This window comes from Eschscholzia californica, unplaced genomic scaffold, assembly GCF_041429995.1.
Source record: "Eschscholzia californica isolate CP2 unplaced genomic scaffold, dmEscCali1.0.p SCAF_1, whole genome shotgun sequence".
In the NCBI taxonomy this organism is placed as follows: Eukaryota; Viridiplantae; Streptophyta; class Magnoliopsida; order Ranunculales; family Papaveraceae; genus Eschscholzia; species Eschscholzia californica.
In genome coordinates, this window is record NW_028238198.1 from 10,607,592 (window position 1) to 10,892,948 (window position 285,357).

At 36.3% G+C, this 285,357-nt stretch overlaps 22 protein-coding genes, 7 long non-coding RNA genes, 2 other non-coding genes and 5 pseudogenes across 41 annotated transcripts; 15 read left to right on the forward strand and 21 right to left on the reverse strand.

Annotated features, from left to right (window-relative positions):
• Window positions 1-10,942: 10,942 nt before the first annotated feature.
• Window positions 10,943-15,346, reverse strand: LOC147564029 (uncharacterized). Its single transcript, XR_015225884.1, has 3 exons — window positions 15,117-15,346; window positions 14,706-14,748; window positions 10,943-13,729 (listed from the first exon to the last, which is right to left on the reverse strand). It is a non-coding gene; the product is annotated as an uncharacterized LOC147564029 (long non-coding RNA).
• Window positions 15,347-16,062: 716 nt separating this feature from the next.
• On the reverse strand, window positions 16,063-32,721 carry LOC147564030 (uncharacterized). The gene is made up of 19 exons (XM_086664179.1): window positions 32,449-32,721; window positions 32,165-32,351; window positions 31,301-31,852; window positions 30,026-31,177; window positions 29,601-29,928; window positions 29,255-29,510; window positions 28,957-29,173; window positions 28,509-28,861; window positions 27,912-28,433; window positions 26,618-27,827; window positions 26,120-26,470; window positions 25,801-26,038; window positions 23,094-25,708; window positions 22,852-22,988; window positions 22,626-22,763; window positions 19,431-19,540; window positions 16,726-19,337; window positions 16,488-16,624; window positions 16,063-16,400 (listed from the first exon to the last, which is right to left on the reverse strand). Exons 2-19 carry the CDS (start codon window positions 32,273-32,275, stop codon window positions 16,127-16,129), a joined length of 11,313 nt encoding a protein of 3,770 aa, XP_086520305.1. The 5' UTR covers window positions 32,276-32,351; window positions 32,449-32,721; the 3' UTR covers window positions 16,063-16,126.
• A 1,818-nt stretch (window positions 32,722-34,539) lies between these two features.
• Window positions 34,540-37,419, reverse strand: LOC147564031 (uncharacterized). The gene is made up of 3 exons (XM_086642878.1): window positions 37,185-37,419; window positions 36,103-36,486; window positions 34,540-35,316 (listed from the first exon to the last, which is right to left on the reverse strand). The coding sequence occupies exons 1-3, from the start codon at window positions 37,383-37,385 to the stop codon at window positions 34,843-34,845; spliced, it is 1,059 nt and encodes a 352-aa protein (XP_086499004.1). The 5' UTR covers window positions 37,386-37,419; the 3' UTR covers window positions 34,540-34,842.
• An 11,756-nt stretch (window positions 37,420-49,175) lies between these two features.
• LOC147564032 (uncharacterized) lies at window positions 49,176-50,246 on the reverse strand. The gene has a single exon (XM_086664267.1). The coding sequence runs from the start codon at window positions 50,244-50,246 to the stop codon at window positions 49,176-49,178; it is 1,071 nt and encodes a 356-aa protein (XP_086520393.1).
• Window positions 50,247-54,964: 4,718 nt separating this feature from the next.
• Window positions 54,965-116,895, forward strand: LOC147564033 (uncharacterized). 3 transcript variants are annotated; one of them, XM_086642914.1, is made up of 4 exons: window positions 54,965-55,679; window positions 56,487-56,711; window positions 57,402-57,785; window positions 58,575-59,303. In XM_086642914.1, the coding sequence occupies exons 1-4, from the start codon at window positions 55,134-55,136 to the stop codon at window positions 59,046-59,048; spliced, it is 1,629 nt and encodes a 542-aa protein (XP_086499040.1). In that variant the 5' UTR covers window positions 54,965-55,133; the 3' UTR covers window positions 59,049-59,303. The 3 variants fall into 3 exon arrangements, with proteins under 3 accessions (XP_086499040.1, XP_086499044.1, XP_086499048.1); XM_086642918.1 differs by lacking the exons at window positions 56,487-56,711; window positions 57,402-57,785; window positions 58,575-59,303 and adding exons at window positions 114,032-114,256; window positions 114,949-115,332; window positions 116,121-116,895 and having other exon boundaries at window positions 55,016-55,679; XM_086642922.1 differs by lacking the exons at window positions 54,965-55,679; window positions 56,487-56,711; window positions 57,402-57,785; window positions 58,575-59,303 and adding exons at window positions 112,475-113,155; window positions 114,032-114,256; window positions 114,949-115,332; window positions 116,121-116,895.
• LOC147564034 (helicase SEN1-like) lies at window positions 60,267-65,164 on the forward strand. 3 transcript variants are annotated; one of them, XM_086642895.1, is made up of 9 exons: window positions 60,267-60,351; window positions 60,443-60,676; window positions 61,045-61,557; window positions 61,933-63,069; window positions 63,154-63,478; window positions 63,563-64,032; window positions 64,115-64,482; window positions 64,603-64,737; window positions 64,843-65,164. In XM_086642895.1, the coding sequence occupies exons 2-9, from the start codon at window positions 60,515-60,517 to the stop codon at window positions 64,919-64,921; spliced, it is 3,189 nt and encodes a 1,062-aa protein (XP_086499021.1). In that variant the 5' UTR covers window positions 60,267-60,351; window positions 60,443-60,514; the 3' UTR covers window positions 64,922-65,164. The 3 variants fall into 3 exon arrangements, with proteins under 3 accessions (XP_086499021.1, XP_086499026.1, XP_086499018.1); XM_086642900.1 differs by lacking the exon at window positions 60,267-60,351 and having other exon boundaries at window positions 60,413-60,676; window positions 64,603-64,757; XM_086642892.1 differs by lacking the exon at window positions 60,267-60,351 and having other exon boundaries at window positions 60,413-60,676.
• LOC147564035 (disease resistance protein SUMM2-like) lies at window positions 64,751-68,990 on the reverse strand. Its single transcript, XM_086642907.1, has one exon. It carries the CDS (start codon window positions 67,801-67,803, stop codon window positions 64,996-64,998), a length of 2,808 nt encoding a protein of 935 aa, XP_086499033.1. The 5' UTR covers window positions 67,804-68,990; the 3' UTR covers window positions 64,751-64,995.
• On the reverse strand, window positions 77,088-78,313 carry LOC147564036 (uncharacterized). The gene is made up of 2 exons (XR_015236744.1): window positions 78,255-78,313; window positions 77,088-77,729 (listed from the first exon to the last, which is right to left on the reverse strand). It is a non-coding gene; the product is annotated as an uncharacterized LOC147564036 (long non-coding RNA).
• Window positions 79,417-89,644, reverse strand: LOC147564037 (uncharacterized; annotated as a pseudogene). Its single transcript, XR_015225886.1, has 15 exons — window positions 89,610-89,644; window positions 89,317-89,512; window positions 88,453-89,004; window positions 87,177-88,328; window positions 86,752-87,079; window positions 86,406-86,661; window positions 86,042-86,266; window positions 85,577-85,945; window positions 84,980-85,501; window positions 83,686-84,895; window positions 83,188-83,538; window positions 82,869-83,106; window positions 80,161-82,775; window positions 79,919-80,055; window positions 79,417-79,830 (listed from the first exon to the last, which is right to left on the reverse strand). The product of XR_015225886.1 is annotated as an uncharacterized LOC147564037 (transcript).
• On the reverse strand, window positions 91,712-92,223 carry LOC147564038 (uncharacterized). The gene is made up of 3 exons (XR_015225887.1): window positions 92,121-92,223; window positions 91,936-92,038; window positions 91,712-91,789 (listed from the first exon to the last, which is right to left on the reverse strand). It is a non-coding gene; the product is annotated as an uncharacterized LOC147564038 (long non-coding RNA).
• On the forward strand, window positions 93,578-94,446 carry LOC147564039 (uncharacterized). Its single transcript, XR_015225888.1, has 2 exons — window positions 93,578-93,658; window positions 94,089-94,446. It is a non-coding gene; the product is annotated as an uncharacterized LOC147564039 (long non-coding RNA).
• On the forward strand, window positions 101,094-101,837 carry LOC147564040 (RNA polymerase II transcriptional coactivator KELP-like). Its single transcript, XM_086644727.1, has 2 exons — window positions 101,094-101,453; window positions 101,572-101,837. The coding sequence occupies exons 1-2, from the start codon at window positions 101,104-101,106 to the stop codon at window positions 101,747-101,749; spliced, it is 528 nt and encodes a 175-aa protein (XP_086500853.1). The 5' UTR covers window positions 101,094-101,103; the 3' UTR covers window positions 101,750-101,837.
• A 431-nt stretch (window positions 116,896-117,326) lies between the features above and the next one.
• On the forward strand, window positions 117,327-122,547 carry LOC147564041 (helicase SEN1-like). Of its 2 annotated transcripts, none has more exons than XM_086642928.1 (8): window positions 117,327-117,641; window positions 118,205-118,717; window positions 119,148-120,284; window positions 120,370-120,694; window positions 120,778-121,247; window positions 121,330-121,697; window positions 121,816-121,956; window positions 122,100-122,547. In XM_086642928.1, exons 1-8 carry the CDS (start codon window positions 117,420-117,422, stop codon window positions 122,143-122,145), a joined length of 3,222 nt encoding a protein of 1,073 aa, XP_086499054.1. In that variant the 5' UTR covers window positions 117,327-117,419; the 3' UTR covers window positions 122,146-122,547. The 2 variants fall into 2 exon arrangements, with proteins under 2 accessions (XP_086499054.1, XP_086499058.1); XM_086642932.1 differs by having other exon boundaries at window positions 117,353-117,641; window positions 120,853-121,247.
• A 1,281-nt stretch (window positions 122,548-123,828) lies between these two features.
• LOC147564042 (putative helicase MAGATAMA 3) lies at window positions 123,829-136,392 on the forward strand. Its single transcript, XM_086664340.1, has 10 exons — window positions 123,829-124,052; window positions 124,684-124,714; window positions 126,589-126,703; window positions 132,304-132,716; window positions 133,183-134,346; window positions 134,429-134,753; window positions 134,837-135,306; window positions 135,389-135,756; window positions 135,878-136,012; window positions 136,119-136,392. The coding sequence occupies exons 1-10, from the start codon at window positions 123,922-123,924 to the stop codon at window positions 136,162-136,164; spliced, it is 3,198 nt and encodes a 1,065-aa protein (XP_086520466.1). The 5' UTR covers window positions 123,829-123,921; the 3' UTR covers window positions 136,165-136,392.
• Window positions 136,393-136,948: 556 nt separating this feature from the next.
• LOC147564043 (disease resistance protein SUMM2-like) lies at window positions 136,949-140,218 on the reverse strand (annotated as a pseudogene). The gene has a single exon (XR_015225893.1). The product of XR_015225893.1 is annotated as a disease resistance protein SUMM2-like (transcript).
• A 478-nt stretch (window positions 140,219-140,696) lies between these two features.
• Window positions 140,697-142,295, reverse strand: LOC147564044 (pentatricopeptide repeat-containing protein At1g08070, chloroplastic pseudogene; annotated as a pseudogene).
• Window positions 142,296-143,727: 1,432 nt separating this feature from the next.
• LOC147564045 (uncharacterized) lies at window positions 143,728-145,575 on the reverse strand. 2 transcript variants are annotated; one of them, XR_015236748.1, is made up of 4 exons: window positions 145,529-145,575; window positions 145,006-145,101; window positions 144,257-144,420; window positions 143,728-144,012 (listed from the first exon to the last, which is right to left on the reverse strand). It is a non-coding gene; the product is annotated as an uncharacterized LOC147564045 (long non-coding RNA). The 2 variants fall into 2 exon arrangements; XR_015236749.1 differs by having other exon boundaries at window positions 144,257-144,432.
• Window positions 145,576-152,861: 7,286 nt separating this feature from the next.
• On the forward strand, window positions 152,862-154,912 carry LOC147564046 (putative helicase MAGATAMA 3; annotated as a pseudogene).
• A 385-nt stretch (window positions 154,913-155,297) lies between these two features.
• Window positions 155,298-214,510, reverse strand: LOC147564047 (ARM repeat superfamily protein). Of its 2 annotated transcripts, none has more exons than XM_086642958.1 (8): window positions 213,243-214,510; window positions 212,713-212,797; window positions 210,992-211,088; window positions 210,729-210,792; window positions 210,559-210,615; window positions 210,265-210,302; window positions 210,074-210,155; window positions 155,298-155,754 (listed from the first exon to the last, which is right to left on the reverse strand). In XM_086642958.1, exons 1-8 carry the CDS (start codon window positions 214,287-214,289, stop codon window positions 155,665-155,667), a joined length of 1,560 nt encoding a protein of 519 aa, XP_086499084.1. In that variant the 5' UTR covers window positions 214,290-214,510; the 3' UTR covers window positions 155,298-155,664. The 2 variants fall into 2 exon arrangements, with proteins under 2 accessions (XP_086499084.1, XP_086499081.1); XM_086642955.1 differs by lacking the exon at window positions 155,298-155,754 and adding an exon at window positions 209,593-209,979 and having other exon boundaries at window positions 213,243-214,492.
• LOC147564048 (uncharacterized) lies at window positions 168,844-170,585 on the forward strand. The gene is made up of 3 exons (XM_086644964.1): window positions 168,844-168,996; window positions 169,466-169,984; window positions 170,469-170,585. The coding sequence occupies exons 1-3, from the start codon at window positions 168,844-168,846 to the stop codon at window positions 170,547-170,549; spliced, it is 753 nt and encodes a 250-aa protein (XP_086501090.1). The 3' UTR covers window positions 170,550-170,585.
• Window positions 170,469-173,645, forward strand: LOC147564049 (putative helicase MAGATAMA 3). Its single transcript, XM_086642948.1, has 5 exons — window positions 170,469-171,605; window positions 171,684-172,008; window positions 172,093-173,009; window positions 173,131-173,265; window positions 173,372-173,645. The coding sequence occupies exons 1-3, from the start codon at window positions 170,784-170,786 to the stop codon at window positions 172,545-172,547; spliced, it is 1,602 nt and encodes a 533-aa protein (XP_086499074.1). The 5' UTR covers window positions 170,469-170,783; the 3' UTR covers window positions 172,548-173,009; window positions 173,131-173,265; window positions 173,372-173,645.
• LOC147564050 (disease resistance protein SUMM2-like) lies at window positions 171,014-177,560 on the reverse strand. Its single transcript, XM_086642943.1, has 3 exons — window positions 174,404-177,560; window positions 173,422-173,530; window positions 171,014-171,182 (listed from the first exon to the last, which is right to left on the reverse strand). The coding sequence occupies exon 1, from the start codon at window positions 177,449-177,451 to the stop codon at window positions 174,692-174,694; it is 2,760 nt and encodes a 919-aa protein (XP_086499069.1). The 5' UTR covers window positions 177,452-177,560; the 3' UTR covers window positions 171,014-171,182; window positions 173,422-173,530; window positions 174,404-174,691.
• Window positions 173,759-175,004, forward strand: LOC147564051 (uncharacterized). The gene is made up of 2 exons (XR_015225894.1): window positions 173,759-174,469; window positions 174,516-175,004. It is a non-coding gene; the product is annotated as an uncharacterized LOC147564051 (long non-coding RNA).
• Window positions 177,949-179,784, reverse strand: LOC147564052 (pentatricopeptide repeat-containing protein At5g48910 pseudogene; annotated as a pseudogene). The gene has a single exon (XR_015225892.1). The product of XR_015225892.1 is annotated as a pentatricopeptide repeat-containing protein At5g48910 pseudogene (transcript).
• Window positions 180,124-180,196, reverse strand: TRNAA-AGC (transfer RNA alanine (anticodon AGC)). Its single transcript has one exon. It is a non-coding gene; the product is annotated as a tRNA-Ala (tRNA).
• On the forward strand, window positions 181,296-190,648 carry LOC147564054 (helicase SEN1-like). Its single transcript, XM_086644992.1, has 7 exons — window positions 181,296-181,319; window positions 181,395-182,076; window positions 188,399-188,853; window positions 189,047-189,371; window positions 189,456-189,925; window positions 190,008-190,378; window positions 190,531-190,648. The coding sequence occupies exons 1-7, from the start codon at window positions 181,296-181,298 to the stop codon at window positions 190,646-190,648; spliced, it is 2,445 nt and encodes an 814-aa protein (XP_086501118.1).
• LOC147564055 (disease resistance protein RPS5-like) lies at window positions 199,970-202,283 on the reverse strand. Its single transcript, XM_086645417.1, has 2 exons — window positions 200,962-202,283; window positions 199,970-200,785 (listed from the first exon to the last, which is right to left on the reverse strand). The coding sequence occupies exons 1-2, from the start codon at window positions 202,255-202,257 to the stop codon at window positions 200,111-200,113; spliced, it is 1,971 nt and encodes a 656-aa protein (XP_086501543.1). The 5' UTR covers window positions 202,258-202,283; the 3' UTR covers window positions 199,970-200,110.
• Window positions 204,217-209,155, forward strand: LOC147564056 (helicase SEN1-like). The gene is made up of 7 exons (XM_086642937.1): window positions 204,217-204,610; window positions 205,210-205,728; window positions 206,087-207,223; window positions 207,421-207,745; window positions 207,830-208,299; window positions 208,377-208,750; window positions 208,897-209,155. The coding sequence occupies exons 1-7, from the start codon at window positions 204,440-204,442 to the stop codon at window positions 209,015-209,017; spliced, it is 3,117 nt and encodes a 1,038-aa protein (XP_086499063.1). The 5' UTR covers window positions 204,217-204,439; the 3' UTR covers window positions 209,018-209,155.
• TRNAA-AGC (transfer RNA alanine (anticodon AGC)) lies at window positions 204,759-204,831 on the reverse strand. The gene has a single exon. It is a non-coding gene; the product is annotated as a tRNA-Ala (tRNA).
• A 6,127-nt stretch (window positions 214,511-220,637) lies between the features above and the next one.
• On the reverse strand, window positions 220,638-223,485 carry LOC147564058 (uncharacterized). The gene is made up of 5 exons (XM_086665392.1): window positions 223,332-223,485; window positions 222,300-223,088; window positions 222,072-222,209; window positions 221,485-221,899; window positions 220,638-221,328 (listed from the first exon to the last, which is right to left on the reverse strand). The coding sequence occupies exons 2-5, from the start codon at window positions 222,366-222,368 to the stop codon at window positions 220,916-220,918; spliced, it is 1,035 nt and encodes a 344-aa protein (XP_086521518.1). The 5' UTR covers window positions 222,369-223,088; window positions 223,332-223,485; the 3' UTR covers window positions 220,638-220,915.
• Window positions 223,486-226,796: 3,311 nt separating this feature from the next.
• On the forward strand, window positions 226,797-229,881 carry DJ1D (Class I glutamine amidotransferase-like superfamily protein). The gene is made up of 4 exons (XM_086642982.1): window positions 226,797-227,135; window positions 227,502-227,942; window positions 228,481-228,843; window positions 229,422-229,881. The coding sequence occupies exons 1-4, from the start codon at window positions 226,968-226,970 to the stop codon at window positions 229,608-229,610; spliced, it is 1,161 nt and encodes a 386-aa protein (XP_086499108.1). The 5' UTR covers window positions 226,797-226,967; the 3' UTR covers window positions 229,611-229,881.
• Window positions 229,882-230,500: 619 nt separating this feature from the next.
• On the forward strand, window positions 230,501-232,621 carry LOC147564060 (Pentatricopeptide repeat (PPR-like) superfamily protein). The gene has a single exon (XM_086642976.1). The coding sequence runs from the start codon at window positions 230,533-230,535 to the stop codon at window positions 232,405-232,407; it is 1,875 nt and encodes a 624-aa protein (XP_086499102.1). The 5' UTR covers window positions 230,501-230,532; the 3' UTR covers window positions 232,408-232,621.
• Window positions 232,622-232,839: 218 nt separating this feature from the next.
• On the reverse strand, window positions 232,840-234,071 carry LOC147564061 (uncharacterized). Its single transcript, XM_086642984.1, has 2 exons — window positions 233,584-234,071; window positions 232,840-233,262 (listed from the first exon to the last, which is right to left on the reverse strand). The coding sequence occupies exons 1-2, from the start codon at window positions 233,835-233,837 to the stop codon at window positions 232,905-232,907; spliced, it is 612 nt and encodes a 203-aa protein (XP_086499110.1). The 5' UTR covers window positions 233,838-234,071; the 3' UTR covers window positions 232,840-232,904.
• Window positions 234,072-267,457: 33,386 nt separating this feature from the next.
• On the forward strand, window positions 267,458-272,360 carry LOC147564062 (polyamine oxidase 5-like). Its single transcript, XM_086642998.1, has 10 exons — window positions 267,458-268,170; window positions 268,814-268,926; window positions 269,092-269,180; window positions 269,597-269,710; window positions 270,056-270,143; window positions 270,252-270,337; window positions 270,417-270,519; window positions 271,007-271,104; window positions 271,209-271,638; window positions 271,836-272,360. Exons 1-10 carry the CDS (start codon window positions 268,128-268,130, stop codon window positions 272,148-272,150), a joined length of 1,479 nt encoding a protein of 492 aa, XP_086499124.1. The 5' UTR covers window positions 267,458-268,127; the 3' UTR covers window positions 272,151-272,360.
• Window positions 272,361-272,541: 181 nt separating this feature from the next.
• Window positions 272,542-274,810, reverse strand: OCT1 (organic cation/carnitine transporter1). Its single transcript, XM_086642992.1, has 2 exons — window positions 274,028-274,810; window positions 272,542-273,830 (listed from the first exon to the last, which is right to left on the reverse strand). The coding sequence occupies exons 1-2, from the start codon at window positions 274,527-274,529 to the stop codon at window positions 272,629-272,631; spliced, it is 1,704 nt and encodes a 567-aa protein (XP_086499118.1). The 5' UTR covers window positions 274,530-274,810; the 3' UTR covers window positions 272,542-272,628.
• An 8,326-nt stretch (window positions 274,811-283,136) lies between these two features.
• LOC147564064 (uncharacterized) lies at window positions 283,137-284,014 on the reverse strand. The gene is made up of 2 exons (XR_015225896.1): window positions 283,778-284,014; window positions 283,137-283,488 (listed from the first exon to the last, which is right to left on the reverse strand). It is a non-coding gene; the product is annotated as an uncharacterized LOC147564064 (long non-coding RNA).
• Window positions 284,015-285,357: the final 1,343 nt, after the last annotated feature.

Here is a 285,357-nt window from a genome sequence, read left to right on the forward strand (position 1 = left end):
GAATAGACAGGCACCAAGTGTTAGCCATTTGATGTTCGCCGATGATCTCTTCTTCTTTGGGAAAGCGTCAGAAACAAATAGTATTGGATTGAAAGGAATTCTCAACTCTTATGCTTCTTATTCGGGTCAACTTATTAACTATCAGAAATCCTCTATACATTTTAGTGCTAATAGTGATGAGGATAAAAGGGCAATGGTACTAAATATTTTGGGGGTGAAGGAAATGAAAAAAGATGATGTATACTTAGGCAATTACTTGTTAAAGCCAAAACACAAGTTGTCATCATATGACTTTATTGTGCAAAAAATAGATAAGAAGTTAGCCGGCTGGAAGAGAAATACATTATCACACGCGGGTCGCACGGTTCTCTTGAAAAGTGAGTTATCATCCATTCCTATTTATTTTCTTTCGAATAATATTGCACCAAAGGGGGTTATAGATAAAATTGAACGGAAGCAAAGAAATTTTTGGTGGGGACATAACACGGATACTTTTAAAATGCATCATCTGAATTGGAGGAAACTTCAAGCTAGTCAAGAAGTAGGTGGCCTTGGAATTAGAGATATGGGGAGTGTGAATAAGGCATTAGTAGGAAAGCTTGTATGGAGATTTCTAATGGAACCTGAGGCGATCTGGGTTCAACTCTTAAAGTCGAAGTATCTTAAGAATATAAATTTCTGGAATTACCAACCTAAATCACCAATTACTTCTACATGGCGCAGTATGTTAGAAATGAGATCAAATATAGCGGAAGGTATGTGTTATTCAGTTGGGAATGGTAAAAACATAAACATATGGGAAGATCCTTGGGTACCAAACCTAAGAGGATTTAAACCAGGTCGAAATGAAGATTACCAAGAGGAGATCCGTGTTAAGAAGGTATGTGAGCTGATTGATGAAGATAGGCAATGGAAAAAGCGGATGATTGAGGAGATGTTTGACGAGTTGTCAAGTAGAGCCATATTGCAAATACCATTAAGCCAAAATTGTACTGATGATAGAATTGTTTGGGTTCACACAGACAAGGGGATTTTCACTGCCAAATCTCTATATCAATCTATAGAGAGAACGAAGCCAACAACGTCTTTTCATATGGAGTTATCAAGTGGATTAACATGGCACAAATTCTGGAAAAAAGTACAGGTTGCTCCGAGGGTAAAATTTTTCTTATGGAGAATTTTACACAATGCACTACCCACAAAAATGAGAACTCTCAGGTTTAGTGACCATATATCAAAAACATGTACATGGTGCCAGGAAGAAGATGAAGATGTGGATCATATATTTAAACGGTGCAAAATGGCGAAAGAAATATGGGCTTCTTATTCCTTAGACATAAGAATTGTCGATGAGTCACGCTTCATTGATATACTATGTGAATGGATCGAAAGAAGCAGAGAAGAAGATGCAAGTACGGAGAAGCTTTATATTGTGTGGTTTATATGGAAGGCGAGAAATAAATGGTTGTTTGAAGGAATAAAACCGTCTATAGGAGGCATTATTCATGCAGCAAAACTAATGCACAATGATTTTAAAGAGACCGACAATGGCCCTAATAGACAGACTAGAAGGGAGAAGAATGGCGAAACACCATCGTCGTGGCAAGCACCGAAAGCAGGAGGAGTGAAATTCAACTTTGATGCTGCCTTCATTCATGGAAAGGCGGCAGCAGCAGTGGTGTGTAGGGACTCTAATGGAAATTTTGTAGCAGCTGAAACTAGTAAGATTGCGGCATCTTGCTCGTTAGAGGCTGAAGCAAAAGCAGCACAATTGGCATTGAATTTAGTGAAACAAGTGAACAAATTTCCAGCTATTGTTGAAGGTGATGCGATGGTGGTGATTAATAGTTGTCTATCGACCGAGAAGAGTATACCATGGAGAATTCGTCCAATAATGACTGATATACTATCCGAACTCAATCAACGACATGATATAGAATTCACTTACTGCTCAAGAAATTTTAATTGCGCGGCTCATACTTTAGCAAAAGAAGCTCTCATATCAAATGAAAGTAATGTATGGAACTCTAATCAAACTCCAGTTTGTATTGTAAGCCAGTTGGGGGCAGATAAACTCAACATTAACTCTTTTCCAATCCATGAATAAAGTTAAGGCTAATGCCAATTTTCATCAAAAAAAAAAGATCTATTCCTTTAGTGTGTGTGCCCTAACTCTGTGATTTCTCTATGGATTCTTTGGACAGAGGATCTGTTAGGGTCTGTTTGTTACGTGAGAAAATGACGTTAGAAAATCTATTTTCCATTGTTTGGCAAAGTCAAAAGCATTAGAAAATTGTTTTTGATTAGAAAAAAGGTTGGAAAATAACTTAAAAGATTTTACCACCTAAAAGGTGGTAAAACTGTTTTCTTACTCAATCCAAAAGCACGCTCTCTCTCCTCATATCTGTCTTTCACCTTCGTCTCACTTCACTCTGCCTATCTCGTTTCTTCTCTCTGGAATACTCTTCCCTCAATCTCTGAGCTCTCTGATATTATTAGATCAAACACCAAAATACAACTTTTCTCTTTTAATGATTGACCTCTTATCACTACTCCCTCAGCCGATAATTCAAAGAGAGAGAAAGATTTTGGCTAAGTAAGCTAGGGTTTAGTAATGTTTTGTAGTGGGAGGGAGGGTGTGTCAAGAATACTCTAGGTTAAACCTAGTTTGCATGTTGCTTCTATCATGATCAGAATTCAAGAGCATGGATGAAGCCCCAATGAACACCTAACATGATTTTGTTTGATCCCACCTTCAAATACCCATTTTTGAATTTAAAGAGAGAAAAATTATGGCTTTCTCAATTGTACTCTCTTCTTTTTCTCCTAATTTCTACTTGAACCCAAAACGCCCAAATTTCTCAACCCAACAGTCGATTCGTTGCTCTTTCTTCTTCACTGTCACCAACATCTACTGATGAGTTGCAGCAAGTTTGATAGATGAAGAAGGTTGACAAAACAGAAGTTGTTTTCAAAGAGGTTCAACTGATGAGTTTATACCTCAAGGCGAAACGATTGGAAATCTAATAATTCGATTTGCTTCCTATGAACCCAAATCACAAGATTTCGGTTTGATTTCAATGAATCCCTAATTACAAGGAGCGCGTAACACAAAAATGACTATAGCAAAGTACAATAAATAGAACAAACAAGATATGGAGAAGAGTTAATTTTATTAATAACAATGGAAGAAACAAACAACTGACTTCACACACTTCTCTACTTACGACTGACTTGTAGCAACATATTTATACTACTTTTATTAGTGCCATAACTATCTCCTAAAAATTCTGAAAAGCTAGGACTCATAACAAACTTATTGACTAATTCAAATCCTAGATTCGTGGAAGACTTGATCAATAAGGCCATATTAGTATGGCTTAGTAAGCTGCACTACTTGTAACACCCCCCTTAGTGCAAACTTACGATGACTAACGCCAAGAGCATCCCGGAAGACTTCAAACTTAGTTCGTGGAAGAGCTTTAGTAAATATGTCAGCAACTTGGTCATTTGTATCAATTTTCTGTAATACAATTTCTTGATTTAACACCTTTTCACAAACAAAGTGATGATGAACCTCAATGTGTTTTGTCCGAGCATGAAACACGGGGTTACCAGCTAGCTTGATTGCACTTTCATTATCACAACTTATAGGAACTGGATAATTAATAACAACCCCAATATCTTGAAGTAAACGCTTAAGCCAAATACATTCTTGTGTTGTCATGGTGGCTGAAACATATTCGGCTTCTGTACTTGAAAGAGAGATGGTTTGTTGCTTCTTACTGCACCAAGAAACTACAGCAGAACCAATATTAAAGCAATATCCTGTGGTTGAACGTCGATCTATAACATCACCAACCCAATCAGCATCTGTGTAACCATGTAAAGAGAAACATATCTTTGATTTATATAAAAGACCAAACTGCAATGTACTCTTTACGTAACGAAGAATCCGCTTTGCTGCTATTAGATGACCAACACATGGGTTTTCCATGAATTGAGATACAATTCCAACAGAGTATGCTAAGTCAGGTCTTGTAATAGTCAAATAAAACAGACTACCTACAAGTTGACGATATTTTGTTGCATCGTCTAGTAGTTTTCCTTCAATTTTATGTAACTTGAGTTGCGGTTCCATTGGTGTGGTGATTGGTGTTGAATCTGCCATGCCAACGCGACTCAACAAACTTGTAGCATAAGATTCCTGAGAAATAAAATATCCATCTGTTTTAACAATTTCCAAACCAAGACAGGAATGGACCTCTCCTAGGTTCTTCATTTCAAATCGAATAGATAAATCGTCTTGGAGACGTGAAATTTCATCCTTGTTGTCACCGGTGATAATCATATCGTCGACATAAAGTATAATACACATGGATGAATTACTCTTCACAAATAAACTCGGATCTGAACTTGAGGAACGAAAACCACAAAACGATAAATATTGTGCAATTTTACCATACCAGGCGCGTGGAGCTTGCTTAAGACCGTACAATGCTTTCTTAAGTCTGCACACATGATCAGGATGCTTATGTGAAACAAAACCTTGGGGCTGCTCCATAAAAATTTCACGATCCAACTCACCGTATAGGAATGCGTTCTTTACATCAAGTTGCCACATATTCAACTGTTAGATGCTGCCATTGAAATAACAGTCCGAACTGTCACCATCTTGCAACGGGGTTGAATGTTTCTTCATAGTCCAACCCATATTGTTGTGAAAAACCGCGTGCAACCAAACGAGCTTTGTGTTTGTCGATTGTCCCATCTGCCTTCTTCTTTAACTTGTAAACCCACTTACAAGATACTAACTCAACATCTTTTGGCCTTGATACTAATTCCCATGTATTATTCTTATGAAGAGCTTCGATTTCTTCAATCATAGCAGCTTCCCATTCAACTATCCCTTGAGCTTCTTTGTAACATCTAGGTTCATCTTCACATGTTAATCCCATCAAGAAACATGATGTTACCGAAGAATAGTTCAGTTGAACCTCATAATCATTTAGATAATTAGGTTGTCTTCTTTCCCTTGTTGGTCTTTGATTAGGGGGTGCTTCTTGCTGAATTGGTGCTTCAAATAAAGAACTCGTCCTCCTTAACTCTTCACAATTTGTGTTGCTCGAAAAAGGCTTAAGATTGGTCGAATTACTTCTCATATGGACAGCAGGATAATGCGTTGATACCTCATCAAAGATCACATCACGAGAAGTAATTGACTGTTTTGTTTCAGGATCCATACACCTCCAACCTTTTCGACGAAGATCATATCCAACAAAAATGCACTTTCGAGCCTTTAGATCAAGTTCAGTTCGGTCACATTTTTGTATATGAACATAACATATTGATCTGAACACTCGAAAGTTACTTACATTTGGTTTAATATCATAAAGTATTTCAAAGGGAGATAATTCCTTACCTGGCCATGAGGGCAATCTGTTGATAACATAACATGCACATTGAGTAGCTTCTGCTCATAATTCCCTTGGGAGGTTCTTGTCGTGTAGCCAAGAAAGACAAACAGCAGTGAGATGGGCTAATTTTCGTTCCGCCACACCATTTTGTTGTGGCGTATCCGGGCATGTCATTTGTCGTTGAATTCCATGTGACTCACAGTATGAAAAGAAATCATTAGCCATGTATTCACCTCCATTATCAGTTCGCAAACACTTGATGTTATAGCCAAAATCTCTCTCCACTTGCATCTTAAACTGGATGAATTGAGGAAAAGCTTCACTTTTCTATTTTAGGAAATAGACCCACGTAAAGTGTGAAAAATCATCTACTATAACCATCACATATTGAAAACCTCTATAGCTTGGTGTTTTTGTAGGACCCATCAAATCTGAATGAACTAACTGAAATAAGGAAGAAGCACGATTCGTCGATTTCGGAAAAGGGAGTCGATGGGATTTCCCGTATTGGCAGCCAACACATATTGCATTTATATTCATATCTTTAAAGAGAGGAACACCATCAAGTAGATTCTTTGTAGAGATCTGTTGTAGCAACTGATAGCCAATGTGGCCTAACCGAGCATGCCAAATTGAAGGACTAGTACCCTGACTTGTCTTTCGAATATATTCTTCACTTGCAGCTAAAACATATAAAGAATTCTTTCTTTTTCCTGTAAAAAGAACATCTGCAGTAGCATATGAACAATTCACAAGAATCTTTACATCACCAGGACCAAACAAAACATATTTACCCGTATCAGTTATCTGAGAAACTGAGGCAAGATTCTTCTTTAAACCAGGATCATGATAAACATCCTTGAGAGCAATACCTTCATCACTGACATGACTCCCTTCAACATTGAGATTAATGTTTCCTTCTTTCATTACAGGATGTAATGAATTATCGGCTGTCACAATAACTCGTTTTCCTGTATGTGGACGCACATCTGAGAGTAAGCTAACATCTCCAGTTGAATGATGTGAGCAACCTGAATCACATATCCATTCACTTTTGTAATCTATAAAATCAGCCACATCTTTATTTGTGTCGGTCGATTGCACAATAGACGCTACATTGTCAACATCAATAGTCTCAATGGAGAAACATTGTTCCCATTCTGGTTCGTCGGATACTTTAGGATCATTTATTAAATTTGCTTCCTCATTATCAAGTTGAATCCGACAATTCTTCTTTATGTGACCTGATTTGCCACATCTGGAGCATGTCACTTTTACTCGACAGTCACGCCTGAAATGTCCCAACTTTCCACATCTATTACAGGTTTTGCTGCTACCATCATCTTCACCTCTAAATAGCTTGCCATCATTTGTGTAACGCTTTGAAGAATGATCATTTTTTCTTTGATCTCTTGTGTAGAGAAGATCATCCACCTGTGGCTGGGGTTTGTTGGTCATCTGCTTCATCAAGGCATCCTGATTGGTGAGTAAATTTTCTAGCTCAACGATTGAAGGTTGGTTTACCCACCCTTGAAATGAAGAAATAAATGGCATAAACTCTTTCCGTAGACCACGAATTAGATATCGACGCTGACGTGCATCGCTGATGGGTTCCTCCATATCCAGTTCTGAAATTTCATAACAAAAATTTTTCATTTTTAAAAAATACTCTGAAATCGAAAGGTTACCTTGAACCATTGCAGCAAGTTCATTCTCTAAAAATTGTAGTCGCATCGTGTTCTTTTGAGTGAACAACCGTTCAAGTGTCTCCCACATTTGTTTTGGTGAATTCAAATCACGAACATGTTCAATGCATTCCTTACTAATCGAAGTTCGCAAAGCAAATAAAGCTTTGCCACATTTAATCTTCCATTTTCGTCGTAGATCCGCATTTTGTGGGGTGTCTTCTGGAATTACCGAATCAGCACCAGAGATAAGCTCCCACAAGTCTTGCCCTTGTAAATAAGCTTCCATACATAACCTCCAATAGTTGTAGTTGTTCCCGACCAATTTGTCAACAGCAGCTTGAGAAGAACCATTCCCACCATTCATCTTGAGAGGCTAAATGACTCTTTCACCAACTAATAATAAGAACTATATTCACTGAGTAATAAACTCAAACACCTTATCAGCAACCTTGCTCTGGTACCATAACACAAAAATGACTATAGCAAAGTACAGTCAATAGAACAAACAAGATATGGAGAAGAGTTAATTTTATTAATAACAATGGAAGAAACAAACAACTGACTTCACACACACTTCTCTACTTACGACTGACTTGTAGCAACATATTTCTACTACTTTTATTAGTGTCATAACTATCTCCTAAAAATTCTGAAAAGCTTGGACTCATAACAAACTTATTGACTAATTCAAATCCTAGATTCGTGGAAGACTTGATCAATAAGGCCATATTAGTATGACTTAGTAAGCTGCACTACTTGTAACATCGCGGTTTATTGGTAAATATTTGCTTCCGATGAACCCTCAATTTCTGTTGCACCCTCAAAATATTAAGGTTGCAGATAGGATGATTAAGAAATTCGAGACATTAGGGTTTTGGAAGAGAGATGGTCACGAATTTTAAAGCCACCCGCAGTTATGTGGTGAACAAAAGAATTGTCTCTGATATTCTAAAGGCATCCCACCATTTCTCGACATCCCAATCAAACACTTTTTTCCCAACAATTCCCACGTATCAAACGGACCCTTATACAACAAGGAGTTTCCTTCTCTCTTTCAAACTCCAATAAAAGAACATCACAATCATCTTTCCCTTGAAGTACTTTGGGCGTCCGGATCTACACTGTTTTAATTTTGAAGTCGAAATATTTGGTGGGGGAAAGTAGCACTTCTCATCAACCGAAAAGGAAACGGCGGTGGTATTTGCATTCTTCATAGGAGAAGTTATTTTGTATTGATCTCATGACTCATGAGTTTGCATCCCTTATTGTAATTACTGTTTCCAGAGAGCCTTCTGAAGCATGCATTTGAGGTCTGTTGTGAAGTGTGAACACACCAAAGGACAGTTGGAACAGAAAGCGAAGTTGGCTCGTTTTCTGAACAAACCATTAAAGTAGGACACTGGGGCCAAACTGTCTACGGGTCCCTGAGAAGGTGTGTTTGCTTGTTTAAATGTCAATGGAAGTAACAAACGAAACTTTGTGTGATGTAATGAGGGCTACCACCCTTGAAAGTATGAGTCAATCGATGAAAACTTAAATCGATGCTTTGTGAAACTACTTAGAGAGAGAAACTTTTTTTTTTTTTTGTTGAAAGAAACTTTACATACTGTAAAACAAATCAATGGTGAGTGTTATGAGAGCTACCACCCTTGAAAGTATAAGTCAATCGATCAAACCTTAAGTCGATTGTTTGTGAAACTCAAAGAAAAAGTTAGAGAGCTTTTTTTTTTTTTTAAGAAAATGTCACCCACTGTGAAAGCAAATCAATGGTGAGTGCTATGAGAGTGTCTAAATCACATATGAGGATGCCAGATAAGTGAAATCTAGCTTGATTTCAATTATTGTTAGAAATCTGATAGTTATGCGTCCGGTCAAGAACGTCGACTTACAGTGGACTGTTGTCGAAATGAAGACTAAAATAACCAAAAATTGCTTTGTGCTAGATTTGAATCATAGAATTCAGCAATCGGATAGTTATGTGTCCGTTCTACTCTGGTAGAAGGTGAATGTCAGACCTATTTAGGTCTGGATATATATAAAAAATACTTAATTTTGAAAACAAAATCAGACCTAGTTGGGTCTGATTCTAATGAAAGAAAAGGAATGTTAAAGAAAAAAAACTGACCTTTTGATGTGGAATGATCGAAAATTAATAAGAAAATAAGAATTCCTGCGAACTTTGTAGATGATTAACAAAGGGCCTTGATAAATCCCGAAGAAACGTTATGCTCTGGTACCATGTGAAAATTATGTAGTTGCACAAGAACGATTCAGATCAAGAATAATTGAGATCAAAAGGTAAAATTTATTGATTGAGTATTCATGTAGTTATATCATTTACAAAGAGAGAACTTAGCATAATTGAATAAAACAGAATTAGGAAAACTAATTACAAAGGATGAAACTAATTACAAAGGATGGAAACTAATATATTGTTTACAAATAGGGAAATATGAATTGGGAAGGAGATATCCTTTGTGTTTGATATGGGAATATTACTTCATTAATTTCCAATAATCTCTTTCAGGTTTACACTTCTCTTACATAGAGGAGAGAAGAAAAACAGTTACACAAACAGAAATTGAAAAACAGAAAAACAAATAACTGAAAACAATAAAGTTGTTCTCCTAACTAACATTCTTGTTTTCAATTCAGGGTGCCTTTAGACACAACGGAAGTCAAGTCTGGACATGTTGACTTGGTCTGCTGGAGTTGATCTTGACTTGTTGACTGAGAGACTAGGGCTAGACTTGTTGACTGTATGTAAGACTCATTTTGCCCTAATCTCTTCTTTACTTCTTTCATCTTAAACCCTAGTTTCCACACCATTTTTCTGTCAAAGTGTAATTTACACATTACTTGATAAGAACAAGGAAACTAAGGAACAATTTGAGATGGGTCGAAAATTTTCTGCTAAAGAGTTTGAGGTTGAAGGTTTTTGCAGAATATTCCTAACCACAAGTAGGGGAGGTAAAATATTTTAAGGATTTTTGTTGAATTTGGGGTTCTCTTACAAACTTGTTGAAATTTTAAAGCAATCCGAACTTCTTAGTTTTTTTTTTTCTGTATCACTACTCAAATTACTAGTTTGTTGATATCTTTTTGATTAGTGATACATTTGGGCAGTCTTCATTTTTTAGTATGGAACCCAGTTGTGCTTGAAAGGATTGCAAATTTGGTTCAATCTAGAGTTCCCTATTGGGCCATGTTGGCCCATAGGAAGCGCGCGACACACCCATCATTTTTCCTATTGGCGCAGTAGAACCCGTTGTGTCAATCTGCCACGAAATGGCCGTGCGTTATGACACGCCATTGCGTTATGAGCCACCCAGTTCAGACAGGAGACAACCACAAACAGACTCCCAACATTACTGCTATAAGGAGTTTATTAGAGGATGATTCATTCTCATGGATACCTTGGGGTTGGACACTTACTAGTAAATAGATAAAGGGCTGATTTTTTAAATAGATAAAGGGCTGATTTTTTAATTCATATTTGCTACTTCTAAACTAGTTGAAATTTTCTAAGGCCGCGGCTTTGGGGCATAAAGAATAATTTCCGGGGAATAAATTCTCTAGGGAATCCATGTTTATTTGTACATTCTCGGGGGAATATTTTATCTTAGTCCAAAAATTAACTTCATCAAACATTGTCCCCTATTCTTCATCTTCTCTATCACCTTCACCACCACAACTTCCCACACCACCATTTCGACCACCATTGCAACCTATTTTCCCTTCTCTCATCTCACTCTCGATTACCCTCTCTCTCTCACTATTTTTCTCTCTATCATTCTCTCTCTTTCACTCTCTACCAAATGACCTATTAAAAACGAATAAACAACATAAATTTCCTCTCAATTATAAAAGAGAGGTAATCAAAACTCAATCACCATATAATACAGAAGCATTCTTCCGGTGAATTAACCAATTTATCATTCATAGCCACAAACACATCATAATGCTAATAAAACAAACTACCAGATGTTCTCCAATCAAATAATAAAAACCAAACGAATTGAAGACTATAAGTAAGTCATCAATCAAAAAAGAAAGGAAAAAACCTGACCTCCATGATTAAGCTTGGTTGACCTAGAAGATGTTGTAGAAGAGAAATCCTCTTGTTTAACGAGACCAACACAAAGTCCTGTAGCGGCAGCATCAAGAGCCACACCACAACTGGTGGCGCCACCACCAACGACAAGAACATCAAGTGGATTAATAACGCTTGTTCCCATTAAAGCAGATTGTTGAATCTCTCGCTGCAACGACACCATTGCTATCAGCGATCTTTTTCTTGATGTTGTCAACGTCTCCTCTATTGTTCTTAGATAAAATTGGATCTCTGATTTCAGAGAACAGTTAGTTCAGGCGGTAGTTAATACTGCAGCACCAAATCCTTTCAGACGATTGGTTGTTTCCATGAACTTTCAGATACAGTAGAGAGAGAGAAGGTAAGAACATAAAAAGGTTGAAACCGTGTAGAGAAGTTTATGTTTCAAACTTCTTCATTTTGATGATTTTGTTTTCTGAAAACCTAATTGCGTAAATGGTAATGACTGAAACAAATTCAGAAAGTAGAGAGAGGGGATGAAGATTATGGGGCAATTTTTTATCAAGTTAATTTATGGACTAAAAGAAAATATGTCTCATAAGTCAATGTTTATCGACTAATTCCTTATTCCCCAGAGATTTTCCTTTATTCCCCAAAGCCGCGACCTTTTCTAATGGTGCCTTCCTACCACTAGCGAGTTGCTCCTGTAACTAAATATTCTGGTTTGATTTTTTAAATATGATTGATTTCTTTACTCTGATAACCGTAGCGACGGCTTTGATGGTCGGTAAGTCGTCCAAGTTACCTAGCAGAGAGCCGGGTGCCCTCAGTGGAAGAACAGAAACAACTTTATGCAAAAAAAAAGAACAAAAACAACACCAACAACAAAAGGAATAAAAGAGAAGATCCTGGAATTAGCTTTGAAGAAGTTCCTTGATTATCAAACTAAACAAATAGACGAATTAAAATCTAGAGGTAACGAAAAGCTTGAATCAAGTTAAGACAAGGAACCTTTGAAACTATTAGTTTCAGATCAACTAGCAATTTACTGACGAAAATATCAAAAGAATGTGGAGAGAGAGTTTCGGAGTTTGAAAAGTTTGAGAGTGACGAAAACTATTCGTTTGATTTTTTTTCTCAATGGAATTAGTATTTGTTTCCTTCTATTTTTTTATTGATTGTTAAGCAAAAACTATAAATATTTGTTGTTATAGATTCTGTAATCATATGTTTAATTTGTTGTAATGGATAATATTATATTACAGAAGCAATTGTAGTTCTTTTGGGTGTGAAACTAACAATCAAATTAAATCTTAACAAAGTGATTATCGAAGGAGATGCAATCACCGTTATTCGGACTTGCAATACGAATGATGGTCACATTCCATGGAGAATTGGGAATATTATATCAGAGATCATGTATGAAAAGGAAAGGTCGGAGATAGTTGAATTCCGATACACCTTGTGCACAACAAATAAAGTTGCGCACACACTAGTCTCCTAAGCATTGGAACTCAATATTTGTAAACAATGGGGTTGTCATGAAACACCGCCTAACATTGTTAGTATATTATTTTTCGAACAAAACCATAATGTAACTCAAACTTATTTGAATAAATTAGGGCGTGAGCCTCTTTCACCAAAAAAAAATAAAAAAATTTATCAATTACAATAAGTACATCATATTTGTTTTGAATAAAATTATTTTGAGTATACGCTTCTTCTTTTTACTGTCCTACATCGATATAAGGGGTTTCGATTAAAATATCGCACAAACCCCCATATTCTCAACCACATCGCGATGAACCCACCAATATTTAATAGAGGCTTGGTTTGTAATTTGTAAGACTCCAGTTCTACATGTTGGAGGTCATGGGGTCAACTCTCGGAACCTCAATTTTTATTTTCAGACCTTTCTTTTGTACCAAAGAGAGGAAAATTAGGTGTATTTGGTGTTAATTTTTTTTTGTTGAACTAGCTTTCATAGATTAAATAACAGCGTTATTACAATATTTATTAACTAAAATACAAGGTACATTCTTCCACTCTTTATTCGCGTTTTTCTTCCTTGCCCATTTAACTAATTTGTCTGCTCCTTGTCTATTACACGAATCAAAGGAGAACTTTCTTAGTTATGAGATATTGATGCCTAACTACCACTCTCAAGGCACGGGTAGCATCATTACATATGTCTTACTGTAGGTACCTAAGTTTTTATGCAAATGAAGTAGAAATAAACTTCATCGAAGTAATATTTTTAGTTAAACTACGTTTGTAAGTGTTTCTCGAAATAAACAGCATCAAAGAAGGGAAAAGAGAACACCTATATCGCGATCCTTACGAAAGAAGGAAACTAATCCTCTACAATGCTTTTTTGCCGCCAGTTATCTTAGACTAAAATTGAGTGATAGCACCAAACATATCAGATTTGTTTTCTTGGCTATATCTGGATCCAACCATTAGTGACACAAATTACTTTTACCTACAGAACCAAAGCAATCCCATTAGTTATGTTACTAACCTCTTCGTCCTGGCAAAAGCCTCGTACTCGGAAGTTCATACGTTAAAAGCTGTACAAAACAATGAAATGGTGATGAAATATTCAAAACCAGTAATTTATATTCTACAAAGTAATTCCTACATTTGCTTCAATCTTATGGGACGAAAACAAAATAAAAGCAAATAAAGAACAACAGGTAGAAATGAAGAATAAAGAAAGGGCGTTTTTATGTAGTTGGTCACGGTCAGGCCGTGAAACTCGGGCGAGACAGCAGGTACAATATTTTCCTACACCAATCCCCTGTTATTAGTTAACCACACCAATCTCGTGTAATCTTGTTATTAGTGTTACGCTATTACCTGAACCAAACTTAAAATTTCTCCTGACTTAAAACTTAACACTGAAGATTACACGGCTCCTCGTTACCTCGTAACTCTCCTGAACTTAAAACTTAAAATTACTTCAATCGTTCACAATAAACAAATATAAGAGTTCACTTCAATGACATAAATAAATAACGAAGTTCATACTTTATAAGTATTCAATAACTAATAAGTATTAAATATAATAACTATTAGTACTAAGCTATGTTGCTTCACTTAATCCCTATCACCCTCAAATTCACTACCATAATCTTATATTTCTATATTGGCCCCACGTTGGTGTTGCGATGGCAAAGTTTCAAATTAATGAAAATTCATCAAGATTTTTTCATCGTCTTCTTCATCTATGAGGCTACAAGTGGGTTTCTGTCGGTCTGGAGGTAAGCAGTACGACTCGGCCGATGGGCCAAGATAGACGAGAAACTCGGCCAAACCCTAACTCGGTGTTTCGGCCGAGTCTCGTCTCGTCTCGGAAAGAAGACCGAGCCGAGACATGAGATACTCGGCCATCTCGGCTGAGACGGACTACATAGGTCACTCTATATCTATATAATTTGTGTTGCCTACTCAAGGCCAAGATGCTAAGCCACTATATTTAATAGTAGCAAGAAAAAGAAGACATAAAACAACTAAAAGAAACTAAAGAAAGAAGATATCACATACCTCGTTACACCTCAGCGACCACACTGATGATGGTACATCTTCCCTGGTTTTAGAAGAAAGCATGATAAGCTAGAATATTGCCTTAATTTGTTTGTTTTCAATAATTAAACAAGAATTCAATATGCCAGAATTAACATATAATTGCTACTATCAATAGTCATCTTGGTGTTGGGGCTGTTGGCAACTCTAATAAAATTACTAAACCAAAATATTTGCTTTGACCTTAAAGTTCAAGTTAGTAGTGACTAGGTAAAATTAACAGGCCTAAAATAAGAGGGATAAAAACAACTCTTAAGACTCCTAAAAACAACCCTTAAACCAAAAGATGAACAATCTAAGGAGATATTAACACCATAGGTTAAAACCTTCATCCTGTACATAACTACAAATATGAACACCATAGGTTAAAACCTTCGGAGGTCGACGAAGAAAGCGGCTATTTTTTAGGTTCTCGCGGTACATCTCAAGCCCTTCCATGAACTCCTTCATGTCCATTGATCTTTCTTTCTTTCTCCGCTAACAATTCTCTGTTTTGCAAACTTAAGAGACACGGATTAAAAAATTAGGGTTTAGTTTAAACCCCTTTTCCCATCTTTTTGGAAGTTTGAAGGGGATTTGCAAGAAAAATACTCCTGTACAGACCAAAACACCCCTCTCCCTATAACAACCATAATAAGGGGCGCTAGTAAAAGGGTCAGTTTCTTTACGCGGGAAAACTTTAGATGTGAAAATACGTTATGCGTCTTTAGGATCCCTAAATTATGGCGTGCCTTTAAAATCCCCAAATTATGCATCTTTTTGGATTTAAAGTTTGATTGAATCTGGTTTATGTATGAGAATGATTAGAGATTGAGAGAAGAAGAGCACAGAGATTGAGAGATAAGAACTTCTTTTCCAATAGAAAATTGACCTTCTCACCCAAAAAACTGACCCCGAAGACTTATTGTCCGGACGACCCGTCTGAAACCTGAAGCAAGGCCTCGAACTCGGACCAATATGTGCCCTTGCTTTTGGTCTCAGACTACTCAATCTGAAACTTTGCTTAAGGTCTCAGACTGACCAGTCCGAGAGTAGGTTTGCGAGAGTCATTTTAATGGTGGTTTTGGGTCGAGGATTTGGAATCAAAGTTCTTTTTCTCTCTAACTCCTCATCGTAGATCAAAGCATTTCCTTCTTATACAATTAACATATTCTTGCATATATATATATATAATATAAATATTTATTAATAACACTAGCAATTCAAGGGAATCCTATTACCAAATTCATATACTATTAGTTATAGAGTTGGTTAAATATTAATACATATGTTAATAGATCACCAAATCATTAAGAAAAAGCACAACAAAACTGAAATAACACAAAAATAACTGCCTCTCTTCCAATAAGATTGGAACTCGAACAAATAAACTTGCCTACCACCTATTTCTTTTTCTTGCCTCCTTTCTTTTTACTCTTCTTCTTGGACTTTGATTTTTCCTTCCCCTTGTTCTTGTTATTCATTCTGTCATTGTGGTTATTATCTATCTCCTCTATCGGTGGTGAATCGTTCACTTGCGAATAAGACTCCGTAGGAACATCTGTTTTCTTCAGCGAGAAGATAGAATCTAAATGTGGTTCTAGTTTTGGTCTCCAGGCATCCAGCATCTTAGAAAGTTTAGCAATAGTTGAAATACTCTCATTTACTTCTTCATCACTAAAAAAAAAGAGGAAAAAAACTCGTAAAGATACAAAAATGAGAGATAATATAACAATATAAACACAAATTATACGAAGAACTCACCAAAGACTCAAAGTACAAGAGATTTGCTCCAAGACTGCTTGCATGATTTTTACTTCCTCGGAGATATCTTGAGTTAAACCCTGTTCTGATTGGTTTATCACATCATCAAGAACACGAATGCACTCGTCTATCTCCAACTAAACAAAACAAAAGTAAACATCGTTACTAAAGCTCCTTTTAAGTTCAATGGAAAAGTTAAAGAAAAGATGCAAATTTGCATTTGAATAGAAATTCTCACCTTCATCTGCAATTTCTTAGAAGTAAAGGATACTGCTTTCGCATTGTCATCCTCTGTTTCTAACTTCAAAACATCAATTGTATTCCAAAACCCCTGGTAACTCTTTCGCGAATCAAATTCTTCGTCTCCATTTTCGTTTTCCTTATCCACGGCCTTCTTTCCTTCAACGGGTAAATCAGAACTCGGAAGAACTTCAATGTGACTCGACTTATAGGTACTGCTAGAAACATTTATACCATCCGAGGTTTTAGTCTCCAACTCATGTTTTCCACTTTTGTCATTCTTGGGGAACAACATTTCCAATAGTGCTTCTCTGCTTTGAACCAAATCCATATCAATAATAAGGGCATTTGGGCACTGGAATCCTTTCCGATTGTCACCTGAACTAAGAATCACAAGAGGATTCTCAATTGATTTTAGTGCTTCGGCAAGTAAAATATCAAATCTCCTGTTTTTTCTTTTAAGGGTAGCGCAGAATGCCCGTGGCAGCTGGGAAGCAACGTCTCGTGTATCTAGTAACCGGAATAGCAAATCATCAAAATATTCCCCAGAATTCACACAAAGCAAGCAAATCAAGATAACCATCCTCCGTACCAGCAAATGATAATCCTTTTTGGCTGCTTTATCCGTTTTTTCAACCCAATCCAAAGTCACTACCTTATATGAAAGAATTTGATCGATAACCCACGCTATAAATTCATATGATGCTCTTGAGAGTGCATTGAGTTCAGATTGAGGAAAACGTTTTAAGTAGCATTCCCAATTCTCACACGACAGTGACTCAATAAGAGAAGACTTTGTTGTGAAATAAAACCCGTGGCATGATAACACCAACGAAAGAAGACGTTCTAGAAGATAAACGAAGCAACTTGGTGTAATATAATCGAACTCTCGCCTCCAATTAGCTCTAAATGTATCATTTAACGCATAGCGAAACTTGACCGCTAGAGACGGATTAAATCCAGATTCCAAGTTCTCTTTCAGCTGTCCAATGAATGATTTCCATTTCAGGTCAAGATCCAAACGTTTCACAATCACTTGATATGCCTTCTCACTTAGATTCCCAGACATAAAAATTAGCATCACAACCCTGCCAATTTGACCATGTGATATGCCTGTTGAACTCATATCTTCAATTATAAGTTCCTCGATTACGTACTTGGATAGCACAGATGATCTAAGAGCCATCGTGTTCTCCATCATTATTGATTTCCAATCCATATTATATAAAATATCGAAGAACTGCTGCCTGTAAGACAATAAGTTCTTCAGAAATGCCCCAGGAAGCTTGTGACAAATCTTATACTCCTTCACCCACCTTGAGACTTCATATATACGGAGTACACAGGTACCTTGATGAAACATTGAGAAAGAATTGCTAACAGAAAATTTGTGCAGGAATTCTAGTTTCTCCAGTGTCTTCAAACTAACAGTATGGATTTCGGAAACCCAATAACTCCGAGCAGCAACAACAAATTGGTTAACATCCATACTAACCATATCTCCTTTCTTGCTAAGGGTTTTCTCGTTGATAGCCTTTCTCCAGTAGGAATTAGCATTTAGCAACCGATAAGAGAAAGTTTGATCACTGTGTTGTTTACTCACACCCAAGTAGCCCAGGCACAAATCCTCATAGCTCTTGTAGTCGTTTTCGGGCTCTTTCTCAATAGCATCGAGGCATTTTAATATGGTTTCAATCTTCTCCCTCCACAAACTCCAAAAGTAAACCAATGTATCAACAGAGGGCCTGTTGTGAGGCATTGAATCTTCAACATAACTCACTGGATTCAAGATCACATTATCATTCCATTCATACTTTGGAGGAGCAATAGAGATAAGGAAATCGAGAATTTTCCATGAAAATATAATTTCGGCTTGAAGATTTCCGAGCCTTTTAGAAACAAGTAAACAATCTCCCATCTGTGACAGATTACTAACTTCTTCTGTTAGTGCTTCGCACTCCATAGAAACATATTCATGAAAGATATCATCTTCTTTCGCTGCTATCAACTTTGCTTTTGCTAGAAGCTGCTCCTTGTCTGTAAATTTCTTCATTGGCCAACCCTTGCTTCCATTTGACCAGAGAGACTTGCTAAGGACATAGTTTAGAATGGTCCTGGATGATTCTTTGAACAACCCAGCCTTCTCAAACATATCAGCCTCAAAAAGGAGATCACCTTTGAGCCTTGCTATGTTAGCAGCCTCGCTGAAATATCCAGACTCCGCCTCTAGGTACATAAGCTCGACAACATAACCACGAGAGTTCAAAAATGTCCGTTTCAAGTCCATAGAATCGAATGTTCGAACAAATTTCATCATATTATTAGTATCTTTCAATTCATGATAGTGAACTGCACATCTATCAAGAAACCCTTTCTTCATTTCTTTCAAATCTTCACTTTTAGCTATATCTTCTGAACTTTCTTTCCAGTAATCTAATAACTGAAGCCCCGTGTCGAAGAGATTGCCATTGGCGCAAACTGACAAGCACTTTACGTAACAATTGGCCTTGGAATATACTTCAGCAGCCTTACTCCAAAGTTTAGCTAGAGAAAAACAGTCACCAGCATCCTCGAGCCTCAATCCTCCACATTTCTCCATATAAAGATTAGCTGTAATGAAATTCGAAAAAACAAAACCGCAATTTACACAACTACACTTGAAAGATACTCTTCTATAACTTACAATGAAGAAATAATCTTTACCTGCTCTTTCAAATTCTTTTAAGTCGATATAACATTTAGCAGCAATTTCAGCCTTCCCGATTGTTTCATAAATCTTAGCAGCCTCGAACTCGGACCAATATGTGCCCTTGCTTTTGGTCTCAGACTACTCAATCTGAAACTTTGCTTAAGGTCTCAGACTGACCAGTCCGAGAGTAGGTTTGCGAGAGTAATTTTAATGGTGGTTTTGGGTCGAGGGTTTGGAATCAATGTTCTTTCTCTCTCTAACTCCTCATCGTAGATCAAAGAATTTCCTTCTTATACAATTAACATATTCTTGCACATATATATATAGGGTCCGTGGGTATATGACCCAAAATAATGTTCAAAAAGGATTTAGGGTCCAATCTTCCCCAAAAATGGATTTTTAGTCCTTTTGCTATTGGGACTAAAAACCCTTAATATATATTACATAATTCCTTCCATGTCCCAGTCGTTTTTCACGGGATTTTAATGTGTGGGGCCGCACAAAAATTTCAAACGGTTTAATGTACCTTGATTTTAGGATAAATTTAGGAAAAAACGGTTAGATTCTCACGAAAATTTCTCTCTCTTCTATAATCTGTTTAGAAACAAAATCTAAACTTTCCCAAATCAATTTTCTCTCTCTTCTTTACAGATTTAATATGGAGATTTATTAGCCAAAAATATGGAGATTTATTAGAAAAAAAAAGATAGAAACAAATCATAATTTCTCTCTCCTCTAAACAGATTTGGAAATCAAATTTTCTCTTTCCTATTATCTGAATCAATCTAGGATCAATTTAGCGTGATTTTGGGGTTAATATACAAAACATATATATCACTTTCTCTCACTTAACTTTCAGTTTTGGAAATAGTATATTTTTCTGGGAACATTAAAGCAGCATTTGTTTTCGTTTTTACTCATACATAAATACAAATCGAATACAAATTATGAAACAAATACGTAAATTATGTATTATTTATGACGAATAAACCATCATTAGTCAAGTATACAACGTAATTTATCAAATGTATTTGGGTCTTGTTCAGTAAATTACACATAATTTCTATTACATAACACATAATTTCTATTACATAACACATAATTTCTTTTACATTACACATCGTTTACATTCTGTTACCAAAAAATCGTTTACACTATATTGTCGAAGAGCATATGTAGTCTTGAGCAGGACAAACAACATTTACACTATATTGTCGAAGAGCATATCCAAATGATTTTGCACCACCAGGAAACAAATGACCAACTTCAGTAGCAAATTCCATAAGTAACAACAAAACTGCAAAAAGAAAACATATACATTTGTTAACAAAACAAACAATTTACTAGAAACGACATGTATAATGGAATAAATTATGCATACTGTTTGTTAAACTTCATAATGTGTTAAGAGACAAACATAACGTTAGTTCGAATCACAAGGTCACTGTTATGTGAAAAAATATGTATAATGTGCAATAAATTACATATAATTTTTGGAACATTTATTGTACTATAAACGGAACTGTTTTGTGAAAAAAGTACGCGTAATGTTGAATAAATTATATTTAATTTATGCAGATTTATAAGATGTTTTTGATATTATTTATAAAGTATGTATAATTTGTAACAAAATACATATATTTTACATTCTGTTATAAAAACATCGTACAAAAGACGTCTGCGTTATGTATGTGTTATGTTCAGTAAACATCATGTAATGTCGTGTAAATTATATATCGTTTACATTCTGTTACAACCAAATCGTACTAGATCTACTCTGGATAAAAAATGATATGTAATTTATTGTAAACGATCCGTAATTTATGTTAAATTATATATCGTTTGCATTCAGTTATAACAAATCTTACGAGATCTTCTCTGCATCAAAAATTGTACGGAAACCTTGATGAAGATTTGAAGAAATGATCTAAAAATCTGTAACCTAAAAGTAACAAAATACATAGATACAAACACTTCTTAATCGCATTATCTTCAGTAAAGACGGATTTAACATTAACATAATAAAATCGGTTATGAATCTTAGAGAGAGAAAATCCTGAATAATGATGAAGATTTGATTAGATGATACAGAGAGAAATTCGATACTGAATTTGTAAGAATCAGTCATGAAGGATCGTCTCATCAAAATATATATCATTCAATAAATTTTTAGAGAGAGAAAGACAAGAATTTCATATTCATTTGAAACAGAATCATTTAAGAAGATGATTGTTAACCTGTTTAACAATATTAAGAAACTGTTTTTGAATATCTCTAATGAATATTAAACACAAATTTTTTTGCTTTAATGGAAGATTTTCAGTAGATTAAGGTGTAGAGAGATAATCAATTATCATAAAATAAAACAAAATCACAAAAACTAATAACTTGATTAATGTTTTACCTGATTAAGAATGGTGATTTGATTTCAGCAAATCAAAAGAATATGAATCAAGGTGTCTGATTTAATGGAGGATTTACTTTCGAATCAGATGAAGAGAGAGAGAGAGAGAGTGCAGAGACAATAAGGTTTCGGTTAGAAAACTTACTGATTATGAGAAGATCACGGTTTCTTAATATAAAAACGTGATTGGAGAGAGAAACAGGGAGATAAAAATGGAAAATATATTTGGTGATTTTGATCTTATAACTGTTTTTATATTTAAGAAAGGTTAGTATAGGTATTAATATTTAATAGTTATTCTCGGGATTTGTGTTTTCTCTCTAGATTGAACTAAATGGACCAGATATCTATTTGTAATATTATTTTGGTTTTTATACCCTTTATGGGATTAGAGAGGACTAAAAGTCCTATTAGGGCCTATTTTTTGGGCCATACACCCAAAAATTCATATATATATATAATATAAATATTTATTAATAACACTAGCAATTCAAGGGAATCCTATTACCAAATTCATATACTATTAGTTATAGAGTTGGTTAAATTTTAATACATATGTTAATAGATTACCAAATCATTAAGAAAAGCACAACAAAACTATAATAACACAAAAGTAACTGCCTCTCTTCCAATAAGATTGGAACTCAAACAAATAAACTTGCCTACCACCTATTTCTTTTTCTTGCCTCCTTTCTTTTTACTCTTCTTCTTGGACTTTGATTTTTCCTTCCTCTTGTTCTTGTTATTCATTCTGTCATTGCTGTTATTATCTATCTCCTCTTTCGGTGGTGAATCGTTCACTTACGAATAAGACTCCGTAAGAACATCTGTTTTCTTCAGCGAGAAGTGAAGATCTAAAAGTGGTTCTAATCTTGGTCTCCCGGCGTCCAGCTTCTTACAAAGTGTAGCAATACTTAAAATCTTCTCATTTACTTCTTCGTCACTAAAAAAAAGAAGAAAAAGAATTCGTAAAACATACAAAAATGAGAGATAATTTGCCGATATAAACACAAATTTGACAAAGAACTTACCCAAGACTCAAAGTACAAGAGATTTGCTTCAAGTCTGCTTGCATGATTTTTACTTCCTCGGAGATATTTTGAGTTAAACCCTGTTCTGAGTGGTTTATCACATCATCAAGAACACGAATGCACTCGTCTATCTCCAACTAAACGGAACAAAAGTAAACATCGTTAGTAAAGCTCCTATTAAGTTCAACGGAAAAGTTAAAGAAAAGATGCATATTTGCATTTGAATAGAAATTTCAGCTCACCTTCATCTGCAATTTCTTAGAAGTAAAGGATACTGCTTTCCCATTCTCATCCTCTGTTTCTAACTTCAAAACATCAATTGTATTCCAAAACCCCTCGTAACTCTTTCGGGAATCAAATTCTTCGTCTCCATTTTGGTTTTCCTTATCCATGGGCGTCTTTTCTTCAACGGCTATATCAGAACTAGGAAGAACTTCAATATGACTCAGCTCATCAGGACAGCAAGAGGAAATATTTATACCATCCGAGGTTTTGGTCTCCAAATCACCTTTTCCACTTTTGTCATTCTTGGGGAACAACACTTCCAATAGTGCTTCTCTGCTTCGAACCAAATCCATATCAATAAGAAGGGCATTTGGGCACTGGAATCCTTGCCGATTGTTACCTGAACTAAGAATCACAAGAGGATTCTCAACTGATTTTAGTGCTTCGGCAAGTAAAATATCAAATCTCCTATTTTTTCTTTTAAGGATACCGCAGAATGGCTGTGGCAGCTGGGAAGCAACATCTCGTGTATCTAGTAGCCGGAATAGCAAATCATCAAAATACTCCCCAGAATTCACACAAATCAAGCAAATCAAGATAACCATCCTCCTTACCAGCAAAGGATAGTCCTTTTCGGGTGCTTTATCTGTCTTTGCAACCCACTCCAAAGTCACTACCTTATGTGGAAGAATTTGATCGAGAACCTGCGCTATAAATTCATATAATGATCTTGAGAATGCATCGAGTTCAGATTGAGAAAAATGTTTTGGGTTGCATTTCCAATTCTCACACGACAAAGATTCAATAAGAGAAGACTTTGTTGTGAAATAAAACCTGTGGCATGATAACACCAACGAAAGAAGACGTTCTAGAAGATAAACGAAGCAACTTGGTGTAATATAATCGAACTCTCGCCTCCAATTAGCTCTAAATGTATCATTTAACGCATAGCGAAACTTGACCGCTAGCGACGGATTAAATCCAGATTCCAAGTTCTCTTTCAGCTGCCCAATGAATGATTTCCATTTCAGGTCAAGATCCAAACGTTTCACAATCACTTGATATGCCTTCTCACTTAGATTCCCAGACATAAAAATTAGCATCGCAACCCTGCCAATTTGACCATGTGATATGCCTCTTGAACTCATATCTTCAATTATAAGTTCCTCGATTACGTCCTTGGATAGCACAGATGATCTAAGAGCCATCGTATTTTTCATCATTATTGATTTCCAATCCATATTATATAAAATATCGAAGAACTGCTGCCTGTAAGACAATAAGTTCTTCAGAAATGCCCCAGGAAGCTTGTGACAAATCTTAAACTCCTTCACCCACCTTGAGACTTCATATATACGGAGTACACAGGTACCTTGATGAAACATTGAGAAAGAATTGCTAACAGAAAATTTGTGCAGGAATTCCAGTTTCTCCAGTGTCTTCAAACTAACAGTATGGATTTCGGAAACCCAATAACTCCGAGCAGCAACAACAAATTGGTTAACATCCATACTAACCATATCTCCTTTCTTGCTAAGGGTTTTCTCGTTGATAGCCTTTCTCCAGTAGGAATTAGCATTTAGCAACCGATAAGAGAAAGTTTGATCACCGTGTTGTTTACTCACACCCAAGTAGCCCAGGCACAAATCCTCATAGCTCTTGTAGTCGTTTTCGGGCTCTTTCTCAATAGCATCGAGGCATTTTAATATGGTTTCAATCTTCTCCCTCCACAAACTCCAAAAGTAAACCAATGTATCAACAGAGGGCCTGTTGTGGGGCATTGAATCTTCAACATAACTCACTGGATTCAAGATCACATTATCATTCCATTCATACTTTGGAGGAGCAATAGAGATAAGGAAATCGAGAATCTTCCATGAAAATATAATTTCGGCTTGAAGATTTCCGAGCCTTTTAGAAACAAGTAAACAATCTCCCATCTGTGACAGATTACTAACTTCTTCTGTTAGTGCTTCGCACTCCATAGAAACATATTCATGAAAGATATCATCTTCTTTCGCTGCTATCAACTTTGCTTTTGCTAGAAGCTGCTCCTTGTCCGTAAATTTCTTCATTGGCCAACCTTTGCTTCCATTTGACCAGAGAGACTTGCTAAGGACATAGTTTAGAATGGTCCTGGATGATTCTTTGAACAACCCAGCCTTCTCAAACATATCAGCCTCAAAAAGGATATCACCTTTGAGCCTTGCTATGTTAGCAGCCTCACTGAAATATCCAGACTCCGCCTCTAGGAACATAAGCTCGACAAGATAACCACGAGAGTTCAAAAATGTTCGTTTTAGGTCCATAGAATCGAATGTTCGAACAAACTTCATCATATTAATAGTATCTTTCAATTCATGATAGTGAACTGCACATCTATCAAGAAACTCTTTTTTCATTTCTTTCAAGTCTTGATTTTTCGTAATATCTTCTGAACTTTCTTTCCAGTAATCTAATAACTGAAGCCCCGTGTCGAAGAGATTGCCATTGGCGCAAACCGACAAGCACTTCGCGTAACAATTGGCCTTGGAATATACTTCAGCAGCCTTACTCCAAAGTTTAGCTAGAGAAAAACAGTCACCAGCATCCTCTAGCCTCAATCCTCCACATTTCTCCATATAAAGATTAGCTGTAATGAAATTCGAAAAAACAAAAGGCAATTTACACAACTGCAATTAAGAGATACTCTTCTATAACTTACAAGGAAGAAATAATCTTTACCTGCTTTTTCAAATTCTTTTAAGTCGATATAACAATTAGCAGCAATTTCAGCCTTCCCGATTGTTTCATAAATCTTAGCAGCCTCTAGCAAAGCTACACAACTAAGATCTGGATCTGAACCACGGATACGATCTGATGATGCTTTAAGCCCTGCAGCCTTAGCCCATTTCTCCTTATACGAATCTCCGGCTCTTTCGAAACACATTGTTGCCATCTCAAAATTACCCTCATTGAATAACTACAAAAAGAAAACAAGTGTTCATTGGTCAAGTAGGTAGGGGTCTTGCTAAACTCGTGGGGAAATATTTCGTTAGCTAACCTTTATACCACGAGCGCTCCACTCCTCTTTGCTACTTGCCACTTGCATAGCCTGTGCAAGTGATTCGTCGAGTTCTCGAACCTGTACATAGCATAGCTTCTTCCAATAGTCAAACATAGGCTTCGAGAACTCCGGCACGTTCTCGCAGATCCACAATCTTTGCCTTGTACGAGTTATAGCTACATAAAGCTGCTTCAGTTCAGAGCAAAGCAGTTTGTGCTTTGTTTTGCTAAAACTCGGTGAGTTCAGTTCAGTTAGACCAATCAGGTTTCGTTCCTTCATGTATTCGTAAATAACTCTCCATTGATTCTTTAATGGAGACGACCCAAAAAAGTTGTATAGAAGAACATCCTGCATATTTGTAGCTTGAAGAGTAAGCATATAAAACAATCAAAATGGAACCAAACATCAAAATTGTATAAAAACTATTTTCAATGACAGTTTATAGTTCAGGTTTTCAGTAACCAATAATGCAGAAGAAATCAGACAACCATTTACCTGAAATTCAAGGCCTTTGCACTCTAGAATAGTCAAAATGAGAGCTTGCTTTCCAATAAGTTCAACGATTTCTTTCTTTGCCTTATCGTCACGAACTAAAATAACCTGCTCTGCTCCAAACCCGATTATACTCCTATCACCCGTACTCCCACTGTTGCCAAATATAGTTACAATAGCATTTTCATTATTAGCCGATTCCAGCAATACAGGTGCTTCTCCATATATAAGGCTTGTCTCAGGGCTCAAAACGTCAATAGAGTTTGGAAAGAAACTGTATATAAGATCAATAACGCTCTGAGAGAGCTTTAGAACACCTGCATGAGTGCGGAAGTTCTGGTCTAAATGTAAAATGTCAGAGATACAACATTGATCTTTTTCTTTCCCACGAGAACGAGCTTCACTTTCTGATCCCATTATGAACTCGTTGTAGAACAAAGATTTTATGTCCTGGAATCTGAAATCAATTCCCCTTGCTATAGTTTGGGCCGTATCACCAGAGAAAACAAATCCTTCCACAACATTTCTACATATATACTTGAAAAGGCCGATTTGTCTCATTGTCAAATCCTGAACCTCGTCAATATAGACGAATTCCATCTCTTCGCCTCTAAAGTTTCCACTTCTCAACCTTCGATGTAAATCAATGACTAAATCCGCTTGATCAAACTCGGCATTTGTTAGCTTTTTCTTCTCATAATCAAGAAAGATTTCATAAATCATCTGTCTTCTTTCTTTGTTCAAAGTAGAAACCTTTCCTTCACATAATAATTCGTACTCCTTACGACTGAGCCTACCATCAGGTATTCGTCCGCTAATTAGACCCCCTTTTATATGAGACATTATCTCAATGAAAACTGTTGAGCTATCAAGCTTCTTAGTCAACTGACTATTGAAATGAGGCCAATAGTAGGAATGAAACCTGTCATAATTAACTTCCTTTGTTCGAATGAGAGCTTGTAAGGCAAATGTCGTAGAAATTCCTGTTTTACCGTGAGAAAGTTCTCTTACATCATTAAACCTATCAAAATATGAACTCTCCATACTTCCATCAAGCATCATTAGGAACTTCTGAAATGTTATAACAAGTGGATAGCTTTGGGGTGGAATGTCTGTAAACCGATCGGGTATATCACCAAATTCAAATCCATCATCAATATCAAGCATATCAAACGAATTGCTAGCAGATGAAGACTTTCCCCCAGATATGAAACTGCAATAAATAATTAATCAATAGAATACAAGAAAGTGTTCGCCAAAGATAAATAAGAGTTCTCCTACAAATGTAATTACTTACCTCTTCATGTTTGCAATTTGATTCCTGACAGCATAGCATAGTTTCGGGCTGACCGTAACAAACATTTGGCGCAAGACAGCCTTTTTAGTATCTCCAAGGGTCTCATCACTAGTAACACTCTCGGAAGGAGTTCGTACGGTGACACCATTACCATCACATAGTCCTTCTAAAGAGAAATGATGTTGCTGCTCCTTTTGAAACAACTTCATTGTCAAAACAGTTGTTTTCCCCGTCCCAGACCTTCCAAGAATAAATGTACTTCTAGGGAAAAGAATTATCTCCAACTCTCGGTCTGTTACTTCAAAAGGAAGATCAAGTTCTCTGCCATCACGCCCCGACAATAAATGGCTCACAACACCAGACGATAAGGAGTAAAATTTCATCAGTAAAAGACTTTCGCTAACTTTTGAATTTTCGACGTAACTTGTTCCATCTGACACACCAATACTCAAGCCGCTTACTGATTGAGTCTTGTACCGAACAATATCACATGTTTCCCAAGTTTTTGGTACTTCCATGTTTCTGCATGAAACAGTTATCAATTTAATAGCAATATAAGGGTAGTATTAAGATAAAAGAATCATAAACTATACATACCCCTCCATATGCTTCACTTTACAAAGATTGACAAAATCATCGGTATACATACGAAAGATGTCGTCTAAACGCTTTTGTAATTGCAGTACCTCCTCCAAAGGTAATAGATCCCAGATCTTCATCACTTGGGTATATTTAGCGTACTTGGCTATATCAATCGACGAGATAATATAAAGACCTCCAACCTTAAATTGTCTGACAAGCTTGAAGGAGCCTAAACAAATGGAGTCAGCCTTCACCCTCTTCGGCCTCCACCCACTAGCAAGCTTAAGCAGTGTATTTATAACAGACTTTTGTGTCTGGGATGACTTCAATTTCCCAAATGACTTCCTGAAATTATCACTAAACAGAACCTGTAGATATTGACACAAATTAAGGCATGAACTTAAAATATATGCATGTATGATGTAACTAAAATCTACCCGAAAAAAACAAGAAAGAATTTTACCTTCCATCGTGAAGTTTTGAATACCATACTATCTGCATTGAGTAAATCATCCAACTGATCAAGCTCCATCTTCGACTCCAGCATTGCTTTAGCTAGGTCTTTATCTTCAGAAGCAGAGAAGAAACACTGTCTGTTCTTTGCATCATTAACTAATAATGTCCAGCAAGATCCACTATTAGTGAGAGTTCGGCCGTTCCCCAAAATCCAAAGACAGTACCTGCAATAACAACACGGAGCGTGTAAACATAGTAGTAAAGGACTCGTCTTTTCTAAATTATATTACCAAAAATTACTCTACCTGGCTCTTGTCAGAGCAACATTTGCACGTTGACGATTCGATAAGAATCCAATCGATCCAGCACTATTAGATCTTACAGTAGAGATTATGATAATGTCTTCCTCACCACCTTGGAAACCGTCAACAGACTTCACCCTCAAATCAAATCCTTCAACCTTTTCATATTTCTGTCCAATATTCTCATTTATGGCAGCAACTTGAGCAGCATATGGAGATATAACACCAATTGTTAACGTCTTTTTTGAGCCATTCCATGCTGTAAAGACGAACAGTTCTTCCATTAGAACCATGCATAATTGTAGTGAATTGGAGCATTACTCGTAAAATAAGCTAATAAATATCGTACCTTTAAAAAGGTTCCGCACTATTTTCATGATCACGGCTACCTCCACCATGTTTCTTCTGCTACGACCAACACCATCGAGTTCCTCTCTTCCCTCTGTAATACTAATGAATGAGTAAGGACCAAACATTGGTCCAGGAAGATACTCTCTTTCGTAGCGTTTGCTGCAAACATTTGGAGCGTTCAAAATCTGGCTCGAATAGAACTTCTCATTGGGGAACAAGCTTATTTTAGGATGCATTCTGTACTGCATGTTGAGAAGATGCTTTGGATGTCCTAATGAGCTCAACCGTTCAAAAAGGCTTCTTCCGAATCCAGCTTCATCAGAAACCTAACAAAGACAGAGTGAAGACAATCTTAAGTTTCACTGATCGGTATCTTTTTACCAAATTATCGACAAAAACAGAACGTAAAAACTAAAATATTACCTTACTAGTAACCATTGCTGGAAGCTGACATTCATCACCGATAAGAATGCAATGTTTAGCTCCAAGTTTTAATGGTATAGTTGATTCACATTCTTTCAATTGTGCCGCTTCGTCGATAACCAACAAGCTCAAAGGATCCATTTCAACCGCTCGCAAATTATATGAACTAGACGCAGTGCACAAAATAAGGGATGCGGATTGATAACAGAACTCCTTTACCAATGCATGGGTCGTAAAATTTGGAAGGCAACCCCCAAGAGCATCACTGAGAGATTCAAGGATATCAATGCACTCGTTCTTCATCTTATAAAGTGAAGCCGCAATAGAGCACGTAAATGCTTCACAACTACCAGAAAAGAGTTTTTCTAGTTCTTTGTCAATCACATTATTTTGAGACAAAAAGTTTCCAAATGATACAAGCAAATCGATAAGGTATACCAAGTTCCGAAAATCATGACTCGAAAAAAGCCTTTTAGGAAGGTGAGTGCATAAAAGTGTAACGAATCTCTTCAGTGGTGATGCTATAGTTGTGTACCTATCTCTTATGAACTCGAGAAGTGAAATTTGATCCTTACGAGTATCTTCATTATCTTCTTGTTTGATTAATTCATTCTCAACAAATAATTGATAATGAGATACACAACCTTCAAGTAAATCAATCATAGATCTGAAACATTTCTTCCAACCAGATAGTGGGGCAAAACACTCAATAATTCTATCCACACGATAATCCAAATAAATATCCTCAAGCTCCTCATTTATTTCGAGCCGATTCCTATTCCCAAATAAGAGTATATCACCCAATGAACAAAATGAGTTATCCTCATCTAAGTCCTTATCATAAGGCTCTTTCACAAGCTTTAGAACACGAGAAGCAACTTCTTTAACAGCAATATTCGTCGGAGCACAAACAAGTGTTCTATTTTTACTCAAGAGAGTATAAAGTAAAATACTAAGTGTTTTCGTTTTTCCCGTCCCTGGTGGACCCCAAACAAGTTTAACCGAGGACTTGTGGTTGCATTGAACTGCCAACATTGAGGTAAGAACTGCAGATGTTTGAAACTCATTAAGAGTCGATGATAATCTTGAATGAACTTTCTCGACCCATATTCTATCAATTGATTCAGAACAAGTATCACAGACTTCCTCAACCTGTCATAAAATAAACAAATCAAAGAAATTTGCAGTCACTTTCTTCGTAAAGTTGGTTCTATCGTAAAAAAACACTTCTCACATTAAATCGTCATATGTGATAAACTAGTGTTCATGTCTTACCTCAGAATTGGTGCATAGAATTTCATTGAAGATCTCCAAGTTCCGAGAGGAGTGCAATGTCGTCCATATTCTAGTATTTGTTACCATATTTATGAGATACACAGCAAAAACAGAACTCCTCATGCCCTCTTTAGCTTCGATAGCCTTCGAAGTTTGAATCTTTAAACGTATAGACGAGTTATCTTCCAATTCATCATTGGACTCTTCACCAACTCTCTTGACAACAGCAAATGTCCATGTCTTCCCAAACCGCTCCAAGTCTGAAACATTCTCGGGTAATACGTCAGACAAAACTAGAAGGTCCATGGGTTTGGGCGTAAAACGCTCTTTTCCACTTTCACTAGAATGGTTCTTCCAAGAATCCATCTGAATATCATATAAGAACGATCCGCCAGGTTTACATTCTAGTAGCGAGATTACTTCAGCATATGGTGACTCGGATATCACCTCCATTTTCGAACACAACTCGGCACGAGTTTCTTCAAGCAATGGTAGTCTATATGAGGATAGATAATGTTTTACTGATTGGAAATTGTCCGGGATTTTCACCATCTACAAGTAACATAAACCATGTCTTGTTTTAGATTATGTTAGTAATATTACAAATGAACAAATACAAATAAGAGCAGTGCAAGACGCTACAAGTCAAAACATACTCCAGACCTACACGAAATCAACTGTCTCCATTTTATAGTCAACTCAGTTTCTCCCTTTTGGATGGACTTTTTCACTCTAGGTAAACTATAGATTCCGATTAAGGTCCCGGGTAGGTCTATTTTTGTAGTCTCTTCTATTATTTTTCTATAAAATAGGAAGGTTTAAGACATAAATATGCAAATCTAGTGAGAGAAATGAGAGAGAGACCTGGTTTTTGAAGAGTTCTTCATTGAATATATCATCAAGAGTCCATGAAAACACCAACTCAGACAAATCATACCAAAGAGACTCATTATTACTTCTAAAAGAAGAAGCCATTTTTTCACCACCACAACTACTGATACCTCCCCACTTTATCTTCCTCTTCTAATTTCTAATCAAACTTCTTTTCTTCCTGAAAATCAAACATTATTATAAAGTAAAAAAACAGAGTAGAAATAAAAAATGTATCAGACTTGAAATTTTGAGAAAAACCCATGAAATAAATTTACCCAAAGAAGATTATTAACAGAGAAACAGATTACTTCTTCTTCTGTTTTACCACCACCACCAGAAGAAGTAAAAGAAGAAGAAGAAGCCATTATCATCAAAATCACCCAACTCTCTCCTTCTTCTTCTCCTGGATTCCTCTTTAAAAAGGAAACAAAAGGTTTTGTTTACTTTTGAAACTTGATGAAGAAAGACCCTTGGGTAAAAGCATGCACAGTGTCTATAAATTAATATATTGCTTTTATAGTACAAGGAATCATATCAATCAATCATCTGCTTTATTTCTCATTTTAATTTTTTGTCACTAGAAAGAATTCTAAGCGCTTGGGAGGTTAAGGAGAATCAGACCCAATACTAAATAATAATGAGGAAAAGACTCAGTAGGTAAAAATACAATTTTACCCTCTAAAATAAAATTTTCCGCCCAAATCAACGTCAAAACAATTTTGAACAATTCTTGGTTTGCTCTCAACAATTTTGTAAATTTCGGAACAAATCTTAGTTTGTCTCAACAATTTGTAAATTTCTGAACAAATTCGTTTTTGCTTAGACATTGTTTTGCCAAAATATTTCGCATTTTTTTCTTTTGCATTTCACATAGACAAACTGACACAAACATTTTGGCTACAACATTTTTCGATTTGTCTTGTGAAAAAATAAATGGATCTGCATTTTTTTTTTTGCTTTCGACATAAATATTAAGACTAAAGCATTTTTTTATTTGTTCTTTACAAAAATTAAAATGTTATGCATATTGTCCTTCGTATTTAACAAATCAATTAACGAACAAATAATATTTTGACTAATACATTATATATGTTGTTAAGAACATAATTATATATGTCGTCAACATTTTATAATAAGTTGGGACATTATTATAGATATTGTCAACATTTTATAACAACACAATGATATATGTTGTCAACATATAAGGGTAAAAATGGAATTATGAAAAAAATATGTTGTCTTGTTAACAACATAATTACATATGTTGTCAACATTTTGAAAAATGTTCAACAAATGAGTTTTTTTAGCATTATTATTTTTTAGTGGGTTTTTTTCCTATTAGGGTCTAGATTTTTGGGTTTTTCACTCATTCTTTCCTTATAATACCTGATGAATATCTCTTTATGATCTTTTGCAACAGAAAAAAAAGTATTAATGATCCAAACCCACCATTAAATTACACAATGTGTCTCACAAGCTTCTACTCATTAGAGCTTAATTAGACCACGAGGGAGGAGGGAAAACCCCACTCCGGCGTTTAAAATAGGGAAAAACCCACACTCGATAGAAAATATGGATTAAGTCCACTAACATACCCGATCAAATTTCAACAAAAAAAAAAGCATACACGATCAAATTTAAGTTCTTTGCAGTCTAGTATAGTAGCTCTTGGAGTCGTGCGCGAATGTGGTTCAATGTGTAGATGACACTCATTGACAACTTTAAGTTCATTCAGTATACACTGAAATATAGAAAAGTTTAGTCCACCACCCATGATGGCTTTCAACTCATATAACCTCGTCAATAAAATATGGAGCAAGTCTTTCTTCTTCTTTTTTTTAATTCAAAAGCGTGTGGGGGTATTCCTCTTTTGAGATTCTCTTTTGACACTTCCTTCCTATGATATTTCTTACTAGTGAAGCAAAAGGAGTTGCTTTCCCTTTCATCACATAATTTTTTATTATATTCTACTGGGGTAATTGCCTTTCTTACCACCACATAAAAAGAGACCAAACATTCTTGGGAAATGGTAAGTGTACAAAAAAAAAATTTGACAAAATCTTTGACTCGATGAGTCACCCAGGTAAAAGAAGGTCTAGATCGAAGTATGAAATCCTCCCTAATATGGAATCGATCTTGAAGATATTCAAGATACATCTATAAAAGAAAAGGTAAATGATGGTTTGCCTCAAGTGGACAAGTGAGTTTTACCCATGTTTCTCTCTTTTAATTGGTTGGGTAAAATCTAGCAATCTGCCTCAGATTTCGATCCACTTTTTATGACAACACTTTTTAGGACACAGCCTATCAGTTGAAAAATCAGACATTGAATGATGATGGCTATGTGATTTAACCTAAATACCCACTTTCAAACAACTCTAAATGGATTTATAAGAAATGAAACCAACAACATTTAATGTATCAGGAGGTTATATAACCCTTTTCTTCCAACTATTAAAACTTCTTACAACATTATGCTCACAAATGGGTCTTACAAACATAATCAAATCAAGCAGAAGAGACTCAACTATCTGCTCCTTCACAATCTCTGCAATTTGATCTCAACCAACAGCCAGTAGTAGTACTCTCCGAACATTCTGTCTCCTTCCAGACTCGAAAAATGGTAGGATAACTGATAATAAATCATCCGGTGAACTTCTTCTTACATACTAGCAAGCTCGGTATTCCAGAAAAAGAGATAGTTTCTGTACAAGTATATCACGTGTACCATATAGGGGTTTGCTATCAAAGATCCAATCCTTATCGAGAATTCCTCTTTTGGCGCTTCCGATCATTTCGTCATGGAAAACGGAGACAATGCTGTAGATTGATGTCCTCAGTACATCAGCCATTGCATAAGCTTTCGCATGCAAAGGTCCACCTCTCTTCTTGCTCGGGAAACTGGTCGGTACGTCTCTTCTACCTGTACTCAATGGAGCCCATTGGATACTTCCTGGGCCCATTAAATGAGGTGCCTGTAGAGTAGTCTTCTTCCCCATGCATGCCTCAACAGCAAGCAAGCATGACATTAGAGTCGAGACGACTGAAGCATTGCAACCACCAAGTTGAGCAACACCAAATCTGTCGTCCTTGTGAGAACGGCCCGTCAGCGCTGCTACTGTCCGTGCACACCACATATATAGCTGTGAAGTACTTTGTAATTAGACACAAGTATCTATTAAATTCTGAATAGAAATAGAACATATATAAGTAGTGGATTGTCGAGGAACATTTGCAACTATCATGAGTAGTGACTAACAAGAAGCGCGATACGAATGATGCATGGAAAACAGGCAGCATGCAGGAACTTTTATTTGTCCAAGTGCCTTATAGCTGGAGTCCAAATTTAGAAATGAACGAATTGAAATGTCATAAGTTGTAACAGAATAGCAAGTCAATAACTCAAGACTAACATGAGCACAGTGTTCTGATAGCGAGAAAATAAGCAAAGCTACATCCTCGAAGAGTTCCTCTTTCATCATCAAATGAAGGGTCTAATAATAGAGAGATTCTACGACCAACAAGTTATCAAGCAAGCGAATTGATGATGAAGCAACAAAAAAATTGTTTTAGAAACCAGCATACATGGGTGTGAATTCAAATTCCATGATTCTACATTGCACGTCTAACAGAAACTCAAATCACTCATTGTGGATGCATATATACTGGTTAAATTGCAAGTAAGTAGAACTATCACGTTTTTAGGTATTTTTTATTCTTCATATAATATTATTAATTATATATGCAAATAATATAGTGTATCATATAATACTCAAAACATTACTGTCACACTAGCACTTGGAATATAGGCATTGAAAACAAATTTTCCGAGGAAAGACATGTAATAATCATGATTACAAAGGTGACAAGTGAGGCCATGAGTGTTAACAGAGTTCTATGGATTCGAGAGAGTAGATCAATAGTAGTACCTGGAAGTCATTGAACGCTTCATGGAGCTTTGAGTCAATTCGAGTATCAGTTGGTGAGCGTAACTGTTGGGATATTTGGTCAGTCTTGTCCAAAGAGGAACCTTCCAAACCCTCAGCCAGCTTTGATGTGAGTTCTTCTAAAGGTCTCAAGCACACAGCTACAACTCTTCTGTAAGTATCGCCAGATTCTTCAAAAAAAGCAGCCCGGCGCCAGAGATCGACATTGCTCTCACAGACCATACACAGATCAAGATAAGCAAGATACTGCAGAAGGGACCTTGGAGAACTCTCCTCTAAAGCTGCAAAGAGAGGTTCACTTGGATTTGTTTCTGCTGCAGCTGAACCTTTTGATGGTGCAAATACGCATCTCTTGGTATGTAGGACCTGCAAGAAACCCCAAATAAATCAAATTAATTGAGCAGGAAGGAGAATCCATTTTGTTTTCATTGTGTAACCAGTCACATGCATCTCTCCATACATCTTGATTCATCAAGTTGCCAAACAAGATATTTTCTCTGAACACAGAAAGGCCTCCTGAACCACCCATTTATGACACACACGAATTCAGAGGAAGGGGCATTTGGCTCATAACAAGATGGGCATTATCTTATTTCATCTTGCTATATTTATTTGTCAACAAACTGTCAATTACCATTTTCAATTTAAAACCAAATTTCTTCTACAACAAGTAAATAACACCAAAACTGGAGGAACAAAACATGGAAAAGGGCGTCCAAAGTAGATGATATACGGACAAAGGTATCATGCTAACCAAATCACAGTGATTTGACATCCTATAACTGCAGAATCACTAAAAACCTATACGCAGATTTCCCAAACAGCCTTCTGAATGTTGCACGCAAAATCATCTACATACTTGAAGGTGCTATACTGTTATGTTTTTAAAACTGAAAAGCCACCTCTTCCTTTTAAATATATACATGTTTTTTTTGTGGGTGGTGAAAATACACGAATGAAGCAATCTCGATTCTCGAACATGCGGAAGCAAGAGAAGCTTAATATGGAAATTGACAATAATGAATACACTAAACATGATCAAACTACATATATAGAGAAGCAACCTGATGCAAATGATGACTTAGTTCCCAGCAAAGTGAAACTGCTGAACTTCCAACAAAGAAGACAATTTGATCAGCTACAAAAACCCATGCTGCGCCCTGGGTCTTGAAACGATCGGGAAGAAACATCATGAGCACAGCAGAACATATGAAAGAAACACTTGATAGCTTTAAAGCCTGCGCAACTGCTGAAGGGAGCCCCATCTTAAAGCTGAAAAAAGGCGTCCGCTGAAGATATGAAAAAATTAGAATATGTGAGAGGCAGTTTCAAATTTGCTCAAATTGCTCAAATTGGTAATTGGTGAGAAAGGAGGTTTAGTAATCCTTTTCCAAATTGGACTCAAATTGCTCATAATTGGAAACTACCCAAAATTTAGAAACCCATGTTCCTATTATTGGGCTTGTTACGACGGTGGATATCCAATATAAATAGGGGGTTTGAGTGCTTGTAATTCACATCAACACCAACACAAGCAACAACAACTCTTCTTTAGAGAGAGCTAAAGAGAGAGAGCAAGTGAGAGAGAGATTTTTTGTTCATAGTTTTGAGCGGTGTTTAATTTCTCGGTTGTCGAAGATCTAGTATAGAAGGTTTAATTCTATACGGTACCATCTTGGGACGAACTTGCGAGTTGTGTTAGTCGTCTTCATCTATCCTTCAATAAAGATTTCTTGTTCGCCCGAGGACGTAGGCTTTAAAGCCGAACCTCGTTAATTCTGTTCGCATATTTAGATTTTGGCTTAGCTTTACGATTAATCTTCATAATCGGATCAATTTCTAGGATAGGTTCGATAGCTTCCGCGACTTTTAGTTATAACAATTGGTATCAGAGCCTTGTTTGAGATTGAACGAAGGAGAAGATGGGATCGAGAAGTGGTACGGTCAAAGCAGGGAAATATGAGATAGAGAAGTTCAATGGGAAAAACGATTTTTCTTATTGGCGGTTGCAGATGAAGAATCTGCTAATCTCGCAGAAATTACACAAGACGTTGACGGGAAAGAAACCAGGAGATATGTCAGATGAGGATTGGGTGGAGTTAGATCTCGAAGCACGGGCCACCATTATGTTGTGTCTTGAGAGGGACGTGGCGTTCCTAGTAGACGGAGAAACAACGGCGGCGAGTGTGTGGTTAAAGCTAGAAAGCAATTTCATGACGAAAACATTAACGAATCGGGTCTACTTGAAATCCAAATTATTCACATGTAGAATGGAAGAGGGTTCTTCTATTCAGGATTATGTGAATAGGTTTGACAGGATTATCTCAGATTTGAAGGATATTGATGTTAAGGTTGAGGATGAGGACCAAGCCCTCATATTGTTACTTTCATTACCTAAATCCTATGAAAACCTTGTTCAAACTTTGATGCTTGTTGGTGATAGTCTAAGCATGGAAGAGACGAGAAATTCGTTATTAGCGGATGACCTTCGTAAGGTTGCTACTAGCGGTATGACGTCGGGTGGAGTAGACAAGGATCAAGCACAAGGGTTGTTTGTAACGAGGGGGAGGAGTAATGAAAGGGGAAAGGGAAAGGGCGGGAAATCTAGATCCAAATCTAGAGGCTCTTTCAAGAAAACGTGCTTTAGTTGTGGTGAGCTTGGCCACTTTAAAGCGGCTTGTCCAAAGAGAAAGTTGAAGCAAAAGAACGAAGGCTATAAGGAGAAAAAGGAGATGCAAGAGGCGGGATATGTGTCAGAAGAGGCGGACGAATGTTTCTCAGTGACAGAGGTGTCTGAGAAGATCTCCGATAAGTGGATGCTTGATTCAGGGGCGTCACACCATATGTGTCCAAATAGGGAGTGGTTTACTACCTATAGGAGTATAGATGGTGGTACAGTTATACTGGGTGATGATAGTACATGTAAAACTGTGGGACTCGGAACAATACGTATCAAGATGCACGATGGAGTGGTGAGAACATTGACGGACGTAAGACACATACCCAATTTGCGGAAAAATCTAATTTCCCTTGGTGTGTTGGAGCGGAACGGCTGTAAGATAATTATAGAAAATGGCTCCATAAAAGTAGTTAAGGGTTCTTTGGTGGTAATGAGAGGTACTCGTTACGGTAATTTATACAAACTTTTGGGGACAACAATTACGGGAGATGTAGCAGTAGGAATCAGTGGAAGGGATCCAACGGCTTGTACGAGGCTTTGGCATATGCGCCTTGGGCATATGTCAGAAAAGGGTCTATCTTTGATGTGCGGGAAAGGCTTTTTGAAGGACATGAAGAAGCCTTGCATGGAGTTTTGTGAGCATTGTGTGTTCGGGAAGGCACACAGGGTGACGTTCTCTACAAGCAAGCACAGGAGCAAAGAGGTGTTAGACTACGTACACACCGATGTCTGGGGACCGGCAAAGTTACCTTCCAAGGGTGGTTCCAGGTATTTTGTTACATTCGTTGATGATCATTCGAGATTTGTCTGGCTTTATTTTCTGAAGCATAAGAATGAGGTATTCAACACATTCCTGGTGTGGAAAGCAATGGTTGAGAACAAAACTGGTCGAAAGCTGAAGACGTTAAGGTCGGATAATGGGACCGAGTACACGGATGGGGCATTCAAGGAGTTTTGTAATCAGGAAGGCATTGTGAGGCACTGGACAGTAGTAAACACACCTCAGCAGAATGGAGTGGCAGAGAGATTGAACCGTACACTACTTGAGAAGGCTAGATGTATGCGCTCCAATTCGGGATTAGGCGTAGAATGGTGGGCAGAATCTGTTGCTACAGCTTGTTATATTGTGAACAGATCTCCACATTCTTCTTTAGATGGCGGCATACCTTACGAGGTGTGGTCAGGTGAACATGCAGATTACGGGAGACTTAAGGTTTTCGGTTGTACGGCCTATTACCATGTTAAAGGTAACAAACTTGACAATAGAGCAAAGAAGACAATTTTCTTAGGATATGCTACAGGAGTCAAGGGTTACCGGCTATGGTGTACGGAAGACAAGAAGTTTGTAATCAGCAGAGATGTGGTGTTTGATGAGTCATCGATTGTAGCTATGGCGAAAGCTACAGTGCCTAGTTGTGGTGATGTTTGGTCTACTAAAGCTCAAGTAGTGGAAGTAGAAGCCGAAGACCAACGGGTTTCTAGGAATCATGATCAGGTGGAGCATCAGGATAATACTCAGGATGAGGAAATTGATGAACCCGATCATGAGGAGGTTCAAGGGGAAGGTACACAAGTTTTACAACAACAACAGCAGGATGTTTCGGTACACACTAGGCCGAAACGGTTATATAAGCCGGTACAGAGGTTAGGGTCAGACAAACCTCTTAGGCATTACGGGCAGGCAAATGTGGTTGAATATGCACTCTCGGTGGAAGACGACGAGCCGGTCACCTTCAAACAAGCTATCACCGCGGCGGAAAGAGAGAGTTGGTTGGTTGCTATGCAAGAAGAGATGGAGTCTCTTCACAAGAACCAGACATGGGAGGTTGTCCCATTGCCCGAAGGTAAGTCTGTTATTGGTTGTAAATGGGTGTACAAGAAGAAAGAGGATTCTTCCGAAATCAAGGGTACAAGGTATAAGGCAAGACTAGTGGCCAAGGGTTATGCACAGAAAGAAGGGGTCGACTACAATGAGATTTTCTCACCAGTCGTGAAACATACTTCTATTCGGGTGCTATTGAGTATTGTTGCTCATAGTGATCTTGAGCTGGAACAACTCGATGTTAAAACCGCCTTCTTGCACGGTGATTTGGAAGAAGAAATTTATATGGCTCAACCTGAGGGATACAAGGTTGAGGGTAAAGAAAATCAAGCATGTCGTTTGAGGAAATCTCTTTACGGATTAAAACAATCCCCTCGCCAATGGCACAAACGATTTGATTTTTTCATGCTAAAGCATGGTTTTCGCAGAAGTGACTATGATTGTTGTGTATACATCAAGAAGCTTCGCGAAGGTGACTTTATTTATCTCCTTTTGTATGTGGATGACATGCTTATTGCTTCTCGAAGCATGGTGGAGATAGATAAGTTGAAATCTCAACTCAGTCAAGAGTTTGAGATGAAAGACATGGGCGCTGCAAAGAAGATACTGGGAATGGAGATTAAGAGAGAGCGGTCAAGTAAGAAACTGTACTTGAATCAGAAAGGTTACATCGAACGAGTAGTTTCTCGATTCGGGATGCAGAATGCGAAGGCGGTGTCAACACCTTTGGCACCACACTTCAGGCTCTCGGGAAAACAATCTCCCACTACTACGGTGGAGAAGGATCAAATGGATCGTGTACCGTATGCTAGTGCAGTTGGCAGTTTGATGTACGCTATGGTGTGTACTCGACCGGATATTTCACAGGCAGTCAGTGTGGTTAGTAGGTTTATGGCAAACCCGGGGAAGACACATTGGGAAGCTGTGAAGTGGGTGTTGAGGTACTTGAAGAGTACCGTTGATATGGGTTTGTGCTTTGGTGGAGACACATGTCAGGTAAGCGGTTATGTTGACTCAGATTATGCTGGCGATCTAGATAGAAGACGATCTACTACTGGTTATGTATTTAGGGTACTTGGTGCTCCAGTTAGTTGGCGATCGATGTTACAATCTACAGTTGCGTTATCTACTACGGAGGCCGAGTATATGGCTATGGCCGAGGGTGTGAAGGAAGCATTGTGGTTGTGGGGTCTTCTGGATAATCTAGGGATTAAGCAGGAGTGCGTGGATGTATGGTGTGATAGTCAAAGTGCGATCCACTTGGCGAAGAATCAGGTCCATCATGCTCGTACTAAGCATATCGATGTCAGGTATCACTTTGTACGAGATGTCATAGAGGAAGGTGATGTTTCTCTCATGAAGGTACACACTGATGAGAATCCCGCGGACATGTTGACTAAAGTGGTGACGTGTAGCAAGTTTCAGCATTGCTTGGAATTGCTACAAATCGGCTCGTGTTAAGTTGCCCGAAAGGGCGTAATGGCGACAAGGTAATATTTATGTGAAGGGTTGGTAGAACTACGGTAGGCTTGATCCTATAAAAGGGTACGTAGGCAGCCATGGTCATATGGTGCAGTCGGATGAAGTTACAAGAAGGAGAAATATCTTACAAGGAGTATCCTGGTGTTCGTCCAAAATTTGAAATATATCAAATTGTGTACGAGGTGGAGAATTGTGAGAGGCAGTTTCAAATTTGCTCAAATTGCTCAAATTGGTAATTGGTGAGAAAGGAGGTTTAGTAATCCTTTTCCAAATTGGACTCAAATTGCTCATAATTGGAAACTACCCAAAATTTAGAAACCCATGTTCCTATTATTGGGCTTGTTACGACGGTGGATATCCAATATAAATAGGGGGTTTGAGTGCTTGTAATTCACATCAACACCAACACAAGCAACAACAACTCTTCTTTAGAGAGAGCTAAAGAGAGAGAGCAAGTGAGAGAGAAATTTTTTGTTCATAGTTTTGAGCGGTGTTTAATTTCTCGGTTGTCGAAGATCTAGTATAGAAGGTTTAATTCTATACGGTACCATCTTGGGACGAACTTGCGAGTTGTGTTAGTCGTCTTCATCTATCCTTCAATAAAGATTTCTTGTTCGCCCGAGGACGTAGGCTTTAAAGCCGAACCTCGTTAATTCTGTTCGCATATTTAGATTTTGGCTTAGCTTTACGATTAATCTTCATAATCGGATCAATTTCTAGGATAGGTTCGATAGCTTCCGCGACTTTTAGTTATAACAGAATAACATGGAGGAGAAAATGGAAACATAACAAAGGACTACTACAAACCATGAGTGCACTGACGACTCTACTTCTTTCGAACAAGGGACACTATAAAGACAAGTGGGTTAAATAACAAGTAATATAAAAAAATTGTGAAACTTAAACCAGTTTTAGATACAATATTAGAAAGCTTAAAACTTCAAATACAATTGAATCATGACTCATACAGCTTCATCGATCAGGAGAACCAATTCTATACGCAAGATTTCCCCACTTGTTGCATCACTAAAACTGTTATTTACCACCCATTCATACAGGTTCAAACATACATACGCAAAATGAAGATTCTATCAAATATACAGTTTACAATTAGATTGAAATAATATGTAGACCACTCTATATCACCACGATGTCGGAATAAAGTTAATAGACCAATTTTTGGTGATCATCTGTAGATTATTCAGCTAAAAACTACATAATGTGACGACAACAACCCACTAACTATTACTTCTATTTGAAGTTTTGAACTGATCAACTAAACTGCAGTTATAATGAATCGTCTTTTTAGCCCCTCCAAGACTTGCTATTACAAGGAAAGGATGGGACAGAAATACCAAATACCATTAAATGCTCCCACTGTTCAATGAAAATATGAAAAGTCTTTGGGTTCATTTTATTTTTAGCCCCCTGAAATGATTAGATTCCAAATTAGCCCCTTAAAACACCTTGCTTTATACAAGGATTTACTTCTTTTTGTTCGAGGAGTTTTTTCTTTGAAATGATTGTTTTTGTTTGTGAAGATGCAACAAGGGTAATTTGGGAAGGAAGAATAAAGGTGCAACAAGCCAACAAGAGTCTCATGGGTAAGAAAATAGATCCAGTTTTTGCCTTTAAAATATATATATATATATATATATATATATATATATATATATAACGTGCAAACGATGTATATATTTATGAATAGCGGGAGTGTAAAAAAATCAAAATCAAAATCTTTTATACATTTAGCATTTTTCGGGTTTTTCTTTTCTCATTGTAACAAAAAAAACTTGTTACATTCAGATTTCAGTCAACAACACTTCAAGACGGCAAAAGAAAATAAAAAGTAAACTCCATTGAAGGAAATGAAGATGCAACAAACTCAAATTTAACAAAAGAAATCATTAGGTAAATGATACCTCTATTCAGTTGATGGGAGAATGGGGACAAGTGAGAACTATCCAAACTTAAAAGATGAAAAGGTAAAGCTAGTCAAGGCCTAGAACGGGTGATAAGTCATGCACAAAAGAGAGCACTAGAATATGATTCAATTTTAGATCCTATAAGTATATATAAGTATATATACATGGGGAGAGAGAGAGAGAGTTTGATTGTCTAGCTTCCTTATTGATTATGTAGCCGCTGTTATATGAAGTTTGAAAGTCTCTCTCTTCACGCATGGGAGTCCGATGAGTTTTTGGTCCCTCCCGCCCCGGTAAGGTCTTTCATTTCTAGGCTAATTCACGTTTTGCCATCTTGTTTATTACCAATTTACTATTTGGCCCCTAAGAACAAATCCTGAGTAAGTGTTCATGTTATAATTTTGGGAATCTCTAAATTTTAGGAACTCATAATTTTTTTCAGCTTCAATGTCGGATTCTCGACAGCAAATCCCAAATCCGAATTATGTACGTGTAGGATTTTGATTTCGAGATTCAATTATTTATTAGTTTTTTTTTTTATGAGATAATTAGTTATTAGTTCCAAATATAAACTTTAAATATGATATTATTCTAGAAAGATAGAGTTTTAAAAGAAGAAACAATAAAAATTTGAAAAAAATTAAATAAAGAAAGATTTAAAACAATAAATGGATTTAAAGAGAAAACAAAATAAAAAAATAGATAAAAATGGGGTGACCCACCCAAAATTTAACCCTTTAGGAACCCCAACAATCACATTATGGGGTTGGGAGCCCCCCACCCCGGTGGGCTCCCAAATGACAGTCCGCGAGGGCAGTGGCGGACTCGGGAATTTTTCTAGCTGGGGGCACTTTTAGTTAGAACGAAAATCGTCCAAAATTTTTAATGTAATGTAAAGCGAGTAATCTTTGTACATTATCGTTACATTCGAATCCAATTCAACCACTATTGTCTTGTGAGTTATTTTGATTGAAATCAATATAAGTAAGTAATCTTATACACATTCGAATTATATATAAAGAAGTTAAGGAACGAGGGTGGACAAACTCATTTTAGAAAAATAGTCAGAAAATAACATATATATGTATATATATAATATATATATATATGTATAAGACTATTAAACATAAAAAAAGCATAAGAATGATATTGAGAAAAATATCTCTAACAATGTTAATGGGAGTCACTGAATGTACATCTAAAAAAGACCAAAAAGTGAACTGATCTGCAAATAGGGTGTTAAAATGAAGAAATATAGGGCTAAAAGCACAGCTAATTACAAACTAGGGGGCATATAGGAAGTGGACAACACAGGGTACTACCAATATGTTAACTATTCTTTGATGACAAAAATCTGGAGCGTTCACTATATAACCATAACTATTAGGACCCTTAGCCTTAAACCATGGGACCGTGGGGGCACGTGACCCCACGGGTCCCTACGTGGGTCCGCCTCTGCGCGAGGGTTAGGGCTCCCAACCCCTAGGCTCCCCGATTCAATGTGTCTTGAGTTTGAGATTAGGTTATCAAATTTGAATTTGGAAACACAACCTCTATTATTTTGGACTTACTTGTATTTTTTGTAAAATGAGAGTCTAATCCCCTTTAATAAGACCTCCATTAACACTCTTTAAACTTATTTTGGCTTTCCAAAAGTGTTGAAATGATTAGTTTTTAAAGGAGTAAGAGTTATGACGAAAATTAAAGGTATTTCCATTGACAAAATTTACAAATATTTATAAACTATAGAAGAAGAAAAATTTGTATAATTAGAGATACATAAACGATAACCATAGATATAAAGAACGGGGATGTTGCGCAACATAAATAATTTACTGAAGAAATATATATCGAGTCTAAGTATAGTGACATAAATAAATAGACCAATTAGACGACAGAATGAAGCGGGATCATGTAAAAGCATATTGTTTGTAAGTAACAATTTTAATATTGTTTTTCTTTCAACAAAAAAAAACTCTAATATTATTTTTAGTGAAGGAACTCGTTTTGGCTCTAAAGAGACCAAAGTCGTGAGAATTGTCCAAAGAGCATTTTCGTTGGCAAAAAGAAAATACTCTTGGTGAATCGGGAACCTCTTCGAGACGGAAGAAGTTTCAAATTCGTCCATGATTCTTGAGAGAAAATCTTTCCCTATACGTTGTCGAAGAGAGTAAATCTCATCGAGCTTAGCGTGCTAAAGTGAAATCTGAATTTGACCTTATTGGTCTGATTAGATTTAGTGAATACAATCGAAATAAAAGACAAATGGAACTGCCTAAAAAAACCTGATTTGAGATCTGAAAAAGAACATGATAATATTGAAGAATAGATACTGACCTTTGAATGCAGAAAAATGAAAACTTAGAAATGACGCAAATAAATCCCCAACCAATTTCGAAAAACAAACTGATCCCTGTGCTCGCGATGTCAAAATAAGAGCCCTAGACAAATATAATTGAAAAACAAAAATATTTTATTTGAGAAGATGCATTTAGTACTTATAGACCTTCACAGTAAGAGAATTTGACGCAATTAAAAAATACATAAATGGTAATCCAATTACAAAAAAAAAAAATGAAAATCCAATTTACAAATTTACCTTTAAATAAATTAGAAGGAAGTATATTATGTCCATTTCTAATTGTATCCGTAATTTAAAAACCCCAAATTTGGAGGATAATAAGAAGCAAGGGCCAATCTTGAATGATATTTTAGAAAAGAAAAAATCATAAAAGTACAACTTTACCCCCGACACGCAACTTGCGGCCGATTTCGTCCTCATTAATTACTTCAATTCCCACCCAAATAAATATTTGGGTTATTTTCCAAATAGCCTCCAACTTTGTGACCAGCTTCCTGCCTAGCCGTCTACTTTATCAAAAATACCCAGATGACCCCCTTTTTCAGTTACCGTTATAAGACCGTTAACTAGTCATCACTTCTCTCTCCTCCATCTCCTCTCTCTGCCACCTCATCTTCTCGCCACTTCATCGTCTTCACCGGGGAAGGTCGCCCGCTGGCCAATTTTCCGACCGGCGACCTTCAAACATTAAAAAAAAGAAATTCTCTCTCCTATTATCTCTCTAACTAATCTCTCTCTTTCTCTCAAAATTTTTTCTCTCCTGCTCTCTCTCTCTCTTACTAATTTGTCTCTCTCTTCAATCTCTCTCCCTCCACCGATTCCATACATAAAGTGTAACCCAAATGGTCTAAATACCTCTGGAACCGATGGGATACCGAGCCATGGAAACGTCTGATCCATTAACTGAGTTGTCTTAGCGAGTCCACTTTCAATTTTGATGCCCCTCTTACTTATAAAGTAAACACATTTTTATAGTTCCATATACTCAAAGCTGCCCATGACTCAGGTAGATCAGATAAGAATCAACCTATATCAATCCATGAATCGGTATTGCAAGAACTTGGTATGGCAAGAAAAGTTCCAAGGTTGAGTTTATTGTGGAAATTAATGGACACATCTTTACAGTTCATATCTATTACTACTTCAAGAACTGATTCAGTTGTAGGTTTTGTTGGTTCTTCGTTAGGGTTAATGGCTATGTCTGCTTCAAGAAATCTTGCCATGAGTAGAGTTGGAAATGGTATTAATCGATTAAGTATTTGTTCCACCAAAACTAGGCGCATCACGAAACTCAGCAGTAACCAGATCCAACTCATGTTCGTCTTTGCAATTCGATTCGATTTGTATAGGCATAGCCCCCTCTCTCTTAATCTCTCTCTCTGTATTGGCATAACCCTTTATCTAATTCGATTCGATTTATCATCAGCTTTATAGGTTTGGGTATAATAGTTGAGAAATCAGGTCTTGATGAGCCATCATCATGAGAAATGAGTGGTGTAACCGGGAAGAACAAATTTCTTCTTTTGTTCTTGTGATCTTTCTCAGTGAAATCACAGCTTCTTCTTGTTCAAATAATTGATTGCTTTTCAATTTACCCACAATTTCATCTTCTTCGATAGGATTTGGATTTAGGGTTGCAATTTATGACGGTGGTGATTGTGGTGGACCTAGGGTTTGTTGATGGTGATTCAAACGGGACTCTGAAACATTATAAGATTTGCTTTTACTTTCTCTGTCTATATTGAGTTGAAATTGATCAAAGAACTTGTTTTATTCCTTGATGGTTTACAAAAGAAATATAAGACTCTATTTATAGAGTTACAATACTGCTAGTTTCTAATTTTACTAGTTCCTAATATTTTACTAGTTTCTAATAGTTTTATGCTAATATATATACTAGCTCCTAATATCTTACTAGTTTCTAATATTTGATATTTCCTAATATTATATGGGATATCTTAACATATAGAAAGATATTTTAACACTCCCCCTCAAGTTGGTGCATAGATATCGCACATGCCCAACTTGTCTGCCAATTGCAAAAATATTCGACTTGAAACTGTCATCGTGGCCCGACTTAGACTTTAAAACATAAATTTCTTCACTGAGCTTGTCATTCACCTGCTCCAATGATTTTAGCCTTTGTGCTTCGTTGTTTAGCCGTTCATTGAGCAAGTTTATCTCGTTATGCTGGTGAGCCATGATCTCCTTTTGTTTTGATAATTTACTTTGCAGTTCTTTGATGGAAGATTCCTTCCTACCAAGTGATGCCTCCAATTCCTAAATAAGAGTTTCTTGCTTCGTTGTTCTCTATATTTCCACATTCTTGTGCATCTTCAATTCAATAGCCTCCTTTTTTAATCTTTTTGTTTCTTTAGTAAGACAATTGATCATCAATTCACACCGTTTAACTTTAGATTCTGAATCTTCTGCCTTTTGGTTGGCTAATGAGGCCACAAATTCTACATGTTGTCTACCAAGTTCAGCTGCTTTCAGAGTTACCTCCATTTGCTTCGTACATGCGATTACTTGACCAACTGTCGTCATATTTTCAATCACCTCTTTCTGCAAGCTTGTGAACTTAATACGTATGTCACTTGGACATGAAACACCAGGAATATCATTGGTTAATGACTTCCATGCCATTAATTCATTCTCCAACTTTCTCACATCAAATTGAGTCTCTTGTTGTTTAAGTAACTCGAATTCCGCACGCTCTCTTCGGTATTTTTCTTCCAATAATTTTTCTTTTAATAACTCATTATTTTGATGAGATGATTTCAACTACCTTGCTTCTTCGACTTCAGACTCATAGTTACTTAACTTTTCTTGCAACTGCTTCACCAAAATACTTGTATCTGCAGAAGTACCTTTTTGAGATAGAGAGCTAAGACTTGATAGTTTCTTCTCCACTTCGCACTTTTGGTGCAGACACTCGTTCAGTTGATTTCTGAGATTCTCTAACTGCTCCATATAGCATAGTTTATCTCTAAAGTTCTCCATCTTCGTTTCTACGTTACCTGTAGTGACTACCATTGCTGAAGCTTGCCTAACAGTTGGATTTTCTTCCTCTGTCTCAACAAGTGCAGCTACAAGGGGTTTCTTAGAGTTTTTCTTTCGATTATGATCCCACCATTCCGGATAACCTACTAATTCATAACAATGACTTTTGGTATGACCAGTTTTGTTGCAGTGGGTACACTTATAAGAAGATTTGTCAGATTGACAAATAGCTTTAACAATATTATTTTTTGTCTTATTTCGGATCATCATTGCGGAAGCATCAGTTGTTTCAGATTCACTGTTCATCGTTGTGCGTAGAACAAGCTCACGACGAACCAAAGCATAACATTCTTCTAAATCGGGAATGGGATCCTTTCTCAAAATTTTACCACGGATTTGTTCAAATTCACCATCTAACCCTGCAAGAAAAATATGCACACGTTGTCGTTGAATTGATTTACGATAAGATACAATATCGTTTTCGTTTTCGTTTTCCATGATCACTTTATCACGGTGATCTAATTCACTAAAGATCTCAACCAGTTCACCGTAATAAACCGAGAGTATCCTCCCATTCTGTTTGACAGAAAATGCCCTCTGATTCAAAGAGAAGACTTGCAATTCATTAGATCCATCATAAAAAGTTTTAGATAAAGCTTTCCAAATATCACGAGCTGTAGGTAAACGAATGTATCTCTTCATAATTTCTGGAGTCATAGACATCAACAACCATCTCTTGACTTTTTGATTTTCTGCATACCACTTCTCATATTTAACGTCATCTTCAGCAGGTGGTAATGAATTACCTCGAATAAACGAAGGTTTTTCTTTTTCAGCAATATGCATCTCCATGATTTGAGACCACATATCATAATTTTTTTCATTCAACATAATCACTGAAGTAAAGGATCCTCCTGACTGAAAATTGTACCAATTATCTGATCCATATTTTCTACTCTATTAATTATGAAGAAAATTTATATCAGAAAATTTTAGAAATTGAATCTTTGAGAAGATGTGTTCTACCAACTCAAAGTTTTGTAAATTGTGAGACAATATAGATCACACAATAACAATTAAAGTTATTGTTTTGTCTTTTTGCCTTCTTTTTAATACCAAAACTGATGAAGGATTTTTTTCCTTCTTTGAAATTAAGATAGAAAAAGAAGATGAAGATGAAGGTTCTTTCTCCTTCAATCGACAAAAAAAAAAAATTCAGAAAACAGATTTAAGACCGTTGGCTCCGGTACCAAGTTGAAATTGATCAAAGAACTTGTTTTATTCCTTGATGGTTTACAAAAGAAATATAAGACTCTATTTATAGAGTTACAATACTACTAATTTCTAATTTTATTAGTTCCTAATATTTTACTAGTTTCTAATAGTTTTATGCTAATATATATACTAGCTCCTAATATCTTACTAGTTTTTAACATTTGATATTTCCTAATATTATAAGGGATATCTTAACATATAGAAAGATATTTCAACATATTGTTCAATTGGATTGGCTAATGAGAAACATTCTGAGATTTGCTTTTGACATTGAATCTTGAAGTGGGGCATTGATTTTGCTTTTTTTGTTTATTTGGAATTGATGGTTCATGAGATTTTGACAGAGAGGAAGAGTGGTTATTGTCAGAAAGTTAGGCAGAAGAAGAGTGTTTATGAGATCTAAGGTCGTTGAATAGACCTTCCTCCGGCGAAGGGGTTTCCCTTCGCCGGAGTGTTTAGAGAGAGAATAATTTTTTTTAGAGAGAGAGAGAGAGAGGATAGAGGAAAGTTTTTTTTATGTTTGAAGGTCACAGGCCGGAAAATTAGCCGGCCGACGACCTTTGCCGGTGAAGACGATGAGGTGGTGGTAAGATGAGGTGACAGAGAGAGGTGATGAGATGGAGGAAAGAGAAGTGATGACTGGTTAACGGTGTTATAACGGTAACTCAAAAAGGGGGCCATCTGGGTATTTTTGACAAAGTAGGGGGCTAGGCAGGAAACTGGTCACAAAGTTGGGGGCTATCTGGGAAATAACCCTAAATATTTTGAAAATTTCTCAATAAATCTTAGTTTGCTTTCAATACTTTCGTAAATTTCTGAACAAATTTTGGTTTTGCTCAAAAGTTGTTTTGAAATTTTTTTGCATTTGACAAATATATTGATGGATTAATTCCGTTTTGGCCCCCAATTGTTGACCAACTCACAGTTTTGGCCCTCAATTGTGTCTGACAGTTCGTTTTGGCCCCAAGATCCACTTTTCGGGCAGTGCTGACATCATCAAGGCATAAGCAAAACTTTTCTATACCTAAATTACCCCTCTAACCAAATCAAAACAAAATCCCAAGTTGTCAAATCATTTAATCCTAATTTCTTTTTCCAAGACCCTTTATTCTCCATTTTCATATCATTTCACTTTCTCTCTACATTTTCTTCTTTCTCTCTCTACTTTTTGTTGGATGCAGTTACAGAGATCCAACTATGTCAACTTGTTCATCAACTCAACCAAGTAAAGGTTTTGGTTGGGATGCACCGTTTACATTTATAGATCAAAATGTTTTTGCTCTTCTTGATTGTTCAATAACTTCATCACCACTTTATACTTCAAAAAATGGGGTTAATGGGTCTATAGTTCCATTATGTGATAATGAAGCAACTTCAATTTGTAGTCTTCTTTATTCTTGTCCTGCCATTACTACACTTAATCTACCTATTTCTACACTTCAAAAAATGGGGTTAATGGGTCTATAGTTCCATTATGTGATAATGAAGCAACTTCAAGTAAGTAAACATATTAGAAGATAAACACTTCAAGTAAGTAAACAGCTTGACTAAGATTTGAGAGAAGGAAAAAATAGAGAGAGAAAGAAGAAAATGTAGAGAAAGAATGTGAAATGATATGAGAATGGAGAAGAAAGGGCCTTGGGAAAAGAAATTAGGATTAAATGATTTGACAACTTGGAATTTAGTTTTGATTTGGTCAGAGGGGTAATTCAGGTATAGAAAAGTATTTCTTATTCCTTGATGATGTCAGCACTGCCTGAAAAGTGGATCTTGGGGCCAAAACGAACTGCCGGACACAATTGGGGGCCAAAACGGTGAGTTGGTCAACAATTGGGGGTCAAAACAGAATTATTGCACTAACATTTTGACTAAAACATTTTTCGATTTGTCTTGTGAAAAAAGAAATGATTTCCGCATTTTGCTTTCGACAGAAACATTTAAATTGATGCGTTTTTTATCTGTCTCTTGCAAAAAAAAATTGTTATACATATTACCCTTTGAAATTGTCAAACCTATTAACGGACAAATAATATTTAGACTAATGCGTTTTATAATTTGTCTTGTAAACAAAAAATTGTGGAGTTGATTCCTATTTGTCCCTACTTTGTGACCAACCTTCTTTTATGGCTCCCTATTTTCATAAATTCAAATATAGCTTCATTTTTTGTGCAAATGTCATAAGTACCCTTCCTATATACATTTTTTCAAAATAAAATTAATTATAACACATGAAATTTCACCTCGCTTCCACCTCACATCTCTCTCTTTACCCGACCTCTCTCTTCAACTTACCTATCTCTCTCTCTAACTGACCCCTCTCTCTGTCTCTCTCCCCAACTCACCTTTCTCTCCTTTGACAAAGGGTGTCGGCCGAAATTTTTTCCGGCGAGCGACCTAAACACTAAAAAAAACTCTCATTTCTCTCTCTAAACACTCCGGCGAAGGGGTTTTCCTTCATCGAAGTCGGCCTGTTTAAGAACACTTTTTAGTTTTGCAAGAAACAGATAAAAAATGCATCAGTTTAAATGTTTCTGTCGAAAGCAAAATGCGGAAACCATTTCGTTTTTTACAAGACAAATAGAAAAATATTTTAGTCAAAATGTTAGTGCAATCTATATATTTGTAAAATACAAAAAAAAATTCAAAACAACTTTTGAGCAAAACCGAAATTTGTTCAGAAATTTACGAAATTATTGAAAGCAAACTAAGATTTATTCAGAAATTTTCAAAATAATTATTTGGGTGGGAATTGAAGTAATTAATGAGGACGAAATCGACCGCAAGTTGCGTGTCGGGGGTAAAGTTGTACTTTTATGATTTTTTTTTTTTGTAAATATCATTCAAGATTGGCCCTTGCTTCTTATTATCCTCCAAATTTGGGATTTTTAAATTACGGATACAATTAGAAAATGGACATAATATACTTCCTTCTAATTTATTTAAAGGTAAATTTGTAAAGTGGATTTTCATTTTTTTATTTTTGTAATAGGATTACCATTTATGTATTTCTAATTGCGTCAAATTCCCTTACTGTGAAGGTCTATAAATATTAAATGCATCTTCTCAAATAAAATACTTTTGTTTTTCAATTATTACTTGGCTAGAGCTCTTATTTTGACATCGCGAACACATGGATCAGTTTGTGAGGAAGAGAGAGATGTGAGGTGGAATTTCATGTATTATAACTAATTTTATTTAAAAAATATATATAGGAAGGGTACTTATGTCATTTACATTAAAACATTCATATTTGAATTTATAAAAAACAAGGGCCCATAAAAGAAGCTGGTCACAAAATAGGAGGCCAAATAGGAATTAACTCAAAAATGTGTTATACATTTTTTTTTCTTTTGCTTTTGACAAACACGTTAACAGAGTAAAAATAATTATATATGTTGTCAACGTTCTATAATTATATTATATTTATATGTGTTGTCAACAGTTTATAATTATATATGGAGAAACAATTTCAGTAAAAACAGTTAACATAGTCAGCCTTATCAACAACATAACCATACATGTTATCAATAGTTTATAACAAGTGAAAGAAAATTAGAAGGGAAGAAAGGAAATTAAGAAGAAATAGATCTGCCTCAAGATGGAAAAAGCAACACAGAGTTCTGTGTTTGGAATTAGTTTGGACTTGATTCGAGGTGATCTGAAAAAAACGGATTTCAAAAAGTAAACAAATTACGGGCCTAATTCAGTTTAAGGTCGATTATTTTATAAGTATTGTGGTTGATTGATTATGGGAGGTGCCCTTTGCTATATGCACTTCCAATACTTGACCAAGTTTCTTATTTCTCACGTGTTTTTCCCGATTGTTTCGTCTTCATTTTTATTATTTCATCTCAATCTTCAAAGACCTCCATTGTTGGACGTTTGATTTCATTTTTCATTTTCTTAATTATGTTTCTGATTACTTTCTCATGTTCCTTCAGAAAGTATAACTAGTGCCTTTGTCAAATCAAACAAATGAGCAAAGGAAAACCTACTTCTTGCAAAATCGTATGATGCAGAATTCCATCATCACAACAACAATCATGTTGTAGAAAATTTAAGGAGGTTGAGATGATGTTATGCAATGTATCGTTATCATCTTTCTCAAAGCAGTCAGGGGCGGCCCGGATCCAAAATAGTCAAACCGGCCGCATATGGGGCTCCAATTTTTAACGCCGCTCAAAGCCATGCCTGGCGTGTTCGTGGCGTGTTAACGGACCGTGCCGCCACAACACGCCCACCACTATTTCTAATAAACGGGTGCCCATAAAACTTCGTAACTTTCATGAAAAAGTAGCGGGCAAAAATGACATTTTACTTCCTGCCATTCCCGCCTCCCTCGAAACATCGAGTTCTCCATTAAACCCTCGTTCACGCTTCACACTCTCTTCCCTCTCTCTCTCTCTCTCTCCTCTCTCTCTTCGTCTTCACTACTGAGTTTGTCCAAAAAACCTGAAAAGTAAAATGCCTTCTTCATCATCAGAAATCATCAAAGATCGATTTCTAGGGTTTCTAATATGGCAATGTATTCACTCTTCTATCATTTTCCTCTTTTGCAAAACCTTCATTCTCTCACTTTTCACTCAAAACCCTTTCTCTTTCTCTCTCCTCACTATCATCTCTTTCTTAACTTTTCATCTCTCTCATCTTCTCTTCTCTTATTATCTCTCTTGTATCTCTTCTCCTCAACCTAAACATCACGCTTCACTTCCTGAACTAGCTCTTTCAATCTTCCGATTTCTTATTAACTCGGTTGTTGGCGGCCGAACTTCTGACCTTTTTACTCTTAGTTTCCGTCACCGACTCAAGACTTCTTTAGGTCTTACCTTCTTTGTGTTTTCATCTTCTTTCGCTGGGTTTGTTTCTGTTATTTCTATTTGCCGAAATTCTGATGTGTTTGATGGAGACCGAGCAATCGGATTAGGGTTTAGAGGGTTTTTGTTTGGATTCATTTATGGAATTCATTATGTTTATCATCAGAGATGGGTGTTATCTTTTCCGATTATCCAGGTAAACAACTTTTGATTGTTCAAATTATATCAGTAGTATCTGGATAAACTTAGAACAAGTTAGTTTCAATTAGAAATGAAACTAAAGATATTGTAACAAGATCGTGTGGAATCCTAATAGGTTATTCAAAAGCATAATCTCTATAAGGTGTAAGCCTAATGTAAGAGTAAAGTAGTGGCTAGAAATGTAATACCACAACACAAGTACTTGTAGATAGCTCAATGTGGAGTTTCATTACAATGTCGTGATTTCTGAGGATATTATAACTGCAGTTTAGCCAATAAGTTCAATTAGAAGTAATAGTTAGTGGGTTGTTGTGGTCACATTATGTAGTTTTTAGCTGAATAATCTACAGATGACCACCAAAAATTGGTCTATTAACTTTATTCCGACATCGTGGTGATATAGAGTGGTCTACATATTATTTCAATCTAATTGTAAACTGTATATTTGATAGAATCTTCATTTTGCGTATGTATGTTTGAACCTGTATGAATGGGTGGTAAAAAACAGTTTTAGTGATGCAACAAGTGGGGAAATCTTGCGTATAGAATTGGTTCTCCTGATCGATGAAGCTGTATGAGTCATGATTCAATTGTATTTGAAGTTTTAAGCTTTCTAATATTGTATCTAAAACTGGTTTATGTTTCACAATTTTTTTTATATTACTTCTTATTTAACCCACTTGTCTTTATAGTGTCCTTGTTCGAAAGAAGTGGAGTCGTCAGTGCACTCATGGTTTCTAGTAGTCCTTTGTTATGTTCCCATTTTCTCGTCCATGTTATTCTAATTTTTTCATATCTTCAGCGGACACCTTTTTTCAGCTTTAAGATGGGGATCCCTTCAGCAGTTGCGCAGGCCTTAAAGCTATCAAGTGTTTCTTTCATATGTTCTGCTGTGCTCATGATGTTTCTTCCCGATCGTTTCAAGACCCAGGGCGCAGCATGGGTTTTTGTAGCTGATCAAATTGTCTTCTTTGTTGGAAGTTCAGCAGTTTCACTTTGCTGGGAACTAAGTCATCATTTGCATCAGGTTGCTTCTCTATATATGTAGTTTGATCATGTTTAGTGTATTCATTATTGTCAATTTCCATATTAAGCTTCTCTTGTTTCCGCATGTTCGAGATTGCTTCATTCGTGTATTTTCACCACCCACAAAAAAAACATGTATATATTTAAAAGGAAGAGGTGGCTTTTCAGTTTTAAAAACATAGCAGTATAGCACCTTCAAGTATGTAGATGATTTTGCCTGCAACATTCACAAGGCTGTTTGGGAAATCTGCATATAGGTTTTTAGTGATTCTGCAGTTAAAGGATGTCTAATCACTGTGATTTGGTTAGCATTATACCTTTGTCCGTATATCATCTACTTTGGACGCTCTTTTCCATGTTTTGTTCCTCCAGTTTTGGTGTTATTTACTTGTTGTAGAAGAAATTTGGTTTTAAATTGAAAATGGTAATTGACAGTTTGTTGACAAATAAATATAGCAAGATGAAATAAGATAATGCCCATCTTGTTATGAGCTAAATGCCCCTTCCTCTGAATCCGTGTGTCATAAATGGGTGGTTCAGGAGGCCTTTCTGTGTTCAGAGAAAATATCTTGTTTGGCAATTTGATGAATCAAGATTGTATGGAGAGATGCATGTGACTGGTTACACAATGAAAACAAAATGGATTCTCCTTCCTGCTCAATTAATTTGATTTATTTGGGGTTTCTTGCAGGTCCTACATACCAAGAGATGCGTATTTGCACCATCAAAAGGTTCAGCTGCAGCAGAAACAAATCCAAGTGAACCTCTCTTTGCAGCTTTAGAGGAGAGTTCTCCAAGGTCCCTTCTGCAGTATCTTGCTTATCTTGATCTGTGTATGGTCTGTGAGAGCAATGTCGATCTCTGGCGCCGGGCTGCTTTTTTTGAAGAATCTGGCGATACTTACAGAAGAGTTGTAGCTGTGTGCTTGAGACCTTTAGAAGAACTCACATCAAAGCTGGCTGAGGGTTTGGAAGGTTCCTCTTTGGACAAGACTGACCAAATATCCCAACAGTTACGCTCACCAACTGATACTCGAATTGACTCAAAGCTCCATGAAGCGTTCAATGACTTCCAGGTACTACTATTGATCTACTCTCTCGAATCCATAGAACTCTGTTAACACTCATGGCCTCACTTGTCACCCTTGTAATCATGATTATTACATGTCTTTCCTCTGAAAATTTGTTTTCAATGCCTATATTCCAAGTGCTAGTGTGACAGTAATGTTTGAGTATTATATGATACACTATATTATTTGCATATATAATTAATAATATTATATGAAGAATAAAAAAATACCTAAAAACGTGATAGTTCTACTTACTTGCAATTTAACCAGTATATATGCATCCACAATGAGTGAGCTGTTTGATTTTCTGTTAGACGTGCAATGTAGAATCATGGAATCTGAATTCACACCCATGTATGCTGGTTTCTAAAACAATTTTTTTGTTGCTTCATCATCAATTCGCTTGCTTGATAACTTGTTGGTCGTAGAATCTCTCTATTATTAGACCCTTCATTTGATGATGAAAGAGGAACTCTTCGAGGACGTAGCTTTGCTTATTTTTTCGCTATCAGAACAATGTGCTCATGTTAGTCTTGAGTTATTGACTTGCTATTCTGTTACAACTTATGACATTTCAATTCGTTTATTTCTAAATCTGGACTCTAGCTATAAGGCACTTGGACTAATAAAAGTTCCTGCATGCTGCCTGTTTTCCATGCATCATTCGTATCGCGCTTCTTGTTAGTCACTACTCATGATAGTTGCAAATGTTCCTCGACAATCCACTACTTATATATGTTCAATTTCTATTCAGAATTTAATAGATACTTGTGTCTAATACAAAGTACTTCACAGCTATATATGTGGTGTGCACGGACAGTAGCAGCGCTGACGGGCCGTTCTCACAAGGACGACAGATTTGGTGTTGCTCAACTTGGTGGTTGCAATGCTTCAGTCGTCTCGACTCTAATGTCAGGCTTGCTTGCTGTTGAGGCATGCATGGGGAAGAAGACTACTCTACAGGCACCTCATTTAATGGGCCCAGGAAGTATCCAATGGGCTCCATTGAGTACAGGTAGAAGAGACGTACCGACCAGTTTCCCGAGCAAGAAGAGAGGTGGACCTTTGCATGCGAAAGCTTATGCAATGGCTGATGTACTGAGGACATCAATCTACAGCATTGTCTCCATTTTCCATGACGAAATGATCGGAAGCGCCAAAAGAGGAATTCTCGATAAGGATTGGATCTTTGATAGCAAACCCCTATATGGTACACGTGATATACTTGTACAGAAACTATCTCTTTTTCTGGAATACCGAGCTTGCTAGTATGTAAGAAGTTCACCGGAGGATTTATTATCAGTTATCCTACCATTTTTCTGAGTCTGGAAGGAGACAGAATGTTCGGAGAGTATTACTACTGGCTGTTGGTTGATATCAAATTGCAGAGATTGTGAAGGAGCAGATAGTTGAGTCTCTTCTGCTTGATTTGATTATGTTTGTAAGACCCATTTGTGAGCATAATGTTGTAAGAAGTTTTTATAGTTGGAAGAAAAGGGTTATATAAGCTCCTGATACATTAAATGTTGTTTGTTTGAAAGTGGGTATTTAGGTTAAATCACATAGCCATCATTCAATGTCTGATTTTTCAACTGATAGGTTGTGTCCTAAAAAGTGTTGTCCTAAAAAGTGGATCAAAATCTGAGGTAGATTGCTAGATTTTACCCAACCAATTAAAAGAGAGAAACATGGGTAAAACTCACTTGTCCACTTGAGGCAAACCATCATTTACCTTTTCTTTTATAGATGTATCTTCAAGATCGATTCCATATTAGGGAGGATTTCATACTTCGATCTAGACCTTCTTTTACCTTGGTGACTCATCGAGTCAAAGATTTTGTCAAATTTTTTTTGTACACTTAGCATTTCTCAACAATGTTTGGTCTCTTTTTAAGTGGTGGTAAGAAAAGCAATTACCCCAGTAGAATATGATAAAAAAAATTATGTGACCAAAGGGAAAGCAACTCCTTTTGCTTCACTAGTAAGAAATATCATAGGAAGGAAGTGTCAAAAGAGAATCTCAAAAGAGGAATACCCCCACACGCTTTTGAATTAAAAAAAGAAGAAGAAAGACTTGCTCCATATTTTATTGATGAGGTCATATGAGTTGAAAGCCATCATGGGTGGTGGACTAAACTTTTCTATATTTCAGTGTATACTGAATGAACTTAAAGTTGTCAAGTGTCATCTACACATTGAACCACATTCGCGCACGACTCCAAGAGCTACTATACTAGACTGCAAAGAACTTAAATTTGATCGTGTATGCTTTTTTTTTTTGTTGAAACTTGATCGGGTATGTTAGTGGACTTAATCCACATTTTCTATCGAGTGTGGGTTTTTCCCTATTTTAAACGCCGGAGTGGGGTTTTCCCTCCTCCCTCGTGGTCTAATTAAGCTCTAATGAGTAGAAGCTTGTGAGACACATTGTGTAATTTAATGGTGGGTTTGGATCATTAATACTTTTTTTTTTTGTTGCAAAAGATCATTATAAGCGGGTAGAATTCTTTCTACAGACAAAGAATTAAAATGAGAAATAAAGGAGATGATTGATTGATTGATATGATTCCTTGTACGATAAAAGCAATATACTAGTACTACTAGAATATTATTCACACTGTGCATGCTTTTACCCAAGGGTCTTTCTCATCAAATTTCAAAAGTAAACAAAACTTTTTGTTTCCTTTTTAAAGAGGAATCCAGGAGAAGAAGAAGGAGAGAGTTGGGTGATTGTGATGATAATGGCTTCTTCTTCTTCTTTTACTTCTTCTGGTGGTGGTGGTGGTGGTGTTGTTAAAACAGAAACAATTCAATGTCGTCCTCCTCCTAGTCTGATAAAAGTTTTACTATCTTGGACTTTGGAAGATGTCAAAAATCAACTACTTTATCAAGACAAGGTAGTAGTATTTCCCTTTCTTTTCTTATTTCATTCTCTTCTCAATAACATAAATACATGATCATTGCTCATAATACTAATTTTACATCTAAACTTTCTACTACTCAAAATGTTGAAGTGAAATGAGTTACATTACTACTTGTTCATTTAAGGCTAAAGTGGGTTTGCAGTGGTTATTACAATGGTCGAGTTAGAAAAGTCTTATTCGGGTTCAAGAAACACAACTTGCAGGTTGTGTCATATCATCTTTTCGGTCCATTGATATATCCGGGCCTAGTTCCGACTTTTTGTTGCAATGGCTGCAAACAAGTGGATTTATTCGTTTAGTTTCTAATGAGAAGCTGGATTGATTGTTTCATTGTTCTGCAGGTGGAAAAGATTCCAGAAACATTCTCGTCGATTAAGCATTACTTGAACTCATTTTGTAATCCTCTTCTCGAGGAAATACATACCGAATTCTTCCACAGTATAAGCAACCTGAGTCAGTCTCCTGTCTATAGAATCTTATCAGTCAAGAGAGCTAAGAATTATAAAGCACCCAACAACTTGTATTATGAATTGACAGTTGACAATGCCGACTCTCTTTACCCTTGTGATATAATTGCTTTTTCCGATGTAATTCCCTCATCTATCGATGACTTGAACAGAGCCCAAAGGCCGTATCTTCCTGCTGCAGTGTTATCGAAATCATATAAATATTATAATGAGACTATCCACATCCTTGCATCAAAACCGATTGTTTTCTTTCAAGGTCATAAGAAAAAGATTGAACCGCTTTTTGCTATTTCGGTTATGAATATAGTATCATGTAATCGTATATGGGAAGCTCTTCATAGCGGCAACTCAAACATAATTGAGCAGGTTTTATGTCCTTCTCCTCTGGTAAGTCTCATTTTCTTTTATGCTTGTTTCTTTTTCGTGAGTATTTTACAATCTTAGTACTATTGGAGTCCATTGGGCCCAACTCTCCTTGAAAATTGGCTTGTCACGAAATCCTTGCCCAAGAGTTATATACCAATCAATGTGGGATAAGGTTAACAAGTACCTCTAGTGTTCCCATTGGGCCTAATTTCCTCCAAAATTGGCTCGCTAGAAAAGCATTGCCGAAGTCTTGTCCACTTACCACTTCTAGTGCCCGTGCGATGTGGGATGATGTTAAGAAGGACCTTAATGTCCATATAATACGTATTAACGGGTTTGAAACCTGTTAAGGGGCAGTGTCTGTTTGCTTATCCTATTGTTATTTACTTTTTACAGGTTATTGAAAGCTGCGGTATTTGTCCTCAAGAACTTGATTCTATCCTAGAGAAAGATGAATGCAAAGACTTGAATTCGTGTAATTTGAACGATACTCAACTTGATGCAGTTTTAAGCTCTATTTCGACAATTGGATGTGATCATAAAAACTCTGTAAAGCTTATATGGGGTCCTCCGGGCACTGGTAAAACGAAAACAGTTGGTACCCTTCTTTCTGTTCTTTTAAAGATGAACTGCAAAACTGTTATATGTGCACCAACTAACAATGCAGTTGTTGAAGTCGCTTCTCGGTTATTAGCAATTGTTAGGGAAGAAATGAAATATGGAGGTTATGGATTGGGAGATATAGTGTTACTAGGGAATAAGGATCGAATGAAGATTGATGAACGTGAACATTTACAAGATATCTTTTTCGATTATCGTGTTAAAAAACTAAAGAAGTGCTTTAGGATGCTTAACGGAAAGGGCACATATTTAGAATGGATGAGATATTTGTTCAAAAAAGCAAATCGGCAGTACCTTGACTACTTGGAAGAGAAAAAAAGTGAAGAAATGCAGGATAAAACATTGGATAGTGAACTTACAATCAGGGACTTCGTAAGAATGGAATTTGGTTTCATTCGAAAGAAAATAAGAAATTGTATAAGACATATCTGCACTCACATGCCAACCTCGTTACTTCCTGTGAAAATGGTGGAAGATATGTATAGAGCCCTTGAGTTGCTTGAGCTTTTGAGAACTTCGCTAGATAGTGACTCTCTTACAGACCAAAACATGATCGAATTGTTCTCCAACTCAAATACTGTCGACAATATCTCTGACTCGTCTTTACTCCTGTTAAGTAAGACAAAAAAGGAATGCCTTGAAAGTCTTAAATCCATTGGAAAATTTTCGGTTTCTTACAATGTTCTGAAAGGGTCTATGAGAGACTTTTGCTTGCAAAATGCTTGCCTTGTATTTTGTACTTCTTCTGGCTGCGCGAAGTTATATAAAATTAAGAAAACAAAGGTAGTGGTGATCGATGAAGCTGCCCAACTTAAAGAATGCGAGTCAGCCATTCCCTTGCGTCTTCCTGGTATTCGACATGCGATTCTCATAGGTGACGAACGTCAGTTGCCCGCTCTAGTCCACAGCAAGGTACACTTAAAAAGAAAATTAATGCCCCGGCAATGTGGGATAATGCTAATATTCTCTAATGTTGGATTTATTTTTCTTTGATAGATATCTGAGGAGGCTCAATTCGGAAGAAGTCTTTTTGAGAGAATGGTGTTGCTGGGCTATAAAAGGCATCTTTTAAGTACTCAGTTTAGAATGCATCCTTCTATAAGCGCCTTTCCAAATGCCGAGTTTTACAACAGTCGGATTTCAGATGCCCCTAATGTCAAAGATGAAAGTTACAAAAGAGAATTGCTTCAAGGAGATATGTATGGACCTTATACATTCATAGATGTTTTTTATGGGAGCGAGGAATTCAACAGCACCCATAGCTGCAAAAATATGGTGGAAGTCGTAGTAATTTGTGAAATAGTTGAAAGTCTTTTCGAAGGTGATCCTTTTTTACAACTCTTGTTTCATTCATATAATAGTGTTTACTTCTTTGTTCATTGAATGAGTTTTTGTTTAAATACAGCATGTGTTTCAACTAACCAGAGGGTTAGTGTTGGTATTATATCCCAATATAAAGAACAAGTACTTGCTCTCACAGAGAAACTTGACAAATATGTATCAAATAGGGATTTCGTGGTGAGTGTTCGATCTGTTGATGGGTTTCAGGGTGGTGAAGAAGATGTCATAATTTTGTCCACCGTTCGGTCCAACTTGAAGGGGTCAGTGGGTTTCCTTTCCAATCCTCAACGAACAAATGTCTCTCTTACAAGGGCACGGTACTGTCTGTGGATTGTGGGAGACGGGCGAACTTTAATCAAAAGTGATTCGGTTTGGAGGAAATTAGTACTTGATGCGAAGGACCGTGAATGTTATTTTTATGCCGAAGATGACAAGAGATTATCCAGAGCAATACTCTACGACCTTGTCCAGCGTGACCCATTTCTTAATTTAAACACTATGTATTGGCCACTATTTAGAGAAGCAAGATGGACGGTAATAAGTTGCTTCCTTTTTGTTATCTTTACGAAGTTGAACTAATGAAGCATTACTGGACTCATTCGTCTCGATTTTGTAGGTTATCTTTGGAGATGGATTTTTGAATGCTTTTTGTAAGATAAAGCATGTCAAGACTCGGATTGAAGTAGTTGATCTCTTGATAAAGCTAGCAAGTGGATGGCGTGATCGTTCCTCAAAGCAGAAGAACCTAAAAAACATCGATAGGACTGTATCGGAGCTATTGAAACAGAACAAGATTAATGAACATCTAAGCTTTGTTTGGACTGTAGATGTTCAAAATGTAAATACAATGCACATCCAAGTAATGAAAGTTTTGGATATTCGATCACAAAAGGAGATGCCCGAGCTGGCCAAAAAACTCAAAGATGTATTTGGGAAATACACAATCAAGAAAAGAAACTACTGCAAATTCAAGTGTCTCGAAGGGTATGTCATAATCTATCTTCTTATTCTTTCATATGCATCAATCGTTAAGCTTAACATTGTGAATTGTTGTTTTGACGTATAACTAGCAAGCATTATGTTGGTTTTGTGGTTTCTTCTTAGGGATATGGAAGTTCCGATGAGTTGGGAAGAAGATGTTTTAGTGCGAAAGAGTATCCAAGATAACAAGTATTCAGAATTGTTATCTGAGTTTGATTCACTTAGTCTTGGGAGGGAACTAAACGTCTCAGTGGCCAAGTAAGATTACCTCTTTACTAGCATTTCTTTTATTCAACCGAGTGTTTATGAATGCATTAACATCCCCTATCCAAGACCTAAAGATTATTGTTTGGTGAAATACAGGGGCCAGAGTTTGAGGACAAAAACGCAGTGGCGGGAAAAAAAAACTCGATACAGAGTGAAGGGGAAGACGGACGTGTAACAGATAGACATGTAACACATGTTAATAAATTAGCTGCTAATTATCCCCCACTAACTTTGGTAACAAAGTCAGATTTAGATACTCCCTAGGTTTGCATCTCCCAAGGGCTGGTTCTCAACTCTATCAAATCGAATGAAGCTTGTAACAGAAGAAAAGCGGTCTTTGACGGTGTCATCATCCCATTCTAAACTATCCCACCATTCCTTCTTCCCAGAAATACTTTTTAAAGTATTATTTTTGTTACTGTTGTTGTCGAGTGGTAGCTTCTTCAATTTAGGACAGTCTACTATGAGGATATCTTTCAAAACGGGGAAAGCCAAACTATTCGAACATATGCTCTTTAAGTTCCCTAGACCAGACAACACTAGATTTGTCAGATTTGAAAACAAATTTAACTTTGTATGGTCGTCGTCCACTAGAAACCCATCAGAAATTATTTCTTCTATTCCATCCATCTCGACCAAAGTAAGCATTCTAAGGTCCTGAGCGTAAGTAAGCCATGTAAGGTTCTTTATTGATCCACACCCATTAATGTACACATGCTGAAGGTTTGAAAGACACAACAACTGCTCTTCTTTAAGTTGATCAGCTGCTGGCAAAACCATCTGCTTATTATCCCACACAATCTCTAACTTTGGTAACCAATTCAAATTTAGATACTCCAAGGTTTGCATACCCCAAGGACTGATTCTCAACTCTTGTAACTTTTCACATTCAATTTTAAGTCCTCTTAAATTCTTCAAGTTAGAAAGACTTAAAGAATGTGAAGATTTTGACAGTGAGACAGAGGTGATACCTTCACAGTCTCTGATACATAGCGTTCTGGTGATGAGTTGAAATTTGGAGGTGCTTACCAACTTTTGAAGAGCTACAAGATTGCCTATTGTGATATGAAGTTCATTCAAATGTTTCAAGCTCTCCAATTCCGTTAAACTTGCACAACCCTCCATTTCCCAGTCCTTGAAGTCAGAATAATACATGTCTAACACTCGCAATTGTGCAAGACAAGGTATCACCCCACTAGGCAATTTATTTCTAATATAACCCATACATAAGAACATCAACTTCGCCAAAGACTTTAACTCGTTTGGAAATAACTTCAACCTTGTACACGATAGATAGAGGTATCGTAATTCAGAAAGTTGACCAAAATTTGCTGGAGACATAGAAGCTATTTCTATGCTTAGAACTCTAAGTTTAGGCATATTCTCACAAATCAGACTAAATTCTGCTAATCCCCCATTTAAAACTATCAAAGTTGACAGATTAGAGCAATTTGTTGAAGGATTAATATTATGACGAGAATCATTCATCACTAATATCTTTTCAGCCTTCTCCCATTCATCGAGTCTAGGTTCTAAACCAACATCGGCCAAATATTTTCCCTTGTTTCTCCCATAGTCAGAGACTATCCAAATTGCCAAATCTCGAACTACATCATGCATTTTAACACCCTTGCGACCTAAGGGGTCGTAGCTCTCCTCCAACAAAGACACACTCCTGAGATTTCCAATGATGTCATGACCTTGGTCACAAGCTTCGTCTATGTTCTTAAAGACGTCTATATATCCTTCGGCTATCCAATAGTCGATAAGATCATCTGTACCAATATGATGATCTTCGGGGAACAATGAACAATATAAGAAGCAAGATTTGTATTGTTTGTTCCGTAAATTGTCATAGCTAAACTTTAGAATTGGTAAAACTTCCTCATCCATACCTTCAAACTCTGAAGCTGAATTACGTAATACATTTATCGCGTGCTTCCACTCATTTACTGTATTCTTGCTAGCCATAGTTCGACCAATAACGATGAGTGCTAGAGGTAGGCCAAGACATTCTTTTGCAACGTCTTTTGCAAGCGCAGGTATTTGTGGGTGACCATTTATCACTTCTTTTCCTACTTTCTCTTGGAACAAACTCCAAGCTTCGCTCCATTTTAAGCAATCTACTTTCATCCTTCTATGGGCTTCCATTTGCCCGCAGACAACGTTAGATCTAGTTGTGAAAATGACCATAGACTTGTTCGTTTCATGAGTACTATTAGAGTCGAAAGAGGGAACTCCTATACTTTGTAAATCAATCCGTTGCCAAATATCATCCAAAAGCAACACAAATTTCCTCCTTTTCAACACAGTGAATATTTCTCTAGCTGTTGTGAATAAATCTGAGTCGTCTGACAGAGTCAAATTAAGTGATTTTGCGATTTGTTTCTGAACGCTATTTAAGTTCATATCTTTAGAAACCACAACCCAAATCACCAAATTCGTTTTGGACAATTCATTGTTGAGTTTCTTCAGGAGGGTAGTCTTACCAACTCCACCCATCCCATATATACCTAGAATTTTAACTTGATCATCTTCAGTAACAAACTTCAACAACTCTTCAAGCTTTGGTTCCATACCGACAACCCCAGCTGCTGTCGGTATCTCTTGAATCTGTTCATGTGGACATATTTCAGCAACAACACTAAATTCTCCTTCACTAATCAATTCCTTCACTGTTGCTAGCTTTTCAATCACTAAGTTGCTAAGTTTGTAATCAGTCCAACAATCATTTGAACGACTAGGACAATAACAACAACAACAACCACGTGAATCGCGTATTTGAGTTTGTTCTAAAATTCCAGCAACTTCTTGCTCTATTGCTTCAACCCTTGTGAGCCAATTCTTCACTTCACCAGTGCGTTCCTTTGGTTCTACTAAGTCTGACTCGGCACGATCGATCTTGTTCGTGACATCGCTTTTTTTACTCTTCAATTGCTCAATTGTAGATCCCAAAGAAATGATATTTCTTTTGAGGTTGCAGAGGTTGGTAAGACTAGGAGAACAACAAACCCACAGACGACATATGAGGTCGACGACAGGAGTCACAATATCCATTTGATTGAAACTTGAGTTTCAACTAATGGTAGAAATAGCTAATAGCTTGGTTTGTAAATCTGGTGATAGAAGTAGAAGTTGGTAAAGTAAGTCTCAATGAAGTAGGAATTTGAGCTGGGGAAAGATAGTTCAAAGTAGATCATATATTTGTGGTGTAGAATGTTTCAAAAGATAAAGTATCTGTGGAGAGAAATTTAAGTGGGCTTTGATCAAATTATAGGGTTGGGTTTGGGTTGGAGTAAAGGCTAAGGGCCAGGCGGCCGGATACATCTCTGGGTCCAATCGTCCATCAAGTTTGAAATTAGATGCAAACTGTCTGCTGGCGAAGGACATATGGAGAACATCAGTTTTTCAACGCCCAATTAGGTTATTGTCGGCCAATGCCTTCAAGTCAAAAACTTTAAAATTTGTATTCTGGACTCATCACTCGGGACCTTCTCTATGCCCATTTCACAAGATATCCCAAACTAATACTAGAAAACAAAAGCTAAACAAGATACCTTGAGACCAAGTTGCAACTTAATTTACAAATGATAAGGTTAAACAAAACTAATCCAATTCAAAACACGAAAAGCAAAAGTTTGTTATCCCCAAAGATACTGCAAATATAGTAGCTATAGATTCGAAGCCTCTCAAAGTAGTGGTGGAGTTTGGAATGTAACCCATGTCAGGTGATTCTCTATCTTTCCTCACTTTGTTCATCGCCTGGCAAAATATAAGTGTCCGTGTTGGAACATGACGAAGGGGCATTCCGTTGCAAAACCTGAGAGATCTACTAAAATTAGGTTAACTCCGTGACTATTTCCTCATCAACTTTTGAGGACTTCAATTGATTATTAATCAAAAGCAAAACAGAGACAATATCATCCATAAGATGATGAGATCTATCTCCCTGCAACAAATTCAGAAACTACACAATCCACTTCAATCAAGCTACATCCAGGCACTTTCTTCAGATTTTTATCCTCCATCTTCTTTCTCACCTTCGCCACATCTTCCCACCGATTAGCTGAAGCATACATGTTAGAAAGAAGAACAGGAAGACCACCATGACCGAGACTTCTACCCACTAACCTCTCAACTATTTATTTTCCCAATTCAACGTCCCCATGCATTCAACAAGCATTAAGCAATGCCCCTACTACGTAAGAATCAGGTTCCATCGACATTTCACTCACCAATTTCTTTGCCTCATCAAGCATACCGGCTCGCCCCAATAAATCCACCATACCGGCTTTAAGAGACTTCACGGAAGCAAAGATCTCCTGTTCCGAAGGAACACTAATAAGGACAAGATTAGAAGAGTCAGGGATTTGACCAGAGAGGAGGTCAAGTAATTCTTCAGAGATAATCGATTCAGAAGTAGTGGAGATACTACAGAGATTGGTAGTAAAGATGTTTGCAATATCTAAGTCTTCCTGGACCCACATACCATTAGTGTCCTTAATTGCCGTAATGCGGTTCTTCCGATTCCGATTAATAGCTTTGGCATGGAAAAACTTGGTATTTTGATCACCCAGTTTGATATTGTCGTTTCTGGATTTCTCCTTCCAAAGACTCTCCAGCTGATTGTAGGCTTCCTCAAGTTGTTGATTTAAATCGTGAAGTTTCTTATGGTTGTCCGCATGCTGAATTGCCTCAGTAAGATTGTGAATCCTGGTATCGAGATGACCAAACACAAGCTTGTTCCATCTAGCCAGCTTAATCGCTAAGTGGTTAAGCTTCGGTTGGATTGACTGGAGATTGGGCGGCCAGTGATCTCGGATGAAGTCGCCACAATCCGGATGGGACATCCAAGTTCTAATGAATTTAAAAGGGCGCTTACCGAGATTAGCATTAGCCGAGGTAGTCAGAAGTATAGGAATATGATCAGAACCAACTCCCGACAGATGAGTAACAAGGGAAGAAGGAAAGTCAATAAGCCAGGAGTGATTTGTGAGGGCTCTGTCTAATCTTTCTTTAATGAGAGTGCCTTTAAATTGTCTGTTGGTCCAAGTAAAGGTGGTGCCCTTATAACCCGCATCCCTGAGACCAAGGTCATTAATTACCTGGTTGATTTTAGTGACTTGACTAGTGATCTCATGTCGACCACCATCCTTTTCCGACGGGTGTAAGATGGTGTTGAGGTCGCCCATGACCACCCATGGGACCGTGGTCTCAACCTTCTGATTACTAAGAGTGTTCCAGGGGGTCATACGGTTTTTCCGATAAGGGCTTCCATAGAAGCCAGTCAGAACAAAACTATTTCCATGATCATTGTGGGTACATCTAGCGTGAATCATATTATCGTTGACATAAATAGTATTGACCTCATAATCCTTGGTCCAAAACAGGGCAAGACCCCCGACTTTATTTTTTGGGTCAACCACTACCAGATTATAATTGGCAAATAATTTGAGAATTTGATTAAGGTGGTTAGTTGTGCTTTTGGTCTCAGAGAGAAAGATAAAGTCAGGTTTGTGGTTCTTAATAAGCCGATAAAGATGCTTTCTATTTAAGTATTGCCCACAACCACGAATATTCCAGGCTAAAATGGATAGGTCTGGTTTAGGATGGTCCATAAAACTAATCTAAAGGCACCCCACAAAAAAGCCCAAGAAACAGAACAGGAACAGGGATAAGAGGCTCGAACACGGCAGAACAAAAGAGAGGAGAAGAACAGACAAGGAAAGCAGCAACTAGAACAGAAAAAGAACAACAAAAAAACTAGAAAGAAAATAAAATTAACTCTACATAAGCCAAAACAGATAAGATTAGCATAATAGATTAAACAAGGAGGACCAAAGTATCAACACCATAATCGCAGCTACCTAATCGCAGACCCAGAGAAGGCAGGTACATAACATAGTAAACACAAGCTAGATTTTCCGGAGAGAACAAGATACATAACATAGCAAGTAGTGATACTAGAAGAAGAAAAATTAGAATCTTGTGATGATCCAAGATGCATATAATAGACTAATACTAAAGGAAAGATAAACGATCTAGTTCATTTAGGTATACATGAGATCTAAACCAGATCTAAAACAAAATTAAAAACACTAGATAAATAGGGAAGATGAAAATTAATACAAGGAAGAGAGGGATGATGAGATATAAGTTGAAACCAAAGGGATTCACATGCAAGACTAGATAAGAGACCTGAACACACAGACGACACCTAGAAACTTCATAAAAGCTTCATAAACCACTTAATATTCAACCAATCCACCAAGGCAATAACAAAGCTGAACACAAAGATCATGTAATAGTAGCTAAATTAGAACCAAAGTTCATGCAATAGCAGTTGAATTAGAACCAAAAGCCTAAGGGTGTTGCAAGTTAATTTAAAAGGACTACCCTGGTTGTTGAGGACCCTAGTTGATGAAGGTCTCCTCCTTCTCGCACATGCAATTGTTGAATCGGATTCTTTGTTTACTGGGGATTGATTTTATCTTCTTGCTTCGAAAAATCACATATCAGAAAAAGAAGCAAAGTAGTCATGACTCCATGATGAAAGTCTGGATCTAGGTTTTGGATATTGTAAATATGAACCAAAAATGAAATTCAAGATGATGTTATCGTGGTGATAGCTTAATGAAGATTTCTACTAGCTGTGCTGGATCGAGTATCAGATTCAAATTGGTAGCTAGGGTTTTCCTTCTCGAGTTGAAAGAAGAGAAAGGGGAAAAACTCAAAGAGTTGCTGACATCAGCCCACACTCTCTCTCCTAAAAAAAAACTCCTCAAGAATTTTTGGGCGAGGATCCGTTCTCAGAATTTTGCGAATCTCAAATTGAGTCAAAGGAAGTTGATTCAAAAGAAGGTGAGAAACTTCGCAAGTTAGACTTTAATCCAATTAAATTTCCTTCACACGAAGATCCGTTCTCAGAATTTTGCGAATCTCAAATTGTTTTACATGGATTGACAAGTAATTTTATTCGAAAGCCTTCATCGAAGTTCATAATTTTCAATCACTATAATCATGATCTGTACAAGTTTATTTTTGGGGTGAAAAGGGAGTTTGAATCGCATGACAAGTATAGTCAGAAATTTTCTTGTGACTTAATAAAGTCTTCCAATCTGATAGTTTGGTGATTCCCATGCACAATTCACGACAAAGTATTCTCAGGGGTGTACCATTCCAGATAGCCTTCCAATCAATCAGTAAACTCGAGGCGAGTTTTTTTGAAGTGGAGGAGACTGATGCAGGGAAATTTTCAGAAAATGATTTTCAGAAGATTTCTGAAAATCTTAGATATCATCATATTAAGTTATTTTATGGTGTGTTTGGATGACGGAACCATGAATCTGCGGATTTATGAGTCCTTGGGGTTTATGATTCCACGGATTCATGAATCCAAGTATATCTTTGGTTTGTTTGGCAACTAATAAGAATCTCATGATTTATTATTATTTGAGTATTTTTTCACGAAATTCATTTTTTTTTCGGAAACCGTTTTTTTTCTACCATTTTTTCTTGGGAAAGGAAAAGACAGTCTCTATCAAGCGATTTTAGTTTTCGGGAAAATATTTTTTGAGAAAAAAAAAACAATGTTTCGGTAAAAAACGGATCTGGAGTAAAAACAGTTTTAAGAAAAAAAAAAATTTGTTTTCTGGAAAAAAAATTGGATTTTCGGGAAAAAAATTTATTTGGGAAGAATTGGCTTTCGGGGAAAAAACGTTTATCATGCGATTTTAGTTTTGCCGGCCGGAGAAGATGATGAGGTGGCGTAACAGATGATGTGACGTGACTTGGCAGAGAGAGAAAACGTGATGGAGGAGAGAGAGTGACGGTGTTATAACGGAAGGGGGCCATATGGGTATTTCTCGTAAAGTAGGGGGTCAGGCGGGAAGCTGGTCACAAAGTTGGGGGCCATTAGGGAAATAACCCTTAAAATAATTATTTTGTAGAAGGAAATATTTTTCGTTGATTTTAAGTATGAAATTTAGATTTATTAATCCAAAATCCTACCAAATCTTAGGGGGGAGGGTGGGATTTTGGTCTAATACAAATTTTGGAAATAGGAATCCTTAGGATTCAAGAATCCTAGGATTCTTGGTAGCCAAATAGACCAAGGATTCATGATTCCTACTAAATCCCACTTTTGATAGGAATCCTACTTAGGAATCTTGCAACCAAACACACCATTAGTAGATTCATATTTCTTTTTAGTAGAGAATTTTTAATTTTAGCAGTTTTATATTTTTAAGAAACCTTTTAGGTTTTAGATTCTAGTATTTTATTTATTTAGAATTTGTTATTTGAATTTGATTAGGTTTCGGAAACTAGTGTTTGATTTTTGCACTTATTACGTGATTTTCACTTAATAAGTGCGGGTCGGCAATTTTGGGCCGTTTGTTTTTTCACTTAATAAGTGAATATCACTTGTAAGTGGGGTCAAAGTAAGTGCAAAAAAGTAAGCTCCAATTTGAACCTTATTTTTTTGCACTTACTTTCTAAGTGCTAAAACAGACATTTCTATCCATGCCGAATATAATAATTACCAATATAATTATAACTAAACAGAAAATCTTAAACAATTGATAAGTAAAAAATATTTTTATGACTTTATCAATGACCCTTTTCCTTCTTTACTCATTCTTCACCTAAGTTTTTCTCTTAAAATTTTTTCACATCTCTTCCTTCATTAATCACGGAACCACCCAAACTCATCATGCAACGTAAGGTCTTTCTCCTTCATAATTTTTAATTACTTGAGGTTAATATTTTCAACATAAAGTATTCATAAATCGTAATTCTCTTGTACCCAAACTCACGAGCATAATAAATTAGTATGAAATGCTAGTATGTAAATACTTTAAGGTCAAAATAGACAATTTCTCATTTTGATGACATTTAAAATTAATATAAAAACAAAAATCAAGCACTTAGAAGTGATAGAAATCAAACGTCATATCACTTACAAGTGATATCACTAAGTGGTAGCACTTACTAAGTGGTAGCACTTGTAAGTGCTAAAAAATCAAACACCCTCTAAGACTAGGAACCCCTAGGCTTATATAAAGAGGGTATAGTAGTTGTTTCTGTCATTTAATTCAACTAATAAAATTTCAGTACTTTAGTATTACTTCTTATAGTTTTGATTCTATAGTCTTTAGACGGAGTTCTAAGACTTGTTCTGAGTTTCATAAATTTTGGACGAAGATCTAATTCTTTTGGGAGTTTTCCGCTGCGTCACTTCGAATTGAAAGATCGAAATAAGTGGAGAAGAGCTAAGAAGTGTTATTAAGGATGTTTTGTGAATTTTGATTTCCTTTTTTTTTAGACTGAAGTTTGAAGTAAATTCGAACTAATTAGCTTGTCGTCTTTACTAGGAATATTCACTCTTGAAATTACTAGTTTGTTGATGTCTCTTTGATCAATGATATATAATTTGAACAATGTTCATTTTGGAGGATTGAAACCTAGCTGTGCTTGAGAGGACAGAAGAGGTCTAGAGTTCCCCAATGGATGGCACGGCCCAAAAACAACTCGGTGTGCTCGTTTTTCGCCACGTTGAGCCTCCATGACCTGTTGTTTCAATCTGCCACGAAATTTTTAGTTGCCTCTTTTTAGATTCCGTAACCGGTTCTTTATTTTCAAGTTCCTTCCGTTCCTCTGGCTTCTCGGCAAAAGGTACTGTTCTTGACTCTGTATGGGAACCAACAAGAGAAAAATCACTGGAGACCCAGCATTCAGGATTACTGGATTCTACTGCTCTTTGTTAGAAGCATTAGGAAGCACCATTATATATGTGTTATTGTAGGTACCTAAGTTTTTATGCAAATAATAGAATAAAGAAGAAGATGCATAGACTCGAACTAATGACATCGTTGGTGGACGGAGACAACTTTAACCAACTGAGTTACTTACAATCTACTCCTCGACCTCGCCTCACTCTCATAAATACCCAAAATTCAACCCTGGCTAGTGGCTACAGCCAGGTTTAGCCCCCACATAGCTCCGCCCTTGGTTTTGTTTACTTTTGAAACTCGACAATGAAGTATACGGATGGAAACGCGTCGATAATATTCAGTCCAAGGAATCAATCAATCATCTAGTAGTACTAGTATATTACTTTTATAGTACAAGGAATCAATCAATCAATCATCTGCTTTATTTTTCATTTTAATTTTTTGTGCTTGACTTTAAAGTGAGAGAGAAAGAGAATTAGGAGTGGCTATAATACCTGATTACCTGATGAATCTCTCTTGATGCAGTCATTCATCTGCTTATAAGTATTAATGATCCGAACCCACCATTAAATTACACAATGTGACTCACCAAATTCTATTAGAGGGAAAACCCCACACCCGCCTTTAAAATACGGAAAAACCACACACTCGATAGAAAGTGTGAATTCAGTCCACTCACGTACCGAACGAGTTCAAGTTCATCACGGAAAACATTATCTGGAAAACATTCGGAGAACAGAGTCATCATCAGCAACCATTGGTCCTTTTTATTTTCCAAAAAATTGGCTTAGCAGTAACAACGCCACCTTCGCTTTCAACTAAACTATCACCGCCTGTACAAGAAATTACTACATTACTTGATCCTGTTTCAACTCTTAGTATCAACTTTTGGGTTAATGATAATGGAAGTAGGGTTTAATGCACCACTACCACGTTCGTTGATTCTGTTAGTTTTTTTTTTTTTTAAAACCGACATCATTCTATGTTGGTCGTTACAAGGCATTGATACATCACGAAGATGTGATAAGCACAATAACCGCCAACCCTTTGTTGGCGATTCTGTTAGTTGTATTTTCCATTTCAACCTGACTCCAACTACCCGTCTGAATTAAAAAACCTTTTTCTGAAGTAACAGAAACCTATCCTTGGTTTCTCTCAGGTTCCATTAGAATCTCGTTGTTGTTATATTCATCTGAAATAGCATCATCGCACTCGTTTCTTCTAATTTTTTTTATTTCCCTCGTATAAATATTTCACAGGAGGTTCATTAGCATCTCCCATTTCCTGATAGTGTTGCTTTTTGTCAGAGAAGCTTCAGTTTCTTCCTCATTTCCTAACCAGCATTTGTAAAGGCCATCATCTGGATCGGGTTCACGAGTTCCTTGTATCTCTTGAGAATGGGGTTCTGGTTTGCTGAGAACCAAAGAATAAATTATCTTGGACCTTGTGGTTGAACCCTTCATCTGATGGGCCGCGGGAGAGGAAGAGCAATAGGAGAGAGAGAGAAGATAAAGATTAGGGGGCAATGTTCTGATCAAGTCAATGTTTGGACTACAGAAAAATATATCCCTGAGTCAATATTTATTAACTAAAATTTTTATTTCCCTGAGAATTTTCTTTATTTACCAATACCGCAGCCATCGGCCATTCATATAGGGATGTCAACGGGGCGGGTTTGGGACGGGTTACCTCTTTCCCAAGTCCGTCCCGTTAGTAAACGGGTTTTACCATTCCCGTCCCAATAGTTAATCGGGGTGGGTATTTAATTACCATACCCGTTCCGATTAGAAATGACTTAACCATTACCGACCCGCCCCGCCCCGTTTGACATGAAACGGTACGGGGCGGGTCGGATTTAAACATAAATTTCATATTTTTATTTCAAATAAGTTAGATTAATCAAAATAATATAAATATTATAAACAAAATTTTATAACATTTTGGTTTTATCAACTATAAACACTACAACTTATTACATAATATAAAATATAAAATAGTTAAATTGATGATATAAGATAAAAAGTTTTAGAAACCTATTGTATATATAATACATAACATATATAATCGGGGCGGGGCGGGTTTTACTACCTAATCCCAAACCCGCCCCGAACCCGGTAAATGGTTTTATCTTCATACCATTACCGTCCCATTTAATAAACGGGGCGGTAAAAGCCGTTCCATTAGGGGCGGGTTCGGGAAAAAACCCACCGGTTCGGACCAAATTGCCACCCCTACATTCATATGGTGAGTGGTGGCTATCAAAAATCAGTTTGTGTGAATATACATATATGTGATCAACCACTCCAACACTTGAGATTTACCAAAATATTATTGAATTTCATGTAAAGCGTAAAAGAATTTTATCGTATCCCTGAATTAGTAAAAAATTACCAGCAGTCAGCATGACACACACCTCTGTGAGTGTACTGGGGAAGAGTGTGTCCAAACTTTGTCATCTACCCTCTCAACCACACGACCCATTTCATTAGGTGTGCCAAATGATTCTGTGAGGAGTTTCACATGCCACAAGCCTTTATTAAGGCATACTATTGAATTCAACAATCAACATTGCATAATTGTTGGTTAAGAGAAAAAATGTAGGAAATAGTTTGGACATCAACATCATTACTAATCAAAACCAAACATCAGAATAACATACTAATTTACTGTTGACTCGCACCCGAAACAGTTTCTTAAAATCCGATCAAGTGACTACACACCAAAGTTCGAGGAATCACTGTAAAACTAACAAACTTCAAAAACTTGGTTCTTTCTCCCATTTTGCCGGGAGATTACCATCATTATTTATAAACTAAGACATAATTTCTTAGAACTACCCTTAGACAGGTCACTCATACATAACCCTAACTACTCATGCTTACATATGTCTCCCACATGGACGTACGAGCAAATAACTAACTAAATTCAAGCCAACAACCCTTGGTTGGAGTGGTAAGAGGTATAATCTTCCACCTAGAGGTCAAGGGTTCGAGGCACACACTGAACAATTCAAAAACAAACTAACTAAATTCAAAACACAAATATAACTAGCATCAAAAGCACCTCCGACGACTTTAGCTGCTGCTTTCAGATTCAGTAACTGCTTTTTTCTTTTTCTTTTCCTTTTTCTTTTTCTTTTTCTTTTTCAATTCAAAATGACTTCCACAAGAAACTAAAGTCTAAAGAAAGAAGAGGATATCACATACCTCGTTACACCTCATCCACCACTCTGATGATGGTACATCTTCCCTGTTTTTAGAAGAAAGCATGATAAGCTAGAATAATATTGCCCTAATTTGTTTGTTTTCAATAATTAAACAAGAATTCAATATGCCAGAATTAACATATAATTGCTACTATCAATAGTCATCTTGGTGTTGGGGCTGTTGGCAACTCTAATAAAATTACTAAACCAAAATATTTGCTTTGACCTTAAAGTTCAAGTTAGTAGTGACTAGGTAAATTAACAATCTAAGGAGATATTAACACCATAGGTAAATAAGAGGGATAAAAACAACTCTTAAGACTCCAAATGTCAACAATCCTTAAACCAAAAGATGAACAATCTAAGGAGATATTAACACCATAGGTTAAAACCTTCATCCTGTACATAACTACATATATGAACACCATAGGTTAAAACTAAAAAACTGTAGTAGTAATTCAAATACAAGATTAGACAAGCTGCAAACTGATATTTTAGAGAAGATAAGTACTGAAAAGGCAAAAAAAAAGATGGAAATAAGAGAGGTAAAGATGATGAATGTTGCAAACCCGGTCGGAGGTCGACGAAGAAAGCGGCTATTTTTTATGTTTTCGCAGTACATCTCAAGAGACACGGATAAAAAAATAGGGTTTAAAACTTTAAACCCTGCCAATTTGACCATGTGATATGCCTCTTGAACTCATATCTTCAATTATAAGTTCCTCGATTACGTCCTTGGATAGCACAGATGATCTAAGAGCCATCGTATTTTTCATCATTATTGATTTCCAATCCATATTATATAAAATATCGAAGAACTGCTGCCTGTAAGACAATAAGTTCTTCAGAAATGCCCCAGGAAGCTTGTGACAAATCTTAAACTCCTTCACCCACCTTGAGACTTCATATATACGGAGTACACAGGTACCTTGATGAAACATTGAGAAAGAATTGCTAACAGAAAATTTGTGCAGGAATTCCAGTTTCTCCAGTGTCTTCAAACTAACAGTATGGATTTCGGAAACCCAATAACTCAGAGCAGCAACAACAAATTGGTTAACATCCATACTAACCATATCTCCTTTCTTGCTAAGGGTTTTCTCGTTGATAGCCTTTCTCCAGTAGGAATTAGCATTTAGCAACCGATAAGAGAAAGTTTGATCACCGTGTTGTTTACTCACACCCAAGTAGCCCAGGCACAAATCCTCATAGCTCTTGTAGTCGTTTTCGGGCTCTTTCTCAATAGCATCGAGGCGTTTTAATATGGTTTCAATCTTCTCCCTCCACAAACTCCAAAAGTAAACCAATGTATCAACAGAGGGCCTGTTGTGGGGCATTGAATCTTCAACATAACTCACTGGATTCAAGATTTCGGATAAATAATTTTCATACATGATTTTCTCAAGCAACAAACTGACCCCGAAGCGGACACAGATCGACCCGTCTGAAACCTGAAGCAAGGCCTCGAACTCGGACCAATATGTGCGCTTGCTTTTGGTCTCAGACTACTCAATCTGAAACTTTGCTTAAGGTCTCAGACTTACCAGTCCGAGAGTAGGTTTGCGAGAGTAATTTTAATGGTGGTTTTGGGTCGAGGGTTTGGAATCAAAGTTCTTTCTCTCTCTAACTCCTCATCGTAGATCAAAGAATTTCCTTCTTATACAATTAACATATTCTTGCACATATATATATATATATAATATAAATATTTATTAATAACACTAGCAATTCAAGGGAATCCTATTACCAAATTCATATACTATTAGTTTTAGAGTTGGTTAAATTTTAATACATATGTTAATAGATTACCAAATCATTAAGAAAAGCACAACAAAACTATAATAACACAAACAAATAAACTTGCCTACCACCTATTTCTTTTTCTTGCCTCCTTTCTTTTTACTCTTCTTCTTGGACTTTGATTTTTCCTTCCCCTTGTTCTTGTTATTCATTCTGTCATTGCTGTTATTATCTATCTCCTCTTTCGGTGGTGAATCGTTCACTTGAGAATAAGACTCCGTAAGAACATCTGTTTTCTTCAGCGAGAAGTGAAGATCTAAAAGTGGTTCTAATCTTGGTCTCCCGGCGTCCAGCTTCTTACAAAGTGTAGCAATACTTAAAATCTTCTCATTTACTTCTTCGTCACTAAAAAAAAGAAGAAAAAGAATTCGTAAAACATACAAAAATGAGAGATAATTTGCCGATATAAACACAAATTTGACAAAGAACTTACCCAAGACTCAAAGTACAAGAGATTTGCTTCAAGTCTGCTTGCATGATTTTTACTTCCTCGGAGATATCTTGAGTTAAACCCTGTTCTGAGTGGTTTATCACATCATCAAGAACACGAATGCACTCGTCTATCTCCAACTAAACGGAACAAAAGTAAACATCGTTAGTAAAGCTCCTATTAAGTTCAACGGAAAAGTTAAAGAAAAGATGCATATTTGCATTTGAATAGAAATTTCAGCTCACCTTCATCTGTAATTTCTTAGAAGTAAAGGATACTGCTTTCCCATTCTCATCCTCTGTTTCTAGCTTCAAAACATCAATTGTATTCCAAAACCCCTCGTAACTCTTTCGGGAATCAAATTCTTCGTCTCCATTTTGGTTTTCCTTATCCATGGCCGTCTTTTCTTCAACGGCTATATCAGAACTAGGAAGAACTTCAATATGACTCAGCTCATCAGGACAGCAAGAGGAAATATTTATACCATCCGAGGTTTTGGTCTCCAAATCACCTTTTCCACTTTTGTCATTCTTGGGGAACAACACTTCCAATAGTGCTTCTCTGCTTCGAACCAAATCCATATCAATAAGAAGGGCATTTGGGCACTGGAATCCTTGCCGATTGTTACCTGAACTAAGAATCACAAGAGGATTCTCAACTGATTTTAGTGCTTCGGCAAGTAAAATATCAAATCTCCTATTTTTTCTTTTAAGGATACCGCAGAATGGCTGTGGCAGCTGGGAAGCAACATCTCGTGTATCTAGTAGCCGGAATAGCAAATCATCAAAATACTCCCCAGAATTCACACAAATCAAGCAAATCAAGATAACCATCCTCCTTACCAGCAAAGGATAGTCCTTTTCGGCTGCTTTATCTGTCTTTGCAACCCACTCCAAAGTCACTACCTTATGTGGAAGAATTTGATCGAGAACCTGCGCTATAAATTCATATAATGATCTTGAGAATGCATCGAGTTCAGATTGAGAAAAATGTTTTGGGTTGCATTTCCAATTCTCACACGACAAAGATTCAATAAGAGAAGACTTTGTTGTGAAATAAAACCTGTGGCATGATAACACCAACGAAAGAAGACGTTCTAGAAGATAAACGAAGCAACTTGGTGTAATATAATCGAACTCTCGCCTCCAATTAGCTCTAAATGTATCATTTAACGCATAGCGAAACTTGACCGCTAGAGACGGATTAAATCCAGATTCCAAGTTCTCTTTCAGCTGCCCAATGAATGATTTCCATTTCAGGTCAAGATCCAAACGTTTCACAATCACTTGATATGCCTTCTCACTTAGATTCCCAGACATAAAAATTAGCATCGCAACCCTGCCAATTTGACCATGTGATATGCCTCTTGAACTCATATCTTCAATTATAAGTTCCTCGATTACGTCCTTGGATAGCACAGATGATCTAAGAGCCATCGTATTTTTCATCATTATTGATTTCCAATCCATATTATATAAAATATCGAAGAACTGCTGCCTGTAAGACAATAAGTTCTTCAGAAATGCCCCAGGAAGCTTGTGACAAATCTTAAATTCCTTCACCCACCTTGAGACTTCATATATACGGAGTACACAGGTACCTTGATGAAACATTGAGAAAGAATTGCTAACAGAAAATTTGTGCAGGAATTCCAGTTTCTCCAGTGTCTTCAAACTAACAGTATGGATTTCGGAAACCCAATAACTCCGAGCAGCAACAACAAATTGGTTAACATCCATACTAACCATATCTCCTTTCTTGCTAAGGGTTTTCTCGTTGATAGCCTTTCTCCAGTAGGAATTAGCATTTAGCAACCGATAAGAGAAAGTTTGATCACCGTGTTGTTTACTCACACCCAAGTAGCCCAGGCACAAATCCTCATAGCTCTTGTAGTCGTTTTCGGGCTCTTTCTCAATAGCATCGAGGCATTTTAATATGGTTTCAATCTTCTCCCTCCACAAACTCCAAAAGTAAACCAATGTATCAACAGAGGGCCTGTTGTGGGGCATTGAATCTTCAACATAACTCACTGGATTCAAGATCACATTATCATTTCATTCATACTTTGGAGGAGCAATAGAGATAAGGAAATCGAGAATTTTCCATGAAAATATAATTTCGGCTTGAAGATTTCCGAGCCTTTTAGAAACAAGTAAACAATCTCCCATCTGTGACAGATTACTAACTTCTTCTGTTAGTGCTTCGCACTCCATAGAAACATATTCATGAAAGATATCATCTTCTTTCGCTGCTATCAACTTTGCTTTTGCTAGAAGCTGCTCCTTGTCCGTAAATTTCTTCATTGGCCAACCTTTGCTTCCATTTGACCAGAGAGACTTGCTAAGGACATAGTTTAGAATGGTCCTGGATGATTCTTTGAACAACCCAGCCTTCTCAAACATATCAGCCTCAAAAAGGAGATCACCTTTGAGCCTTGCTATGTTAGCAGCCTCACTGAAATATCCAGACTCCGCCTCTAGGAACATAAGCTCGACAAGATAACCACGAGAGTTCAAAAATGTTCGTTTTAGGTCCATAGAATCGAATGTTCGAACAAACTTCATCATATTAATAGTATCTTTCAATTCATGATAGTGAACTGCACATCTATCAAGAAACTCTTTTTTCATTTCTTTCAAGTCTTGATTTTTCGTAATATCTTCTGAACTTTCTTTCCAGTAATCTAATAACTGAAGCCCCGTGTCGAAGAGATTTCCATTGGCGCAAACCGACAAGCACTTCGCGTAACAATTGGCCTTGGAATATACTTCAGCAGCCTTACTCCAAAGTTTAGCTAGAGAAAAACAGTCACCAGCATCCTCTAGCCTCAACCCTCCACATTTCTCCATATAGAGATTAGCTGTAATGAAATACGAAAAGACAAAACGGCAATTTACACAACTACACTTAAGAGGTACTCTTCTATAACTTACAAGGAAGAACTATTCTTTACCTGCCCTTTCGAATTCTTTTAAGTCGATATAACATTTAGCAGCAATTTCAGCGTTCCCAATTGTTTCATAAATCTTAGCAGCCTCTAGCAAAGCTACACAACTAAGCTCTGGATCTGAACCACGGATACGATCTGATGATGCTTTAAGCCCTGCAGCCTTAGCCCATTTCTCCTTATACGAATCTCCGGCTCTTTCGAAACACATTGTTGCCATCTCAAAATTACCCTCATTGAATAACTACAAAAAGAAAACAAGTGTTCATTGGTCAAGTAGGTAGGGGTCTTGCTAAACTCGTGAGGAAATATTTCGTTGGCTAACCTCTATACCACGAGCGCTCCACTCCTCTTTGCTACTTGCCACTTGCATAGCCTGTGCAAGTGATTCGTCGAGTTCTCGAACCTGTACATAGCATAGCTTCTTCCAATAGTCAAACATAGGCTTCGAGAACTCCGGCACGTTCTCGCAGATCCACAATCTTTGCCTTGTACGAGTTATAGCTACATAAAGCTGCTTCAGTTCAGAGCAAAGCAGTTTGTGCTTTGTTTTGCTAAAGCTCGGTGAGTTCAGTTCAGTTAGACCAATCAGGTTTCGTTCCTTCATGTATTCGTAAATAACTCTCCATTGATTCTTTAATGGAGACGACCCAAAAAAGTTGTATAGAAGAACATCCTGCATATTTGTAGCTTGAAGAGTAAGCATATAAAACAATCAAAATGGAACCAAACATCAAAATTGTATAAAAACTATTTTCAATGACAGTTTATAGTTCAGGTTTTCAGTAACCAATAATGCAGAAGAAATCAGACAACCATTTACCTGAAATTCAAGGCCTTTGCACTCTAGAATAGTCAAAATGAGAGCTTGCTTTCCAATAAGTTCAACGATTTCTTTCTTTGCCATATCGTCACGTACTAAAATAACCTGCTCTGCTCCAAACCCGATTATACTCTTATCGTCCGTACTTCCACTGTTGCCAAATATAGTTACAATAGCATTTTCATTATTTGCCGATTCCAGCAATACAGGTGCTTCTCCATATATAAGGCTTGTCTCAGGGCTCAAAACGTCAATAGAGTTTGGAAAGAAACTGTATATAAGATCAATAACGCTCTGAGAGAGCTTTAGAACACCTGCATGAGTGCGGAAGTTCTGGTCTAAATGTAAAATGTCAGAGATACGACATTGATCTTTTTCTTTCCCACGAGAACGAGCTTCACTTTCTGATCCCATTATGAACTCGTTGTAGAACAAAGATTTTATGTCCTGGAATCTGAAATCAATTCCCCTTGCTATAGTTTGGGCCGTATCACCAGAGAAAACAAATCCTTCCACAACATTTCTACATATATACTTGAAAAGGCCTATTTGTCTCATTGTCAAATCCTGAACCTCGTCAATATAGACGAATTCCATCTCTTCGCCTCTAAAGTTTCCACTTCTCAACCTTCGATGTAAATCAATGACTAAATCCGCTTGATCAAACTCGGCATTTGTTAGCTTTTTCTTCTCATAATCAAGAAAGATTTCATAAATCATCTGTCTTCTTTCTTTGTTCAAAGTAGAAACCTTTCCTTCACATAATAATTCGTACTCCTTACGACTGAGCCTACCATCAGGTATTCGTCCGCTAATTAGACCCCCTTTTATATGAGACATTATCTCAATGAAAACTGTTGAGCTATCAAGCTTCTTAGTCAACTGACTATTGAAATGAGGCCAATAGTAGGAATGAAACCTGTCATAATTAACTTCCTTTGTTCGAATGAGAGCTTGTAAGGCAAATGTCGTAGAAATTCCTGTTTTACCGTGAGAAAGTTCTCTTACATCATTAAACCTATCAAAATATGAACTCTCCATACTTCCATCAAGCATCATTAGGAACTTCTGAAATGTTATAACAAGTGGATAGCTTTGGGGTGGAATATCTGTAAACCGATCGGGTATATCACCAAATTCAAATCCATCATCAATATCAAGCATATCAAACGAATTGCTAGCAGATGAAGACTTTCCCCCAGATATGAAACTGCAATAAATAATTAATCAATAGAATACAAGAAAGTGTTCGCCAAAGATAAATAAGAGTTCTCCTACAAATGTAATTACTTACCTCTTCATGTTTGCAATTTGATTCCTGACAGCATAGCATAGTTTCGGGCTGACCGTAACAAACATTTGGCGCAAGACAGCCTTTTTAGTATCTCCAAGGGTCTCATCACTAGTAACACTCTCGGAAGGAGTTCGTACGGAGACACCATTACCATCACATAGTCCTTCTAAAGAGAAATGATGTTGCTGCTCCTTTTGAAACAACTTCATTGTCAAAACAGTTGTTTTCCCCGTCCCAGACCTTCCAAGAATAAATGTACTTCTAGGGAAAAGAATTATCTCCAACTCTCGGTCTGTTACTTCAAAAGGAAGATCAAGTTCTCTGCCATCACGCCCCGACAATAAATGGCTCACAACACCAGACGATAAGGAGTAAAATTTCATCAGTAAAAGACTTTCGCTGACTTTTGAATTTTCGACGTAACTTGTTCCATCTGACACACCAATACTCAAGCCGCTTACTGATTGAGTCTTGTACCGAACAATATCACATGTTTCCCAAGTTTTTGGTACTTCCATGTTTCTGCATGAAACAGTTATCAATTTAATAGCAATATAAGGGTAGTATTAAGATAAAAGAATCATAAACTATACATACCCCTCAATATGCTTCACTTTACAAAGATTGACAAAATCATCGGTATACATACGAAAGATGTCGTCTAAACGCTTTTGTAATTGCAGTACCTCCTCCAAAGGTAATAGATCCCAGATCTTCATCACTTGGGTATATTTAGCGTACTTGGCTATATCAATCGACGAGATAATATAAAGACCTCCAACCTTAAATTGTCTGACAAGCTTGAAGGAGCCTAAACAAATGGAGTCAGCCTTCACCCTCTTTGGCCTCCACCCTCTTTGGCCTCCACCCACTAGCAAGCTTAAGCAGTGTATTTATAACAGACTTTTGTGTCCGGGATGACTTCAATTTCCCAAATGACTTCCTGAAATTATCACTAAATAGAACCTGCAGATATTGACACAAATTACGGCATGAACTTAAAATATTTGCATGTATGATGTAACTAAAATCTACCCGAAAAAAAACAAGAAATAATTTTACCTTCCATCGTGAAGTTTTGAATACCTCAATACCATACTATCTGCATTGAGTAAATCATCTAACTGATCAAGCTCCATCTTCGACTCCAGCATTGCTTTAGCTAGGTCTTTATCTTCAGAAGCAGAGAAGAAACATTGTCTGTTCTTTGCATCATTAACTAATAATGTCCAGCAAGATCCACTATTAGTGAGAGTTCGGCCGTTCCCCAAAATCCAAAGACAGTACCTGCAATAACAACACGGAGCGTGTAAACATAGTAGTAAAGGACTCGTCTTTTCTAAATTATATTACCAAAAATTACTCTACCTGGCTCTTGTCAAAGCAATTCGTCTTTTCTAAATTATATTACAAAAAATTACTCTACCTGGCTCTTGTCAAAGCAACATTTGCACGTTGACGATTCGATAAGAATCCAATCGATCCGGCACTATTAGATCTTACAGTAGAGATTATGATAATGTCTTCCTCGCCACCTTGGAAACCGTCAACAGACTTCACCCTCAAATCAAATCCTTCAACCTTTTCATATTTCTGTCCAATATTCTCATTTATGGCAGCAACTTGAGCAGCATATGGAGATATAACACCAATTGTTAACGTCTTTTTTGAGCCATTCCATGCTGTAAAGACGAATAGTTCTTCCATTAGAACCATGAATAATTGAAGTGAATTGGAGCATTACTCGTAAAATAAGCTAATAAATATTGTACCTTTAAAAAGGTTCCGCACTATTTTCTTGATCACGGCTACCTCCACCATGTTTCTTCTGCTACGACTAACACCATCGAGTTCCTCTCTCCCCTCTGTAATATTAATGAATGAGTAAGGACCAAACATTGGTCCAGGAAGATACTCTCTTTCGTAGCTTTTGCTGCAAACATTTGGAGCGTTCAAAATCTGGCTCGAATAGAACTTCTCATTGGGGAACAAGCTTATTTTAGGATGCATTCTGTACTGCATGTTGAGAAGATGCTTTGGATGTCCTAATGAGCTCAACCGTTCAAAAAGGCTTCTTCCGAATCCAGCTTCATCAGAAACCTAACAAAGACAGAGTGAAGAAAATCTTAAGTTTCACTGATCGGTATCTTTTTACCAAATTATCGACAAAAACAGAACGTAAAAACTAAAATATTACCTTACTAGTAACCATTGCTGGAAGCTGACATTCATCACCGATAAGAATGCAATGTTTAGCTCCAAGTTTTAATGGTATAGTTGATTCACATTCTTTCAATTGTGCCGCTTCGTCGATAACCAACAAGCTCAAAGGATCCATTTCAACCGCTCGCAAATTATATGAACTAGACGCAGTGCACAAAATAAGGGATGCGGATTGAAAACAGAACTCCTTTACCAATGCATGGGTCGTAAACTTTGGAAGGCAACCCCCAAGAGCATCACTGAGAGATTCAAGGATATCAATGCACTCGTTCTTCATCTTATAAAGCGAAGCGGCAATAGAGCACGTAAATGCTTCACAACTACCAGAAAAGAGTTTTTCTAGTTCTTTGTCAATCACATTATTTTGAGACAAAAAGTTTCCAAATGATCCAAGCAAATCGATAAGGTATACCAAGTTCCGAAAATCATGACTTGAAAAAAGCCTTTTAGGAAGGTGAGTGCATAAAAGTGTAACGAATCTCTTCAGTGGAGATGCTATAGTTGTGTACCTATCTCTTAGGAACTCGAGAAGTGAAATTTGATCCTTACGAGTATCTTCATTATCTTCTTGTTTGATTAATTCATTCTCAACAAATAATTGATAATGAGATACACAACCTTCAAGTAAATCAATCATAGATCTGAAACATTTCTTCCAACCAGATAGTGGGGCAAAACACTCAATAAGTCTATCCACACGATAATCCAAATAAATATCCTCAAGCTCATCATTTATTTCGAGCCGATTCCTATTCCCAAATAAGAGTATATCACCCAATGAACAAAATGAGTTGTCCTCATCTAAGTCCTTATCATAAGGCTCTTTCACAAGCTTTAGAACACGAGAAGCAACTTCTTTAACAGCAATATTTGTCGGAGCACAAACAAGTGATCTATTTTTACTCAAGAGAGTATAAAGTAAAATACTAAGTGTTTTCGTTTTTCCCGTCCCTGGTGGACCCCAAACAAGTTTCACCGAGGACTTGTGGTTGCATTGAACTGCCAACATTGAGCTAAGAACTGCAGATGTTTGAGACTCATTAAGAGTCAATGATAGTCTTGAACGAACTTTCTCGACCCATATTCTATGTATTGATTCAGAACAAGTATCACCGCCTTCCTCAACCTGTCATAAAATAAACAAAACAAAGAAACTATAAGTCACTTTCTTCGTATAGTTGGTTCGATCATAAAAAAAGCACTTCTCACGTTAAATCGTCTTATGTGATAAACTAGTGTTCATGTCTTACCTCAGAATTGGTGCATAGAATTTCATTGAAGATCTCCAAGTTCCGAGAGGAGTGCAATGTCGTCCATATTCTAGTATTTGTTACCATATTAATGAGAAACACGGCAAAAACAGAACTCCTCATGCCCTCTTTAGCTTCGATAGCCTTCGAAGTTTGTATCTTTAAACGTATAGACGAGTTACCTTCCAATTCATCGTTAGACTCTTCACCAACTCTCTTGACAACAGCAAATGTCCATGTCTTCCCAACCCGCTCCAAGTCTGAAACATTCTCGGGTACTACGTCAGACAAAACTAGAAGGTCCATGGGTTTGGGCGTAAAACGCTCTTTTCCACTTTCACTAGAATGGTTCTTCCAAGAATCCATCTGAATATCATATAAGAACGATCCGCCAGGTTTACATTCTAGTAGCGAGATTACTTCAGCATATGGTGACTCGGATATCACCTCCATTTTCGAACACAACTCGGCACGAGTTTCTTCAAGCAATGGTAGTCTATAAGAGGATAGATAATGTTTTACTGATTGGAAATTGTCCGGGATTTTCACCATCTACAAGTAACATAAACCATGTCTTGTTTTAGATTATGTTAGTAATATTACAAATGAACAAATACAAATAAGAGCAGTGCAAGACGCTACAAGTCAAAACATACTCCAGACCTACACGAAATCAACTGTCTCCATTTTATAGTCAACTCAGTTTCTCCCTTTTGGATGGACTTTTTCACTCTAGGTAAACTATAGATTCCGATTAAGGTCCCGGGTAGGTCTATTTTTGTAGTCTCTTCTATTATTTTTCTATAAAATAGGAAGGTTTAAGACATAAATATGCAAATCTAGTGAGAGAAATGAGAGAGAGACCTGGTTTTTGAAGAGTTCTTCATTGAATATATCATCAAGAGTCCATGAAAACACCAACTCAGACAAATCATACCAAAGAGACTCATTATTACTTCTAAAAGAAGAAGAAGAAGAAGCCATTGTTTCACCACCACAACTACTGATACCTCCCCACTTTATCTTCCTCTTCTAATTTCTAATCAAACTTCTTTTCTTCCTGAAAATCAAACATTATTATAAAGTAAAAAAACAGAGTAGAAATAAAAAATGTATCAGACTTGAAATTTTGAGAAGAACCCATGAAATAAATTTACCCAAAGAAGATTATTAACAGAGAAACAGATTACTTTATCAGACTTGTAATGTTTCAGATGAAAGCTATAAATAGAACTTTGATTTGATTTTTCTACTGTAGTAGTATTGTTTATTTGATGTTTAACAAATATGGCGGCAAAATGAATCGTCTTTTTAGCCCCTCCAAGACTTGCTATTACAAGGAAATGATGGGACAGAAATACCCAATACCATTAAATGCTCCCACTGTTCAATGAAAATATGAAAAGTCTTTGGGTTCATTTTATTTTTAGCCCCCTGAAATGATTAGATTCCAGATTAGCCCCTTAAAACACCTTGCTTTCTAAAAGGATTTATTTCTTTTTCTTGAAGGAGTTTTTTTCGAAAAATGATTGTTTTTCTGAAGGAGCAACAAGGGTCTTTTGGGCAATGGTTGTCGATATTTATGAATAACGTGCGTGTTATGTGTATAAAAAAGGGCTTTGATTTGATGACCCGATGAGAGACAAAAGAATTCAAAAATTGACTAGGATTAGACCTTCTTTTACTTAAGGCAACAAGTAAAAAAAAAATTAAATCAACATCTTTTATACATTTTGCATTTATCCGGTTTTTCTTTTCTTACTATAACAAAAAAAATCAAGTCACTTAGACAAATTTCTTTAAGCTAAGAGTTTGATATATTAAATAAATTCCTGTTTCATGGAACCAGATATGCATTCGGACTTCATTCTCATGTATTCTTCAAACAACAGCAGTAGAGTATGCAAAAAAAAAAAAGGGAACTCCATTGAAGAAAATGAAGATGCAGCAACATTGAATTTAACAAAAGAATTTGTTGGGTATTAACTGATACCTCTATTCAGTTGAAGGGAGAATGGGGGGACTGAGAACTATCCAAACTTAAAATATAAAAAGGTAAAGCTAGTTAAGGCCTAGAAGGCTAAGTACTGGTGATAAATGATTCAATTTTAAACCCTATATATATATACAGAGAGATAGGGGGGGGAGGGGGGGCTTTGATTGTCCAGCTTCCTTATTGATGATACTTTGATTATGTAGCGGCTGTTACGTGAAGTTTGAAAGTCTCTCTCTCTCTTCACACATGCGAGTCCGATGAGTTTTTGGCCCTCCCGCCCTGGTAAGTTCTTTCATTTCTAAGCTAATTCACCTTTTGCCATCTTGTTTATTACCAATTTACTAATAGGGCCCTAAGAGCAAATTCGGTTTGATTTTGAAAGTCTCTGAATTATAGGAGCTCTCAAAATCAAATATGTACATTTGCGATGTACGAGTGTAGGATTTTGATTTCAATTTTCAATTAGTTATTAGTTCCAAATATAAACTTTAAATTTGGTCTCGAAAGATGGAGTCTTAAATAAAACAATAAATAAATTTAAAGAAAAAAACAAAATAAAAATAAAACAAATGGGGTGATCCATTCCAAATTTGACCATTTGGGAGCCCCAATGACCACATTATGAGACTGGGAGCCCCCCACTCCGGATTCCCAAATGACAGCCCGAGAGAGCGGGGCTCCCTGGTTCAATAAGTCTCGGGCTAGACTTTAGACTCTCAAATTTGAATTTGAGAGCACAACCGCTATTACTTTGGACTTGCTCTTATTTTTGGTAAAACGTGAGTTTAATTCTCTTTTAATAACACCTTCATCAAGACTCTTTAAAGTTAATTTGGCTTTCCAAAAGGCCGCGGCTTTGGGGAATAAAGAAAATTCTCCGGGGAATAAATTCTCGAGGGAATCCAGATTTTTTTGAAAATTCTCCGGGGAATAAATTTTTATGGGGAATACATAATACATTTTTTTTGAAAGTTCTCCTCCATCTCATCTGTTATCTCTGCCACTTCATCTTCTCGACACCTCATCATCTTTTCCGGCGAAAGTCGCCGGCCGGCCAATTTTCCGGCCGGCCATCTTCTCCACACTATTTGTCAATCCAACTGATGACATTATTATAAAAAAGATAACAGAAAAAAAATCAAAATGAAATACTCGCCTCATATTCAATGAACAAAAAAAACATATGAAGAAGTAAAATTTACCTGTGTTTACATTTTCGGCATTCATAATCTCTTTCACCTTCAATCATCTTAATAAATCCAGACCTAATTACAGTACCTTTAAGAGTGAGAAGAATTCCCCTATGTTTCACTCTCACACGCTCAATGCTAGGGAAAGACTCTATCAATATATAAAAAAAAAGAAACCTAATCAAAATGATTATAACTCAAGATGAACTCAAAATCAACAATCTGGAAAGACCTAATCAAAATGATTATAACTCAAGATGAACTCAAAATCAACAATCTGGAAAGACCTAATCAAACCTGGAGATTCCAAAGGAGAACCACTGATATTGATTCGAATGTGAACAAACTCCTTAAAACATATATTTTTGGGATTCTCAAATTCCTCATCCAAAACGATCCGCTGAAAATCGCAAAAAGAAAAGAGATGATCAACGAGAACATAAAACCCTAGACAATCGATTAGGTTTAGATATGATTTTAACCTGAGCAAGTGAAGCACCGTCATCGAAGAGTGGTAAGAAGACGGTAGGTTCTGAGAAAAGACGGTATGCAAGTGAAGGATCTTCTTCTGTTAGTTCTGCGAAGCTTGAAGAGAAGAAACTTTTTAAGAGAGATGAAAGTGTAGAGAGAGAGAGAGATGAGGTTTGAGCTTACCCGATGTGAAGGGGATAGTGAAGCATAGGGTCTTGAGAACAGACCTTCTCTCTCTCTAGAACAGTTTTAGAGAGAGAGAGAAAAAAAATTAGAGAGAGAGAGAGGAGAGAGAAATTTTTTTTTTATGTTTAAAGGTCGCCAGCCGGAAAATTGGCCGGCGACGACTTTCGCCGGAGAAGATGATGAGGTGTCGAGAAGATGAAGTGGCAGAGAGAGGTGATGAGATGGAGGAGCCTTTTTTATAGCATCTTCTAAAATTAGAAGCCCCTTAGAAATAAAAAGAAACATAAAAAGTCAATCTTATTTGACTAGTTTTAAGAAAAGTCTTTATTCCCTGGAGAATTTTCTTTATTCCCCAAAGCCGCGGCCTTCCAAAATTCTTGTAATGATTAGTTTTGAAAAGATATGAATTCTGACACGATAACAATTGAAAATTAAAGATATTTCCATTGACAAAATTTACAAATATTTATAATAATTTTTGAGTTTATAGACCAAAAATAGGGTCCTAATAGGAGATATAGTCCTCTATAATCATGAAAAGGATTTCAAAACCTAAATAATAATTTAAATGGATATCTAGTCCTTTTGGTCTCATCTGGAGAGAAAACACAAATCCATATAATACATATTAAATATTTAATGTCTATATTAACCTTCTTTAATATCAAAACGTGATTTACATTCTAAACTGTTAAAGATATTTTTTCCATTTTTATCTCAACTTTCTCTCTCCAATCACGTTTGAATTGTAACTAACTACTATGTTGATAATATTCCGTAACTGAAATCCGGTAACTTTCCATCTCTCTCTCTAAAAACGAAATCTTCATTAAACATAAATTAAACTCACCACCAGCTGTTAAAAATTTCATTGTTTAATATTCAATCAAGAGCTTTCATCAAAACCTCCATTGTTATTTAGGTTTTATACTGTTTATCTCTTTATTCTAGCCATTGTTATTCAGGTTTAAAATCTTATCTTTATTGCTTTATAGGTTAAAGATTCATATAGAATCGTTGAAAACATCAAATCTTGATTTAGGTCTTTCTTTTCTTTTTTCCATTTCAATAACTTTGAATCTGTTTTGCTGTAATCTTAACTACCTTCGAATGGAAGATTTATATTTTCTCTCTCTAAAACTTTCATAATTCTTTAAGATCTTTGATGTTTATTTCTTATTTAATGATTTGTTCAATGTTAGTATGTTATTTCTCCTTCCAATGTTCATTGTATATTTCTTCAGATCTACGTTAAATCCTCTTCTTTTTTTTGTTTTTTTTGCAGATCAGAATCATCTGTCCGTACAGTTCTTGATCTTTGTGATTATCCACACTTATTCCTATAACAGAATATAAAGTACAGGTACTTTACGATAACTTTCCATGTTTTCTGATAAAATTTGCTAATAATATCTTGATGTTTATCCTTTTTTATTCTTGTAACAGAATAAAAATTACAGTTACGTTACGATAAATTACCATACTTTCCGATACAATTTGCATACATTTCACGTAAGATGATAGTATTAATGATCAAAGGTTCGTAAAGTATGAAAAATTTCTCCAACATTACACGTCCTTTTTTTACCAGAACAGTGGCCATGACAAGCATATAAAACTTCTCTTAACCTAATAAACAGTTGTACTTTTCCATACATTATACATAATTTATTGATCTGTACCTGTTATTTATGATCCATCTCATTTGTTTTTTATTAAATGTTTCATTATTAATGTATGTAAATTTTATTATAATTTTTTTTAACTAATACATATGTTTTTTTTTCTTGTAGTAAACCAGCACTGATGGAATTTCTTACAGAATCATCACATAAACTATAGAAGTATAAATTACGATGAAGAAGATTGTTTCTATGATCCTGTTTGGACAACGGAGTCTTACGTGAAGACTTACAAGGAACATATAAACCCTGCCCCTAACTTCGATGAACCATGTACATTTAATGAAGAGTCAAAAACACTACCATGTTTGATTCGCCGTAAACCTGGAAGACCAAAGACAGTAAGGATCGAGAGCTCGGGCAACATTTTGACGGAGTTTGTTTTTAAGTTACCTAGTCTACTATGTTCTTTTCATTTACAATAAAACACAGATTATTGTTCAATAAAATTTCCTTTCAGTCGTACAAAGGTTGTGTTATTTACTATACAGTATACATAATTTATGATAAATCACATGCTTTATAACAAAAAACATGATTTCAGATTTACATTTCCTAACAAGTTACTATAATTTATGGTACATAATGGATAATCTAAGTATTCAATGGTACATAATGGATTCAATGGTACATTTCCTAACATGACATAAAAAACAAGTAATTTATGTCAGAAAATAATCTAAGTATTCAATGGTACATAATGGATGACACACACGCATATGATAAATTACGTTGTATACATGACAAATGATGGTTTCCTCGTCATAAATAACACATAATTTACGAACTTGTTTCATAATTTGTATTTGATGTGTGTTTATGTATGAGTAAAAAATGAAAGTTAAGTGAGAGAAAGTTGATATATATGTTTTGAATATTAACCCCCAAATCACGCTAATTGATCTCAGAAAATATACTCTTTCCAAATCTGAAAATTAAGTGAGAGAAAGTGATATATAGATTTGGTTTCCAAATCTGAAAGGATGAGAGAGAAAATCTGTTTTGGAAAATATCCGTTTTCCAAATCTGTTTCGAAAAATCTTTTTTGGAAAATATCCTTGATCCGTTACTTCCTATTAAATCTTTTCAGTTTGTAACCTAAATATCTTCCCCAAATCACGCCTCCTGGTTTGGGAAACTTTCCGGATTCATTCCGAAATTTAAAAACCCCGGATTTTTTTGACGAGGGACATGGAGGGTATTTATCAATAAAGTATGAGTTATTTATGCCCTTATTGTAAAAGGACTAAATGTCCATATTTTGGGAAGATTGGTCTATATACCTATTATGAAAATGATTTTGGTCTATATACCCATGGACTCTATTTATAAACTTTAGAATAAGACACATTTGCATAAGGGCCCGTTATTCTAAGGCCCAAAATATGAAGGATAATAGAAAAGAGGCCCGATCTTAAATATTAATGAGAAAAAAACCCACTCTGTAAAAGTACCACATTACCCTTTGTTACACAAAATCGTCCCCATAAAATCCCACCCACTTTCTCATCCAATTTAATTTGGTCAGTCTTCTTTTTACAAAAACCAAGATTTCTTTTTTACTTTCTCTTTCTTCATTCTCTTTACTTTCCCAAAAATTAAAAGACCAAAATCGTCCCCATATAACCCAAGTTTTTTTACTTTCTCTCTCTTCATTCTTTTCCAAAATAAACCTACATCTTCTTCTTATCTTTCTACATTTTAATACTAGACTCTTGCATCTTCTTCTTCTCTTTCTACATTTCTTGAGTAACCCTCTTCATAAAGAGATTAATTAGCATTGTTTCATTCATAGTCTTCAAGAAGCTAGGTTTTCTAATATATAGAATTTTTGTTCTTAAGAGTTGGGTTTTGATCTTAACAATAGGTTTGTTGTTGAATCATGAAATATTTTGGAAAAAAATAGTTGTTCATGTTCTTCTTTATTGTTAAAAAAATTTGGCGTTTGAGAAATATTGAAGAGATCTTCCGAAAAATATAAGTGTTTTCACAAATTTTTTTTTTTGAAGAATTCACCATGAAAGTTTGTCTCCTTTTTCAACTTTTCGGTTCGATTTGTTTACATGTCAAAATTTGTTTTGATTCTTAAAGATATGTCTTTAACATTTCTTCGTCTGCAGACGATTCAGAAAGATGGTGACACTTTTCTATCTGTTAGTTGCAAAGACATTGGTTTAATGAACATATTCATAAATATTTTAGTACAAAGGGTGGATTTTTGACGTGGGTGTTTACAACATGGATAATTATGGTTCTTTCGAAATTTGAGTGCTTGTGAACATTTATGAAAATGTTTCGAAAAAACTTTTGCATTTTATGTGAGATGTGTTTTCAACATTTAGCATTATTTGTTTACATATTTGTGATTGCTCTAATTTGGTGTTTAGTAGTAAACATTTTTTCATATGTTTTAGACTAACCTGTTTTTTTTTTTGTTGGTATTAGTCTTTTTACATTTTGTTGTCAACATATTTAAAAATGTTTAAGTATTTCATAATGGCTTTTAATGTTAATAACTTTTCACAACATTTATGAGTGCTCTGTGTCATTCTATATATGATGTGAACATTTTAGTAAATGTTTACACTTTTAATATAATTGTGTTTGCATGTCAAAAATTGGTTGAAAATGATTTCATTGCTTTCACAAATTAATATATGTTTGGAATAGATATTAGAATGTCGATGTCCTTTCTGATTGTGATGCTAACATAATTTTAAATGTCCTATGCAAAGGTGTGTATACTGTGAACAATGGAAAAGGAAAGTCAGATGATAAGGAGATTGAAGTTTGAGAAAGAAATTATAAAAGAAAGAAGGTGGGGAGTTGAAATCATAAAAGAAAGAAGTGACCCAGAAAAAAAAGACAAAAATGACATTCTTGATCCTTGAAGATAATAGGATTTAAAGGAGATTGGAGAACTTTGTAAACATTTTTGTTACAAATTTTTTGTTATTAATACTTGAAATTTTGTTGTTTACTCATCTCATAATGGTTTCAACATTATCGAAGTTCCACAAAACATTAAATAAAATGCTATGAGAAACATCGTTTTTGTATTCATATATTCAAATTCTTCCAAAAGTTGTAAATAATGATTATATACAACACATACCGGATTAATTCCGACAAATATCACATTGCTCTAAGCAACATATAAATTGCTCTTTTGTTTTCTAGTTTGTAAGTAACATAAAAATCCTATCTTAGAACAATTTTGTATTTGCTTAAGCATAATCAAATCTCTTATTACATTGAGCATACTACTAGTATTTTTAACTAAATGTTTACAACAAATACCAAATAACTTAGAGAAATCACAAATATGCGAACAAATAATAACAAGTGATGAAAACAACTCAAAATATGCAACCAAATAAGCCTCAATGTTGTCAAAAGTTAACAACATTAAGAGCCACCATGAAATACTGAACATTTTTAATTATGTTCACAACATCTGAAAATTTATACAACGAGCAAAATATGCACTCGAATATCCATCAATGTTGTGAAAATTTATAAACATTAAAAGCCACCAAGAAATACTAAAACATTTTAAAATATGTCGTTAGTACGATTTATACAACGAGCAAACTTAAAAATATTTTATTTATATTTATAGATGTTACCACCAAAATCCAGATTTTGTGCCTAAAAAAAAATTGATTGATGTTTTAAACATTTTAAATTTGTTTTAGAAACAATGTTCATGCAACGAGCAAACTCGAAAATGTTTGATTTATTTAGTCAGTTTTATCGACATTTCCGATTTTGTTCGAAGATAACATCCATTTTTTTGCAAACAAAAAAAAATAAAATAAAACAGAACACTATTATCGAACAAATCATATTGACAAATACAACACATCAAAATACTTCTGACACATCTCAGTTTGTTCAAAGCGAAAACAAATTTGCTCTTGTTTTTTCGGTTTTGCAATAAACAAAAGAAGCTTATTGCAAAAGCATCTGCAAATTTCCTCACAACAAAATCCAACCTATATAAACATGTAGTTACAGAAGAAATCCCACTCTAAGAATCCAAAACATTTTGAGTTTTGTTGACACGAAAACAATTATTTTCATTAATTTTCCAATCTTCGTTAAAGTTGTCAATTCTGCCCGTTTTCTTTGTGCAAGTTTCTTCTAGCCCGACTTTAAGGTACATTTAATCTGGACAACTTTTTTATCCCAAGGATGTTTTTCCCCACTCCTTCAACCACCTTTGTTTCCTTCTCATTTTTCCCTTTTCTTTCCGCTTAATGGCAGTAAATGGTTCCTTGCATAGGACAATTATAACATTGTTATCAGCTTCAGAAATTTTCCGAAAACATATAGCATGCAAACTTGGACACAAACATAAATGTTGTCAACATTTCACAATTTGATTATTATTCTGAAAACGCGCAGTAACATTTTAAAATATGTCCCAAACAAATAAAAGCTATCAGAGAGCAACTTAATAAAAGAAACCAAACCCTTGGTATAACTAAAACATATTTGAAATTGTTTGGAACATTAATGTACTTGCAGAGAGAAGGATGACAAATGAAGTAATTAAATCTTTATTGCTAATAATAGTTTCGTGCTCAAAGCATAATTGCAAAAACATAAACATCTAAGAAGATGTTGATAGCAAGTTAGGAATTGCAAACATCAACCAAGGAACTGCAACCAAAAAATCATCATTGCCGAAAATATTTATACAAGTTAAAAAACACAATCACTAAGTGAATATGTAGAAAAAAAACATAGGAGAGAGAAACATGTACGGAAGATCAAAATGTGAACGAGTTTTTTTGGAGCAAGCATTTTCGAGTTTGGTCCCTGAATCAACATTGTTTCTACAACATATTTAAAATGCTTAAAACACCAATCAATTTTTGTAAGACACAAAATCTGGATTTTGATGGTAACAACTATAAAAATACAAAAAACATTTTTCAGTTTGCTCGTTGTATTAACATTGTGCTAACAACATATTCTAAAATGCTTACAATACTTGTCAATTTGTCTGTTAAACATCAATATCTACTAAAACGTAATTTCTAGAGAGAGAAATCGAAAAATAGATCCAAGTTTGTACTTTTTCAGTTCTTAAAAAAAAAATCTGTAAAAGTTGTTCACTATGTTAAGAAATTAATTAATGAGGAAGTAATACTCAGATATGAAATTTCTAGAAACATCAAGAAAAACCTCATTAATGGTGTTTAAAATCTTTAGATCTGAATTTTTTCTCTAAAACATCAAGAAAAACCTCATTAAATGAAGATGAACATAGAGAGAGGGAGATTCTTAATATGAAATGAAGATGCATTGAAGATGAATAGAGAGAGAAAGTTTAAAGAAAACAAGAAGTGAAGATGAAATTGAGAAAATATGTTTTAGTTTGAAGAAATGAGGAAGATGAAACAACAAGTAATCATTCATTAAGTTGCAATAAAAGATTAAAGATGGAGATGGACATACCTTGACTGTTATTGCAAATGAGTTAAAGAAGATGATGACGATTTTGTTGAAGAAGATGATGATTTTGTTGAAGAAGATGAAGCTTGAAGATGACCAAAATCTTTCCCAAATCAAACAACATTTTCGACTAATATTTCGTTGCTGTTAAGGAGAGAGAGATAGCAGAGAGAGGAGAGAGGGAATAATGGAGGAAAGTTTTTTTGTTGTTAAAGAGGAGAGAGCAGATGAAGGAAAGTTTTGGAGAAGGAAAGAAAAACTGAGTTTATAATGGAAATAATGAGGGGAAGAAAATCTCTAATCTGGGAGTTATATATAAAGGGTAGAATAGGGATTACCTAAAGTAATGGGTTCCTAGAGATGGGAAAATGTACCTAGGGATCCGAAATTGGGTTTGATATTGGTTTATTTTTTAAAAAATGGGTTTTGTAGGCATTATTAATCTATGGTGGGCCTAATTTAGTATTTGACCTCATTTTTTGGGCTTTTCAATAAAAAATTCTTTGCATAATTGGAGATACAAAAACGGTAACCATATGTATAAAGAACGAGGATGTTGCGTGAATCAAATAATTCACTGAAGAAATATATGTTGAGCCTAATTGTAGTGACATGCATAGATAAATAGACCAATTACACGACAGAATGAAGTAGGATCACATAAAGGCATATTGTCTGCAGGTAACAACTTCAATATTGTTTTTAGTAAAGGAACTCGATTTTGCTCTGAAGAGATCAGAGTCGCGAAAATTGTCCGAAGTGTATTTGCGTTGGTAAAAGAAAACACTCTTGGGAAACCGAGAACCTTCGAGACGAAAGAAGTTTCAAATTTGCCCATGATTATTGAGAGAAAATCTTTTCCTATACGTCGGGGAAGGGAGTAAATCTCATCGGGCTTAGCGTGCTAAAGTGAAATTTGAATCTGACCTTATTGGTCTGATTAGATTTAGTGAAAATAATCAAAATAAAAGACAACGGAACTGCCTAGAAAAGCCAGATCCGAAATCTAAAAAAGAACATGATAATATTGCAGAGTAGATACTGACCTCTGAATGCAGCAAAAAGAAAACTTAGAAAGGACGAAAATAAATCCCCAAATAATTTCGAAAACAAACTAATCCCCACGATGTCAAATAAGAGTTCCAGCCAAATAATAATTGAAAATCAAAAGTATTTTCTTTGAGAAGACGCATTTAGTATTTATAGACTTTCACAACAAGAGAATTTGACGCAATTAGAAATACAGAAATGGCAATCCTAATTACGAAGAAAAAATTATAATCTAATTTACAAATCTATCTTTAAATAAATTGGAAGGAAGTATATTATGCCCAATTTCTAATTGGGTATGTAATTTAAAAAGGTTGCGGCTTTGGGGAATAAAGAAAATTCTCCGGGGAATAAAGACTTTTCTTAAAACTAGTCAAATAAGATTGACTTTTTATGTTTCTTTTTATTGCTAAGGGGCTTCTAATTTTAGAAGATGCTATAAAAAGGCTCCTCCATCTCATCACCTCTCTCTGCCACTTCATCATCTTCTCCGGCGAAAGTCGCCGGCCGGTCAATTTTCCGGCCGGCAACCATCAAACATAATTTTTTTTTATTTTCTCTCTCCTCTCTCTCTCTCTAAATTTTTTTTTTTTTGTATTTTCTCACGAACATGGAACAAATTATCATTGAGAGTAAAATCTCACAAACATTGATTGAGATCTTGAAAAAAGCAGACATGGATGAGACGACTGAGTTTAAAGTTCGACGTATTGCTTCCGATAAACTGGGCATTGATCTCTCCGTTCCAAAACTCAAGCAATTCGTCAGAAACGTTATCGAATCGTTTCTCATTTCCATGGAAGAAGTAAAACAAGAACATCATATACCACCTACCGCCGTCGCAACAGTAATACCACCACCACCACCCACACCAGCATCAACAGAGAAACCGCCATCACCACCACCGCCATCATTAATGGGAGAAAAAGAAGAAGAGAAAGAGGAAGAAGCGAAAGATTGGTGAGAAAAGTGATGATGGTGTCATTATTTGTAAGGTACATAATAAGATTTTTTTTTTTCACTTCAAAAAAACCCTAGTCTTTAAACCCTAATAGAAGATTTGGATCAAATAACAAAACCCTAGTTTGGGTTGTGTGGTTTTAATTGTTGTGCTGTTATCAAGTAAAAGAAGGGTTACTGTTCATGATTTTAATGGGAGAACATTGGTGTCTATTAGAGATTTCTACCAGAAAAATGGAAAGCAATTCCCTTCCTTTAAAGGTAATAATAATAACCTAATTAGCTTAATTTGTTAATCACACCTTTTGTTTGTAATTTCATCTCTAATTGGGTTGTCTTGATTTGTTCCATGGCTGGCTTCTCATTATCTTAACTTGCTTTTTGTTTTCTTAGAAATCTATGATCCAAAATCATTGACAAATAGTAACAAATTTTCAATCAAATTAGGGTTCAGGTGTCAATTCAATAGTTGGTAATTCTGTTTAAGATTTCTTCTTCTTCTCCCAGTCCTATTTCTAATTGAAATTGTACATAACATGATCGAAACAACGTCTGAGTCATTGATCACCTTCTTGCTCTTGTTGATATTTTAGAACTTTTTCTTTCTCCTATTCCAATTCTAATAATGCCATTTAGATAATCGTTATGCATAGGATTCATCTAATGATCAGGTTAAGTTTTGGAACGGAGAGAGGAGAGAGAAAATTTTAATTTTAATTTTTTTTTTTTTATGTTTGAAGGTCGTCGGCCGGAAAATTGGTCGGCCGGCGACTTTCGCCGGAGAAGATGATGAGGTGTCGAGAAGATGAAGTGGCAGAGAGAACAGATGAGATGGAGGAGAACTTTCAAAAAAATGTATTCTGTATTCCCCATAAAAATTTATTCCCCGGAGAATTTTCAAAAAAATCTGGATTCCCTCGAGAATATATTCCCCGGAGAATTTTGTTTATTCCCCAAAGCCGCGGCCTTTAAAAACTCAAATTTTGGGAGATAATACGAAGCAAGGTCCAATCTTGAATGATAGTTAAAAAAAAAACTCATTTCGTAAAAGTACAGTTTTACTCCCGAAATGAAACTTGTGGTGGAGTTTGTCCTTACTAATTACTACTATTCCCACCCAAATCAATATTTTAGAAAACTTCTAAACAAATCTTAGTTTGCTCTCAATAATTTTGTAAAATTTATGAACAAACTCGGTTTTGTTCAAAGTTGCTTTAAATTTTTTTTCATTTGACAGATACATTGAGTGCCAGTAACATTTTGGCTAAAGCATGTTTCGATTTGTCTTGTAAAAAAGAAATGGTTTCCGTATTTTGTTTTCAGCGGAAACATTTAGACTAATGCAGTGTTTATTTGTCCTTTGTAAATATTAAAATGTTATGCACCCTTTCAAATTAACAAACCTATTAACCGACAATAATAGTTAGGCTAATGCATTTTGAAATTCTCTTGTAAACAAAGAAACGAGTTCTGCATTTTCTTTTCTTTTCTTTTGTTTCTGACAAACACGTTTACAAAACAAAAATAATTTATACATGTTGTCAACGTTTTATAATTATATATGTTCTCAACAGTTTATAATTACATATGGAGAAAGAATTTCAGTAAAAACAGTTAACATGATCAATCTTATTTACATCATATGTATATATGTTGTCAATAGTTTATGACAAGGCAGGACAAAATAGAAGGGTAAAAAAGAGATTAGGAAAAATAGAAATGCCTCAACTTTAAAAGAATATAAAAGAGACTTGGAAAAAAGCTCATTCTCATTTGATTTAATGGCTTAGTTGATGTTAATGGGGTGTTAAAAAGAGATTAGAAATGACCCAGCGACAGTCTTAACAGTACTTGGTATAACTGAGGCGTCACCTAAAGTTTATATTTCTTATTTACCATTGATCTAAAGATGATGTAAGTACAACCATCCATTGTTTTTCTCCTAAACCTTAACGCAACTTGCTATGTTAGTTCGTTATGTAATGCAAGAAGAAAGGAACATCTTTCAACAAAAAAAGAAGAAATGAACATATTATGTTCTTCTTCAACTATCCTTGAGTCTATAAATAACTGGGAAAGCCATGGTATCTTTTGCTCCATAGAGAAACAGTTTTAAATCCCTAGAAATTCTTCTACCAACACACTCAGATTCACATCATGGCATCATGCTATGTTCATGTTAATAGTTTAAAGTTCTTGCTTTGATTTGTTTCCATTTTTGGTCCTTGACTATATGAATTCTTGAAGGTTCTATTCAGTGATAATTTCATGAAGTCGTTTCGAAAGTTGGTGGAACCCCAAACATGGAATTCTGCTGCTAATGAATTGTTAAAACTCGCTAAAGGTTGGCGAGCAAAGAAAGTGAAGACAAAGTCTATTTGCATCGGCTAGTTCAAGCTTGTCCAACAATACAAAGTCGAGCGTCTGAACATTATTAATTTGTAGCGTTGATATCGAAGATCGTAACCAAGTGATGAGGATTTTGGATCTGTTACTTTTGGAGGAGATCTCCACGCTACAGAAGCGCTTTGATGATATGTTCAAGACGTATACTAATAAGTTTGGTGTCTGTTCCAAATTAAGCCTTGTTGAGGGGTAGGTTGATCCGGTTATAGTCCGGGTCAACCCACCAGTATTTACTAGAGACTTGACTGGTAATTTGTAAGAGAGCGTTGTGATATTCATATTTTACATAGTTTATTCAGCCTAGTTGGCGAGACTTCAGTTCTACATGTTGGAGGTTATGGGATCAACTCTCCCAACCTCAATTTCCATTTTCAGATTTTTTTTGTATTCAAACACTTGGGAGTAAATACAACTCTAATTGTACATTGTTTGAATTAGTGATGTTTATCGGGTTCGACCGACCCGAAATAAAGTGGTCCAAGCCGAGTTACAGGTAGGTCGTCCGGTCATCGCCCCAAGCAACCCGAGCAAGATAGTCCCGTGCCAATCTTTGGTTGCCAATCCCATGGCCCAGTTCGGGGCGGAGAGTTGACTCGGGCCGGGCAAAACACGGGCCTGGTCGGACCAATCTGTTTTTTTTTTTAAATATGAAATTCAATTAAAAAATATCTAATCCCAAGTGTAAATTAAAAAAAAAAATATTACAAATGGCCAACGTTTTGGGAAAAGCAGAAAAGTTGTCGGGGAAGACGGTGTAAAACCAAAAAAAGTCAAACCAAACACTCCACCTCAAGTCGCGGAATGAAGGTATCGGCCGAAAATGGCCGACGACGACGGGTTTCTCTCTCTTATCCTCTCTTCCCTCTCTCTCTTTTCCTCTCTCGTCTCCTCTCCTCTATCTGCCTCTTTATCTCTTCTTCCCCTTTCCATTTTTTTAACAGTTTTGGTGAAGGGGTTTTCCCTTCGCCGGAACCCTTCGTCTGGTTTCCAAACGAAGGTGTGGTTTCTTCGTCTAGATCAGGAAGAACCAGATCCAGACGAGTTTCCGGTGAAGGGGGTAAGAGGAGAGAGAAAAGTAAAGAGAGAGAAGAAAGAAGAATGTTGATGGTGATCGTCGACATTCAGGGGCGAGCCCACATAGGGGCCCGTGGGGGCGCAGGCCCCCACGACCCTAACGTGGCTCGTTAATGTTATGTGACATTTGTCGCTATATTAGATACATATATCTATATATATATATATATATCTATATATATATATTTTCCGTTTTTTACACACAATTCTTTCTTAGCTTAGTTGGTGAAGTGATTATGTTTTGACATTAAGGTCAAGGGATCGAGTCCCACACACAACATTCCTTTTTCTAGAATTTTTTTTTTCTAAAATATCTACTACTTAAGTTAGTTGAAGTTATTGTTTGGTTTAAGATGACTACTTATTAAAAATACATTATAAAGGTCATGCTTGGCTTAAAATTAGATTTTATTAATTGAGATAACTCAATTTTGACCTCCTCAAAGTGACCAACTAAATAAAATGGCCTCGTAGAGATGATGAGTTTTCTAAACGTCCACCTTAATTTTGATTTTGTCCGATTTTTCGGTGATTTGTATTTTGAAATTCAAAATCGTATTTTTTAGGCTTTTGTTTTTGTAAACATGTTATTAGAAAGAAAACTTAATCTTCATCTTTTCTTCCATTACGATCACTTCCTCTTCATCATCTAGCATCGTTCTTCTTAATCTTCACCATATCTCTTCATCCCCTCCTTTGTTTTTTATTTCAGTAAATTTTGGGAATCTAGTTGGAGGAAAGATCTTAGATCCATATTGAGAAAATTAGAGATTGATTGTTATACATCAAAATTGTTTCGGAATATCTAAACTATAAATAAAATTTTGTTAAGAAATTGCTTTTCGATTCTAGCTTGATCGTTTACTGTGGAATTTTTTCATTACATATAACAAAAAAGTGCCCCCACTCATAAAAGTTTCTGGCTTCGCCACTGCCGACATTAATGGTGGAAGTCGTCGGAATCCGGTGGAGGTCGCCGAAGTTTTAGTTGAGATGAGAGGAGAAGAAGAAAGAATAAAAAATTGAAAGGGTGATGTTTGGAGGAAACAAAAAAAAATTGTTTCCAGCAAAAATTTATTGCGCCAGAAATTTTGCTTATTTCCCCAAAACACTGGCCTTACAAATATAAAACTATTTGTAATAGAACTTACCTAAAAGAAACCTATTACTAAAGTGATATTTATTTGCCTAAAATAAATTGAACTTACCTAATATTAAAAGTAAATAAAAACAAAATAAAATTTACCTAAAAGCCTTATAGTGTTCACGAAAAATTCTTCTCATGTTTAAAAGGAAAAGATTTTCCAAACTTAGAGGGTGTTTGATTTTTGCACTTATTAAGTGATTTTCACTTATTAAGTGCGGGCCGGCAATTTTAGGTCGTTTGTTTTTTCACTTAATAAGTGAAAATCACTTCTAAGTGGTGGCAAAGTAAGTGCAAAATAGTAAGCTCCAAGTTGGAGCTTATTATTCTGCACTTACTTTGTAAGTGCTAAAAAAGACATTTCTATCCTTCTCCTAATATTGTAATTACCAATATAATTTTAACTAAGAAGAAAATCTTAAACAATTGATAAATACAAAATCTTTTTATGGCTTTCCCTATGACTCTTCTCTCTCTTCACTCATCATTCACCTAAGTTTTCCTCTTAAATTTTTTTTAACATCTCTTCTTTCACTAATCATGGAACACACAAACTCCATGATACAACTAAGTTCTTTCACCTTCATAATTCTTAATTATTTAAGATTATTATTTTTGACATAACATTAGTAAACCGTAATTTTCTTTTACCTAAACTAACGAACTTATTAGGAATTAGTATAAAATGCTAATGTGTAAATACACCAAGGTTAAAACAGACAATTTTTCATTTTTATAACATTTAAAATTAATATAAAAATTAAAATCAAGCACTTAGAACAGATGAAAAACAAACGCCATGGCACTTACATTTGATATCACTTACTAAGTGATTATCACTTAGTAAGTGGTAGCACTTGTAAGTGCTAAAAAATCAAACACCCTCTTACATAATCTTTTTTTTATGAAACTTAATTAAATTTTTTTATACGTATTATCTAACTTAAAAGGAAAAGGTTTTCTATACTTAAATAAGATATAATTCCTTAATAAAAATATAAATATTTCTTCTCCAACTTAAGAAGTTACCTAAATTTATTTTTATATAAGATTTTCTAAAGCTTACCATAAATTTCTTCTCTAACTTAAGTTTTTTAAATTTTCTAATTAAGACATAAATATCTTATTAAATATTTAAAACTTAAATATAAATATTTAAAGAACTTAAGTATAAATATTTAAAGAACTTAAATACAAATATTTAAAGAAGGGGATGAAAAAGAAAAAAAGAAAAAAAAATCTCTAACTTAATTTTTTTAAATAAGATTTTTTAAAACTTGCGAAAAAAATGTTTATTAACTTAAATATAAATATTTAAAAAACAAATTGTCTTGCTTAACCCGGGATTACATTTATTTCAGGAAGATCTGGGACAGGGAATACAATCTTGCTAATCATCAAACTACTTACTTGAATCATACTTATTTCAGAATACAACTTTGCTAGTCTAAAGCTAGCGGCTCTTCTCTATAGAGTTAAACGAGAGATGAACAAGTTGTAAGCTAAATCTTCGTTTTGCTGTGTTGTAAAGGAAAAATTTTCTTATCTCATTTCTTTCTTCATTTATTTCTTTATAATATAATGTTACTATAAATATTTATATATAACATTAAATAATTATTTAATCAAATCTCAATTATTATATTTAATATTAGGTTATAATTATATATATGTTATTACTGAATTAAATGTAATAAAACAACTATAGCATAAATAGTTTCATAAAATAATAATATTTAACTATTACACATAGTTTAATAAACTTATATTTAAAATTATATAATTATATATGTTATTATTGAATTAAATATTATAAGTATGCAGTATGATCAAATCTCAATTATGATAGATATTATATAATTATAAATAGTTTAATAAAATTATATTTAATATTATATAATTTATATACTTATATATGTTATTACTAAATAAAATTCTATAATTATTTATAGTTATATAGTATGATCATAAAATATTATATACTAGGTTATAACCCGCTGAATTATTTTGAAACACTTAACGCGTTTTGAATATATATAATAATTTTTGGGCTTAGGATCCAAAAATCTACCCTTAAACATACCTTTAATCCTCTCTAATCCCAATATGGGGTTATAAACCAAACTATTAACATAAATAGAAATTTAGTCCATTTGGATCCATCTCTAGAGAGAACACATATCCCTAGGTTTCATATTAATTCATAACACCTAAATTAACCTTCTAATATAAACAAAACCACATTTTCAATCAAAATCCCCAAATATCATATTTTCTTTTTTATCTCCCACGTTCTCTCTCCAATCTCCTTCCTATTATCAGAAACTTTTATCCTCTCTATTCTTAAAACCGAAACCAATAGTTTTCTCTGTCCAAAACGAAAACCTCTATTCAATCTCCATTTTTGAAGCTCGTAATCTCCTTCCAATCTATTGGACCAGCTAAAATCTCTATCGGTTATCACCATTGTCATCATCAAAGATTCAGTTCGAATTATTGTTAAGATCAATAGTTGCTTCTAATGTTAAAGTAGCAAGATTCATCTTTCTATTTAATGTTTTCATCATCATCTTTAACGATATCCATGATTTTTATTATAATCGTTTTCATCTCTGTATCATCTTTTCAAATCTTCATCATTATTCAGGATTTTCTCTCTCTAAGATCTTCATAACCGATTTATGATGTTAATGTTAAATCCGTATTTACAATTCATTATCTTCGAATATGTATTGTTTTTCTCCATGTATTATGTTATTTTTTATTAGATTTAGGTTACAGATGTCGATTTTTAGAACATTTGTTGTAATCAGATCCAGGTAACTGTACCATTTTTGAACCAGAGAAGATTCCGTACAATATTATTGTAACAGAATGTAAACAATGTGTAATTTACAAAAAATTATATGTAATTTATTGCACATAACACATATTTTTTTCAAAAGTAGCCTTGTTATTCAAACTAAAGTTCTGTATAACAGATTTTAAATTATAATACATTTACCAAACATTATGTGTAATTTATTACACATAACAGTAGCCGTCTTATTCAATCTAAAGTTATGTTTTTTATCGAACAAACGATGAAATTTATTAAACAGTACATATACTGTATAACAATTTACATTGTAGTTTTTCATAAGTGATACATATTGTTGACAATTACTTATATTTTTGTTTTGAGTTTAGCTGTTACTTATAAAAATTCCTACTGAATCATCCAACGTAGGGAAGAAGATAAAACTAAAATCTGATGGTTGGGATATAATCTGTACTGAAGTTGGTCAGTTGTTTCCTAGTGGCGATAAAACATTTCGATTCGCTCTTCAACAGTATGGTATAAACACATGACATGATTTCAAGTTTGTGAAGAATGATTTAAAGCATGTAACTGTTGTTTGTTGAATGACTCAGATAGTTGAGAAGATATAGCAGTGTACCTGTGTAAAAAACATTAAGTTCTGGTATAAATAGTATGAACCATTGGATAAATTACGTTGTATCGAAACCCCCTCTAAGTGATTAGGGAGATTTAGTAATTAAGATTTGTGAGGAAGAAGATGAGTTAAATAAATTAGGGAGTTCAAAGTGCAATACTGATTATATAAGCGTAGATTGGGCATTGTTTAAAGTATAACTATGGAGACGGAATGTTCCCCAGTGATTTCATCAAAAGGGAGTCTAAAGTGCAACTCTGGAAAAAAAGGGGTCCAAACAACAAGTCAATTATAAAAAGAGGGGGTCAAAACAGCGAATCTCCCAAATTTTAAAGGTGTTCTAAAAGTGTTAAAGATGTCCCTGTCCAGACAAATTTGAAAGATGTTTGCGAACTGAGAACATGCTTATAAACTTCCCTTTTATATATTTGGTGTCAAAATTTAACAGACGTACAAAACATATTAAATTTGGGTTGCCCCTCATTTAGTAGTCTCTATTGGAGTTAAAAGTTTTATAGGTTTTTATATTTTAAAGGCTCCAAAATAGGATGGGAGGCCCTCGTTTTGCAATTCCTGTTGAATTTGCTTAGAGCAAGTCCAATGCAGGGATCGGATTCCCAATTTTGCAGCTCCAAATTATGTATGTGTTGGGTTTTGATTTCAATTTTTAACTATAAATTATTGGTTTTAAATATAAAATTTAAGTTTTATATTATTATAGAAAGAGTGAATTTTAAAAAGAAAAACAAAAAAAAGTAGAGAAAATGTTAAGAAGAATTTAAAACAATGAAACGATTACAGAAAAATTACATTTAAAAAAATTAAACCTAATCAAAAAGAAAATTTTAAATAATTTAAAAGAGAAAAAGAATAAAATAAGAGGAGGTAAAATGGGGTGGGTGTCTAGGTAATTTAATGGGGCTGGAGCCCGACCCCAGAGCTCCCCGGAGTAGAATCCAATGCTCCCAAATTTAAATTTGGGAGTCCCAACACATTAGGATTGCTCTTAGAACAACTCCAAAGTAGAGTGGGTTGGGGTCCAAAATTCAAATTTAGGACCCCAACCCCCCACCCCACCCCACCCCACCCCTCCAACCGTGGAGCTCATGGGTTGGGCTTCCCGTTGGGGGCTCCAAATGGTAATAATGGGTTTGATCTCCTTAATCGGAGATCCACCCAATTTATTTTATTCACCCTTCACACTATCGTCTCTCTGTCAATCTAACTTCTCTCTTTTCTTATCTATTTTTTTTCTCTCTATCAATCTTAATCTATTTTAATTTTTTGTTCGCTTCATTGATTAATCCAAACCCTTATTTTAATGATACTGATAGGTTTGGAAATATGTTAAATAATTGTCATCAAGTTGATTTTTCGAAAGAGAAGATCAATTTTTTTTTTATTTTAATGAAATGCCGAATACATCCATTTATGCTAAGCGTTATACTCAAGTAGATGACATTGCGTTTGTTAATGGTTATTTACATATCGCCACCGATGCAATTGTAGAAAATGATATTCTGAACAAAATTACAGAAGAGTCCAACGAACGTAAAAACTAAAGGCCGCGGCTTTGGGGAATAAAGAAAATTCTCCGGGGAATAAAGACTTTTCTTAAAACTAGTCAAATAAGATTGACTTTTTATGTTTCTTTCTATTGCTAAGGGGCTTCTAATTTTAGAAGATGCTATAAAAAAGGCTCCTCCATCTCATCACCTCTCTCTACCACTTCATCTTCTCGACACCTCATCATCTTCTCCGACGAAAGTCGCCGGCCGGCCAATTTTCCGGCCGGCGACCTTCAAACATAAAAATATATATATATATATATATATATATATATATATATATATATATATTATTTTCTCTCTCCTCCCTCTCTCTCTCTAATTTTTTTTTTATGGAAATAAGAAGCTTGTTTAATGGAATCTTTCACCACCAGTACAACTAGGCATACCTGTTTACTGCTTGAAATTTTAGATAGAGAAAAAGAACTAGTTATGTTCATCAAAGGTAACCTAACCTTAGTATTCCATTAGTTCATGAAAGTACAAGTTCATTTTACTTTCCTCCCAAATATTTGTCATGGTTGCATAGAAAATTAGGTGAATAATGACATGGGTAAAAGTGTGTTCTTGGTATACCTGAACCCCTAGTCTTTAGATTAACTAAAAACATTGCTAAATTAAGGGGTACAATCACAAATCAATTAGTAATAAAATTGAAATAAACAAGCTAATCAACAAGGGAAAAGGTTCCAATGAAAGAAAACGCCATTCCCCAACTGAATTTACATTAGGGTTTTAGTTTACTTACTATTCTATGACCATCCCAGCATCAACAAAATTGTAAGTTGACCCAGGCTGTTGAAACCCTAAATACTCTCCGCAATCTCAATGTATTCCGAAACTGGTTGATCCCACTGGCTTGCTCTTCCTTGAACCTCATTTTCCGAAGCTACAACAAAGAACGAATAGAAAAAAGGACATGAAGCTTCATTAATGAAGTCTTATATAAGATTAGAAATCTGATAAGGAGGAGAAGGAAAGACAACAGAAATTAGTACCGTTGCAAATCCAAGCGTTAGAACCGTCAGTGATGGAGAGAGAAAAAAAATTTATGTTTGAAGGTCACCGGCCGGAAAATTGGCCGGCCGGCGACTTTCGCCGGAGAAGATGATGAGGTCTCGAGAAGATGAAGTGGCAGAGAGAACAGATGAGATGGAGGAGAACTTTCAAAAAAATGTATTTTGTGTTCCCATAAAAATTTATTCCCTGGAGAAATTTCAAAAAAATCTGGATTCCCTCGAGAATTTATTCCCCGGAGAATTTTCTTTATTCCCCAAAGCCGCGGCCAAACTAAAATGGTGCGCCAGACGGTCTTAAATAGCTGAACATGGATTTGGGTTGGTTGTCTTGGGCTTTCTAGGGAACGGGTGCCCATAAAACTTCGTAACTTTCATGAAAAAGTAGCGGGCAAAAATGACATTTTACTTCCTGCCATTCCCGCCTCCCTCGAAACATCGAGTTCTCCATTAAACCCTCGTTCACGCTTCACACTCTCTTCTCTCTCTCTCTCTCTCTCTCTCTCTTCGTCTTCACTACTGTGTTTCTCCAAAAAACCTGAAAAGTAAAATGCCTTCTTCATCATCATCAGAAATCATCAAAGATCGATTTCTAGGGTTTCTAATATGGCAATCTATTCACTCTTCTATCATTTTCATCTTTTGCAAAACCTTCATTCTCTCACTTTTCACTCAAAACCCTTTCTCTTTCTCTCTCCTTACTATTATCTCTTTCTTAACTTTTCATCTCTCTCATCTTCTCTTCTCTTATTATCTCTCTTGCGTCTCTTCTCCTCAACCTAAACATCACGCTTCACTTCCTGAACTAGCTCTTTCAATCTTCCGATTTCTTATCAACTCGGTTGTTGGCGGCCGAACTTCTGACCTTTTTACTCTTAGTTTCCGTCAACGACTCAAGACTTCTTTAGGTCTTACCTTCTTTGTGTTTTCATCTTCTTTGGCTGGGTTTGTTTCTGTTGTTTCTATTTGCCGAAATTCTGATGTGTTTGATGGAGACCGAGCAATTGGGTTAGGGTTTAGAGGGTTTTTGTTTGGATTGATTTATGGAATTCATTATGTTTATCATCAGAGATGGGTTTTATCTTTTCCGATTATCAGTAGTATCTGAATCAACTTAGAACAAGTTAGTTTCAATTTGAAGTTGTTGTTTTAGTTTTCATAATCCTTTACCATTTATGATTGAAATGAAACTAAAGATATTGTAACAAGATCGTGTGGAATCCTAATCGGTTATTCAAAAGCATAATCTTGATAAATGATAAGGTGTAAGCCTAATGTAAGAGTAAAGTAGTGGCTAGAAATGTAATAGCACAACACAACTACACAAGTACTTGTAGATAGCTCAATGTGGAGTTTCGTTACAATGTCGTTATTTCCGAGGTTATTATAACTGCAGTTTAGTTGACAAGTTCAAATAGAAGTAATACTTAGTGGGTTGTTGTCGTCACATTATGTAGTTTTCAGCTGAATAATCTACAGATGATCACCAAAAAATTGGTCTATTAACTTTATTCCGACATCGAGATGATACAGAGTGGTCTACATATTATTTCAATCTAATTGTAAACTGAAACTTTGATAGAATCGTCATTTTTCGTATATATGTTTGAACCTATATGAGGTGGGTGGTAAATAACAGTTTTAGTGATGCAACAAGTGGGGAAATCTTGCGTGTAGAGTTGGTTCTCCTGATCGATGAAGCTGTATGAGTCATGATTCAATTGTATTTGAAGTTTTAAGCTTTCTAATATTGTATCTAAAACTGGTTTAAGTTTCACAATTTTTTTATATTACTTGTTATTTAACCCACTTGTCTTTATAGTGCCCCTTGTTCGAAAGAAGTAGAGTCGTCAGTGCACTCATGGTTTCTAGTAGTCCTTTGTTATGTTCCCATTTTCTCGTCCATGTTATTCTAATTTTTTCATATCTTCAGCGGACACCTTTTTTCAGCTTTAAGATGGGGCTCCCTTCAGCAGTTGCGCAGGCTTTAAAGCTATCAAGTGTTTCTTTCATATGTTCTGCTGTGCTCATGATGTTTCTTCCCGATCGTTTCAAGACCCAGGGCGCAGCATGGGTTTTTGTAGCTGATCAAATTGTCTTCTTTGTTGGAAGTTCAGCAGTTTCACTTTGCTGGGAACTAAGTCATCATTTGCATCAGGTTGCTTCTCTATATATGTAGTTTGATCATGTTTAGTGTATTCATTATTGTCAATTTCCATATTAAGCTTCTCTTGCTTCCGCATGTTCGAGATTGCTTCATTCGTGTATTTTCACCACCCACAAAAAAAACATGTATATATTTGAAAGGAAGAGGTGGCTTTTCAGTTTTAAAAACATAGCAGTATAGCACCTTCAAGTATGTAGATGATTTTGCCTGCAACATTCACAAGGCTGTTTGGGAAATCTGCGTATAGGTTTTTAGTGATTCTGCAGTTAAAGGATGTCAAATCACTGTGATTTGGTTAGCATGATACCTTTGTCCGTATATCATCTACTTTGGACGCTCTTTTCCATGTTTTGTTCCTCCAGTTTTGGTGTTATTTACTTGTTGTAGAAGAAATTTGGTTTTAAATTGAAAATGGTAATTGACAGTTTGTTGACAAATAAATATAGCAAGATGAAATAAGATAATGCCCATTTTGTTATGAGCCAAATGCCCCTTCCTCTGAATCCGTGTGTGTCATAAATGGGTGGTTCAGGAGGCCTTTCTGTGTTCAGAGAAAATATCTTGTTTGGCAACTTGATGAATCAAGATTGTATGGAGAGATGCATGTGACTGGTTACACAATGAAAACAAAATGGATTCTCCTTCCTGCTCAATTAATTTGATTTATTTGGGGTTTCTTGCAGGTCCTACATACCAAGAGATGCGTATTTGCACCATCAAAAGGTTCAGCTGCAGCAGAAACAAATCCAAGTGAACCTCTCTTTGCAGCTTTAGAGGAGAGTTCTCCAAGGTCCCTTCTGCAGTATCTTGCTTATCTTGATCTGTGTATGGTCTGTGAGAGCAATGTCGATCTCTGGCGCCGGGCTGCTTTTTTTGAAGAATCTGGCGATACTTACAGAAGAGTTGTAGCTGTGTGCTTGAGACCTTTAGAAGAATTCACATCAAAGCTGGCTGAGGGTTTGGAAGGTTCCTCTTTGGACAAGACTGACCAAATATCCCAACAGTTACGCTCACCAACTGATACTCGAATTGACTCAAAGCTCCATGAAGCGTTCAATGACTTCCAGGTACTACTATTGATCTACTCTCTCGAATCCATAGAACTCCGTTAACACTCATGGCCTCACTTGTCACCCTTGTAATCATGATTGTTACATGTCTTTCCTCTAAAAATTTGTTTTCAATGCCTATATTCCAAGTGCTAGTGTGACAGTAATGTTTGAGTATTATATGATACACTATATTATTTGCATATATAATTAATAATATTATATGAAGAATAAAAAATACCTAAAAACGTGATAGTTCTAATTACTTGCAATTTAACCAGTATATATGCATCCACAATGAGTGAGCTGTTTGATTTTCTATTAGACGTGCAATGTAGAATCATGGAATCTGAATTCACACCCATGTATGCTGGTTTCTAAAACAATTTTTTTGTTGCTTCATCATCAATTCGCTTGCTTGATAACTTGTTGGTCGTAGAATCTCTCTATTATTAGACCCTTCATTTGATGATGAAAGAGGAACTCTCCGAGGACGTAGCTTTGCTTATTTTCTCGCTATCAGAACACTGTGCTCATGTTAGTCTTGAGTTATTGACTTGCTATTCTGTTACAACTTATGACATTTCAATTCGTTTATTTCTAAATTTGGACTCTAGCTATAAGGCACTTGGACTAATAAAAGTTCCTGCGTGCTGCCTGTTTTCCATGCATCATTCGTATCGCGCTTCTTGTTAGTCACTACTCATGACAGTTGCAAATGTTCATCGACAATCCACTACTTATATATGTTCTATTTCTATTCAGAATTCAATAGATACTTGTGTCTAATACAAAGTACTTCACAGCTATATATGTGGTGTGCACGGACAGTAGCAGCGCTGACGGGCCGTTCTCACAAGGACGACAGATTTGGTGTTGCTCAACTTGGTGGTTGCAATGCTTCAGTCGTCTCGACTCTAATGTCATGCTTGCTTGCTGTTGAGGCATGCATGGGGAAGAAGACTACTCTACAGGCACCTCATTTAATGGGCCCAGGAAGTATCCAATGGGCTCCATTGAGTACAGGTAGAAGAGACGTACCGACCAGTTTCCCGAGCAAGAAGAGAGGTGGACCTTTGCATGCGAAAGCTTATGCAATGGCTGATGTACTGAGGACATCAATCTACAGCATTGTCTCCGTTTTCCATGACGAAATGATCGGAAGCGCCAAAAGAGGAATTCTCGATAAGGATTGGATCTTTGATAGCAAACCCCTATATGGTACACGTGATATACTTGTACAGAAACTATCTCTTTTTCTGGAATACCGAGCTTGCTAGTATGTAAGAAGTTCACCGGATGATTTATTATCAGTTTTCCTACCATTTTTCTGAGTCTGGAAGGAGACAGAATGTTCGGAGAGTACTACTACTGGCTGTTGGTTGAGATCAAATTGCAGAGATTGTGAAGGAGCAGATAGTTGAGTCTCTTCTGCTTGATTTGATTATGTTTGTAAGACCCATTTGTGAGCATAATGTTGTAAGAAATTTTAATAGTTGGAAGAAAAGGGTTATATAAGCTCCTGATACATTAAATGTTGTTGGTTTCATTTCTTATAAATCCTTTTAGAGTTGTTTGAAAGTGGGTATTTAGGTTAAATCACATAGCCATCATCATTCAATGTCTGATTTTTCAACTGATAGGCTGTGTCCTAAAAAGTGTTGTCCTAAAAAGTGGATTGAAATCTGAGGTAGATTGCTAGATTTTACCCAACCAATTAAAAGAGAGAAACATGGGTAAAACTCACTTGTCCACTTGAGGCAAACCATCATTTACCTTTTCTTTTATAGATGTATCTTCAAGATCGATTCCATATTAGGGAGGATTTTATACTTCGATCTAGACCTTCTTTTACCTGGGTGACTCATCGAGTCAAAGATTTTGTCAATTTTTTTTTTTTTTTTTTTGTACACTTACCATTTCCCAAGAATGTTTGGTCTCTTTTTAGGTGGTGGTAAGAAAGGCAATTACCCCAGTAGAATATAATAAAAAATTATGTGATGAAAGGGAAAGCAACTCCTTTTGCTTCACTAGTAAGCAACTCCGTATCTCAACAAAAAAAAAAAAGTAAGCAACTCCGTACTAGAAAATTATTCACACTGTGCATGCTTTTTGTTTCCTTTTTAAAGAGGAATCCAGGAGAAGAAGAAGGAGAGAGTTGGGTGATTGTGATGATAATGGCTTCTTCTTCTTCTTCTTTTAATTCTTCTGGTGGTGGTGGTGGTGTTGTTAAAACAGAAACAATCAAACGTCCTCCTAGTCTGATAAAAGTTATACTCTCTTGGACTTTGGGAGATGTCAAAAATCAACTACTTTACCAAGACAAGGTAGTATTTCCCTTTCTTTTCTTATTCCATTTTCTTCTCAATAACATAAATACATGATCATTGCTCATAATACTAATTTGATGATCAAACTTTGCTTCTTCTTTTTAAAAAAAGAATGATAAAAAAAAAAGATTTGAAATGGAGATGCAGGGTAAAGATCCCCGTACCTCTCGCATGCTAAGCGAGCGCTCTACCATCTGAGCTACATCCCCTTGACGTTTATTTTATTACCATTGTAATAAACTAACCCTATCTTAACTATATTCCCACATTTTACATCTAGACTTTCTACTACTCGAAAATGTTGAAGTGAGACCTAAATGAGTTACATTACTACTTATTCATTTAAGGCTAAAGTGGGTTTACAGTGGTTATTACAATAGTTTAGTTAGAAAAGTCTTATTCGGTTCGAGAAACACAACTTGATTGTGTCATATCATCTTTTCGGCCCGTTGATATATTCGGGCCAAGTTCCGACTTTTTGTTGCAATGGCTGCAAACAAGTGGATTTATTGGTTTAGTTTCTAATGAGAAGCTGGATTGATTGTTTCATTGTTCTGCAGGTAGAAAAGATTCCAGAAACATTCTCGTCGATTAAGCATTACTTGAACTCATTTTGTAATCCTCTTCTTGAGGAAATACATACCGAATTCTTCTCCAGTATAAGCAACCTGAGTCAGTCTCCTGTCTATAGAATCTTATCAGTCAAGAGAGCTAAGAACTATAAAGCACCCAACGACTTGTATTACAAATTGACAGTTGACAATGCCGACTCTCTTTGCCCTTATGATATAATTGCTTTTTCTGATGTAATTCCCTCATCTATCGATGACTTGAACAGACCCCAAAGGCCGTATCTTCCTGCTGCAGTGTTATCGAAATCATATAAATATTATAATGACACCGTCCACATCCTTGCATCAAAACCGATTGTTTTCTTTCAAGGTCATAAGAAAAAGATTGGACCGCTTTTTGCTATTTCGGTTATGAATATAGTATCATATGATCGTATATGGCAAGCTCTTCATAGCGGCAACTCAAACATAATTGAGCAGGTTTTATGTCCTTCTCCTCTGGTAAGTGAATAAGTCTCATTTTCTTTTATGCAATTATGCTTGTTTCTTAGTACTATTAGAGTCCGTTGAGCCCAACTCTCCTTGAAAATTGGCTTGTCACGAAATCCTTGCCCAAGAGATATATACCAATCAATGTGGGATAAGGTTAACAAGTACCTCTAGTGTTCATCCCATTGGGCCTAATTTCCTCCAAAATTGGCTCGCTAGGAAAGCATTGCCAAAGACTTGTCCACTTTACCAATTCTAATGCCCGTGCGATGTGGGATGATGTTAATAAGGACCTTAATGTCCATATAATGACAGGTGGGAGCTTGACCGATTGTGTCAACGTCAAATCTGTTCTTAACCATCAAAATACGTATTAACGGGTTTGAAACCTGTTAAGGGGCAGTGTCTGTTTGCTTATTCTATTGTTATTTACTTTTTACAGGTTAGTGAAAGCTGCGGTATTTGTCCTCAAGAACTTGATTCTATTCTAGAGAAAGATGAATGCAAAGACTTGAATTCGTGTAATTTGAACGATTCTCAACTTGATGCAGTTTTAAGCTCTATTTCGACAATTGGATGTGATCATAAAAACTCTGTAAAGATTATATGGGGTCCTCCGGGCACTGGTAAAACGAAAACAGTTGGTACCCTTCTTTCTGTTCTTTTAGAGATGAACTGCAAAACTGTTATATGTGCACCAACTAACAATGCAGTTGTTGAAGTCGCTTCTCGGTTATTAGCAATTGTTAGGGAAGAGATGAAATATGGAGGTTACGGATTGGGAGATATAGTGTTACTTGGGAATAAGGATCGAATGAAGATTGATGAACGTGAACATTTACAAGATATCTTTTTCGATTATCGTGTTAAAAAACTAAAGAAGTGCTTTAGGATGCTTAACGGAAAGGGCACCTATTTAGAATCAATGAGGTATTTGTTAAAAAAAGCAAATCGGCAGTACCTTGACTACTTGGAAGAGAAAAAAAGTGAAGAAATGCAGGATAAAACATTGGATAGTGAACTTACAATCAGGGACTTTGTAAGAATGGAATTTGGTTTCATCCGAAAGAAAATAAGAAATTGTATAAGACATATCTGCACTCACATGCCAACCTCGTTACTTCCAGTGAAAATGGTGGAAGATATGTATAGAGCCCTTGAGTTGCTTGAGCTTTTGAGAACTTTGCTAGATAGTGACTCTCTTACAGACCAAAACATGATCGAATTGTTCTCCAACTCAAATACTGTCGACAATATCTCTGACTCGTCTTTACTCCTGTTAAGTAAGACAAAAAAGGAATGCCTTGAAAGTCTTAAATCCATTGGAAAACTTTCGGTTTCTTACAAAGTACTGAAAGGGTCTATGAGAGACTTTTGCTTGCAAAATGCTTGCCTTATATTCTGTACTTCTTCTAGCTGCGCAAAGTTATATAAAATTAAGAAAACAAAGGTAGTGGTGATCGATGAAGCTGCCCAACTTAAAGAATGCGAGTCAGCCATTCCCTTGCGTCTTCCTGGTATTCGACATGCGATTCTCATAGGTGACGAACGTCAGTTGCCCGCTCTAGTCCACAGCAAGGTACACTTAAAAAAAAAAATTAATGCCCCGGCAATGTGGGATAATGCTAATATTCTCTAATGTTGGATTTATTTTTCTTTGCCAGATCTCTGAGGAGGCTCAATTCGGAAGAAGTCTTTTTGAGAGAATGGTGTCGCTGGGCTACAAAAGGCATCTTTTAAGTACTCAGTTTAGAATGCATCCTTCCATAAGCGCGTTTCCAAATGCCGAGTTTTACAAAAATCAGATTTCAGATGCCCGTAATGTCAAAGATGAAAGTTACAAAAGAGAGTTGCTTCAAGGAGATATGTATGGACCTTATTCATTTATAGATGTTTCTTATGGGGGCGAGGAATTCGACGCCACCCATAGCTGCAAAAATATGGTGGAAGTTGCAGTAATTTGTGAAATAGTTGGAAGTCTTTTCAAAGGTGATCCTTTTTGACAACTCATGTTCATTCATATAACAATGTTTACTTTTTTATTCTTTGAATGAGTTTCTGCTTAAATGCAGCATGTGTTTCAACTAACCAGAGGGTTAGTGTTGGTATTATATCCCAATATAAAGAACAAGTACTTGCTCTCACAGAGAAACTTGGCAAATATGGATCAAATAGTGATTTCGTGGTGAGTGTTCGATCGGTTGATGGGTTTCAAGGTGGTGAGGAAGATGTCATAATTTTGTCCACCGTTCGGTCCAACCCGAATGGGTCAGTGGGTTTCCTTTCCAATCCTCAACGAACAAATGTCTCTCTTACAAGGGCACGGTACTGTCTGTGGATTGTGGGAGACGGGCGAACTTTAATCAAAAGTGATTCAGTTTGGAGGAAATTAGTACTTGATGCGAAGGACCGTGAGTGTTACTTTCATGCCGAAGACGACAAGAGATTATCTAAAGCAATACTCTACAACTTTGTCCAGCGTGACCGATTTGTTGATTTACGAACTATGTATTCACTACTTTTTAGAGACGCAAGATGGAAGGTAATAAGTTGCTTCCTTTTCGTTATCTTTCTCAAACGAAACTAATGAAGCATTTTGGGACTCATTTCTCTGGATTTTGTAGGTTATCTTTGGAAATGGATTTTTGAATGCTTTCTGTAAGATAAAGCATGTCAAGACTCGAATTGAAGTAGTTGATCTGTTGATAAAGCTATCAAGTGGATGGCGTGATCATTCCTCAAAACAGAAGAACCTAAAAAACATCGGCAAGACCATATCTGAGCTATTGAAACAGAACAAAATTAATGAACATCTAAGCTTTGTTTGGACGGTAGATGTTCAAAAGGTAAATAAAAAATACATCCAAGTTATGAAACTTTTGGACATTCGATCACAAAAGGAGATACCCGAGGTGGCCAAAAAACTCAAAGATGTATTTGGGAAATACACAATCAAGAAAAGAAACAACTGCAAATTTAAGTGTCTTGAAGGGTATGTCATAATCTATCTTCTTATTCTTTCATATAGTTGCTACTTATGGTAGAAATAACGGGTATATAAATCGTTAAAGCTTAACGGGTATTCTGTTGGTTCTGTGGTTTCTTCATAGGGATATGGAAGTTCCCATGAGTTGGGAAGTTGGTGAAGATGTTGTTGTGCCAAAGTGTATCCAAAATGACAAATATTCAGAGTTGTTATCCGAGTTTGATTCACTTAGTCTTGGGAGGGAATTAAACGTCTCAGAGACCGAGTAAGATTAGCTCTTTACTGAACTTACGAGACAATCTTTTAAGCATCTTACTATTTTTTTTATTTGAAGGAGTCATGCTTATGAATGAATGAATTAACATCCCCTATTCAAGACCTAAAGATGATTTGTTTGGTGAAACACAGGGGTCAGAGTTTGAGGACAAAAACGCAATGGCGGAAAAATAAATAAATCAAAATCCAGTACTGAGTGAAGCGGAGATGGAGAATTTAATGTCTAAATAGAAACATCAATAATCAGCTCCACTGCACCTCAACCAAATGCATACTTCTGTGGCTTTAAGAATGAATTATGAATATAGCTCAAAATTCAGCTTTTAACTACTAGTATTTTCATGGCATGCTCAGACCTACCACAACAACTACTTTCCATGATTGCTACAAATTCAGCTCAGAGAATCATTTAGTTGGGGTCAAAATGCAGAGATGAACTTCTGGATCTTTGTTTGGGATCTTTCTGGTCCATTCACATCGGCGATATTATCATGATATTAATGTAAGAATGCGAATGGCTTAGTTACTTGTGTGTATAAATATTAAATTCAAATAAAAAAAGACAACCGAGTTAGAAATATACTTGGAGAATATCTTGCACATATTTCTTTGTCAACTTTTGCTGCTTCAGTAGTAGTTCAATTCTTCCTCTTGTTCGAGGGTGCCTGCAAGAGTAAAGATCGTTACCATTCTCAGAGCTATACGTAAAGTCCTTGGACTAAACTTTTCTATATTTCAGTCTATAATGAATGAATTTGGAGTTGTCAATGAATGTCATCTACCCATTGAACCTTTTTTTTTTTGAATAAGGTGATTGAATTAAGAGGAAGAGGGAAAGGAATGTACAAGCCTAAGAGGCGAAAACAATGACAGAGGAGGCAAAGCCCACAAGCCGACTCCCCAAAAGAAAAAAAACAAAAACAAAAAACACAAAAAAACAAAAACAAAAAAGAAACAAGACCCGACAATAGCGAAATTACATCGATGAAATAAACGCCCCCCAATTCCCCACTATGTCCGAAAACGATCTATATTTAGCCGAAATTTTTTCAAAGTTTAACTTTGATTTAGATCGTTCTTTTTACCGGTGTGACTCATCGAGTCAGGGATTTTGTCAAAAATCTTTTGTATATTTTTCAAGGATGTTTGGTCTCTTTTTAGGTGGTGGTAGGAAAAGCAATTACCCTAGTAGACTATAAAAAATTATGTGATGAAAGGGAAGCAACTCCTTTTGCTTCACTAGTAAGAAATATCATAGGAAGGAAGCGTTAAAAGAGAATCTCAAAAGCGGAATGGTCCCAAGCTTTTGAATTACTAAAAGAAGAAGAAAGACTTGCTCCATATTTTTTTAATGGGTCATATGAGTTGAAAGCGATCATGGGTGGTGGACTTAACTTTTCTATATTTCAGTCCACAATGAATGAACTTGTTTTGTCAATGAATGTCATCTACACACTCTGAACCACATTCACCAAGACTTCAAGAGCTACTACTACTACTAGACTGCAAAGAGAACTTGAATTCGTTCGGTATGTTAGCGGACTGAATTCACATTTTCTATCGGCGGTGGGTTTTCCGGTATATTAAAGGTGGGTGTGGGGTAATCTCTGTTTAAGCTCTAATAGAGGCTGGTGAGTCAGATTATGTTTAACTTAATGGTGGGTTTTGATCATTAATACTTACTTATAAGGGCTTAAAATTCTCTCTCACACTCTCTATCTGAAGTCTGAAGACACACACACACACACCATTTAAATGAAAAAAAGTAAAGTAGGTGATTGATTCCTTGTACTATTAAAGCAATATTATTACTAGTACTATATTGTTGACACTGTGCATGCTTTTATCTAAGTGTCTTTCTTCGTCAACTTTAAAAAATAAACAAACCTTGAAAACCCTTTTTTGTTTCCTTTTTAAAAGAGGAAGCCCGGAGAAGGAGAGTTGGGTGATTGTGATGATAATGGCTTCTTCTTCGTCTTCTTCTTCTGGTGGTGGTGGTGGTGGTGATGGTGGTGTTAAAAGAGAAACAATTGAAAGCCCTCCTCCTAGTCTGATAAGAATTGTACTCTCTTGGACTTTGGAAGATTTACAAAAGGGAAATTTGGCCAAAACTCCCTAAAAACTTTGGCCTTTGGTTAAAAAGGATTGGACAATTTTTTATGGGCTTCAGCTCCCTGTGGCATTTTTGTAAATTATCTAATATAGGGAAAAGACAAAACTGACCTTATTGCAAACTAGTTTGCAAACCAGTTTGCAAACCAGTTTGCAAAGCAGTGCAAACTAGTTTGCAAGGCAAACCAGATTGCAAACTAGTGCAAACCAGTTTGCAAAGCTTTGCAAGGCAAACCAGATTGCAAATCAGTTTGCAAATCAGTTTGCAAAGCTCTGCAAGGCAAACCAGATTGCAAACCAATTTGCAAAGTAGTGCAAACCAGTTTGCAAATCAGTTTGCAAAGCTTCGCAAAATCAAACCCTAACAAAATAAGTAACTAAGAAGTAAGATTATATAAAATGTGAGGGTTTTTGGAAAATCTGAGGGTGTTTCTAAAATTTTCCTTTATACAAAGGTCAATTCAGGTATACAAAATTAAGGGATTTTTAGAATTGTCCTTCAAGCCTATTTCCAAACTTTTCATGGTGCCTAGAAGGAAAAAAAGATAACTTGTCTTTTTGACAAAAAAAAAACAAAAAATTGGGTCTCCAGCCCAATTTCCTGTTTACAAAATCAACTATTTTATCAAGATAAGGTACTAGTATTTTCCCCATCTATTAATTATGCTTCTCTTATTTTCTTCTCAATAATATCATTCATTCATTTTTTTTTTGTTGAAAGATCATTCATTCATTTGATGACCGATCAGTTTGCTTCTTCTTTATAAATAATAATAATAATAATAAAATGAAAGAAAAAAGAGAGATTTTGACATTGATCCCCACTTTTATATCGATATTAGGACTACACCCCCGTTTTTTAAAAACTTTTGATTTACACCCCCATGTCGACGGAAAACGTTAACTTCCAGTTAAAGGTCACTTGTGCGAATCACGCGTGTGAATCAGGACAAAAATGCCCTTATGTATGATTTTGTCATTGGCCCCCACTTTTATATAGATATTAGGTCTACACCCCCATTTTTTAAAACTTTTGATTTATACCCGGACGTGAACGGAAAACATTAGTACATTAGTTTTTAGTTTAATTTCATCGGTGCGAATCACTCACACATATGAATCAGGACAAAAATATTTATTTACATTTTAATTTCCTTTACAATATCTTCTTCTTCTTTTTTATATTAATCAACTGCATCAACCACATAGACCATTACCTTTCATCGGCTCACACCACCCCCTACACAACCAACAACACAATCTTTATCTTCACAAGCCACCATCACAACCATCATCAACCTTAGGAGTTTTAGTTAGTGATCAAAGTTGTATGCTTTCTCTGGTTGATTAGAGCTAATGGAGTTAGAGATCACCTCATAGAATAAATCAAATTTGTGAGTTGATTAAGAAGATGATGATGGTGGTGGTTTTGGCGGTGGCAATAGCCGAAGATCGTCATGATTTCAAGACAAGCTCAATGCGGTCCATGTTTTTTTTAAAATAAATGACTTCATTTAGGGATGTATAAGTTGTTGATACTTTGGTTCGTGTTTTTCAAATGAGATGACTCCATTTTAAGATGTATACGTTGTTGATACCTTTTTTCACAAAATTACGCAAAAATCATTGTCTGTGTAATGCTAATAATGATGGACTTGGAGGTGATGAAAATTATAAGATTCATTATCAAGAAAATTAGTTCAAGTAGTTGTGAAGATTAAGATTGTGCTGATGGTTGCGTAGGTCAGAGAAGATGAAGACAATGATGAAGGTGGTCAGTCGATGAAGGGAATAGTTGTTTGTGGTTGATAAAGTTGATTAATGAAAGAAAGACAAAAAGGTATTGAGATGAAAATTAAAATTAAAATAAGGACATTTTGTCCTGATTCACATGTCTGAGTGATTCGCACGATTGAAATTAAACTAAAACTAATGTTTTCCGTTCACGTTGGGGTATAATCAAAAGTTTAAAAAAAACGGGGGTGTAGACCTAATATCGATATAAAAGTGGGGGTCAATGTCAAGATCATTCATAAGGGCATTTTTGTCATGTTTCACACGCGCGATTCGCACAAGTGACATTTAACTGGAAGTTAACGTTTTCCGTCCACGTGCGGGGTATCAATCCTCGTACCTATCGCATGCTAAGCGAGCGCTCTACCATCTGAGCTACATCCCCTTTTTTGTTTATTTCCTTACCATGGTAATAGACAAACCTAACTTATTCATCTAATGTTGAAGTGAGACCTAAATGATGCTACATTACTACTTATTCATTTCAGGCTAAAGTGGGTTTATGGTCTTTGACATGTTTATTACAATGGTTGATTGCAAAACAACTTATTCCGTTGGGTTTCGAGAAACACAACTTGCTTGTTTCATTTCATCTTTGCAAATAGAAAACTAATGGGTTCCGGTCCATTGATATATATATATTCCAGACGGACATATTGTTGCAACCACTAGAATTCTAATGAGAAGCTGGATTGTTTGTTTCATTGTTCTTCAGGTAGAAAAGATTCCAGACACATTCGCGTCGGTTAAGCATTACTTAAACTCATTTCGTTATCCTCTTCTTGAGGAAATACGTACTGAAATTTTCTCAAGTTATAAGAACAACCTGAGTAGGGGTGGGAAAAAGATCCGGAAGACCGCTATCCGACCCGTTCGACCGAGATAAAAAGTGTCCATGTGTCACGGCCTTTTTGTCACGTTAGGTCGACCCGGCATATTATGCTCAAAGACACGGGTCGATAGTGCGGAATATCAAATCCTAACGTACCGTGCGGCGCTATGTATTCCCTCCTAACACATAGCCAGCCTTCCCGAACATATTCGGAGCATCTCGACTATCAAGTCATCTTGGTTCCCAACCAATAATGCGGCATGACACCAACGTGTCCCAAACTACGAGCATAGCTCGAGCCGTCCCGTACAACGCTTCCTTGAGTCATAGACTCTCGCCCACTATAAAGGATACCAACATATGTGCGGAGCACACCAAGCCGCATATGCGGATCTTGCCATCTAGTCTCAAGCATCCGTCACCTATCATCTCGGCTACCATCCGGACATTGGGCATAGGAGCATCCATCTCTAATAAGCTACCTCATGCCCAACATAGCACATCAAGGCTTGGCACCTTGAATAGCTCAATCCTCCTTATGGAATATGCTAGCACGACGCACGCCTCGCCATGGCATGAGAACATGCAACACCTTTTCCAAAGGAACCCGCAGTAACCTATCTCCAGGTACTGTCCCGAGCCATTTCCTATGACAAGGGAACCCGTGCAATATGCTTCTCCCGCATACGCTAGGCCGGCCTCATGGGTTGCGCCACGAGGATGCTCACTTTCGTGCATACCATGCTAAGGATGGGCGAGCTCCCATCCACGAGGTCTTGGCATATGCTGGATGCATATGAGGAAGGGAGACCACCCCCTCCTAAGGTGCAAACTTCTTGTTTTGCCTATTTCCACAAGGAAACATCAATCCTTTTAACCAGGCATACTCTCGTCCAAATGACCCTTCGTATCCTTGACAAAGTCTTGAATGCCACGGACGTCCCGTGCATGGCCTAAGGAAGCTTGCTTGGCACTCTTGCCCTATCTCGACCTCGTATTCGGCCCTACGGCCTATATGCTCGTACGTGCTCCTAGCACTCGTCACGTCATATGCATGCTCAACAATATGCACGTGACATACTCCCCCACTTGTAATGTCGACGTCCTCGTCGACTAAGTTTGGAGTACTTCAATCCTCTGCCCCACTACGATGCTACCACTGCACCTTCATGTCTTCGGCAGACCGCACCTCCGTGCGAACTCAACTACGCAGTCTCGTCGCGCAGGTTCCCCCTCCGGGTTAACTCAATCTTCTGCAATGCATCCTCCGATGCGTTAGGATAATGGTCTTCTCTACCATTCATCCATGCTCAATGTCGCTTCTCTCATGCAGCCTCCGCCGCTCCTCGAACTCAGGTACCTCACCTCCTCGGCTTCACCTCGAGTTGGCATCTCGATTGTCACCTTCCATCTCTGCTTTTGTGACCAATCTTGCCATGCGTATCGCAGTGAACTACGACACAACTCATCACCCCGGTACCTCAGCAACCGTTGCCTTCACCCGAGTTAGCATCTCGACGCCACTGCGTCTTGCCATGTGCTCACAATGTTACCATCGCGAAGCAACTCGTCTTCAATGTCACTCACCTCTGGATCAGACCCAACGTACCCATGTACTCCACGTTCTGACTCCTTGGTTTGCTTGTTCATTGAGACCCTCATTACGCCCTCCGGCTTCTCACATCAAGTGCACTCTGGTACCTAAGCATCACTACTTGCACCCTTGAGTGTATGTCACTTGAACTCTTCGCAATGTCGCCCCTCTCTCGACGACCCTTGCCTCGCTTGTGCCTCTGCACCTGCACCTCTGTGCAACTCATCCAAGCCTCTGCTTGTGCGCCTCCGCGCTTGCGCCTCGTGCGCTCGGCATCATCCGTGCCATCCCTTCCTCGGGAAATTGTCGTGTTGCCTTCGATGTCCACTAAACGAGCAAGGTAGCTTCTCTCCACGAGAACTACATGGTACCAAACCATCCACTACTGGCATACTCTTGGGAACGTCCACTTGACTACATCCAGACACACACTTGCCATTTAATCTTTGGCGATGCTCCTTAACCCGAGCATCTTGGTAGGCTCGTGTCCCTCTTGAACACATCCGAACGTACCACCGCATAAGTTCCAACACATCTCATGCAGCACCATACGGCTTACAACTCAACTGCAAACTCGACGTTGTCATATGTATCTGACGATATGAACTTAGTTCCAACTATCACCAGAATTGGACGATGCTTAATGTCACCACGACACACCATCCTGGAATCCCAAACGTGAGCTGATCTCTTCTCAGTCACCACGTACTCATTGCACACTGTAGGCTTGAACTCGGTTCCAACTTACCTCCAATGCATAACTCAAACATGGGTCGATCCACTTCAGATACAACGACCCTCATATTACTTGACGGCTTGAACTCGGTTCCAACTACCATCAGCACTCTACTTGGTCTCGTGAATCTGTCATCTAGACTTCACACTAATATGTCCATAAGCTTCAATGTTGGTTTCGGCTTATAGCACTCATGCGACATACCTCACACAACTGTGTTAGCATATCCATGTCTCATCTCAAGTGAGTCCGTTCTCTTTGGAACTCAAATGCGCTTACAATGCTCCGTGCCGAACTCTATCGTGCACCATACTACATAAGCACAACTTGATCTAGCACCAACTTGCCCAACGATGTACTCTGTCCATCTATCTTACTCTTGACCTCTGTCTTCTGTAAGTAGCTTGAACTCACAACATCACAAGTCACTCGATGCTACCTTCGGCTTAAGCATAAGAGAGTATCCTTCAACACCTTGTTGCCATACCCTGCTCTAACGCTCAAGTATTACTCGGATCAACATAGCTCCACTCTTGGATGCCAATCCAACAAGCTTACTCAGACTAGCTTACCACAAGCTCTCAGCCTGACTCTACTTGCCATCTTGGTACACTTCATACCAAACTTGTTGTCCACTCCAAGGACTCTAACATATGATGTACCCAATGCGCACCAAATCGTACTGAGCATTACTGCACTAAGCTCGCACCCGACTCACCGTGCCATTCTCGGTTCATCCCATCTCTGCACCTGCCCTTACCCCTAAAGGATTCAAGTATATATGGTACCTCCTTGTACACCAAGTCACACTGAACTCTCACAGCTTGCACATGACTTCTTGTGTCAATACGGTTCCATCTCATATCTCGCATATGTCCTTCATCTCAAAGGAACATAGACCCCAGTATAGCTACCACCGTAGCATCCGTGCACACGGCCTATTCCTTCCGTCGGAACTCTCGTCGCCTTATGCACCATGCATCCCTTAACAAAGGTCCCATCCTGTATCACAGCTTCAGAGACCCTATCATCTTGAATGCATCTCACTCTGAAAGCCATCTCTCTTGGAAATCATGCTCTCAACACAGCTCTTCATACACACTCCAGTATACCACATACCATAGTGGGAGAATCACTAAGCTCTTCGTCAACTCTTCGAGCATCGATACCATCTCTTTGAACCTGCCGTCCAGGCTCTGGAAGTATGCTTCCAAACATACCACATGTTCTTAGGCATATCTTCGCGCTTGTCTTCTCAAGCTCCCAAAACATATCCATTTGCCACAATCACTAGGCTCTTGGAACATATCTTGTAAGCTATCAAGCTCTAAGTCCACCAATCACTGGGACCAGAGCAACATACTCGTTGGCCTATCCACTAGGCTATACCAATTGTTAAATGGTTATCAGGATGCAATACATCTTCACTCGTGCATCTCCATCCTGCAGCTCAGGCTCTGACATCCATTTCTCATCTAGGATCAGAGCGCAATACTCTAGCTTGTCATCCAAGCTCTGATCACAATTCTCATATGGGATCAGAACACAATCCATTAGCTTGCTCTTCAAGCTCTGATACCAATTGTCAAATAGGTATCAGAGGGTAATATATCTTTAGCCTGTATCTCTTCAGGCTCTGATACCAATTGTCACGGCCTTTTTGTCACGTTAGGTCGACCCGGCATATTATGCTCAAAGACACGGGTCGATAGTGCGGAATATCAAATCCTAACGTACCGTGCGGCGCTATGTATTCCCTCCTAACACATAGCCAGCCTTCCCGAACATATTCGGAGCATCTCGACTATCAAGTCATCTTGGTTCCCAACCAATAATGCGGCATGACACCAACGTGTCCCAAACTACGAGCATAGCTCGAGCCGTCCCGTACAACGCTTCCTTGAGTCATAGACTCTCGCCCACTATAAAGGATACCAACATATGTGCGGAGCACACCAAGCCGCATATGCGGATCTTGCCATCTAGTCTCAAGCATCCGTCACCTATCATCTCGGCTACCATCCGGACATTGGGCATAGGAGCATCCATCTCTAATAAGCTACCTCATGCCCAACATAGCACATCAAGGCTTGGCACCTTGAATAGCTCAATCCTCCTTATGGAATATGCTAGCACGACGCACGCCTCGCCATGGCATGAGAACATGCAACACCTTTTCCAAAGGAACCCGCAGTAACCTATCTCCAGGTACTGTCCCGAGCCATTTCCTATGACAAGGGAACCCGTGCAATATGCTTCTCCCGCATACGCTAGGCCGGCCTCATGGGTTGCGCCACGAGGATGCTCACTTTCGTGCATACCATGCTAAGGATGGGCGAGCTCCCATCCACGAGGTCTTGGCATATGCTGGATGCATATGAGGAAGGGAGACCACCCCCTCCTAAGGTGCAAACTTCTTGTTTTGCCTATTTCCACAAGGAAACATCAATCCTTTTAACCAGGCATACTCTCGTCCAAATGACCCTTCGTATCCTTGACAAAGTCTTGAATGCCACGGACGTCCCGTGCATGGCCTAAGGAAGCTTGCTTGGCACTCTTGCCCTATCTCGACCTCGTATTCGGCCCTACGGCCTATATGCTCGTACGTGCTCCTAGCACTCGTCACGTCATATGCATGCTCAACAATATGCACGTGACACATGGACACCCGATGGTCATAACGGTCAGTGTCCGACCGGCCCGAAAGAATTGGCGGACGGTCACGGTCAAAATTCTATGTCGAAGGACCGACCGCGGACCGACCGCTGACCGACCGGTACGAGTGACCGAATAGGTTGACCGACTAAACTGTCCTCATTTTTAGAAGTCGACCGTTGAATTTTATAGACATATGAATATATGATGATCTTTGGCTATAGTCATATAGTCCTCTGGAAGACCAAACATTAGTGCATGGCTTAATTATATCTTGTCAAATGATGATCCACTGTGTTTTTTCTTTTTTATATTTACTTTTGATTTCTTGGCTAAACATCTTCATTTGTAAGTAATTTTGTTCGTGGTAATAAAAATAAAGTTCTGAATTAAGTAAATTTATTGGAAAGTCCGGACCGAGACTGTCCGGTGTCCGACTGGACCGGTAAAATAAACGGTCTTGGACGGTCAATGGACAAAGAATTCTTGAGAGTGACCGTCCGAGTCCGCCCGAGTAAATAGGTGGTCACCAACAGTTTATGTCCGAGTCGACCGGTTCGATGAAGTTAGAGTCCGATACCGACCGGTCCGGACCGATTCCCACCCCTAAACCTGAGTGAGTCTCCTATCTATAGAATTTTATCAATCAAGAGAGGTGATTGGAATCATAAAGCACCAAACAACTTTTATTACGATTTGACAGTTGACAATCCCGACTCTCTGAGCACTTATGATATACTTGCTTTTTCCGATGTAACACCCTCGTCTGTCGATTACTTGAACAGACCCCAAAGGCCATATCTTCCTGCTGTAGTGTTATCGAAATCGTATAATAGGAAATATTTTACTGAGACTATCCACATCCTTGCATTAAAACCGATTGTGGACTTACAAGGTCGGAAGAAAAAAATTGGATCGCTTTTTGCTGTTTGTGTTACGAATCTAGTATCAAATGATCGTATATGGCAAGCTCTTCATAGAGGGAACACAGATATAATTGAGCAGGTTTTGTGTGCGTCTCCTATGGTAAGCCTCATTTTCTTTTATATATGCTTGTTTCTTTTTTTCGTGGGTATTTTACAATCTTAGTATTGTTAGAGTCCATTTGGCCTAACTCTCCTTGAAAATCGGGTTGCCGGAAAAGCCCTGCCGAAGAGTTACATACCTCTAGTGTCCCGCCCATTGGGCCTCACTTCCTTCAAAACTGGCTCGCTAGGAAAGCATTGGCCAAGACTTGTACTAATTCTAATGCTCATGCGATTTGGGGTATGCTAATAAGGGCCTCTATGTCAATATAATGACAGCCGGGAGCTTGACCCGATCATATCAACATCAAATCTGTTGTTAACCATCAAATACCTATTAACGTCAAATCTGTTGTTAACCATCAAATACCTATTAATGTCAAATCTGTTGTTAACCATCAAATACGTATTAACGTCAAATCTTTAACATCAAATTTGCTTATTCTATTTTTATTTACTTTGTACAGGTTAGTGAAAGCTGCAGCATTTGTCCTCAAGGACTCGACTCTGTGCTAGAGAAAGATGAATGCAAAGACTTGAATTCGTGTAATTTGAACGAGACTCAACTTGATGCGGTTTTAAGCTCAGTTTTGGCTATTGGATGTGATCATAGAAACTCTGTAATGCTTATATGGGGTCCTCCGGGCACTGGTAAAACGAAAACAGTCAGTACTCTTCTTTCTGTTCTTTTAAAGATGAACTGCAAAACTGTTATATGTGCACCAACTAACAATGCAGTTGTTGAAGTCGCTTCTCGGTTATTAGCAATTGTTAGGGAAGAAATGAAATATGGAGGTTATGGGTTGGGAGATATAGTGTTACTTGGGAATAAGGATCGAATGAAGATCGGCGAACGTGAACATTTACAAGATATCTTTTTCGATTACCGTGTTAAAAAACTAAATGAGTGCTTTAGGATGCTTGGCGAAAAGAGCGAAAAGGGCGAAAAGAGCGAAAAGGGCGAGTATTTAGATTCAATGAGATATTTGCTCAAAAAAGCAAATCAGCAGTACCTTGACTACTTGGAAGAGAGAAAATGTGAAGAAATGGAGGATAAAACATTAGATAGTGAACTTACAATCGGGGACTTTGTGAAAATGGAATTTGGTTTCACTCGGAAGAAAATAAGGAATTGTATAAAACAAATCAGCACTCACATGCCAACCTCATTACTTCCTGTCAAAATGGTGGAAAACATGTATAAAGCCCTTGAGTTGCTCGAGCGTTTGACAAATTTGTTAGATAGTGGCTCTCTTACAGATGAAAACATGAAGGAATTATTTTCCAACTCTAATACTATCGACTATATTTGTGACTCGTCTCTAGTCATGTTAAGTAAGACAAAAAAGGAATGCCTTGAAAGTCTTAAAACCATTAGAAAATTTTCGGTTTCTAACGACATTATGAAAGGTTCGGTGGGAGACTTTTGCTTGCAACATGCTTGCCTTATATTCTGCACTTCGTCTAGCTGCGCGAAGTTATATGGAATTGATAAAACAAAGGTCGTGGTGATCGATGAAGCTGCCCAACTTAAAGAATGCGAGTCAGCCATTCCCTTGCGTCTTCCTGGTATTCAACACGCGATTCTCATAGGTGACGAACGTCAGTTGCCCGCTCTAGTCCACAGCAAGGTACAGTTAAAGAATTCTAATGCCCAGGCAACGTGGGATAATGCTAATATTCTCTAATGTTGGATTTATTTTTCTTTGCCAGATCTCTGAGGAGGCTCAATTCGGAAGAAGTCTTTTTGAGAGAATGGTGTCGCTGGGCTACAAAAGGCATCTTTTAAGTACTCAGTTTAGAATGCATCCTTCCATAAGCGCGTTTCCAAATGCCGAGTTTTACAAAAATCAGATTTCAAATGCCCCTAATGTCAAAGATGAAAGTTACAAAAGAGAATTGCTTCAAGGAGATATGTATGGACCTTATTCATTTATAGATGTTTCTTATGGGGGCGAGGAATTCAAAGCCACCCATAGCTGCAAAAATATGGTGGAAGTTGCAGTAATTTGTGAAATAGTTGGAAGTCTTTTCAAAGGTGATCCTTTTTGACAACTCTTGTTCATTCATATAACAATGTTTACTTTTTTATTCTTTGAATGAGTTTTTGCTTAAATGCAGCATGTGTTTCAACTAACCAGAGGGTTAGTGTTGGTATTATATCCCAATATAAAGAACAAGTACTTGCCCTCACAGAGAAACTTGGCAAATATGGATCAAATAGTGATTTCGTGGTGAGTGTTCGATCGGTTGATGGGTTTCAAGGTGGTGAGGAAGATGTCATAATTTTGTCCACCGTTCGGTCCAACCCGAATGGGTCAGTGGGTTTCCTTTCCAATCCTCAACGAACAAATGTCTCTCTTACAAGGGCACGGTACTGTCTGTGGATTGTGGGAGACGGGCGAACTTTAATCAAAAGTGATTCGGTTTGGAGGAAATTAGTACTTGATGCGAAGGACCGTGAATGTTATTTTTATGCCGAAGATGACAAGAGATTATCCAGAGCAATACTATACGACCTTGTCCAGCGTGACCCATTTCTTAATTTAAACACTATGTATTGGCCACTTTTTAGGGAAGCAAGATGGACGGTAATAAGTTGCTTCCTTTTCGTTATCTTTCTGAAGTTGAACTAATAAAGCATTACTGGACTCATTCGTCTCCATTTTGTAGGTTATCTTTGGAGATGGATTTTTGAATGCTTTTTGTAAGATAAAGCATGTCAAGACTCGGATTGAAGTAGTTGATCTCTTGATAAAGCTAGCAAGTGGATGGCGTGATCGTTCCTCGAAGCAGAAGAACCTAAAAAACATCGATAGGACTGTATCTGAGCTATTGAAACAGAACAAGATTAATGAACATCTAAGCTTTGTTTGGACTGTAGATGTTCAAAATGTAAATACAATGTACATCCAAGTAATGAAAGTTTTGGATATTCGATCGCAAAAGGAGATACCCAAGCTGGCGAAAAAACTCAAGGATGTATTTGGCAAATACACAATCAAGAAAAGAAACTACTGCAAATTCAAGTGTCTTGAAGGGTATGTCATAATCTATCTTCTTATTCTTTCATATAAATAAATCGTTAAAGTTTAACATTGTTAATTGTTGTTTTGACGTATAACTAGCACGTATTATGTTGGTTCTGTGGTTTCTTCTTAGGGATATGGAAGTTCCGATGAGTTGGGAAGAAGATGTTTTAGTGCGAAAGAGTATCCAAGATAACAAGTATTCAAAATTGTTATCTGAGTTTGATTCACTTAGTCTTGGGAGGGAACTAAACGTCTCAGTGGCCGAGTAAGATTACCTCTTTACTAGCATTTCTTTTATTCAACCGAGTGTTTATGAATGAATTAACACCACCTATCCAAGATCTAAAGATGATTGTTTTGGTGAAACACAGGGGTCAGAGTTTGAGGACGACAAAAACGCAATGGCGGGAAAAATAAAAACTCGATACAGAGTGAAGGAGAAGACAAACGTGTAATAGATAGACAGGGTAATAGATAGCCCAGACTCCAGTTTTCTGTCGTAGTGTTCATCCTCATCCATCTGTATATTGCTATATTACCAATACAAACAATACCCACAGTTAAGAGTTATGTGGCTCAAAACTTGAAAGTGAATAATGTAATAACCACAAGTTTCATGAAAAACAAGAGCAGGTAACCTCTAAATCATCAAGTTCAAGCTGGTCCATTCGTTCTGTCTCGTAAAAGCTGATATCGTAGTGATCTCAGGATGATTTCATAAGTTTTAATTTAGTTAGATTTGTATCGGGTCTCCTGAAAAACTTTTGACCTTTTGATTCATCTTCCTATTCTAAGCCTTCCTACCATAGCTTGAGTTTGCAAATACCTTCTTCATTTTGGAATACATCTACTCTAGTTTCATCCAAAAAAGGTAAGGCCGAGTAGGGGAACTACATAGCCTGTGTCGGCCCAAATGGCCGAGAATCTCGTATCTCGACTCAGTCTCAGATCTCTCCAATACGAGACTCGACCGAAACACTGAGTTAGGGTTCGAGTTTCTCGTCTATCTCGGCCGATCTAGACCGAGACCGAGATGAACCTACTTGACTCCGCCGAACAACCGTTTCAAATATTTTGGACTTTTTTCTTTTTTAAATTTTAAATCCTAATTGCGTACCAACTATTTATTATCTTCTTTACTTATTATATTCTCAATCAATCTATGATAATTAGCAATAGTATAATATAGATATTTTAGGTCTTTTATCTTATATAAACTTTGAAAGTTCTCGTAGATTAGGAATACAAATTATAAAGAAGACAACCCAAAATTAAGAACTAAGAAGAAGTAAAGAAAAGAACACAAGAAGACATTTTAGGTCTTTTGCCTTATAATGAAACAGAGACCGATATAAACTACATGGTATGGGAACATATGCTGTTTAAGTTGGCTAAATCAATCAACCATATAAGTTGCAGAGGTAGAAACGTCTTTACCTTTGTGAGATCATCCACTGAAAACCCATGAGAAATTATTTCTTCTATTCCAACCATCTTCTCTAAGTGAAATGCTTTAACTTTGGTAACAGAGTCAAATTTAGATACTCCAAGGTCTGGAAGACACAACTCCAGCTCATGTTGACTAGACAAAACCAGCTGCATATTATCCAAGGTTTGCATCTCCCAAGGGTTGATTCTTAATTCTATCAACTCAAACAAACACTGCACCAGAAGAAAAGAGGTCTTTGACGGTGTCATCATCCCATTCTAAACTATCCCACCATTCCTTCTCCCCATAAATAACTATATTTTTGTTACTGTTGTTGTCGAGTGGTAGCTTCTTCAATTTAGGACACGAACTTACCAATATATGTTCCAAAACGGGGAAAACCAAACTATTGGAACATATGCTCCTTAAGTTCCCTAGATTAGACAACCGTAAATCTGTCAGATTTGAAAACAAATTTAACTTCGTATGGTCGTCGTCCACTAGAAACCCATCAGAAATTATTTCTTCTATTCCATCCATGTTGACCAAAGTAAGCCTTCTAAGTTCCTGAGCATAAGTAAGCCATGTAAGGTTCTTTATTGATTCATATCCACGGCCATTAATACTTACAAATTGAAGGTTTGAAAGAACCTCTGCTGCTGGCAAACCCATCTGCTTATTATCCCCCACAATCTCTAACTTTGGTAATCTATCCAGAATTAGACACTCCAAGGTTTGCATACCCCAAGGACTGATTCTCAACTCTTGTAACTTTTCACAAGATTCAATTTGAAGTTTTCTTAAATTCTTCAAGTTAGAAAGACTTAAAGAATGTGAAGATTTTGACAGTGAGACAGAGGTCATACCTTCACAGTCTCTGATAAATAGCCATCTGGTGATGAGTTGAAATTTGGAGGTGCTTACCAACTTTTGAAGAGCTACAAGATTGCCTATTGCGATCCCAAGTTCATTCAAATGTTTCAAGCTTTCCAATTCCGTTAAACTTGCACAACCCTCCATTTCCCAGTCCTTGAAGTCAGAAAAAAACATGTCTAACACTCGCAATTGTGCAAGACAAGGTATCACCCCACTAGGCAATTATTACTAATATCCCCCATACGTAAGAACATCAACTTCGCCAAAGACTTAAACTCGTTTGGAAATAAATTCAATCTTGTATACCCTAGATCGAGGTATCGTAATTCAGAAAGTTGACCAATATTTGCTGGAGATATAGAAACTTTACTATATATGCTTAGAACTCTAAGTTTAGGCATATTCTCACATTTCAGACTAAATTCTGCTAATCCTGTATTTGAAACTATCAAAGTTGACAGATTAGAGCAATTTGTTGAAAGATTAAGATTATGACAAGGATAATTCATCACTGATATCATTTCAGCCTTCTCCCACTCATCGAGTCTAGGTTCTAAACCAACGTCGGCCAAATATTTCCCCTTGTTTATCCCATAATCAGAGACTATCCAAATTGCCAAATCTCGAACTACATCATGCATTTTAACACCCTTGATACCTGAGGTCAGTGTGGCCTCCTCCAACAAAGACACACTTCTGAGATTTCCAATGATGTCATGACCTTGGTCACGAGCTTTGTCTATGTTCTCAAAGTCGTCTATATATCCTTCAGCTATCCAATAGTCGATAAGTTCTCCGGTATCAATAATATGATCTTCGGGGAACAGTGAACAATATAAGAAGCAAGATTTGATTTTTTCGCTCCGTAAATTGTCATAGCTAAACTTTAGAATAGGTAAAACTTCCTCATCCATACCAGGAAACTCGGAGGCTGACTTACGTAATACATTATTTGCGTTCCTCCACTCACCTACCGTCTCCTTGCTAGCCATAGTTCGACCAATAGTGTTGAGCGCTAGAGGTAAGCCAAGACATTCTTTTGCAATGTCTTTTGCAAGCGCAGGTATTTGTGGGTGACCATTTATCACTTCTTTTCCTACTTTCTCTTGGAACAAACTCCAAGCTTCGCTCCAATTTAAGCAATCTACTTTCATCCTTCTATGGGCTTCCATTTGCCCGCAGACAACGTTAGATCTAGTAGTGAAAACGACCATAGACTTGTTGGTTTCATGAGTACTACTATTAGAGTCGAAAGCGGGAACCCCTATGCTTTGTAAATCAATCCGTTGCCAAATATCATCCAAAAGCAACACAAATTTCTTTGTTTTCAACACCGTGAATATTTCTCTAGCTGTTGTGTCTAAATCTGATTCGTCTGACAGAGTCAAATTAAGTGATTTTGCGATTTTTTTCTGGACGTTTTGTAAGTTCATATCTTTAGAAACCACAACCCAAATCACCAAATTTGTTTTGGACAATTCATTGTGAAGTTTCTTCAAGAGTGTAGTCTTTCCAACTCCACCCATCCCATATATACCTAGAATTTTAACTTGATCATCTTCAGTAACAAACTTCAACAACTCTTCAAGCTTTGGTTCCATACCGACAACCCCAGCTGCTGTCGGTATCTCTTGAATCTGTTGTTGTGGATATCTTTCAGCAACAACACTAAATTTTCCTTCATTAATCAATTCCTTCACTTTTGTTAACTTTTCAATCACTGAGTTCCTAAGTAAGAGTATTTGAGTAATTATTGATTGTTCTAAAATTTCATTAACTTCTTTCTTTGTAGCTTCAACCCTTTCGAGCCAATTCTTAACTTCATTAGTGGGTTCTGCTAAGTCTGACTTGGCACGATCGATCTTGTTTATGACATCCTTTCTTTTACTCTCCAATTGATCAATTGTAGATCTCAAAGAATTGAGATTTCTTTTGAGGTTGAGGAAGTTGGTAATGAGAGGAGGACAATAACCCCATAAAATCTGCCAAAGAATAGCCAGAATATTCATTTGATCAGAGATGTGAGTTCCAAGTAATAGTAGAGAAATAGCTTAGTTTGTAAATTTGGTGATAGAAGTTGAAGTTGGTAAAGTAGGTCTTAATGAAGTAGGAATTTAAGCTGGGGAAAGATAGTTCAAAATAGGCGGCGGTAGTAGTAGATCATATATTTGTGGTGTAGAATGTTTCAAAAGATAAAGTATTTGTGGGCCCACCGGGTTTGAAATAAGATGCAAACTGTCTGCTGGCGAAGGACATAAGCTAACGGAGAACATCAGTTTTTCAACGCGCAATTAGGTTATTGTGGGCCAATGCCTTCAAGTAACAAACTTTTAAATTTGTATTATGGACTCATCACTCGGGAACTTCTCTATGCCCATTTAACAACATATCCCAAACTAATACTAGAAACAAAAGCTAAACAAGATACCTTGAGACCAAGTTGCAACTTAATTTACAAATGATAAGGTTAAACAAAACACATCCAATTCAAAACACAAAAAGCAAAAGTTTGTGATCCCCAAAGATGGAGATAATACTTCACGACGACGACAATCCTCTAAATTGCTGATGATTCTTTATCTTGGAAATTTTTGTCATTAAAACAACACTGCAAATAGAGTAGCTATAGATTCAAAGCCTCTCAAAGTAGTGGTGATTCTCTATCTTTCCTACGCGTTGTTCATCGCCTGGCAAAATATAAGTGTCCATGTTGGAACATGACGAAGGGACATTCCGTTGCAAAACCTGAGAGATCTACATCTACTAAAATTAGGTTAACTCCATGACTATTTCCTCATCAACTTTTGAGGACTTAAATTGATTATTAATCAAAAGCAAAACAGAGACAATATCTCCCGCAACAAATTCAGAAACTACACGATCCACTTCAATCAAGCTACATCCAGGCACTTTCTTCATATTTTTATCCTCCGTCTTCCTTCTCGCCTTCGCCACATCTTCCCACCGATTAGCCGAAGCATACATGTTAGAAAGCAGAACATGAACACAAACATGATCGAGACTTCTATTTGCTAACCTCTCAACCATTTCTTTTCCCGATTCAACATCCCCATGCATTCTACAAGCATTAAGCAATGCCCCTAACACATAAGAATCAGGTTCCATCGACATTTCACTCACCAATTTCTTTGCCTCATCAAGCATACCGGCTCGCCCCAATAAATCCACCATACACCCATAATGCTCAATCCTCGGTTCAATTCCGTAAACTTCATTCATGCTTTTGAAGAATCTCATCCCTTCTTCTACAAGACCCATTCGACTACACGCACTTAAAACACATATAAATGTTACCTCATTCGGATTAACTCCATCTTCTCCCATCTTAATAAACAACTCAATTGCACTTTTACTCCTTCCATTATTTGCTAAACCAGAAATCATTGAAGTAAAAGCAAATACATCTCTCTCAGACATCTCATTAAATACCTGACTTGCTGTTTCTATACACATCGACGTACGAATGAATCCATTTACCTTGATCAAGAGCACCAAGAAACCCACAAGCAGTAAGTGCTCCGACAATTCCTGCATGATTCGGTTTGATTCCAGAAAGCTGCATCTCATTAAAAAGTTGTAAAGCTTCTTTGAACAACCCTATTTGTACATATCCAGTGATAATAGCACTTCAAGAAACAACATTTCTCTCAGGCATTTTATCAAACATCTCCCGGGCGATTTCCAACTGTCCTATTTTCACATACATGGCAGTCCAAGAAATCACATCTCTGTTTGAACTAATATCAAACAACTTACGAGCATAATCAATACAATTACAATTAGCATACATATGAATCAACCCATTTTGAACAAAATCATAAGATTTCCACCCAAGTCTAACAATTTGTGAATGAGCCTCGGATCCAGTGAAACCATCAGTGAGATCATTACAAGCTCTAAGAACAAAAGAGAATGTATAATTGTTGGGTAAGAGACCAAATTCAAGCATTTGTTTGTAGAGAGAGAATGCTTGAATGGGTTGGTTTCTCTCACTAAAAGCTCTAATCATGGTGTTCCAAATGAATGTAGAAGGATTGGGGAGGTGATGGAAAAGATGGTGGGCATAATGGAGGTCCCCATGATCGGAAATAGCAGAAAAAGCTATGATTTTGCCAGTAGCATAAGGGTCTGTTAGGGTTCCAGAGAGGATGAGATGTGATTGAATTTGTTTCATTGTTAGCCATGGTTGATCCAAGTAAGCGAGAGTGTAAGAGAGAGTTAACCTAGCTGATATGAAGAACAGAAGTAAAGAAGAACAAGGTGATGACTAACTGAATTACCTACCATGTTCTAGAGGCACTCACGTGAGAATGGGTCTCACACAAGACATGAACTACTTGGAAGATTTTAGAAGCACTTGTGTTACATGTGTGAAGTACCTGAGGTGAATTAGTTGTTAACTAATAACAGGTAGTTACAACTAATTTCTGTTAGTTAATCTCTTTTCTCTCTAAACAGTTTCTCTCTTTCTAAATAGTTCTCTGGTTTTGTAATAGTATAAAGAGGGGTTGAATTCTATTTTGTTTTGTAATCACAACTATCATAAGCTAATAAAGTTCATAGAAACTTCAATATAGCATTATAGTTTTTCAGAGAGTTCTCTTGTTTGATAATTTGATTTCAATAGAATTTTTTACTCAAAAGTCCAAAAAATGGGTCTCTAACTAGGATTTGGCCCACCATAGATTATTATTACTTATAAAACCCATTTTTTCAAAATAAATCCTAATCAAACCCAATTTCGGATCTCAATGTGCTTTTTCCCATCTCTAGGAAGCCATATATTTAGATAATCCCTCTTTTACCCTTATATATATATAACCTCTTTCCCTCTCTTTCTATTATTCAACCAAAATTTCATTTTCTCCTTTCTCTCTCTACACTCAACAGTGTACTCTCTCTCTCTACAGGAATTGGGTGATCGGACATGAAATTGGTTTTGTTGGAAACGAAGTCCGACCGTTGAACTACCGTTATAATTTCATCTTCATCTTCTTTAATGTTTCATCTTCTTTGATGTACTCATCTCTAATCTCCATCTTCTTTAATCTTCATCTTCATCTTTCTTAATATTCATCTTCTTCTTCTTCTTTAATCTTCATCATCATACAATCATAAGTTTGTTGCAACAGATGTATTGTGCATCATCCATCTTTTTCTGTTTCTCTCTTTTCAATCTATCTTCTTCAAATTTCTATATTATTCATTTTTTTCATTCAAAATCATTTTTCAAAGTTTTTTTTAAAACTTTCTACAAACTATCTACATCTTTAGTTTTTTGTCTAGTTTTCTTCTAACATAGTGAAAAAGATCCACAAATTTTTTTTTCTAAGAAAACAAATGTACACTTTTAGATCTACTTTTCAGTTTCTCTCTCTAAAAATTACGTTTTTAGCACATGTTGATTTTCAACAAACAGATTGACTTTTGTTCTAAGCATTTTTAAATATGTCGTCAGTACGTTGTTATTACAGTGAGCAAACTCATAAATATTTACTTACGAGGGTATAACCCGTGCCCGACGGGCACGGACAGTTCTATCATGTGAGTTAAGTGAAGTGCGTATAAGAAAATAGATCGAACTTGAAATATTAAATCAACACATTAGAAGATGTCATTTTAGTCCAACAAAATTGATTTTACAAATCCTCGTCTTAACATAAGTTCGGAACTCTTTTGAATATCGTATGACGCTTCCACAACCACAATCGTAAGATCATTTACAGGAGGTTCTTTTTTCGACAAATCTGCTTGACCTTCACAACCACGGTCGTACGATCTTTACCCTTGAAGATATATTTGTGTAGATATTTAGTCGTCGAACTTCCCTGAAATAGACTTTGAACCCGAAAGAGTGCTTTGGCAAGAAGTGCTTTCTTTGACAATCCATTCAGTAATCATTCGAACTAAACTCAAGATGAGTTGATGAGTAAGAGAACCTGATCACAAAAGCAAGATTCAGTAAGTTGAGGGGTTTGTTCAGTAAACAAACGGATAAAGTATGAAGAGCTTTAACGGTTGAAAAGGAAACCCTGGATAAAAAAAATCAAAACCCTAAACAAATCAAACACCTTGAACAATAGTTTTAACGATTGAAAAGGAAACCCTAGATCATAAGTTCACTGTGAAATAGAGACGGAGAGGCCTAAAGTCACTGTGAAAGAGAAAAAGATGAAGAGATACCTGCAAGGAAGGTGAGAGAGGTCGAGGCCGAACTCGACATCTTCCAAGTAAATAATAGCAAAAATGATCAATAACCTAAACAACTAACTTCCCCATCTTTCCTTTCTCCATTTTTATTTGTGGACTTTGAACACATCCTAGTCTGGTGAAGTAGCCACTCTAACCTGGTAAAGTAACTATAGATTTTTAATAAGCGAGAACATCACAAATGAATTTAACCGTAAGAAAAAATTTACGTGGTTGTGGAAGAATTAGTTACTTTGAGTATAGTGCTTATTGTAAACCTCTCAAACAAAAACATAATAAGAGAAAGGGAGAGAGAGAAAGTACAATGCTTTTACTCAAAAAAGGTCTTCAGACGTACATCATAGGATTTTTTTAATTCTGTAAAATTAAAATTAGACTTCGATTGAAAATACCAAAGTAAGAAATAACATTGAGACAAACATTAAGTCAGATTTACTGCAAGAAGTTATTTCAAATCAGCTTGAGTCACAATAGAAGAAGAGAAGCTCCAACAACCATGTCTACAAACTGTTGCAAGACCTTCGTATCATCTTTCTTATCAAATGTGGTGGAGATAAGACATACAAAATCCCCACATCACATTAACTACTTTGTGTGTAAGCAAAATAAGTGAGCTGCAATAACCATAATAAAGAGGAAAATGATTTCAAATCCATCACCAAAGTAATTTTCTCCTCTCAAATATAGAGAGTATAGTGAGAGGAGAAAACATAGAAACTAACCTCTTTGCTTTGATAACCTTCTTTCTCTTGATACACATTGAAGTTTCAATAAATAGGTCCAAATTCAAGAGTTGCATCGAAATTTTGAGAAAAGATCTAGTATAAAAACGTAAACATACAAAGCAAGATATAGTTAATAACCTAAGAAAGCATGTTTACTTCCATATTTACCATTTTAAAGTGTTAGTCTTTCATACCAACAAATTACCAAATCGTTAATGTCAACTGTGAAGTACATTGACGATGCAATGACGACAAATTATTGGACTAACTCTTTGAATTCAGCTAATTAAAGATGGATTCACCCTCTTACATATAAACAAAAAAGAATACATAAAGCATGAAAGGATTAAACTAAAAAAGAATACCTAAAAGTAGAGATGAGACAAATTGATGAGAAAATATATAAAGAGAAAAGAATATAAGAAAATTTAGTGGGACAATTCGTCAAACACTTGACGTGCAGAACTAAATGCATTCCAACCAAATCGATGATAGAAAATCACTCAAAGTTGTAACTTACCCCATATGTAATTAACTCAAAATCGTAGCATCCAACAGAAATCTTAGGTTGCCCCATAACCCAACCGATGTTTCAACCCCAAAGTGAATAGAAATAAGAGGTGTTGATGCCTTGATGGCTTTGAATTAGTGAGAAAGAACGAGAGTGAGGATAAAGGTTTCAACAGAGATTGAATGGCCACATCAATAAGAAAAACGTGAATAGAGGAGGGAGTGAGAGCGGGAATGAGATGAGGATTGAGAAGGAAGTGCTTTTTTGGGGCTACCTGGGCTTGACTCTTGAGAAAGGAAAAATGGCATCTTCAAAGATGCCTTTTGTTTTGATCTCATCCCTTAACTGATTTCAAATGCTAATCTAAGCCATCAAACTTTAACAATTCAATCTCGACCGTCTTTTATAAGATGGGAGGTGAAATCTGGACCATTGGGAGGAGGGAAAAAGATACCCTCCTCCCTTATAATATAGATTTTTATAAATGTTACGACAAAAATTTAGATTTTGTGCCTTACAAAGATTGATATATGTTTTAAGCATTTTAAATTTGTTGTAGAAACCATTTTAAGCATCTTCATCTTCATTTCCCTTTCCTTTCATCATATCATCTTCATTGCACCTTCATCATCTTTATCATCAAAATCATTTTTTGTTCATCTTCATCATCAACACCATTTTTTGTTCATCTTTATCATCAACACCATTTTGTGTTCATCTTCGTCATCTTTATCATCAACACCATGTTTTGTTCATTGAACCTTCTTTGTTCTTCATTTCTTTTCCATTTTTTTTTCTTTAAACTTTCTGTCTCTAAAATTTTGTTTCTTCAGATTTCATGTTTCATTTTCCTTTTTGTGAATTCATGTTTTCTGTTTTCATAATATTTGTTTGGTTTTTAAACTCATCTTTCGTTACACACCAAGTTATGTCCTAAGCAAAACCTAATATGTTTTGTGTGTCCAGTTTAAACACATTACTTTTCTTTATATTTTTGAAGGAACTCAGAAAGTTGCTTTTTGTTTTGCATAAATTTCATGAAACATATTTTCATTTCTACAAACACAAACTTTTTTGTTCAGATTCTTTTATGCTTTCCGAAGCATATATTGTTGTGTTAAGAATTAGAAAATATTAAGTGGGGTTTTCACTTAAAAATTCTTCTTTTTTAAGGACATTGTATTTGAATCATGATGCATAAAATTTGTTTTTGTCACTTAGTTAGGTTTATTCTTTGCACAACCACATTTTCGAAAACATAAAGTTTCTTTGGTTTCTTTCTTCATCTCATCTTCATCATATTTTCTTTAAACTTTCTCTTTCTAGATTCATTTTCATCTTCATTGCACCTTCCTTTCATACTATCATCTTCATTGCACCTTCCTTTCATTGAACCTTTTCAATTTTTTCTTTGAACTTTCTATTTCTAAAATTTCGTTTTTGATAAAACTTTCTTGTTCATCTGTATGTTTTCGTTGATGTTTCATGTTTTTCAGATTTCATGTTTTATTTTACTTCTTTGCAGGTTTGAAGAAAGAAATTGATGTGCTGAAAGCAAATCAGGTAATTTCAGAAACAATTTCTATTTGGATTTCAACAAATTTAGATATGTTTCCATTTGGATGAGACAATTTCTTTTTGGATGTAAACATATTCAGATATATTTTGAAATACCTAAAATATGTTACTTGCATACGAAACTTTGTCTGCATTAGCCAATATTGGTCCTGTTGTGCATGAAGCATATTTTAATATGTTTAGATAATATGACATATATTTTGTGAAATATTTTACTTTGTTCAGATAATAAAATCGTTTATATGTTCTTCAAGGTTAAGGAGGAGCTGGAACCAGAGAGTGAAGAGAAGACAAGATTGTTACAATTCAGTGAAAAGTTGGTTCTTCAAGTGAATATGGAAGATAAATTTTCCTTTGTGATTGTCCACAATATTTTGTTATGAATATTATCTATTTTGCCTTCTACCTAATTTTTAGATGTTTTAACTTTTATTTCTGAACTCTCTAACATTTAGTTTTGTGTTCGAGTATACTATTATAACGTCAAAGTTATTACCCTACAAATTAGGTTTTGTTCCAACCAAATTTTCAACATCAAAAATGTGTTTGAACAAATCTTTGGTTGTTCTCAATAATTTTGTAATTCCGAACAAATTCATATATTCTCCAAGGAAGTTCTCAACCTCAAACATATTTCCGAACAAATTATTTTTTTGCATGAAGAAAATTTACAACTTCAAAGATTTGTTTGTTCTTAATAATTATTTATTTCCGAACAAATTCATATATGCTCCAAGGAAATTTACAACCTCAGAAATATTTCCGAACAAATTAGCTTTTGCATGAAGAAAATTTACAACTTCAAAAATGTGTTTGAACAAATCTTTGGTTGTTCTCAATAATTTTCTAATTCTGAACAAATTCATATATGCTTCAAGCAAATTTACAACCTCACAAATATTTCCGAACAAATTAGTTTTGGCTTGAAGCAAATTAGAAACTTCAAAATAGAGATCCTTCAAAATAGAGTTCCTCAATTTACAACTTCAGTATATGCTCCAACCAAATATTAAGTTTTTCATGCAACATGAATTCACTTTTCCAAACAAAAACATGTTTGTTTAGATTCTTTTTTTACTTATCAATTGTTAAATGTATATTTTTGCTCTTCATATTCGGGATTCATTCTGAATGAGAATATCTTTGACATTTTCCACTTCTTCTAAACATTTTTAGAAATGCTGATAACATTCGTTTTAATGTCTGGAGCATTTTCCCTTATTCCTACTGCATATAATCATTTGTACGACAAAACCCCTGAATGTCATGGACATAACCCAAGATTAGTACGACAAAACCGTAAATCTATGAAACAGAACCCAAAATGTCTTTAACATAATTGTAAATGTTTCCAAAACCCCCCAAAATGCTAAACGAATAAATAAAGTTTTTTTTACCAAGTAAAACACTAAAAAATCATCAATATTCCCCCGAATGTCTGAAAACGAATCCAAAAAATCGTCAACAAAACCATAAATGTTTGAAACCGAAACCATAATATCTTCAACATATTTTTAAATGTTTCCCAAAGCCCCCAAAATGCTAAACGAAGAAGAAAAGTTTTTTTACATAGTAAAAATCCAAAATTCTTCAACAAACCCCTGAATGTCTGGAACAGAACCCAAAATAACAACAACAAACCCGTAAATGTTTGAAACAGAACATAAAATGTCTTTAACATAACTGTAAATGTTTCCAAAATCCCCCAAAATGCTAAACGAAGAACACAAGTTTTTTTACCAAGTAAAACACTCAATAATCTTCAACATTCTCCCGAATATCTAAAAAACAAACCCAAAATGTCGTTACAAAACCATAAATGTTTGAAACAGAGCCCAAAATATCTTCAACATAATTTTAATTGTTTCCAAAACCCCCAAAATTCTAAACGAATAACAAAATCTTTTTTACCCAGTAAAACACCCAAAATTCCCCAACAAACACCTGAATGTCTGGGACAAAACTCAAAATTCACCAACAAACCCCTGAATGTCTGGGACAGTACCCAAAATAACTACAACAAAATCATAAATGTTTGAAACGGAACCCAAATGTCTTTAACATAACCCAAAATGTCTGAAAACGAACCCAAAATATTTTCAACATGTAAACTTGTTTACAAATGTATTGTGGTTTTTGAAAAACAAACCCTCAAGTTTTGAAAACAAAGAATAGGAATAAAACTAACATAAAGTAACACAAAAACCAGAAATGTTTACAAACCAGGATCTTTTATATGTAGATCTGAAGAACAAACCATCCAAAATGAACAAAATTTGTTAAAACATATCAAATGTGTTCTGGGAAGACCTAAATGTTTCTACACATTAAATATTTCTGAAGAACAAAATCTATATTCTTAAAAACACATCAAAACATGATGAAGATCTTAAGAAACATGATGAAGATCTCAAGACAAAAAAATACATAAAAATCTTTGATTTTGTTGAACATGATGAAGATCTTAAGAAACACCCACATAAAATTGTTGTGTATTCAACAGTAAATCTTTCTTTTTCTCCTAAAAATCGAGTAACAAAACCAAAACCCTAACAATAGATTTTAAATACCCTAGTTTTTTCAAGATCGAACCGATGAAAAATAGAGTAATAAAACCAAAACCCTAAAAATCGAGTAACAAAACCAAGATCGAACCGATGAAAAAAACCTTTTCAAACCGGAACCCTAACAAAAGATTTTAGATACCTTAGTTTATCTGGATTTCAGTCGAAATTTTGATAGAGATGATGGAGATTAAAGCTCAAAAACGATTTGCAGAGAGAGAGAGATAAGATGGTTTTTGGTTTTCTAGAGAGAGAGAGAATGACAAGATTAAATTTTGATAGAGATGATGGAGATTAACTTTTAATTTTGTTACTCAAATCCTCAATGGTACCACATCTATAAAAAATAAAAAGAATTTGATGAGAATTTTATGGAGTGAAGAAACTGATGTAAATGTTTTGAGAGAAAAGTAGAGAGAGAAGAAGGAGAAGATAGGTTTGAGATTGTTTAGTAAAGTTCAGAAAGAAAGAGAAATTTTTTGGTTCTTATTAATCAGCCAGGACACGAAAGTCTTTAGTTTATATTAAGGAGGGTATTTAGGTACTTTTACAAAGTGGGTCTTTTTATGATTATTATTTTACACTGGGCCTGATCCTCTCTCGGGTCCCAACTTTTGGGCCTTATAATTACCGCCCCTTTCAAATACTTGGTGAATTGGTGCAACATTAGCCGTTTTAGGTTGTTTCTATTTGCCCCCCCTAATTAATAACTAGTATCCCCATTGCCCTCTAATCTTTTTAATTTGCAAACTTGATCTTCGTTACTAACCTTTTCCATCCCTAAACGTTACGAATTAGTATGTTGTTGGAGGTCTTGTGGCGAGTCTCCGCTTCCACCTCTAGTCAATTCCCAAGCACCGGCTTTAGTAGAGTCTTCGACTCCCCTTTTGGTTAAGCCTCGACTTTATTTGTTTCAGGCTTCACAGAATCTGACGACGATTCATCATCCCCATTTCTTATAGAGATACTTGTCAGTTCTTTACGTTATTTTCTCTCGACTTTCCCGCTTCTGCATCTTCTGTCTTCTTGACATTACAAAATCGGTAGCTTTCAGTCCTTCCGTGTTTGGCTTTCAAAAACAAGATTTGGATCGTTGATCTTTTCAACGATTCAGATCATATCTAACAAAAATAAACTCAGACCACAAACAGATCTCCCCCTGTCTCTTGGTTTTTGGCTAAGTGCGCCTCCATCGACCAACTTAGACCACCATGAACCTCTAAATATTAATGAATACTTGTACTTTTGGATTGCTTGCCTCAGCTACAATCAGATTCCATAGTCATAGGAATCTCATCCTAACCTAAAAATAAAGTTGCCCGACATCAACAACGTTAGGTTCAGATCCCTAACCTATAAATGATGGCTACTGCTAAAATTACTACAAGAAACTACTGCTAAAATTTTATGAACTCTTCTCAATTTAACCAAAAAGTGAGTGAATTTATTAGAGGATTTTTTGAGCTTACCCTCTCATCACTAATTGGTAATTGAGTTTACCCCCTCAGGAATGGGTAATTGAGCTTACCCCTTTAGGTTTATTATTTTTGACAAAGACAAAAAGGTTGTGTTTGGCGTACGTAAAATAAATGTGAATACCAAGACTAATTATCCTTCAATATAATTCCTCATAGTTATTCCACCTTACTTTGATGTTTGATTTGGTCGGTAATATGATTAGCAAAGATTAATTTTGGTTGTAATTTATGATTTTATTATCCCATGCCAAACATGTCCTTGTAGTTTTGCCAAAATTTCTAAATTCAAGGGGGTAAGCTCAATTACAAATTACTAAAGGGGGTAAACTCAATTACTAATTAGTGTTAAGAGGGGTAAGCTCAAAAAACCCTTTATTAGATTATTATCGTGCAATTACACTCTTTTTCCAAATAAGCAATGAATCATATTAGAAGTAGTTTATGATTAATCTTGGAAGAAATCAAATTCGTATGTTATAAAATGTGAACCCAAAAATAAAGATGCTATGGGGTTTAGGCAATTTGACGGTTTCCAGAACTTAATTAGAAAATGAAAGTGTCCACCACCCTTTAGCGGTTGGACACCCCCTCTTAAGCCCATGAGGTCATGGGCACGAGTTTCGGTGGAAAGGTTTGCCATCAAAATTCATATCATGTAATTTAGGCAATATACATAGTAAATAATATAATAAATTTGTCGAGTTTTAGGCCTCTTTCATTCATGGTTTAAATTAGGCAGTTATCGTGTTCATCACATCTTCATGATGTATCATTTTCTTGTAGGACTAACATAGATCGTGGTCGATTACTCAAAAATAAAAGTAAACGAAAGTGATAAAATAGGATCTATTGGCCGTAGGTTTGTTGGATATATAATCTTATTTTTGAAAGCCAAACACGGAAGGACTGAAAGCTAAATGCGGAGGGATTGAAAGTTAAAATGCGGAGGAACTGAAACCTAAACACGGACAAATGGGGGACAAAAATATAAGATTTTGAAAATTCGAAGAATCACGCAGTTTTCTTTGCCACGTGTGTGCATGTGATTGGGTCGCTTTTTCTTTCGCTTTGGGGCTTTCACCCCAAACAACATTTCCCAAATTTAGGGTTTGTAAGTTTTGAGTGTACGTTATCCATTAATGTAAGAACAAGAATGGCTTAGTTACTTGTGTGTATAAATATTAAAGTAAAAAAAAAACCGAGTTAGAAATATACTTGGAGAAAATCCTGCACATCTTTCTTTGTCAACTTTTGCTGCTTCAGTAGTAGTTCAATTCTTCCTCTTATTCGAGGGTGTCTGCAACTTGCAAGAGTAAAGATCGTCACCATTCTCTGGAGCTATACATAAAGTCCTTGGACTAAATAATGAATGAACTTGGAGTTGTCAATGAATGTCATCTACCCATTGAACCTCATTCACCAGAGAGAACTTGAACAAAAAATAGTAGAGCTACCTTTCCGTGCAATACACTTCATTGTTTAGGCGACTAATAAGACAAGGGGAGTACACCAGGGAGTGTACGGCCCCCCTATCCGTGTTGAACTTGAACTCGTTCGGTATGTGAGTGGACTGCATTCACATTTTCTATGGAGTGTGGGTTTTCCGTATTTAAAAGGTTGGTGTGGGGTTTTCCCTCATGGTGTAATTAAGCTCCAAATAGAAGTTGGTGAGCCACATTATGTAATTAAGCCCCAAACAGAAGTTGGTGAGAGACTTAAAGAATGCGAGACTTTTGCTTGCAAAATGCTTGCCTTATATTCTGTACTTCTTCTAGCTGCGCGAAGTTGATAGGAATTAATAAAACTAAGGTTGTGGTGATCGATGAAGCTGCCCAACTTAAAGAATGCGAGTCAGCCATTCCCGCATGCGATTCGGCATGCGATTCTTATAGGGGACGAACGTCAGTTGCCCGCTCTGGTCCACAGCAAGGTACACTTTATCGCAATTACTTTTTTCTTTGACTTGTTATTTATTCCTTCACAAACTCTTGTGCCTACCTCTCCTTGAAAACCGACTTGTAAGAAAGGACTGCCCAATCTTGTCTACTACCCACAATCTAATGCCCAGGCAATGTGGGATCATGCTAATACGCTCTAATGTTGGAATTATGTTTGTTTGCTAGATCTCTGAGGAGGCTCAATTTGGAAGAAGTCTTTTTGAGAGGTTGGTGTCTTTGGGCTATCAAAGGAATCTTTTAAGTACTCAGTATAGAATGCATCCATCCATAAGCGCGTTCCCGAATGCTGAGTTTTACAACAATCAGATTTCAGATGCCCCTAATGTCAAAGATGAAAGTTATAAAAGAGAATTGCTTCAAGGAGATATGTATGGAGCTTATTCATTCATAGATGTTTCATATGGGGAGGAGGAATTCGGCACCACCCATAGCTGCAAAAATATGTTGGAAGTTGCAGTAATCTGTGAAATAGTTGAAAATCTTTTCAAAGGTAATCTTTTTTGACAACTCTTATTCCATACATATAACAATGTTAACTTCTTTATTCCTTGAGTGAGTTTTTGGTTAAATGCAGCAAGTGTTTCGACAAACCAGAAGGTGAGTATAGGTATTATATCCCAATATAAAGAACAAGTACTTGCACTCACACAGAAACTTGACAAATATGGATCAAATAGTGATTTATTGGTGAGCGTTCGATCTGTTGATGGGTTTCAAGGTGGTGAAGAAGATGTCATAATTTTGTCTACCGTTCGGTCCAACTTGAAAGGGTCAGTGGGTTTTCTTTCCAATCCTCAACGAACAAATGTAGCTCTTACAAGGGCAAGATACTGTTTGTGGATTGTGGGAGACGGGCAAACTCTAATCAAAAGTGATTCAGTTTGGAGGAAATTAGTACTTGATGCAAAGGACCGTGAATGTTATTTTTATGCCGAAGATGACAAGAGATTATCCAGAGCAATACTTTACGACTTTGTCAAGCGCGACCCGTTTGTTGATTTACGAGCTATGTATTCTCTACTTTTTAGCGGTGCAAGATGGAAGGTAGTAAGTTGCTTCCCTTTCGTTGTCTATCTGAAGTTTAACTAATGAAGCATTTTCAGGCTCATTTGTCTATGTTTCGTAGGTTGTCTTTGGAAATGGATTTTCAAATGCTTTTTGTAAAATAAAGAATGTCAAAACCCGTATTCAAGTAGTTGATCTATTGATAAAGCTATCAAGTGGTTGGCGCGATCGTACCTCAAAGCAGAACCTAAAAAACATCGACAAGACCCTATCTGAGCTATTGAAACAGAACAAGATTAATGAACATCTGAGCCCTTGTTTGGACTGTAGATGTTCAGAAAGAAAATACAGAATGCTACATTCAGCAGGTAATGAAAGTTTTGGATATCCGGTCACAAAAGGAGATACCCGAGCTGGCCAATAAACTTGAAGATGTATTTGGGGAATATACAGTCCAGAGAAGAAACTACTGCGAGTTCAAGTGTCTCGAAGGGTATGCCATAACTATCTATCTTCTTATTCTTTCACTTGGTTCTTACTTAAGGTAGAAAAAACGACTTTATAATTCGTGGAAGCTTGACTGTGAATTGTTGTTTTAACGGATAACTGACAAGTATCTGTTGGTTCTGTGTTTTCTTTTGTAGGGATATGGAAGTTCCGATGAGTTGGGAAATAGGTCAAGGTGTTATGCCGAAGAGTATCCAAGATAACCAGTATCCAGAATTGTTATCCGAGTTTGATTCACTTAGTCTTGCTAGGTGAATTATTATCGGATTATTATTCAATTAGTCTTGGGATGAGGGGGCTAAATGGAGCGAATAGTTTAATGTTTAAGCTTGTAATAGATAGAGACATGTTAACTAATTTTGCTAAATTTTCAAAGGCGATCAGTCCGCAATGAGATGTCTTTTAAATTATGTAACTGCGAAAGCTTCAATACTAACTTCAGATCCCCAATGGGCCAATGACAATCAATCGAAAGCATAAATAGAGTATCAAAAAAGATATCACCACACTCCAGTGATAACAGCTTCCAGCTCAATCTATTTAGTTTCTTTGAAGTTCTATACCATTTCTAGATACAAACATCAAGATTCAAGCTAGATATACAAAAGCAGTGCCTCAAGAGTGGAGGGATATTATAACAATTGGATTCTTTGAGGCTCTCTTTACCCATAACTCTGCCAGTTAAGGATGACGAAAAATCCACATTTTTACCGTTAAACATGACTAGCTCCGAATTATGGATGAATCCATTTCCTAAATGATAAAAATCATTCAAGCAACAAGAAGAAAACACTTGTTTTAAATTTAGCAGAGAATTAGAATCAAGGTGATATATGAATCTCTCGAAAACTCCTCGTAACACCACAATTTGCTACCATTATATAAACAGTTATTTCACTTGAACTCCATCTCAACCAAATACATGTCTGTGGCTTTAAGAATGAATATAGCTCAACATTCAGCTTTAACTACTGGTATTTTCATGGCATGCTAAGACCTACAACAACTACTTTCCATGATTGCTACAACTTCAGCTCAGAATCATTTAGTTTGGCTTAAAATGCAGAGATGAACTTCTGGATTTTTGTTTGGGATCTTTCCTTCTCTTCCGGTCCATCCACATCTCCGATATTGTCATGATATTCCTGTTATACATTTAAAAATTAGAATAAGAATGGCTTCGTTACTAGTGAATATTTTTTTTTAAAGGAAAAAAAGGCAATCGAGTTAAAAATATACTTGGAGAATATCCTGCACATCTTTCTTCGTCAACTTTTGCTGCTTCAGTAGTAGTTCAATTCTTCCTCTTAATCGAGGGTGCCTGCATGAGTAAAGACTGTTACCATTCTCGAAGCTATAGGTAAAGGCCTTGGATTAAAACCAACCATGAAAGAGAGATGTGGCAGATCGTAGATGATAACACTTACTCAGATGACCAAAGATGACCACTTGCAATAATCATTTGTTCATTCCACTTGCAAAATTTGCATCTATGGAACCGGATAGAGCACTTGATACTTCTCAAAATAATGATAAGAAGCTAGTTTGTGAATCATGTCGAGCCTAATTGTAGTTGTCATTCTTCCGTATCTCTCCAACATTAATTAGAATGTTTGCATATGTTGCTTATTTGTCTTAGAAACTCTTCCTTTTGTCTATGGATTTTATATATTGTTCCAAACATTCTAATTCATGTTGTTTAGTGAATGGATCCTTACATGGTTAACTCTTATTTTGTAAATTTATTATTCAGTCAAAAGAGTGTCAACAATGTAAAAACGCACCTTAAGATTGTCCATAATTGATTGTTTCTTCATATTTTGTTTAGTTCTTGAGACAAACTGTTTATTGTCTCTGCATCTCATATATTTTGAAGAACAAAAAATGATTTTTTGTTATCTTTATCATAAAATGTTATGAACATGTCCAACATTGTAGTTGACATTCTTCACAATGTGATGTAGATTGTTGCGGAAGCGAATTAACTAAAGAACTCATTGCTAAATAACTAAATTAAACAAGATCAAACTAAACAATAATAAGAAGAACAATGCAATCAAGGAGGATTTTATTCAATATTCAATTCAATGAATCAATAGACAGACTATACTTCTCTTTTATAGAGATTATTATTTTCTAGATAGACTCAAATAGGGAAGAAAATAAAAGAAGATAATAACTTATGGACTCTTTCCTTGATTGCTAGGACTCGTAATTATAGAAACTCATAATACTAAAATACGGAAACTATATTAATATAGCAATTTAGCCATTGGGCTCCAATGTGTCTTGGCCGAGAGGCCCACCTGCCGGATGGTCTCCATCATACTCCCCCACCGAGGCAGAACTCGTCCCCGAGTTGTCATAAATAGGTTCATCCGGGTGATAAGGAAAGATGTCGGAGATGTTGAACGTGGACGAAATATTGAATTCCGGAGGAAGATCGATAATAAACGCGTTGTCGTTTATCTTAGTAAGAATCTTGAAAGGGCCGAACTTCTTTTGACCAAGCTTTTTGTAAGTCCCGGCTGGAGTTCTTTGTTTAGAAATATGGACCATAACCGAATCACCCACTTCGAAGGACCGAATCGTCCTATGTTTGTCGGCCGAAAGTTTGTATGCTGAATTAGCCAAATCAATGTTCCGCCGAACCTCATCATGGAGGCGGATGATGGACGATGCTAGGGACTCGGCATTGGAGTCGAATTCCGGTATAATCGGTAGTGGGACTAGATCCAACACGTGTTTAGGGGTGGACGTATACACAATATCAAACGGAGCCTTCTTCGTCGTTCGGTTAATAGTACTATTGTACACAAACTCGGCATGCGGAAGAGCAGTTTTCCAGTTAACTCCCTTGTCACGTGTAATACAACGAAGTAAATTCCTTAATGAACGATTAACAACCTCAGTTTGCCCATCAGTTTGGGGGTGACAAGTACTGCTGAAATTTAATTTAGTATTGAGACGTTTCCATAAAAATCGCCAAAAGTGGCTTTGAAATTTCACATCGCGATCGAAAACAATACTCTTCGGTAAGCCATGAAGACGAACAATTTCCCAAAAAAATAAATTCGCAATGTTAGAAGCATTATCTGTCTTCTTACAAGCGATGAAGTGAGCCATCTTACTGAATCGATCAACCACTACTAAAATTGAATCCCTACCTTTCTGTGAACGGGGAAGACCAAGTACGAAGTCCATTGACAAATCTTCCCAAATAGTTACCGGAGTCGGTAGTGGTGTATAAAGACCTGTATTCTAAGTATTACCTTTACTAGTCTGACATGTATAACAACGTTCAACTATACGGGTTACATCCCGTCGTAATTTCGGCAAAAAAAAACGATCAGACACAAGTGTATAAGTCTTATCTCTTCCCACATGACCCTCATTATGTAATTCCCGAATAATATGTTCACGAAGAGAAGAATTAGGAATACATAACTGCTGTCCATGAAAAAGATAGCCGTCAGAAATAAAAAACTCACCCGTAGACCGGTTTGTAGTACAAGCCTCCCAAATAGGTCCAAAATCCGGATCATCTTTGTAGGAGGTAGGAAGGGATTCGAATCCCGGAACGTGGACTGCCATAGTCGTTAAGAGACTTGCTCGCCGGCTCAAGGCGTCGGCTACCGTATTAGTCTTTCCCGATTTGTGTTTAATCACAAAATTAAATCTTTGAATATACGAAATCCATCTCATATGCATTGGGTCAGCGGTACGTTGATCATTCAATGTTTGTAATGCTTTATGGTCCGTATATAACACAAATTCCACACCAATTAGAAAACGGTTCCAATGTCTCAATGCTCGGTAAAGGGCATAAAATTTGGACTCGTACACGGTCCACTTACGACGGGCTTCACCGAGTTTTTCACTCATAAATTCTATAGGACGTTTTTCTTGGGAGAGAACTGCGCCAATTCCCAGGCCTGAAGCGTCACATTCCAATTCAAATAATTTAGAGAAATCCGGAAAAGCTAATACCGGAGCTGAACATAACCTTTGTTTAATTAAGTTAAAACTCTCTTCCTGTTGACTTTCCCATGAGAATTTTCCTTTCTTCAAACAATCAGTTAAAGGGGCCATTATAGTACTGAAGTCTCGTATAAATCTTCTATAGAAAGAAGCTAAACCGTTGAAACTACGTACCTCAGATGGTGATGAAGGGGTCGGCCACTCAGAAATTGCCCGAACTTTTGCCTGATCAACTTTCATACCTTCTTTACTAATAAGAAAACCCAAGAAATATACCTCATTGAGGAAAAAGTGGCTCTTCGGAACATTCATAAATAATGAATTAAGACGCATTGCGTCGAAAACTTCTCTAATATGTTGAAGGTGGTCACTTCTAGATTTACTGAAGATGAGTATATCATCAAAGTAAACAACCACGAATTTATTCAAGAAAGGCTTAAGAACTTGATTCATGAATCGCATGAAAGTACTAGGTGCATTAGAGAGTCCAAAGGGCATAACTAACCATTCATAAAGGCCCTCCTTTGTTTTGAAAGCTGTCTTCCATTCGTCTCCCTCACGAATACGGATTTGATGATAACCTGCTTTTAGATCAATTTTTGAGAATACTGTAGCCCCGGAAAGGTGATCCAACATATCTTCAAGTCTTGGAATCGGAAAACCGTATTTAATTGTAATTTTGTTAATAGCCCGACTATCAACACACATTCGCCAGGTTCCGTCTTTCTTTGGTACTAATAATGTTGGAACTGCGCAAGGGCTAAGACTTTCACGTATAAAACCTTTGTTCAATAATTCTTCCACCTGTTCTTGTAGTAATTTATGCTCATGCGGACTCATCTTGTGATGTGGTAAGTTTGGTAAGTTAGCTCCAGGTATGAGATCGATTTGGTGTTGTATATCTCTTAATGGAGGTAACGACGGTTTGGAAGAGGAGGGGTTGAGATCATTGTACTCATCGAGCAATGTTTGGACCTCCGGTGGTGGTTGGTTGCCGACGGTGGGAGAATCCTTCGTTGCTAGGAGGAAGCCCCTCGGTTCGGTTGCTGTCGGTTGAGACCGATCATCCTTCCTCGTCGGTTGTTGAAGGTGTTCGTCCGATAATGGTAGAAGACAAATTCGTTTATTTAAACAAAGGAATTCGAAGGTGTTATCTCTACAATGGTGAGTAGCATCTACGTCATAAATCCAAGGTCTTCCAAATATAATATGACAATTATCCATGTCCACCACGTCACAAGTAATTGTATCATAGTAATGAGTGCCGATGGAGAAGGAAAACGAGCATTGTTTAGTAACTGACAACTCTCTCTGATTAGATATCCAACCTATTTTATAAGGAACTGGGTGATTAATTGCCTGTAGTTGTAGTACTGCAACCAAACGACTAGAAACCATGTTTTCTTCACTACCGTTGTCGATTATGAAGTCGCAAACTTTGTTGTTAATTGTTAGGCGTGATTTAAACACCTTGTTTCGTTCAGGATGTGTTGGTGAAGAAAAAAAATTTGCTATTTTCTCCTCAGGATTTTGAGGGCATGATACCAGCTGATGTAGATTGTTGCGGAAGCGAATTAACTAAAGAACTCATTGCTAAATAACTAAATTAAACAAGATCAAACTAAACAATAATAAGAAGAACAATGCAATCAAGGAGGATTTTATTCAATATTCAATTCAATGAATCAATAGACAGACCATACTTCTCTTTTATAGAGATTATTATTTTCTAGATAGACTCAAATAGGGAAGAAAATAAAAGAAGATAATAACTTATGGACTCTTTCCTTGATTGCTAGGACTCGTAATTATAGAAACTCATAATACTAAAATACGGAAACTATATTAATATAGCAATTTAGCCATTGGGCTCCAATGTGTCTTGGCCGAGAGGCCCACCTGCCGGATAGTCTCCATCACAATGTCTTGGACAAAACCATAAATGTTTAAAACAAAACTCAAAATGTTTCAACATAATTTTAAATGTTTCAAAAACCCCCCAAAATGCTAAATGAAGAACAATTTATTTTTTTTTTACCATGTAAAACACTAAAAAATCATAAACATTCTCTATGTCTGAAACAAAACCCAAAATGTCACCAGCAAAACCATAAAAGTTCGAAACAGAACCCAAAATGTCTTCAACATATTTTTAAATGTTTCAAAAAACCCTCAAAATGTTAAACGAAGAACAAAAGTTTTTTTACCCAATAAAACACCCAAAATTCATCAACAAACCCCTGAATGTCTAGGACAGAGCCCAAAATAACTACAACAAAAGAGCCCAAAATAACTACAACAAAACCATAAATGTTGAAACATAACCAAAAAGGTCTTTAACATAACTGTAACTGTTTTGAAAACCCCCCAAAATGCTAAACGAAGAACAAAGCTTTTTACCAAGAAAAACACTAAAAAATAATCAACATTCCCCTGAATGTTTGAAACAAAACCCAAAATGTCGTCAACAAAATCATAAATTTTTGAAACAAAACTCAAAATGTCTTCAAAATATTTTTAAATGTTTTCAAAAATCCCCAAAATGCTAAACGAAGAACACAGTCTGTGAGAGTGGCATTGAGCCAAGATAATAGCATTTGATCTACTCGAGACCAGTAGACATTGTCTGGGTTAGGAATGGAAGAAGTGGAGGACTCAGAGTAAGTGACCAGAAACTCAGAAGGAGGAGGAAATGTGCCATCGACGAACTTGAAGAGATCCTGAGAGTGAAGAATAGGTAAGTCTGACTCGGCAAGAAGGATCTTGTTCATGACATCGGTTCTTTTACTCTCCAATTGACCAATTTTAGATCTCAAAGAATTGAGATTTGTTTTGAGGTTGCGGAGGTTGGTAATGTGAGGATAACAATAACCCCATAGACAAGATATGAGGTTGGTGAAAGGAGTCACAATATTCATTTGAGTTTCAAGTAATGGTAGAAATAGCTTGGTTTGTAAATTTGGTGATGAAGAAGAAGTAGATAGTCTTGCCTGTAATATAAGAATAACAAAAGGAAATACTACCAAATACTATTATATAAATATCAAGTTGCAATTTAAAATTACAAATGCCAAATGAAATATCATAAGTGTCCTTCTGACGAAAGTAAACAACAAATCTATAGTATTATATTGACACCATTGCGATATTGTATTACAAATGATGGTCTGATAAAACTACGACCAATAAAAACAAACTTAATTTGAAACAAGAAAGTCTTTCTTAATACGAAAGAATGACCTCTATGAATATGATATAAAGAAAAATGAGGGAAGTTGGTTGATGCTGAAGAGACTCATGCTAACGGAGAACATCAGTTTTTCAACGCGCAATTAGGTTATTGTCGGCCAATGCCTTAAGTCAAAGACTCTACTAAAGCCGTACTGAGTGAAGGGGAGATGGAGAATTTAATGTCTAAATAGAAACATCAAGATTCACCTCCACTCCACCTCAACCAAATACATGCATCTTTAACTACTGGTATTTTTATGCCATGCTCAGACCTACCACAAAAACTATTTTCCATGCTTGCTAAAAATTCAGCTCAGAGAATCATTTAGTTGGGGTCAAAATGCAGAGATGAACTTCTTGATCTTTGTTTGGGATCTTTCTGGTTCATCCACATCGCCGATGACAATCCACATCGCCGATATTGTCATGATATTGCTGTTACACATTTTAAAATTATAATTAGGGTTGGTAAGTCTTGAGTGCACATTATCCATTGATGTAAGATTTAAGAACCAGAATGGCTTAGTTGCTTGTGTGTTTAAATATTAAGGTAAAAAAAAAAAAAAGACAACCGAGTTAGAAATCTACTTGGAGAATATCCTGCACATCTTTCTTTGTCAACTTTTGCTGCTTCAGTAGTAGTTCAATTCTTCTTCTTATTCGAGGGTGCCTGCAAGAGTAAAGTTCGTTACCATTCTTGGAGGTATATATACGTAAAGTCCTCTGACTAAACTTTTCTATATTTCAGTCTATAATGAACGAACTTGGAGTTGTCGATGACGTATCTATGTTGAGGCCAGGAGGGGCCATGCCCCCCTGACCTCAACATGGGTAAGCCCAAATGTGGGATATTTAATGGTGCCTTAATAGTCTGGGTGAACAAAATCATCACTTGAACATGTGACTATGAAGTCTAGATGAGATTCTAATTGACCTCTCTTTCCATGTTTACTACTTTTCATGTTTGGACTTGGTTTGGTTGACATTTATCTACTCTTACTTCTTATTAAATTTAGATGTAGCTTAAACTTCGGAAAAAAGATGCCTTTCGTTTCTTCGAATACACTTGAGTTTTATTTTGATTTATGTTTTGTTATTGTTTCAAAGCACGAGGATAAATTAGGTACGACAAAAAGATCGTCATAAGAATTAATTCTCATTTTTTCGTTGTATTATTTCCATGATTTGGTGTAAGTAGTGTGCATATGTACTGATAACTTAGGTAAAACACGTAAAAAATTTAGATCGAAGGAAAAAATGTTTAATTGCACATGTACATTTGGCCCCCCTTGCTTTTGACTCCTGATTCCGTCCCTGTCGATGAATGTCATCTACCCATTGAACTTCATTCACCAGGAAATACTACTATGCTGCAAAGAGAACTTGAACCAAAAATAATAAAGGTAACTATTAGAGAATTAGAGGTTATATAAGCTAATAAGAGATCTGACTAAGCTGTCTAGTCTTAGCTGACTCAATAAGAAAGCTAACTCAAATAGTTAGTTTGGTTAAATAAGAAGTTAGAGAAGGTTAGTTATAATTAAAGTAGTAGTTAGAGAAAGTTGTTATGATTAACAACTTAACTAACTATTAAGAAAGTCAATTAATCTTTCTCTCTCTCTCTGTAACAAACTATTTCCTTCTCTCTCTAGATGATATAAATTGAGATCATCTTCTTTGTAATAGATTGATTGAAAAAGAGAGTTAATAAAATTACAGAGTTTTATCAAAGAGAATTAGATAAATTTTCATGGTATCAGATTTCTAACCTAATGAATCCCACAACCAATTCTGCTGCTTCTGCTTCTTCTTCTTCTAATCACCATCACTCGATCTCCAATATAGCAAATTTCGTATCTGATAAGCTTGATGGATCGAATTACCTAATTTGGAAGGATCAAGTTGAATCGATTTTATATGGTGCTGATTTAATAGATTATGTTGATGGCTCCATTGAAATACCAGCTATGAAGATTGTTGAAGATGATAGAGAAATTCTGAATCCCGAGTATAAGAAATGGAAGAAACAGGATAGTTTTGTTCAATCTTGCTTAAAAGCAACTTTTTCACCTGAGATCAAATCAGATGTTCTTGGTTTAAAATCGGCCTATGAAATCTGGTCTTATCTTGATCTCATATACACAGAAGAGTTCGAAGCTAAGAAAGATTTACTTCGTTCACAGATTCAATCTATAAAGAAAGGAAATTCAACTATTGGGGAGTATATCAGGAAGATCAAATCTCTTGCTGATGCCCTAATTGCAGTTAATGATAAGGTAACAGACAAAGAACTTTGTAGAATTACTCTTCTAGGTTTAGGGAAAGATTATAGACAATTTGTTATTTCTATGAATATTAGAGAAGGACGAATTACATTTCCTGAACTTAGGTCAAAATTACTACACCATGAGCAATGGTTACTCAATGAATCACAAAGAGGAACCAGAAAATGCCTTTTTTGTTCATAGACAATCACAATATAGACAGAAGAATGATAATAGGCAGAAACCTCAGGGTAAACCCTATCAAAATCATTCAAATTATAGTAAGACCACACATGATCTTCATCAAGATCAGGTCAAATTGAGCTACTCCAACCCTAATAAAGGTAAGAACATCACAGAAGGTCCTAAGTTGGGTCCAAAAGCTGAAAATTTTGATTTTGCTACAGTTCCTTGTGGAATCTGTAGAAGATGGGGTCATATGGCTGCAAATTGTTTCTTTAGATATGCTCAGCCTAAAGCAAACAAACCATATCACCCTAATTTTGCTGGTCTTCATATTGAGGAAGAGGAAGATGATAATGATACAAAAGAACTTGAAGAAACTTTTTCAGATGATAATGATGAGGACATAGTGGTTGCTGAATGTAATATGGCTATCTTATCTGGTTCTTCTACATTTGATGGAGGTGATTCAATTCAAGAATGTCATTTGGCAGTGTCAACTCCTTGGTTGGCTGGCACTGGGGCCTCCAGCCATATGACAAACAATAAGTCTATCATATGTGAACCAAAAGACTATAAAGGCAAAGAAAGAGTCATGGTTGGAGATGGAAAGTATTTGCCTATAATGGAAACAGGTAATACTACTCTATCTATCTCTTCTCATCCTTTTAAACTAGAGAATGTTCTTCATGTACCCAATATAAAGAAGAACTTGTTATCTGTCTCCAAGTTTACAAATGAGAATTTTTGTTCAGTAGAGTTCCTTCCATGGGGTTATAACATCAAAGACCTTATGTCTGGTTCAATTCTAGCTGAGGGTCCTATGGTTAATGATCTATATCCTATAAATTTTACAAAACACAGTACTCCTTTAGAGGCTCATAGTGCTATAAAATGCTTAGATCCTCATCTATGGCATTCAAGGTTAGGACATCCATCAAAAGCTATATTACTTCAATTGAATCATGAAGACAAGATCAAATTTAAGTCTCAGCAACTTGAGAATGTCTGCCATTCATGTCAACTAGGTAAAAGTAAATGTCTTCCTTTTACTTCTTCATCTTCAAAATCATCACTCCCTCTTGAATTGATTCATTGTGATATATGGGGTCCAGCACCAATTCCAACATCCTCTGGAATTAGATATTATATACTCTTCATTGATGATTATAGTAGGTTTTCATGGATATATCCATTAACAGTAAGATCAGACAGTCTGAATTGCTTTAAACATTTTAAAGCTTCTAATGAGAATCTTCTCTCCTCCAAAATTAAGAAGTTTCAAAGTGATGGTGCTCCTGAGTTGGCAAAGGGTGAATTCAAGAGATTTCTAGATGATAATGGGATTGTATTCAGGTGCTCTTGCCCATACACTCCCCAACAGAATGGTAAAGCAGAGAGGAAGAACAGACATGTCACTGAAATGGGTAATACTTTACTTATTCACTCCTCTTTACCTAAAAAGTTCTGGTTTGATGCATTTTCTACTTCAGCATATATCATTAATAGGTTACCTACACCTATATTAGAAAACATATCTCCTTATGAATGTCTTTTTCATAAAGCACCAGACTATAAATTCATGAAGGTCTTTGGGTCTACATGTTATCCTTATCTAGCTCATTCTAGAAAAGATAAACTCAGTCCTAAATCAGCACAGTGCATCTTCTTGGGTTATAGTTCTATACATAAAGGTTACAAATGCTATGATATTAGTTTAGATAGGATGCACATCTCTAGACATGTGATATTTGATGAATCTTCCTTCTATTTTAAAGACCATTGCTTTGACAAGTCTAAATCAGTCTCTGTTCCACTACCCAAGGAAATTACACTTTCTATTCCTATGTTTACTACTCACTACCAAAATCAGGCACAGCCTTTACAACTACCAACTATTTCCACTTCTGGAAATGGGTCTGAACAGCCTACTCAGATAGCTGTGTCTTCTCTTAATATTGACACTTCAACATCTTCATCTCAATCACTTCATCCTATGACCACAAGGTCAAAGAGTGGTATTCAAAAACCAAAGTCCATTCCTGATTTTGTTGCAAATTATTCCATTTATCATCCTCTTTCATCTGCTTTTGTGGCTGTTCTTCAAAAATTTCATGAACCAACTTCATTCAAGGAAGCATCTAAATCTGTGGAATGGTGTAATGCTATGAAAGATGAATTTTTAGCTTTACAAAAGAATGATACTTGGTCTTTAGTTCCTAGAGACTCATCTATGAATGTTCTAGGATGTAAATGGGTTTACAAAGTGAAACAGAGGGCTGATGGGTCTTTAGAAAGATACAAAGCTCGTTTGGTTGCTAAGGGCTATCACCAACAAGATGGGGTTGACTTCAATGAAACTTTCAGCCCTGTGGTCAAATCTACAACAGTGAGACTCATTCTAACCATAGCCGTTACCAAGTCTTGGATTATCAAACAACTTGATGTATCCAATGCTTTCTTACATGGGGTTTTAGATGAAAGGGTTTATATGGTTCAGCCACAAGGATTTGTTGATAAAATTAATAGGAATCATGTGTGCCTATTACACAAATCATTATATGGGTTAAAGCAGGCACCTAGGGCCTGGTTTACTAGATTTGCAAATTTTCTTCTCAAGTATGGCTTTGCTAAGAGTACTACAGATCATTCTATGTTCTTTCTTCTTCAGCAAAATGAGGTATTGGTACTCTTACTATATGTGGATGACATTATACTTACAGGGTCATCTTCAATTTTGATTGAATCTCTCATCAAGACCTTAAGCTTAGAATTTGCTATGAAGGATCTTGGTCAATTACATTATTTTTTGGGGATTGAGGTGCTAAGAAGAAATGGTACTGGTTCTATTCTACTCACTCAGAAGAAGTACACTCTTCAAATACTTGAGAAGGCTTCAATGTTGGATTGTAAAATCAGCAAAACACCTGTTGCTAGTGGGTCAAGAGTTTCAAAACTAGATGGTGATATCCTATCTGATCCTTCTTCCTATAGAAGCATTGTGGGAGCTCTACAATATCTCTCACTCACAAGGCCAGACATCTCATATGCAGTTAACTACACTGCTCAATTCATGCAGGAGCCAAGATCATCTCACTTTATTATTGTCAAAAAGATTTTGAGATATTTGAAAGGATCTCTTGGCTCTGGAATCACCATTAATCCAGGTAACTTGACTACTCTTCAATCCTATTCTGATTCAGATTGGGCAGGATGCCCTGATACTAGAAGATCAACAACTGGCTTTTGTATTTTTCTTGGTTCTACCCTCTTATCATGGTCTTCAAAGAAGCAACCAACTGTGGCCAGGTCTTCTACAGAGGCTGAGTATAAGTCTCTAAGTGTGGCTACTACTGAAATTTTATGGATTAGCTATCTCTTAGATGAGCTTCATATGCCATTATCTAAACCCTTTCTCATCTACTGTGATAATCAAGGAGCAAAGCATATTGCCTCTAATCCTATATTTCATGCTCGCACCAAGCATATAGAGGTGGATTATCATTTCATCAGGGATCTAGTTGCTAATGGTTCACTTCAGATCAAGTATATCCCTACTCATCTTCAGCTGGCTGACATTTTCACCAAAGGTTTACCTTTCCCAAGCTTCACCACTCTTAGGAACAAGCTGATGCACTTTGAAGAAGCATAGCTTGAGGGGGATATTAGAGAATTAGAGGTTATATAAGCTAATAAGAGATCTGACTAAGCTGTCTAGTCTTAGCTGACTCAATAAGAAAGCTAACTCAAATAGTTAGTTTGGTTAAATAAGAAGTTAGAGAAGGTTAGTTATAATTAAAGTAGTAGTTAGAGAAAGTTGTTATGATTAACAACTTAACTAACTATTAAGAAAGTCAATTAATCTTTCTCTCTCTCTCTGTAACAAACTATTTCCTTCTCTCTCTAGATGATATAAATTGAGATCATCTTCTTTGTAATAGATTGATTGAAAAAGAGAGTTAATAAAATTACAGAGTTTTATCAAAGAGAATTAGATAAATTTTCAGTAACTTCCCGTGCAGTACACTTCATTACTTAGGTGGCTAATAAGACAAGGGGAGTACACCAGAGAGTGTACGGTAAAGTCCTCCTATCCGCGTTGAACTTGAACTCGTTCGGTACGTGAGTGGACTGAATTCACATTTTCTAACGAGTGTGGGTCTTTCCGTATTTTAAAGGCGGGTGTGGGGTTTTCTCTCATGGTGTAATTAAGGTCCAAATAGAAGTTGATAAGCCACATTTTGTAATTAAGCTCCAAATAGAAGTTGGTGAGTCACATTCTGTAATTTAATGGTGGGTTTGGATCATTAGGTACTATTATAAACGCTTCAAATTCTCTTTTTCTCTCTCTCTTTAAAGTCTAAACACAAGAAATTAAAATGAAAAATAAAGGAGATGATTGATTGATTCCTTGTACTATAAAAGTAATATACTAGTACTCCTAGAATATTAATTTATAGACACTCTGTGCATGCTTTTATCCAAGGGTCTTTCTTCATCTAGTTTCAAAAGTAAACAAAACTAACTTGAAAACCCTTTTTGGAGAGGAAGGAGAGTTGGGTGATTTTGATGATAATGGCTTCTTCTTCTGGTGGTGGTGGTGGTGGTGGTGGTGGTGATGGTGGTGTTAAAACAGAAACAATTGAACCCCCTCCTCCTAGTCTGATAAAAGTTATATTATCTTGGACTTTGGAAGATGTCAAAAATCAACTACTTTATCAAGACAAGGTAGTAGTATTTCCCTTTCTTTTCTTATTCCATTTTCTTCTCAATAATATCTATCATTCATTTCATGATCGAAATCAGTTAAGAACAAACAAACCCATTTTGTCTCTTCTTTAAATGCAAAAACAAAAAAAATTACTTGAAATGGAGATGCGGGGTATCGATCCCCGTACCTCTCACATGCTAAGCGAGCGCTCTACAATGGTTGAAGTGAGACCTAAGTGATGCTACATTACTACTTATTCATTTACTGTTAAAGTGGGTTTATAGTGGATATTACAATGGTTGACTTGAAAAGTCTTATTCGTGTTCGAGAAACACAACTTGGTTGTGTCATATCATCTTTTAGGTCCATTGATGTGATATATATCCTGGCCTAGTTCCGGAAATTTTGTTCCAACCACTACAGCAAGCAGATTTATTCGTTTAGTTTCTAATGAGAAGATGTATTGTTTTTTTCATTGTTCTGCAGGTGGGAAAAATTCCAGAAACGTTCTCGTCGGTGAAGGATTACTTGAACTCATTTTGTAATCCTCTTCTCGAAGAAATACATACGGAATTCTTATCAAGTATACGCAACCTGAGTCAGTCTCCTGTCTATAGAATCTTATCAGTCAAGAGAGCTAAGAACTATAAAGCACCCAACGACTTGTATTACAAATTGACTGTTGACAACGCTGACTCTCTATGCCCTTATGATATAATTGCTTTCTCGGATATAAGACCCTCGTCTATTGATGATTTGAACAGAACCCAAAGGCCATATCTTCCTGCTGTAGTGTTATCGAGATCGTATAAAAGAAAATATTTCACTGAGACCATCCACATCCTTGCATCAAAACCGATTGTGGACTTACAAGGTCGGAAGAAAAAGATTGGACCGCTTTTTGGTGTTTCTGTTATGAATATAGTACCATATGATCGTATATGGCAAGCTCTTCATAGCGGCAACACAAACATAATTGAGCAGGTTTTATGTGCTTCTCCTCTGGTAAGTCTTATTTTCTTTTATGCTTGTTTTTTTTTTCGTGGATATTTTCCAAACTTAGTACTGTTAGAGTCTGTTGGGCCTAACTCTCCTTTAGATCGGCTTGACAGGAAAGCCTTGCCGAAGAGTTGTATACCAATGTGGGATAATGCTAACAAGTACCTCTAGTGTCCAGCCCATTGTGCCCAATTTTCTTTAAACTGGCTCATGCGACGTGGGATTATGCTTATTGGGACCTCTAATGTCAATATAATGACAGCCGGGAGCTTGACTCGATCGTGTCAACATCCAATCTGTTTTTTTTTAATAAGGTGATTGAATTAAGAGGAAAAGGGAAAGGAAAGTACAAGCCTAAACGGCGAAAACGACGACAGATTACAAGAAACGAGAAACAAGACCCGACAAAAGCGAGATTACATCTGTTGTTAACCTTCAAATACGTATTAAAGTCAAATTTGCTTACTCTATTCTTATTTTCTTTCTACAGGTTAGTGAAAGCTGCGGTGTTTGTCCTCAAGAACTTCATTCTGTCCTAGAGAAAGATGAATGCAAGGGCTTGAATTCGTAGAATTTGAACGATACTCAACTTGATGCAGTTTTAAACTCTATTTCGACAATTGGATGTGATCATAAAAACTCTGTAAAGCTTATATGGGGTCCTCCGGGCACTGGTAAAACGAAAACAGTCGGGACCCTTCTTTCTGTTCTTTTAAAGAAGAACTGCAAAACTGTTATATGTGCACCGACTAACAATGCAGTTGTTGAAGTCGCTTCTCGGTTATTAGCAATTGCTAGGGAAGAGATGAAATATGGAGGTTATGGATTGGGAGATATAGTGTTACTTGGGAATAAGGATCGAATGAAGATTGATGAACGTGAACATTTACAAGATATCTTTTTCGATTATCGTGTTAAAAAACTAAAGAAGTGCTTTAGGATGCTTAACGGAAAGGGCACCTATTTAGAATCAATGAGATATTTGTTAAAAAAAGCAAATCGGCAGTACCTTGACTACTTGGAAGAGAAAAAAAGTGAAGAAATGCAGGATGAAACATTGGATAGTGAACTTACAATCAGGGACTTTGTAAGAATGGAATTTGGTTTCATTCGAAAGAAAATAAGAAATTGTATAAGACATATCTGCACCCACATGCCAACCTCGTTACTTCCTGTGAAAATGGTGGAAGATATGTATAGAGCCCTTGAGTTGCTTGAGCTTTTGAGAACTTTGCTAGATAGTGACTCTCTTACAGACCAAAACATGATTGAATTGTTCTCCAACTCAAATACTGTCGACAATATCTCTGACTCGTCTTTACTCCTGTTAAGTAAGACAAAAACGGAATGCCTTGAAAGTCTTAAATCCATTGGAAAATTTTCGGTTTCTTACAAAGTTCTGAAAGGGTCTATGAGAGACTTTTGCTTGCAAAATACTTGCCTTGTATTTTGTACTTCTTCTGGCTGCGCGAAGTTATATAAAATTAAGGAAACAAAGTTAGTGGTGATCGATGAAGCTGCCCAACTTAAAGAATGCGAGTCAGCCATTCCCTTGCGTCTTCCTGGTATTCGACACGCGATTCTCATTGACGATGAACGTCAGTTGCCCGCTCTAGTCCACAGCAAGGTAGACTTAAAATTTCTAAAGCCCAGGCAACGTGGGATAATGCTAATATTTAATGTTGGGTTTATTTTTCTCTGCTAGATCTCTGAGGAGGCTCAATTCGGAAGAAGTCTTTTTGAAAGAATGGTGTCGTTGGGCTATAAAAGGCATCTTTTAAGTACTCAGTTTAGAATGCATCCTTCCATAAGCGCCTTTCCAAATGCCGAGTTTTACAACAGTCGGATTTCAGATGCCTCTAATGTCAAAGATGAGAGTTACAAAAGAAAATTGCTTCAAGGAGATATGTATGGACCTTATTCATTCATAGATGTTTTTTATGGGAGCGAGGAATTCAACAGCACCCATAGCTGCAAAAATATGGTGGAAGTTGTAGTAATTTGTGAAATAGTTGAAAGTCTTTTCGAAGGTGATCCTTTTTTACAACTCTTGTTTCATTCATATAATAGTGTTTACTTCTTTGTTCCTTGAATGAGTTTTTGTTTAAATACAGCATGTGTTTCAACTAACCAGAGGGTTAGTGTTGGTATTATATCGCAATATAAAGAACAAGTACTTGCTCTCACAGAGAAACTTGACAAATATGTATCAAATAGTGATTTCGTGGTGAGTGTTCGATCTGTTGATGGGTTTCAAGGTGGTGAAGAAGATGTCATAATTTTGTCCACCGTTCGGTCCAACTTGAAGGGGTCAGTGGGTTTCCTTTTCAATCCTCAACGAACAAATGTCTCTCTTACAAGGGCACGGTACTGTCTGTGGATTGTGGGAGACGGGAGAACTTTAATCAAAAGTGATTCGGTTTGGAGGAAATTAGTACTTGATGCGAAGGACCGTGAATGTTATTTTTATGCCGAAGATGACAAGAGATTATCCAGAGCAATACTATACGACCTTGTCCAGCGTGACCCATTTCTTAATTTAAACACTATGTATTGGCCACTTTTTTGAGAAGCAAGATGGACGGTAATAAGTTGCTTCCTTTTCGTTATCTTTCTGAAGTTGAACTAATAAAGCATTACTGGACTCATTCGTCTCCATTTTGTATGTTATCTTTGGAGATGGATTTTTGAATGCTTTTTGTAAGATAAAGCATGTCAAGACTCGGATTGAAGTAGTTGATCTCTTGATAAAGCTAGCAAGTGGATGGCGTGATCGTTCCTCAAAGCAGAACCTAAAAAACATTGATAGGACTGTATCTGAGCTATTGAAACAGAACAAGATTAATGAACATCTAAGCTTTGTTTGGACTGTAGATGTTCAAAATGTAAATACAATGTACATCCAAGTAATGAAAGTTTTGGATATTCGATCGCAAAAGGAGATACCCGAGCTGGCGAAAAAACTCAAGGATGTATTTGGCAAATACACAGTGAAGAAAAGAAACTACTGCAAATTCAAGTGTCTTGAAGGGTATGTCATAATCTATCTTCTTATTCTTTCATATAAATAAATCGTTAAAGTTTAACATTGTTAATTGTTGTTTTGACGTATAACTAGCAAGTATTATGTTGGTTCTGTGGTTTCTTCTTAGGGATATAGAAGTTCCGATGAGTTGGGAAGAAGATGTTTTAGTGCGAAAGAGTATCCAAGATAACAAGTATTCAAAATTGTTATCTGAGTTTGATTCACTTAGTCTTGGGAGGGAACTAAACGTCTCAGTGGCCGAGTAAGATTACCTCTTTACTAGCATTTCTTTTATTCAACCGAGTGTTTATGAATGTATTAACACCCCCTATCCAAGATCTAAAGATGATTGTTTTGGTGAAACACAGGGGTCAGAGTTTGAGGACGACAAAAACGCAATGGCGGGAAAAATAAAAACTCGATACAGAGTGAAGGGGAAGACAAACGTGTAATAGATAGACAGGGTAATAGATAGCCTAGACTCCAGTTTTCTGTCGTAGTGTTCATCCTCATCCATCTGTATATTGCTATATTACCAATACAAACAATACCCACAGTTAAGAGTTATGTGGCTCAAAACTTGAAAGTGAATAATGTAATAACCACAAGTTTCATGAAAAACAAGAGCAGGTAACCTCTAAATCATCAAGTTCGAGCTGGTCCATTCGTTCTGGCTCGAAAAAACTTTTGACCTTTTGATTCATCTTCCTATTCTAAGCCTTCCTACCATAGCTTGAGTTTGCAAATACCTTCTTCATTTTGGAGTACATCTACTCTAGTTTCATCCAAAAAAAGGTAAGGCCGAGTAGGGGAACTAAATAGCCTGTGTCGGCCCAAATGGCCGAGAATCTCGTATCTCGACTCAGTCTCGGATCTCTCCAATATGATACTCGACCGAAACACTGAGTTAGGGTTCGAGTTTCTCGTCTATCTCGGCCGATCTAGACCGAGACCGAGATGAACCTACTTGACTCCGCCGAACAACCGTTTCGAATATTTTGGACTTTTTTCTTTTTTAAATTTTAAATCCTAATTGCGTACCAACTATTTATTATCTTCTTTACTTATTATATTCTCAATCAATCTATGATAATTAGCAATAATATAATATAGATATTTTAGGTCTTTTATCTTGTATAAACTTTGAAAGTTCTCGTAGATTAGGAATACAAATTATAAAGAAGACAACCCAAAATTAAGAACTAAGAAGAAGTAAAGAAAAGAACACAAGAAGACATTTTAGGTCTTTTGCCTTATAATGTAACATTAGTAACAGGATTACAAGAGATTGGCCAGACCGAAACAGAGACCGATATAAACTACATGGTATGGGAACATATGCTGTTTAAGTTGGCTAAATCAATCAACCATATAAGTTGCAGAGGTAGAAACGTCTTTACCTTTGTGAGATCATCCACTGAAAACCCATGAGAAATTATTTCTTCTATTCCAACCATCTTCTCTAAGTGAAATGCTTTAACTTCAACAAAAAAAAAAAGTGAAATGGTTTAGGTTTTGAGCATAAGTAAGCGATTTAAGTGAAATGGTTTATGGCAACCATAGACTTCCACATTTTTGAAGGTCTGGAAGACACAACTCCAGCTCATGATTTAAGTGAAATGGTTTATGCCAAATTTAGATACTCCATGGTTTGCATCTCCCAAGGGTTGATTCTCAACTCTTTCAACTCAAAACAAGATTGCAACAGAAGAAAAGCGGTCTTTGACGGTGTCATCATCCCATTCTAAACTATCCCACCATTCCTGATTTCCGCAAATTCTTGTTAAAGTATTATTTTTGTTACTGTTGTTGTCGAGTGGTAGCTTCTTCAATTTAGGACAGAATTTTATGTCGATCTCCTTCAAAACGGGGAAAGCCAAACTATTTGAACATATGCTCCTTAAGTTCGGTAGATCAGACAACCCTAGATTTGTCAGATTTGAAAACAAATTTAACTTTGTATGGTCGTCGTCCACTAGAAACCCATCAGAAATTATTTCTTCTATTCTATCCATGTGGGCTAAATCAAGCCTCCTAAGGTCCTGAGCATAAGTAAGCCATGTAAGGTTCTTTATTGATTCAATTCCACGGCCACTAATATATACAACTTGAAGGTTTGAAAGAACCTCTGCTGCTGGCAAAACCATCTGCTTATTATCCCACACAATCTCTAACTTTGGTAACCAATTCAAATTTAGATACTCCAAGGTTTGCATACCCCAAGGACTGATTCTCAACTCTTGTAACTTTTTACAACATTCAATTTGAAGTTCTCTTAAATTCTTCATGTTAGAAAGACTTAAAGAATGTGAAGATTTTGACAGTGAGACAGAGGTGATACCTTCACATTCTGTGATAAATAGCCCTCTGGTGATGAGTTGAAATTTGGAGGTGCTTACCAACTTTTGAAGAGCTACAAGATTGCCTATTTTGATCCAAAGTTCATTCAAATGTTTCAAGCTTTCCAATTCCATTAGACTTGGACAACCCTCCATTTCCCAGTCCTTGAAGTCAGAAAAAAACATGTCTAACACTCGCAATTGTGCAAGACAAGGTATCACCCCACTAGGCAATTTATTACTAATATCCCCCATACATAAGAACATCAACTTCGCCAAAGACTTTAACTCGTTTGGAAATAAATTCAATCTTGTATGCACTAGATCGAGGTATCGTAATTCAGAAAGTTGACCAATATTTGGTGGAGACTTCGTCAAAGAAATTCCAAATGTGCTTAGAACTCTAAGTTTAGGCATATTCTCACAAATCAGACTAAATTCTGCTAATCCCCCATTTAAAACTATCAAAGTTGACAGATTAGAGCAATTTGTTGAAAGTTTCATATCATGACGAGAATCATTCATCACTGATATCTTTTCAGCTTTCTCCCATTCATCGAGTCTAGGTTCTAAACCAACGTCGGCCAAATACTTTCCCTTGTTTCTCCCATAATCAGAGACTATCCAAATTGCCAAATCTCGAACTACATCATGCATTTTAACATCCTTGATACCTGAGGTCAGTGTGGCCTCCTCCAACAAAGAGACACTCCTGAGATTTCCAATGATGTCATGACCTTGGTCACGAGCTTCGTCTATGTTCTCAAAGTCGTCTATATATCCTTCGGCTATCCAATAGTCGATAAGTTCTCCGGTATTAATATGATGATCTTCTGGGAACAGTGAACAATATAAGAAGCAAGATTTGATTTTTTCGCTCCGTAAATTGTCATAGCTAAACTTTAGAATAGGTAAAACTTCCTCATCCATACCAGGAAACTCTGACGCTGACTTATGTAGTACATTTATCGCGTGCTTCCATTCATGTACCGTATTCTTGCTAGCCATAGTTCGCCCAATACTATTGAGCGCTAGAGGTAGGCCAAGACATTCTTTTGCAACGTCTTTTGCAAGCGCAGGTATTTGTGGGTGACCATTTATCACTTCTTTTCCTACTTTCTCTTGGAACAAACTCCAAGCTTCGCTCGAATTTAAGCAATCTACTTTCATCCTTCTATGGGCTTCCATTTGCCCGCAGACAACGTTAGATCTAGTAGTGAAAACGACCATAGACTTGTTGGTTTCATGAGTACTACTATTAGAGTCGAAAGCGGGAACCCCTATGTTTTGTAAATCAATCCGTTGCCAAATATCATCCAAAAGCAACACAAATTTCTTCTTTCTCAACACCCTCAATATTTCGTTAGCTGTTGTGTTTAAATCTGGTTCTCCTTGCAGATTCAACCGAAGTGAATCTGTAATTTGTTTCTGAATGTTTTTTAAGTTCAGATCCTTAGAAACAACAACCCAGATCACAAAATCAAAGTTATGACTCCTTTTGGGGAACTCATTGTTGAGTTTCTTCAAGAGTGTAGTCTTCCCAACTCCACCCATCCCATATATACCTAATATTCTAACTTCATCATCTTCGTTAACAAACTTCCACAACTCTTCAAGCTTTGGTTCCATACCGACAACCCCGGCTGCTGTCGGTATCTCTTGAAACTGTTCATGTGGACATCTTTCAGCAACAACACTAAATTCTCCTTCACTAATCAATTCCTTCACTGTTGATAGCTTTTCAATCACTAAGTTGCTAAGCTTGTAATCAGTCCAACAATTATTTGAACGACTAGGACAATAACAACAACAACAACCACGTGAATCGCGTATTTGAGTTTGTTCTAAAATTCCAGCAACTTCTTGCTCTATTGCTTCAACCCTTGTGAGCCAATTCTTCACTTCACCAGTGCGTTCCTTTGGTTCTACTAAGTCTGACTCGGCACGATCGATCTTGTTCGTGACATCGCTTTTTTTACTATTCAATTGCTCAATTGTAGATCCCAAAGAAATGATATTTCTTTTGAGGTTGCAGAGGTTGGTAAGACTAGGAGAACAACAAACCCACAGACGACATATGAGGTCGACGACAGGAGTCACAATATCCATTTGATCGAGATTTGAGTTTCAACTAATGGTAGAAATAGCTTGGTTTGTAAATCTGGTGATAGAAGTTGAAGTTGGTAAAGTAAGTCTCAATGAAGTGGGAATTTGAGCTGGGGAAAGATAGTTCAAAGTAGATCATATATTTGTGGTGTAGAATGTTTCAAAAGATAAAGTATCTGTGGAGAGAAATTTAAGTGGGCTTTGATCAAATTATAGGGTTGGGTTTGGGTTGGAGTAAAGGCTAAGGGCCAGGCGGCCGGATACATCTCGGAGTCCATCAAGTTTGAAATTAGATGCAAATTGTCTGCTGGCGAAGGACATATGCTAACGGAGAACATCAGTTTTTCGACGCCCATTAGGTTATTGTCGGGCAATGCCTTCAAGTCAAAAACTTTTAAATTTGTATTTGTATTCTGGACTCATCACTCGGGACCTTCTCTATGCCCATTTCACAAGATATCCCAAACTAATACTAGAAAACAAAAGCTAAACAAGATACCTTGAGACCAAGTTGCAACTTAATTTACAAATGATAAGGTTAAACAAAACAAATCCAATTCAAAACACGAAAAGCAAAAGTTTGTGATCCCCAAAGATGCAGATAATACTTCACCATGACGACAATCCTCTCCATTGATAATGATTCTTTACCTTGGAAAATTTTGTCATTAAAACAACACTGCGAATAGAGTAGGTATAGATTCGAAGCCTCTCAAAGTAGTGGAGTTTGGAATGTAACCCATGTCAGGTGATTCTCTGTCTTTCCTACACTTTGTTCATCGCCTGGCAAAATATAAGTGTCCGTGTTGGAACATGACGAAGGGGCATTCCGTTGCAAAACCTGAGAGATCTACTAAAATTAGGTTAACTCCGTGACTACTTCCTCATCAACTTGTGAGGACTTCAATTGATTATTAATCAAAAGCAAAACAGAGACAATATCTCCTGCAACAAATTCAGAAACTAAACAGTCCACTTCAATCAAGCTACATCCAGGCACTCTCACCTTCGCCACATCTTCCCACCGATTAGCCGAAGCATACATGTTAGAAAGCAGAACATGAACACAAACATGATCAAGACTTCTATCTGCTAACCTCTCAACCATTTCTTTTCCCAATTCAACATCCCCATGCATTCTACAAGCATTAAGCAATGCCCCTAATACGTAAGAATCAGGTTCCATCGACATTTCACTCACCAATTTCTTTGCCTCATCAAGCATACCGGCTCGCCCCAATAAATCCACCATACACCCATAATGCTCAATCCTCGGTTCAATTCCGTAAACTTCATTCATGCTTTTGAAGAACCTCATCCCTTCTTCTACAAGACCCATTCCACGCACTTAAAATACATATAAATGTTACCTCATTCGGATTAACTCCATCTTCTCCCATCTTAATAAACAACTCAATTGCACTTTTACTCCTTCCATGATTTGCTAAACCAGAAATCATTGAAGTAAAAGCAAATACATCTCTCTCGGACATCTCATTGAATACCTGACTTGCTGTTTCTATACAACAACACTTCGCATACATATCGATAAGAGAAGTACCTAAAATCCTGTCCAATTGAATCTTGTTTCGGTCGACGTACTAATGAATCCATTTACCTTGGTCAAGAGCACCAAGAAACCCACAAGCAGTAAGTGCTCCCGACAATTCCTGCGTGATTCAGTTTGATTCCAGCAAGTCGCACCTCATTAAAAAAGTTGTAAAGCTTCTTTGAACAACCCTAATTGTACATATCCAGTGATAGTAGCACTCAAGAAACAACATTTCCTTCAGGCATTTTCTCAAACATCTCCAGGGCAATTTCCAACTTTCCTATTTTCGAATACCCACTAATCATGGCATTTTATCAAACAATTTACGAGCATAATCAATACAATAACAATTAGAATACATATGGATCAACCCATTTTGAACAAAATCATAAGATTCCCACCCAAGTCTAACAATTTGCGAATGAGCCTCAGATCCAGTGAAACCATCAGTGAGATCCGTACAAGCTCTAAGAACAAAAGAGAAGGTATAATTGTTGGGTAAGAGACCAAAATCAAGCATTTGTTTGTCGAGAAAGAATGCTTTAAAGGGTTGGTTTCTCTCACTAAAAGCTCTAATCATGGTGTTCCAAATGAAGGTAGAACGATTGGGGAGGTGACGGAAAAGATGGTGGGCGTAATCGAGGTCCCCATGATAGGAAATAGCAGAAGAAGCTATGATTTTGCCAGTAGGCAGTAGCATAAGGGTCTGTTAGGGATAGTTACCAGATTCGGTCATTTGGAGAGCGAACTCCGATCTGGTTCGATCGTACCTTTTTAGAGTGGGTACGCGAATCAGATCGCTAAATCTAGCGAACCCATTTGCAAGAAGAAAAAAAAATGAAAACATGATATTTAGGGTTTACAAAGTGTGAATATTGCTTTAACTTTAGGTTCTGCGGTTATTAAATTTGGAAATAGTGGATCTAGGAATTATTATTTAATTTAAGAAAATCAATTGTCCGTAACATCTATTATATAAAATAGGATGATAAGTGCTGACTAGGACAAACAAAAACCTATACCAAAGACAAACAATGAGATAAATCTAGTATAATAAATTTTGCGAACATTATAATCAGTTGTTAAGAACAAACTTTGCTTCTTCTTTAAAAATTATTTGTAATGGAGATGCGGGGTATCGATCCTCGTACCTCTCGCATGCTAAGCGAGCGCTCTACCATCTGAGCTACATCCCCCTTTTCCTTAACTCCTTACCATTGTAATAAACATCTTATTCATCTAAATATTTCTTACACTCAAAATGTTGAAGTGAGACCTAAATGATGCTACATTACTAATTCATTTAAGGCTAAAGTGGGTTTGTAGTGGTTATTACAATGGTTGAGTTGTAAAGTCTTATTCGGGTTCGAGAAACGCAATTTGGTTGTGTCATATCATCTTTTCGGTCCATTGACATATTTTCGGGCCTAGTTCCGGAAATTTTGTTGCAACGGCTGCAAACAAGTGGATTTCTTTTGTTAGTTTCTTATGAGAAGCTGGATTGTTTGTTTCATTGTTGTGTAGGTGGAAAAGATTCCAGAAACGTTCTCGTCCGTCAAGGATTACTTGAACTCATTTTGTAATCCTCTCCTCGAAGAAATACATACCGAATTCTTCTCCAGTATAAGCAACCTGAGTCAGTCTCATGTCTTTAGAATCTTATCAGTCAAGAGAGTTAAGAACCGTATAGCACCCGACGACATCTATTACAAATTGACAGTTGACAATGCCGACTCTCTTTGCCCTTGTGATATAATTGCTTTTTCTGATGTATTTCCCTCGTCTATCGATGACTTGAACAGACCCCAAAGGCCATATCTTCCTGCCGTAGTGTTATCGAGATCGTATAGAAGAAAATATTTTACTGAGACTATCCACATACTTGCGTCAAAACCGATTGTTTTATTTCAAGGTCGTAAGAAAAATGTTGGACCACTTTTTGCTATTTCAGTTATGAATATAGTGCCATATGATCGTATTTGGTAAGCTCTTCATAGCGGCAACTCAAACATAATTGGGCAGGTTTTATCTGCTTCTCCTCTGGTAAGTCTCATTTTCTTTTATGCTTGTTTCTTTTTCGTGGGTATTTTACAAACTTAGTAATGTTAGAGTCCGATGGGCCTAACTCTTCTTGAAAATCAGCTTGTCCGGAAAGCCCTGCCCAAGAGTTTTATACCAATCAATGCGGGATAATCCTAACAAGTACCTCTGGTGTTCATCCCATTGGGCCTAATTTTCTCCAAAACTGGCAAAGACTTGTCCACTTTACCAATTCTAATGCCCGTGCGATGTAGGATGATGTTAATAAGGACATCAGAGGTACGTATTAATTGGTTTGAAACCTGTCAAAGGGTAGTGTCTGTTTGCTTATTCTATTGTTATTTACTTTTACAGGTTAGTGAAAGCTGCAGTATTTGTCCTCAAGAACTTGATTCTGTCCTAGAGAAAGATGAATGCAAGAACTTGAATTCGTGTAATTTGAACGATACTCAACTTGATGCGGTTTTAAGCTCTATTTCGGCAATTAGATGTGATCATAAAAACTCTGTAAAGCTTATATGGGGTCCTCCGGGCACTGGTAAAACAAAAACAGTTGGTACCCTTCTTTCTGTTCTTTTAAAGATGAATTGCAAAACTGTTATATGTGCACCAACTAATAATGCAGTTGTTGAAGTCGCTTCTCAGTTATTAGCAATTGTTAGGGAAGTAATGAAATATGGAGGTTATGGGTTGGGAGATATAGTGTTACTTGGGAATAGGGAGCGAATGATGATTGACGAACGTGAACATTTACGAGACATCTTTATCGATCATCGTGTTAAAAAACTAAAGAAGTGCTTTAAGATGCTTGATGGATCGGGGAAGTATTTAGATTCAATGAGTTATTTGCTCGAAGAAGCACATCAACAGTACCTTGACTACTTAGAAGAGAGAAAATGGGAAGAGATCGAAGATAAAACATTAGATAGGGAACTTACAATCAGGGAATTTGTGAGAATGGAATTTGATTTCAATCAGAAGAAAATAAGGAATTGCATAAAACAAATCTGCACTCACATGCCAACCTCATTACTGTTGGACTAATTAGTTTAATTGTCCTTCTCGAACACACAATTCGATAATGATTCCGTTCGACAAATTATGCAACAGACTAACAACAATATAAAGTATAATTTTATGACCGAGTCGAGTATTGGATACTCTCTCCTTAAGACGTTATTCGTCCCGCAATGGTGCTAAGCCGGGTTGTATATACGAATCGTCTCCCAGGATAAAACAGTCTTACCTTCTTGAAGCGCAGCACTAAGTTCTTCAAGAAACTTCGAACCAAATACGTAGAGAACTCTCTTAACTTCTTTTACTTCTAATGCAAACTCTTAACTCAGAAACTAATTGATTTTTCTATTTCTAAAATGAAATCTGATTATGTATATATAGAGATGATTGTGACTATATGGAGAGACATCTATATAGAAAGACATGATCCTAAGGATGTGTCTCTTTTAATTTTAATTCAACCAAGGCAATGGTTGAACCAAGGCAATGGTTCAAATTGCCAACAATCCCCCACATGAATTAAAATTTATTCTATATGAAGACTATGCAAACTGACAATGCATACTAACTAAGAGAGTTCAAATGAAAGTTGTTGCATCAGGAGAGGTGGCTTTTGGCTTTGAACCTTCCTTAGTGTATGACTACCGGACTTACTAATTGATTAGTGAACATGATGTCTTGAACTATTCAATTTTCGCAGTAAGTCGATACAATAGCCAACACACAACTTCTTCCGTACATATTTGATTCTTTGGTTTTGTCCTTTTCGGCCCTGGACAACTCCTGGATTCATGAGTGCTTTAGAGAATTCCGCCTTAAGACATTCTCATAGAACCGGCATCAGTTCTACACTCACATAGGTGATGTCCTATGAAGAGTACCCTGACGTACCCCACTTGTTTACACAAGAATATAGGCATCATTAAAAGCATCGCTTATCCTATCACCTGACAGGCAACACTGATACTTAGGAATGGGTAAGAGAATGACTCTTTCAGTGTTACTGGCGAGTATTTCACATTTATGTTGTCCCTTTTGAACCTAGATCTTGGGATCTCCAGTCAACTAGGTTGGGTTTCTATTGCGATCTACTCATTTACTTTAGGCTTTAAGCCCATTCCCCTTGATAGTTTGTACATTTGCTCTTTCGATAACCCCTTTGTAAATGGATCCGCTAGGTTATCCTTTGATTTTATATAATCAATTGTTATAATTCCACTTGTGAGCAAATGTTTAACGGTATTGTGTCTTCGACGTATGTGTCGAGATTTTCCGTTATACATTTTATTATGTGCCTTGCCAATTGCCGATTTACTATCGCAATGTATTTTAATAGCAGACACCGGTTTTGGCCAAATTGGAATATCCTCTAGAAAATTACGAAGCCATTCAGCTTCTTCTCCAGCTTTGTCTAAAGCAATAAACTCTGACTCCATGGTTGATCTTGCTATGCAAGTTTGTTTTGAGGACTTCCAAGAAACTGATGCACCACCTATAGTAAAAACATAACCGCTTGTGGATTTAGAATCGTTTGTATCTGAAATCCAATTTGCATCAGTATACCCTTCAAGAACTGCAGGGTATTTGGTAAAATGTAACCCATACTCCTTAGTATATCTTAAATATCTAAGAACTCTTATCAGAGCACTCCAATGACTTGTATTTGGATTGCTCGTAAACCTACTCAATTTACTTACTGAGTATGCAATATCAGGTCGTGTACAATTCATTAGATACATCAAACTACCAATTATCCGAGAATATTCTAATTGGTTAGTACTATGACCCGTATTCTTAGTTAGATGTAGACTAAGGTCTACTGGAGTTTTTACAACTTGATTATCATTTTTGTTGAATTTCTCTAAAATTTTCTCAATATAATGTGATTGAGATAAAACTATTCCATTAGAAGTTCGACATATCTTGATTCCAAGAATTAAGTCTGCTTGACCTAAATCTTTCATATCAAATACTTTTGATAGCATTTTCTTTGTAGATTTGATCATATCTAAATTGCTACCCATTATTAACATGTCGTCTACATACAAGCATAGAATTATAACTCCGTTGGTAGTAGATTTAGTGTAGACACATTTATCACACTCGTTAATACTAAAACCATTTGACAACATGGCTTTGTCGAATTTCTCATGCCACTGTTTTGGTGCTTGTTTCAGCCCATACAGTGACCTCACTAATTTACAAACTTTCTTTTCTTGACCGGGTACTATAAACCCTTCCGGTTGTTCCATATAGATCTCTTCTTCTAATTCACCATTCAAGAAAGCAGTTTTAACATCCATTTGATGTATCTCTAAATTATATAGAGATGCTATAGCAATTAATACCCGAATTGATGTTATTCTCGTAACAGGAGAATATGTATCAAAATAGTCTAATCCTTCTTTTTGTTTAAATCCTTTTGCGACAAGTCTCGCTTTGTACTTGTCTATAGAACCATCCGTTTTTAATTTTCTCTTGAAAATCCATTTATAACCCAATGGTTTACACCCCGGTGGAAGATCTACTAACTCCCATGTATGGTTCTGAAGGATAGACTCAATTTCGTTATTTACGGCCTCTTTCCAAAATTGAGATTCAGGAGAAGACATTGCTTCTTTGTATGTTTGCGGTTCTTGTTCTAACAAATATGTGAGGAAATCCGGACCGTATGTTTTGGCAATTTTTTGTCTCTTGCCTCTTCGGAGTTCCTCTTTATTTTCTCCTGCTTGTGGTTCTTGAACCACATTCTCTTTATCATTTTGGTTTGTATTTTCATTGTTACTAATATACTCAAATTTCCTCTTTTTGGAACTTTTCTCATCGTCTAATTTACATGGAAATATGTCCTCAAAAAATATAGCATTTCTTGATTCGATTACCGTATTAATATGTAAGTCTTGAATTTCAGATTTATGTATGAGAAATCTGTATGCACTACTATTATGTGCATATCCTATGAAAATACAATCGATAGTTTTTGGTCCAATTTTGACCTTCTTCGGTGTAGGAATCGCCACTTTTGCTAAACACCCCCACACTTTGAGGTATTTATAAGAAGGCTTTTTTCCTTTCCATAACTCATAAGGAGTTTTATCCTTTTTCTTATGAGGCAATTTGTTCAAAATATAGTTTGCTGAAAGCAAAGCTTCCCCCCACAAATTTTGGGGTAATCCTGAACTTATAAGTAATGCGTTCATCATTTCTTTTAAAGTTCGATTTTTTCTTTCAGCGACTCCATTTTGTTGAGGCGAATAAGGAGCCGTTGTTTGATGGATAATACCACTTTCAGCACAAATATCAGCAAATGGCGATTCATATTCACCACCTCTATCACTTCGTAAAGTTTTAATCTTTTTATCGAGTTGATTCTCAACTTCACTTTTATATATTTTAAATTTTTCTACGGCTTCATCTTTACTTCTTAATAAGTAAACATGACAATATCTGGTACTATCATCTATAAATGTGATGAAGTATTTTTTCCCACCTCTTGTCTGAACCGTTTTTAAGTCACATATATCACTATGTATTAGTTCTAACGGTTCTGTGTCTCTTTCAACTGAACGGAAAGACGACTTAGTCATTTTTGATTCGACACAAACTTCACATTTATGATTGGTATTTAAATCAAATTTAGGTATAAGGTCCATGTTAATTAATCTTCTTAAAGAATCATTATTAACATGTCCTAACCTCTCATGCCACTTCATACACGAATCAACAATATAAGCAAAATCATTAATTTTATTAATCTTAGGAATAATGGTCATTACATTCATCTTGAACAGACCTTCACTTAAATACCCCTTTCCCACGTACATCCCATTCTTAGTAAGAATAAAATTATCAGATTCAAATACAAGTTTAAAACCATTCTTACTTAATAAAGAACCAGAAACTAAATTCTTTCGGATGTCGGGTACATGAAACACATTTTTCAGAGTTACTTCCTTTCCAGATGTGAATTTAAGTATGACTGTCCCGGTGCCTTCAACTTTGGATGTTGCCGAATTTCCCATAAATAAAGGTTCAGCGTTTTCTACTTTTTTATAAGATGAGAATACTCCTTTATCTGAACAAATATGACGAGTAGCACCAGTGTCTACCCACCATTCTCTTGGATTATTTACCAAGTTGACTTCAGAAATAACGGCACATAAATTAATCTCTTTGACACCATCAGACAAGTTATCTATCACTTTGTCTTCCATCTTTCTTTTCTTGAAATTTTTCTTCCAAGTTTTGGAGCGACAATCTTTGGCAAGATGTCCTTTCTTATTGCAATTGTAACAAGTACCTTTGAACTTCTTAGAGTTCCCATGATATTTTTCTTTACCGGAAAATTTCCTTTTCTTTTTCAGCCCCCCTTCAACCACATTCACTTTTGAGATTTCAGAAGGCTTCTCATTCTTTTTCTCGGCAAGACGACTATCTTCTTCAACTCTCAATTTTAAAATCAAGTCCTCCAAGTCCATTTCCTTGCGTTTATGCTTAAGGTAATTTTTAAAATCTTTCCAAGATGGTGGCAATTTTTCAATGATTGCTCCCACTTGAAATGATTCACTAATCACCAATTTTTCTGCCTTTAATTCTTGTAAAATTAATTGGAATTCTTGAACTTGGCTAATGACAGTTTTAAGGTCTGTCATCTTGAAATCCAAGAACCTTCCTATGATGAATTTTTTCACTCCGGCAGTTTCAGACTTATACTTATTCTCTAATGATTCCCATAATTCTTTTGCCGTTTTAATCGGACTATAAACGTTGTATAAGGAATTATCGAGACCATTGAGAATGTAATTTTTGCAAAGGAAATCAGAATGTTTCCAAGCATCTACTGCAGCCACATTCTCAAAATCCGACCCATCTTCCTTGAGAGTGGGTGCTTCTTCGTATAACAGCCTAGCAAGGTTAAGAGTGGTCAAATAGAACAACATCTTTTGTTGCCATCTCTTAAAATCGGCGCCAGTAAACTTCTCAGGTTTTTCTCCGTGTGCAACATGAGTTGGAGGGACATGAACATTGTTTCCGGTATTACTTGCCATTGTCTGTTGAATACACAATTCACAGACTAATAAGAATATGGTAGTAAATTGTATACTTTTCTTGATTGTATACCGTCTTGACAATAAACAATAAGTAATTGATTTAAATTTAAAATTATAGAGTGAATAAAGCACTTACAAACATTAACCGAAACTGAGATGTGATAAGAATACCAAAGTCAATATTTAGATGATTACAAAATCACCAAGGTATGCTATTTCGACAGATTATCACTTAATTAAATAGAACAGGGATCCACAATATTTTTTTCCAAAGAATCAAAGAAGACAGGCAGAGAGTGTATAGGTTTAATTCTCATGCTAATATTTAAAGAGATAGAGTCAAATAGACTTGCTCTGTTTCTAACAGAGACGCACACCGAGGGTTTTATTTGGTTTTTGTAGTATTATATTATTTGAATTTAATACTAACTAAGAAAGAGAGTCTATGAACCAATTAAAACTAGATGAGTTGGTACAGGCAACCAAAAGGAAGATTAAACTTACTAAGTTCTAACAGTGCCTATCCCATGCAACATGCATCAATACAAATTGTCTAATAGCAACTAGGGGTCTACGATTTATTGAGGACAGTAACTAATAAATTATATGTAAACTTTGATTTAGAAATAACACCACATAGATAAATGCCAGTATCTAACTTTCTTTTATGCCTTAGATTACTTTGTCAATATAACAGTAACACTAAATTATCTCGTCCACCATTATAGTATTATAGAACTAACTTGTCCAATTTGTCGAATGGTATTTTCATTAAGGAATAACGTCTTAAGATTGTTGGACTAATTAGTTTAATTGTCCTTCTCGAACACACAATTCGATAATGATTCCGTTCGACAAATTATGCAACAGACTAACAACAATATAAAGTATAATTTTATGACCGAGTCGAGTATTGGATACTCTCTCCTTAAGACGTTATTCGTCCCGCAATGGTGCTAAGCCGGGTTGTATATACGAATCGTCTCCCAGGATAAAACAGTCTTACCTTCTTGAAGCGCAGCACTAAGTTCTTCAAGAAACTTCGAACCAAATACGTAGAGAACTCTCTTAACTTCTTTTACTTCTAATGCAAACTCTTAACTCAGAAACTAATTGATTTTTCTATTTCTAAAATGAAATCTGATTATGTATATATAGAGATGATTGTGACTATATGGAGAGACATCTATATAGAAAGACATGATCCTAAGGATGTGTCTCTTTTAATTTTAATTCAACCAAGGCAATGGTTGAACCAAGGCAATGGTTCAAATTGCCAACAATTACTTCCTGTCAAAATGGTGGAAGATATGTATAGAGCCCTTGAGTTGCTTGAGCTTTTGAAAATTTTACTAGATAGTGACTCTCTTACAGATGAAAACGTGAAGGAATTATTCTCCAACTCTAATACTATAGACAATATTTGTGACTCATCTTTACTCCTATTAAGTAAGACGAAAAAGGAATGCCTGGAAAGTCTTAAATCCATTTCAGAATTTTCAGTTTCTCGCGACATCGTGAAAGATACAATGAGTGACTTTTGCTTGCAAAATGCTTGCCTTATATTCTGTACTTCTTCTAGCTGCGCGAAGTTGATAGGAATTAATAAAACTAAGGTTGTGGTGATCGATGAAGCTGCCCAACATAAAGAATGCGAGTCAGCCATTCCCTTGCGTCTTCCTGGTATTCGGCATGCGATTCTTATAGGGGACGAACGTCAGTTGCCCGCTTTGGTCCACAGCAAGGTACACTTTATCGCAATTACTTTTTTCTTTGACTTGTTATTTATTCCTTCACAAACTCTTGTGCCTACCTCTCCTTGAAAACCGTCTTGTAAGAAAGGACTGCCCAAACTTGTTTACTACACACAATCTAATGCCCAGGCAATGTGGGATCATGCTAATACGCTCTAATGTTGGAATTATGTTTGTTTGCTAGATCTCTGAGGAGGCTCAATTCGGAAGAAGTCTTTTTGAGAGGTTGGTGTCTTTGGGCTATCAAAGGCATCTTTTAAGTACTCAGTATAGAATGCATCCATCCATAAGCGCGTTCCCGAATGCTGAGTTTTACAACAATCAGATTTCAGATGCCCCTAATGTCAAAGATGAAAGTTATAAAAGAGAATTGCTTCAAGGAGATATGTATGGAGCTTATTCATTCATAGATGTTTCATATGGGGAGGAGGAATTCGGCACCACCCATAGCTGCAAAAATATGTTGGAAGTTGCAGTAATTTGTGAAATAGTTGAAAATCTTTTCAAAGGTAATCTTTTTTGACAACTCTTATTCCATACATATAACAATGTTAACTTCTTTATTCCTTGAGTGAGTTTTTGGTTAAATGCAGCAAGTGTTTCGACAAACCAGAAGGTGAGTATAGGTATTATATCCCAATATAAAGAACAAGTACTTGCACTCACACAGAAACTTGACAAATATGGATCAAATAGTGATTTCATGGTGAGCGTTCGATCTGTTGATGGGTTTCAAGGTGGTGAAGAAGATGTCATAATTTTGTCTACCGTTCGGTCCAACTTGAAAGGGTCAGTGGGATTTCTTTCCAATCCTCAACGAACAAATGTCGCTCTTACAAGGGCAAGATACTGTCTGTGGATTGTGGGAGACGGGCAAACTCTAATCAAAAGTGATTCAGTTTGGAGGAAATTAGTACTTGATGCAAAGGACCATGAATGTTATTTTTATGCCGAAGATGACAAGAGATTATCCAGAGCAGTACTGTACGACTTTGTCAAGCGCGACCCGTTTGTTGATTTACGAGCTATGTATTCTCTACTTTTTAGCGGTGCAAGATGGAAGGTAGTAAGTTGCTTCCCTTTCGTTGTCTATCTGAAGTTTAACTAATGAAGCATTTTCAGGCTCATTTGTCTATGTTTCGTAGGTTGTCTTTGGAAATGGATTTTCAAATGCTTTTTGTAAAATAAAGAATGTCAAAACCCGTATTCAAGTAGTTGATCTATTGATAAAGCTATCAAGTGGTTGGCGCGATCGTACCTCAAAGCAGAACCTAAAAAACATCGACAAGACCCTATCTGAGCTATTGAAACAGAACAAGATTAATGAACATCTGAGCCTTGTTTGGACTGTAGATGTTCAGAAAGAAAATACAGAATGCTACATTCAGCAGGTAATGAAAGTTTTGGATATCCGGTCACAAAAGGAGATACCCGAGCTGGCCAATAAACTTGAAGATGTATTTGGGGAATATACAGTCCAGAGAAGAAACTACTGCGAGTTCAAGTGTCTCGAAGGGTATGCCATAACCTATCTATCTTCTTATTCTTTCACTTGGTTCTTACTTAAGGTAGAAAAAACGACTTTATAATTCGTGGAAGCTTGACTGTGAATTGTTGTTTTAACGGATAACTGACAAGTATCTGTTGGTTCTGTGTTTTCTTTTGTAGGGATATGGAAGTTCCGATGAGTTGGGAAATAGGTCAAGGTGTTATGCCGAAGAGTATCCAAGATAACCAGTATCCAGAATTGTTATCCGAGTTTGATTCACTTAGTCTTGCTAGGTGAATTATTATCGGAGTTTTATTCAATTAGTCTTGGGATGAGGGGGCTAAATGGAGCGAATAGTTTAATGTTTAAGCTTGTAATAGATAGAGACATGTTAACTAATTTTGCTAAATTTTCAAAGGCGATCAGTCCGCAATGAGATGTCTTTTAAATTATGAAACTGCGAAAGCTTCAAATCTAACTTCAGATCCCCAATGGGCGAATGACAATCAATCGAAAGCATAAATAGAGTATCAAAAAAGATATCACCACACTCCAGTGATAACAGCTTCCAGCTCAATCTATTTAGTTTCTTTGAAGTTCTATATCATTTCTAGATACAAACATCAAGATTCAAGCTAGATATACAATAGCAGTGCCTCAAGAGTGGAGGGATATTATAACAATTGGATTCTTTGAGGCTCTCTTTACCCATAACTCTGCCAGTTAAGGATGACGAAAAATCCGCATTTTTCCCGTTAAACATGACTAGCTCCGAATTATGGATGAATCCATTTCCTAAATGATAAAAATCATTCAACCAACAAGAAGAAAACACTTGTTTTAAATTTAGCAGAGAATTAGAATCAAGGTGATATATGAATCTCTCGAAAACTCCTCGTAACACCACAATTTGCTACCATTATATAAACAGTTATTTCACTTGAACTCCATCTCAACCAAATACATGTCTGTGGCTTTAAGAATGAATATAGCTCAACATTCAGCTTTAACTACTGGTATTTTCTGTTAGGAAAAATAACCTAATTAACTTGTTCAGGAATATGAAGATAAATGATGCGAAAGTAAAAGTAGAGATACCAAGATTATTTAACGTGGCAAAAAACCCCTCCAAACTAGAAGGTAAAAGGGGTAATTTCTAGAAAGGTCAAAATATTATTGAAAATGAGTAGAAAAGCACAAAACATTTGAAAATTATTATTCAGGTCAAAAAGTGTGCAAATACTAAAATACTCTTTTTGTCATTTTGTGTAACTAAATTCTTTTATTTTTCTTTAAACTTTAAATCGATATAACTTTTGTTAGAGATGTCGGATTTCTATAAAAATTATATATTTAGAAATAATTTTTCATTAGCTTTCTAATAAGATCCACTTTCAATATTTTTTTCAAAAAAAAAAAACTCAGAAAAAAAACGACGTTTTTTTCCTTTACGTTTTTCTGCAAACGTGTTTGCAACAATCTGTTATGCAAACATGTGTTTGCATTTGCGATATTGCAAACATGTGTTTGCATTTGCGATATTGCAAACATGTGTTTGCATTTGCAATATTGCAAACTGCGTTTGCATGTGCGTACAATGCAAACTGAGTTTGAAAACCCGAACTGCTCTTAGATCTCTGGTGGTGGTATTAAAGAGATAAAGAGATGAAAACACGAGCTACTCTATGGTGGTAGTAGAAAACTTGAACAAAGGAGATAACAATATTCTCGTATATTATCTCTAAGAACATAAGTTTTATCAAGTAATAAAAAATTGTACACATTGAAACAAAGATGAAGAAGGAGAAGAACCGAAGAAGAAGAAGAACGAATGGGAGAAGAAGAAGAAGAAACCCCTAAAGTTTATGAGTTTTCTAAAGAGAAGATAGATTTAAATGAGTAAGGATATTTAGGGAAAGAATAAAATAGAAAATGACCTTAATAATAATTATTCATATTATTTTAAACCTTATGCATCAATACTCATATTATTTTGGTAACTTTTAGTTAATATAAAATGTTACATGTTTTTTTAGTTATTATTAATAATATATTGACCTAATCAACCATTTTCCCAAGGTAAAAAACCACGGGACCTAGTCCAGAAATCTTCCACTATAATGATAATAATGGGTTACACAATTCTTCAAGATGTGTAGAAGCACTCTTGGACAACTCTTCACCAAACCTATGGTGGATAAACTGAACAAAGAAACAAAGAAATAAAATCTCTTACTCCTTAGTAGATTACTAAAGGTTGAAGAAGATAACCACAAACTAAATTGCTTCACAAGATTAATAATCTTCTTTTCTTCAAACCAATATTCTGCTCTTCCAATCTCTCTTGAAAGAACCACTTCAGAAATCTCTCTTTCTCTGACTTCTCTTTGTTCTGGAAGTTGTTGTGTATAATCTCTTCCCTTTCATTCCCTTTTATAATGGTAAATAGGGAGGTTTACCAAAAGAAATAGGAATTCCTTTTTAGGCTTGAAAAAATAGAAACTTCTATTTTTTTCCCCAAACAAGGAATAAGGGAAATCCTATTCCAACTAGGAGTCCTTTAATTATAAGGAGAGACCCCAACAAACTCCCCCTCCCGACTTATGAAGAGGGACCTACCATCCCCAAACCTGCAACACTGCTACATAGCTCATGTTTGCCTTTAGGTAATGGTTTTGTCATCATATCTGAACCATTGTCGTCAGTATGGATTTTCTCGATCTTCAACACCTTTTCTTCAAGAACATCTTGGATCCACTGGTATCTCACATTTATATGCTTGGACTTTGAATGAAAACTAGAATTCTTACTGAGGTGGATGCCACTTTGACTGTCGCAATGAATAACATAATTATCTTGTTTCATACCAAGTTCTTCTAACAACCTCTTCACCCATAACATCTCCTTGCAACATTCTGTAATGGCAATATATTCTGCCTCTGTAGTAGATAAAGCTACACACTTTTGTAATTTAGATTGCCATGACACTGCTCCCCTGAAAATGTAAATAAGTAGCCTGATGTGGACCTTTTAGAGTCTACATCTCCTGCCATGTCTGCATTTGTGTAACCGACTAATACTGGCTTATCATTACCAAAACATATACGAGCTTTAGACGTACCTCTAAGATACTTCAGAATCCACTTCACTGCTAACCAATGCTCTTTGCCTGGATTAGCAAGAAATCTGCTTACTACTCCAACTGCAAATGCAATGTCCGGTCTTGTACACACCATTGCATACATCAAGCTTCCTACAGCTGAAGCATAAGGAATTTTCTCCATTTCTTCTTTCTCACTTCTAGTTGATGGACACTGATCACGAGTCAACTTGAAGTGACTGGCTAATGGACAACTCACTGGTTTTGTCTTGTCCATATTGAACCTTTCTAGAACCTTCTCAATGTATCTTTCTTGTGATAGCGAAAGTTTTCCAGCTTTCCTATCACAAGAGATATGCATGCCAAGAATTTGTTTTGCTGGACCCAAGTCTTTCATATCGAAATACTTGTTTAGTTCCTTCTTTAACCTGCTAATTTTATTAGCATCCTGACCAACAATCAACATATCATCAACATAAAGTAGAAGTATAATCAAATCTCCATCAGGAAATTTATGAACGAAAACACAATGATCTGAAGCCGTCCTGTGATACCCTTGATCCTTCATGAATGATTCAAACTTTTTGTACCACTGTCTTGGTGCTTGTTTCAGCCCATATAAACTCTTCTCTAACTTACAAACCAAGTGTTCCTTACCTTTAACTTCAAACCCTGTTGGTTGTTCCATATACACATCTTCCTCCAAGTCACCATGAAGGAAAGCGGTCTTGACATCTAGTTGTTCAATTTCTAGGTTCATACTTGCAGCCAATCCCAATACTAACCGTATAGAGGACATCTTCACCACCGGAGAGAAAATCTCATCAAAATCAATACCCTTCTTATGCCCAAATCCTTTAACCACTAGGCGTGCCTTATACCGTGGTTGTGAATTTCTTTCTTCGGTCTTGATTTTGAAAACCCACTTATTTTTAAGAATTTTCTTATTCTTAGGTTTTTCAACCAACTTAAAAGTGTTGTTCTTATGCAATGATTCAATCTCATCTTGCATAGCTTTCAACCACTCCTTCTTGTGTTCATCATCTATAGCTTCTTCATAACACTGTGGTTCTCCACTATCTGTAACCATCACATACTCGTGTGGAGGATACTTGGTAGATGGTGCTCTCTCTGTAGTCGATCTTCTCAATTCAACTGGTGGTTCATGTTGAACTTCTATTTCTTGCTCAACATCATCACCCATAGGAACATCTTCATGAGCTTCATCTTCATGATTTTGTTCTTCACCTGCATTATCATGCATAACCTTAGAAGAGATATGTGGATCTAGATCAATGAGATCATTACTATGATTCTCATGCTTCTCAACTTTCCCGAAGTCCTCAATAGTTTGATTTTCAAGAAAGACCACATCTCTACTTCTAATAATCTTCTTATCGACTGGATCCCATAACCTGTATCCGAATTTCTCATCTGCATACCCTAAAAAGATGCATTGCTTGGCTTTATCATCAAGCTTTGCTCTTTGATCTTAAGGTATATGCACAAAAGCCCTGCAACCAAACACCCTTAAGTGTTCATAACTGACTTCTTTTCCAACCCACACTCTCTCAGCTACATCTCCATCTAATGGTGCTGAAGGTGATAAATTGATCAGATAACATGCAGTACGCATTGCCTCACCCCAGAAGCTTTTAGGCAGCTTTGCTTCTGAGAGCATACATCTGATCCTCTCCACAATAGTGCGGTTCATGCGTTCTGCTACACCATTTTGTTGTGGAGTTTTGGGAACTGTCTGTTCATTTCGAATACCATGGGTTTTGCAATACTCTTCAAAAGACCCGATGTATTCTCCTCTATTGTCCGTGCGAATGCACTTCAATGGCTTTCCTGTCTCCCGTTCTACCATGTTGTGGAAATTCTTGAAAACTGCAAGTACCTGATCTTTGGTCTTTATGGCATATGCCCAAACTTTCCTGGAAGCATCATCTATAAAAGTAACGAAATACAAAGCACCACCAAGTGTTTTGACCTTTAAAAGTCCACAAACGTCAGAATAAACAAGCTCCAAAACACTGGATTTTCTTTCAGATGCATTCCTTTGAAAGGATACTCTATGTTGCTTTCCTACTAAACAATGAGAGCAAGTGTTTAAATTTATACCTTTTACGTTCGGTAAGTCTTGTCGTTTAGCAAGGATTTGAAGTCCTTTCTCGCTCATGTGCCCGAGTCTTCTATGCCAAAGATCAGTGGAAGAATCTTTTTCAACTGCATTCAATTCTCCTTTACACAGTTTTACTTGAGTCCTGTATAAAGTACAACACTTCTTCCCTCTTGCTATCACCATTGACCCTTTTGTGAGCTTCCACTTTCCATCACCAAAGTGACTGTGGTACCCTTCATCATCTAATACTCCGGTAGAGATTAGGTTATATCGAAGATCTGGTATATGCCTCACATTCTTAAGAATCAATGTACTCCCTGTGCTCGTCTCGATTTTCACTTCTCCAATTCCTACGATTTTTGAGAAACCTAAGTTTCCCATCCGGACTTTGCCAAGGTCACCAGTTCTGTAAGAGTTAAAGAAATCCTTACATGGAATAGCATGATACGAAGCACCTGAGTCAACCAACCATGTTGTTTCTGGTTCTGACTCAGTCATACTTAAGCAAGTGTCTCCACAACCTGAGAGTAAGATAATGTCATCACCTGAGGCAACTGCCGCAACATTATCTTGTTTTTAATCATCCTTTTTATTTTCCTTCTTTGGTTTCCTGCAATCACTCTTGTAATGACCCATTTTTCCACAACCAAAACATCTAACTTCTTTCTTTGGTTTTGATCTCCCCCTTGACTTATCACGGTTATGAGGTTTTCTACTTTTACCTCTCCCCCGTCTTTCTGTAACAAGTGCCTCTGAATGAGACTCGTCTGACGATGATTTCCTTCTTGTTTCTTCATTCAACAAACTACCTGTTACGTGATTCATACGCATTATGCCATCAGGAGCAGAATTGCTAAGAGACACCACCAATGTCTCCCAACTATCTGGTAAAGAATTTAGAAGAAGTAAGGCCTGCAACTCATCATCCAAAACTAACTTCATTGTAGAAAGCTAGTTTACTAGACTTTTCATCTCATTCAAGTGTTGAGCAATTGAGGTTCCTTCTTTATATTGTAATTTTCCTAGCTTTCTGAACAAGTAAGCCTTTTTGGCAGCTGTCTTCTGATCATACAATTCTTCTAATTTCCTCCATAGAGTATAAGCGGAAGTCTCCGTCGATACATGATGAAAAACACTGGGTTCTACCCATTGTCGAATAAATCCAACAACCTTACGATCTAATACCTTCCAGTCTTCTTCATCTATCTTCATCGGTTTTGTACCGTGATTTTCAATGGGTGCAGCTAGGTCTTTGCAGTATAACAAATCTTCCATTTTTGCTTTCCACATCAAGTAGTTTTCTCCATCTAAACTAATCATGCGATTAGTATTCACTTCCATATTTCTGAAAAATAAATCCAACCAAAGCTCTGGTACCACTTGTTAGGAAAAATAACCTAATTAACTTGTTCAGGAATATGAAGATAAACGATGCGAAAGTAAAAGTAGAGACACCAAGATTATTTAACGTGGCAAAAAACCCCTCCAAACTAGAAGGTAAAACCCCACGGGACCTAGTCCAGAAATCTTCCACTATAATGATAATAATGGGTTACACAATTCTTCAAGATGTGTAGAAGCACTCTTGGACAACTCTTCACCAAACCTATGGTGGATAAACTGAACAAAGAAACAAAGAAATAAAATCTCTTACTCCTTAGTAGATTACTAAAGGTTGAAGAAGATAACCACAAACAAAATTGCTTCACAAGATTAATAATCTTCTTTTTTTCAAACCAATATTTTGCTCTTTCAATCTCTCTTGAAAGAACCACTTCAGAAATCTCTCTTTCTCTGACTTCTCTTTGTTCTGGAAGTTGTTGTGTATAATCTCTTCCCTTTCATTCCCTTTTATAATGATAAATAGGGAGGTTTACCAAAAGAAATAGGAATTCCTTTTTAGGCTTGAAAAAATAGAAACTTCTATTTTTTCCCCAAACAAGGAATAAGGGAAATCCTATTCCAACTAGGAGTCCTTTAATTATAAGGAGGGACCCCAACATTTTCATGGCATGCTAAGACCTACAACAACTACTTTCCATGATTGCTACAACTTCAGCTCAAAATCATTTAGTTTGGCTCAAAATGCTGAGATGAACTTCTGGATTTTTGTTTGGGATCTTTCCTTCTCTTCCGGTCCATCCACATCTCCGATATTGTCATGATATTCCTGTTATACATTTAAAAATTAGAATAAGAATGGCTTCGTTACTAGTGAATATTTTTTTTAAAAGGAAAAAAAGGCAACCGAGTTAAAAATATACTTGGAGAATATCCTGCACATCTTTCTTCGTCAACTTTTGCTGCTTCAGTAGTAGTTCAATTCTTCCTCTTAATCGAGGGTGCCTGCATGAGTAAAGACTGTTACCATTCTCGAAGCTATAGGTAAAGGCCTTGGATTAAAACCAACCATGAAAGAGAGATGTGGCAGATCGTAGATGATAACACTTACTCAGATGACCACTTGCAATAATCATTTGTTCATTCCACTTGCAAAATTTGCATCTATGGAACCGGATAGAGCACTTGCTACTTCTCAAAATAATGATAAGAAGCTAGTTTGTGAATCATGTCGAGCCTAATTGTAGTTGTTATTCTTCCGTATCTCTCCAACATTAATTAGAATGTTTGCATATGTTGCTTATTTGTCTTAGAAACTCTTCCTTTTGTCTATGAATTTTATATATTGTTCCAAACATTCTAATTCATGTTGTTTAGTGAATGGATCCTTACATGGTTAACTCTTATTTTGTAAATTTATTATTCAGTCAAAAGAGTGTCAACAATGTAAAAACGCACCTTAAGATTTTCCATAACTGATTGTTTCTTCATATTTTGTTTAGTTCTTGAGACAAACTGTTTATTGTCTCTGCATCTCATATATTTTGAAGAACAAAAAATGAATTTTTGTTATCTTTATCATAAAATGTTATGAACATGTCCAACATTGTAGTTGACATTCTTCACAATGTCCTGAACAAAACCATAAATGTTTAAAACAGAACCCAAAATATTTCAACATAATTTTAAATGTTTCAAAAACCCCCCAAAATGCTAAACGAAGAACAAATTTTTTTTTACCAAGTAAAACACTAAAAAATCATAAACATTCTCCTGAATGTCTGAAACAAAACCCAAAATGTCACCAACAAAACCATAAATGTTCAAAACCGAACCCAAAATGTCTTCAACATATTTTTAAATGTTTCAAAAACCCCTCAAAATGTTAAATGAAGAACAAACCCCTGAATGTCTAGGACAGAGCCCAAAATAACTACAACAAAACCATAAATGTTGAAACATAACCCAAAATGTCTTTAACATAACTGTAACTGTTTTGAAAACCCCCCAAAATGCTAACGAAGAACAAAAACTTTTTACCAAGAAAAACACTAAAAAAATAATCAACATTCCCTTGAATGTCTAAAACAGAACCCAAAATGTCGTCAACAAAATCATAAATTTTTGAAACAGAACTCAAAATGTCTTCAAAATATTTTTAAATGTTTTCAAAAATCCCCAAAATGCTAAACGAAGAACACAATCTGTGAGAGTGGCATTGAGCCAAGATAATAACATTTGATCTACACATAGTCTGGGTTAGGAATGGAAGAAGTGGAGGACTCAGAGTAAGTGACCAGAGACTCAGAAGGAGGAGGAAATGTGCCATCGACGAACTTGAAGAGATCCTGAGAGTGAAGAATAGGTAACAACTGACTTTTCCAGAGGAGATAGTTTGTATTGTCCAAACGGATAGAAACCAGATTAGCAAAGTTTTGAAGAGAAGGTAACGTAGCAATAGTAGGGGTAGGAGTTGGAGGAGAGGAGAGAACTGTAGGGGAAGAGGTTGGGTTTTCTTTGGAACCAGCCATTGAAGAAAACGGAAAAGCTTAAAAAAAATTTGAAGAACAAAGACGAAGGAAGAAAAAGAAGACTTGAGGGCACAAAAAAACGAAAGAATTTTCTTAGGGATTGGTGGCTGTGATACCATGTAATTTAGAGAATCAAGATGCCCTCAATTGTAGGGCATGAGTTGTATATATAGAAGAAGATGAGATGTACAATTACAAATGTAACCTTAAGTAAAAGAGAAAAAGACATTTACACCAAAACATGAATTTATACATTAACAGTAGATTCTTCAATTTCAGACACTTATCTACCCATATATATATTCCAAAATGGGGGAAGCCAAACTATTCGATATTTCGAACATATGCTCCTTAAGTTCCCTAGATAAGACAACAACAGATTTGTCAGACTCGAAAACACATTAACTTTGTACGGTCGTCCACTAGAAACTCACTAATTTTGTTACTTCTATTTCATCTATCCCGCTCAACCTAACGCTTTTAACGTGCCGAGCATAAGTAAGACAGGTAAGGAACTCTATTGATTCCTGCGTAGATGTTTCCACACGTTGAATGTTTGGAAGTCTGCGCAACTGCTTAAGTGGATCAGCGGCCCAAACCAGCTTATTATCCCACACATTCTCTAACTTAGGTAACAAAGTCAGAATTAGATTCACCAAGGTCTACATCCCCCCAGGCCTGATTCTCAACTCTTGCCACTTTTCACAACCTTGAATTTCAAGTGTTCTTAAATTCCTCAAGTTAGAAAGACTTAAAGATGGTGAAGATTTTGACAGTAAGACAGAGGTGATACCTTCACAAAGTGTGATAGATAGCCTTTTGGTGATGAGTTGAAATTTGGAGGTGCTTACCAACTTTTGAAGAGCCACAAGATTGCCTATTTTGATCGCAAGATCATTCAAGTGTTTCAAGCTTTCCAATTCCATTAGACTTGGACATCCCTCCATTTCCCAGTCCTTAAAATCGGAATCATATAGGTCCAACACTCGCAATTGTGTAAGACAAGGTATCACCCCACTAGGCAATTTAGTACTAATTATCCCCATATGTAAGAACATCAACTTCGACAAAGACTTTAACTCGTTTGCAAAAAAATTCAACCTTGTACCCCATAGATTGAGGTATCGCAATTCAGAAAGTTGACCAATATTTGCTGGAAATATAGAATCTCTATATATGCTTAGAACTCTAAGTTTAGGCATATTGTCACAAGTCAGACTACCACATGCTGCTTTTCCTGTATTCCCACGTAAAAGTATCAAAGTTGACAGATTAGAGCAATTTGTTGAAAGATTAATATTATTACGAGAATCATTCATAACTGATTCTATGGCTCCCTAAATTGTACTTTCCATGATTGCTACAACTTATACGATTAACAAAACTAAGATTAATATTATTCTCACATATACTGATTCACTTGTTAATCCTAAGAATCATTCATAACTGATTCACTATATCATTTTGTTAATCCTTATACGATTAACAAAACTAAGATTAATATTATTCCCACGTCTATGTTCTCAAAATCATCTATCAATCCTTCGGCAATCCAATAGTCGCTAAGTACTTCTCCATCAAAATAATGGTCTTCGGGGAACAATGAACAATACAAGAAGCAAGATTTGATTCTATGGCTCCCTAAATTGTCATAGCTAAACTTTAGAATTCGTAAAACTTCATATTCCATACCTGGAAACTTTGAGGCTGACTTATGCAGTACGTTTATCGCATGCCTCCATTCATGTACCGCTTTCTTGCTAGCCATAGTTCGACCAATGGTGTTGAGCGCCAGAGGTAGACCACGACATTCTTTTGCAACGACTTTCGCAAGCGCAGGTATTTGTGGGTGACCATTTATCACTTCTTTTCCTACTTTCTCTTGGAAAAGACTCCAAGCTTCGCTCCAGTTTAAGCAATCTACTTTCATCTTTCTACGGGCTTCCATTTGCCCGCAAACACCCTCAGATCTAGTAGTGAAAACGACCATAGACTTGTTAGTTTCATGAGTAGTGGAGTCACAAGAAGGAACTCCTATACTTTGTAAATCAATGCGTTCCCAAATATCATCCAAAAGCAACACAAATTTCTTGTTTGTCAACGCCCTGAATATTTCTTTAGCGGCTCTGTCTAAATCTGGTTCTCCAAGCAGTGTCAACCGAAGGGAATCCGCGAGTTGTTTCTGAACTTTTTTTAAGTCCAGATCCTTAGAAACTACAGCCCAGATCACAAAATCGTAGTTATGGCTCCTTTTGGAAAACTCATTGTTGAGTTTCTTCAAGAGGGTAGTCTTACCAACTCCACCCATCCCGTGTATACCCAATATTCTAACTTGATCATCTTCATTAACAAACTTCCACAATTCTTCAAGCTTTGGTTCCATACCGACAACCCCAGCTGCTATTGGTATCTCTTGAATCTGTTGGTGTAGACATCTTTCAGCAACAACACTAAATTCTCCTTCACTAATCAATTCCCTCAGTGTTGTTAACTTTTCAATCACTAAGTTGCTAAGTATGAGTATTTGAGTAGTTATTGTTTGTTGTAAAATTCCATCAACTTCTAGCTTTATAGCTTCAACCCTTCCGAGCCAATTCTTAACTTCATTAGTGCGTTCCTTTGGTTCTGCTAAGTCTGACTCGGCAAGAAGGATCTTGTTCATGACATCTGTTCTTTTACTCTCCAATTGACCAATTTTAGATCTCAAAGAATTGAGATTTGTTTTGAGGTTGCGGAGGTTGGTAATGTGAGGATAACAATAACCCCATAGACAAGATATGAGGTTGGTGAAAGGAGTCACAATATTCATTTGAGTTTCAAGTAATGGTAGAAATAGCTTGGTTTGTAAATTTGGTGATGAAGAAGAGCTAGATAGTCTTGCCTGTAATATAAGAATAACAAAAGGAAATACTACCGAATACTATTATATAAATATCAAGTTGCAATTTAAAATTACAAATGCCAAATGAAATATCATAAGTGTCCTTCTGACGAAAGTAAACAACAAATCTATAGTATTATATTGACACCATTGCGATATTGTATTACAAATGATGGTCTGATAAAACTACGACCAATAAAAACAAACTTAATTTGAAACAAGAAAGTCTTTCTTAATACGAAAGAATGACCTCTATGAATATGATATAAAGAAAAATGAGGGAAGTTGGTTGATGCTGAAGAGACTCATCCTAACGGAGAACATCAGTTTTTCAACGCGCAATTAGGTTATTGTCGGCCAATGCCTTAAGTCAAAGACTCTACTAAAGCCGTACTGAGTGAAGGGGAGATGGAGAATTTAATGTCTAAATAGAAACATCAAGATTCACCTCCACTCCACCTCAACCAAATACATGCATCTTTAACTACTGGTATTTTTATGCCATGCTCAGACCTACCACAACAATTACTTTCCATGCTTGCTACAAATTCAGCTCAGAGAATCATTTAGTTGGGGTCAAAATGCAGAGATGAACTTCTGGATCTTTGTTTGGGATCTTTCTGGTTCATCCACATCGCCGATATTGTCATGATATTGCTGTTACACAAATTAACATTTTATTAAAGTAAAAAAAAAAAAAGACAACCGAGTTAGAAATATACTTGGAGAATATCCTGCACATCTTTCTTTGTAAACTTTTGCTGCTTCAGTAGTAGTTCAATTCTTCTTCTTATTCGAGGGTGCCTGCAAGAGTAAAGTTCGTTACCATTCTCGGAGGTATATATACACGTAAAGTCCTCGGACTAAACTTTTCTATATTTCAGTCTATAATGAACGAACTTGGAGTTGTCGATGACGTATCTATGTTGAGGCCAGGAGGGGCCATGCCCATGGCCCCTCCTGGCCTCAACATGGGTAAGGCCAAATGTGGGATATTTAATGGTGCCTTAATAGTCTGGGTGAACAAAATCATCACTTGAACATGACTATGAAGTCTAGATGAGATTCTTATTGACCTCTCTTTCCATGTTTACTACTTTTCATGTTTGGACTTGGTTTGGTTGACATTTATCTACTCTTACTTCTTATTAAATTTAGATGTGGCTTAAACTTCGGAAAAAAGATGCCTTTCGTTTCTTCGAATACACTTGAGTTTTATTTTGATTTATGTTTTGTTATTGTTTCAAAGCACGAGGATAAATTAGGTACGACAAAAAGATCGTCATAAGAATTAATTCTCACTTTTTCGTTGTATTATTTCCATGATTTGGTGTAAGTAGTGTGCATATGTACTGATAACTTAGGTAAAACACGTAAAAAGTTTAGATCGAAGAAAAAATGTTTAATTGCACATGTACATTTGGCCCCCCTTGCTTTTGACTCCCGATTCCGTCCCTTTCGATGAATGTCATCTACCCATTGAACTTCATTCACCAGGAACTACTACTAGGCTGCAAAGAAAACTTGAACCAAAAATAATAAAGGTAACTTCCCGTGGAGTACACTTCATTGCTTAGGTGGCTAATAAGACAAGGGGAGTACACCAGAGAGTGTACGGTAAAGTCCTCCTATTCGCGTTGAACTTGAACTCGTTCGGTACGTGAGTGGACTGGATTCACATTTTCTAACGAGTGTGGGTCTTTCCGTATTTTAAAGGCGGGTGTGGGGTTTTCTCTCATGGTGTAATTAAGGTCCAAATAAAAGTTGGTAAGCCACATTGTGTAATTAAGCTCCAAATAGAAGTTGGTGAGTCACATTCTGTAATTTAATGGTGGGTTTGGATCATTAGGTACTATTATAAACGCTTCAAATTCTCTTTTTCTCTCTCTCTCTTTAAAGTCTAAACACAAGAAATTAAAATGAAAAATAAACCAGATGATTGATTGATTCCTTGTACTATAAAAGTAATATACTAGTACTCCTAGAATATTAATTTATAGACACTCTGTGCATGCTTTTATCCAAGGGTCTTTCTTCATCTAGTTTCAAAAGTAAACAAAACTAACTTGAAAACCCCTTTTTGGAGAGGAAGGAGAGTTGGGTGATTTTGATGATAATGGCTTCTTCTTCTGGTGGTTTTGGTGGTGGTGGTGGTATTGGTGGTGGTGATGGTGGTGTTAAAACAGAAACAATTGAACCCCCTCCTCCTCCTAGTCTGATAAAAGTTATACTATCTTGGACTTTGGAAGATGTCAAAAATCAACTACTTTATCAAGACAAGGTAGTATTTCCCATTCTTTTTTTTCTTATTTCATTCTCTTCTCAATAATATCTATCATTCATTTCTCATGATCGAAATCAGTTAAGAACAAACAAACCCATTTTGTTTCTTCTTTTTAAAACAAGAATGAAAAAAAAAAGATTTGAAATGGAGATGCGGGGTATCGATCCCCGTACCTCTCGCATGCTAAGCGAGCGCTCTACCATCTGAGCTACATCCCCCTTTTTGTTTGTCTCTCTACAGTGGGGCTAAACAAACGATATAAACCTCTTGATTATATTCCCACATTTTACATCTAAACTTTCTTATACTGAAAATGTTGAAGTGAGACCTAAGTGATGCTACATTACTACTTATTCATTTAATGTTAAAGTGTGTTTATAGTGGTTATTACAATGGTTGACTTGAAAAGTCTTATTCGTGTTCGAGAAACACAACTTGGTTGTGTCATATCATCTTTTCGGTCCATTGATATATATATATATATATATATATATCCGGGCCTAGTTCCGGAAATTTTGTTCCAACCGCTATAGCAAGCAGATTTATTCGTTTAGTTTCTAATGAGAAGATGTATTGTTTTTTTCATTGTTCTGCAGGTGGGAAAAATTCCAGAAACGTTCTCGTCGGTGAAGGATTACTTGAACTCATTTTGTAATCCTCTTCTCGAAGAAATACATACGGAATTCTTATCAAGTATACGCAACCTGAGTCAGTCTCCTGTCTATAGAATCTTATCAGTCAAGAGAGCTAAGAACTATAAAGCACCCAACGACTTGTATTACAAATTGACTGTTGACAACGCTGACTCTCTATGCCCTTATGATATAATTGCTTTCTCGGATATAAGACCCTCGTCTATTGATGATTTGAACAGAACCCAAAGGCCATATCTTCCTGCTGTAGTGTTATCGAGATCGTATAAAAGAAAATATTTCACTGAGACCATCCACATCCTTGCATCAAAACCGATTGTGGACTTACAAGGTCGGAAGAAAAAGATTGGACCGCTTTTTGGTGTTTCTGTTATGAATATAGTACCATATGATCGTATATGGCAAGCTCTTCATAGCGGCAACTCAAACATAATTGAGCAGATTTTATGTGCTTCTCCTCTGGTAAGTCTTATTTGCTTTTATGCTTGTTTTTTTTTCGTGGATATTTTCCAAACTTAGTACTGTTAGAGTCCGTTGGGCCTAACTCTCCTTTAGAATCGGCTTGACAGGAAAGCCTTGCCGAAGAGTTGTATACCAATGTGGGATAATGCTAACAAGTACCTCTAGTGTCCAGCCCATTGTGCCCAATTTTCTTTAAACTGGCTCATGCAACGTGGGATTATGCTAATAAGGACCTCTAATGTCAATATAATGACAGACGGGAGCTTGACCCGATCATGTCAACATCCAATCTGTTGTTAACCGTCAAATACGTATTAAAGTCAAATTTGCTTATTCTATTCATATTTTCTTTTTACAGGTTAGTGAAAGCTGCGGTATTTGTCCTCAAGAACTTCATTCTGTCCTAGAGAAAGATGAGTGCAAGGGCTTGAATTCGTATAATTTGAACGATACTCAACTTGATGCAGTTTTAAACTCTATTTCGACAGTGGGATGTAATCATAAAAACTCTGTAAAGCTTATATGGGGTCCTCCGGGCACTGGTAAAACGAAAACAGTCGGGACCCTTCTTTCTGTTCTTTTAAAGATGAACTGCAAAACTGTTATATGTGCACCGACTAACAATGCAGTTGTTGAAGTCGCTTCTCGGTTATTAGCAATTGTTAGGGAAGAAATGCAATATGGAGGTTATAGGTTGGGAGATATAGTGTTACTTGGGAATAAGGACCGAATGAAGATTGATGAACGTGAACATTTACAAGATATCTTTTTCGATTATCGTGTTAAAAAACTAAAGAAGTGCTTTAGGATGCTTAACGGAAAGGGCACGTATTTCGAATCAATGAGATGTTTGTTTAGAAAAGCAAATCGGCAGTACCTTGACTACTTGGAAGAGAGAAAGTGTGAAGAAATGCAGGATAAAACATTGGATAGTGCACTTACAATCAGGGACTTTGTAAGAACGGAATTTGGTTTCATTCGGAAGAAAATAAGAAATTGTATAAGACATATCTGCACTCACATGCCAACCTCATTACTTCCTGTCAAAATGGTGGAAGATATGTATAGAGCCCTTGAGTTGCTTGAGCTTTTGAGAGTTTTGCTAGATAGTGACTCTCTGACGGACAAAAACATGATGGAATTATTCTCCAACTCTAATACTGTCGACAATACCTGTGACTCGTCTTTACTCCTGTTAAGTAAGACAAAAAAGGAATGCCTTGAAAGTCTTAAATCCATTGGAAAATTTTCGGTTTCTTACAAAGTTGTGAAAGGTTCACTGAGAGACTTTTGCTTGCAAAATGCTTGCCTTATCTTCTGTACTTCTTCTGGCTGTGCGAAGTTATATAAAATTAAGAAAACAAAGGTAGTGGTGATCGATGAAGCTGCCCAACTTAAAGAATGCGAGTCAGCCATTCCCTTGCGTCTTCCTGATATTCGACACGCGATTCTCATAGGTGACGAACGTCAGTTGCCCGCTCTAGTCCAGAGCAAGGTACACTCTATCGCTATTACTTTTTGTTTTTTTGACTTGTTATTTATTCCATCACAAACTCTTGTGCCTAACACTCCTTGAAAACCGACTTGTAAGATAGGACTGCCGAAAGTTGTCTACTACGCACATTCTACTGCCCAGGCAATGCAGGATGATGCTAATACTCTCTAATATTGGAATTATTTTTTGTTTGCTAGATCTCTGAAGAGGCTCAATTCGGAAGAAGTCTTTTTGAGAGATTGGTGTCTTTGGGCTATCAAAGGCATCTTTTAAGTACTCAGTATAGAATGCATCCATCCATAAGCGCGTTCCCGAATGCTGAATTTTACGACAATCAGATTTCAGATGCCCCTAATGTCAGAGTTGAAAGTTATAAAAGAGAATTGCTTCAAGGAAATATGTATGGAGCTTATTCATTCATAGATGTTTCATACGGGGACGAGGAATTCGGCACCACCCATAGCTGTAAAAATATGTTGGAAGTTGCAGTGATTAGTGAAGTAGTTGAAAATCTTTTCAAAGGTAATCTTTTTTGACAACTCTTATTCCATACATATAACAATGTTAACTTCTTTATTCCTTGAGTGAGTTTTTGGTTAAATGCAGCAAGTGTTTCGACAAACCAGAAGGTGAGTATAGGTATTATATCCCAATATAAAGAACAAGTACTTGCACTCACACAGAAACTTGACAAATATGGATCAAATAGTGATTTCATGGTGAGCGTTCGATCTGTTGATGGGTTTCAAGGTGGTGAAGAAGATGTCATAATTTTGTCTACCGTTCGGTCCAACTTGAAAGGGTCAGTGGGATTTCTTTCCAATCCTCAACGAACAAATGTCGCTCTTACAAGGGCAAGATACTGTCTGTGGATTGTGGGAGACGGGCAAACTCTAATCAAAAGTGATTCAGTTTGGAGGAAATTAGTACTTGATGCAAAGGACCGTGAATGTTATTTTTATGCCGAAGATGACAAGAGATTATCTAGAGCAATACTCTACGACTTTGTCAAGCGCGACCCATTTGTTGACTTACAAGCTATGTATTCTCTACTTTTTAGCGACGCAAGATGGAAGGTAATGCTTCCCTTTGGTTATCTATCTGAAGTTGAACTAATGAAGCCCTTTCAGGCTCACTTGTCTATGTTTTGTAGGTTGTCTTTGGAAATGGATTTTCAAATGCTTTTCGTAAAATAAAGAATGCCAAGACTCGGATTGAAGTAGTCGATCTATTGATAAAGCTATCAAGTGGATGGCGTGATCGTTCCTCAAAGCAGAAGACCCTAAAAAACATCGACAACAGTGTATCTGAGCTATTGAAACAGAACAAGATCAATGAACATCTGAGCCTTGTTTGGACTGTAGATGTTCAAAAAGAAAATACAGAATGCTACATTCAGCAGGTAATGAAAGTTTTGGATATTCGACCACAAAAGGAGATACCCGAGCTGGCCAAAAAACTCGAAGATTTATTTGGGGAATATTCAATCCAGAGAAGAAACTACTGCCAGTTCAAGTGTCTCGAAGGGTATGCCGTAATCTATCTTATTCTTTCACTTGGTTCTTACTTAATGTAGAAAAACAGGTTTATAATTGGTGGAAGCTTGACTGTGAATTGTTTTCTTTTTTAACGTTCTGACAAGTATTCTGTTGGTTCTGTATTTTCTTTTATAGGGATATGGAAGTTCCGATGAGTTGGGAAGTAGGTCAAGATGTTGTTCTGCCGAAGAGTACCCAAGATAACCAGTATCCAGAATTGTTATACGAGTTCGACTCACTTAGTCTTGCGAGGTGAACCAGAGTTTGATTCAATTAGTCTTGGGAGGGGACTAAATGGAGCCAATGGTTTAATGTTTAAGCTTGTAATAGATAGACATGTTAAGTAGTTTTGCTATATTTTCGAAAGTAATCAGTCTGCAATGAGATCTATTTCTTTTCAATTATGAAACTATGAATGCTTCAATATTAACCTCAGATCCCAATGGGCCAATTACAAATCAATCGAAAGCATAAATAGAGTATCAAAAAAAGAAATCACGACACGCCTGATAGGGGAATTCTAAAGCAAAAGATAACATCTTCAATCTCAATCTTTTCAGTTTCTTCTTCAAAGTTCTATACCATCTGTCATGCAAATTAAAACATCAAGATTCGATCTAGATAACAAACATCAAGATTCAAGAACAGTGCCTCAAGGTTCCAGCTTGATCTTTTGAAAAAAAAAACCAAGGTTCCAGCTTGATATACATGAATAGTGCCTCAAGAGGGATATTATAACAATTGGCTTTTTTTGAGGCTCTCTTTACCCTCGCTCAACTCCACAGTAAAGGTCCTTCATCAAAAAAAAAAAAAAAACTCCACAGTAAAGGATGATGAAAAATCAGCATTTTTACCATTAAACATGAATAGCTCAGAATTATGGATGTAATACATTTCCTAAAATGACAAAAATCATTCAAGGTGATATATGAATCTCTTGAAAACTCCAACAATTTGCTACCATTATATAAACAGTTATTTCACTCAACTCCATCTCAACCAAATACATGCCTCCGTCGCTTTAAGAATGAACATAGCTGAAAGAGCTTTAACTATTGGCATGCTAAGACCTACAACAACTACTTTCCATGATTGCTACAACTTCGGCTCAGAATCATTTAGTTGGGCTCAAAATGCAGAGATGAACTTCTGGATTTTTGTTTGGGATCTTTCCTTCTCTTCCGGTCCATCCACATCACCGATATTGTCATGATATTCCTGTTATACATTCAAAAATTAGAATGAGAATGGCTTCGTTACTGGTGAATATTTTTTTTAAAAGGAAAAAAAGGCAACCGAGTTAGAAATATACTTGGAGAATATCCTGCACATCTTTCTTCGTCAACTTTTGCTGCTTCAGTAGTAGTTCAATTCTTCCTCTTATTCGAGGGTGCCTGCATGATGAGTAAAGACCGTTACCATTCTTGGAGCTATAGGTAAAGGCCTTGGATTAAAACCAACCGTGAAAGAGAGATGTGGCAGACCATAGATGATAACACTTACTCAGATGACCAAAGATGACCAAGAATAACAGCAATTAACTGCAAAGTCATAGTGGACACCCGGGTCAAAAGAATATATAAACATAATGCCACAATCACTAGTATAATATAGTATAGTTTTCTGCTCTTGCTTTTAATATTATCTCAATATTATCTTCGGAATTTCTAATAAAAGGAAACGGGCTGAAGAAAAGAATTGTACTTCTATTGCTCAGTCTTACCCAAAAAAAAAGATTAACAGAAAAAATAGCTCAACCACTCTTCTAGTTTCAAAGGCAGAGTGGATGCTGCTCACCTGAAGAGTGTATAACCCAGATTCCAGTTTTCGGTTGTAGCGTTCATCCTCATCCATCTGTATAGTGCCATGTTACAATAGAAACAATACCCGTAGTTAAAGTTATGTGCCTCAAAAGTGAATTATGTAATAACCACATGTTGATATCATGAGAAATAAAAGGAGGTAACCTCTAAATCATCTAGTTCAAGCTGGTCCATTCGTTCTGTCTCCACTTTAACTCTATCCGAGTATCTGCAAGATATTAACATTTCAGATACCCACATAAGCTAGATTAATGTCTTTGTTCAAATAAAAAAATACTCGTATAATAAGCCACCTCAAGGTATAATATTTAGTCTAGTGAAACTGACAGAAGCAATTCAAAAACAGTTTCTGGCTTTGATAGGAGCCTACTCACAAGTGAACGTATCCCAACAGTTTGGGACATTACCTCATGTAAAGCTCCATAAGCCGGTCTACTTTTTCACACTCATTCTCCACGAACTTGCTCAACAATCTCTCCCTTCTTGAACCCCGAACAATGCCACCTGAACGAGACCAGTCAGCAGTTTCAATCACTTATTGTCATTGTTCAGAACTTGGAAGAAGATGTTAAAAAATGATGGAACCATTGCGCAAACGGTCCTTTAAACTGAAAATTGGAAGATATCTTATTACCTTAAGAATCTAATGATAAACCAAAAGGGAAAAAAGTGATGAAACACTTCAATTGAGCATTACTGCAGTGTGAACGACGAGTTTATTTTTCATAATCCCCAACAAAACAAATCCTAAGTGGATCTATAATTTATAGATTATAGATACAATGTTATAATCATGACTTGTTGAAGACTCTTTTTTTTGTTATTTATTTATTTTCATGAGACTGCCCTTATCATACTCAGTAAAAGATATGGTAAAAGCAAGTTGGGTACCAAGTGTCCCAGATGGGAAGATATTTTACGTCAACCTGGAGCTAAATGAGAAGCTCACAGGTAACATCATTAAGGAACCTAGGTTACCTAGCCACATGGGTACCACTACTGTGACCGTCTCTGTCCAAGACTCGTATCATATAAGATCTTTAACATGGGTCTAATCAGCCAGTGGTTGTACACAGTACACCTAACTTTTGATTGATGTGCACTAACCGTCTAACTGAGAAGGTGAAAAACGAGATAAAGAGAAACCTAATTAGAACTATTTGGGTTATGGATGAGGGGCAACGAATACTGTGTATATCACAGCTTTAAGTTGTCTAGGTTATCTGTTTGATATTGTACTTGGATGTGATACAGATCTAGATTTCCGCTGTTCACAAGAGATGGAATTAAAATACAGATGTCCACAATAGTTACGTAGATAATTTAAGCTGATTTTGAAGGTTAAAATTGGGATATAAGAGATTGCTAGTTTTTGGTACTAGTGACATCGTAGGAGTGGATTAGTTTCTGGGGTAGCTGGGGAGTTCTTAATACTAACATGTTAACTTGGGGTGTCTTAGAGGTACATCTTTCGCCCAGATTTATATGATACTTGTTTGTGCGAGATGATATTGGGGAATTAGGAATGATCAATGTATCAGAAAATCAGTGAAGACAGTAGCCCGAAAGTTAACCTTTTCATGCAATACCACTGGTGGAGCAATTCTAAAGTTTCTTGGTCTGATACAACTAATAGGAATCAGCTACTAGTTTCTACTTTACTTTTTTCTAAAACCTGGTAAGCTGACAACAATTAGGTCATTACAAAGCAAAGAAAAGAAGAGTTCATAAAGAACTTCTATTCTGTTTGTGTTGTTTCTATCATGCAATTTATTAATTAGAATGAAAAAGTCTTGTTCCGCTTCCACCCAGTGTCAATATGGCTGCCATTTTCCGATAGGACTATGGGGGTAATAAATACTTAGTTAAAGGACTATGGGGGTATTAATTTGAGTTAAATCTTTAATCTTGTTTCACAGTATCACTGATAATGAACATTCATAAGTAATAGCAATGCCCAGGTACCTACGAAAGGACTACGGGGGTATTTAATACTTGGTTAAAGAACCATGAACTAAAACACAAATCCTCCAACACAGAAGATACATGTAGATAGAAAAATAGAATTCTCAAAATATAAAATTTAAGAAGCAACTGTGATGCATTGAGAGATATCATATGTTCTTACCGAATAGTGACGCAATGAGAGATATGACACGTTCTTCCAATTCCTCCTGATAGCTTTCTTTTTTATTTTTCTTGCTCAAAGGAATCTAATTATTAAAACAAGCCCCAATTAGATAAAACTATAAAAATAATCATTTGTTTTAAAGAAGCTCAATCCCTTCACATATTAGCCGAAATAGTAAACTTTATACAATAATTTAGAAAAGAAGTTCTATAATCATGTCATTATGTGATTTTAGGTTTTCACTTAGTTACATATCATCATTTTAAGAAAGGGTCCTAATAAGGTTATCAGAGGTGAAAGGTGCCACGTTCAATCTGGGCAATTATATTTAGTAGTGCTCAACTTATGTACACAATCCCTTAATTTAATCACTACACAACCATTGCTAGACAAGAAAAGGGGATTGGACATTCGCTGTGACATTGGCTAATGAAGAAAGTTATTTGCAGTGACACCAAATTAATATACTAAATATAAGTTCAAGTAATCGAACAGGGGAATAAAAACAGAAAAGAGCAGGGACTTGCCTTACCCATGAAAGCCGCAAATGCTGTCTTCAACCCTAAAACATCCACGAAACGCTCACAAGCAGGTGTGTACTTCGTCATTGCAAAATCAAGTGCCCTTATTGCAGAACCATACGCAGATTTCTTCTGTTTCATTATAATGATCATTAACTCAACCCCTTCAGCCTTCACAAACTTCTCCTTATTCTCCACTGGCATCAACAAACAACATAAACAATCAAACAAATTCTCCACCATTTCTTCTTCATCTGTACTCCTCGGATCCCTCGATTTATAAAGTGCAACAGCTTGCAGAACAACATCAACACCATTCATCTGCCCTAATCTCTTCTGATTAGCTACACTATTCTGCAAAAGAATCGCCAAAATTTCCGAAGCATATTGTTTATTACTATCAAATTCTCGAACCTTAATCTTACCCAATAACCACCTCAACAATTTTGTTCTCTCGCATACTAATTCAGCCACAGCTGGTTTAACCTCAATCATGTTCTCAATAGTTGCAAGTGTATTATAAATTGCAGTTACCTCATCATTATCAGTTTCAGATAGCCTACCTAGATTCTGAACTAACAATTCTAAAGCATTATTTTCAACTAATGAATCAACTAAAACCCTAGCTGGTTCATCATTATCTTCTAAAACATCTTCGTCAGTCAAATCTTGAAGTAAACCAACAACATCAACAGCAAGATCAGTATTATCATGACCTAACAAACCAAGAATTGATGGAATTGTATTGAGATTTACTAACTCAGGATAAAGCTCTGGTCCACCAGCAAGGATTTTGAGCTTTTCAACCTCTTCGTGAAGTTCAATTTCAGAATCAGCAAACTTATCTGGTTGATCTGGATACTTCAATCGAGCTTCAATGTTGTCTCTAAGACGACGTTCAAAGGCTAAAACAATTTTCTTGAGGGTTTTTAGGTCTAGAACTTCGATAGAGTTGTTATTTTTCTCAACAGCTTCGAGGATAGAGAAATCGAAATTTCCATTCTCGAAATGATTTGGTTCTTCGTCTCTTTTCCGCTTTGAAATGTTATCCATTTCTAGTGCAAACCCCTAAACCTGGAGTAAAACCCTAAAATGCAGAGACAGAGAGAGAGAAGTTGAGGCGATTAGGGTTTATGATTGTAGGTGTTTGTGGAAGAGAAAAGAAGTGAAACAAAAGAAACAAGTAGCCGATAACGATGAGGGGAAAATGTTGAGTTCCCTTTTGATGCTCTCACTCCAAAACCACCTACCTCTAGCCTCTAGGGGTGGGAATCGATCCTATTCGGGCCGGTCGGGTTCATATCATTTTCCGGGTCGTCGGGCTTTGAAACTCTTTCTTCATTCGGGTTCCCGGGCTTAATCGGCCGGGTGATTTACAAAATTCTTGTATCCAAAACCCGTCCAAGTCCATCAAACCTCTCGGGTTTCTCCAGTATCGAGCGATCGAGTATCGAGCGATCGAGTATCGAGCGATCGAGTATCGAGTTTTCACCAAAATTTTAAAATATCTCGGTCGAAGTGACCAAATTATTTCTATTTCCATGGGATCTAAATTTTTATCGACTGAAATTTTGTTAAGTTTCTCTTAACAATGTCTCGTCAAAGCCTCAAAGGGCACCTCATACAACAATATATGTATATATATATATATATGTGTTATATAATTAAAATATTTAAAAAATATTACAAATCTACTTTATACATTATTTCACCGGCTAATTACTGCCATGTTTTATCACTTCGGTCACCATTACCATACAACCGTCACATCCCCAGTCCACCATCGTACTTATATGTAGTAAACTAGTAATGTATAATTATGTGTTATATATATGTTATACATACAAACAAGCATACATACAATGTACATATGTATTATCGTATATATGGATGACGTTATTAAGCGGGTTATGTCGGGTAAATATTAACGGGTGGGCTCGAACGGGATGCCGAGTAGCACTTCAAAACCCGAGCTCGTTCCGTTTATTTCGTCGGAGCGGTCAGGCTAAACCTGCCTTTGGGGTTCGGAAACCCGCAGACTCTAATGGACTCGGGTACCAGGGGGTGTGGGTGAGGAGGTGCGGCAGGTGCAGTCGCACCAGACCTCCCTCTCCCATGGGTCCATTCTCTAGAAAATTTAAAGAATCAGAGTATATAGCGAGAAGGTTGTTACCAAACACGAAAGCAAGGCAACTTAGTTGGTCGGATACTTGTTTTGTGATATAGAGGTGGCGAGTTCCATTATGCAACTTCTGTTTTTTTTTTTGTATTTAAAGAAAAAAGCCACCATTTTGGGGAATAGAAAAAATAATTTTTGAGTCTATATGCCAAAAATAGGGTCCTAATAGGAGATTTAATCCTCTATAATCCTAAAAAGGATTTGAAAACCTAAATAATAATCTTAATAGATATCTGGTCCTTTTAGTGTCATCTAGAGAGATTACACAAATCCATATAATACTTATTATATATGTAATACCTATATTAACCTTCTTTTAATATCTAATCGTGATTTTCATTCTAAACCGTATTAGATTTCTCTCCATATTTATCTCAACTTTCTCTCTCCAATCACGTTTTTTATGTAACTAACAACTCTCTCTCTATAATTCCGTAACCGAAATCCAGTAACTTTCCCACTATCTCTCTAAAAATGAAATCTTCATTAAACATTCATTAAACTCTCGCCCAGCTGTAAAAAACTCCATTGATTAGTATTCAATCAAGAGCTATCATCACAACCTCCATTGTTATTTAGGGTTTTTACTGATTATCTCTTTATTCTAGCCACAACTATTCAGGTTTAAAATCTTATGTATATTGGCTTATAGTTTAACGATTCATATTGAAGATTTGATAAATATCAAATGATCATCTTTTTCATATCATTTAATATGAATCTGTATTGCTGTAATCTTCTATAACTAAAGTGTTTTTTCATGTATTTGATATTTCTGTTTCATTTTTATTGAATCCATGTAATCTAGATCTGATGTTTTCATTCAAATATTTATATGTTTCACATCTTTGATTATCTTCAGATCAAATTGAACTGATAGTACAGATAATGATGGGTATTATATTCCAGTTATTTAATCTCAGATCTGTATGGAAAACACTTTGTCTGTAGTATACATTATGTATAATTTATGTTACATTATTTATACTTTTTACTAATATGGTGTTGTAAATAACATGTACATATATAAAATACATTACAAATTATACATACTTTCTGACATAGTGTTGTAAAAAATTTGTAATAGGTATAAATTATAGTTTTACAAGCTACAAAGTATGCGTACTTTTTTTACAATTGACTGCTATTCTCATACATACAGAACAAAGTACGTAATTTGTTCTGTACAGTTTGAATTGTTTACGTATCTTAACAATTTTTCTGTATTGAAAAATATCCATAATTATTAAATCAATATCAAATAATTTAATATTATGTTTTACAGAACAGATGGAGATTCAAGCAGATTCATCACTACAAAGCAAGAAGACGATACTAAAATCCGATGGTTGGGATAAAATGTTTACTGAACCTGGTCAATTATTTCCCGGGGGTGCTAAAGCCTTTCGATTTGCTCTTCGGCAATATAGTATAAATACTGGCCATGATTTTAAATTTATTAAAAATGATTCGAAGCGGGTAACTGCTGTATGTCCTGTTGAAGATTGCAAATGGAGAGTACATGGATGTGCTCCATTGAAATGCGAATCTATGTTTATTTTGAAAGACATGGAAATGAAACATGACTGTGAAGATTTCATTAAGAAGAACAAGAAACCAAAAATAAACAGTTCATTTGTTGGGAAACTTATTTTAGATGAGGTTACAAGAAGTCCAGATCGTTCCACAGCAAGTCTGAAGAAAGATTTCTTGAAAGATTACGCTGTCCAACTTCCATATTACTACACTTACGAGGGGAAGAAAATAGCAATGAATGAAGCATTTGGTCAAGAAGGAGATTTCTATGCAAAACTTAGATGGTATGTTGATGCCTTTTCACGTACCAACCCAAACAGCATAGTACAACTTGAAGTTGACGAGGTGTCTCGGAGATTTAAAAGAATTTTCATTGCACCACATGCTTGTATAGTTGGCTTCCAATATTGTCGACCAGTTTTATATGTTGATGGGACTTTTTGCAAAACTCGTTTTAACGGGTGCATACTGGCTGCTGTGGCTAAAGACGGTAACAATGGTAAATTCTGAACATTCTTAAATTTATCAAACTTAATATAAAAAGTATCCTCTTTTTTCAACATCATATTACATTTTTCTGTGTACATTACTATATATTTACAACAAATTATGAAAACTTTACCTACAATTTTATATGCTTTTTTAGATTTTCATACTTTATATTTATGTACATTAATTTAAATATACCATAAATTATGAAAACTTTACAGTAGTATCCTTGATAAATATTTAAATATAGAGTACTTTCACTCTAATATTTTCAAATTACAGGTCTATTTCCGTTAGCATATTCTGTGGTTGATGTTGAGAATGACCAAAATTGGGACTGGTTTCTAAGGCATTTTGCGCAATGCTCTGAATATGGAAAAGACTTATATCTTTATTTCAGACCGTCACAACGGTATAATCAACGGTGTTAAGAACATTTTTCCGACAGCACACCATTCGTTTTGTGTTTGGCATCTAAGGAACAATCTGAATTTAAGATTGGCAAATGGAGCTAGAAAATCAAAATTCTTCCAAACATTAATTTTCAAGGCTGCTAGAGCTCTTCCCGAGTCTGAATATCACGCAACTGTTAACCAGATGATACAGATGGGTGGTTCAAAAGTTGCTGCATTTTTTCAATCCTTAGACCCTTCTTCTTGGGCAGATGCTTTCTTTCCCGGTATAAGGTACGATCAGATAAAATAGTATATTCATTTCATTATCTATATTGATTTTTTTTTTTTAGAACATTATGTACTTTACCGTATAAAGTACTGACTTTGTTATGCAAATAACATGTACTTGGCACAGCAGTTATACATCTTTTCTGTACATTATTTATTCTTTATAAAAATAATTTTCATTTTATAAAAAAATATAATAAAATTTACATACTTTTTTTTTATACAGATACACAGCGATATCATCTCAACTATCAGAATCCTTTAACAATCAGATTCGTCATGCTCGTGGACTACCAATTACAGCAATGTTGGAGGCAATTCGTATTCATATAATGAACAAAATGAACACAACATGCGAATTGTCTAAAAAATGGACGACATTCTTGTGTCCAACCATCACTGATCTGTTGAAAGCAAAATATGATAGTGCTGCAACTTGTAATATTGCCCAGGCAGCCTCATTCATATTCGAGGTTTACTCAGAACCTTCTCATTGTGTTAATCTTCTACAGATTTCTTGTACTTGTAGAAGGTGGCAAGTTGATGGTGTTCCTTGTGAGCACGCAATGTTGTGCATTAAAAGCTTGTCTGAAGACCAACAAGATTGTTTTTACGATCCTATTTGGACAACGGAGTCTTATGTGAAGACTTACCAGGAACATATAATGCCTATATCCAATGTTGATGAACCAAGGATTTTTTATGAAGCTACCAAAATTCTCCCACCGTTGATTCGTCGTAGACCAGGTCGTCCAAGAACAGTACGAATCGAGAGCTCGGGAAATATGCCAAGAAAATTAAGGATATGTGGTAGGTGTAAGCAACCTTCTTACCACAATCGCAAAACATGTAGGGCAAACATTTGATGTATTTACATATGTTACATTACACTTTCAATCCAAATAATTTAATGAACATTCAATCTTTTTTTCCTACATTTTGTTTCACTATTCTATTTTTATTCTCTATCAAAAGGGTATACTTTAGCGGTTTTGGTATGAACCTTGCCTAACATATGTGGTTAATATTAAAGAACACCAATTACACCAAATACAGTACAATTGATGTATTTGGTGCAAATTAGTTAAAGTATGTATAGACTTTAAAGTCACATAATTGTTCTGTTTAAAAGTTGTTGTTTTGTTTCATAAATTGACTGTTATTCATTGTTAAAGTTTCATACTTTGTTTCATGTTGTCCATACTTTATTTCATTTGTTTTACATGTGTCTTACATATAACGTTATTTATCAACACGTTATTCATATTTGTATCATAAATTAAAAGAAGAAACTTGATAAATTTCATACATTTTTTCAACAAATATGATATTTTAATTAAAAATTACAGTTCCCATCCAAATATTTTATACTTGAAACTGTCAAATATAATTCATTACAACTATTTTAAAATCCAAAAAATAAAACCATACTTTAATTTAAACTATATTAAAGTTTTTTTTCCACAAATCTCTGGTTTCATACAATACCTCGTACGTCACTTCTGCTCTTCTACGCTGAGCTAATTCAATCCAATCGTGCGCAAGGTATTCATCCGGTACTCCCCATTTGTAATGTTTCATGAATACTAAATCCATATGAAGCATAACAAATAGTCCACAATCCGCACTGTCAATCATTGATATAACAATTATTATGTAACCACAAAATAATTTATAAACTATATAACTATCTGTATGCATTACAGTAATCACAAAAGTGTGAAATATTTTGTACTTACTTTTCTCCTTGTTGATGATCATACGGCGTCTTCGAAATCTTACATTTTTTCTTAAATTCAGGACTCACATATTTAGTTTTGTGAAGCACATCTAATATGTATTGTCCATATCTTGCAGCATTTTCTTCACATTGTTTACGGAGCTTTGTGTCAAAGAATAACGAGTTGTAATGGGTCCAAGACTGATCAAAGTAATCAAATACTAACAAAGTCCAATGAATACCCCTACTAACATCTGTAATCATCGAATGACACATTGGAGCAACTATATAAGATATAAGCCCTCTTTCAGCCTCATTTATTAACCGATCTGATAGGTGGGGGTCTATGTTTGACTGAGCTGACTTGCAATTTATCATTGTCTGTCAAATAAAAACAACATACTGTATCATTCAATACGAATACTTTTCAATAAAGTATTTATAATTTATGACAGACAATACATATATTAAATAAAATATACATACTTTTCTAATCATTCTAAACCTTTCATCTTTAGAAAATATGTAATGTATACAGATAAAAACTTTTCTATTATGAAATTATGAATTCTGTAATTAAAACTTACCCATAATTCAGAAGCGAGAACGAACACTTGTCCAGTCCCTTTTAAAACTTTGGAAGATAGATGCTTTGACCACCAATTTATAAGCTGAGCATCGGTTTCACAGTTCATCATAAGCCAATTCACCTCTCTTCCTCTAACATCACTTGTCAGATTTGATTCCCATACAATTGTTCTGCATGTTAATTGTTGTTAGTTTAAAAAACTGAATTTATAGCAAAATATTTATATTATATTAGAGATAACAGATTATGTTTGTTACAATCATCATAATGTAACACAAACAACAAAACATTTCATAACATAGACATAGACAAGTATTAAACTTCTAATTCATTACTTCATCTTCACTCCTTGGTTAAACTCCTCAAGCAGACCCTTCTCATTATCTTTCACTTTCTTCCAAACTTTGCTCTTCTTCTAGTTGCTAAGTGGTTCATCATCATCAATCGAAACTCCCTTCCCCTTTTTATCCAATTCTTCAACATTCACAACTTCCTTTTTCGCAATCTCCTTTTTTTTTCTTTCTCGGCCTTTTCTTTTGGCTCGGCCTTTTCAGTGAGTTTCCTTGTTCTGGGAGCTTGTTTGATTCTCTTAATAAGCGAATTCTGTTTTGGTGTTTCAACCGGATCAACTGTTTTGTCCGATCCACCCTTAACAGCTTTTGATTTTGTTCTCTTCTTCTTTACTGTGGTTGGAGTTGTCTGGACAAAGTCATCATCTATCAGACTATCTATTTCAGCATTCTCTTGATAGGTTTTTGCAACTTGAACAACGTCGGTGAAGTCGGGTGCATTTGTGAAATCTATTCCCAAATCAAAATTGGGAGTTGAACTATAATTCTGCTCTTCCTCATTATGCACCAACACAATGGCTGTGCATGGCACGTTTCCATCATCATCTGACAACAAAAATCATGTGAAAAAAAATCATTTGTCATAAAATTTACAAAACAGTATATATCATTTTTTCCTGTGACTATAAATGTATCTGTAAAGTATGCATAATTTACCATCAATTATAAATGAATTCAGTATAAGTATTTATAATTAATGACCTTCATGTTGTTGTTCTTCAACATTTTCTTCTTCCTGAACTTTATCATCAAGTTGTACTCCATCAATCTTCTCATCATTGACATTATCTTTATCCCCAACATTATTTTCCTCCTCATTCTGTTCCACATTATCTCCACCAATTCCTTCATTATAATCATTATGAATCAATGATTCATCCCTCTGTTCCGACTTTAAAAGTAACTTCAGTTGTATTACTTCATTCCTCAATCTTTCAAGTTCCTCATCCTTTTTCTTTAATTCTTCTCTTTGTTTATTCACTTCTCTACTGAGTGCTTCCATCATCTCCAAGTTATTCAACTGTTCTTCAAAAGGTATTTCCACAACTACCTTTTCAGTAAACTTTAACAGTTCCTTCTCTTCTTCACTCACATCATCCACAACATCCTCATAAACCTGTATGTAAAAATTTACATAAATAACAGAGTGTTCTGTAAATGAATTCAACAACGTTGTGAAAGTATATGTAATTTATAATAAATTACATATACTTTTTAAACAAATATTACACATTTGTAAAGAATTTAAATTTCAATCAATGAAAGTACAGATAAAAAGTTGATTTTACCTCCTCAGGTACAAGTGCAGCTAGATCTTTTTCCATCCCATTACTAAATCCATCCACAGACCACCTCAAGAACCTTGGGTATCTTGTTGCATTCAGTGAATTTTTCGGATACAGATTAGTATGCATGCACACCCAGAACTAAAGGAAAATAAGAAATGTAAATTATTCATACTTTATATGAAATAATATGCAATTTATATAACAGAGGGTTGTAAAAAATTTACTCACAGGCAAAAGTAACAAGCAACCAGATGCTTTGGTTGGGTCTTCTGAATGTTTGTCGATCGTTTCCATCATATATGAGTGTATGGCTCTTGGTCATGACACCCTGTTGATTGCTCTTCTAGACTGAATGTTCTTATAAATGCTAGGCAATACAGTGAAACCAGCCAAAGTGGCAAACAGGAAGCTCGCCGAAAACATCATAATTAGAAGACCAACAAATTCTATTGCTGGTTCACTGTTCCTCACGCATTTTTGAAGTGCATTCCCAACAACAGCACTTGAAAGACCCATATTTTTGTTTCTTGATGCTTCAAGTGTTTCCTTGAAATACTTGGTCAAGAACGCACACTTCATAGGATCTAGATCATTTTTCTTAGGGAATGCCTCATATTCAGAACCCTCCATGGGCATTCCCAACAATAAAGATACATCTTCAGGTTTGAATTTTATCTCAATACCCCCAATAACAAATTTCTTTGACGATTTTTTATATCGACAAAGAACATCCAAAATGGCAATTGTTGGACGACTAGTATAATTCTCCCTTAATATTGTACCTTCTGCCATAGCATCAAACAATTGACTGAAAGGAGTTTTGCTTATCTCCTCCTTCATTTCTTCCGTCATATAGGAACGGATGCTATTGATCAACTCAATTGGTTTGCTAAGGGTGTATCTGAATAGTGCCGATGTCTTTTGCTCCGGTATTAGTTTCTGTTCCCCTACTATATCAACCCACCTACTAGAGCTTCCTTTGTCCTTCAACTTCAAACTTTTAGAACTACCACCAGCCTGCAAAATATTACAAAAAAACACAATTGTAAACTATAACATAAATCATGTAAAGTACGAATACTTTACCTAACAGGACGAAAAATCCTATATACAGAATGAATATTTTAATGTATATCACAAATTTGTATATACAACAAGCCATAAACTGTTAAAAGATCAACACATATATGTAAATTAATCATAATTTATCAATGTAGCTTCACAATATCAATAAATTATATCATATTCCAAATACATTACCTCAGATACTGATGTTTCTTTAGTTTTTGATTTCTTCTTAACAACTACTTCTTCAACAGTGGCCTTTCTTTTCATTGGACTCCTTCTTAATGTGCTTGTTTCTTCAGTAACATTCGATTTAGATTTACCTTTAGGTGCCATATTCAACCTTTTGCTGCAATAAACAACCTTTTCATTAAACCCTAAACCAAGATCAAAAAATTCATTAAACCCTAAATCAAAAATAATGGTTCCATTTTCCATAAATTATATGTTTTTTTTAACACAAAGGTATCTTATTATGAAACAGAAATAAAAGTTTAAAAAGAAGATTTAGGTTTTTCAAGTAAAACTAAAGATTTTAATTTCGAGAGTATCTTCAAAAACATCTAAAGATCTATTATTCATGAAACAAAATCGATTTTGTACCCCTTTTTTTAAAATAAGAACGAACGAAAAAACCCTAAATCTGTTTGAATCTCCATTAAACCGAAAAGAAACTTCCTATTTACAGAGAAATCTTTACCAAAATCAACAAATCCTCTTCAATAGTAAGTTAAAATGACATGCAACAACTATTTATAATGATTTCAACGAAAAGAACCTCACGTTTCGATTTAAATCTATTTCATAACGAAAAGGGGTTTATGAACCAGCTTACCTTTTCACCTGAAGAGGTTCTTCAATGAAAAAGATGAATGGAGAAGATGAAAGGATGCAAACTTTCTGTTTCCAACGATCTATCTAGGGTAATTCTTCGACAAATCCGGATGATTTTCTTTAAAACCCAAAACGAGAAGGTGTAGAGAGAGAAAGTGTATTTATGAAGATTGTAATCCAATCTGTTTCGGCCGAATATAGACCCCCACAAATAACGCCTACGGGTTTTGGGAAAGTTTCCTAAAACCCTCGTAAATTCAAAAAACCCGGGGTTTTTTGATTTGGGATACATTTGGTATTACAGAATAAATTATCCATACTTTATACCCTTCTTGTAAAAGGACCAAAAATCCATAATCTAAGAAGAATGGTCTATAGACCTATTATCAAATTAATTTTGGTCTATATACCCATGGACTCTAGAAAAAATCTTCAGAGAAAAAGTGGAATTAATTCCCTAAAATTTTACAAACATTAAGAGTCCGTTTGTTACGTTAGAAAATAGGTTGGGAAAATCGAATTCCCATGGTAAAAATAAGTGGGAAAAAGATCGAAGAAAATTTCCCACCTAATACATAAGAAAGTTGTTTTCTTACCCTCTTATGTTACGGTCCCTTTCTCTCTTTGTCACATACACTACCACACCTAAAAAATGGAAAAGTCTGAACTCTCTCTCTCTCCCTCTCTCTAATCAATTGAAGCAGAAGAAGCAAAGTCGTGGAATTTGAAAGATCAATTGGGAGGAAGAACATCATAGCTAAATCCAAGATGATTCTCAAGATGGATGATGTTTCCTCATTCAAAAGTTATGTTTTCTCAATTGATTAATCACTATACCAACTTATGTTTTGGAAGATCCAACCAGGGAGTATTGATTAATCATTATACCAACTTATCTTTCCTCAATCCGAAGTATAACATTTTGGGAGATTTTATAGGGCCCCCTCATTTTTGTTAAAAGGCTTCCCCTCAGTGATAATTTAGTAAGTAAAATGGTTCATGGGGAGGCCTTTTAACAAAATTGGGGAGGCCTTATAAAACTTCCCTAGCATTTTTAGCTTCATTCTCTGCTAACAGCATGAAGAAAATGATGCTGAATTTTCTAGAGGGAAGATGGTGACGAATCTTCTATAGGCACCCTAGTGAATTGGTATAAAATAAGAAGATGTCATGACATTTTAAAGGCACTCACCCTCTTCTTATTAGCCTATCAAACACTTTAAAGTTCAATTCAAGTATGTATACAACTGATTCCTTTCCCATCAAAAAAAGGTTGTTTGTCTTATTTAGACTTTCTAAAGTATCAAAGAGGCCCTAAAGCCACCTCATCTTTCCCTCTCTACTCCACTCCATCAATTTCGCCACCTCATCATCTTCTCCGTCGAATGTTGCCCACCGTCCAAATTTTTTGACGACCTTCAAACTTTAAAAAAAAAAAATTCTTCTTCTTCCTCTCACTTCTTTCTTCTCTCTATCTATCTCCGACAAATGAGAGTTAAAAAAATAATTTCTTTTTTAAATTTGAAGGTCGTCGAAAAATTAGGTTTGCCGCCGACTTTGGTTGGAAAAGATTATGAGGTGGCTTTGTTTCTAATGTTTTTGGGAATTAATTCCACTTTGGCCCGTGAAATTGTCGTTAGGGGCCAAATCGAACCGTGGAACACTTACAGGGATGCAATAGCAAGTTGGTCACAAATAGGGGTCAAAACAAAATTAACCAAAAAAACATTGTTCAATCTCTAAGTGTATATACTCGAATGGCTAGTTTTCATGAGGCATTCAAGCCAAAGCCTTTCAGATTGGTCACACTGTCACCATTGACAATGTAATCCAATGCAAACTTTATGTAAAAAAAAACTTCATAATTTATGAAAAAATTGATTTTTTTGGTATTTTTCATCACACAAAGGGTATTTTTGACCTTGAAAATGCGAGTGCCTACAAAATTGTCCTTCAAGAACATTTTGAAAAGTTATATAAAGATGAGATTTCTTTTTGACAAAAAAACAAAAAATTGGGCCTTCGGCCCAATTTCCTGTAGCCGTTATGTGTTTATTCAAATTTATTATGTAGTGTATATTAATTATAACGTATCAATGCCAATCAATATAAAGATTTTTTTTTTTGAAATGGTCTACGATGAATGATAGTCATTACAATGAGCAATGGCGCTGATACATCAAAGATGTGATAAGCACAATACTACCAAATTTAACAAGAACAGACTTAAAAGCCAACTAAATTATGACCTGAAGTCTAAATAACTATCACCTAAAGTCCAATTACATTACTTTTTTACCTTGATAATCCCAAATATAAAGATTCTTTGGGATCTAATAACACAAAAAAGTTTAATAGTTTAGTGGGTTGAACCAAAAGTTTTATCTGCCCACGGCCCACCCATGAAGGCGAAGGCAGTGTAAGACATACAACTTCACAACAATAATCATGAAAGAACTATTGTGGGAACCAGAACAAAGATCTTCACCCTTAAATCTGCCTTACATAGTGAGCTAATGGCGGTGGAAGCAGGATTAGATTTGGCTGAAGAATTAGGAGGTGCCTCCTTTGTAGTGGAATCTGACTCCAAAATCCTAGTTACTTTCTTATCGGATGACAATTAATCAAGAGTTCCCTTGGAGAATAACCAACGAAATCCACCATACACGTGGAAGACTCCGTCCCACCCACGTAACAATCCAATTTGCGGGTCGAGAATGTAACACAGCAGCGCATGACTTAGCGCATTCTATCTTAAGTCCATAATTTCGGCTACTTTGAGTTCAGCCCCTTTCTGTTAAAGTTTCGTTTAGTCCTCTTTGTATTGTACTTGGACTCCCTGTTTTATTCAATGAAAGGCTTTCAAAAAAAAAAAAAAAAAAAAAACAACAATTGACTTCACAAAAATCAGTTTTTGATTATCCCATCTTCTTCTCCACTCTACTAACCTCTCTCTCTCTCTCATCACTGAACTGTTTCTCTCTCTAGAAACTAAAAATGGGGAAAAATGTCCTGATTCTTTGCGGTGATTACATGGAAGATTACGAGGTTATGGTTCCATTCCAATCTCTGCTAGCTTACGGTATCTCCGTTGACGCTGCTTGTCCCGGTAAGAAAGCCGGCGATTCTTGTCGCACCGCCGTTCATCAACTTTCTTCCCATCAGGTTTCTATCTAATTTCCCCTATCTCTCTCTCCCTCTTTCTCAAAGTTTTGCCTTATTTAGTTAAGAATCTTTAATTTGTTTAACTCGAATTGAGTCAGATTCTGGTAGGTTTTGAAGTGGCCGATCATCTCCATGGATATTTACTCAAACTGATTTTGGATAGTCACCGTTACTATATGAATTTCTGATTTAGGTCTAGAATTCAGAAATACACACAAAATTGTATAGCTTAGACTCTAAAACCTAGTGTGGGAAATGTGTCTTTTCTTTTTGCCCTGAATTGTGTATAATATCAGATGACAAGTTGCGAATTATACAATTAGTGAATGTTGTTTGATGGTCATTTAATTTTTTTGGTGATTACAGACTTATAGTGAGTCACGAGGTCACAATTTCACACTGAATGCTACGTTTGATGAACTTGAAGTGAGCAAGTATGACGGATTAGTTATCCCAGGAGGAAGGGCTCCCGAATATCTTGCTCTCGATGAATCTGTTCTGAACTTGGTCAGCAAATTCAGTGATTCTGGAAAGCCAATTGCGTCTATTTGCCATGGGCAGTTGATCTTGGCTGCTGCAGGATTGGTGAAAGGACGGAGGTGCACGGCATTTCCTGCTGTGAAGCCTGTGCTCGTTGCTGCAGGTTCTGAATGGGTTGAAGCACAAACAATGTCCGCGTGTGTTGCAGATGGTAATCTTATAACTGCGGCAACATATGAAGGACACCCTGAGTTTATTCTGCTTTTTGTGAAAGCACTTGGAGGCACTGTTTCTGGTTCAGATAAGAAGATTTTGTTCCTTTGTGGGGTAAGTGCAAATTTCTGTATGGTATTTAAAGAATGAAACGTTTTGTTATTATAAAATAAATTATAAACTCTTCTTTAAGCTTGGATCAGCTGCTACTAGAGCGGGCTTAGGTTTTTGGCTTTTTGAAGTTATCGGTTCAGATCAAACTGTATCGGTTGCGTCCGACATGGAAAATTTTAATTCACTTCTTTGAAATATACTGAAATTTTGTACCATGAGCTAAACATATTCTGTATTAATACTTATACTCGAGTCTAGTTGTTATTTTGCGTTGAGAGCCTTCTTACAAGGTTTACAATAATGTGGAACTGTGAGATCAAAGGGATCCTCCTGAAACGGGTAATGATGTAGCGAAACAGAACTCATTATTGAAATGTTCACTTTCTCGGGTACTAAACACTCCCCACATATTTAAATAACTGTAACGCAAAAAAAGGCATCTCCGAATACTACCTTTATTTCATGCGAACCCACTATTATGTTCAGTCTTCTGAGATATTTTTGAGGATTAGTTGCATTTCTGGTGCAAATATTACAGGACTTCATGGAGGATTATGAGGTTCAGGTACCATTTCAGTCATTGCAAGCTCTTGGTTGCCATGTCGATGCAGTTTGCCCTAAAAAGGAAGCAGGGGATACTTGCCCAACAGCTATCCATGATTTTGAAGGTGATCAGACTTACAGCGAGAAGCCAGGTCATGATTTCACTCTGACAGCAAGCTTCAAAGGTCTAGACTATTCTAGTTATGATGCACTCGTTATTCCTGGTGGCCGAGCTCCAGAGTACCTTGCATTGGATGAGAAAGTACTTACCTTGGTGAAGCATTTCATGAATGAAGGAAAGCCTGTTGCTTCCATCTGCCATGGGCAACAAATTCTATCAGCTGCTGGTGTTCTGAAGGTAATCTTTTTTAATCTCTTAAAGCCTTCCTGCTACTCGCTCAAGTAGGTAAGATATACACCGTATGATGTTTCTTAGATGGTAATGGTGATTCAATATGCAAAGTGGAATGCAATTTAGACTCTTACGTAGTGTGGATTAGGAAAGATCGCCCTATATAATTGGCTGAGACTAAGTTGTTTAGTTTATCATTCTTACTGACTAGGTTTGCATGAATTAACACGACTTCCCCAACTTAAATTCCATCTGGGTTTTATAAGTTGGAGTTCGACCGCTCGGGAGGCTCATTTGGTGAAAAATTTGTCTGAGGTGGTCTAGGGACCCCCTGATTGGCTATTGGCATCTCTGAGTACCTTTGACTTTGAAGTCCATCTCCATTAAAGGTTAATTTGGACGGAGCTTGGGCTCCGTCCAGTCAGCGTTCACCTCACTTGGCTGCCCCATTGACCCAAGTCAAAGGCACCCGCCGTTTAAGAGCCATATAAGAGGTGCCTACAGAATTTTCCTTATGATTAATGGTTTAAGCCTTCAGTAGTGACATGTTTCTTACACTTGTTTTATCTGGAAATCCAATGCAGGGAAGGAAGTGCACGGCGTATCCAGCAGTAAAGCTGAATGTGGTATTGGCAGGAGCAACATGGTTAGCACCTGATCCAATAGACAGCTGCTTCACGGACGGCAATTTGGTGACAGGAGCAGCTTGGCCTGGACACCCTCAGTTCGTCGCCCAATTGATGGCATTGCTTGATATCAAGGTATCTTTTTAAAGATAGGCGAGAGATTTCATCAACTTCTTAAGGTCATGTCATGTTTGTATCTGCAGATGAAACCCATAAACAGTTTTCCCTTCCACTTATGTAACTCTTCAAATAAGATTAGTTGGTTTGTGTTGTTACTTTTCACACTTATCAATATGTAAACAACTATGGGGGAGAATCTAGGTTAGTGTTTGTATGATCAATGCCACCGAAGGCGGCTTTACTATGGTTGTATGATTGTAGTTTCTTCATCATCCAAGTTTGACTTTGAGTTCTGAAATGGTTTTTGTTACTTCATCATTTTGATATACATCATCACCAATCACAAGTTCGACAATAACTACTCTTCCTTGGGGGTGAATATGGAAATTAGACTTGTGCCGTCCAACCGTAAGAAATCAGTTAAATTTATTAGTGTGTGATTAAAATACCCTTCCAAAATCTTACCCATTCATCTTCAAATCCTCCTACTTTATCATCAAATTTTTCTTATCTTCAGATTCCTTTTGCATCATTCCAGTATCTTTCTTCATCTTTTTCAAATTCTTAATGTTATAGAGAAAAATGGCGATAGATAGAGATGACAAAGGATTTGAAGATGATGATAAAGAAGAAAGACTAGAGGAATACAGTTTGCTTCACAAATGAACATGGTTTCCACTTTCCATTGGTGTCACAGTGGGTAACTGGGTCTGTCCCATTACCAATTAGAAATGGGGCATCTTCAAGTTATGCATTTTGTTTGGGGGTAAGTTAAACAAATCAAAATCAAAGGACTTTTGCCAAACATTTTGGAATAAAAATTCTAATCTCTTACATGTTCCACCTGTCACCTATTTAGTGGTTCCTTTGATACACTTCTAGTGAAAAAGATTCAAATGGGATAAGGTATATATATAACCACATCCAAACATCTTCTTCTCTCTCTCTAATGGCTCTTCCAAAAACTTCTGAGTGGTTCATAACTTCCACCCATTCCAGTAAAGAATCACTCACCAAAACCCTAATTTCCTCATCAAATTTCATCTCCTTTCTATCTCTCCCTTGTTCAACTCGTCCATTTCTCTTTGTTAACTCTTCCAATTCTCCTTCCCCACTCTTAGAAGAATCTTCAACAAATGATCATCTACCCAATTTTCAATTTGACCCAAACCTTCAAGATTCTTTAAAATTAGACCAAAATAATTTGAATGAGTTTTTGTGTAATCTCTGTAAAGATCCTCAAACTGAACCTCTCTGTTTTGATTACTACCAAAAAGCTAAAGAACGAATCGAATTTCGACCAGATCAATTGATATTCAAGAATCTAATCAGGTATTTACTTAGACATAAACAATGGGATTCAATTCAGTTGCTCATTCTTGATTTTAAGAAATTTAAGTTACTTCCTGATCGATATACTTGTTCGAAATTGTTAAGTAGTTGTGTTAGAGCAAGAAAATTCAAAATTGTAGAGTTCTTGCTTGAAATTTTTCAATCTGAAGAAGAAATTGCTGTTTCTGCATTTGAAACAGCCATGAAAGGTTATAACAAGCTTCATATGTATAGTAGTACAATTACTGTATATAATCAGATGAAATCAGCTAGGGTTTTACTTGATTGTGATTGTTATATTCAAATCATGGATGCTTATTACAGAATTGGTAAAACAGAGGAAGTTTTATCTCTATTTCATGAATTTCAGAGTCAAAACCTAGATTGTTATCCAAATTCAAGTCAAATTTACTTGATTTTATTCAGTTCTTTAGGAAAATCAGGAAGAGCTTTTGAAGCCCTAGATTTATTTAGAGAAATGAAAAGTAAAGGAATAACAGAGGATTCATTAATTTATTCATCATTGATTTGTTCGTTTGCGAAAATTCGAGAAGTTAAAGTAGCAGAGGAACTATTTAAAGAAGCAAATGAGAAGAAATTGGTAAAAGATCCTGCTTTGTTCTTGAAACTTGTATTAATGTATGTAGAAGAAGGATTAATGGAGAAGACATTAGAGATTGTTCAAACAATGAAGGAGATAAATATTAGGGTTTCAGATTGTATTTTTTGTGCTATCATTAATGGGTATTCAAAGAAAAGGGGTCTTGGTGAAGCAATTAGGGTTTATGAAGGTTTAATCTCATCCGGGTACGAACCAGGTCAAGTAACTTATGCTTCAATTATAAATGTTTATTGTAGATTAGAGTTCTATGAAAAAGCAGAGTTAGTGTTTACTGAAATGGAAAATAAGGGTTTTGTTAAATGTGTAGTTGCTTACTCAAGTATGGTTTCAATGTATGGAAAGATTGGGAGAATAAGAGATGCCATGAAAATTGTAGCTAAAATGAAAGAAAGAGGATGTGAACCAAATGTTTGGGTATATAATTCATTAATGGATATGCATGGAAAAGTGAACAATTTAAGACAAGTTGAGAAGACATGGAAAGAGATGAAACGTCGAAAAATAGCTCCGGATAAAGTTAGTTATACGTGTATAATTAACGCGTATAGTAAAGCTCGAGAATTTGATGAATGTATGAAGTACTATAAGGAATATAGAATGAATGGAGGTTTGATTGATAGAGCAATGGCAGGAATTATGGTAGGAGTATTCTCAAAGACTAGTAGGATTGATGAATTGCTCAAACTCTTACAGGATATGAAGATGGATGGGACTGGACTAGATTTGAGGTTATATAAATCAGCTATGTATGCTTTGAGGGATGCTGGTTTACAAATTCAAGCAAAACGGTTCGAAGAGAGTTTTGGTTCGATAGATGTTCCGAAAATGAAACCTCAACGTGTGGTCCAATCAGTTAATTCGGTTCAGTAGTTGTCTCGGTAAAGGAAGAACGACTCTTCGGCTCTTTTACTGGTTTTGTTCTACTTTCTTCGTGTTAGAACGAACTCTGTTCCCATTGATTCTGTAAAGGAAGAACATTGTCTTATATAAATCCAAAATGAAGTTGATTAGGCTCAGCCTGGAGAGCTTATTGGTTAAGTTCGTGACAGTAGAGCTCATTTTATATTGATTAGTACTAAAGCTAGATCTATGTTTCTCTTTCATTCGACTAATTCATTGGGGTGTCATATTTTGACTGATTCCCCGTTAGTCTTCATATTTTGACTAATAAACTCTTTGACTCCTAAGCTTCACTAAAATGACGTTTTCACGAACTATTTTACCCATTCGATACAAACCCAATTAGTTTGTTATCTTAACAATGACTGGAATTGATTTAGATCACTCTTACAAAGTATCATATTTTCTAGAAATCCAATTATATAAGATCTTGCTTATACAGTATAACCTTTTATACAAACCAGACCTTAGTAAGTAGTAGCTTTTTGTGGAGAAATTGGGGGTTTATTACCAAACAACAACCTACTATTACTACTATTACCACATTCATTTGCATGGCTAATTAGAGTAGATGAAGAACAATATGAACCCCTTGACATTGAATTCTTCTTTGGTGATGATGAAATGAGATTTGTAGGTTTTGATGAACAAGTTCTTGAAAAGGACGAAGAATTAACTTTGTCTTTGTGATCAGCACAATAACCCTTCAATGTTTTCAACTTCTTGTATGGATTTTCAGGCTTTGCCAAGTCTTCTAAGCTTCTTACTTCACTCAAGGATGTGAATGATTGTGACTTCCCTTGGAAATGCTTTGATAACCCTCTCCTATTATAACAAACAAACCAAATTAAAATACATATTCTACTAGTGTTTTTTTTCCATATCTAGAATATAAATTGAGATTTGAATTAATAAGAGTCATAATTTTAAAATAGTTTTTTCTTTGTGAAGAGTGCACGTAATCATTTGTATGATTGATTTTGATTGATTTTGAATTCATTAATCAGACACAGTAAGTCGAAGTTAAATCTCGTTGTCTGAAATAACCTCGATTTTGGTTGTGACATGACTAAAGCAATGTATACTCAAAAGATTTAAATTCTACAAGTAATGAGAGAGAGAGAGAGAGAGAGAGAGAGTTATTACTTGAGGGGAAGGTGTTGGAAGAGAGAAGACATCTCATGTAAAGGGCTATTACTAGTACTACTAGAACCAAGTTGTTGAAGATGATGGCTATGACCATTTGATGTTGCATCTTCCACTAAATCAGACAAAGTAGAAGTACTTGAATTGTTTGATGAAGATGAATAAAGATCACTATGATCATTTTGTTGTTCTTGATTATGATCCTCCATGATCCCATGGTTGTTTTGTTGATTGATTAAAGAAGAACAACCCATTCTTCCTTTGATAATGATAATTATACTTCAACTCTTCACACCAATCCACCATCCGTTTACAAGGAAACCTAAAAACTAGATCAAGATGACTAAACTCTCAACCAAACTTAATTTTCATACAAAATGTGAAGGCTTTGGAAGGCTACATATATGGGAAGTGTACATAGAATTTGGGTGATTGGATTCTAAGTTATCTAGTTATAGGTAGCCTTTTTTTTTCAATTGGTTAGTCATGAATCAAATACACCCACCCATTGTACAATGTGATGAAATGTAAAAGGATAAGATTGATCTATCCTTTTCAAATTAATTCATCCTCATCAACTAATTACTTTTTAAGTGATAGAATATCCTACTACATTATGGACCAGATTTTATTACACCTTTTTTTTTTTGATGAAATTATCACACCTTTTTTGTATAACAAGTGTGTTTTTCCTCCCTTTGGAGTTTGGACCCACCAATGCATATTTCTCTTTTTGACCCACCAAGGCAGTGTCATGGTTCACATTCACATAGGATTATAGGAAGGTTGCACGCTTTGTCTCTAATTCCCTTGCATGGATCATAGAAATGATGATTTAACCTCTTTCAACAAAAAATAAAAAATAGAAATGACGATTTAACCTAGATCGATCGTTAAAACCACAACTAAATCTACAGAGAAAGTCATATATATATATATAAAATATATTTTACTAATCTGGTCACATTCATTGTCTGTACTTCATTGTATAAAAATACCTAGAACCACGTCTTCAGATTGATTTATGTATTTCTTAGTTTCCTAGATAATAGGACAACTATAATTACAAGACACTATAAAGATAATTTTTTTTTGAATGTTCAGCGTGCATCGAACCTTTGACTTCTAAAGTGGAAGACTAAACTTCCTACCATTCCAACCAAGAGTTGTTAACAATATTATAAAGATAGTTGGAAGAACTGAAATATCTCTTGTAGATCTTCAAATATCTTGACTTATTTCTTAGTTGTCAAATTTTGATTTTTTTTTTTTTTCGATTCGTGATATAATCTTGGTATCAATCTTTATTTAATGGGATTGAGTATTGACTATTCTTGAAGCCATGGTTCCCGGCACCATTTGCATGACCGCAGCAAGTCCACGACGATTTTTTCAAAAGTGAGAATGACGAACTACCAAAGATTTTGAGTTTGCTACTTTCGAGTGAGTGTCTATAAATGAAGTTTTCCGCCAAAAATAAAGAAAAAGGTGGGGTGTGTGATGATAAAAGTGTAAGTTGGGCGTTGTGTGTGCATAACCTTAAGTTTCCCAAGATTTAACTTGGGAAGTTTTGTACACACTCACCATTTTTGTCATCATTACTGGCATTAGCTTCAACGATTTTTGTCTATGGAAGATGATGGCCGGAGTGTGAGGGAAACTTTGACTTAACTTGGACAAAGTCAAAGACAATGTGACTTTACGATTAGAAAGGTGAGGTGAGGGTAATAAAATTCCCATTTGAATGGAGGCGAGTAGGGACTCGCCCTCCTGTTCGGAATGTGAGCCACATGTATGATTAGCTACCTCGCTACGCATACCTTACAGGCCGATAGCTAGTAGCCTTGCCAGATAAGGATTCAGTTACTGGTTTAGGTTCATATCCAAATATAGATGAGGATCCAATTGGTAGAGTGAAAGCTGCAGTATAGATAGGAGCATGGACGGCATACCTTCCAGTTCACTAGCTTGTTTCAGATTCTCTAGTTGCATTGCATCCCTTGAAGTAAAGGGTCAACAAAGTCCATTCGATTAAGTGTCTATCCCGCTGCCTTAACTCCAGCTGCCTTAGGTGCCTCAGCCTCTACCTTTGCTTCCGGTGCTTATGCCTTTGTTTTTGTCTTCGCTCTTGCCTATGCCTTAGCTACCGGAGCTCCAGGTGTTTATGGGTAAACCAAAGAAAATAGAACGGCTTAAAGACTACGCCTGCGCTTACCTTTAATGGCTTTTGGATGGCTCTTGCCTCTTGCCCTGCCGATCTATGCTACCTCGTATGGTACTGTCTTTCTCGCTGCGTGCTTTTCTACAGGAAGCATCCCAACCAGCAGGTCCAAAGCCCAAGGAGAACTCTAAAGGCTTTAACAAGTAGGGAGGGAGGTGCCTTCAGAACTTCCCGAAGTATACTCACGTTGTGCCGAGGGAAAGAGAGAAGAAGATTTGTAGATTACCGAAATTTAGAAGGAGAAGAAGATAACTGAGTCAAATATTGTCTACAATCGTTCATACAATTATAACGTACAAGTTTTTATGTATTACACTTGTGAAATTTCAAACTACATCATATCTATGTTTACATATACTTTGGTATCTGAAAGCTAACAAGTTACATATTCCACGGTACCTAACTAACAGGATATAAAACCATGTCATATCTAGTTGTATTCTAAAGAAGATGGATTGGCCTAATATACATCGAAAGAGAATGAGAGAAAAAGAAACAAACAAACAACAAAAACGAAAAAATCCAAGAAGTTAACCGATAAAAGCCAGCCGTGCTTTATTGTGCAGTCACTACCTACCACCACTTAAGATAAATAACATGTGCATGTTCTTCCTTCCTCTTTGCAACCTGTTTGCAACTTGTGCAAGCAGCCAGATTGCTTTGAAACCAACCATACTTTTTCTTCATATTATTATTATTTTTTTTGTGTAAGTTTGTCCATATTCGGTATTACATTAAGTAATGCTAATTATCACTCGTTTATGTTTAACACCGCCAACAATTTATTGTCGCACGAATTGTCTCATCTGCAATTAGTTTCCTATGGTAATTCTACTTAAAAAAAAAAGTTACCACATGTCTACAAATAGATGGGTTTTACCTTTGAAAGTTGAAACAAAGAATTAGGACTTGCACCAAATCAAATTGAAAATGCTACATATTATATTAATGTAATCTAAAAAAAAGACACTATGACTTACAAGTTACAATCAATTCAAAAACCTAAGGGTTGGAATGGGAGGATATTTTCATATAAAAAAGATATTTTAGTAGCCAATAATACAATATCTAAATATTATGGGGCACTAGAAACCAAGATCGTGAAACCTCACTAACCTATCAATGGTTCAGATTGTGTGAAGATCTCTTTTGCTTAATAAAGAGAGTTGTTATTAATAAGAAAATAAGTTAATTCTCAAATAACACCCATGTCGTCCCCAACTCGTACGTACCATTCTTAGTTTATTGATAGTAGACGAGTTGGCTCCATATTAAATTGTTCTGTTAGTTGACTGTGAAATCGTTTTTTTTTTTGTTTTTATTTATTCTCAACCCTCTTGCTCTTCCTTTTAAGAAGAGACTAGCCAAACTTGAAAGAGAACTTTATGCCTCTTTAATCTCTTGAAAAGTGATACAAAGGCTAGATATATAAAATTGTAACGAGGACAAATTGCAAACACTATTGAGTCGAGATGCCCTAACTAGGGCAGATACCATTGTATTTATAGAATATTCAAGGATGTGAAATTACAATAATGATCCTGTAACATAATTAAGTAAATTAACAAGATATTAGTGTTTGATTACATATTGCTTTACACCCCCCCCCCCCCACCCCCCCTCAAGCCGAACGACGGTGCACCAGTGAGAGCTTGAAACTCAACTCATTGAACCGAGAGCTGGAGAGACCTTTGGTAAATAAATCTGCAATTTGAGAGTCACCCGACAAGTAGTGAACTCGAACGTTTCCAAATTTAACTTGTTCACGAACAAAATGAAAGTCGATAGATGCATGCCTTGTGCGAGAGTGTAAAACAGGATTGACAGCCAAATAGGTGGTGCTTATATTATCACAGTGAATGATAGGAGTGCGTGTAGAAGAAAAGCCCAACTCCTTTAATAAATTCTGTAACCAAATTATATCGGCACACGTATGGGCCACTGCCCTATATTCTGCTTCGGTGGAGGATCGGGCCGCTGTGGGCTGATTTTTAGAGGTCTACATAATCGGGTTTGGACCAAGGAAAACACATGAGCCGGTGGTTGATCGACGATCGTCCGGCGAACCAGCCCAATCGGCGTCGGAGTAACCAAGTAATGGAAGGTCAGTGGCCGATCGTAGTCGAAGACCAACAGTAAGTGATCCCTTGAGGTATCGAAGAATTCTTTTGGCAGCTATCCAATGGAGTGTAGTTGGTTGATGCATGAATTTCGAGACTTGATTGACGGAATAAACAATATCCGGTCTGGTAAGGGTAAGATATTGGAGGGCTCCGACGAGGCTTCGAAATTCTTGAGGGTTGGAGAGAGGACTTCCATCAAGTTTAGATAACTTTTTACCAGTGAGAACCGGAGTATTTACAGACTTCGAATCAAGAAGACCAAATCTTTTAAGAAGATCCAATGTATATTTTCGTTGTGTTAGTGTGATTGAATTATCATCACGAAACACTTCCATGCCCAAAAAATAGGTTAGGTCTCCCAAATCAGACATTTCAAATGTAGATTTGATAGACAAAATGAAACTCTGTAAATCAATTTTCGAGGAGCCAGTGACAATTATATCATCAACATAGAGTAATAAGATAGTAATACCTGTCGAAGCTTGTTTGTAGAACATTGAGGGATCCGAAATCGACTGAATGAAGCCTAATTGAAACAGAAAATTACTGAATCGTTGATGCCAAGCTCTTGGAGCTTGCTTTAGCCCATAAATTGCCTTGTTTAGTTTACACACATGATTAGGAAAATTAATGTCTACACTAGTATTCCCAGGATCACATGCAAAACTAGTAATTAATCTAATGGAGATAGTAGATTACCTTAATCGCTTTTCCCTCGAACTAGTTGAATTGATTGAAGAAGACCAAGAGCTTCAAGTGTAGCTCCTCTACTTGGGACACGAGCAATCAATTTGATCTCCCACCTTGTTGTATAGCTAGCACACCAATGGTGGTTGGATAATAAGAAGACCTTCTTCTTGCTTGACTAGAAGATAGCTTGGGAATTAGCTCACTTTCTCCTCTCTACTTGATGTGGTAGAGTAAGAAAGCTTAGAGAGAAATTCCACACCTTATTCTCTGCCCTAAGAGTGTTTATATAGAACCCTAATAAGAATCCACCTCCTTTTAGGTTTCCTAAAACACCCTTTAGAATAAGATTTAGGGAAATAGTCGAAAATAGCAACTATTAGTATTTTCTCAATTCCCTAAGGAGGAGGTGTCCAAACACCACGATAATTGGCAGATATAATTTTTATTATATCAGAAACTAACCCTCCAAAATTCGCCCAATCCGAGTCCTAGAAGTACCCGAACCGGTCTAGGCCCAAAAACCCTGTTTTTGGCCTTTTTGTACTATCTTTGCCTAATTCCTTTTTAGGCCTATGAGATATGTTTATGGGACACTCCCATGATTATATCTCACTCCCACTAGTCATATCCTAGATCAATTTGTCACTCTTATGTGTAACCCGTTGTAGGATCCGATCGAAGTTAGCCGCGAATTACTTCGTAATTCGACGATCGTAGTTGGTCTCTAGCTACAACTCTACGATCCCTAAAGCAATCGGACTTGATGATCTTCCACATCAATTGTCCTATCCGACAAATTGTTCGCATTGTCACCTTGGTCGAAGGACATCTCCTTCAACTCCTTCAGACTCCCACTTGGACTTAGAACAAGTGCAATGCCTCGATTCCCGTGTCAATTTAGTATCCCATCTGATACGTCACATCATTCAGACTTTCTTGATATCCGAGTACAACTGTAAAAGACAAACGATTAACTTTAATCCGTTTGAGCGCGGCCACGCATTTTCAGTTGCTACTCATCAAGTGGCCTTGAGACACTTTGTACCTAATGTAATTAGGGTGACACAATCCATTCTTGCGCTCCCACTTAACTTCATGTCTATCCTGTCCTTCCCAGTATCCGTCTTTATAACCTCCTTTTACGGCGCGGCGTTTAACGGAACCAAAGTCGGGCATTCCTTACATAAGATGAGTGGAGCACTCATGTTTTGAGGAATCTCTCCAATTGTCTTTATGAGAAGTATTGACGTTCATCACGAATGATGTACTTCTCATTTGAGGGTTATCCAGTGTATAAACCTTTTACACACCCACGTAGTCGAATAGAATACACTATTCATATAGCCCATGAAACTGCGCTATCCCTTCGACTCCCGTGCTAGTCTTCGTGAGTCATTGTTGTCCATGCAATGACCTGGACCAGGGATTTTTGATAATAATTATTCCAAGTTCACTTAATAGGATTTCATTCATCAGATCACGTATCTGACAAACCTATTCGGAACGTTTTATTATCGATGGACTGTCGTTTAAACACTAAACCAAGTTTAGACGACTGGTGAAATAATTCTTATTATTTCTGATAACGAGAGTTGTAAATCTGAGCCTCTTCCGTAAAACTCCTTTTACCCACTCAGTTTTACTTGTCGAGGTTTAAAATTATACCTCATGCCTTAGACTGTGTATGAATCTCATACTATGTCTAAGGTGACAGTTTAGTTTGACTACTGTGGTAGTCGGTTTTAAACTTTGCTTATTATCAATTAATTTAAAGATTACTATCTTCAACCTTGATAATATCTAGTAATCTTTACTAGGGTTAAGGCCTTTAATTCTTTGTGTAGTATTTGCAACAGTTCCTGGCTTAAAACACTTTTAGCCTACTTTCCTTCCATGTCTGGAAGTTTGCTACGATGACATGTTCAACTTTGTACTACTTCATCCTTTGGCCTTCTAGGATGTACTAAGTAGTGTTTCGGTTTTCCAATCCGAATTCGGATGTTTAAATGCTAATCATGTCCAACATGATTGACTTTATGTTTTCGAACATAAATGTCTCTCTCATGCGTGCTAGCTCATCGGTGTCTTTTAGACTCCGAGTTTTGCAACGCCCTCTGTCATGAGTTTTTGGGTCGAAATTCTTTTAGACTTTCCGAGTCTTAGATTTTCTGTTTCGGATCTCAAGCATCTCAGCTTACTGAGTCTCTCTAATCCTATCATCCTTTTGATCTATGCTTATAGATCTTCAGATGCCCAAAATGGCATTTTATCCTTTTGTGTGTGGTCCTTTATTGAGTCAGTTCGTTACTGTTATACAACACCTTATGTCGTACTCAATCTTTTGTATGTACTATGCATATGGACCCGAAAGGTTTGTTTACTCCCACTTACCTTCTTGAAACTCGTGATTCAAGATTTTCTTCATTCTCCAGGAATCAAATTTCTCTGATTGCCTTTTGAATCGAAGATTCTAACTCTTGCGTGCTTTTAATCCGTCGATAGATTTCTGAAGCATGCTTGTGGACATAACTTGATTGAAAGAATCTTATTCTTCTTGTCTAGTTTCGGGAAACATGAATATTTCCATCCTTCTCAGTTTTCTACTTTGGAAAACCAATTTAGGTCTTCTGTTGACTTAAATTATCAAGCTTCATGTCTTGACGAGATATGGATTCCACAATGATTTTGGCTTCTAGCCAAAATCTACAGTCAGTTTCCGTTTCTGCGCAGGTCTTTTATCTCTTCAGAAAAAACCTTTATTTTCTGTGTCTTTGAGATTTGACCTTTTAGGGCTTTTGAACAACAATTTGGAATTTTCTCAACTACTTTGAGATATTCCTTTAGAGACACTTTCACTTGTTTTGAGAGTTCTCCGGCGAATGACATTCGCTTTTGTGCGGTGGGTTTATAAGATTATATCTTTATCCTTTCCTTTTCCAAGGAGTCGCAGTTTGTTGCTCTTGGTCAAATTTAATCGACTTGTACAAGTTTCATGATTGTTCTTCATGACCCTCCATGATTTTTCTCATGATCGAATTAAATCGACTTGTACTTTTCTCCCACTTATTCTTTTAATAATTAGTGTTTTCTCCCAGACTACTCGGTGTGCTAATTATTAGAAGAATACTATCATGAGCAACAAACACTTTGTTCTCTTGATTAGTTATGGAAGAAGCCCAATTTTCTTTTAAAAGAAATTGCGTCAGATATTAGCTAGTTTTGTAATGCTTTTACAAATTTAGCTTTAGACGGAATTTTGGTAAGTGTGAAAACAATCGTTTATAGAATATGTCCCAAAATATTCGGAAGACTGGCTTAAACCCATCTTTGATCGAATTATGCATAGCAATGTTCGATTGCTCCCACTGAATCCACCATCCGTCGGATGTGTTCCATGGAGCAGAGTTGGGAAACTGTTTCTCAACTCCTTTGATGGTTATCAAGTGTTTGACTCAAGTTTTCACTATCTTGCCAAAGTGATTCTTTACTTCGGTTTGTACTTTGTTTGAACCTTTCAAACATTCTGACTTATACTTTATGATTTGTACGTTTCCATACTTCATGAAGTTGTCAGAGTACGTATTTGAAGTTTCTCTCGTTAGCTTCTGCAAGTAAACTTATAGGTCTGCATAACACCGTATGAGTCCTAATAGATTACTAGTCTTTATGCCTTTTGAAAAGGGTGACTTTGTCAATTAGTCCTTAAGACCTAATTGACAATGCTGAAGTTTAATGAGTTTGAATCTCTTGATTTTAGCCATTATCAATGTTAACCTTCAGTTAATTTTATCACTGGTTTAAAACATCAGACGTTTCTAGAAGAACAAAATAATCACTATTAAGTTCTAAGCTAGATCAGTGTCTAAAAGAAGACTTTGATCTCTTTCAGCATCCCTAGCATTACTGCTTCTGCTCCCTCTTGGATCTTTACTTCTCTTAGTCAAGTATGTGATTTCCTTGAGCTCCCACTGAGCCGCTCATCTGGTCTTAAATACCTGATGAAGGAATTTTACGATACTTGTTTTTAACTTTGTTAACAAGGATACGGAATCGGAATTCATAATTCCATTCCTTTTGTCCTCCAGGTGCTAAAGGTAGTTTCCTTTTAAATGGTCTAGCCATTGTTCAGAAACATTCACAGTAATGAGAAATACTCTTGATCATGTACTCGGTAGCTGCTTTTCTTTGATCAAATGTTTGTCTCACTTGACTGATCCTTTTGCCCTTTTGAATCTATTTCTTAGATTCTTTGTACCAAATCTCAAGAACCTTTCTTAGACTGGATATTCCCGTATGTTCTGCTCAGTTTGTTTGTAACAACCTGAGTGACTCATCTAAGGTCTTATCTATCTTTGTTCAATCAATATTGAATTGGGTGATAGATGTATTCTGTTGTCTTCCGTTAGGATGACTTTCAGATTGCCTTGGAGGTCTCGTACCTCTCCATTTATGACTTCTGTGGGAAATTCTTCCTCAGTTTGTCTTAATGGTTATGCTAGCATTCATTATTCTTCCAAAGAGAATGTTATACGATTGCTTGCAAATGGCTTTTGACCTTCTCTTGTATGAGTCAACATTGGGATTGGGTATTCTAGTGACCTTCCTTTTGAATCTGAGAATTATTCTCGGATTCATTCTTCCATTCTAGGAAGTGGATCAGCACCTCCCTTAGGTGTGATTCAATGTTGAAATCGTTTGTGTCATCTGAAAACTACATAAAGAAATGGCAAAGTTTTAAAACTCGTTATCGTTTTTGAAAAACATTAGTTTTCCCACATTATTCAATAAAAATCGTCCCCGATTGAATAAGTGATTCCAAGACCCCAGTTCTTCGAAGTAAAGCGGACGAAGGCCCTACCCTTTGACTCCGTCGTTCCGGGTGAGTGAATTCCTTCACTGATCATACCTTATGACTCTTGGTTAATAGATTTCATTAATGAATGACTAATCTATCCTTTTGCCTCGAGTATCCAAGACTCTCTTGCTGATCTCGTTGAGTAGAACCATTTAGACGTGTAGGCCTCTTCTATAGACCTACCCGCATTGTCCCAAGGTAGAGGAGGTACTCTGCGAAGGCCGACCCACCTTCCTCGAACAAGGGCGCAACGAGTGTCTTAATCTGGATAGGCGATTACTCAAGATTACTTTTGGGGACTTTTACGCTAGTCTGGCGTTTGTTATAGTGAACTATTTAGCCTAACTAACATCCACGACATAAAGCGTAAATAAGTAAGTAAATGCGCGCGAGAAAGTAAATCAAGCAGATATGGATCCTAGTATGGCCCCTAACCTAGAAGATCTAATCTCCCTTGGTTTTCTTCTTGTTTCGTCTTTTGGTTCGTCTTAGATCGCCATCTTTGAACCTTCATTGATTTCTCCCACTCGCCTTTGGATTTCATCCTCGAGTTTCTTCAATGGACTCATAGACCCTAAACTCTAATTACAAGACTCTAACGATTCGCAGATCGTATAAACTTGAAATTAAAATTAATTACAAAGCATGCACCCATCCGTGCTTAAAACAAGAATAAAGAAATAAATCTATGGCCATACTAGTTTCCCGCATTCACATCACATGCAATCATATAATATATCAAGGCTAAGAATTATATATGCATGATTATCTTGGGAGATACTTTTGTTGACATCACATGTCACATTGCGGACCTTAAGTCTAAATTCGAAGAATTCAACTAATGGTGCTTTCCGGTTTTATCTTTTATGATTAAAATCATCTTTTAAGAAAAACTCCGTTTTGGGCTTGAGAAAGCCCGGGTCAATTTCGGAAAAAATATTGGTTCGATTCTTAATGATTTCATAAATCAGTTTAAAGAGAAATCCGTTTTGGGCTCTTGGATGGCCCGGATTGATTTTGGAATTATTTGGTTGGAATCGGAAAATAATTTTTGGCAAAAACTCCCACTCGAATGATGGTCCCTTTTCGTGGTCCGAAAAGCCTCGAAAAAGCCCGGGACAAGTCCTAGACAAGTCCCGGCCCAAGCCCAAAAAGGGCTCGGACAAGGTCCGGACATAGCACGGCCCATAGGGCCGGCATGTCCTGGCCGAGGCCTATCAAGGCCTGGTCTCGTCCTGGCCGGAGCCAGGACGCTAGTCCATGTACCAGACGCGTTCTAGACGTGTCTGGTACTGGACCGGACCAGCACTAGGTGTCTCGGACTAGTCCGAGACACCCAGAACCTCCCAGACGCATCTCCAAGACGCGTCCTTAGTAGCTGCTCTGGACGCGTCTCAAAGACGCGTCCAGAAGCTTCTGTCGCAGCTGCTGGTCGCGTCTTCAAGACGCGTCTCAGCAGCTGCTCTGGACGCGTTAAGAGGACGCATCCAGGAGCTTCTGGTCCGGCCAGGAAGCTTCCTGGCCGAACACTAGGGTTTTTCAAAACCCTAGTTTCCAAAAAGAAATTTTTTTTTTTTTTTTTCTTATGCAACTCTAAGTTGCTATTTTCCAATTTTTAAAACTTTTTTTAAATTTTTGAAATTCCTTTTAGAACACTTCTAAAAATATTTTAAAACTTTTAGAAACTTTTAAATTTTTCCAAATTTGTTTTGAGAGCTTCCTAAAGTCAAAACTACTCTTTTTAGAACACTTCTAAAATTCTAAAATTCCAAAATTTTGTTTTTCAAAAGTTTCCAAAACTTAAAAACAACTCTTAATCAAACCAATTTTGGATCAAAATCTAGGTTTTTGAAATTTTTCAAAGAACAATTTTGAAAAATCTTTGAATCCAATTCAAAATTAATCAAATTTTATGTTTTAAAATCTTTTTAAACATAACTATCAATTTAATCAAGCATGGATTAGTTTGAAATTCAATCAAATTGAGACTTTTAAAACACTTTTAATCATCAATGTGATTCTCAATTTGAAAATTTATTGAATCCCATCAAATTATGATTTAAAATACCTTTTTTAAAAACACCTTTTAAAATACTTTTATAAACTCAATTTTCAAACTATCAAGCATATAAATTAGTTCGATTCTTAGCAAAAACTAGTTAATAGCAAGAGGCTCAGACGCCACTGTAGGGTTTTATACCCTTATACTAGTGTTTATAGCGGAAATATGACATCTAATGTCTACACTAGTATTCCCAGGATCACATGCAAAACTAGTAATTAATCTAATGGAGATAGTAGATTACCTTAATCGCTTTTCCCTCGAACTAGTTGAATTGATTGAAGAAGACCAAGAGCTTCAAGTGTAGCTCCTCTACTTGGGACACGAGCAATCAATTTGATCTCCCACCTTGTTGTATAGCTAGCACACCAATGGTGGTTGGATAATAAGAAGACCTTCTTCTTGCTTGACTAGAAGATAGCTTGGGAATTAGCTCACTTTCTCCTCTCTACTTGATGTGGTAGAGTAAGAAAGCTTAGAGAGAAATTCCACACCTTATTCTCTGCCCTAAGAGTGTTTATATAGAACCCTAATAAGAATCCACCTCCTTTTAGGTTTCCTAAAACACCCTTTAGAATAAGATTTAGGGAAATAGTCGAAAATAGCAACTATTGGTATTTTCTCAATTCCCTAAGGAGGAGGTATCCAAACACCACGATAATTGGCAGATATAATTTTTATTATATCAGAAACTAACCCTCCAAAATTCAGCCCAATCCGAGTCCTAGAAGTACCCGAACCGGTCTAGGCCCAAAAACCCTGTTTTTGGCCTTTTTGTACTATCTTTGCCTAATTCCTTTTTAGGCCTATGAGATATGTTTATGGGACACTCCCATGATTATATCTCACTCCCACTAGTCATATCCTAGATCAATTTGTCACTCTTATGTGTAACCCGTTGTAGGATCCGATCGAAGTTAGCCGCGAATTACTTCGTAATTCGACGATCGTAGTTGGTCTCTAGCTACAACTCTACGATCCCTAAATCAATCGGACTTGATGATCTTCCACATCAATTGTCCTATCCGACAAATTGTTCGCATTGTCACCTTGGTCGAAGGACATCTCCTTCAACTCCTTCACATTGAGGGATCCGAAATCGACTGAATGAAGCCTAATTGAAACAGAAAATTACTGAATCGTTGATGCCAAGCTCTTGGAGCTTGCTTTAGCCCATAAATTGCCTTGTTTAGTTTACACACATGATTAGGAAAATTCTTGTCTTCAAATCCCTTCGGTTGAGTCATAAAAACTGTTTCATGAAGTTCGCCATTGAGGAAGGCACTTTTGACGTCCAATTGTCTTATCCCCCAATTTCCATTGATAACAAGAGTTAGAATTGCCCTAATTGTTGCTGGTCGAACGAATGGGCTAAACGTTTCTTCATAATCAATTCCATGCTGTTGTGTATAACCTCTAGCGACCAATCGAGCCTTAAATCTTTCTATTGATCCGTCTGATCTTTGCTTGATTCGATAAATCCACTTGTTGTCAACAAGATTCATGGTGGGATCTGATGGAACCAGAGTCCAAGTATTGTTTTTATGAAGAGCAGTGATCTCCTCAGCCATTGCTTTTTGCCAATAATCATGCTTCGAAGCCTGAAGAAAAGTATGTGGTTCTTCAAGAATCGAACTGATGGCAGACTTATTTGAAGGGATAGAAACAGTAGATCTAGAAAATAAAATTTTAGGTTTTCGGGTGCCATCCCTACTTCGAGTTATCATGGGGTGTTTAGAGGATGAAGATAATGGAGGATGAGAAGGAGGGGGAACAAGATGATCAGAGGACTGAGGTAGTGCAGAAGTCGGTTGTAGAGGAGGAGAGACAGATGGAATCTCAGAAGGACGGAATGTTGGTGAGAGAGGACAGGAGGTTGGTTCGACGAAGGTGGTGGTGCTTGGTAGGTGTCGTACTGGTGGTGAAAGAGGTGGGGCCAAGGTAACAGCTGGAATTGTGGGTGAAGTTGATTGAGATGAGCGGTTGAGATTAGAAGGGTTGGAATTTAAAATGGGTGAAGGAGAGGACAACAGTAGTGGTCCCGCAGAACTTAACGGTCGACTTGGTTGTAATGGGACACGTGTAAGGGTATTGGGTATTGGGTATGGGTCGGGTTGTGCATGGTTTGAATGGATAGATTGATTTCGTGGGTCAGGAGACGAAGAGAGAGGGAGAGCTGGTTTTAAAAACCAAGTAAGACTTAATGGAGGCAGAACAGAGGAAGATGGAGAAGACGACCGTTGAGATTGAAACGAAAAAGGGAAAATCAATTCATCAAATATAACATTTCTCGAAATGCATACACGCTGAGAGGCTTCATCAAGGCATCGATAGCCCTTATGGGCAGGGCTATAACCTAGAAAAATGCAGGATTTTGTTTTGTAATCAAGTTTTGATGATCTGTAGGGGGTAAGAAGAGGAAAACAGCGACACCCAAAGGTGCGAAGAAATGTGTAATCAGGTGGTTTCCCTGTTAATTTTTGAAAGGGGCAAATACCATCAAGAATTTTAGTTGGTAGCCGATTTATTATATAGATTGAAGTTTGGAAAGCATCAGGCCAGAGGGAAGAAGGAGCAGAGGCCTGGTGAAGAAGACATAGGGAGGTTTCGACTAGATGTTTGATTTTCCTCTCAGCCACCCCATTTTGTTGGGGTGTATGAGGGCAAGATTTTCGATGAATAATGCCCTGTTGCTGAAGGAAGGAAGCAAAGGAGTTGCTGATATATTTACCTCCACCATCAGTTTGTAGTGTTTTGATTGGGTTTGAAAATTGATTTTCAACCATGGTCTTGAAATTTCGAAAATGTTGTTCAACCTCAGACTTATTTTTCATAAAATAGAGCCAAGTAAATCGTGTAAAATCATCAATTAACAAAAGCACAAAACGAAATCCAGAAGCAGAGGTAGATGGAGAAGGACCCCACAGATCAGAGTGAATCAATTCATTTGGATTAGTAGTAGAGTGAATAACAGAGGAAAAAGGAAATTGATGATGCTTTCCAGCAATACAACTAATACACTTAGTGTTTGTCATTACAGACTTTGTTAAAGGTAAAGCATTAGAGCTAATTAGGTAATTTAAACTCTGCAAATTGAGATGACCGAGACGTGAGTGCCAAATATCTGATGAGGTGCGACTGCCATTGGAGAGGGACTGAGTAAAGAAGGATTGTGATGGTGAAGGAGCAGGAGTTAGACGAAACAGACCATCCTCAATCGTTCCGACGAGGAGTATCTTCCCTGTGGGAAGGTCCTGAATGAAGAATCCATTACGATGGAATAGAACAATACAGTTAAAATCACGAAGTAATTGAGAAATGGAGATTAAATTCTTTTTAAATGAAGGAACTATTAAGACATTTTTAAGTGTGAGATGAGGGTTTAGGGAAAAATTACCAACACCACTGACTGAGGCTGTATTTCCATTTCCCACCATTACTTGGTCTGGAGCAGGAACATCAGAACGAGAAAGAACCGAAACATTATCAGAGGCAATGTGGGAGGTGGCTCCTGAATCGACGTACCAATTGGGATCAGAAGAGAGAGAGTCAAGACCTAGAGCAGCAAAGGACTGAGCAATGTCATGTGATCGAGTAAGACTGTAGCATTGGCGTGCTGTGTGGCCATGTTTTCCACAATATTGACAAATGATAGCTTGACGACCTGGTGGAGGGCCTAAAACAGAGTTAGTGAAGGGACGTTGATAACCTCCTCTGGTTGAATAGGATCCTCTGTGAGAACCTCGATAACCCCCTCTGTAAGAAGAACGACCTCGATATGCTCTGTTAGGTGAGAAGGAAGGTCGAGGAGATTGAGATTGTTGAGTAAGAAGAGCTGTTGGTTGAGAGGGAATGGGGTTAAGAAGTTGAAGACGAAATTCTTGAGTAAGAAGATGAGAGTGAAGTTCAGAGGAGGTTGGGGGTGAAATTCTAGTTGTCATTGAGGTGACAAAACTCTCATACTCAGGGCCTAGACCAGAAAGGATGATGAGGACCATCTCATCATCAGCCACTGGATGTCCAATGGCTGCAAGAGAGTCTGATAAGGTTTTTAGGCGAAGAAGATAGTCGGAAACAGAGAGGGATCCCTTTTTGGTAGTTTGAAGTTGCAATTTCAAATTCATAAGTCTAGCTGAGTTAATGGATGAGAATGTATTTTCAAGAGATTGCCAGACAGCCCTAGAAGAAGTAAGCCCCAAGACTTGAGTTAAAATGGGTTCAGTGAGTGTGGCATTCAGCCATGATAGGAGCATTTGATCGATTCGATACCAGTAAACAAAGTCTGGATTAGGAATTGTAGAAGAAGTACCTTCAGTTGGAGAGGTTAAAAACTCAGGTGGTGGAGGGTAATCACCATTGACAAACTTATATAGATCTTGTGAGTGAAGAACAGGGAGAAGCTGGCTTTTCCATAGAAGATAATTGGAGCTATCAAGACGAATGGATATTAAGTTAGAAATGTTAGTGAGGGTGGGGAAGGTTGCAAAAACATAGGAAGAAGTTGGGTTTGAGGAATTGATAGTAGGAGATGATTGATTAGCCGCTGAGCTTGCCATTTGAAAAAAAAGAAGAAACAGAGAGTAGATGAAGAAGGGTAAAGAGGATGAGAGGCAGTGAAGAAATGAAGAAATGAAGAAGAAGAAGAAGAAGAAGAAGAAGAGGAAGAGGGATGGCGGCACTGAAAAGCAGGAGAGAGCTCTAATCCCTAAGCTCTGATACCATGCAAACACTATTGAGTCGAGATGCCCTAACTAGGGCAGATACCATTGTATTTATAGAATATTCAAGGATGTGAAATTACAATAATGACCCTGTAACATAATTAAGTAAATTAACAAGATATTAGTGTTTGATTACATATTGCTTTACACAAATATTGAGAAAAAAAAAATGAACATTTAGTTTACCCACTAATTGCAAATAGCGCCCAAAGATACCCTTGAACTAATTGATATTTATCCTTAACACATGTACTGAATCAAATATGACAACTTAGTGTCAAATTGATCACTTGTTAAACATACATGTGTAACTAATCGAAAGTACTCCACCTAAAAAAGAAAAATACGAGCATTAATTCGAAGGTCAACCATTTAAAAGAAGAATATCTTCCTTTTTTTGCCTTTATCTAATTTAACACCAAGTTGACATATACCCCATTTCAAAATAAAAAATTGACATATACCATTAATTCACTCACTATTATCGTGAAATCATCAACTAATGATGCAAACACTAGTTGCAGGAAAGAATTGACTAAGTTTCTTTTTTGTTTGAAAGAATCTATAAAGTTAGTGAGCCAAACTTGGGACTAGTCAATTCAAAAAAAAAAAAACTTGGGACTAGTCACATATGAGGTTGATGGCCAAGTTGGTGGCTTTATCGGGGGTTATGTAGCCATCATTTCATCCCTCTCTACAAAATACAAAACCAGCTTAAGCGTAAGTGGGAGGTCTCCTTCCCGTACACAGTTGAGGTTGTTCCAAACAGACAAAACTGTTTTATCTTCACTTTCAAAGTGACAAAGGATAGAGACAGGGCCTTGATTAATAAACCATATGTCATTCTGGATTATCTTCTAATCCTGCATGTTATGGAGGTTGACACTGATCCGGAAACAATCCCTCTCAAGCATGAGATTTTCTCTGTCCAACTGTCTCCTCTTCCTCAATGTTTGCAATATGAGTCTGATCTCAGGATTATTTCGAGTCCTCTTGGACATGTACTCCGTTTCTTCCCGGCTCAATGGGGATCACTACCTGGAGACAAGGTCAAAGCAGATGTGGTTTGGGATGTTACCAAACCTTGTCCGACAGGTACTTTTGTGCAATTAGATGGAGATAAAATTAGAATTGAGTATAGATTCTTCCCATTCCCCAAGTCAACATGTTTATACTGTAGAATCATAGATCATTCCCCATTCACATGTCAGGATATTGTTGAACCAAATCAACAACCAATAGCTAGAGAGGCTACTCGGCTCCCCACCACTTTAGAATCTCTCATCTATTCAAACCCTTCACTCATCTCAAGCATCATCCCCACTTCTTCTTCTTCTGATAAGGGTGTCTCCATAAATCCCATTGAAATTGAAGAATCTGAACCTCAAGCTTCTATAGGCACCACCATTACTACCCCTCCTATTATACACACCACTAGATTTCAGGAGCCCACAAGAAATGTCATTTCTCCTACTTGGACTAAAGCTTTTCTCAAGGAACCTACACCTCGGCCTGGTATCACTATAAGAGAACCAACTGATCAATCTCCTCAGCCCTCAACTAAAAAACAGACATATTCGGGAAAAGGAAAGGAGCCAATGCAACTGTTGGATTTTACAAAGATGGATAGCAGAGAAAAAAGGAAACTTTTGAGTGATGAAAGTCTTGTTAAGGGAACTATCTATGAGGATACTGACTCTTTTCTGGTAGGACTGGAACAGTTGTGGAAAAAACACAAAGATAACTCATCCTTTGATGAGTCATGAAAATGCCTCATCTGAATATCTTAATTTAGACTAGTTAGTCTAATTCGAGCTGTTACTCTGATGTTTTGCTTGTGTTTCCTTACTCAGGTACCTTTTTCAGAGTTTGTGTGCAAAACAGATAAAAGTCGGAGAAATGCAGATTAGGGGTATTTTGGTCATTTTGTGATTCTGATTTCATGATCAGTATTAGTGCTCGGATGGAAAGTAGAGTCCAAGACGAACCCGTAGGCGAAAACGGAAGTCAAATCGGAGTCCGGATGAGTAAGATAGAGCTAGTCAAAGTTCGGGTCAAATTTGGTGGACCAAGAGTCAAGAAGGACACGTGGTGCGCATCGAGCAAAGTAATCAGAGGGACAAGAAACAAAGTGGGCTACTTTCTGTCACGTCCAGAGGTACACCAAGCTATACTCGTGACCCGGACAGCCCAACCCGACTCGATGACGTCAGCTGACGTCATCGTCATCTTCTTCCTTTTATTAGAACCGAGAGTTGTTCTTCTTCAAATCGAGATTTTTCAAAACAGAGAAAGTTTCTCTTATAACCGAGAGAGAAAAGGAAAGAAGAGAGAAGAAAGGAAAGAAGAGAGAAGAAAGGAAAGAAAAGAAGAGAAAGGAAAGAAGAGAGAGAGATTCGATTCGGCCATGAAATGATAAAGGAAAACAGAGACAGAGGAAGGGGGGAACTGGGATTGGGAGCCCTCTCTTTAAGCTCAACCAACAGAAAGACTAGAGGGAGAGAGAGAAGCTAGAACCAGAGAAAGACAGAGAGACAGAGGAAAACCGAGATCATCTCTCCATTCGGCCATTAATGGAACCGAGAGCTAGAGTGAGAAACAGTTTTTGAGAGTTTACTGTTAGGTTTCTTTTTCTTTTGATTCTTCTCTTTGTGAGAGAGAGAAGGAGAGATTGAAAGAGTTAGTAAGAGAGAAGCTCTTGAATTGTAGAGAGAGAAAGAGATTTAATTTAAGTTATAAAACTCCATTATTATTTTTTTCTTCTTTCTTCATCATATTCGGTTGTAAAGATTAAGAGAGAGTTTCTGTATTCATTAGAGAGATAAAGAGAGAAGATTGAAAGAGAAAGAAAGAGAAAACAGAGAAGGAGAAGAAAAACCAGGGAAGGAAAATTATTTTCTCACCTGGAAATCGTTTCCGGGAAGACGAGAAAATAGTTTTCCCTAAGGGTCTGTTTGGCGGAATTTTGGGAAAAACAGAAGGAAATTATTTCCCTAAGGCCCTGTTTGGTTTGGAAATAGCGAAAAAGATAAGTTTTCTTCCATTCTCTTTTATTATTCATATTTATTTAAATCTCGATCATGATTAGCTAAGACTCTCCATCTAGGGTTTTACGATGAAACCCATTTTTGACCTTTTAGAGATATAATTTTTATTGATTAACTCTTGATTAATGCTTCATAGTTTAATTCGTTTTAGTTTGATAAATAGATTTTCTTTTCACTATTTATACTTTTCGATTTGATGCATCGTGCTTATGTTAAATCATTTGACGATTCATACTTATTAATTGATAAATAGTAGTTTAGAAATTTATTTATTTAAAATAAAATGATTACATTGTTATGTTTTATTCGGTTTTAACGAAAACATCTCCCGGAATTAGGATAGTTCATTATCCGAAATTCTGAGTTATAAAAAAAAAAGAGAATTAATTAGATAATTATTTGCTCTAAAGGTAATTTTATGTGGTGAATTCCTAAACCCTAGATCCTCTCCCCATTTGAGTTCCTTGTATCATTTGTAATTATTTTCTTTCCGTAATTTTACTTTAATATTTTATATTTTATTACCAAAACCTCATCAAAACCAAAAACCAAGTTACTTCCGAGTCTTAGAATAGGTTTCACTTAGTCTCTGAGGAACGAACCGGTCTTACCGGAATTTATTACAACTTGACACCCGTGCACTTGCGGGTGTAGACCTATTTAGGAAACTTTTTAGGCCCATCAAGTTTTTGGCGCCGCTGCCGGGGACTAAGTTCAAAATTTTTTCTAAACTTGGAAAGTTTTTATTTTTGGTAAGTTTTTATTTTTGGCCACTTTGACTTGCTTCTCTATTTTTGGTGTGCAGGGCATTAAGGAGCGAAAGAGAAGGCGCAAACAAGGAGGAGGAGTCGAAAAGAAGAAATTTACAGTTTTATTTTATTTTATTTTTGGTGAGAGAGAGACTTTAGACTTTCTAGACTTTATTTTTGGATTTAAGTTTTGACCCTAATTTAAAGGGCATAAATTGTAACCGAAAAACCAAAACGAAGCCTCGGGTTCGAACACTCGCGGGGAGAGTGGCCCGAGTCGTCTGCAAAGGTCGTCGCCCGTCTCGAACGGGAGGTAACTTTCTCTAATCACCCACGAATCCCCTGTTAGTGGGTACTTTTTATAAGATCTTAGTAATGCTTCCTCGGTTTTCGTGTTAAAAAAAAAAAAAAAAAAAAAAAAAAAAAAATGGACCAATAAAAAGGAATCGAGTGTAGTTTTTGCAAGTGTCAATTCCCATCTTGTGATCGTGCCTGATCATCATGGCGCATTTTTCTAATGGTTGGACGTACCCTGTTGATGATGATGACCTTGATATAACCTTAAGAGAATACCAACAGTTGCGTAAAGACTGGCTTAACCAACGTGGTACGACTCTAAGAGATTGTCAACGACTTAACGAGGGGAATAGGCTAGTTGAGCCTAACCGAACTGGTATGACCCTAGGAGAGTACCAACAGATGTGTAGAGACGAGCCTAACCGACCGGGTATGACATTTCAGGATTATAAACGAATGTCTAGAAACAGTCCGATTAGTGAGTGGAGTAGACCATATGAGCCTGATCGATCTCATATGACATTAGAAGATTATCAGCAAATGTGTAGAGATGGTCCGATTAGCGATGGATATGGTCCGACGCCAAATATATATGAGAGACCTTATAGTCCACACTATTCTGAGACCAATGACTTTAGAGACAGGTATGATCCTAATATATACGGTGGGAGTTTTTATCAAGAGTCTTATTTTAATTACACTAGTGAGCCTTATTATGAGGAGACTCTTGAAGATAGATCTCGATCAGAGTCCGAGAGTCGTCTTATTGAGATGATGTCACAATTTGTGACTCAAACAAAGCAGGAGATCGAGTCCTTGACTCAACAGGTAAAGATGCTTAAGTCACAGTCATTCGCCGACGAGGAAGGGGTTTCACAACCCCAAACTCAGGAAGGTACTAGGTACGATGACGAGGTTAATACGTCTAACCCTAGTACTAAGTTAAATGTCGATGAATTTACTGATAATACCCTAGAGCCTGAAAGGTCTGATGTTGACTTGTTTCCTCCACTCGTGTCGCCTCACCATGATCGGACTACACTAGACGTTGGTATTCAAGATGATGGCTCAATGAGCAAGTTTGGGGATGACACAATTCTTAACTTTCCGACATTTGAGATTTGTAAGGAGTCAGTCTTAGATGAAAAGCTAAGAAGGCATGATATTATGAATAACTGCGAGGCTTCAGATGTCTTTGAGGACATTGATAACGTTAGAGACATGTTAGATACTTTGTCAGACTGTGTACCTAAGGAAACCATGGACTCTGACCTGATCCCCGAGCATATTGCCTTACCCTTAGAGTCTAGTTTGACCTTTCACATGGTCTCAGACTCGGTTGTTGATCCCTTTTGGGACACTTCAGATGTCTCCTCTAGAACGTCTATGGAAATAGTGGATATTTTATCCACTAAGCTTGCAGATGACTTTCTGCCTTCGACGGATATATTGGCCCTTCATTGTTATGTCGATCCTTTTGATGACTTTCTAGTCATTGGTCCAAGTATTTATAGTTACTTAGTGGACTGTGCATCCACTGAGTTTGGGGATTGCCCCTCTTCTTTGATAGTCTCACATGCACTCTCTGCAATTCACAAAAATGTGAGACTATCGTTTACTGAAAAATTTGTGTTTTGGGTGGACCCACAGATGTATCGAATATTGGTTTACAGTTAATCACATATCTGTAATCCAGTAGGTTAATCCTTTTTATTTTGTCGAATCATCTGTTTCGTCTGGCTGAAGACGTTAAACTTAGCGCTTTCTGGGAGGCAACCCACGCATAGGACCTTGGAATCAGGTAATATCTTTCCCTCATCCTGTTATTTTTTTTGCATAGTCTTCAGAACATTGAGGACAATGTTCGGTTTAAGTTTGGGGATAGGGGAATGAATTTTTTGCTAAGTCCTTATTTCAAAAATTCAAAAGGGTTCAAAATTTTTCAAAATTTTAAATTTTTGGATTAAAAATGTGAGTCTAGTTGTTTTTGCTTGTTAATGGTGATAGAGTCTAGTTGGTTGTACTACACTTTTGCTAAAGGTTTTTCCACGAATATCGAGTCTTGAGGTTGTTTGTGCACTAGCCATGTGAGTGTTAGATAGGTGAAGAGTAGACTTTTCTGAGAGAACTTAATCGATCATTAGTGGAGACTTAACCTATGTGAGATTCTGAGCCTTTCTTGTTGTTTTGAGTGATCTCTTCTGAGCTAATTCCGAGTAGAGTGAAGAGCTACTCAACCTCGCAATATTGAAAGAAGAACTCATTTGATCTCTTGAGTTCAAATTTTACAACCACTAGGGATGTCATCAGGAAGCAAACCTTTCTCTTGTAGTCTGAGAAACTTGAAAATAGTGTTAACTAGAGGAAGATAGGAACCTCACCCATCATTTAGAACCCTGAGAATAAGGCATGAAGCAAAATGAAGAGAATATTACCAAGGAAAGAATAATGTGAAGAAAGTAGTATTTGTATTATGAGTCGTATAAAAAAAAAAAAAAAAAAAAAAAAAAAAAAAAAAAAAAAAAAAAAAAAAAAAGAGAAAAGAAATAGAAAAATCAAAGAAAAAAATGTTTGTTTAGTTTAAGTGTTTATCCTTCGAAGAAATTCTTGAAGATTTGAAGACGTCAAGTTCTCAGGAGTTCTGGTTCACATTATCACTAGTTTCTATTGACCTTTAGGAAACACTGTTAGATAGTAGATCAGGTGAGAAGAGTAGGTTAGCTTCCCCATTCCATATTAGTGGTTGTTTCCTTTTTATGAGATCAGTCGTTCATAAAGAAATTTAGTCCATCTTTTGTAATGTGTTGAGTTTTTTCTCATACTCATACTCGCACATTGAGTGAGCCATTTCTGAGTGACTTTAATTTTTGAGTGTATGACCGTGAGGCAGTAGTCGAGGCGAAATGTATCGAGACAGTAATCAAGGTCTTGTCTTTTCAGAACCGAAATGATACTCATATTGGCTGGTCACGTGCACTTCGAGTCTTGATTACTAGTGAAGAGATTTTTTTTGCATTTGTATGGTTTGGTCGATTTGGATTTCATTTCTATTAACTTTCGAAAATCTACCGGATAAACATTTTTAGTTCATGTCATACTTAACCCTTTTGGAATTTTGAGATATTTGAATTTTGTGGGTATATTCACTGCAAACCCTCACGAGACAAAACTCGTCCTCTTGGGTAACCTAGAGGTTTAACGGCTTGTTGCACGTGCTAAGTGCAATCGTGATTCCCTACGAAAGTGGTGAAGGTGGGTTTAGTTTTATTTTTCTATTTTTGCTCGAGGACTAGCAAAATCTAAGTTTGGGGATGTTTGATGAGTCATGAAAATGCCTCATCTGAATATCTTAATTTAGACTAGTTAGTCTAATTCGAGCTGTTACTCTGATGTTTTGCTTGTGTTTCCTTACTCAGGTACCTTTTTCAGAGTTTGTGTGCAAAACAGATAAAAGTCGGAGAAATGCAGATTAGGGGTATTTTGGTCATTTTGTGATTCTGATTTCATGATCAGTATTAGTGCTCGGATGGAAAGTAGAGTCCAAGACGAACCCGTAGGCGAAAACGGAAGTCAAATCGGAGTCCGGATGAGTAAGATAGAGCTAGTCAAAGTTCGGGTCAAATTTGGTGGACCAAGAGTCAAGAAGGACACGTGGTGCGCATCGAGCAAAGTAATCAGAGGGACAAGAAACAAAGTGGGCTACTTTCTGTCACGTCCAGAGGTACACCAAGCTATACTCGTGACCCGGACAGCCCAACCCGACTCGATGACGTCAGCTGACGTCATCGTCATCTTCTTCCTTTTATTAGAACCGAGAGTTGTTCTTCTTCAAATCGAGATTTTTCAAAACAGAGAAAGTTTCTCTTATAACCGAGAGAGAAAAGGAAAGAAGAGAGAAGAAAGGAAAGAAGAGAGAAGAAAGGAAAGAAAAGAAGAGAAAGGAAAGAAGAGAGAGAGATTCGATTCGGCCATGAAATGATAAAGGAAAACAGAGACAGAGGAAGGGGGGAACTGGGATTGGGAGCCCTCTCTTTAAGCTCAACCAACAGAAAGACTAGAGGGAGAGAGAGAAGCTAGAACCAGAGAAAGACAGAGAGACAGAGGAAAACCGAGATCATCTCTCCATTCGGCCATTAATGGAACCGAGAGCTAGAGTGAGAAACAGTTTTTGAGAGTTTACTGTTAGGTTTCTTTTTCTTTTGATTCTTCTCTTTGTGAGAGAGAGAAGGAGAGATTGAAAGAGTTAGTAAGAGAGAAGCTCTTGAATTGTAGAGAGAGAAAGAGATTTAATTTAAGTTATAAAACTCCATTATTATTTTTTTCTTCTTTCTTCATCATATTCGGTTGTAAAGATTAAGAGAGAGTTTCTGTGTTCATTAGAGAGATAAAGAGAGAAGATTGAAAGAGAAAGAAAGAGAAAACAGAGAAGGAGAAGAAAAACCAGGGAAGGAAAATTATTTTCTCACCTGGAAATCGTTTCCGGGAAGACGAGAAAATAGTTTTCCCTAAGGGTCTGTTTGGCGGAATTTTGGGAAAAACAGAAGGAAATTATTTCCCTAAGGCCCTGTTTGGTTTGGAAATAGCGAAAAAGATAAGTTTTCTTCCATTCTCTTTTATTATTCATATTTATTTAAATCTCGATCATGATTAGCTAAGACTCTCCATCTAGGGTTTTACGATGAAACCCATTTTTGACCTTTTAGAGATATAATTTTTATTGATTAACTCTTGATTAATGCTTCATAGTTTAATTCGTTTTAGTTTGATAAATAGATTTTCTTTTCACTATTTATACTTTTCGATTTGATGCATCGTGCTTATGTTAAATCATTTGACGATTCATACTTATTAATTGATAAATAGTAGTTTAGAAATTTATTTATTTAAAATAAAATGATTACATTGTTATGTTTTATTCGGTTTTAACGAAAACATCTCCCGGAATTAGGATAGTTCATTATCCGAAATTCTGAGTTATAAAAAAAAAAGAGAATTAATTAGATAATTATTTGCTCTAAAGGTAATTTTATGTGGTGAATTCCTAAACCCTAGATCCTCTCCCCATTTGAGTTCCTTGTATCATTTGTAATTATTTTCTTTCCGTAATTTTACTTTAATATTTTATATTTTATTACCAAAACCTCATCAAAACCAAAAACCAAGTTACTTCCGAGTCTTAGAATAGGTTTCACTTAGTCTCTGAGGAACGAACCGGTCTTACCGGAATTTATTACAACTTGACACCCGTGCACTTGCGGGTGTAGACCTATTTAGGAAACTTTTTAGGCCCATCATCCTTCAATCATCTAAACTCTACATGGACTTCCGAATTCAGTAATGGTCCTATTACTTCAATAGGAATTGATAAACCCTTCTCTTGTGCCCCTTTCTCCTCAACAGATATCCCTTATATCCCAACTACCTTCCCGGATATAAATTTTGATCATCTCTTTGGAGCTACTCCTCAATCAACAGCAAAGCAACATACTCAATCCAAGTCCAGGAAGAATCGTACTCCTAAGCAAAAAATGATGATTCAACTGAACTGTACCACTACCCAACCTCAACAAGATGTTACTATACAGTTTCAGAATCATCAAAGCAACTGCAATGTCAGCTCCCAGGATCAAAGTAATACTGTGATTCAGAATCAACACCCCACAAATGGTCAAGGCAGCACCCCACCTTCTACAACCAACCAGGTATACACTCATCCTTATATTAGCTATTTTAAAAATTTAAAATACAGTACCATTACCTATAATATCCTGTTTTCTATCTTAAGTATAAAAGTTCTAGTCATGGATGATTCATATCCTATCTCCATCCTTAGCTGGAATTGCCAGGGTTTGGGAGGAAAGGTAACTAGATACCATCTTAATAATCTTGTTAGACTTCATGATCCTGATTTTCTTTTCCTCTCAGAAACAAAGAAGAATGATTCTTATGTTACTAGCCTTTTATCTTCCTATCACTTTGAGAACTATATTACTCAACCTCCTGTTGGTCTGAGTGGAGGTTTGGCTATTGGGTTCAAAAGTCAGTTTAAGGTTCAAATTCTTCATCAGAATAAAAATTGGATCCACATTACTACTAATACCCTACATGATAATTGTCAAATTTCTCTTGTGTTCATTTATGGAGAACCAAACAGTATGAATAGGATGGACTTCTGGAATAATATGGGTGACTACTTTCAGCACACAGATACTAAGAGTTTGCCTCAACTTATTATAGGGGATTTTAACATTATTTTCCACTCTCATGAGAAAAGAGGAGGTATTGCACCTTCCAGCCAGCAAATAGGTCTTCTTACAACTCCAGTTCTTGAGAGTGGCTTCTTAGAGTTACCTTATCTAGGTTCCCCTTACACTTGGACTAATAATCAAAACAACAATACCTTAGTTGAACAACTTCTAGATAGAGCTTTGGCAAACCAAAATTGGCTCAACCTTTTCCCTCACACTAAAACTACTCATCTTCATAGGATAGGTTCAGATCATCACCCCATACTTCTCCACACTACTACAGAACCTAATAGTAGGAACAAGCCTTTCAGATACAATCCTATATGGTTCAAAGACCCAGATTTTGTTTCTCTAATAAACTCTCATTGGTCTCATTATGATATCTCTCACCCAGCTATTAAAGTTCATAACAAACTGATAGGACTCCAGCCTATCCTTCAAGAATGGAATAAGCACCATTATAATGTTCTTCCGAATCAAATTAGAGATACCTCAGCTCAATTACAAGAATGTAGAGACAAAAGCAAATACACAGTTTTATTAAAAAGCTTGAATAATCTGCTAGATACTCAGGAGAGGTTCTGGAAACTTAAATCAAGAGACAAGATTATCACTTTAGGAGATAGAAACACAAAGTTTTTCCATGCTTTAGCCTCATCTAGAGCTAGAAACAACATAATCAGAGGTCTTAGAAATGGGGCAGGAAAATGGGTGGTAAACAATCAAGAAATGGAATCAATTCTTAAAACTCATTTTCACTCTATCCTTTCTTCCCAAACCATCTCTCCTCCCACTTTCCTGGAGAACCTCTTTCACCACAGCATAACTGAGGATAACAACCTCATGTTAACTACCATACCCTCTGCTGAGGAAATTGAGCAAACTGTCCACAGCCTGAAGGCTGATAAATCCCCTGGGTCAGATGGTTACTCTGCCTCCTTTTTCCATCAAAATTGGGATGTAGTGTCCACTGATGTTATTGACATGGTGCAATTATTCTTCCAATCTGGTAGTATTGCTGTTGATATAAACCAAACCCATATAGCTCTCATTCTAAAAACTCCTAATCCCTCTCAACCAACTGATTTCAGACCCATAAGTCTTTGTAACACTACATATAAAATCATCTCAAAGATCCTAGCTAATAGACTAAAACCATTGTTAGATTCTTTCATTAGTCCCCATCAATCAGCTTTTGTCCCTGGGAGACATGGGACAGACAACATCCTCCTTGCTACAGAGATTGCTCATTCTATGAAGCATCAAAAGGGTAGACAAAAATATCTTGGTTTGAAATTGGACATGAGCAAGGCTTTTGATAGAGTAGAGTGGAATTTTCTCCTAGACATTCTTAGTAAGCTGGGGTTTTCAGGAAAGTTTTGCAACTTAATCCATCAATGTATCTCTACCAACAGAACCTCTGTTCTTCTGAATGGCATCCCTGGACCTTACTTCTGCCCTTCTAGAGGATTAAGACAGAGAAATCCTCTCTCCCCCTATCTTTTCATAATTTGCATGGAAGCTTTAAGCAGAATGCTCCACCATGCTCAATCCCTGGGGCAAATACAAGGTTTCAAACATTCTAGAACATCTCCTGTTATCTCACATCTCTTATTTGCTGATGATTGTCTGCTGTTTATTAAGATGGATATACCTTCTGTCCATAATCTGCTTGATCTTCTCCAGAAGTTTGGAAATTCTTCAGGACAAATGATAAACTTTAACAAAAGTGGTCTGTTCTTCAGTTCAAATGCTCACAGAAAACACTGTCGAATAGTATCCAGAATTCTCAAAGTAAAGCATATCAACCAACAAGATCCTTACCTTGGAACTAATATTTTCATTTCCAGATAAAAAATAACCCCCTTTCTTCCAATCCTTGAGAAATTACACAAGAAGCTTAGCATATGGAAAAAAAACCTCCTTTCTCAGGCAGGTAGAGGTGAGATGATCAAGTCCTCTTTATCTGCTGCCCCTAGATACCAGATGGCATTATTTAATCTTCCTAAAAAGGTTATAAATGCTATTTCATCTCTGCAGAGAGACTTCTGGTGGGGAACTAAGACAAATACTAAAACCCTTTATTTGAAAAATTGGAATTCTATATGCAAACCAAAATCTCTAGGAGGTCTGGGTTTTAGAGATACTAGCCTTGATAACCAATCATTAAGAAGCAAGCTTAACTGGGATATCAGGAACAATTCAAATTCTATATGGGTTAAATTCATGGCTGACAAATATCAGTTCCATCCAAATTCAGTCTTACCCACTCCTTCAAGTGCTTCTTGGTTATGGAAAAATATTGCAAAAAACCAGCATATAGTGGATCAACACATCTCCTGGGAGGTTGGAAATGGTCAAAATATTAACATATGGGACAGTTCTTGGATTCCAGGAATACCTCCTTTAGGTCACTCAAACTCTAACAGAGATTATATTTGGGTCTCTCAACTTATCACCTCCTCATCAACTTGGAATGTTCCACTACTTTAGCTTCTTTTCCAACCTGATAACATTGAAAGAATCCTATCTATTCCTATTTCCTCTAATCAGGATACTCTTAGATGGAATATCACTCAAGATGGTAAATTCTCAGTCTCCTCTATGTATAAGCACTTAACTTACTCCAGCCCAACTCAAACACCTGTCACCACTTCAATTTGGAAACAAATATGGGCACTTAGAGTTCATCCGAGAATCTTACTGTTCCTATGGAAAATGGCTCATAGTATACTTCCTGTTAATTTGCTTCTTAAAAGATATATGGACAGAATCTCCACTTTATGTCCTCTTTGCAATGAAGCTGAGGAATCAATTATACATCTTCTTCAAAATTGCAAAGTCACCCCAGAAGTAGTTAAACATTTCATGCCCTCCCATCAGCATCATACTGGGTCAACAACTTTTGAGGAATGGTTTAATCTTCATTGTGATAAGGATTCTAACAGTAAATATAACAATTCTCTTAACCCTTTAGAAACCTTATCAACCATTATTTGGCACTTATGGAAACAAAGATGTGAGATAGTCTTTAAGGACAAAAGACTTGATCTCCCAACTCTTTACTCCTCAATAGATAGTTTTGTGATGGGTCATGAAAATGTCCCATCGGAGTCGTTTAAATTAGCCGAGTTAGTCTGTTTCGAGTCTTTATTGTAATAAAATGGTTGGTTTTCTTGATTAGGTGTCTTTTGCACAGTTAGGTGTGAAAAACGGTTAAAAATGAGAAAAAGATGCATAAGGGTATTTTGGTCATTTGGAGTCAAGGACATTCTTGAAATTTGGCCAAGGTCAGTGCGTGGTTGAAAAGTAGAGGTCGAGACGAGTCCGTAGGAGAAAACGGAAGTCAAATCGGAGTCCGGACGAAGGAATAAACCAAGGTCAAAGTCAGGTCAACATTTGGTCAGCATTCGGTACAATGTCGGGCAAGTTTCTGGCCCGCGGAATGCTTAGGGACACGTGTCGTAGTTCGGAGGTCGGAGCATCGAAATCCCGTGTTTCCGCTGGACATCGAAGTGGCCCTTATAAGCCTGATTCAGTGTAGCGCGTCGCAGCTTGCTCCAGTAGTCCTGCTCCCACGTTATAATCTTGGCCGCAACCTCCCGCGTCATCAAGATCGGACGGCTCCTGTGCATCCCGTGTTTTATTGATTATCCCGTGCACCCGAAGCAGTTTAAGTACCGTGCTCCGAGACACGTGGCCTTGTATCGTCACTCCAGATCCGTGCGCGTGAGAATCGACGGCTGCTGTTCCTTCCGCAACTTAACACCATGATTCCGGCCACACCAAATCAAACCGAAATCCAACATTAAACCCTAGCCGCCAGCCTAACTAGGGTTTTGCCCTTTTAAACCTTTCTATTTACCCTTTTAACCCTCATCTTCACACATTTTACCATTTGACCCAACCAAAACCCTAACCCAACTCTATAAATAAATCTCTTGCTCCTCCATTAAAGGCTAGACTTGCAAACCCTCTCAATCCTCTCTTAGCCTCTCTTTCCTCTCTTAGCCTCTCTTTCCTCCTTTTCTCTCTACCTCTTCTCAACTAAAAACCCTAGCCACCATTCTTTTCTTCTACTTTCTCTACCACCTTCATCTTTTCTCTACATTTTCTTTCTACTCTAATTTCTTCTTCTAACCTTCTAATTTCTCCATACCTTCTTCTCTAAATCTCTTCTTCTTCTATCTCTCTTCTAAATTTCTCTTCTTTTATCTTCTAATAAGCTATTATTTAGAGATTTGGGTAATATTCTTGAGACACTTGGAGCTTAAATTGGACATCAAAATGGAGATACATGGGAGTATGGATTGTGAACATTCTTGGTGATTTCTTTCCATTAATCTTTTGTAATTCCATTTATCTTATGAATTCAATGAATATTATTTTAGATTCCATGAGTAGCTAAATTTTGTATCTAGGGTGTAGAGGAAACCCATATTTGGGCTTATTTTGAGATATGTTATAAACCAATGAATCCTTATTTTGAGCTTCAATGCCTATTGATTGTCATTTCATGTTGATTCTATAACCTTATTATCATTCATGTATTATAATTAGATATTTCATGATTTTAATGATTTATTAGATGAGATATGCCTTTTAGATCTTGAATGATAGTGTAGGAAATTAGTTTTATATGGTAGTCAATCATACATTCTTGATTTTGAATTGTGTTATTAAAGAATATATTCCGAAATCTAAATAGTTTATTATGTTAGATTTTGAGTAATACATGAGAAAAGGGATTTGTTAATTAATGCATGTTTTAAGTAGTCCATTTATGTGGTGAAATCGAAAACCCTAGATTCTTCTTCTCATCTTGATTTCATTCTCATTAGTCTATTAGTATTGCTTTCTTTTTTTTTCATAGTAGTTTCCAAATCAAATCAAAAGTTTGAAAGGAGGTGTAATTCGAGATTTAGATAAAATAGCTTGTCCTTTGGAACGAAACTCGACTTATTAGAAGTACTATAACTTGACCCCGTATACTTGCGGGAATAGACCTATTTTAGGCCTATCATTTTGTTTCTGTCCAAACAATGAATCTTAACACCTTCCAACCAAATCAACCACCTGTTATCACCAAATGGTCTCCACCACCCCAAGGTTATTTCAAAATTAACTATGATGCAGCTTGGGACAGATCATCTTTACTTACTTTCATTGCCATTTCTATAACAGACTGCACAGGTAGACAGCTTGCCAAAGGATCAACCAAGCTCCTGAGTTGATCAGTAGATGAAGGGGAGAGTAAAGCATGCTATTTTGGTATAGAATGGGCAAGGCAACACAATATTAATCGACTTGTTTTGGAGGGAGATTCGACTAACGTCTCCAACTTTTTGAATGGTCGTCAAAGCTCGATACATTGGACTGCCAAGAATGTCTTGAAACAAGTTAAGAACATTGCTTCTTCTCTAGATCAAGTGTCTTTTTTGTTTGTTAATAGGCAGTTCAACATCTTAGCTCATAATCTTGCTATTAACTCTAGAAAGGCAAATACTTGTATTTTCAATTGTCTTTCTTCTTGCACTCTTTCTCATTGTAATATCCTTAACTTTAATCAATAGATATTACTTTGACTTAAAAAAGAAAATATTATGTTTAACCAATTGAGAAGCTGCTTCATCCTCTACAAATTTTGACATATTTGACTATCTCCAAGCCTACAAAACCCACCTCGTGGGATTCCTCACACATGTTCAGTCACGTGGAGAGATGAATCATTGTTTCTTTCATATAAGATTCAGGTAGGAGTCCCGAGAAATGGATTGAATATTCTTTTTGTTTGACCATAGAAAAGATGAAATCCAAGTGATCTAATACGTGCTGATCTCTTTTTTGTTGAAAGAATTCGTCCTGATCTCTGAAACATAATTATATTTTGAGAAGGGAGATAGAAACAATTTTTTTTAATTAAACCATAATTTCATTCATAAGTGATGACAGTCACAAGATTACATGGTAGATAATTCTTATTCCTATGAGAACTACATGAGAGTTACATAAGTAAAGTTCACAGAACTACATGAAAGTTACATAAGTAAAGTTCACAGAACTTTCGAATGTAAAGTGCCTCATGAAGGGAAAGGAATTAACAAGACACAAACTAAAAAAAAAACTCTAAAAGTCGAAAAAAGAGATCCTTAAGATCGAGAATGAAAAGACCTTCAAGGTCACAGATTAAAGACCCTAAAGGTCGACAATAATAAAATTACATCAATAATATTATACTACTAAAAGTGAAATCTTGATCGTTCTTTTCTCTGGTGTTGTAAATTTATCTTCAATCTTCTTGAGATGTTCACCGTAGAAACCGACACAGTGACTATTCTTTTCTCTCGTTTTTTTTATTGAGTTGTCATTTTAGGTGAGTGGAAACATGTCACTCTGGCTAACATGAAGATTTTTTTTGTTGAAAGCGAGTCACATGAAGATGTTAAGCATAATGGAGGGTATTTACATAAAGGCCAGCGTTTTGGGAAAGCAAAATAGTTTCCGGGGTGTGAAGACTTGGTCAAAAATTGGTCAATTTTGTTTGACAATTTTATTTTGTAAGTTGTTAGAAAGAAAAATAAAAAACCCCCCACCTCACCTCTCTCTCTCCACCTCATCTTCTCTCTCTCTCCACCTCATCTTCTCTCTCCCTACCATTCTCTCTCCCTCTTTTCCGATTAGGTCGCCGACCGGAAAATTTTCCGGGCGGCGACCATGAAAAAAAAATAATAATAATTTCACTCTCTCTCTAGAAACTCCGGTCTGTTGAAGAACAGACCAATCTGGCCTGTTGAAAAATAGACCAGTTCAACCGACCGGAACTCCGGCGAAGGAAAACCCCTTCGCCGGAGTTTCTAGAGAGAGAGAGAGTGAACGAATTTTTTTTTTCATGGTCGCCGGCCGGAGGAGAGAGAGAGAGGTGAGGTGGAGGGTTTTTTTATTTTGAACCATATTACCCATAGAATATGTTTCCCCTGAAACTTTTCAAAATTTTGCATATTCTCTTTAAAATTTTATATCCCGAAAATTATTTAGTTTTCCCGAAAGCTCTGGCCTTACATAAATTAATTATATAATCCTATTTCTAACTTCCAAAATCCCATAAGCAAGAGAATTATATTAGTAGTGAAATAGATAACGTTGTTTTCCGATCTCGATGCGAATCAATCAACAATAAAACCAAATTCAACCTTCCTTCCATCCTTCCTTGGTTTCTCTCTCTCTCTCTAAAAACTCTTCGTTCCTCTCTCTCTCTCTAGAGTATAGATTCATTCACATAATAGTTTTTTCATCTATTATGAGAGTATGAGCTGGTTTGACAGGCTACGTAGTTCCTCGAATTCAAGTCTATTCATGGTCGGTCTTTTGATTTTTATTCTCTATCATTCATTTCTCTTCATTTCCTACATTTTTATTCCTATAAAACCCTAATTCTCTAATCCATTCATCTTCTTTCTTCTTTCTTTCTTTCTTTCTTTCTACCCTCTATTCTTTTCTCAATTTTCTTATATTGATTTGCTAATTCAATTCAATGGAGAGTAAAGATTCTCTCTCTAATCAAAACTTGACTGATGGTAAGTTTTATAACCCCTTTGTTCCTCATCCAATTTCATGTATTTTTTAATGCTTAATTGTTAGTTTTGGTGATTAGAATTCAACCAATTTGATTCATTATTAGGTATGTTTGATCTAATCTTGTTTAATTTTGACTTTCTTGTTTAATTATGTACTCCTGGGTATGTTTGATCTAATCTTTTAATTCTCGAAATTGTTATTTGGATAGATCTTGATTACTTGATTTTTGTAAGAATTTTGAATGCCCATTTACTACTTTCTTTAATTATTGCTTTAATCATGCCAATTGTCTTTCTTCAATTTCTTGTTGTCAAACAATCATAACTGGGGATCGATCACTTTCTTTAATGATTGCTGTATTATGTTTTGAATGGCTAGAATTATGATGAAAGTAGTAAAGGTATCTTTGAACAATTAAGGATGGATCCATACTTTAGATGTTTCTGCACTTTTAACCCTCAATGTGAGTTTCTCGCAAAAGGGAGGCATCGCCTCGTGGCGGTTTAAAGCACATATCAATAATATGAAGTCTCAAGTGTCTAACAAACAAAAAGATATTGATGCTGTTAATGTTATTGTCCAAATTGTAAAAAAACGTAACCTAATTGTCTATTTTCTTCGGTTATTGCTTTATGTGTTTAGGTTCACTTTTCTCGCAATTGGATATACAATCTTCCCCTCCATCAGTAATTGTGATAGGTGGGGGAATTTCAGGTATTGCAGCAGCTCGTGCCCTTCGCAATGCTTCTTTCAAGGTAATGGATGAGAAAACATACATATATGCCTATTAAGATGTATTTCATACTATGCACAAACTCGAAGCTGGTTCTTTACAGACGACCAACAACGAGAGAAACGCTATTGTATATAGTGAATATCTCATTGCTGTATTTGATTCTTGGTGCTGTCGTGTTGGTCAGGTTACCTTGTTGGAATCAAGAGATAGACTCGGTGGTCGAATTCATACTGATTACTCATTCGGTTGTCCTATAGACATGGGCGCTTCATGGTAAGTATGTTTGATTCTCAGTATCATTTCCTTCGTTAAATACTCACACCAAAACCCAAGAACTTGTTAGCGTACTATTATTTGTTGTATTTGTATAAGAATTTGTATCCAATTCCAGAGTTTTTTTGAGTTACTAAATGACATGCTTACCGAAGGGATGGATTTTGCTGAGAATGGCCTCCACGTCACTGTGGAAAGCTGATCTCAATTGACGGGAGACCATTTGTATGAAAATATCTGTAGACTCATCTAATAAAAGTCAAAACCACTCATTATAAGTCTACCTACAAGTGCTGAAAATGTTAGTTTCCGTTTATAAGTGCATAGGAATGTATACTATAGTTTGATTACAACTGCAAACGAATGTAGAAGATTATATTGCATCCAGTGATCAATTTTCTTCTCTATTAACTCAGGTTACATGGAGTATGCAACGAAAACTCCCTGGCTCCACTTATCCGATGTCTAGGCCTTTCAATGTACCGTACTAGTGGTGACAACTCTGTACTATATGACCATGACTTAGAGAGGTACTTTTATTCTGTCTGATCTTGTCATTTTGGTTTGAGATACGTATAACTCGCCAGTACCATTTCAATATCTGAGCTATTTTTTGTATTCCAAATTCATATGCTTTTGGGTTATCGAACTTTCTAAGGCTGCTAATGAATTGAATGCTCTAGATTTCTAACCTGGGCTATATACAAAGGACACTATGGATATATTCCTGGTAATGTGTTAATGGAGAAAAGAAATGTATCTATATTATCACTTCGAGACGAAAAGAGACAAGATGCTTCCCCTCTTTACATTTTATGACATTATATGTTGCAAATGACCTACGAATATTGAGCATCGGCCTCTACAATGTGCAGCTATGTGCTTTTTGATATGGAAGGGAACCAAGTCCCTCAACAGCTTGTCATTCAAGTTGGAGAAACTTTTAAGAGAATTCTGAAAGAGGTCAATCTCCATTCCTTAAATTTAAACTGTTTGGTCCTTTAACTAGTTAGTTGCTTAGTTACTTCACTTCTGCAATACATTAACTACTATACTCATTGGCTTCACCAGACAGAGAAAGTAAGAGACGGAAATCATGATGATATGTCTGTCTTCGATGCTATTTCAATGGTTTTGGAGAACAACCCTAACCTAAGGTATCAGGTTCCCTAGTTTCTTCCTTCTGAATCGAATTCTATTACTATGGCTGAAGGGTTCCCTCATTCTTTTTTGTAGACGAGAAGGGCTAGCCAATGAAGTCTTGCAGTGGTATATTTGCAGAATGGAAGCGTGGTTTGCTGCTGATGCAGACATGATCTCATTGAAAAATTGGGACCAGGCAAGTTACATCACGGAGCTTTTGTTTTCTTGATATGACTGAATATATTGTGGAAACTTATGGATTCTGTCCTGGTTGCTCAAATTTCCCTTCCCTACAAGTATATTAAATAGTGTCTTTTTTTTTTACATTTAACTTCTGAATTGATGTGGAAAAGACGAATCCGGACGGACTTTTCTTGTGAAGAATATAAAATAATTAAAAGATGAGTTTGTCCTGCTAGAATATGGAAAGAGCTCATGTGCAGTAGTGTCTTGTTAATGGGATATGAGTTGGTCATCATTCCATGTGTTACTATCCAAAACTGAACTGATATTGTATAAAATTTACCTTGAATAAAAGACCTCCTGGATATAGTTTCCTTTTTTGACTGTTTATTTGGTTTTGGAAGTATAATGTTGCTCCTCTCTTGAATTGTTGCCCAAGAAATTTTACTTTGCTGTTATCACTGATTGCTGACCTGGTTAAGGATTCTTCCTGCGTATAGGAGGAAGTCCTTTCTGGTGGTCATGGGCTTATGATTCAAGGGTATTACCCTGTAATAAAGGCACTCTCAAAGGACATTGATATTCGCTTGAATCATAGGTACGCTTGCATTCATTCCATTTTTCTCCTTCATGGCAAAACTTGTATAGTATCAACTTCACTTGTGATGTTTATTTATAATTTCCATTTATCTTCATGATTAGGGTTAAGAAGATATCAACTGGCTTTAATAAAGTGATACTATCTGTAGAGGATGGAAGTAAATTTTCCGCGGATGCTGCTATTATAACTGTACCACATGGGGTACTCAAAGCAGATCTGATTGAGTTTGAGCCAAAGCTACCTAAGTGGAAAGTAGATGCTATTTCTGATCTTGGTGTTGGTAATGAAAACAAGATTGCCTTGCTTTTCGATACAGTCTTTTGGCCAAATGTTGAATTATTAGGAATTGTTGCACCAACATCATATGCCTGTGGTTATTTTCTTAATCTACACAAAGCAACAGGGCACCCTGTTCTAGTATATATGGCAGCCGGACGGTTTGCTTATGATATCGAGAAGTTAGCAGATGAGGCTACTGCTAATTTTGTGATGTCTCAACTCAAGAAGATGCTCCCAGATGCAACTGAGCCAGTAAGTTGTTTTTAGCTCACTTAAGGCCACTATCATATTATTTTTTATTGTCTTCACACTACAAGCTTTTTCCATTCCCTTTAAGTAGTATGATCCACCTTTTAGACATATTGGGATATATACTCGGATGACCTCTAAATAGTCGTATGTCGCGGCTTATACTGAATTTGGTTATTGATATTGTTTGGCTCGTCCAGGTCCAGTACCTTGTATCTCGCTGGGGAACTGACCCAAATTCACTTGGTTCATACACTTACGATTTAGTAGGCAAGCCTTCCGATTTATATGAGAAGCTTCAAGCTCCAGTGGGTAATCTCTTCTTTGGAGGGGAGGCTGTGAGTATGGATCACACTGGTTCTGTACACGGTGCTTATTCAGCAGGACTAATGGCTGCAGAAGATTGCCGAAGGTATCTTCTCCAGCAACTAGGCAACTTGGAACTCATGCAACTCGTCTCGCAACAGGATGAAACTCTAGAATCAATGGTTCCTCTCCAAATTTCTAGAATATAAGCTGTCTCTCTATTTGTTTGTTTCGAAGAAAACTTGCATTTTCATTAATTGATGAAAAAAGCAGGTATTTCCCATCAATTTAGCAGGAAGTATAATTACAATGTTTTTGAGCAGCAAGTTTGGACATGGATTGATTTATTCAATATGAACTTGTTGGGTTTGTTTGACTTAGTTTTTTTTTAATGAAAATAGTACCACAATTTTGTTTAACCAATATACTAAAACTAGTGAAGTAGTGGGACTAAATCTGATTTTGCAATGACACGCTTGCGTCTTTGTTGTGGAGACTAGGGTTCAAATCTTACTGTCCCCGCTCTTGCCATGTTTTTTTTCGATTAGTCTGTGGATCTTATTGATGTGTACCAATTTCAAAATCCAGTTGAATGAGATCTTTCCATCAAAGGGTTGTTTTTTTTATACGATCAAAACAAAAATAATAACCTTACAAGAATGTCAAGGACAATGAACTAATTATTCTTCATTGTTTTCCTAGTTCTAATCCTGAATCTAAACTTGAACTTAGTCTTTCTTCTTCCTCTTGATGTTCTAATGTCTCATAAAGAGGGGAATTCCTTGTCTCAGGCAAACAAAACATCAAACATCCACTTAAGAGTGAAAGACCTCCGAATATCAAGAACGATATTGATGGACTTAATCGTCCGAGAGCAACTAGAAGAGGAGCAAGTGAAGCACCCAACATCAATGCTTGACGAAGCAATGAAACAGCGAAGTTTCTCACATTCGTTGGGAACAATTCGACTGCGTAAATATATAGTACATCAAATGCTGTTGAAGCTGCCATAAACCCCACAGCTTCTGCAGTTAACTGACCCCAACTTCCTCTTGATTTATGTCTTCCTTCTTCTTCACTAGTTTTCTTGTTTCTTGACAAGAAAATGCATAAAATGCAAGAAAATCCAGCAAGGTAGGCAGATGATGAGAGAAGTAATCGACGATTCATGTAGGTCAAGAGTAAACTGCCAACGAAAACTGCCGGAATCTCCATCATAGCATTTAAAGCTACTGTATAGTATAGATTGAAATCCAAGTTTTCTACATTTAATTGGATTCCATAGTAAACAAATCCCACACCAAAACCAGCCATCATCAAAGTTATTATTCTTTTTCTTGCCCATCTTGCAGACCATAGACTCTTAGTCGAACCGGGTTGGTTAGTTTCAACAAGTGAAGGATTTAAAATGGTGAAGTTATTAGGTAATGTTTTCCCATTAAGTTTTGCTAACTTGTTAAGAATATCCATGGCTTCATCCATCCTTCCTTTAACGACGAGCCACCGAGGGGATTCAGATACAAAAGGAAGGACTACAATTGAATAAGCGAACGGGAAAAAGGATATTATTCGATACATATTTCTCCAGTTTGTTCTTGTAGGATAAGCAATTATGGGTAAAGAAAGGAAACCAAGAGTGAAGAAAAAGAACCCATATTGGCCAACTTGTCCACGCCATTTTCGTCCGACAACTTCAGTTGATAGGACTAGGCAGCAAATGCCAATACCAGATCGGGCGAACCCGTTTAAGAAACGAAAGAGCGAGTACACCCAGATGTTTGGTGAGAAGGATGTCAAGAACGCAGTTATGGAGGTTAGAAGACATGAGAGGAGAACTGTTTTCTTCCTTCCAATATGAGCATCGGCTAGGCGCCCATAAAACACTGAACCTGCTCAAACCAATGCACTTGAATTAGTGAAAACCATATAGTTAAGGAGATCCTGAAAAATATGTAATGTTTTGAGAGTAGTTTGGTTTCAATGAGTTCATTCCAATTTTAGGAAATGGTAAACTGATGGTATGAGTTTTTACGAAACCGGAAAATTTTATAGTTTAGTGAGATAGAGATTAGAGAGAACTTATTACCAAAGAGGGAACCAAGGAAGAACAAGGAAGCAGGTATACTAGCAAGAAATTTGTAGTCACAAACAAGTCCCCATTCAGCTATTGTTGAACTTCCTTTCCCACCTACCCACTCCCATTTCCCTCCTACTAAATCACAAACTGATTCACCATTACCACTACTACACCAATTCCCACCACCACCACCCTTGCATGCCCAGGACGGCTGGGCGTCGCTGAAGATAGTAATCAGAGACTGCTGAGAGTCAAAAATCCAAGCTAATGAAACCAAGAAAACATGAATTAGTTGTGACAATCCAAATGTACCCACATACTCTTCTATAACTTCATCCACTGTTAGTTCTAGCTTCCCCATCCCAGTGGTGGTGGTGGTGCTGGTGGTGGTTTTGGTGTGGGTAGGATTTTGATTTTCTAATTTAGACCCACCATTACTAATCATGACTAGCTTTTGGAGCTCTTCATCATCCTCATATTGATCATGAAGATGATCTTCTCCTTTCATCATGATGGATGGATGAGTATAGGAGTAGTCTTTTGGTGGAATATGTTGTATTATGTGATAATGGAGTCTATTTATATATAAGAAAAAGTTTAAAGCATATTAACCAAGATTTGGTCCTATAAGCTATAGCTAGCTAGTTATTCCTACTCCTTGGAGTTGGGTTATATTTTTGTTTCCCATTTATGACATATAGCATACATATTTGGTAACTAATTTGTTCTTTTGTGGGGGCTTGGCAGCTGAAATCATACACTCAACTTGATGGAGTTCCACTTGATCTTTTCGGTTTATTTCGTTGTTATTTTCGATGTGTTTGTGACGCAATGATAACTATTTTTGTGATGTTTGTATAACAAATAGTTAGGTGATGATAGAAGGAAATACATAAATGTGGAACTTAATTATCTTCAGTAGTGAGAACGAATCCAGTAATCCTCACAAATAAAGATAAAGCGATCGCGTAACCAAGTCGCATATTGTTAATTAGTCACCATGGAGATAATTATGGGGTAGGTATGACAATTTTGAGGTGATACGTATTGAATAAAAGAATTGTTATTGGTCTACTGGGACTACCATATGTGGACTTTATTTAATATCATGCTAGATTTGTGGTGTTCAACTCAAATTAATTCATAATAGAAAAAATTGTGTTTAGTCCCAGCAATATGACCAAATAGCTTGTTTGACCCCTCTTTAACTGGTCTTTAGGAGAAAATTAATTAATTTTTTTTCATTTCTTGTTCTACCCCTCTTCTTTCTCCTCTTTTCTTTTCTCTTTTCTTTTATGTTTCACACTCTTCCTCAAGACTCCATCTATACTTGATACTTTGCGGATGACTTCCATTTGATAGTGATATCCCAAATAAAAAAGGTTTATAATTCACTCCTAACGCGGATGGGATCTTCTATAAGAAAGAAGAGGAAAGATGAAGATGGAAGAGAGAATAAAAAAGAAGAATATGAAAAATAATTGAAGGGTAGGATTGGAAATGATAAAAGTTGATCTTATATTTTCGTGACAGTCCGTCAGGATTGAACTTGATCAAATATTAAAGGGACGAGGTATGGGGTGCTTAAAAGACGAGTTAGTTACATCTCAAGGGCTAAACAAGAATTAAGGTAGGAGTTGAATTGCAACCCTACTCCTAGGAGTATTATTGATCCCTCTTAGGCACTCGAGAGGAGAGGTTAAAGCAGGCAGGTTGGTTAAAGTGAGCCCATAATTTAGTTAGAGCCAAGTGGTGGGCTGAACCCTGCACCTAACAACACTGAACGACCCAACTGTTATATGTGATTGACAAATCCGGTTTTGATTCTACCCCACATTTGTCACCCTTATAAAACCTTCTTTTTGTAAATCGTCACACTTTGGTTCTGGTTCCTACTATACCTAGCATTGGAACCCAAAATGTCGGTTTCGGTGTACCGATTCAACGAGTTGACTCAGCGAGTCTATAACCGAATCACTGGTGAAACTGGTTACTACTTTGATTTTATTTGTAAATCAATCAAAATTACTTTCTTTTCAAATTAATGGAGAAAAACTAAGGAACAGAACAACTCAATATCTTTCGTATTTCTAACCGATAATGTTTGTTATCTAGAACAGATGATTCGTAGTCGAATCTCACTATCGATTTAAGATTGGAAAGAAGAATTGTATTCCTTCTTTACTGATTTATTACTTAAAAATCAACACACTTCTGATTTTACAAAATCAAGATGTCTTTGATTAAGAAATTAGATAGACTAAAAAGAAAAAGAAAAATCAAGGATTAGAAGAAGAAGATATTAATCGAGGCGAGGTATTCCTCTTTCCTTAAGACAATTGACGCCCTGTATAGTACCAAACAGTTACCAGCGTTTGTCTCCCAGGATACAACGATTACCTTTCGATTCAATGGTACTTCGAATCAGAAAGCAGTCGAACTTGAAAGTATACTAACCTCTGACTTAATGCGAATGGATCGGACATCCTTCTTATGAAATTCTGTGAATACTCTATCAAATGATCTTCTTAAACTCTCTAAAATGAACTTCTAATAATGCTTGATGCTATGAAAAAAACGAAATGAAATTTGGAGTTCATTTGGGTCCTATAAATAGGTTTCGAATAGACACATGCATTTGGGACATTTCTGTTGGTTAAGGGACGCATCTGTTGAGAACTAAAAGTGACGCATCACTTAATTCCCTACAGTTCGTGACGGTTGAGATTTGGACCATCAGATTGCTCTCAAAAACTTAGAAGCAACGCCATCCATTGAGACGTATACCGAAGGTAGCCCGACATCTGAAGGAGATCGACCGTTAGATGAGGACCAGGGTTATCCCACTCTGTGCCCGACAAGGGATTAGCGCGAGCCGTTGGATGAGCGCGGATTCAACGCGCGCCGTTAGATCTAAACTTGCGCAAATGACCCTCAAACCAACATTTCTTTATTGTCGTTTGGTCCCTAACTTAACAAATTTCCGTCCAAACTTCAGACTTGAATATCTCATTCATACGGAATCGGATTTGAGTGATTCTTGGCTCTAAACTTAAGAGCTCGACGAGACGAACGCAATGGTTTGCTTCATTTCTGAGTTTGACGACTTGAATTAATCCAAAATTGGATCCAATTCCAACACAAAATACATTATAACCCATCGGATATGTGAGATAAAGAACCTAAACTCTACTTCTAAGTTTAGAGACTACCCTTTGTTTGTGTGGTCGCATTTATTATTGATTTGTTACGAGTGGTTGATTGTTATAATTTATTAAACAAATGATGAAGAATGTATAATCTTGATTAGAAAATAAACCATATGGAACACAAAGTGGGTTGTATTTTTCTTTGTTTAATACTAGTATAAGATTTGTGTTTTTAGATAACATTCCACTCTCATAATTCACCACTAAATAGAATTTGACATGCTAATCCACTCAACCAAGCATCTTAACTTTCAAGGTACCAAAGAATAAGATGCCACCTTTCTACTTTTGACCATTAGATATCCTTGGAAGGCAATCTAAACTTGGAATCAAAGCGATCTAGCCGTCCATTTGGACACCAAGAAATGACCTCGTTACTAATTTATATGAAAAAGTTAGGGTGACATCTTAATCATTTCCCATTATGGGGAAACCACCAAAAAGTGTTATATGAGGTGATTGATGATGATGATAACGACAAAAGAGAAAACCGCTCCTTACAATTTCAATTATGTGAGGTGATCAACCATCCTAAGTTCTAAATAAAGAACTTAGGAATACATTACCAAAAAAGATAGTGAAATTGATCTCTATTATAATTAAGATATTAACAAAAAAAAAAGTGAAATTCCAGTACACTATGCAATGTCTAATTGCTTGTTTTTGTTTTTAAATTTTCTTTTATGCAACAAAAACATTAATGTGAATTCACGACCGTCTAATTATATTTGTCTTAAGTCATAAGCACAACTAGGGATGGGAAACGTTCTGGACGGACTGCCACGAATCACAAACACTTCCCCTGTTGGACAGGACATTTCGACACCTAAGTCTCTTGTCTGATGATGGAAGTCGGGTGGGCTTGGACGGACAGCTTACAAAATTGGAGTGTCCGCGGCGCGTATGTTCCGGGCAGAAAGCAGCGGGCATTTCCACCATTTCAGTTGCGGAGATTTGAACATCGGGCAAATGTGGCCAAACCTCCACCAAAATCGAATACTCCGGGTGTGGGATTAATTGAGCGTCGGAGCTCCTTTAATTCACAAACCAACAGTTCTTACAAGTGAAAGTCCCCAACGTGACTTGAAGAAACTCAAATATTGGGCCATGCACTTGGACATGACCTATTGGTTGATTCTCTATGACTCCCGCACACATAATTAACACCCACACCATACGTATATACCATGTTAACATATATGCAGAGAGATATATATATATATATATATATATATATACACACACAAGTAGTCATATGCTCGTACAGTCGGGTCGTCGGGAGGACAATTAAATGGTCAGACTCGGACCGTATGTCGTATAAGGCCTTGTGTCTGTGACCGCCCGCTAATTCTAGTCGGTCGGCCATCCGTCTCGGACACTGGGCGCGCGGTCCCAGACAATCATGGGTGGATTCGGGCTCACAAGTTTTTTTTTTCACCCCTAAGCACAACGGATAACCTGCACGTGAGGAACAACGTGAGCAGCCCAAATTAAACATAGTCCAGAAACAAATACAATTACCTTCGGGTATTAACCTAGTTAGTTGAAATTATGTCTCGAGTTTGTCTAGGCAGGAGTTCAACTGTTTTCGTATCAACTTTTTTTTTTTTTGTTGGAAGATATCAACCTTTTCTTTAATGTTTCTTTCACTTGGGGGAAACTATTAAAGGCACCCATTTTAATTGTTAGAGGCGCCTCTTTCAAGACAAATTTGAAGAAGAGTATGTGCCGCAAGGACGTGTCTTTAAAACTTTAACACTTAAAAGGGGCGCCTCCAAAACTTGCTTTTGAACAATGGTTAATTCTTTTCAGCCCTTCAATCTGTAGCCACTAACCCCACTATGTCTAGGGGTGTGCAAAAATAGACCGAACCAATCAAACCAAACCAATCCAAACCGGTCCAGTCGGTTTTCAAACCAAACCAAACAACGAGTGGTTTGGTACGGTTGTAGATTTTCAAAAACCAACTGGTTTGGTTCGGTAAGTGGATGCACTTTTTAGGAACCATTAAAACCAAACCGAACCAATCAAGTTCAATTAATATACATAATTATATATTTACATAATTTTTTCTAAAATACATCTATCATATCTCTATAATTTCATACAAATACATATCTTTCATCAAGTTGCTATAAATAAGAATAACTACTACCCATACAAAACAACAACACTACTACAATATAATGTTACTAGCTAGTATAAGATTAAAACAATTCATGTATCATCAATGTTACTAGCTACTATATAATATTTCAGCGGGGGACCTGCACATGTCTTTCATGTTTCAAATGTTTTTTTGATGCATTATCTTAGTTTGATTGTTTCTCTAGATTTTTCAGGAGTGTTGTCTTGATTTTATACCTCAATGTATGAAGAAAGTAACTCGATTCGCCGATTTTCATGGAGAACAAATTGCGTTTTATGGATGGTTTGGTATCCAGTAGTATCCAAACCGCTTATGATGGTTCGGTTACTAACCGAACCAAACTCTGACCGGTTTGGTAACGGTTTGAAAAATCACTAACCAAACCATGAGTGGTTTGGTAACGGATGACACCAAAATACCGGATACCGAACCAACGAACACCCCTAACTATGTCTGAGATTCTTTTTAGAGAAATTTTGAGTACACTCACCAGTTTTGTTATATACACTCACATCTAAGGTAATTTTTGTATATAACTACGGAAGAGCGTGTACACCGGCTCGTGCCGCCTAACCACCTGTTGTCATATGGCGCTCCCTAAACATGTTGGGGTGTATCTCTTATTTATTTTTCTCTCATCGACTTTATGATCTCGTTATTGTTTACTTGTATGTCGCCAATCACTAGAAAAGTTATTGACTTTATGACTTGTCCTCCACTCTCAACTTTTATTGTTTACTTGTATGTCGCCAATCACTAGAAAAGTTATTGACTTTATGACTTGTCCTCCACTCTCAACTTTTTTCTCTCCTCTTTCTTCTTGTTCTTTATTTTCTTTCTTTTTCTATTACCACTTCAACCACCATTAGAGGTCTCTCCCTTGCCTCTTCTTAACGAAATTAGCGTGATATGTCTACTGTATTTTGTTTCAATTATTTAGTAAGGCAAAAGAATTGATGTCCCCAATTTTTTTTGAATTATCACTATCCTAAATATGAAAGTTGTCTTCCCTTCTCAAATTTTATGTATGTCATGGTAGAAAGATAAAAAATTTATTATAAAATGGTAAAAATATGAAACAATTGTTATCAAACAAAAAGTGTCATCATCTTTTGCAAACAGTAGTACCTTTTGGATAAAAATTTCATGTCAAAAACTTACTTGACTCGGCTCTACCTAGAACAAAAGATGACTTAGACAGTAATAAGGGAGATACACAAATGTACTACTACTAGCTAATAGTGGTACATTAAAATGCAAATTTAATTGCACTGAACATTTTATTTCTTTCATTCTTACATCATTGTCACACCACTCCAAATATCATGCAACCAGAGGTCTAGTTCTTGATTTCTTCTTCAGTACAAGGGCGGGTGCAAATGCAGTGATAACGAAAGGTGCACCGGCCTGAACCAGACCCTTCTGTGTTGCAAGCTGCATTACATTGTGTGCTACTAACACATAGTCCTCTAAACGTCCGACTTGTCCTCTGGCATGTCCTTGCTTCTGCCACTTCTGCTCCCATCTCTGCTCATTATTACCATAAAACTTTAAACATCAACAAACAAATTTTTACTATATTAAATTACCAGTTAGGGAGATTCACGATAACTATCATAAATATCATATTAACCTAAAATCTACTAACTATCTAATTTTACTGTAGATTTACAAACATAGGGCATAATTAATCCATCATACTATAAGAATTACGTATCACTAATATCGGAAATATATCTCATTATAAGTCGATAATTTCTAAAAACATCTGCGTACCAGCAAAAAAGAACATTAAAAAAATTAGAGAAGAACGAACCTGTTGCAATTAGAAGCAACATAAGTACAAGAATAGTAGTGGCAGAAAACACATGATTACTTCGCGCCATTTGATAGCGAGCATAAAGAAATGAAACCAGTAAGTTATTGGAAACCTAAAGAAAGAGAATGTGGTGAGGAATCAGTTTCACTAGAGGTCCCTTATATAGGCTTGTTAAAGTTTTTTGAAAGGCAGACACTTTCAAAGAAAAGTACTTAAGTATGGCACACCACTACAAGTCTACAATAATTCAGATCACACTCTTCAAAGAAAAGTATTTAAATATGGCACACTACAATAATTCAGATCACACTCCTTTGGTACATGTGGTTCTCCTCTTTTCTTTTCTTTTTGTTGAAAGTGTTTCTCCTCTCTTGCTAGAAATATCTTGATCATTTTTGTCATAATGGTACGTGTTAGAAATGTTAGTAAATTAATTTGTACAATTATAGTCTATCTTGTTTCTAAGACGATTATGATTAAACTAAATAACAAACATAATCATATAAAATAAATTTCATTGGAGTCAAAGAGATTATAGAAAACATAATCGGAAGCGTACTTTTTGGTCCATAGCGTTATATAAATGACTTTAATGGGTTGATATAATCTTCCATTTGGTTATCCCCTTCATTCGAATAAAAAACTTTAAATTATGCAAAATCTTGAGGTGGCGTTCACGGGAGTGCTATTTTTGTATAGCTATACCTCCGAACCAATTCTCCTACTGTTAACCCCTGTGTTGCATTGACTATATTCTCAATATAAATAATTAGTCTTATATTATTATAAAAAAAAAATAGTTTAAATCTTATTAAAAGAAAGAGAATTCCTTTATGTCTCGAAAAATGTTCACCACATTTTACGTTCTTAAAGAAGTCAAGGAAAGAGATTGTAGAGGGAGTTAAGAAAAGATAGTCAGAAATATAATATATACATATATAAGAAAATGTAACAAAAAAAGAAGACATAATAATATAGAGAAAAATGACTCGAACAAAGGTAATGAGAGTCAACATCAAATTACAAAGAGAATCAAAGATATATATATATATATCCTACAATTTTAAATCAAGATTCTTTTACTTGATTAGATAACTAATTAGATAACCTTCTTTGTTTCATAGAGAAACCCATATACAAGGGGAGAACTATGTGGAGGCTAACTCAGGCAATCACATTCCAATTTATCTCATAAAAAAAAGGACTCAGGCAATCACCTAGGTTAGATTCACATTATGACATAGTTCTGAAACAAATACAAATATTAATTTTATTTTTATTTTTTCTCTTCTCTCTCTCAAATTTTTTATTTTTTTATTTTCTCTCCTCTCTCTCTCTCTCTCTCTAAATACTCCGGCGAAGGGGTTTCCCTTCGCCGGAGTATTTAGAGAGAGAGGAGAGACAAAATAAAAAAAAAAAAAAAATTTTAATATTTGAAGGTTGTCGGCCGAAAAGTAGGTCGGCTTGCGACCTTCGTCGGAGAAGACGATGAGGTGGCGAGAAGATGAGGTGACGGAGAGAGGTGACGGAGAGAGGTGATGAGATGTAGGATTGAGAGCTGATGACTGGTTAACGGTGCTCTAACGGTAACTAAAAAAATGTGTCATTTGAGAATTTTTGATAAAGTTAGGGGCTAAGCAGAAAGCTGGTCACAAAGTCAAGGACTATTTGAGAAATAACCCAATTCATTATAACGAATGGCCAAATCGGATATGTGAGATAAAAACCTAACCTCTATTTCTTAATCTTGGGAGTACCCTTTGTTTGTGTGGTCGCCTTTACTATTTAGATGTGATTATTATTGATTTGTTTCGAGTGGTTGATTATTATAATCTATTAAGCGAATGATGAAGAACATATAATCTTAATTAGTAAATAAACCATATGGAACACGAAGTGGATTATATTTTTGTATGTTTAATAGTATAAGATTTGTGTTTTTAGAACAAAAGATGACTTAGACAGTAATAAGGGAGATACACAATGTACTACTACTACTAGCTAATAGTGGTACATTAAAATGCAAATTTAATTGCACTGAACATTTTATTTCTTTCATTCTTACATCATTGTCACACCACTCCAAATATCATGCAACCAGAGGTCTAGTTCTTGATTTCTTCTTCAGTACAAGGGCGGTTGCAAATGCAGTTATAACGAAAGGTGCACCGGCCTGAACCAGACCCTTCTGTGTTGCAAGCTGCATTACATTGTGTGCTACTAACACATAGTCCTCTAAACGTCCGACTTGTCCTCTGGCATGTCCTTGCTTCTGCCACTTCTGCTCCCATCTCTGCTCATTATTACCATAAAACTTTAAACATCAACAAACAAATTTTTACTCTATTAAATTACCAGTTAGGGAGATTCACGATAACTATCATAAATATCATATTAACCTAAAATCTAATAACTATCTAATTTTACTGTAGATTTACAAACATAGGGCATAATTAATCCATCATACTATAAGAATTACGTATCACTAATATTGGAAGTATATCTCATTATAAGTCGATAATTTCTAAAAACATCTACGTACCAGCAAAAAAGAACATTAAAAAAATTAGAGAAGAACGAACCTGTTGCAATTAGAAGCAACATAAGTACAAGAATAGTAGTGGCAGAAAACACATGATTACTTCGCGCCATTTGATAGCGAGCATAAAGAAATGAAACCAGTAAGTTATTGGAAACCTAAAGAAAGAGAATGTGGTGAGGAATCAGTTTCACTAGAGGTCCCTTATATAGGCTTGTTAAAGTTTTTTGAAAGGCAGACACTTTCAAAGAAAAGTACTTTAAGTATGGCACACCACTACAATAATTCAGATCACACTCCTTTGGTACATGTGGTTCTCCTCTTTTCTTTTCTTTTTGTTTTTTTTTTTGTTGAAAACTTTTCTTTTCTTTTTGTTGAAAGTGGTTCTCCTCTCTTGCTAGAAATATCTTGATCATTTTTGTCATAATGGTACGTGTTAGAAATGTTAGTAAATTAATCCGTACAATTATAGTCTATCTTGTTTCTAAGACGATTATGATTAAACTAAATAACAAACATTATCATATAAAATAAATTTCATTGGAGTCAAAGAGATTATAGAAAACATAATCGGAAGCGTACTTTTTGGTCCATAGCGTTATATAAATGACTTTAATGGGTTGATATAATCTTCCATTTGGTTATTCTTTTCATTCGAATAAAAAACTTTAAATTATGTAAAATCTCGAGGTGGCGTTCACGGGAGTGCTATTTAACCAACTCTCCTACTGGTAGCCCCTGTGTTGCATTGACTATATTCTCAATATAAATAATTAGTCTTATATTATTATAAAAAAAATAATAGTTTAAATCTTATTAGAAGAAAGAGAACTCCTTTATGTCTCGAAAAATGTTCACCACATTTTACGTTCTTAAAGAAGTCAAGAAAAGAGATTGTAGAGGGAGTTAAGAAAACATAGTCAGAAATATAATATATACATATATAAGAAAATGTAATAAAAAAAGAAGACATAATAATATAGAGAAAAATGACTCGAACAAAGGTAATGAGAGTCAACATCAAATTACAAGGAGAATCAAAGATATATATATATATATAATATATAATTCCTACAATTTTAAATCAAGATTCTTTTACTTGATTAGATAACTAATTAGATAACCTTCTTTGTTTCATAGAGAAACCCATATACAAGGGGAGAACTATGTGGAGGCTAACTCAGGCAATCACATTCCAATTTATCTCATAAAAAAAAGAACTCAGGCAATCACCTAGGTTAGATTCACATTATGACATAGTTCCGAAACAAATACAAATATTAATTTTTTTTATTTTCTCTCTTCTCTCTCTCAATTTTTTTATTTTCTCTCCTCTCTCTCTCTCTCTCTCTAAATACTCCGGCGAAGGCCCCTTCGCCGGAGTATTTAGAGAGAGAGGAGAGAGAAAATAAAAAAATAATTTTTTTTTTAATATTTGAAGGCCGTCGGCCGATAAGTTGGTCGGCTTGCGACCTTCGTCGGAGAAGACGATGAGGTGGCGAGAAGATGAGGTGACAGAGAGAGGTGATGAGATGTAGGATTGAGAGCTGATGACTGGTTAACGGTGCTCTAACGGTAACTAAAAAAATGTGTCATTTGAGAATTTTTGATAAAGTTAGGGGC

Excerpts from the sequence above, each read along its gene's own strand:
- LOC147564030 (XM_086664179.1), bottom strand. The coding sequence starts at position 32,275 with ATGGCTTCTTCTTTTAGAAGTAATAATGAGTCTCTTTGGTATGATTTG. Across the intron at positions 28,862-28,956 it reads TCAAAACTTCACGATGGAAG|GTTCTGTTTAGTGATAATTT; the intron begins GTAAAATTCTTT and ends CAATATCTACAG. Across the intron at positions 27,828-27,911 it reads CAAATTGCAAACATGAAGAG|TTTCATATCTGGGGGAAAGT; the intron begins GTAAGTAATTAC and ends TATTTATTGCAG.
- LOC147564031 (XM_086642878.1), bottom strand. The coding sequence starts at position 37,385 with ATGGGGCTCCCTTCAGCAGTTGCGCAGGCTTTAAAGCTATCAAGTGTT. Across the intron at positions 36,487-37,184 it reads TAAGTCATCATTTGCATCAG|GTCCTACATACCAAGAGATG; the intron begins GTTGCTTCTCTA and ends GGTTTCTTGCAG. Across the intron at positions 35,317-36,102 it reads AAGCGTTCAATGACTTCCAG|CTATATATGTGGTGTGCACG; the intron begins GTACTACTATTG and ends AGTACTTCACAG.
- LOC147564032 (XM_086664267.1), bottom strand. The coding sequence starts at position 50,246 with ATGGAGATGCATATTGCTGAAAAAGAAAAACCTTCGTTTATTCGAGGT.
- LOC147564033 (XM_086642914.1), top strand. The coding sequence starts at position 55,134 with ATGCCTTCTTCATCATCAGAAATCATCAAAGATCGATTTCTAGGGTTT. Across the intron at positions 55,680-56,486 it reads TATCTTTTCCGATTATCCAG|CGGACACCTTTTTTCAGCTT; the intron begins GTAAACAACTTT and ends TCATATCTTCAG. Across the intron at positions 57,786-58,574 it reads AAGCGTTCAATGACTTCCAG|CTATATATGTGGTGTGCACG; the intron begins GTACTACTATTG and ends AGTACTTCACAG.
- LOC147564034 (XM_086642895.1), top strand. The coding sequence starts at position 60,515 with ATGATAATGGCTTCTTCTTCTTCTTTTACTTCTTCTGGTGGTGGTGGT. Across the intron at positions 60,677-61,044 it reads AACTACTTTATCAAGACAAG|GTGGAAAAGATTCCAGAAAC; the intron begins GTAGTAGTATTT and ends ATTGTTCTGCAG. Across the intron at positions 63,479-63,562 it reads AGTTGAAAGTCTTTTCGAAG|CATGTGTTTCAACTAACCAG; the intron begins GTGATCCTTTTT and ends GTTTAAATACAG.
- LOC147564035 (XM_086642907.1), bottom strand. The coding sequence starts at position 67,803 with ATGGATATTGTGACTCCTGTCGTCGACCTCATATGTCGTCTGTGGGTT.
- LOC147564040 (XM_086644727.1), top strand. The coding sequence starts at position 101,104 with ATGGAACAAATTATCATTGAGAGTAAAATCTCACAAACATTGATTGAG. Across the intron at positions 101,454-101,571 it reads GAGGAAGAAGCGAAAGATTG|CCCTAGTTTGGGTTGTGTGG; the intron begins GTGAGAAAAGTG and ends CAAATAACAAAA.
- LOC147564041 (XM_086642928.1), top strand. The coding sequence starts at position 117,420 with ATGCTTTTTGTTTCCTTTTTAAAGAGGAATCCAGGAGAAGAAGAAGGA. Across the intron at positions 121,248-121,329 it reads TTAGAGACGCAAGATGGAAG|GTTATCTTTGGAAATGGATT; the intron begins GTAATAAGTTGC and ends TGGATTTTGTAG. Across the intron at positions 121,957-122,099 it reads TTAAACGTCTCAGAGACCGA|GGGTCAGAGTTTGAGGACAA; the intron begins GTAAGATTAGCT and ends GGTGAAACACAG.
- LOC147564042 (XM_086664340.1), top strand. The coding sequence starts at position 123,922 with ATGATAATGGCTTCTTCTTCGTCTTCTTCTTCTGGTGGTGGTGGTGGT. Across the intron at positions 134,754-134,836 it reads AGTTGGAAGTCTTTTCAAAG|CATGTGTTTCAACTAACCAG; the intron begins GTGATCCTTTTT and ends GCTTAAATGCAG. Across the intron at positions 135,757-135,877 it reads AAATTCAAGTGTCTTGAAGG|GGATATGGAAGTTCCGATGA; the intron begins GTATGTCATAAT and ends GTTTCTTCTTAG.
- LOC147564048 (XM_086644964.1), top strand. The coding sequence starts at position 168,844 with ATGGCTTCTTCTTCTGGTGGTGGTGGTGGTGGTGGTGGTGGTGATGGT. Across the intron at positions 168,997-169,465 it reads AACTACTTTATCAAGACAAG|GTGGGAAAAATTCCAGAAAC; the intron begins GTAGTAGTATTT and ends ATTGTTCTGCAG. Across the intron at positions 169,985-170,468 it reads TTTTATGTGCTTCTCCTCTG|GTTAGTGAAAGCTGCGGTGT; the intron begins GTAAGTCTTATT and ends TTCTTTCTACAG.
- LOC147564049 (XM_086642948.1), top strand. The coding sequence starts at position 170,784 with ATGAAATATGGAGGTTATGGATTGGGAGATATAGTGTTACTTGGGAAT. Across the intron at positions 171,606-171,683 it reads CCGCTCTAGTCCACAGCAAG|ATCTCTGAGGAGGCTCAATT; the intron begins GTAGACTTAAAA and ends TTTCTCTGCTAG. Across the intron at positions 172,009-172,092 it reads AGTTGAAAGTCTTTTCGAAG|CATGTGTTTCAACTAACCAG; the intron begins GTGATCCTTTTT and ends GTTTAAATACAG.
- LOC147564050 (XM_086642943.1), bottom strand. The coding sequence starts at position 177,451 with ATGGATATTGTGACTCCTGTCGTCGACCTCATATGTCGTCTGTGGGTT.
- LOC147564054 (XM_086644992.1), top strand. The coding sequence starts at position 181,296 with ATGATGTTAATAAGGACATCAGAG. Across the intron at positions 181,320-181,394 it reads TGTTAATAAGGACATCAGAG|GTTAGTGAAAGCTGCAGTAT; the intron begins GTACGTATTAAT and ends TTACTTTTACAG. Across the intron at positions 188,854-189,046 it reads CCGCTTTGGTCCACAGCAAG|ATCTCTGAGGAGGCTCAATT; the intron begins GTACACTTTATC and ends TTTGTTTGCTAG.
- LOC147564055 (XM_086645417.1), bottom strand. The coding sequence starts at position 202,257 with ATGAATATTGTGACTCCTTTCACCAACCTCATATCTTGTCTATGGGGT. Across the intron at positions 200,786-200,961 it reads ATGATTTTGAGAACATAGAC|GGAGCCATAGAATCAGTTAT; the intron begins GTGGGAATAATA and ends AGTACAATTTAG.
- LOC147564056 (XM_086642937.1), top strand. The coding sequence starts at position 204,440 with ATGATAATGGCTTCTTCTTCTGGTGGTTTTGGTGGTGGTGGTGGTATT. Across the intron at positions 204,611-205,209 it reads AACTACTTTATCAAGACAAG|GTGGGAAAAATTCCAGAAAC; the intron begins GTAGTATTTCCC and ends ATTGTTCTGCAG. Across the intron at positions 207,224-207,420 it reads CCGCTCTAGTCCAGAGCAAG|ATCTCTGAAGAGGCTCAATT; the intron begins GTACACTCTATC and ends TTTGTTTGCTAG.
- LOC147564047 (XM_086642958.1), bottom strand. The coding sequence starts at position 214,289 with ATGGATAACATTTCAAAGCGGAAAAGAGACGAAGAACCAAATCATTTC. Across the intron at positions 212,798-213,242 it reads TTGCGGCTTTCATGGGTAAG|ATTCCTTTGAGCAAGAAAAA; the intron begins GCAAGTCCCTGC and ends TTTAATAATTAG. Across the intron at positions 210,793-210,991 it reads CTTATGGAGCTTTACATGAG|ATACTCGGATAGAGTTAAAG; the intron begins GTAATGTCCCAA and ends AATATCTTGCAG.
- LOC147564058 (XM_086665392.1), bottom strand. The coding sequence starts at position 222,368 with ATGATGGAAACGATCGACAAACATTCAGAAGACCCAACCAAAGCATCT. Across the intron at positions 221,900-222,071 it reads CTGCACTTGTACCTGAGGAG|GTTTATGAGGATGTTGTGGA; the intron begins GTAAAATCAACT and ends TTTTACATACAG. Across the intron at positions 221,329-221,484 it reads TGAAGAACAACAACATGAAG|ATGATGATGGAAACGTGCCA; the intron begins GTCATTAATTAT and ends TTTTGTTGTCAG.
- DJ1D (XM_086642982.1), top strand. The coding sequence starts at position 226,968 with ATGGGGAAAAATGTCCTGATTCTTTGCGGTGATTACATGGAAGATTAC. Across the intron at positions 227,136-227,501 it reads ATCAACTTTCTTCCCATCAG|ACTTATAGTGAGTCACGAGG; the intron begins GTTTCTATCTAA and ends TGGTGATTACAG. Across the intron at positions 228,844-229,421 it reads CAGCTGCTGGTGTTCTGAAG|GGAAGGAAGTGCACGGCGTA; the intron begins GTAATCTTTTTT and ends AATCCAATGCAG.
- LOC147564060 (XM_086642976.1), top strand. The coding sequence starts at position 230,533 with ATGGCTCTTCCAAAAACTTCTGAGTGGTTCATAACTTCCACCCATTCC.
- LOC147564061 (XM_086642984.1), bottom strand. The coding sequence starts at position 233,837 with ATGGGTTGTTCTTCTTTAATCAATCAACAAAACAACCATGGGATCATG. Across the intron at positions 233,263-233,583 it reads TTCCAACACCTTCCCCTCAA|GAGAGGGTTATCAAAGCATT; the intron begins GTAATAACTCTC and ends TTGTTATAATAG.
- LOC147564062 (XM_086642998.1), top strand. The coding sequence starts at position 268,128 with ATGGAGAGTAAAGATTCTCTCTCTAATCAAAACTTGACTGATG. Across the intron at positions 268,171-268,813 it reads TAATCAAAACTTGACTGATG|GTTCACTTTTCTCGCAATTG; the intron begins GTAAGTTTTATA and ends TTATGTGTTTAG. Across the intron at positions 269,181-269,596 it reads ATAGACATGGGCGCTTCATG|GTTACATGGAGTATGCAACG; the intron begins GTAAGTATGTTT and ends CTATTAACTCAG.
- OCT1 (XM_086642992.1), bottom strand. The coding sequence starts at position 274,529 with ATGATGAAAGGAGAAGATCATCTTCATGATCAATATGAGGATGATGAA. Across the intron at positions 273,831-274,027 it reads CTTCCTTGGTTCCCTCTTTG|GTTCAGTGTTTTATGGGCGC; the intron begins GTAATAAGTTCT and ends TGGTTTGAGCAG.